The 288,358-nt window shown below is 43.6% G+C and overlaps 1 protein-coding gene across 1 annotated transcript; it reads left to right on the top strand.

Moving 5' to 3' along the window:
* Positions 1-62,333: 62,333 nt before the first annotated feature.
* MED13L (mediator complex subunit 13L) lies at positions 62,334-228,386 on the top strand. The gene is made up of 31 exons (XM_066200137.1): positions 62,334-62,710; positions 81,353-81,590; positions 145,365-145,449; positions 149,715-149,798; positions 182,082-182,227; positions 183,334-183,528; positions 183,928-184,119; positions 188,042-188,204; positions 189,033-189,137; positions 191,430-192,158; positions 192,812-193,034; positions 193,456-193,561; positions 193,904-194,028; positions 195,264-195,363; positions 198,679-198,899; positions 201,945-202,150; positions 204,426-205,372; positions 206,015-206,194; positions 207,762-207,985; positions 208,561-208,753; positions 210,337-210,787; positions 212,109-212,328; positions 214,659-214,847; positions 216,267-216,490; positions 216,937-217,079; positions 218,246-218,404; positions 219,627-219,803; positions 221,885-222,039; positions 223,929-224,090; positions 224,396-224,508; positions 225,522-228,386. The coding sequence occupies exons 1-31, from the start codon at positions 62,639-62,641 to the stop codon at positions 225,652-225,654; spliced, it is 6,660 nt and encodes a 2,219-aa protein (XP_066056234.1). The 5' UTR covers positions 62,334-62,638; the 3' UTR covers positions 225,655-228,386.
* The last annotated feature ends 59,972 nt before the right edge of the window (positions 228,387-288,358 follow it).

Raw genomic sequence — 288,358 nt, 5'->3', positions numbered from 1 at the left:
TTCCTCACAGAATTCATTTTTGACCATAAGCAAAGCAATTCTGCCTTTGCTCTTCTCAGGCACTGCTGAAGCTCAGGAGGCAGGGCCGTTGTTTCTGCTTTTTGTTTCTGCTGGAGGGTCCAGATTGCAGAGGTCTGGTGTCACCACCATAACGTCCCTCACTCTGCAGTTAACTGTGCTTTGCAGAACATCAGTGTGTGCTCCGTTTGAGGAGGTATAACCGTGGATTGAACAGGGATGCACCCCCGGAGTGCTAGTAGTGCATCTGTTGCTGACAAGAACAAGTTAGGCCAGATCTTAAGTTCCTTAGGCCAGAAGTGGCAGCTCACTGAGGGTGACTCATCCTTTGGAGACTCCCCACCACAGCACAGAGGCTGAATTTTTGGAACGGGGAAACACCTCTGTTAGCAGTTGGTGGGTCACAGTTCTGCAGAACTCCTTTATTACACAGAGTGCATTTGATAGGAGTGGGCATGAAGTGTCCTCTGAATTAATTTGCTTACGTTCCACAAAGCGTCACCTGGGGGTTTTCTCACAGTAATTTGGATTTTGCCTCGAGAGGTTCAGTGGGATATTCACACTCTGTGATTTTTTGTGCCTTTAAACTGAGTAAAACTCATTACCTTCTTGACATCAGTGACTTCCAGATGTGGTATGGAAATGCCTTTCCAAAGAGCTCTGCTGTGTCTCTCCAGGTAAGCTCTCCTGCCCCTGGGAGCACTTCCCAGCTGGTACCCAGGCTGGAAGGGGGATGTCCCTTGACCTTGTTCCTGGTACCACACTCACAATGCATAGTTTTGGACACAGGCATTCATGCCCTATCATGCCAGCTGTGGTCAAGTATTCACATGAAACCCAGTTTTCCAAAGAAGATGCTGCAGCTTTGAAGTGTTGTTGAAGAATCAGAGTTTCCTGTCAGCATAAATACCCAGTTTATTTCTGGGTTAAATTTAAATATCAATACATTAGAAGGATGTGGCACTGGGTTGAAAACCCCGTGATGGTGCGGTTGATCAAACCAGTCACTTTTCTTTTCTGGCTGAACCAAGTCTTGTGATTTACAGGCTGCTTTGATGCCTTCGAGAGGCTGGGAGGTTACCAGAACTGCATGAATTGAACATTACCTTCTACAAACTTCTTTCAAATAACCATGATTTAATTGAGGATTACATTTTTGGAAATTCAAACACTGTATAGTATCTGCTAGTTGCTCAATGTTCTAATAATAAAGTTAACACAAAAATCATCCCTACAGAATCAATTTTGTGTCTTGTCTTTCAAACTTTCTGATCTGTGATAATAAAAATTCTTCTTGTAAGCTATTTTATGTATTCTGTGACAGTGCAAGGCATTTAAATTAGGACCTCAAAATGCTCATGAGCACAGATTTGTTAAGTTTTCCAGTACTCAGTGGAAGAAAGTGAATCATATTGCACTAGAAGTCTGCAACAGTGTTGGAAGGAAAAAAAAATTTAGACCCCTGGATTCTATGAATCCTTTTACTTTAACCACAGCATCTTCCTTTTGCATCTGTGACTCAAAAAAAGTTGTTCTTTTTCTTCATTGTAATGAGATGTACTAATTAGAATATAGAAACAATCTGTGGCCTCTGAAGCTGTGTAGAGATGTCACTACTGCATCTTAGAGTCACTTGGGGCTTTGTGGTTAACTGGAGATAGAATTTGAACTGTCCTGATCGAAAAGCAGAGGCTCTTCACTGTTGGGCTAAAAAAGGAATCTGCACTGGCACTTTGCTATAAAGGGGCTGTGATGTCCGCATGTGATAAGGTTTGGTTCTGACCACTCCAAACAATATTATGTCATCTGTGTGTCCATAGGAAGGATAGAGCAGCAGGAGTTCCTGGGCAGTGTTCAGTAGCTCTTGATGTCTGATTTACTCATCAGTCAATTCATTTTCTGCAGCTTTGTGTGTGCAGTGATATGGCTCAGTGTTGTGTAATTCATGTCCCTCTGCAAGAAACTCACTGTCCTGGTTTGCAATGAGACCTTGGAAATGTGTGAGTGTTGCTCAAGAAAATTATTTTTTCCCTCTTTCTGCTTCAGTTCCTGTTTTTACTCATCTGCTTGACTTTACTGATTGCCTTCTGAGCCTACAGAACTTCCCAAGACAGGGAAAACTGACTGTCCAGCTCTTCTGTCAGTCCCTTCATTCCAGTATCACCCACCTACGTTGCCAGGGAATAAAACCACATGGAACTGTTTGAAAGATCTTCATTTACATGCTTTCCAAAGTGCTTTTGTGTCTGATCATTAGGATGCCATTTAAAAATTCACCAGACCTGGAAACCAGGGATTTGGATTTCATCAGAAACTGGTTGACTCTGTGTTGTTGGTGATCATAGGGGGGTGTAGACAAGGAGGACATCACAGAATCATGGGATGGTTTGGGTTGGAAAGAACCTTAAAAATAATCTGGTTCTCATGGGCAGGGACACCTTCCACTATCCCAGGGTGCTCCAAGCCCCGTCCAACCTGGCCTTGGACACTTCCAGGCATCCAGGGGCAGCCACAGCTCCTCTGGACAAAAGATTACACAATTATACTCCTTAATGATTTTAAAAGCAGTCAGCTCTGGAAGGCTGCCTTTGCTACCGGGTCTGCAGAGAAGAGTGAGTTACCTGGTTTTGTTGGGCTGGATGATGGATCCAATCTTCCTGGCCTTGTCCACAGAGAAACTTCTACTGACTGACCAGAGGTGCAGTTCCAATGCTCCATCCATTCCAGCATATCTCACCATATGGGTATGCTTACTCCTGTGTAAAAACATTTGCTCGGAGTGTAATATTGTTACAGCAGTAAGTCTGTGTCATACTTATCCTTGAGGATATGAGCTCTTTAAGTGCTGAAAGCTTTAAGGAAGGAATAGTGGTGGCCAGTGAAGGGAAATAAGAAAGAAAAAGTCTGTTACTCCAAGGAATCTTGTATTTGATGTTGCCTAAGCTAGGGAGTAAATGGTTTATTATCCCCTTATCTGAAGACGACTAATCTGAAGACACATGATACATGTCGTCTTGACTATGTCTTCTTTTTCCCCCCACCAAAATTATATTTTTTGGGTGGTATTTGGGGATTTTTTCCCATTCATCTGGAGTTTGAGCAGTTGAGCAGCAGGGTCAGAACAGGGAGTACGTCAGCAAGCAAGATACAAAGGAGGATCTTGCACCCCCCAGGTCTGTTAAGCTCACTGTGCATGTGTCAGGAGCACACAAATGTGTTATTTTTAGTCAGGAATTCCCCACAGTAAATACAGCTTCCTACCTTCTTTTGAACTCACATGAACTTTCCTGATGCCCAGAGGCTGCAGCCACAGTTAAACCCAAGTTTTATTGTTCACCTGTGGGAAAAGCAGAGGCCCCATGTGTCTCCATCGTTATGTGAGCAGGAAGTTTGGGTTAGCTGGAACCCGTGACTGAAAGGCAGGGCCTTGGGATTGGTGTGTTAATAATAATTCCTTTCTCAGGAATTATGCCTTTCCCTGGACTTGCCAGCAGTGGGACAGGTGGGTTGTGGCATCCGGATCCAGTCCTTGAGAATTAAAGCAATAGACCTTCCATCTTAACATTAATGCAAGAAGAACTATCATCCATCTTGCACTTTGGGCCTGTGCAACTAGAGGAAGATAAATCAATGGAAACCAGGCCATGGCCATTTTCCTTATTCTATATTTTAAATAACAACTATTTTAACTATCTATATTTTAAATAACAAGGGATGGAGCCAGGATTGAATGGATCCTCGGAGAGAAGGGTTATGTACAGAAGACAAGTGATACAGCCAGGATTGAGTGAAAAATATGATTTATTGTCCATTTTTGCAGTTTATCTTGCTACCATTTTATATACACACTTTATAAAATACCATTATATTTATTGCCAGCTCTTGTCTGTATTTGCTAGTCAGTTATAAAGCTCAACAAAGACCCACTACAGTTCTTAAAATAGCCAGACATATTCTTGCTCCAGTGAGTTCACCATTTCTAACTACAAAACAGGTTTTAATTACTTCCTATATCTCTATTATGGCTTTTTGGTCACTTTAGTCTGATTCTGTTCTATCTTCATGGACAGATTCCAGACAGTAAAGGCAGAGCAGCTCGGGGAAGGCTGGATGTTGTTTCTGTTTAACAGCCTGGAACGTTTCTACTGGTGTAGCACGCGGATGATTAAAAGGGAATTCCCTCCATTTAGAAACCTTCAGGGGAGGACTCGTTAGGAGAAGGAAGACAAAGAATAATACAAATAAACTCTACCCATCAGCAGGTATTATGTCAGCAAACCCACCTCCAGCTGTGGTCATTGCACAAAGCCTCTGGCTCCTCCAGCTCCAGTATGGAATCAGCCTTTTCCCTACAGACCTCTTTGGGTGGACGAGTGCTCATGTCTACATCAGTCCTCATTGTCGCTGGAAACAGTCTCAGCATTGATGGACAGGAGTTCAAGAATTACTCAAACTGCCACATTTCCAAGATTTTCATTGCAGAGTCTCCTCCAGATCTGGAGTACCTCCTGTCTTCATTTGTTTGTAAAACTGTGCTGCCTGCAGTAAAAGAGTATTCACATACACTTGTGGGAAAGCCCAGGCACAGGTAACCATCGAGGAGAAGGCAGCAGATACTCTGCTCGTGGAGGAGGGAACAATTTTATTGTCTATCTTTGGGCTACTCTGACATAGTTTTTGAAACAATAGCTTTCTGCTTTTAACAGCTATAATCCTCACTAGGAAAAGATGAAAAGAGGAGCCTCACTACACCCTCTTGAAGCTTTTTCTTTTCATAAAAAATGAGATTTTTAGTGTGGAAGAAAAATATTTCTCTTTTGCCCCTTTCTTTTCTGTAAGAGAAGACATGAACCCATTCACATTCGTCTGTATCTAACAATGCTGCAGTTTCATAGTATTCATAAAACATGACAAGTTTCTTAGCTAAAGAAGATTGGGACATAGCTACAAAGCTTCATTATAATCAGAGACTATTCATTAAGAGGTTATTGGGTATTAATTGTCTGTTGATACTGACAAATATTTTATAAGCAAGTTCTTTTCTGCTTGAAGTCAGAACACTGGTGCGTTTGCCAATGAGAGACCACTAATACAGCTACAGCCTGTGGGCAAGTGCTACAGAGAATATTGTGGTGTTATGTTACAGGAGAGAGATGTAATTTGAGGGCATTTATGTCCAAGAACTGTCATTTTTGATCAGGCTGGGCAGAGAGGGACCACATGGTGGCAGGTTGCACAGTGCCATGGAGGTGACAGTGGGCTGGAGGTGCTCTCCTAGTGCAAGCTGGGGGACCAGTCTAAGCAGCCAGAGATGGCAACAGCCCAGGTCACTGCAGATTGATTTGTCCTGAACCCGGGAGAATCCTTAGAGGGAAAGGAGCTTAAAGAGAGCTTTTGGTAATAAGCAGAATTGGGTTTTAATGGGGTTCACAGAGATAAAACAGAAATAAAGTCTGTGTTTGCACAAGATGGAAAGAGAAGCGGAAAGCGCAGAGCAGCAGTGACTGTCTTGATCTGAAAGGCTCAGCAAGCAGTGCTTAGGCAGCCAGGCTCCATTAAGATCCTATCCATAATGCATGAGGTTTGGAAACCCAGGGGACTGCCCAACAAAAAGGGAAGAATCCTCCAAACTTCCCTTCCGAAAGCGCTGGGTTGGCTGTCCCAGAAGGGGCCCGTCAGGAGAGCACTTTGAGTAAGTAATGGCTCGCTTTGGCAGAGGTGATGGAGCACTAATGCACTACACGGAGAGCGCCGGCCCTCCCCGCACTCACATGCTCCGTGTTCAAGGATCACTGCGGGCAAACAACGCTGGGCTTAGTTCATCAGCATTACTCTTGTTTTTATTTTGTTTTGGGCAGATTGCGGGACATGATTCCTGCCTTCAATTTTCTGTCAGACTGGGAATACCACTGTCCCCCATGATAACTTAGTTAAACCTTAAACTTTTAAATGTTAACCCTTTATTTCTCTGGTGTGGTTCTAAAAAGATTTGATGTCTAGTTCAACAATTCTGGAGTTTAGAAGAATTCACTTGAAGAGTGTTGGTTCACATGACTTAAGTACTAGAATAGAGTGGCCAGCCTGGAAATGTGCATTTGGACTTTTCTTGAGAGTGATTTGGTTCTCACACATTTTCCTCTCTTTTCTGCTGAAGTTTTGTGTCAGGCCTGCTATCAGTCACTGCAGCCCTGTTTCTCATTTCTCATTTGTGTGGTATTTTTGAGTCTTCAGAATGAATACAGTATTGAAAAAGCAGACTTATTAACTGAAATAGTTACTTCATTACAGTTATTTCTGCTGGAACAGAGATGCAACATGCACTGATTGGAATGACTAAATAAAATGGAGCTGGGAACTGAGGAGATGTTTCCCTGCCATCCATGTTTTATTTTCCTCTGGGCTTTGCACTGTAAAGTAACACAGACCTGAGCTGACCTTGGGGATCTCCACAACTGTGGTGTCTGATCTTTTCCACCTCAGAGAAGACAGAGGATCTGGCAGTTCACACATGTCCAATTTATTTGCAGCAAACTACAGAATTCTTGAGAATATAAAGCCTCCATCCCAGACACCACAAAGTCTTCAGCTACCTTACACTTTGGCACCAGCTGAGGGAACAGCTGGAAGAGAAGGGATGGAATTTACAGTATCAGAAACATCTTTGGCTCCACTGAAATCAAACTTGGCAAAGTATAATGGTAAATTTGTTTCTCAGGCCTGAGAGGTGATAATTCCTTCTTCTTTCCCAGTAAGGCCTCCTGCCTGGGGTTCAATTTGACAAGTAAGATTTTGAGAGATCTTCATGGTCTTGAGCCGGTGGAGTGTGTCTGGAGTGCAACAAAGATACCTGAATGTTCAAATTTATAGCTCAGCAGCTTGGGGGAGACTGCAAATACTGCTGGTCCTTTTCCTGAAGCAAAAGCAGAATTGTAAAAGGGACCTGATACTAGTCTTAGAGTATATAAAAGGCTGATGTAAGGAGAGAACAAATCCATTTTTCTTTATGGTGGATAAACTAAGAGAAAACAGTCTACTCTTAAGCAAGGAGCCTCAGACAAGAGTTTAGGAAACCTTTTCAAATGATAATGGCAATAAAGTACTGAAATGGATTTCTTAGGGAAGTTGAAAGACTTTTTAGAATAATTTGTGTAAGAACAAATGGATCTTGCTGCAGAGCAGGGAGAAGGACTAGATTGCAAGGTTCTTCCAGGCTGATTCCACAATTTTTTAGTTTGGTTATAATTTGGGCAAAGTCCTGGGCTTGTGCTGCAGAATTTGTTTTGCCCCAGTTCTATCCATCTGTCATGGACAGAGTGGGACACGGCCAGGAAAGTTTATTCTTGGGCATCTTTCTAATTCTTGTGCATCTCTCCATTTAGACACAAAGAGAGCGTTCTTGCCCCAGCCTGGAATCCAAAGCCCAACTCAATGAGTTTAAGATGGCTGAGACATTTAGAAATAACTGTTTCTACACTCTGCAGTTACATGCTTGGCCAGTTCCCGCATTGGCATGTGATCCCCTGGATCCTGTGAGGCCAAGGTAAATGCTGAGCAAGTCTTTCTCAGCCTTTGTGCCAGCACTTGGGAGTCTGGCAGCACAGGTGACAGCCTCCCATGAGGTATTGTCCATCCAGATGTGTTCCAGGGCCAGCATGTGCCAGGTGGTTCCAGCTGCACACTACACACCACTTGTAGAGGCAAGTCAAGACATAACTGTATTTCCTTTTGGGACAAACTGATTTATTAATGCATGGTTGTCTGTGTCACTCACCTTAGCTAGGTTTTGAAGAATATATGATCTATGGGTTTGTGTTTGGCCCATAGAAAATTACGCTCCTTCCACCTATTTTCATACCTATAGAATCCCATGTGACATTAGGTTCATCTGGGTGTGATTTAATTTTTTTATTTTTACCTCAAGGCAGCTTCATTTATTGTATTAAAGGAAAAGGTCCTCAATTTTGGGAGTTGTGGTTGTGTGTCTCTAATATTTTTGTCAGCCATTCCAAGCACTTTGCCAGAGATTGTGTTACTTCCACTTAATAAGAGCAGAAAGTCACCTTGTAGGAGCAGCCACTGCAGGCAGCGGGCACTAACCTGCCTGGTGATGTTAATATTAACATTTAGTTGTCCTAAACCATACTCTCACTGCATGCAGAACTCTCTTGTGAAGACACTCCCACCAGGGATCAGCAACAGGGACCATGTTCAGAAAGTTCCTAGGTGTTTGGAGAAGTTCCTGAACATGGATGTTTCAGATTGACATGGAGGCCTGTATTCTAGTTATGTTTGTTTCCTTCAAGTCCAAAATATTTCAAGATTTTCCCAGAAAAACATCAGAAATCCTGAGAAAATTTTCTGATCTGTTATAAGGGATCTGCTACAAGGAGCTGGGAAAAATCCATTTTAAAAGACAGAGTCTAAAATACTTTATTTTCATTGTGTATCTCTGTAGTTTTTCAGTAATGCCTTTGCGCCATCCTTCAAAACAGGTCTGTGGCTGGTCTGGATTTCGCTGTGCCCTGAGCAGGATGCATTATGTCTGTTTGTCATTGCCATGACCTTTGTCTCTGGACATCTCTTTGTGGCACTCAGGTTCTCCTGGGAGCTTTTCCCTTCTCACTGATCCCTGAGTTGGCGGTGGTTGCTCTTCCAGTGGGACTGAACCATTTCTACTCTTCCAAACTCTGCACCCTGCCATTAGGAAACAGGCCACCTAGGAGGAACAGGTGTGAGTTCCAAATGATGAGAAGGGTTAATTGATTGTATTTCTGTTTGAACTTTCTCTTCCCTCTTTTATCCACCAGGTTGTCTTTACTTTTTGCTGTAGATACTGAGAGAATATTGTAACAGGTTTCTGCTCAGACCTCTTGGTCCAGAGGCATTTGTTTCAGTGTTGAGACACTGATCTGAAAAACTCAGAAGTGAGTTGTTGGTCTCTTCAGAATATTAGGAGGGTCCCAACAGAAGGTGAGATGGGAAGTTCATGCTTCTTGCATAGTCCTGTCAGCAGATTCCCAGGCTCCTGTACAGGGAGGAGAAATTGGGGGGAATCCTTCTCAGACTGGGAGGAACTGGTCTCACTGTTGGAGACAGCAGCTCTGGGGAGGATCATGAAGAATAGCTGAAATCAACCTAGACTCTTGGAAAAGAGATTCCGGGTGAGTACAGGATCCTTTCATTGCTCCAGACATGATTTTGCAGCAAACCGAGAGTTCAGCTTGTTTTGAAAGCAGAGATACTTGTCAGCAATTATTGCTGAGCTAGGGAGAGCACAGTTAAGATAGATAAACTTGTCAGCTGTGTCAACTGTGCTGATGGAAGAGCAGAAGGGCCAGCTGGAAGGCTGAAAAAGACCTTTGTGTTTGAGATGCAGATAGTGAGGTGATTCTTGCATAATGCTGCAAAATGATTGAGAGTATCCTTGGTTCTTGTGCATTAATTCCACAATTATTACAGAAGAGAGCTGTGAGTGATGGACTAAGAGGGTTGTATTATCACCAGGAATCATGTTTGGTGTTGGCAACATATTTTTGTAGGCACACAGGACTGAATCTTCCATTTTGAGCTCACCTTACTATCCACGGGATTAATTGGGCTCCTCCTTCTGCACACTGTCGGTTTGCTTATCGTCCATCTTTCATATTTGTCTCTTTAAAATGATGGCTTGCTGATTTTCTCCAAAAGTTTCTCATAGTTGTGACTAATAGCTGCATCAAATGTACTTTTTTTGGAAAATCTGATCATAAAAGATTCTAAGACATCTAATTTGAGACTGACAGTAGAAGTGTTGCCTGTTTGACTGCTGGACTTGGCTTGTCTCTGTGGCTGGTCTGACCCCCTGGAGGTCTCTTGGAATGAAGACTGAATGGTCCTAGCAGAAATTTTCTTTAAATTCTACTCTTGTTTTTATATAAAATTAATAATAAACTTATCTGGGGCTTGCAGGACTTAACCACAACAGTCTCTTTGCTCCAGTGCCTGAGAGCCAGCAGAGGGAGTGTGAGGTAACACTGAACATCCCTGGGCAATGCGGAATGGAGACACCCAGGAAAAAACCTGGGGCACAAAAGCACTGAACATCATATTCCTTTCAGGTCCCATTAGGAAGAAAAGCTAAATAGTCAGCCCACCAAAAAGAAAAATATGGTGGTAGTAGTAAAAAAACCCATTTTAATTTTGTGCTTCTAAGTGGATATTAGCAACAATAACATTAAACAAAATTAAGCCATAAAAAAGAACTCAGGAGTGTCGTATTCCAAGTGAGCACTAGAACCTGATGAGACTTGGAATGTGCTCTCTCCATTACAGATGCTCCCAAGAAGGAGGTGAAAATCTGTACTTTGCCCTTGGCATGTTCAGACTGTTGTGTTTGTTTCTATATTGCTCTCTTTCTCTCCCCCTCTCAATAACTTCTGGGTTTCAAGCACTGTTTTGCTCAGTCACAGCAAAAGATGTTTAATGCATCTTCATTAATATACATGAAATGCTGTTCCTGTTTTCTGCTGAGGAGGTAACTGGGGCTTTTCCATCTCGGGTCTGAGCTGTGTGTGTGAAAGTGAGAGAGACAAAGAGCAAGGGAAGAGGAAGTGGGAGAGAGAGTTGGTTTGTGTCCATGTGTAGGTAGTTTTAAAAACCCGATCTTTTCTGTTCTTGTAGGATATATGTTACATATCCAGGAGACACTCAAAGTAGAGACTCGTGTCTAGCAGGCTGAGAAGGGGAGCTTTTTTCTAAATTGTTGTATTTTCAGGCTTCTCAGCCATCTTTTAATCAATTTGGTGTGTGTCATGTTGCAATGTGTGTCATGTTCTGGTTTCTTCACCAGAATTTCCTATCACAGAAAATCAAATGTCTTCTACAGAATTGAAACTGGATGGCCCTTTTTCACTCCTCTGTTTGCATGACAGATCACACTGGCACAGAAATCAGAATGAGGTTCCTGTGTATCAGTATATCAGTAACGATAGCAAAGGAATAACAAAAATAACAGGACATACACTTGGATTATTAATCAATCATGAAAGTAATTGCATCTCATCAACCACTTGGCCTTGTCTAGGCCATTTCTTATGCTAATACAGGGAAAGGCTTTTACCATCAAGATAAATTCAAGTGTATTCACTGCTCAGAACAGGAAGATTCACCATCAGGTCACTTTGAAATTACAGTGGTGTGATGCGGATAAACTATCTGATGAAAATAAAACATCTTTTTCTGTGGTACAGTCAGAAACATTAACTTTTCCTTGGAAAGATTGTTCCTTGTTCCAGTCAGATCCTGTCCAGTGATTTTCTCCCTTAAAATGTATGCATTATAATCTGTGTCTAAGTTCTAGACTAAAAAAAGGATATTACAAAGCAGGGAAAAATCAGCATTGACTCAAAGCATGAAATATCTGGAGGTTTGACTCATAAAGGCAAATCAAAAGAGTTTTTTATGTACAACTTGGTAGAGAAATGTAAGAGAGAAATGGTCTGATAATGTAAAATGTTTCATAAAGTCACAAGTGCTGTGAGGTTGCAAAAGAAAACCCAGATAATGCAACATAAAACCCAAAGGAAAAAATCTCTGGGGAAAAGCCATTAAAGATGATACAAAGGAGTGTGATTTCTTGAGGTAAAAAGAGATGATGAAATTTGTTCTTGACTGAGTCAGCGCACAGAGGAGCACATTTCTAAGAAATATGATAGAAGTACAGCCACTGACTAGGACTGAGCATCATTCCTAGAATACATTAATTGCTGCACTGCGCAGAATTAGGAACTAGACACTCTCTTCAATCTCAAAGATTTGTTCACTACTTCACTACATAGCAGATAATATTTCATATTCTTGCAGCTCCTGTCAGCAAATGATTTTAAAGAGATTTCATTAATGCTTCAAATTCCCTTTGTGATCAACAAGTGCTGTGCTCCTTGCTCATGCAGGTGATGGGAGAGGAGTGTGAAGTGCAGCTCTGTAGGGATGGGCACTGCTGAGTCAGTGCTGCCCAAAGAGAAATGGGAAAACACCTGGTCTGGGTAACCAAACACCTCAGCCTCAACTCAACAGGTGAGCTGGCCACCAAGACCTGCCAGTGAATTATTTTTTAGATTGTTCTGATAAAAATATGTTCAAAAATTTGACATACAATATGGGAAGAAAGTGAAATTATTTGACAACTTGAGCTGTGGTAGACACTTGTTCAATCGTTCTTGACAGAAAGAATTTTACTCCAGATGACACCTCATAAGCATTATTTGGTCCTCATTTTATATAGTCCAGGTGAAATCCAGAGTACTGGAGTGAAGAATGTTGCATTTTGACCCAGAAGTAGAGAATATCAGAATCTGAATCAATGTTTGAAAAGAATCAAAGGCTCTTTTGTCTACTTTGACACCTGATACTCTGCAGCAAAGATTTCCACTTCCAGTGAATAAAACTGCCCCAGGCTTGTTTCTTCCTCCAAATATCCAGGGAGTAAATCTCTCCAATTGTTCCAAACTGCATCAATATACAATATCAGGAGGAATGTGCAGGGAAATGGGTATAATGTGAAAAATCTACAAGGCTGAAAATAAAAACTAAACAACCCTCTGATCTGCAGCCTAATCCCATGGTGCAGCTGACCCAGAATTGTAATGCAAATATTGTAGTTCAATCAGGCTATTTTAAGACAGGATAGGAATGAGGCTTCTACTTTCCCCAGAAGGAATGTACATCATTGCCTCTTCTTTAATTTCCTTTTGATTAAAAAAATATTAGACTGTCTGAAGAGTATGTGCTATCTTTTCTGTGTGTTGAGAGAAAGAGGAAAATCAAAAGGAATGAGGAATACAGGTGAACTTGTCAATCCAGGTTCACTGGGAAAAGCTTAGAACTCTTTGTTAGATGCTCTTTATGTGCTGTAGTTTGGCTGATTAGGAAACGCAATTTCTTTGTTTTCGCATTCTAAAATTCTGAATGCAAGAAGAATGCAAGAAGAGTTTCTAGACACTTCCCGTGAGTTTCCAGACAAGGGGATGAGAGTCAACTTTCTGTGTAGTTCTTTCTTCCTTCCCCAGTGGTTTATTTGTACAGCCATTAGTTCAGTGAGATTCTATTCTCTTCTCTTCTCTGTGAGGTTTGATACCTAGAGCAGGCTGAAGCTGAGCTTTATTGCCACATTTCCTGCAGCCAACCCAAATAACCAGTGGCAAATCTTTTACTTTTGAGCTTCCATTGTTTTTTTGAGGTTTGCTAAATATTTGCAAAATGAAAGAAGGTCTTAAAAAAATTTCCAACTGGTTTGCTATGTTTTTACTCTTGAACTGATTGTGCTGGCAGTTTTCCATGTGTTCTTTGTCTGCTTTGGAGCCAAACGGGTTCACTTGTGTGGCTGACATGCAACTTTGGAGCAGCTGCCAGAGCCTTTGAATAGCTGATGGCTCAACCTATCCAGCCCCAAGAGATTTACTGGAAACCATTTTTTACTGCTTTTCACATTCTCTCAAAAGTGTTTGGGAAATGTCAGTTGCAGAAAGCATCCCTGAAATGACTCTCCAGGACATGATGGGGAGAGTGGCTTTTACTGATAGTGTCGGGGAGACTCCAGAGAACAGGATAATATTTAGAGACCAAAAAAAAAAAAAAAAACCAAAACAAAAAACCCCAACAACAACAACAACAACAAGCCCCACAAAAAACCAAACCAACAACAACAACAAAAACAAAAAAAACCCCAAAAAAACAAAACCAAAACCCAAACAAACAAAACCACAAACAAAACCACAAGCCCCCCAAAACAAACAAAAAAAACAAAACTAAAAAAACCTCGAATCAAACCAAACCAACCAGAAGATGGCTTTGCTATTAAGAAGACACTATCAGGAGAAGGTTGAGGAAAGAGAACTGCTGACAGAGAGAGTGAGCTGTAGGCTTTATCAGGAATATCCTTAGGCAAGGGAATGTTGATGTTGTTAAAGCTCTTGAATTTCTATTCTTGTATTTGATTTTACTGTCCCATGGCTGGTTTGCTTTTTGCAGCTGTGGAATGGCAACAGGGTGAATCTGGGGCTGAGGTAATGATTTTGCACAAAGATTTGCATGTGGTAGTAGAAAACCAGACTGCACTGTATGAATATACATATGCACACAGGTAAAGTGATGCTTAAATGTTCTTTAATGCCCGACTTTAGAGAGCCCTGTGTTCCCTTAAGGTTCCTTCTCCTTAGCATGCACTATTATGTAACAGTTTCTGTTACTTTGTGTGTCGATCTGTCACTCCCACACTGCTCTGCTAAAGCCACAGTTGCTTTGCACATGCAACTTAAAAATGTGAAATTTGAAACTCTTCATGGATTTCAGACACTCATCTCTCCTAAGGATGATCATTTGATGCAAGCTATGGAAGTGTTCTTGGATCTGAAAGCTTTGCAGTATTAATTGGAGTATGGAGGAAATTCTTTTTGCAGTTCTGCTTGTTGATGAAGGGAATAAAATCTTTGTTTCATGCAGTCCAGAACTGCCTGGTAATGCAGTGCTCAGGACCACAGGATTGTTGGGCTGAACATTTTATGTGAATCAAGTGACATCCTGAGTGAAGTGGAGGTGGCAGCTCCAAACAAATGGCCACACAAATGTGCCTGCAACCTTCACAGTGTGTTTTTAGGTTTTGTAAAGACAATCCCCATCTTTGGTTTTCATAAGTTTGAAAGTTTCTTCTCCTTTTTTGTTGTTGTTGTTGTTGTTGTTGTTGTTGTTGTTGTTGTTTTTTGTTTGGGGTTTTTGTTTGGTTTTGGAGGGTTTTTGTGTGTTTTTTTTTGTTTTGTTTGTTTTTTTTTTTTGTTGTTGGTTTTTTTTGTTTTGTTTTTCTTCCTCTCTTTTGCAATGCATTAGTTACTATAGTAACTATGCTGGGAATGGTATAGAAAGAGGCTAGTGCACCCTAGCAGTGAAGTAGAAAGCCACTTTATATAATAGTTGGAAATTTATATCATGGGTTTGAAACTACATCAGGTTTCCATAACCACATATGTGGTAAAAGTATATATAGCACGCTTAGGTCATCACTGGTAATTACCCTCCGCTGCTGACATCCAAAGGATGGCAACTGGAATTCTACACCTCAGACAAAGCTCTCTGACATCCGCAGCCAAGCACTTCAGCACCATCCACTGTCACCTCCTGAGGAAGTTTGGTTGTTATGGAAAAGTGTTACGGAAAATTGTACCTGTAGGCACAACTCTGTGTTACACTGGATTTACCTTCCAACAATTCAACAGGGGCTGCCATGGCATTGTATCTGCACTGGCCACTCCAGCAGGGTTATATTCCAAGCCTATATTCCACATCTGTACTCCATCCCTCTATTATAACAGCCACAGAGTTTGGGCTGTGATCCTGTTATCTCTTAAGCTGCCCTGCTCTGAGTCAGTGTTTTCACAGGTAAATGCCAAACATTGCAGGAAGCAAAGGCAGAGTAGAAAGTATTCCTGAAGCCAGTTCTGACCTGTAGCTTCTGCATAGCTCCAGGAGACACTGAGGTAGGAGCTGTTTGTTGATAATGATGTATTACACACCTGGTGACTTTGGCCTCTTCTGGTAATAGGAGACTTTTTTTTCTTTTCCAGGGAGCATATCTGAGCACAGCCTGGTGTAAATTCATACTTTAGTAATTGTGTTCTACCTATCCCTGGAGTTCTGAGTGAAAGCATTATCATTCATTACTTCCTGTCCAAAACTCAGGGCTGCCAGCTCTTGTGATTTTATGGAGTCTCGGGATAGCTGTATTTTCAAAAAGTCCCAACTCCTGAAGCAATGCAAATATGCGAACTCTATTTCATTACATAAAGGGCACACTTCTGGTTTTCTCAGCTGGGGAAAAGTCTGAATTAGCAACTCAGTGCACTGTAAGACTGGGGAAAAATGTAATTTAGAGGTATATTCTTTTTAATTAAGCCTCTAACTTAAGCATGACTGATAAGTTTTGGATGTTTGCACTTGATAACAAGGTACTGTTTGTTTATTTTTGCTGCCATGCTCTACTTGGGATCTTGTACTTCCCTCCCTCACTGGTAGAACATCCTTTGCATTACCTCATAAAAGAGTAAAGATTAAGCTAGAAACTTATTTAAAAATGTTGTGAGATCTTAGGATGGAAGCTGTGAAAAACACATCTGTCCTCTTAAATATGCATTAATGTATAAAGCACATTAAAAATTCAGCTCTTAAAATCTTCATCACGTGACCTGAAAATCTGCTGATGTTTCTTTTGACTCTTGAAGGCAGATTCTCAAGGAGCTGCCTAATTCCTTACTTTAACTCCACAAACCCCTTCAGAGCTGCCTGGTTCTTAGGAGCAGGAACAGGGAATAGTTGAGAGAGAAAAATGGCAAAGGAAAGGGAGGACAAATGTGTATGTGCCTGTGGCTCCAGCACAGAGCTTTCAGGAAGCATGGCAAGCACTGAGCAGGGAAAAATGGTGAGTAAATTATTTCCCAACTACTGACTTTCTGCAGGTTTTCTTGGATTTGAACTCCTGGAACTGACCACTGACACAATACTTGGCTGATGGTCTCACCTTATCCACTCCCTTCCCCTACACTCGCCATGGCCTGAGTTTCATCATATCCCACATCCCAGCTTGTGTTTTCCCTTGTGAATCCATTTGCTTAAAGGATTCCTCACCGTGCAGTAGTAGGATGTTTATTTCCATAATATGAACAGTTGGATTCCTGTAACTTGGAGCCTGGAGAAGGGGGAAGGAGCAAGGAGAGAGTCTGAAATGTTTCTGTACAAACCTCTGGCTACAGAGCCCAGTAACCTCTCCAAAGCACTGTCAGATCTCAGCCAACTTTGAGAAGGGCTTGGAATCATGCTCCAGGCAGGCCTAGGAGAAATTTGCATTGTTCACATTATTGCTGGTATTCTCTGCTTTCTGAACAACAGCCAACAGGAAATTCCTGGGACAAATCTTTCCACTTTTTTTTCATTAATAAAATATTTCTGGGGAAAAAAAGAAGGGCAAGAGACTGAAACCAAGCCGTACAGAACAAAGAAGGCAATATCAACCTCAAATCACAGATATGTAAAATTCTGAGCCTCCTTTGTGATTTTATTTTTGCTTCTGAAGGATTTATGACCTCACGTGTGTTGTTTCTGTGACATCAGATGGTGTTGCCATGGGAACCATTTTATTGTCAAAAACAAAAGAATTTTGAAGAGTTCCTTAGCAGCATGGGACACAGAGTGCAGAGGATAAAGGAACTATTTTTATTTAGATGATAAATCTGCTTTATTAGACCCATGAATTTTCAGCTCTGTCCTGCTAGAAGCAAAAATAAATCTGGCAAAAATAACAAATCTTGCACCTGTTAATCAGGGACTGAATTTGTCCCTACATGCAAAATCTTGGGAATTTCCTTTCTTGTCTTCCCCTCCAAAAGACTGATAGCTTCCAAATGCTTTAGCATATGAGGAGGAACAACAATCTGCTCATATGAGCTTTGCAGGAGCAAGTACCAGGAAGTTCGTGTTGCTGTGGTCTTGGTTGCTTTAAATTGATGAAGTATAAGGAGCAGAATGGAGTATTGAGGATTCATATTTTGCTTCCATAATACCTCTAAAATCAAATTTCATGACAGATTTGGCAGTTCATGTTATTAAGTGTAGAGCTCTCTAGTTTGTACTGAGACCTGCAGGAATGATGGATCCAGTGGACCCATAGGTAAAAAAACCAAAATGTGATTAAGTATGATTAAAATGTAGAATAATGTTCAAACCCTGCTGAGAATGACATGAGATCAACCTGCTAAAAACTAACAGTTAACATGGAGCAAATCCGGGAGTTTTAGATTCACAAAAATAGCAAGTGTGTGGTGTATGAGCTCACTGATAACATGCACTGCCAAGTCCTACAATCCAATCTGAATGTGTATCTACACACAGCCCAGTTCCTTAAGGAAAATATCAACACAGGTTCTGAGAGAAAGTTGTTTGAGGAAATTTTAAAATTCCTTTCACATATGTATCCTGCCCTGGTTAAGATTCTGCAGCTGCTGAATTCAGTGCCCCAGCACTGTTGCTGTGTTTCGAAAGACAAGTGATCTCATTGCCATGTATTTGCTGGAGTAAAAGGAATATGCACAAGGGGATTGGTAGGTTAAATGCCATATGGTTAACCCCAACGTTCCTGTTTTAAATGATTCCCCATGTTTGGATGGATATCAGCATTTCACAATATTTTGCTGATCTTTTCCTTTGTAACGAGGTAACCTGGGGAGAGAGAGAATGATAGTGACTGTAATTACTCCAAATTTATATCTGCTCTCTGTCCAATGCACCTCTACAAACGTATTCCTGTAGACCTAAGCAGCTTAGAAGTGGATCTGAGGGAATATCAAGGATGCAGAATCCCAGCATGGGAAGGAGAAGGAAAGTGCTGCTTAAACATTGACACATTGCCAGATGTAGTGCTTTTTAACATTGGTGGAGGCTTGTTCACACTTGTCAAATCACACTGTGCTTGCTAATGTTGCATTTTCATCAAATATATTAGCTAGCTCTCTATTCCCACTCTCCAGCAACCCTTTTATTTTCATTTTTCCGTCCTTACCTTCACTCCCCATTCTTTGTTTTCCCCTTTTGTCCTCATGGTTATTTTCTCTCTTTATTTCTGCCTGGCTCCCCCTTGTCAGCTGAAAAAAAAAAAATCAGTCTGACCCAATCTCCTTTTTTTTTTCAAACATGTAGGTTAAGCAGATGCCTGCCTGGAGGAATGTACAGTCTCAGCCTGATGTACATCATGCAAGGAATACATAGGCTGATATTCCAGAGTGGGAGTAGTTAGCTGTTAATCAGCAATTGAAGGATGCATGAAAGAAACACAAATGGGATCTTCTCAGGGGGAAAAAAAAAAAAAAAAAAAAAAAAAGGTAAAGCAGTGAATGTCTGCCCTGAAGGAAAGGGATCTTTTTTTGGTGCACCAGTGGGTAGTGTCAGGGAAGAAATCGAGTTCAGACCTGAGGAGCATTTTGTGTGGAATACTAGGATGCACCAGAAATAACAGGTTACAGTATTTGGGAGCTTCTGATAGGTGAAAAAGAAGCTCTTAAATTAGTTGAGAAAACAAGCTGAGGTTTATGAAGGGGTTTAATAAAAATAACATAGAGTAGAACAACATCCCCTCTTCCCTTTCATTTTAGCTGTACACAAAAGCAGCAAGGATTCTCATTCCTTTGCCCCCTCAGCTCTTTTCCCCATTTCCCTGTCATGTGGAAGGATAAAAAGAGAGCACTGAACTCGGAGTGTCTGATTGGGTTGGACAGGAGAAATACTGAGAAGTTCTTTGCTGAGGGCAGGTCTGTAGGCAGGAAAGAAGGGTGAGGGGAAGGGAGTTGTCCTGAAAGGCTCTTATCTGGGTTCTTATCTCTTTTCATCCAAGTGGGGGATGGCTGACAAGTGCAGACACTTAAACAAGGCCAATGTTAAAGCAGAGCATTGCCCTTCAGTGGTTTGAGAGCTGCTGTTGGAGGGAGAATGTTCAGCAGAACAGAATCCTTGAGGATCCCTAAGACAGCCTGAACTGTGTAGGGTTTGCTGTCCAGCTGGCAGTGGGTGCTTTTAGGGACAGGTGTCATATTGTGGATAAATAATTTTTAATTTTAATATGAGAGCCTTTGTCTTCTTATGGTGCAAAATGCTAATGCTAAATCTGCTCTTCACGTTGACACTTTTGGAAGCTCAAAAGGAGGTTTTGCCAAGGAAAGGTTTCATCTTGTGCTCCCCCAGTAGTGTCTTGTACACTATAAATATGCACATTTGTCAAAAAAAGCAGCAAACGAGTTGCTGAGGAAGCAAAGCCAGTGAAGACTCAGTTGTACCAGCCTTGCCGTGCACCTGGCACCTTTGCTGAGTGGGTTCTGAGGTGGGGTTTGGGTTTTGGGGCCTCTGCCAGGGGGGTCAGCTCCTTATATTGCCCTGGGGCAGTTACGTGTCAGATTTGGGACTAAAGGTACTGACTGTGTAGGATTCCTGTGGCCACTGCTGCATTGGAAGCCCATGGAAAATTCTATTCATTTATGCTGTAGAAGCACGGAAAACTCCTTGATCCACCAGAATCAATGGAGGAAGAATTGCAGATCTGCTCTACCTCCATATCTTGTCGTCTTTTCAACAGGTAATCCCTGCTTTTGTGCCATCTTAGGGTGTTGCATCCATACTTGATGTGATGGAGATTCCTAAATCTGAAGGGTTCTCATCCGCAGCCTAGACTGTAATGTTTTGGAGTCCTCATATCCTATGCATAGCAAGGGGAACATATCCAAGTGTTTTCTTAAATAGTCCCTTTTCTTTCCGTTTTTCAGGGAAGGGATACGATGTGTTCAGACATTGGCTTACCACAAACCATCCCTCTTTCCATTGTGTGTAATCTGAGGCTTTCCTGTGTTTGGGGAAAGATTTGCAGGGGACTTAAGGAAATTAAGGATGGTAACATGTGAGAAGGTACAGAGCTGCTGGGATTCCCTGGAATGGCTGTGGCTATGATAATGAACCCCTATCAAACACCACTTGCTAAGCCCCAGCCACTGTGATTACTTTTCAGCTGAAAGGAGCTTAACCTGAATTAGTGTTTTGATTTGGAGCAAGAGTGTACTTTTGAAGGGAGTCCTCTCATCAGTTCTGCTTTCTTTGCATTGGAGTTGGTTTAGAATGCATTAAATCAGTTTATTTTGGAGGCACTTAAATACAAAACGTGCTTTAGGAGTAGCATAACCTCCAGCTGGGATGTACAGACCCAAACCAAGGACAGGTTTTGCAGATCCTCCTAAACCAAACGTACAGCTGGGCTGCTCTATGCATGGAACCAGGCTAAACCTAGTCCAAAGCAGAATTCCAGAGCTAAATTTAGTGCTCACTTTGATCTGCTGAGGTGCTGATATTGTACAAAATTGCTGGCAGGATGCAGCCAGAACTGGCTGCAGTTTAAAGGTCAGAATTAACCGTTAAGATGAAGAACAGGAGAAACAAGAATGACTTCCATGGAATGAATCAGTTCATCCCAATATTTCACATTGTGAGCAGCCATGTGTCTGCCCCTCAGCTTTATGTCAGTGACAGATACAAAAACTTCTGGTCACCTTTCCATATCACATCCCTGCCCTGAACTCAACGCCTCTTTCCTCCACACAGGAGTAAAACTGTCAGCTGAATATTTGTGAAAATTTACTTATCAGGAAAGAATTAAAGCTAAAACTTAATATCAAGAAATGGGAAGGGTAAATGATGTGGTGTGGGAGTCACTAGTACATCCCACATGCCTATGCATTGCCTGCAGACTGGGCTCCCTGCAGTTCAAAGGACAGGGATACCTGAGGGAACTTGAATTTTCAATTCCCCCCCTTCCCCACAAAGGTCTTATGAAGAAGGAAGCTGGAGGTAAATGTTCCTGCTTTTCATCTCTGGGGTGGGGCAGCTGTTCTCTGCTCCTGGCTGTGGGCCATCAATTTTGCCACTGTTGTAAAAAGGGAAAGATTTTGAAACTTTCATCTTGGGGTCAGGGGACAGCTGGAGTGACTCCGGCACTCTGGGCCCTGTGGCTGGTCCCAATTTCCTATTGCTTCATGACCAGCACGAGCACAATTGTTTGGTTCTTTTGAGAAGGGTTGTGTTTGTATTTTTGAGAAGGTTGTATTTGTTTCTTTTTAACACTGATGTGCATCCCTTGGATGCCGTATTGGATTGCTGGTTACAGAGAAGAGAACGACTCTGAGTGTGGGTGCAAGGATAAAAGATTGCAGCCTGGTGCAGCCCTGACACACAGGGAGAGATGGGACACAATGGATTTATGGGCTGGAGCAGTACTGGAGGAATCCTGTCAGAGGACAGGGGGCTCTTCCATATGGAATGGTTCAGACAGGGTGAGGAAACAAAGGAATTCTCAAAGAAAAGCAGTGCTGGCAGTGTTTTCAAGTCCAGCTTTTTGTTCTCCTTAGTCCTAGGAAATTTCATGGTGAACCAGTATAAATTATTACCTCCTAATGCCATTGCTTCTTGCTGTGTTTTTGTGGCAATATTATGATTCTTAATTTCTATGGCCCTTTCTACACTAATGCAGGGTTGTTTGGCCACACCATTCCCAGTGGTACTTGATGGACTTGTCAGAGTTGGGTTATCTGTGTCTTAGATCTCTGATACAATAAAAATACATTATTATTGATTAAGCTTTGGTGTTCCTAGATTCTCAGCTGAGAATCTGAACTCAGAAGAGTGCATAGAAATAGAAAGAAGGAGTTTTATGGACGCTGTCTGCATGCAGAAATCATTTCTGGAATGTGCTGAGTATTTTAGCTTAACACTTCTACAGGAAAAATCTAGAAGATTGCAGTTTCATTCCTTCAGACTGATTTATAAACCAGATTTTTAAAGGAGAGGAAAAACTCCAACTTAATTTTTTTATATGACTAGAGACCATTCAAAGTGTAGCAGATACCAGAAACAGGGTGTTCAGGATTTAACTTTCTGGGTGGCCCTTAGGGTTCAGTTTTCTAGACTTTTCTACAGTCTTGTAGTTGAGGGGGAAGACTGATAAGTAATTTCTTGATTCGGGGAGCTGGGTCCTTGTGAGAAATAAAAAATGTATAAAATACTGCAAGACCAGCTCCTCCCAAAAAGCCCACAAACGTGATGTTTGGGTTATGACCATCTTGGTTGCTGTAAATCTTGATTAAATTCTTCACCACTGTCTGGCTTTTACACATTCAAAATAATATTTTTTCCTCCCTAAGAGTAAGCAGGATGACATAGGGCTAGGGAGGAAAACACAAGGACAGTGCAATTCAAGTCTTCCCTTGCAATTATTTTGGGTAAAGTTAGTTTTGACATTTTCTCCCCTATCTTGTACTTCTCTTCTCCTGTGAAAGGAGAATGAATGCCAGGATTTCCAGGGCAGAGTGCAGGATCGTGGAGCAGAGCAGGAGTCTGTGAGCAGCTTGCCAGTGTGTGCCCCTCACTCTTCTGTAATGCCTATGACCCTGCTCTGAAAGGTAAAACACAGCTCTTCTTCAGTGTGTACATGGGTAAAAGAGGAAAGCCAGTGGCAGAAAGCCTTCCCAGACATGGTGCTTTAGAAATTTGCATTTGACTGCAACCATGTGCATCACGTTCAGTTCAACCCACCGGGCAACACTGGATTTTTGCCTCAGCCTAAAAATTGTCTCCATCAAATAACGAACCCTTCACTTTGTGGGTGTTTTCCAGAAATCTTCTCAGAAGCTTTGCAATGTGTGCAAGAGAAAAAAAGATTGCAAGGCTGATGCTGAATTCCACCCTCAGCCAGCCAGAGCTCTCCAGTTGTTGCCCCCACTCAGCTCCCAGTCTTCATCTCTCTTGATTTAAACAGGAATAATTTGGCAATTGACTTTAAAGGTGCAATTGCCATTTGAGATGAGCATCAAGTCCATTTTTCACATGACCTGTTCCTTCCTCCCTTGCTTTTAGCAGGAGTTGTGTAGGTGAACTCACATCTCCTATGTTCCAAGGAGGTTGCAAGGGCTCAGCAGTTGATTTTAGGCTCCCTCCCCTTATGCTGCCACTCCCCCAGGCATGGCTGAACCAGCAGCCCTGCACATCTCCTTAGTTGCAGGGTAGAGGCAGGAAAACGTCCCTTTTCTGTCAGTAAATAGCACTCCTGAGTGCTTCCCAGCTGGTGGCCACAGTCCCCTGCAGCATTTTCATTGATTTTGCACAGTGCAAAGAGGGTAATTTCTATCTTGGAGAGCACAGGAGTCACGCTGTGCTCCTCCAGACTGGGAAGAGCCAGGGGCATTTCAGAGTCATGGAATCATTAAGGTTGGAAAAGCACTTTGAGATCATTGACTCCAACCACTCCCCAGAACTGCCAAGGACACCACTGACACGTGTGCCCAAGTGTCACATCCACAGGGCTGGTCAATCCCTCCAGAGATGGGGACTGCAGCACTGCCCTGGACAGTTGTGCCAACCTGACCACCCTTTCCACGAAGAAATGTTTAAAATATCCAACCTAGCCCACCCCCCATTCCCCCCACCCAGCACAGCCTGAGGCCGTTCCCTCTCATCCTGTGCCTGTTCCCTGGGAGCAGAGCCTGACCCCCACTCCCGGCTGTCCCCTCCTGTCAGGGAGTTGTGCAGAGCCAGAGAGAGGGTCCCCCCGAGCCTCCTTTTCTCCAGGCTGAGCCCCTTTCCCAGCTTCCTCAGCCCCTCCTGGTGCTCCAGACCCTTCCCCAGCTCCATTCCCTTCCCTGGACATGCTCCAGCCCCTCGAGGTCCTCCTTGTCATGAGGGGCTCAGAACAAGGGTCAATGTGCCCCACTCTGGGATAAAACGTCCATTCTGGAAAGTAAGAGAGTGAGGCTGAAATCGTGGGACAGAGAAGATCTCAGAACTGCTTTAGTAATATGCTGGGAATCCTGTGACATCAATATTTATCATCTTCACAAGGGAAGAAACAAAGTCACAGATTGGTTTATCTGTAGCAGACAGACTCTGGTACAGCCCAGGAGTCTGCTCACCTGTGTGCAGATGAGGGAGGAAGATGCCTGTGCTATCTCATTTCTGTGCTTCCATCTCACAACCGTTACATATCTAGAGCCCAGTCCCCCAGGAAAGACATCCTACCTCTTTTTTCAGGGAAGGTAGGGCTTCCAGGATGTTTGAGGTCACCTTTGTGCTGCTGAATTTCCACGCTCACAAACCAAGGGAAGGGTTTTGAGTCTTTTTTCAGTGCTTGGTTACACTGAGCTGCAGTCAGTGACAATCCTTTGTGCTCAGTATTTCTTAGATGAGCTGGACCTGCTGTAGTGTCACTCCAGAAACCTCCTCAGCTCATGGACTTGCTTCCTGGAGCTTTGTCTCTCCCTAGAAAATGAATTTCTGCTATTGCATCTCTCTCCATTCATTGGCATATTTTGTGAAATATTAATTTGTTTTCATATTGCATTTCATTTGGCCACCTACATTCACCTCACTGTCAGTTCAGGTTTGGAGCTCTGATCCTGTGCTGGTCTTTCATAAATGAGCCCAATGAGTGCTACTTTTTAAACTGGATTATGGCAAGGATGTTCAAAAAATGAATTAAACCCCCTCATTGGATTATTGAAACTGTGATTCTTTGGTGGTATTGTTTTTTCCTTTTCTTTCCAATATCCACAACAGAAAAAAAAAAAATCTAAGAAATTTACCTTTAATTTTTCTAAAATGAAAGTTCCAGTTGTGTGGCCATAGAAACTAGAACTTTAAGAAAACATTATAAAACAGAGATTCATTACAGGACCTTGAGAGTGGACAAAGCACTCACTCCCATGGAACAGCTCTTGTGGTAGGCAAGAAGAAAAACAAAAAACCCAAATACCACACATGGTGAGTGCTCGGGAGAAAATTCACAAAAACCACACAGTGCAACAAACAAAAATACAACCCAAATGAACAAAACCCCAAGTTATTTATTTGTATTAATATCCTCCATCTGCTTGCTGACTGGTATTTTTTTCTAAACTAGGTTGAGATCCTAAGGTTAAACACAAAATGAGAAATAAAGTTCAGAGAGTCTGTGGAAAGTGAACTTTGCTGTGAATGAGAATAATTAATGAAAAAATTGGCAATAACTGATTTATCTCTTTCACTGGACTCCAGCTCATCTTTACATTGAGTCCCTTTTTCTGTCCAGAATCTAAATGTTTTTCTTAGAATCAGTAACATAACTCTGAGGATAACTTTGCTGTGTGGTATCATTTACAAATGAAAAGGAAGATGATTTTGTCCATTGGTTGTAAATTTGCAATGTTTCGGTTCCATCCCAGCTTTATCCAGCTGGTGCAGGTTTCCCAGGAGATGCTGGCACCACATGGCCCCTGCAGTCCTGGGATTTGGGATTTCTTCTCTTCCTCTTTCCTGGACTGCTCTGGTGTCCCTCCCCACCACATACTTTTTATCCAGGCCAGTGCAGTGAGGCCTGGAGATGAAATTCATCTCCCTGGCATTCCAGGTTTGGAGTCTGAGCCTGGGCTTTTTCTGCCAAGCATCTGCTCTGCCTGTTTGTCCTTTGTGCTCACCCACAGCGCAGGGAATGCTGGAGTGGCTGCAGCACTCCAGTTGTGAGTGTCCTTTGGCACTACAGGAAACACCCACTGGGGATTGCTGGATATTCAATCCACAATCACAAACCCATCCGCAGCTTAAGGCATTTGCTTTTCCTAACACCTCAACCCCCACTGAATTATTGGATGTAAAACTGTTCTGTCTCCAGCAACTACTTTTGTTGTCTCTTTTTCCTTTGGCCTTCTGCATCCCACTTAATTTTTAATGTCTTTCCCTGCTTTTGTCTTTTTATCCAAAGTTCCTCTGCAGAGTGGCTCCGTCCTGCAAAAGCAGTGTGCAGGAACACCCTCAAAATCTCCAACTGTGTAAAGGGTGCACAAGGATCTAAGTTTGGGAATGGTGTCCTGTCTAAATCATGATGATGATATTTTACTTGTCCATAAATTTTCAAAAAAAAAAATTAATGAAAAGTGAATCAAGTTCCAAGTCTCCCTTCAGCCCTTTGGTTCCTAAATCAAATTAATAACCATGTGTGACCTTTAAGGTGGAGGTGCCAGGCCCTTTGGTGCCTGCAGTGGAGTGTAAATCAGGGGCTGCTCAGCTCAGTTCTGCCCTGGCTGCTGTGCTTTCCCCCTTTTCATGATTTTCAATATCTTTTCTGGTTTGGACTTTGAAAAATTTAGGTCATCAATGGCTGAAAGCAGAGGATCGAGGGCATGTCTGATTGAAAGGTGATTTACTGAGGATTCAGTATCCAGTATGGAATTCACTTGTGACAAGTTACTGCTGGGAAAGTTTTGCTAACAGTGTGTGATAATGCAGATTTTCTGTGGCACCACGGCCATTGTCAAGCTCCAGCTAAAGGCGCTTGCAGCATTCAGAATTGGGTTAGAAGTGAACATTTTTTCAGCCAAAGAAATTCCTTGAAGTAATTTATTTACTCCAGCAAAAGAGGGAGATCCTCCTGAGGCTGCTGCTTCCAGGATTCCTTCTCAAAATCACCCTGTCACTTCAGTTTTTTGGGGTGTGTGGGTGTGGGTGTCTCTGTGATGGAGAAATAACATTCATGGGGCTTTTGTACCATTGGTGTAGAAGTTGCTTTGGCAACTCCCCATGGGTTATTGAATGCCAAGGTAAATAATAGCCAAAGACATGCATACACTATTATTCTCATAATTTCCTGCTGCCTTCAGGCAGTAATAACTTACACACCCTATTTTCCAAATGTTTCTAATTTATTTCTCATGAGCAGAATTATCTCATAAGGAAAACTCCTCCCCTTTGCAACCAGTCCCTGTCTCTTCTTTTCCAGCTGCCACAAACGAGGTGACCAGTCAATGAAAAAGCTTAGGGATCTCCTGCTCACTGTGAACTCCTGGAAGAGAGCACATTCAAACTCCTCAACTCATTCTCCTTGCTGGTCTGGAGCTCTGGAATTCTCTCTTCCATAATCCTAATCCTACATGCAATGCTGCCCACAACTCTGCAGAGAGATTTCATCCCTTATAATCTCATTTTGTGGTTCCTCTACAGCTCCTGCTTTTCTCTCTGAGTCTGAGACTGGGATATCCCTGTTATTCCAGTCCCACCTCTGTCATGTGCACCTGGAGCTGGATTTGCAAGTTGCCTTTTGCATCAGCCAAAAAGCTTCTCTTGAGAAACAGCAAAACGGGGAGGAAGCAGCCAATTCTATGTTTTCCTAACATTAAGGCAGAAACATTGTTATAGACCTTCAGTTCTCCTTTGTTAAGGGATATCTTTGTTTTTCCAATACTTTTTTCCACTTGATTACCATCTATATTGACTCGTGAATTGGTTTTGAGAGTGCAGCAAATGATGTGCAGTGATGGCTACATGATAATTGAAAATGTAGGAGAAAAGACAACTCAAAATCGAATTCTGAAGATTGGTTAAGCAAATAAAATTACTCAACAATGCCATAAAACTATTTCCATGAATGCTTAGGCGAAGCTGCAGTTTGCAAAGGATATCCCTAGGCTGGACTCTGATTCCACTTTGTGACTCCACTCCTGCTTGAACATTCTTTCACACGAAGCTTAGGAGTGGGAGAATCCAGTCCTGAAAGTAGTTTTATGTTTTTCATCTTTCCTTTTAATTTTGGGGGCTTGCAGAATGTGTTTTACATCTTAGCTTTGGATAGACTGCAGTGGAAAAGGCATCTCCTCCATTAGTTTGCAGGAATCCTCAAAACAAAAATTTTATTGTGCTTCCATGCTCAGTCTTGGAAACTAAAAACACAGAAATAAACAGTGAAAATTTGTAGCCTTGCTGCAAATTGTTATACAAAATAAATTATTGCTACAAACTGGTAGCTATTACTGTTTCTCTTCTCTACACCCATGTAGTTTAGCCTGTGAAGTGCTTAAGGGAGCTAGAAAGCAGGATTAGGGTTTTTTTAACATGTTTTCTCTTTCTTAGTCCCATGCACTAACACGGTGTTGTGGTAACTGGGTTGCAAACACATCTGAGATGTTACTGTTCTCAGGGGTGCATGAAGTAAGCAGGTTTTATTAATGTACTGGAAAGTAATCAAGAAAAATAAGTTTTCTTCCTCTTTCTGTGCTATTTATTGTGTGCTCTGCCCCATTCTCCTCCCTGCAGCTTCCTGCAGTGAGGGACGTTCTGCTGCCTTGTCCCCTTCCAGCCCCAAAGGCTGATTTTTTCCAGCAAAACTTGGTGATGGTGGAGGCACGGCTGGATGAGGGAGAGGAAAGGCTGGGGAGGAGCAGGGTGGGCACAGCCTGGGCTCTGTGCTCACCTCGGGGGGTCCTGGCCGGCAAAGCTTTGTGGTCCTGCAGTGCACCCAGGGAATGGCATGGTGATGGAAACAGGAGCATGGCTAGTGGGATAAATCCGTGAGGGTTGCATCCGTTCTTTGGAACGGAGAGGAAAATTGTCACGTTTAAATAAATAAGCTTTTTTTCTGATTTTGTCCAGTTTAGGCTTTTATAGAACTCTTTTCTCCTTCTTCTTTTGCTTTTTGTGGCCAAGTTTTTATCCCACTTTTTGCGTGGCCATTTTCAAGGAACTCACAAGGCTTTAATTCTGATCTAAGACATTTGCTTCTGTGCTAAATAAAGCAGCAATTAATTATTAAAACCATACCTTTTGTGGCTGAACGTTCTCCCTCATAGCTGTTAAACTCTAAGACATATTTTGCTTTTTAATTATTCATATTTTAAAATTTATTTTGTGAGTATAGTGTAAGTGTTTTGTGGGAAACTGGGAGAAGGATGGTCTGGCTGCTGCTGGAGACTGCAGTGTGAGCCAGAAACAGTTTCAGCTCCAATACAATCTTCCTGGATGGCTGGCAGTGCCTAGAAATATTCTGAGTTTCTGCTCAATGCCTGTGTGAAAGCAGCTGTGGGGTTATTGCTGAGGGGCTTTGGTACCTCCTTTTCTGCCCCTCGGCCCTGCTGAAGTGAGACCCCACCTGCAGAGCTTCCTCCGGCCCTGGAGCCCAGCACAGGAAGGATCTGGAGCTGCTGGAGCAAATCCGGAGGAGGCACCAGGATGGTGAGAGGGATGGAGCAGCTCTGCTGGGAGGAAAGGCTGGGACAGTTGGGATTATTCAGCTAGAGAAGAGGAGCTTTGGAGTGACCTAACTGTGGCCTTCTGGTGCCTGAAGGAGCCAAGAAACATGGAGAGAACTTGGGACAAGGGCCTGGAGTGCCAGGACAAAGGGGAATGGCTTTCTCCTGACAGAAGGTGGGATTAGGTTGGGTATTGGGAAAAAAATCCTTCCCTATGAGGGTGGAGAAGCCCTGGCACAGGTTGCCCAGAGAAGCTGTGGTTTCCCCATCCCTGGAAGTGTCTCTGAGGCCAGGTTAGAGGGGGGTTGGAGCAATCCGGGCTAGTGGGAAGTGTCCCTGCCCATGGCCAGGTGGGGAACAAGATGGACTTTAGGGACTCTTCCCACCCAAATCATTCCATGATTCTTTTACAGGCCCGACAAGGACACTGCCCTTCAATGCGTTCAGGGAGCAGTCCCAGAGATCCAAACTGCTCTGCAGTGCCAGAGTGACAACAGGCACGAAGCAAGTGAACCAGATAAGCCAACATGGAATGCTGTGTGTTCTCTTCCTCTCTCCCCATTGATAACCCCTGAGTTGGAACAGTACAAACCCCACATTTTTGTATGAACGGAGCCACCGTCACGTCGTCCTGAGAAAAACTGGGTCTGTATGATTTGAAAAATGGCAAATTTATTTGCTTAAGGTTTGAAAGATATTTATGAGCTTTGGTAAGGAGGAAATTTCGTCTCTGAACGAAACCTTACACACCAGGTTCTTTGTGAACTGCCTGAAGCCCTTTGGTGTAATTATTCATCTGATTTGCGCAGGGTGGATTGGGCACAGCCTATTCCTCCTGACAAACTGAGCCAGACTGCTCCAGCAGTTCTCTTTAAGCCTTTGACTCCATGCTGGAAAAGCCGCAGGAGCCCAGGAAGGGGAGATCTGAACTCAGCTGGTGCCAGCAGCGTGTGCTGTTCAGTGTGGGAGTTACGGTGGCACAGCCACAGCAGAGGGAAACATCTGATGGAACCAGACAGGTCACTGCTGAGTTACAGGGTCCCGTGCTGCTGACAGGGCCATTTTTTTCTAATGAGACTTAAGGCTGGAGCTCTGACCTCCCATTGTGTGTTAGCACTTTCTGCAAGGGATGAGAAATTTGGTAGCTGGCCAGATTCCAGCCTGCAGTAAGTCCTTGTATTTTGCCTGCTGGGATTCCCTCTGCAGTTTCAGGGACAGAGAGTGCCCAGCTCTCATTATCCTGGAGAAAGGGAGACTGAGGGGAGACCTCAAATCAGTCTGTAACTCCTTCCCAAGGGCAGCTCTGATCTCTGCTCAGCGACAGGACCCAGGGAAAGGCTGGAGCTGTGTCAGGGAGGTTCAGGTTGGATATCAGGAGAGGGTCTTCCCCTAGAGGGTGCTGGGCACTGACCAGGCTCTCCAGGGAATGGGCACAGCCCTGAAGCCGCCAGAGCTCTCAGAGACAGGGTGGAATTGTTGGGGTGTCTGTGCAGGGCTAGGAGCTGGTCTGATGATCTCTTAGGATGTCCCAATCCAATTAAGAGAGATACAGCAACTGTTGAACCGGTTCAAAAAGGGCCGCACTGCAGCAGTAAAGCCCTCTCTGAGTGTACACGTGTGTAAACAGTGGGTGATGGAGAAGGAAAACATATCCTCCTCCCACAGTAGCTCTGCCTAGAATCTGAGGGAAAGCCTGCCCTTTTGAAGCAAGGATTGTATCAGTTCCAACACTCCCAACTCACTGAGTGATTAGGAAGGTGCATTTGTGCCCTGCTGCCAGCCTTGGAAGGACCCTTGCGGAGGGAGGTTATCTTCACAGTTTTGAGGTCAAATTATTAAATGATTCAGGAAGCATAACTTTAATTTCAGCCTCTGTCTATTTAATGTGAAGAGCCAGGCACTTGAGAGTAGATTCTAAGGGTCTGGAGGCTCTCAGTGAACAGGGATCACTCTCAGCCCAGGGATCATTAAGAACAGGCACTTCAGGAAAAGAGAGGCTGTGGGATTTTGCTCCTTAAGGCTGGATATGTGTTTTGACTGGGCTAAGATTGATTCTCTTCACAGAAATAAGGCTCGATGGGGGTAAGACACTATTTCTGTGCCCTATGCTTTCCAAACAAGAAACTGAGCTGTCTTGGAAGATTTCCAATATGAAGCAAATGGGTGGACAAAATAAAGGGAAGCCCAGTGCACAAGTTCAGCAGTCAAACAGATGTTCAGACTTTTGCTGATCATAGGGATTTGTTCATTACCTTGGGATTAGAACTGTGGCAAGGCAAACACAATGCTGTGGACATTGGGAATCTCAAAATCAGATATCCAGCCCAATGCCATGATTTTTTTTCATTTCCACTACTGGATTACTGGGACAAATTCTATAAAAGTCTTGGACCTTAGAAGTAATCTTTTGGTTAACTGGTTTGGTTTCTCATATTCTTTTAAAGTAGTCTGCTTCTAATTGCTGGAAGGGCAGCATTGTTTTCCAAACCTCCCTTGGGGACCCACTTAAAAAATAAGATGAGTTTCCACAGTGCTGATGGTAGCATTGGGTGCTGGATTCCCTCAGCCCAGCTCTGTCTCTCTGGATGTGCTGAAGTCTCTGGCCATCATGTACTGGGATTTTCAGCATCCATTTTGCCCATCAGACATGGCCTGGCTGCTGCCAGCTGAGCCTGAAGAGCAGTAGAGCTTCATGTTGCCAACTCTTCCCACACATCTTGTGGTGCCAAAATTATAGAATTGTCCTCATCAGCAGAGTGACATGGGATAACCCATTTTCTTAGAACAAACTCATTTTCTTGATATTTCCATGAGTTCCTCTCCACCCTTCGGTAGGATTTCTTTGGGTGACTGGATTTCCATACATAGGATCTCCTTGGCATGGATTCCTTCCATTTCAGTGGTTTTATTTCCCTAGTGTGCACCTAATTTTAAAGATCTTTTTCCTTGGGATGACAGAATACTTTCTTTATAGTAATTAAGAAATGCTTTTGAATGATTATTCTGGAAAACAGCATTTATCTCTCAGTGGAAATAATTATGCTACAGTACTTCCATTGAAAACCAGGGATATTTCATATTCTGGGGACAAGAGGAGACCTGGGGTTTAGTTACAAGAGCACAGTGAATTTGGCAGGGATGCTCAGTGTATTGCTGCTCAGACTGCCTATGAGAGAAGCAAGTCTGGAATGTGTGCTGTGCAAGCGAGGAATCAGAGAGATTTCAGCCCAAATTAATTAGCATTATGTAAGTGGAGAGAAAAGCAGAAATTTAAAGGGGAGGGAGACATCTGTTATGTCTGAGTTTCCAAGCCTGCCTGCAAATACAGGTCTCCTGGAAAGACAGGAAGATCTCCATGCTCTGGAAACAGGGAGTAAGTGATGAGGAGCCACTGGCTGAAATCCAGAGGTGTGGTCAGTGCTAATCTTGGCTCTGTCTTGTGAGGGATGGTTTGCTCTTGCAACTCTCAGGGATTATTTATTATTATGTTATGATGGGGGTTATATGGCAGCAAACTGATGCCTCCCTGTCCTCTCCCAACAAATCCAAGCAGAAGTGGCAGGGTCTATCAGACTGATGGATAAAACTCCCAAACACTCTTTAATGCAGAACAAGAAGTTTTCTGCGATAGTGAGAAATCCTTGCTGAGGAATGTGTTGTGTTTGCGCCGAGGTGCTGCTGGCAAAGGCACAGTGGCTCTGGAATTCTCCTGAATATCCCAGGCAAGAAGTGCTTGCAGTGGCAAAGTGGGAGGTAATGTTCCAGCAATTTGGAAATCACTGTTGAGAGTTATGATGTTTAGCTAAGGAAACACTTCTCTGAAATAAGACATTAAGGCAGACTGACTCCTTCTCCCCCCACTGCTTTCCTCTGGTGGATTCTATTAAAGCGTGTTGTGAGGAATAAAGGGAGTGAGGTCAGGTCAGGCTGCATGGCCAGGGAGGTCAGACAGGGTTAAGCAGGTCAGGTCATATTTCTGTGTCTTCTGTGGTTCTCCAGGAATTTGGGGTCACTGCTTAGAAACTGCTATTTGACCAGCTGTTGGTAATTTGAACATTACACAAGAGCAAGTGAAGTCAAAGATGATTCTTCGAGGTGAATGAAGAGTAAAAGGAGGAATGAATGGAACACCGATACATTAAAAAATTAAATCCACCCATCTTTTGTTTTATTCCCATTTCAAATAAGCTGTCATGGTTAGCTGACCTAGAAACAAGGACTGTGTGTATTTCACTGTGTTTGAGATATAAGTGCAGCAGAGGCTGTGTGTCTGGGAAGGGAGGACAGGCAACTGAGATGTGCACAAGGTGTTGTTCTCCTGCGCAAATTAACTCGTCACTTCAAAAGTGGCTGGGCACCAAGCATGGACAAAAGCTACTTTGAATATCTGCTAAGAGATGGAGCTGTGTTGAAGGGCTAAGGATCATCTTTATCCAGTAATTGCCAAGTATTTAATAACTTTTTTTAAAAAGTACATTATCGTGAGGTGGTTTTCATCACCATTCATCAGTCTGTCAAACAGAGACATCGGGAGGTTAAATAACTTGCCAAAGGTCAGCACAGACCAATGGCAGTGCTGGCAGCAGTACCTGGTGCTGAACCTTCCCTGCTGAAATGATTGGTTCTGAAGGAAAGGAAACTCAAGGGCCATAAATTAACTGCTCTTGAATGATGGAAATGCCAGTAGAATCAAGTAAGAGGACAAAAACCTGGCAGCAGCAGCTTAGAGAGGGGAACTTAGGGATGGATTTCCCATTCCCAGGGGAATGGAAGAAGGTGGAGTAAAACCATGTTTATTTAGGGGTTTTATCACTTTTCTTTCATTGTTTGAATTCTGAGTAAGAATTTGGCTCAGGTGTTCCTAAATCTCTCACGCTTTGCAAGCCAGCCTCCTTATAAAGTTATGATTTTCAGGCCTAAAAAGAGCAACATCGATGGAAAAGCAAATTTCCTTGAGACTGTTGTTTTATCAGTGAGTCCTTCTCCAAGAGAGATGCTTGTGGCTCTCTATCCCCTGGCATCCTTGTTTTGGATGCTCTTGATCTCTCCAGCACTGGTAATGGCTCTCCAGTAGAGGTAATGCTGAGAAGGCCCCAGTGTAGTGGGGAGCAGAGGGAATCCCCCCATCCCTTCACATCCAGTAAGCAAAATCATATTGTGCAAAGAAGAATTTATTTACAGCCCAGCAATACAAAGTGAATTTCAAGAAGACAAATTTTGTGTCTGTTTTACTGAAACTGTAAGGACTGACATCCCTGGTTATGTCACTCCAGGATTTGTACTCCAGCTCAGAGTTCCTACTCACCGTTTTCCTCTACCCACTCCTGCTTGGCAGTTCTTCCTCTGAGCGTTGGGTTTGGAGCCATGACAGATTTCTGAACAAAACAGCAATTTCTCTGCACTGTGATTCCCACAGTGTTCTCTGATGCACCTGCACACCCCAGACTCTGAACATTTCATATCCCTTTGTGCAGGAATGGCTACTTTGGAGTTGGGCTGGAGCAGAAGGAGAAAGCCCAGAAAAATGCCATATTTATTAAAGCATACAATGTACTTACAGTGCAAGTTAATTGTATATACCATAAAAGTGAACTGCTACAATAGCTTTATAGGTAGTGAGTGTTTTAAAATCATTTAAGCCTAAACACATTTAATTAATAGCAGATTTTCTGTTTTCTGGGTGCTCCTGTTATGGAGAAGAAAAAGAATCACAAAGCTGACACTACAAAAAAAAAAAAAAATTTGTTTTTCCTCTTCACAAACAAAGGAATAACCTTGTGTAGATATTTGGTGATGGAATGGTTGGAAAAGCAGGGTTAGAGAGGTAAGACTTTGATGAAGGGCAATTCACTGCCTGATCCTGAGGCACAGATCGCCCCCAGACATTTCACCCTGCCAAGGCAACTTCTCCTGTAATGTGGGGTCTGTGCTCAGTCTGTGTTCTGCCTCTAGAAAACATCTGTGTGAATTCTTTTCTCTCATCTCTTTGGGAAAGAGCAACACAAGTCAAAAGCTGGTGATGAATTCTGGTGTTTTCTACATGTCAATAAACCAACCACTTTAGTGTTTTCCTTTGGGTTCTGAAAAACTTGAAATGTAGACACTCCAGTCCCGCTGTCTTATTTTCAGTGGCTCATTAATGATGTGTATGTTGGGTTTTCCTCCGTAATGTGAACAAGAATAGTTCATTTAAAAACAACACAGGCAAATGCACTCTTTTTATAGCAGGAGGGAGAAGGATAAGTGTCAGTCAAGACTAGTTCCAAATATGTCTCCAACGAGGCCTCCTACAGACTCAGTGATACTGGCTGGGTGCCATCGAGATTACTCAGGGCTATAACTCTGCAAAGAGTGTTTGTTATGGATTTCCACAGGAGAGAAATTTACCGGGGAAGAACAAACAGATCCTGCTACGGGGTTTCCTTGTGCTCTAGAGAAGTGCTCTGAACTGTTTACAGGGTTGCCTCTGATTTTTCAGAGTAGTTTCACTTTCTGGGCGTTGTTTTATTCTGCTTGATTTGTGGGGATGGGAAGTAGCTGAAACAACTCGCCTGTTACTCCCTGGATTCCCATGTTTTCCAAGGGGGGCTCTTCCTTACCCTCAGCCAGGGGGTCCAGTAGGGGTGTGCAGAAGGCTCCCAACTCATTCCAAAAAGGCTTGACTGTGGAGATGAGCCAGGCTTGGAAGTGCTTTAGCCTCTGCAAACACACGAGTCTTTGAATGTAAACCAGTATTAAGCTTCAGAGTTATTCCAACGATTTCATTCTCTGGTTCGGACAAAGCCTGGGAAAAATTTCTTCTGGACACAACCACCCTCAAATCCCCATCACTTGAGAAATGGCCTCAAGTTCCACCAGGGTTTTTTCAGGCTGGATATCAGGAAAAATTTCTTCACTGGAAGAGTGCTGAAGTATAGGAACAGACTCCCCAGGGCAGGGGTGGAGTCACCATCCCTGGAGGTGTTCAAAATGTAAGTGGAGACTTGTGGGCACTTCATGGTGTGTTTTAGTGAGCATGGGGGTCAAAGGTTGGATGTGATACCTTGGAGGTCTTTTCCAACCTTAACAATTCTCTGATCCTGACAACTTCCCAACTTCCCTATCTGTTCTTTGAATTAGGAGTGTTGGTGTTGTGTTGTACATTCCAGGGATGGAATGAATCTCCTGTTCTTGTGCTTAAATGATGCAAAAAACTCAGTGTAAACTTGGGGTTGAATTTCACTTGATGGCAATTCTTGATTTTATTATAACCCCTAGATGTTTGTCTTATGCAGGAATTTCTTGTGTGGCTTGTCCTTGCTTTTCGACTTATCTTGAAAAAAGTTGTGTAGATTATTCCTTAAGGTTCACGTAGCTCTGGGTTCCTTGAACATTTATTCAACATAAACCACAAAGGGACAAAAAAAGTTACTGCCTGTGGACAAACCAAGTATTTTAATAATTTATTAATTTTTTTAAAAAATGTACATCTGATTATTTTGGGGGGCATCCCTACATGACATTTGCCATTTTTACAGATGCTAGGATGACTTTTTTCTCGCATGAAGTGCAGTGTAGCATTTATTTTGCTGCTGAGAGTATATAGAGAGATGGAGAGTAGTGGTGGCAGTGGAGGGATGGGAATTGCACGGACAAAATGCCAGTGGTGTTACCTGTGGGAACCGTGGCAGAAGAAAGCACAGGGGAAGAGCATGGGCTAAAGGACGCTGTCTGGGTTCAGGCTGGGATCAGGGGACTCCAGAAGGATTCAGGGCTCCATCAGGGACTGTGTAGTGCTAGAGACTGGAGAAGCTCCTGGATAACAGAGGAATCCCATGAAACAAGATGAAAACTGTGTGACTGCACGGGGGAGGCTTCAGCTTGGCCAAGTGCTTGGGATTTCCTTCTCTTTTCCCTCCTGTTAAATGTTGAGGCCAACAGCCACGAAGGCAGGGACCTCCTGCTCTTGGGTGTATCTCTGCTTTTACAGTCCTGTCAAGCAGCAGTAATGTAGAGAAGCTGCTGGGTGGGAGATGTTCAGACAGTAATAAAGCTGTACTGACAATTACGAGGAAAAACTCTGATCTCCAAAAGGAGCTTAAAATAGAAGAGATATTAGTTCAAGGGTGTCAGTCAAGCAGCAATGCTGGGTCAGCTCCTGCCTGACTTACATACCTGTTAAAATGTGCAATAAAGACATGGCTGTGACCAAGAGAATCCACTCATTGCATAAGGTAACCAAAGCCAGCCCTCAGATAAAACTCTGCGTGGCTGATCTTTCCGTTCCATCACTGTTAATTCACTGATTTCAGCAGGAATGCTCTTGGCTGGAGCATCACACTTGTACAGGAACAGAGGTTCTCTGTTCTCTGCCTGCATTGTGTGTGGCAAAGGGATCTGCTGTGAGGTGTCTCTAGTCCTTGTCTGGATCACCAGAGGCTTCTCTAATCCCTCTCTGGGAATTTTGATAGAATCTAATACCTACAGCCTGGTGTGTGAAAGGGATTCAAGAGTGAGGCTGGCAGAAGTAAAGCACTGCAGAAGGGTTAAACTTCCACCTTTTCTGTTGTGTATCTTCCTAGGAAAGTTCAGCCTTCCAAGGAGCCAACAGACCTGTCCAACTCGTCTGCATGGCCAAAGGCAGGGCCACAGGGAACGGCACCACTCCTTAGAGTGTTTGGGGTGTCTAGAATGATGAACTTCAGGGCCAGGGGCGATTTCAGGACAGCCTACATTGAAAAAGTGTATCCATACACAATGGGAAGGATCAGAGTTCATCCCTGAACCAGGTAGAACACAAGATATTTTACCGTAGTCATTCTTCTGTCAGGGGCACGGTGGTACAGCCTATACCTTGCTGTGCTTCAAGGGCAGAGCACACATTTGCCTCTGGAGGAGGATGTGCACATGCTAATCCCACAGGAACAGCTGCTTAATTAATAAAGCCATGAGGAAAATTTTGTCTGGCTTTTTTCTTGCTTTTCTGACTTCAGGGTTGATGAGGCTGAGGAACAGACGGCTACACAGAAACTGTTTGCTGCAATGTCTTGGGACCTTCCAGCAGCAGAGAACATGCTTTTTAATGGCTCTTTAGTAGGAAATAATAGTTGTGCATTTGTACAGAGCTCACCAGCACTGTGCCATTCTATACAGGTTTAAAAGAATCACAGAATATGCTGAGCTTGAAGGGACCCAAAGGATCATTGAGTCCAACCCTTGGCCATGCACAGACACCCTAGCAATTCAATCCTGTGCCTGGGAGCATTGTCCAAATGCTCTGGTAGCCTTGGGGCTGTGCCCATTCCCTGGGGAGCCTGGGCAGTGGCACTTGAGCAGCTCCTGCCGTGTGAAAGCTCCAGCATTGAGTAGCACTTGGGCCATGTCACTCTGCAGCAGGAAAACGTTAGAAAAGTAGGTTGTGGAAATAATCCTGCTGGTTCCAGTATACAATGGGGTCGAAAGTTCAGAGGGAGCTGGGGAATGCAGAGAGTTTCTTCTGCCTGAGCGCTGGACACGAGGTGCTCTCTCTGAGGGGCTGTGGAAGGAGGATTTCTCCCGAGTGGGGTGTAGCCATCAGCTACGTTTGATGAAAAATGCAAAATTTACAGAACCATTTCTTCCCTGGAACTTGGTGTCTTCCTTCCTCTCTGAAGTTCTCTGGAGTAGAGTGGGCAGAAAAAAACTTCTAAGGTCTCTATATTCAGCTGTGCAAGTCCTACGTACTGGAAATATATCCAGGTTTCTGGACAGCTCTGTGATGGTTTGCTCACTCACAGTTAAAGAATTTATACACAGGATGAGGCAGAAAAGGAGAAAATTGGATGAGGGTCAAGTTTAAGATGAATTTTGAGTTAGAAGCTGTAAATGTTTTAATTTTTTTATTTTATTTTTAAACTTACTGGTTAAATTATCTTCGAATTTCAAGAGGGATGTTCCTGTGATATTTTGGCTGATCCTTCCCCAGGGTCAGGACATAGAATCCAAATTCATGCTGTGGACTTGATTCAGAATCCAGATGTCTTTCTGATGTTTTGACACAGACATTTGTATCCATGATTATAGAATCACAGAATCATCATGGAATGGTTAGGCTGGAAAGACCTTTAAAGATCATTCATTTCCAAATGCCCTACCATGGGCAGGGACGCTTCCCACTAGCCCAGATTGCTCCAAGCCCTGTCCAATTTGGCCTTGGACATTTCTAGGGATGGGGCAGCTACAGCTTCTCTGATCAACCTATGACAGGGCCTCCCCACCCTCACAGGGGAGAATTTCTTCCCAGTATCCCATCTAACCCTGTCCTCAGCAGTGGGAAGCCACTCCCTGTGTCCTACCACTCCAAGCCCTTGTAAATGACATCTGTCCATGTTTCTTGTTTACCCCTTCAGGCACTAAAAGGCCGCAATCAGGTCACCCCAAAGTTTCTCTTTCCCAGGCAGAACAATCCCAATTGTCTCAGCCTTCCCTTGTAGGAGAGATGCTCCATCTGGACTCCAACAGCTCTATGCCTTCTTTACTCCTGGTCAAAGCAGAAACTCTCTGAAAACTCCCTGGGAACACCAAGATTCTCCTCTGACCTCGGTGTCTGTGACACACAAATGACATAAACCCAGTGTCTGGGAAAGCTTAAGCTGTGGAAGGGCTCTGCATAGGATAAGATCCTACTGCTGCATCCCCCTGGCTCCTGACAGGTTGTGGTTTGTGTGTGTCCCTACAGGAGGGTTGCACATAAACCATCATGTTTAATAACTGTCAGTGGATCACTCCTCCATGAAATAACTTAAGTCCTTTCAGGTCCTAGTGCCTCCACAACATCCTGCATCAATGAATCCCACAGTTTCAATTATGAAGAAAACCCCTTGTTTTGTCTGGTTTTAAACTAATTTATCAGATTTCTTCCCCATGGCTCCTTAATCACTGTAATGTGAGAAACAGCAAATAATAATATTTCATCCATTTTATCCATGGCACTTGGGATTTACATCTCTGTCTTCATTTTCTCTTCTCTGAGCTGAAGATAATGAGTTAGTCCAGATTTTGTCACTGATACAGAGTCCTTGCCTGGGTTTGCTCTTCCGTTTTTGGCATGTGAAATGAGGACAACACTCCCCACACCATAATTGGTGCTTGTAAAGAATTAGAGGACTACTACACAGAAAAGATGTTATTGTAGCATTCCAAAGGCTGCTTATCAATAAATTCACTGGAATGAATACAGGTGACTTCAGCATACATTAGTCATTCTCATTCACAAATGGATTTTCTTACAAAATACAGATATCAGTTAGAGGCATCAACTTTTGAAGATTTGGTCAGGTGCATCGTTCCCAGGATGCACACCCAAAATTCTCTTGGCTCTGCATGTAAGAAAGGTGTAGAGTGAGCCCATTCAGAACTAATCAGTATTAACTGAAAGAAGAGTCTCCCACATCTTATTCATCGTCTGCCTTGTGACTCACTGCTCTTGCAAGGCATCCATCACTCCTGGACCAAATGAAAGGGGAAGTGTGTAGTATTTCTTAAGTCATTTTAGCATAATTAAATTTTGATTTGTCCCTTTCAAAACCCTTTTTTCCTCACTAAATCTTAGAAAGAGAGATTACTACTAGAGTTTAAATGGCAACTTTCAAAGTCCTACCGGCTTCTCTTCTGAAGGGTTTGTCTGTAGCTCATTTTTTTAATCTTGAAAGCCTCTTTTTCCCTTCAGATTGTCTGTGCAGATCACTTTGTTTTACTTAATGTAAATACTCCAGCAAATTTCAGAACCAAATAGTGATGGACGTGATTAGAATCAGAGCTTTGTTAAGTAGCATGAGAAGATCCTTTATTTCAGCAAGGGAGATCTATCACCTCGCTTGCAAATTATCTCATGCTGACAGAGTGAAATGTTCTGTAACCTGATGAAAACAGAACATGATCTAACTGTATTGATACAGGAGGGGAGAAATGCACACCATGTTCAAAACAAGTATGTCAGGAAGAGTTCCTCCTTCCCTTGTTTTCATTTTCTGAGGCAGAGTGAGGTAATTGTTTCTCTGATAGAAAAGTGCAGGCAGTGCCTGGTGCATAGGTGGGTTTTACTCCTTTGCTCATTAATTGACAGTTCAAGGTCTGTATAACAGGGATGAGGAAGAGCCGTCTCATACAGAAAAAATCGCAGAATGCCATCTTGTGAAATTGGACACTGAACATGTCGTAAAAGCCTTTTTTTAGGGGAACTGATGGATTGTTTACAGGCAATTATTAAGACTATGTCCCTTCCCTCAAGTGCTTTTGGTGTCAGGGCCAAATTTCATTTGCTGTTACACCAAATCTCAGGTTAAGTCATTATCTACTTCATCCAAGCCATCGAGAGTCTGGATTAATACGGGGGTTGTTGGGAGGAAAGTTGGCCTAAAGGGCATGTATACAAACAGAGAAAGAAAAACCCAATGGCGAAACACAACATCTTTGAGCACTGGTGTGGAGCAAAACTCTGGGACTGTCATTTTGTTCACCTCTTTGCTGGGTACACTGGTTTACTCAATGGATGCCAGGATAAATTGCAATTCACAGACTCAAGTGCGTACATGAGAATCTGTTGAGATTTCTTGAGGCCAGGCAGGGGGGAGGTGTTCAGAGCTGGCTGCTCACACACAGGGTTTTACAAATATATGAACAATATAATTTGTCACTGGTGCAGGTCAAAGGAGTCACCATCTTCAAACCAATGGAAAAGGAGGAGCTGGACTGCTTCAAGTGCTGTCCAGCCTGTCCTTTGCCACTCTCCCCAGAGGTTGTTCCATAGCGCACTTGAGGCTGAAACCTCTTGCATGGACCCATTGTACTCAATTTTCAAAGGCAGTTTATATGCCAAAACAAATTCTTTTTGAGTTCTGTGGTCGCTGATGCTGCCAAAGCTTCCCCTTTTGCTGCTCCACCACCACACTCCACACTCCAAGCATTGCTACAAAACACATTTGTACTGAAGAAACCCATTTCCAGCTGAAACACAACACAAAGCTTCCACCACGCTTACTGAGGACGCAGAAGTAGCTATTTTTCAGATCATCAGGTGTATCAGTAAATGTACCTACTCCTTGTCAGTGTTTGTTAAACCTATACTTAAACTGGGCTTTGAAATGGCAGAAAATTACATGTTGGGTTTATCATTAAGGGGGTGGTGGGGAAGAGAAGGACAAAGCACTGTCTGGAGTAGGAGTAAAGAAAAAGGAAGCATTTTCTTTTTCAAACGCTGGTTGTTGCTGCAAATGCTATAATGAAATGTTCCATGGCCCTTATGCTAGTCTTGACCAAATGTGTTAAATCTGAAATTTATCCCAAATTTGAGTGAGGGAGAATGTGTTTACCCACATCTTAATTCTTCCTGTAATTTCAGCTTCCAAATTTTACATTGCATTCCCTTCTTGCTCTAAACTGACAGGAAATATTGTACTGATATGACTGCACACTGTTCCTATCAGAATGAAATCTCTGCTAACTTTGTTGATTATAGTTTGTCCCTGAATGGTGCTGGCTTTTACCACATGAAGAGTGAAGAGTTATCTCTGCACATTAGGTCAAGCTTTCCAAATAGTTTTGAAAATCAGCAACAAAATAAATATACATGCCCTGTGTCACCACTGCTAGTCTTCGAAACATGTGTGGGACCAAAAGCATTTTAAAAAATAACTTAGAGAAAAGTATTTTTTAATTACTTTGCAAAATGGCAGGCCAGTTACTGTTTTTTTTCACTTTTAAACTCCTCAGTTCTGTATTGCCGAGATGATAATCTTCTGCACTTGTATAAAACAAAAATAGGTTTGCTCTAAAAGATGAGATTTGGCACTTAGGGCAAAATTCCCCTCTCCAATCTGCAATGCAGATGCCGTCGCCGCAGAGCAGATTCCCAGTGCCTTCCTGCATTCAACTCATGCAGAAAACTTCCCTGACCTCCATGGGAGCTCCGTGGAATGGGCCACTGGGAGAATATTCCCCTGATGTACCTCCCATATCCTGAACCAAATCAGGACAAACACTGACTTCATGCTGGGAGGAGCCATTTGAAGCTGTTTCCTCTGCAATCAGTAGATTTTCTTGGAATAACTGAGCAGGATCTGGTGGAGAAGCTGAGATTTTGGTGAGGCTTTGCACAAGTCTGTGAGTGGTTTCCGTTCCCCGAATGAAGGTGACAGCTCTACAAACCTACGAGTGAAAATTTGCCATCAAACCCCAATCCTGGCAGTCTGTGTTGGGTGCAGGAAGAATTAATTTCCCCATAGTGCTGCCCTAAAGTTCCTTGTGTCCTTCCATTCCTTCCGTCCTACCACTGTCTCCGCAACCCATCCCCACTGCCACATGCCGAAGATAACATGGAAAAATCCTGCAGGGAGCAGACCCCCGGGATGAAGTGGATCTGAATCCTTTTGGTATTTGTACTGGGGAAGGTCCCTTCCTCTGTGGAGGGAGAATGTGTTAAAGCCAGCCCCAGTTGCTGGTTCTGTGTGCCTCGAGGCAATGAAAGCAGGATTTTCTCTTTAAATCACTGCTAATTAAAATGAATAAATCTAATGAAATAGCAACAGTGAATATTAATTGAAATAACCCCCCAAATCTCACCTAGATGTAGTTTGAATTTCTCCATTTGGGTGGGGTTTTTTTGTTTTGTTTTGATTTTTTTTTTTTTTTTACTAAAAAGTCGTACAAATAAATTAGTATGTGAACATCTATGTCTGGGAAAGTGTGAAAAACCAAAAAAAATCACAGACATCAGTGGAAATTTATTTTGGTAGAAATTTCCAGCAGAAATATTAGTTCAGCCATGTTGGAATCAATTTCCTTCTTCTCCCTAAATCACTGTATTTGTGAAATCGAGGGAGAAGAAAGTCATCTAGTCCAGGTTGCTGTGCCAGATTTGGTACAGATAATTGAAGGCACAAAAACTTGAAGGTACAGGGGGAAACTTTGAAAAACAGTTTTTGTTAAAATGAGACCTAAACCACCCTGCTAAAAATGAGTAGGGCCTGAACACATTAGTCATTTTAGAAAATGTTATTTTAGTAGTTTTGAAATGTTGTTTCTCCTGGTGCAAGGACTGAAGTTGATCCAGGCGAGCTCATGAAACATATCCCTGACATTCAAACTCTTCCTGTGCTGCAAACAGAAGAAGGGGCTAAAGCCATGGAGGGAACTGGTGCTGAAAATCAGTTGTGGTACAGTTCCTTCCAGTTTTCCAAAACCAAGATCTTACCTCTGGAAAACATATTATAACATAAATCCATAGACTTTCAGTTCTAAGAGAAGAATAGGAAGACTTACTTTGCATCTTATTACTGGCCTGCTACTTAAATTTCTGTCTGACTACTTAAAATGAATTTCCTTTATAGGACAGCAAATATTAAATGTGGTATCACATACACCTTTGTCTGGAATTTTGCTCTTTATAGAGATGTTATTTTAAAATTTCTTGGATGAGACAAGAGGCCTTTCAGTTTAAGTGCCTCACTTGGTTCTGTGGTTTCTGTGTTAGGTTGCTCCTCTATAATTTTTTCATAACCTTGGGCAAGTCACTTAATACCTGCATTTCATTCAAACCCAAAGTGGGTGCCAAGTGCTGGAACCTGCCTGCTAACTCTGCCTTCTTCACAGACTTGAGAAACTGCCTCAGTAAGAGGGAAATTGCAAGATTAATTAATATCATGTGTTCTGGGATTAATTCACTCCAAAAATTTCATGTAAGATACAGTGGGGTTAAATGATGAATAGTGATTTAAGTACATGAATGGTTTTAAAAGAGGAGGTGCTGTCTCAACATCAAAAAGGGTTCTGAGAGGTTTTGCCTTGCTTACATGATTCCTATATTTTAAATGCAGTCTTGATCTTTGCCATTCAGTGGAAATGAAGGAATGAAGGGAAAAAATTCTCCTTTTCAATTACAGAATAATACAAAAGTGACCACAATTCTTTCAAAGCTTTCCCTTTCTAGGCTGTAATCAACACCAGAGCTAGAACACATCACAGACTGTGGTGTGCAAACTTATCAGCTGCAGTGCCCCAAAACAGCTTGGAGGAGTCTTGTCTCATCCCCCAGGACAGATTCTGTCCTGTGGGAGAAATTCAGTGAAAATCCTGGTGATCAAGATCTCTCCCAGAGCATGATTTCCCATCCCCTCGGCCTGTTACTGCATTACACAAGAAATCTCCAATTTAGCCTCTAATCCTGGCAAGCATTTCTTGGCCCACGTCGCTGTCCTTTCATGTTGGCCAAGTCTAGAGGGGGAGAAGGAGGAGGCCAAAGATGAGCCAGCTGGTTTTAAACCCTTCAGTGCGTTCTGTACTCCCTTCCACGGGGAATAAAGACAAACTCTGGGCCTCTTGTTTGCTTTCTGGAGAACGGCTGGGTCATGTTTAGGGAACAGAGCTCATGTTCTCTTGCACTTGTGTCTCATGAGTGGTATAGTGCCTAAAGACCAGGAGGGATAAACTTGTGCTCCAAAGGAAGTTGGCAATAAAGTTTGCTCTATAAAAAGAAACCTGCAGTTAGGATCCAGTTTCCTATTCTGAGTCAAGGCAGGGTGTCGAGTCAGAAATTCCGACCCAGCGGGTCAGGAAGGATTCCAGGACATCTTGAATCACAACTCCAATGTGTTCCCTTCCTTTCACCCTTTGGCCCAAGGCCCACTGGGATTACTACTCAGAACTATTTTATTCAATTCACTCTGTGCCTGGTGCTTGGTGTGAATACACACTGTGTTTTCCAAAGCTGGAGCTTCTCTTCATGTCTTAACTGGCTACTCTTGTTTCTCCTCTACTTATTCTGCACAGGAACAGTTCCCCCTCTCCACTCAGAAGAATTTTTTGTACCTAAACCACAGGAGACACTGAACTTTACCCTAAACAATAATTGGCCTTGCTGTTCCCAGTGTTCTTGCTCCTGATATTTCACTTGTAAATTATATGGGTGGTGATTTTATTCCATACTTATTTCTTAATGGGAATTATTTTGCTAAGCACACAGATGATTTTGTGGACAGATTTGTATTAGAAACTTCTCTCACCTATCCTTCTGGTTTTGTGCTTGGCAACCCAAGTGGAGAATAGAAAATACTTCTCATAGTTGTCATTCTCAAATGGTGCTGGCTTCCAACTACAAGGTCACAAAAATAGTCTAAGAAACCATAAATTATATGTACTGTGTATAACACATGGTTCTGTGATACTTTATGATGAGAAATGAAAAATTCAAATCTGTCTGGAAAGAAGACAAAAGGTAAAATAGGGAAATCACTTGTAATGTGGAATTGCTTAAATTTGGTAAAATGAAGCCAGTGGGACACACTTGCCTGAATGGTTTTACTGAGCATTTATTGAATCCCACCCTCCTGGTTTTCTTCTCCCTAACAGGACACTAAATGAACTGATGATGGGATTTCTTTCTCTCCACAATTCTGCAAACAGCACATGCTAAGGATGAAATGTCAAAAGGTAACGATAATGCAGTAATTAGCAAATACAATAGACACCTGAAAAGAGAAGAAAAATTTAAAAGGTGCCATAACAATCTTAGAAGGAAAATTTCCTTGCAGCTGAGTGGAGTTCCTGGGATGAGCCTATTCCCCATGGTTTCAGTGGTTCTGTGGATCAAAGAGGTGTGTTTCCACAGGGCCTCCTTACCTGTCATTAGGTAAAGCAGTCGGTGGCAAAAGAAGGCAAAATAAGTCTGTGCTTTACTCATTAGGCTTTAATAATTCTTCTCTTTTGCCCAGTGTATCTCTCACTGTGCTGCACACTGGGCTATCACCAAAGCAAGGGTGGGGAATGCTCCACCTGGAACAAACACCCTATAATTTAGTACTGAGGTCATTTCCAGGGGAGATATGGGCTTGAACCTCCTTTGGGAGATGTCTCCCATTTCCCTGCTACTGGAGTGACAGGGGACATTGCCCCAGTGTCTGCAGAACCTAAACTCAAGGGGAATGGTCTTGGATGGAGCACCAGTTCTGTGGGAGGTCAGCAAAGGTGGCCATGGAGGTCAGCTTTTTGCACCTGAGGACCATGAGGTTTAAACATTGCTGGGGAAAGACACTTCAAACTACCCCCTCCCTTCAGGATTTCCACGGACACTTTGTGTCCATCTGCTGAGGAACCAAACTTTCCCATGAGAGCCCTGCTGTCCCTTGGGCAGGGGGATGCACAGGCCCGACTCCATTGCAAGCTCTCCCTCAGCTCTTTCCCAGACAGATTTACACCTCTGGGAGCTCTCGCCCTCAGACCAAACCAACGGTCAGGTTCATGCCATCACCTCAAACTCTTGATCCTTTGCTACAATTTATCAGGCAGGTATGAAGATCAGGAATCCAAGGTGTATCATTCCAGGTTAATTTGGGACATGTGTAAAGCACAGAGAATTTGGACAATGGAGAATCTAAGTGATTTTTTTTTCTTTGCCTGGGACAGTTTGGATCAAAAATACAATGCTGTGCTGCAAAGACCCAATTCCCTTCCCCTCCAGGACAGTGGCTGTTATTCTCCTTATTCCTCATTTGCTGGGCAGTTGCCTACAAGGCTTCAAACTGAGAGTGAGCAGGGAACGCGAGGGTTCCCTTCCTCGCCTTTGCTCCAGCACATGCAGGTTATTTTAAACTAGGATTCCTTTGAAGGAGAAACAATGAACTGTGTGAATCAAACGTTCTCACAGCGGTTGAAAACTGGAGTTTGGCAGAAAAGGGGAGCATGGAAACATTAAAGACAATGTAGCAATAACAGGCAGGGAGCAAAGAGAGAGATGGGGTAGAAGATAACACGGTATGGGGTAGAGCACACAAGCTAAGCAGGAAAATTTAGATGAGGAAAGGAATGTGGAAAAATGGAGAGGTAAAGATTGAGAAATCTGTTTTGCCAGGTAAGCAAGTTGAGCTGTCTCATTTTGGGAAAAGGGAAGGTTAGAGCTGTTGACTGACCCCTGATGAAATCTAGTATGTACTTGCACAATCTCTTAATAAGAATAGTAAAATAGTTGCATTGCATAATGGTCTGAGAAATGGATACTTGTAGCACATTCCAGCACTCCGGCTGTGCTGTCACTGCCAGGACACCAAACTCCTTGTACTGTGTACGCTGGTCCTGGGGGCTGCTGCAGAGGTGCCTTCCACAGGGCAGGCTGTGCCTAAGCCTCACAGTTTGGTGGGGTCTTTTGGTATTTTTTCCTGGAATCTCTTTGGACTCCCGTGAGTCCCTTAAGTTCATGCTTCTTTCATCTGAGGTGCTCTTATGGACGTGAAAGGAAAGGTTTGGTGTCCAGCACTCATGGCATTATTGAAATTTCAGGGCTTGAGGCTTTCATGTAATTTGTTCAAGGAGTTGAAGGCCTGGGCCAAGCGCGAACAGCTGATCTGTGGGTTGGTGGTGTGAATGTCCCTGTAGTGAAACCTGAAGAGGTGGGATTTCCCCCTCTTCTTTTCCCGGAAAATACCCTTAAATCTGTGTCACACGTCACAGGGACCTTTGCAACAGCCTCTCTGTGCATTCCAGACTCTACAGCTGGCTGTGGGCTGGGGTGATCACACTGCCAAACCCCAAAGCCGATGGATACTTCCCAAAGGCAGAGCCCAAAGGCTCTCAGGCTGTGGTTTGCTCCTGTGGTGGAGGAGCACACGGTCAGCATTTGTTCAGGGGTGATTCCACCTTTCCCATTGAGTGCTGCATTCCTTTATTCCTCCTTTACATCACACTTGCCTTGTCGTTGTTGTTTTTTCAGGCACAAACTCTCCTACACCAGCAGTCCCATCACAAATCCTCTGCAGGAGAGTGGTTTTTCCTCCTGATCCTGGAGGCACTGCTGTGAGAACCTGCTGGAGACACTCCCACAACTCTGCCCTGAGCTGGATGAACTCTGGGCTCAGGGAGCAAACCCCGGACCTGGAGCTGCTCCGCTTTTCCCTCATGCGATCCCAAAACTGCTTCAAACTCCAGCAAATTTACACCGTGTGGTGTCATCTCACAGCCCCTGCCAGTGAATGTAAATGGCATAAAGAGCATGTGGAACAGATGGAATGAGACATGCACGTAAAGAATTAAAGTATTTGTGAGGGAATTTGGCAAGGATGTTGGAATGCTTCAAGCACTGTGTACGGGGGTGGAGGGAGGGAGACCAGGATGAGTTGTGGGGGCCTCTATGCTGTGATCCATTTCCTTCAGAAACAGTATGTGACCTATTTCTGTAATTGTGCTAAACATAGCAACAAATATTCCCTCCTTCCCACCTTCCTTCGGGAAGCTTGACAACTTCTTTAGTTGGAGAAAATGTTTCCTTGAGGAAGAGCTGTGAGCTGCTTGATTTTGCATTGAAATATTAGATGAAATTAAAGACAGCAAAGGTAAAAATGAGGCCTGGGGGGTAATAGGATTTTTTACCATCAGGGACGGTGCCCTCACCTGTGGGCAGTGCAGGGAAACCAGTGGGGAAACAATCCGCAGCTGTTAAATTCACATATTAAATGACTTTGAGTTTTCATTTTAAAGCGCCTTAATGGATTGGCTTAGCCCAATTATTTTAAAAGTGACATTTTAGGGGATTTTATATACACACACAAAGAGTGACGGTTTTTTGAGTGGCTCATCAAATTGGAAAGAAACAGGATGAAATTTTATGTAAAAGAGACAGAGAAAAGCTACTGGGAAATGGAATAAAAAGTATGGAATTCTGTTTACTCTTTCCTTTTACTATTGCTTGAAGGAAACTTGGTAACTCACATTTTTGATCAATTCATTGCATAACCTTTTTATGGGAAGGTACCTCTTGAAGTCCATGATCACAGCTTGGACTGGCTTTGAGCAGGCAGCTCTCCATGCCACGGGTAACACACAGATTAGGGTAACAGTTTTTTAATCTCCAGTCAGTCTTTCTCAGAGACAGGTGACAGAAGCCCTAAATCTGAGGATAAATGTTCTTGTTCACTGCTCAAACTAAACATCTAAATTCAGAGATGGGAAAGGGTGCTTTCCTGCAGCCACAGGAAAAGCTGAAATATTAACTAAACAGATTTTTAAAAGAAAAAAGTGATGAGTTTTGAACAGTGCAGACCAGCAGTTTAGGATAAGGTAACACCTGATGGTTTTCATTAAATCCGTAACACTTCTCATGGTGCTACTGGACTTTAAAGGAAGCCCCCAGACAGTGAGTTTGCCCCAAAAGAAATCCTGAAACGACAATGTGAATAGAAGACACAAGTAAGGTTTCCCTTGATAATCATAAAAGGCTCAAATTACCTTCCTTTCCATCCCCAAAGGGGGCATAAATACTTCATTTATGAGATTGTTTACGCATGACTAATCTATTTCTACTTGCTAATTGTAATGACTAATGTGTGTTACAAGACAAATATTAGCTTGTAATAATACCTGAACAAGTAGATTTATAAGCGTTAAGCAAAAATACAAATAATTAGCAGGAGCTGACTGGCATTATCGTCTAATTAAGTGTAAAGACACTTTCTATATGAAAGCAAAAGCCTGAAGATTTCTCAAGAAGCTGTAGGAATAACTAGGCCAGGCTGCTGTTCTCTCGATAAAAGGGCAGGAGTCAGGTAATATTTAATTTTCACGGGAGCTGCATTCAGTCACGCTTCCCCCACTGATGTCAGTGCAAGAAAAGCACTTTCGGCCTGTTCCTACCTGCTGAGGCCATATGTCCACTGGGAAGAATTTGGCAGACATCTCCAAGTAGAAGTAATTACAAGAGACAGGAGCAGCCCAGAGAGCAGAGTTTGGGAGTTATTTCTGCGCTGCCCAACTCCCTGCCCACTGCTCCCAGAGAGGGAGTGCAGCTCACCCAGCACTGGGTGTGATACACAGACACACTTTTGACTTGGGCTGTGCTGCTTTGTTTAAATCAAATGTGAAAACTCTTCTTCATTAAAAGTGGGTTCTCTTTAGGTGAGGTGGAACATCACCGCACTTATTCCAGCCTATGGAATACATCTCCATTTTCTGGAGATTCCATTGTAAGGGGCACATGAACCAAAGGGATTTTCCAACTGCTACGATGTAAATTTTATCTGCAGGTCAAAGCACCACAGCTCATATTATATTTGAAAAGTGAATTTAAAGGGACACCATTGAGTGTGGTATCTCCTGAAGGAACACTGAGGGTGCATAGGCCAGAAACTCCCACGGATTGTACCCTCCTTGTCTGAGAGGCAAGGCTGGAGTAGTGATTCCCAGACTGTCCTGGATGGAAAGCTAGCTGGTTAATCCCAGGCTGGAGCCGGAGCACACACCGTGAGCAGGCAGCACCTGTGATGAGAGAATTTGACCTCAAGAAGCAACTTGGGACAGAAGCATGACACCGTGACACGGGCTGAAAATTGATGGCAGTTGGCTCTGAAGGTACCAATTGGCTCCAAGGGTACAAATTGGATTTTGGCTCATAAATGGTGTCATTACCTCAAAAATACTATTCTAGAGGAACTTGTTACAGTAATAGTGTAATCCTCCATTTAACATCTGTGAGTAGCACCTAAAATATTTGACCTGTATCACAGACAGGCAGCCCGGAGTCTTGCCTGAAACCACAAAGTGAGCTGAGGGTTGTGCTAGAATTGTTACCCAGCTCTCACACTACCAAACGCTTCCTTCCATTTTGACATCTTCCAAGTTTTCAGTATTTTGAAATAAATGATTGGAATAGTTCACACTGAGGGGCAGGATGAGGAGCTCCTCCCTGGCAGGTACCACAGGGACACAAGGGGTGTGTCTGATCTTCAGCTGCAAATAATTCCAGTGCCCGGGTGGACACTGGGAATGTGCTCCTCCTGCAACCCAGGGGTCTGCACCCAGTTGAATCTTAGCAAGGATTTTGTGTATTTGCAAAGCAAACAACAACAAAACAATTATTTGTGTGCCTTCATCCAGTCCATCTTAATATTGAGACCTAGAGATTCAGCAGAATAACTGCTCCTAAGTTTCTTCTTTTACTTGAATTCTACAGCTCTGATGTGAGTTTAGATTTTACACAAACACATTTCTTCCAAATACGGATTTGGAACACCAACTGTGTTTTGTCAAAATACTGTATTAGCTTGAAGGTGTAGAATAGAATTTAGGCTCTGCAGAGTGCTGTGACTTGTAGCTTTGTCAATCACTTTAAAAAAATTTCCCTTAGCAAAACCAAGCAGATTTCAGAATAAGTTTGTATCCATCAAGCCCCAAATCAGCAAGAGCAGACAGCACTTGTTTCTGAAAATGAGGAGCAGGGTTTGTTTAAATCAGCAGAGCTGGTCTCTGTCCATTTTAGGTCCATATGCCAGAAAACTGAAGGTCACCTCTGATTAGACTGGACCAGGATCCTCTGTGATTTCAGAAAATACAGGGGCTCGTGTGAACTGTTCCCCCTTGGATCAGGAGGTGAACCTTGGGGAGGCAGGGACAGCTCCTTGGTTTGATCCAGGGTACAATTTCCTGCCAGGACTGGGTCAGTGTTACCCTTTCCATCTCCTTCACAAACTCATCCAAATTTTAAATTTTTCTTCTGCGTAAAATCTCAGTCAAAGGATTTTCAGCCAGAATGATTGGCTGAGTGGGAATGCAGGTATTAGTTCTGTTGTGTGACTTAAATGAGGCCAAGAGGCTGCAGGCTCCACACAGGAAAATAATAAATATCCCTGTAATTCCTGTCTTTGTATATCAAGGAAAGACAAACATTTCAGTTTCTTCCTGAAACGAGTGTCAGAAAAATCCAAAAAAGCAATATTCACTGGGCTGCAGGAAAACAGAAGGCTGAACAGATATCTCTGAGCTGAAACATAGGTTCCCTTTACACAAACATTTTAAGGCATGGATAGTTTCTTGAGTAATCAAGAAAGAAGTTGATTAAATTAAAAGCAGTTGAAATATTTTATTGTATATTATTATATTATCTCTTAAGGTGAATATTTTAAATTTTTGATAGTAGGAGTGGTAGCAAAATAGGATTTGCTCTGTAATTCCACAGTAAATTAGGGCATGTGAAACCTTAAAAATCTCAGACAAATGCATTGTTTCATTTAATAGGGCTTGGAAACAGGGATGTCAACACAGGGCATCTCTGGAAGTCTTACGGCTCTAATTCCTTTATTCCTTCTCATAATTTCAATGAAAGCTTTCAGCACAACATTTGTCTGCAGTTGATGGATCACTGAATGCTTACAGCTGAACAAAATTAACATCAAAGATATCCAGTAAATTATTTTAATGGTTGGATCTTTACCAGTGCAAGCTTTGCCTTCTGCATGTTTTGTTTCCCATAAAAATACAGTTCATATATGTTCTGAAGGCAGAATTTAGCCAGAGCTGACTATTTGCTTTGATTTACATTTCTTATAAGTGAGCTCTGAGTGAACTTGACAGCTCCATGGCCGAAGGGAAGTCCTGATACCGAGGTTCCAGAACAAAAGGGCCTTAATGAGGTCAGAGTGGTAACAGAATGCAAAACAGAATATTCCTTATTCAATCTCATTATTACCGATGAGCCTCCACTGGGTTGTTCAGGCTCCGGTTTGGAATGGGGTGGGAGGAAGCAAAGGCAGAAGGAAGAACAGACTTAAATGTGAATTATATAGAAATTATTACAAATATTGCGATGTGTGTGCTCGAGTGAAATGCAGGGACATTGCCTTTGCGTTTTGGTCAGTACACCTGACACTGAGCCGCTGTTTTAGTCTGCGGATGAGGTTTTTCCCAGTGCTATGACCTGAACTTCAATCTCTCTTTAAACGGTCAAGTCCATGGCAGTGACATCTACTCCAAACCCTTTGCTCTCCGTCCCATAAATGCTCGCTGACTCACAGCTGCTCTCCCCTCTTCAGATCCCAGACCTATGGAATGGTTGGTTCTCTTTTCAGTTTGCAACACAACTTTGTACCCTCAGAAATCGAGATGTACAAAACTTGAGAGCGCAACAATGAAATATGTTTTCATGACAAGAAAAACAAATCTAGAGGGAAGAGGAGGAGTTGGCAATTCCTATTAAATGTTGCTTATAAGGATCTGAATTTCAAAGCAAGAATCTGCACAGTGGTTGATAATGGACTGAAGTTGCAGAGTTGTTGCCTAGAAAGTATTTTTTATACCTTTCCAGATTGTGGTAACTGTTTCTGCCTATGGATATTTGAAGGAGGAACTGTTGGAAGATGACAGAAGGCAAAGAGCTGCATTAATCCAGGCTCTGATGTGGACACCGATCACAGACAGGAGCCACACTTTTTATTCATCTTTTTTGTAACATTACTTGAGCATGACTTTCAAAAACCCCAAAGGTTTCTTAGGACTTACAAGAAAAACTTCACTTTATCTTTTCCCACCACAGGAAAGGAAAATTATTTTTAGAATTCCAAAAGTATTTGGAGTGATGAACTTCATTTGCCCATTCTTTTCCTGCACTTTGTCCACAAAGGCCATACTGGCAGATTTTTTTTTTTGTTTGTTTTAATTTTAAACTGCAAAGTAAACCTTGTAAGTTTGGCAGGAGAAACCCTTAGACATTTCAGGGCAATACTTTGCAATTCTTGTTTTTACAGCCATAAACACCTTCTAACGCCAGAGGGGAAGAGGACTTAAATCCAGATAAAATAAGATTCCTAAACCTTGAAAACTGAACACAGATTTATGGGCCAATTTTAATATTTGGGCTCCCATGCCAAAAGCTGCACATTCCACATGTGCAGCACGGGGTGTTGTCTGCCTGGCAGATTCCAGGGTCATGGCACACCAAGCTGCATCAGCCATCCAGAGTTACCCCACAACCTATTCCAACAAATAAACTCGGAGTTTTGTTCTCAGAATGTGTTCGCCAAATGTTATTTCCATATTTACTTTGCCTTTTAGCCTTAAATATTTTATTTTTTTTTCCTCTTGTAGTATTTTTATCCTGTATCCTATTTAACACCTTTTAATAAGCTAAATTCTTACCAAGCGAGCACAACAACATCTGAAAGATGAAATCTCTCTCTTTGATGGTATGAAACCATGACCCAACAGGCCCATCCTCTGCCTGCAGGGCTACTGGGAGCTTCATGTTAGATTATTAAACCCTTCAGAAACTCAGGTATGTTTATTCCTAATGCGAGGTATCTTGCCAAATCACCATTCTTTCCTCTTTTGAGTGCAAAAATAATTTACAATTTAAAAGTATTTGCCATTTTTTTCTGCCTAACTCACACCCCCCTTTCATTCCTGAGTAGTTTCAGTTGTCATTTGCTTCTCTCTGTTCTTCCAAGCAGCTCATTTACTTTGGTTCTACAGAATATTTAAATGTGAAGTTGCAACGGTGTCTCACAGAAACCAAAAGGACAAGCTGGAGCACAAAACTGTTCCTCACTTCCACTTGAAAATAAACACTTTCCTCTGCCTTCCTTGCAAGGTCTTCGGTCCAGTTCTCTGTCCCACTTGCACCTGAAGCTCCCAAAGCCTCTGTGAAACACAGATTCTCCTTCTTTCTTTAAAAAAATAAAGTGAAAACCTGTTCACAGGTTTTGACACATTTTGACTGTCAAATGGGTCAGCATATATGGGACTGCCTGAAGCTAGATTTTTAAATCTTATCTCTGTTTCCAACAACTTCTATTTTTTTAGCATTACACTTGCTTGAAAGTAACAGTTTGCATTTACTACTTGCTTCATCCCTACCAGTTATACCTGAAATGTCATCTAAATATCACTGTGATGTAGGGAAGGAATCAATCTACTCTGCTCCTGAACTGTTTTTATCCTTTCATCCACAGCCACATTTCTAGAGATTTTCTCGGATTCATTGCTGGCAGTTTAAACTTCACACTGACAAATTTAGCCATCCTTTTTTTCCTGGCTGCCTTACACTTCCATCACCAGTAAAGGCACCCAGCTACAAGCATTGCTCTTTAGAATGAGTTGGGTACCTTTGGTGCCTTCCTTTCTTTCATGTTCCTTCTCTGTCCATCCCACTCCTCCCTGCTCTCACTGTGCTCCTGCTGCTCCTCCATTTGTAGCAGTCAGGGACGATCTTTCCTCTTGCTAGACAGCACGAGATTGTCTATCTCCCCTTGCCTGCCACTGCTTCCTTTCCTGCCTCTCTTCTATCTTTTACAACCCAGAGAACAAGCAGCTCCTAAGATAATTTGTCTGTTTTTTTGATAAAAAGAAGGGAGCACATCGGCTCCTGAGTCAGCTTAGATGTCCCATTCTTGTGATTAGGACTTGAGTATTAATTTGAACTTTTTCTCTTCTCACTTTCCTGATGATGTGACCTTTGGTTAATGGAAGTCCCCTACAACTGTTTGCAGATTTCTTTCAACATTATCTTGGAGGTGGAAAAACTTCCCCAAATTGGCTTTCCAGGTCATGAATCTTTCCTCAAACTGCTCCGTAATAGGCACTGTTAGTATAGGATCAAGACAAGCAAATAACATCATTTTCAGGGAATTTTCATGTGTGTGACTCTCAGGGGGATGTGGAACCCTTGGCAAGGTTGGCTGTCTCAAAGACCACGGTCTGATCACTGGCAGGACTTCAGCTATGGGTCTATGGACAGCTGCTCTACAAACAAACCTTTTACCGATGTTTTTAATTTCCTTCTAGAAGAACCCATACCTTCAGAAAATCAATATCTTGTTTTAAAACTCAGATAACTGTTTTTATTTTTACCAGGAGTAAATAAACCTGCTAATGCAGCTATTCATGTATCTTAACAAAATGAAAATGTGAGTTTACAGGCGATCTTTATCAGTGTTTAAAAAAAAGAACTATTGGGTAATGGTTTGTTTTGTGAAGTTTAAAATTATTTTAATGTTAAAATTAGATGTTGTTATTAAGCCAGTGAATTGGTTTGACTGGCTCAGCTTTGGTTTTTTTCTCTCTTATGTCTCCAACGTGTGGAAGCAATTTTTTTTGTTTAAGAACAAAATAATTTTGAGTTGTTGATACAAACACTTGAAAAAAATACGCAAGTATTGTATGAATTGAATAACACTTAAGAAATTTATGCAATCTCATAAAAAGTGGACAATGAGACCACTGAGAACATCCCTGGAGTGAGGCTGCTCAGCTGCGCTGTACCACAAAAAGAAACTACATAAATCATGGTCAAAATCTTCTAAAATTCTGTGACTTTTAATCCTTGCCAATGAACTTGCTCACTTGAGTATAATTTATTTAAGAGCAACTCGAGAGCCGGGGACAAAAAGAATTATTTTATTTTTAGGTTTTTGCTTTATGGAACAGTTGGAGATCACTTTCTTGTGTGGTACTCATAATTTGGGTATCGTATCATCCTCCCCTCCCTGTTCTTGCCATTACTGGGGAGGAAAACACAGAAAACAGTAAAAATAAAACTTGATTAAATAAGGCACGAGGCAATCCTTAGTGATGCTGCAGCCACTGGACTTTGTTCTAGTAAGTAACCAGCAAAAATATATGGAAAAGTATGTTCCACCTGGAAATGAGTTGTCTTTGTCATGGAATGTCCAATGCTGCTGAGTTTTGACACGGACAAAATTTGGCTGATGTCCAGTTCTGCTCCTGGTGTGAGAAGGTCCAAATCCTACAGCCAGAGCAGGGAGAGCCCTGTCTGAATCTTCTGCTCCAGCCAGTCCTATTCCTCCAGGAAACACTCTTTCCATGGATGGGGTATACAGCAAAGGGGCCAGACTTTGGGACAAAACAAAGCCAAGCCCCTGTTCACCATTCCATCTTTGCTGGAGCCTCCTGTGACACCTTTGTGTCTTCCCCCCTGTCGAGTTTGAAGTTTAAGCAGCACCTGCTGGTGAAAACAAAGGCTATGGAAGTGCTGAGCCATCCTCCTGGAAGAACAGGTTTCGTCACTACTCTGAGTTCTGGGGAAGTTGTCCCAGAGTGCAATAAACTGGGCTATTACTGTTTGGAGTAATTTTGTCAAGGTGAGGACTGGCTCATCCTCAGCTCTGTGTGCTGAAGGCTGAGTGTGACCCAGCTGATCTCTATGAGCCCAGGAAACTTTCAGGGGCAAACTTTGGAATTGCAAATTAATCCATGGACAGATTTAGTTAAGACTGTGTCTTCCTACTACAGAAAAAAAAAAAAAAAAAAAAAAAGGTTATTTTGCATAATAGAAACCCCAATGTTGCTGTTCATGTTCATTGAATTTTGAAAAGAGGTAAAAGAAAACAGGGAATAAAACTGGAATGCCCTGAGTTGGGGAGCACGTTCCACCACATACCATCTCAGGTAATTATGCACAAGGAAGTGTCATGTGTGTGTGATAGCTGCAAGTGGAACAGTTTCTGTTTGAAGTAGCACTGCTGTCAGAGACAGCAAGGGAACTTCTCTAGTTTGGTTCTGGGAAGGATTAGACTGTAACGATTTCCCTTCTCTGTGATAGCTGAACACAATATAAAGGCAAGTACCTAGCAAAGGGTACTTGAAAAGAAATGTTACCTTCTTTTTTTTTTTTTTTCAGTTTAAAGCCAAAATGGACTTGGCAGCACAGGGCTGTGGTCAAAATGTGTGACCAGTACCATTTCCAAAGTGCAAGAACCAACTACTCAACTTCAGAACTTTGCCACAAAACAGGTAATTGAATTACATTGCATGATTTTTGGTAGAACTGAAAGAGGGGAGAATTAGATTAGAGGGTAGGAGGAAATTGCTTATGGTCAGGATGGGGAGGTGCTGGCACAGGTTGTCCAGAGCAGCTGTGGCTTCCCCACCTCTGGAAGTGTCCAAGGCCAGGTTGGACGGGGCTGAAAGCAACCTGGGATAGTGCAAGTGTCCCTGCTCATGGCAGGGGTGGCACTGGATGGGCTTTAAGACCCCTCCCAACCCAGGCCATTCTATGATTTCACAATTCTTAATTTATAAAGTATTTAACATTCATAAGACTACTGGAAGGTGGACAAAGCAACACAGTATGAGTATGTTGACATCTCTCCTCATGAAGATGAACCTGAATCATCTGTTAGACCTCACATTTTCCTGACAAAATAAAGCATTATAAGTCATCACTATTTGAAAGATCCAGATAAGACAAATGGTGCTGACTGGAAACACCATTTGGAGGCTAAGCAGCATATGGAAGGAACAGGAATTCTGCAGTGTCCAATCCTGCACAGTATTTATCTGGATAAATAATAACGATTCACAATTCCAAAATATTTTCTATAATAAGAAGTTTTTTGGTTTTGTTTTTTTTCATGGTAGTGGGTGTTCTTTTATTCCAGAAATAGGATGGATACTTCATCAAAGGCTTTGTTGTCCCTGGGCCTCCTGCGGTGATAGGATGGGTGCGTGGCGCTGCAGTGGAGTTACAAAAGCTCTGCTATTTTAATGCGGAAGGATGTGGTTTGAGGCTGGTTAATACACATTGCTTGACATATTTACAAGTGTCAGATTGTGTTCTCTGTTTATAAGACCTGTGCCAAAAGGAAGGGGAGTAACATGGGCCAAAGTACTTCCCTGATTGCGGGTGCCAGGATGTAACAAGCAGTTTCAAGGATGTGACACCTGGACTGAATAAATTGCAATTGTAACTGAACGTGAATAATTTGTATTTGAAAACACTTTTCCTCACAGTATAGGCCCAGTCTTCGCAAGACACAATTCCTGCTCGGTGTGGCAGGGAAGGGATTGGATGGATGATGGATTTGTCAGAGGAAACACACACATGGTAAGAACTCTGAGCTGCGTGGAAATTTTGTTTTGGCTTAAGTTCTGTCTCTCACTCTGTGTACGCAATTCAGGTAAATGTGATGCCTTTTTGCAGGAGAGATTTGTTACCATGAGGTAAATCCAAACAAACTCCAGTCAGCCATTGCAAGAGATGCTAATCTTAATTTATTGCCGAGAAAAGTAAATTGCAAAAAAGACGCTTAAATGAGATTAAAATCACGATAAGGAAAGCTACCATTGAGTACAGAGTGGGAACTTTTCCCACTGAATCATATAATTGAAAATGTGCTGCATTTCTGTATTAAGCTTAAGCTGAAATGCTCAATATCTTCATCTGTTAAGCACAATATTTGCTTTTTACCACCTGTGGAACTCTCCCTCCAGTCAGAGAGAAACTCAGGCAGGTGAGCTGCCTAAATCTGCTCCCACTGGTTCAAATCAGCGGGTGAAAACAGTGAAAATGTTATTTGTGAGGAATTATCTGCTTCAAACTGAGTACCTTCTTGCATGATGCTAACTTAAGAGTTGGACTCCATGATCCTTGTGGGTTCCTTACAACTCAGAATATTCTGTGGTTCTTCGTCAGACCATGATTATTTTGGGAATGATTTCCATTTGTTTATCTAACTCAGGTGTTTTTGAGCCCTTTTTTGAAAACTGATGCCACCCAATGTCTTTGAAGGTGTTTCAGGTGAGCGCGGGGCTGTGTAGAACGTGGGGTTAAACCCGGCTACGACCGGGAGCTCGGCAGTGGCCAGGAACGAGTTTTGAGGCCTTTCTAAAATCGCTTTGCTCACTCTCAGGTGCTGGGGAAACCCTCCGGTGAAGCGCAGAATGGCCGGGACCGTGACTGCCCCGTGACCGGCACCCCGAGCGACTTCCCTTCCACGGACAGGACACGGCCATGGTGCCACGGAATATCCCGAGGTGGAAGGGACTCACCAGGATCATCCAGTCAGCTCCTGCCCCTGCCAGGGCCACCCCAAAAATCCCACCCTGTGCATTCCTGAGAGCGTTGTCCAAGGGCACCTGGAGCTCTGGCAGCCTCGGGGCTGTGCCCATTGCCTGGGGAGACTGGTCAGTGCCCGAAGAAAAAGGAAAACCTTTCCCAAATGTCTGGGTAGCGTGTTTGTTCTTTTTGCTTTCCCTTGATAGTTAATAAGGTAATTCTGTATGGTTCAGAGACAGTAAATGGTAACTTTGCTTATCCCGTTCTTTATTTATTTGGGAAGGAAAAAAAAAAAGCCCCTTTGGTAAACTTGTAACATCACAATGTGAAACTCTTGTTTCACCTCTTCCAGTAAGTCAGTGGTTTTCCTATGTCCTGCGGTAATTTCTGACTTTCACGCGGCCCCCGGGGAGCCCGTTCAGTCCCCGACCACCCTCTGGGGGAGGAACCCTGTGCTGATCTCCGCCCTACCCTCCCGTGGCACGGCTCCAGCCGTTCCCTGGGGCGCTGTCAGGGAGCGGAGATCCCGTTCCGAGGGTGTGACCGGGAGGTGTCACCGGGAGCCGGGACCGGGAGCCGGGACGGGGACCCCCCGCGGCCCCGCCGCTCCCGAGCGCCCCCAGCGGGCGGCGGGCGCGGCGCAGCGGCGGCGGCGGGAGGCGCCCCGGCGCCGGGGCCCCGCCCCCGGGCCCGCGTCACGTGGTGCGGCGCGGGCCAATGGCGCGGCGCGGTGCGGGCCCGGGCGCCATTGCTGTCAGAGCGCAGGAGGCAGAGCGGGCGCGGAGCTGCGGCCGCCGCGGGCACGGCCGGCACAGCGCGGGCGGACAGCGCTCCCTGCCCGGGCCGGGCCGCGCCCGCACCGCCGTCACCCCGCGGGCAGCGCCGACGAGGCGGCGGCGCCGGCGGCGGCAGCGGGAGGAGGAAGAGGAGGAGGAGGAGGAAGAAAACACCATCCACGCACAGCCAGCGGCGGCAGCAGCGAGGGGCGGCCGGGCGGGGCGGGGAGGGGACACAGCGCCCCCCGCCCGCCGCCGCCTCCGCACGGGGCCGGGACCGGGACACCCCCTCGCCCCGCCCGCACCGCGTCCCGCACGGACCCGCCGCCCTCCGCGCGACCCCCGGCCGGGGGGGGCCGCACCTGGACGCGGAAGGGCGGCCCCGGGCCCCCCCTTCCTCCTCTTCTTCTCCCGGCCTGGAGGAGCGGGGGACGCGTCCCCCCTGCTTGCACCGGAGAAGGGCCTCCCGGCTCGAGGATTATCGGCGCGGGGGCGGGTAGCGAGGAGCAGCGCGCCCGCCCCGGCCTCGGCGCGTCCCCTCCCGGCCGCGGGGCCCCGCGGGGCCGAGGGGCCGGAGCGCGGCGGCCGCCCCGGGCAGTGACGGGGGTCGCCCCGGGGGCCGCCCGCCTTGCCCCTCGCCCCCCGGCCGTCCCCCCAGACATGCCCCGCCGTGGCGGCCCGGCTCGCCGAGGATCATGACTGCGGCGGCGAACTGGGTGGCGAACGGGGCCAGCCTGGAGGACTGTCACTCCAACCTCTTCTCGCTGGTGAGTGAGTGAGTGGGTGCCCGGGGGTGGCTCCGCGCCGGGTTTGGCGGTCGGGAGCAGCTGCCGGGGGTTTATAGGCAGGGCCCGGGGCTGCTCCTGCGCTGGCCCCTCCCCCGGCCCGGTCCCCGTGTTTATTTTGCTCCTTAGCGTGGTTTGCTGCGGGTCCGTGTATCGCGCTCGCAGCTGGGGAGCGGGGAGGGGACGGCTCTGTGTCCCCGGCACGACCATCTTCCCTGGTAAACAGGCTCCTCTCCCCGCCTCCCTTGGCACTCCGTGCCCTGTGCGCTTTGTGCCACCGAACCGGGGGGTTTTCTCTCTCACAATGACAAACGCCATTTCAGCAGCAGCGAACGCTCATGTAGTGTGATCGTCTGTCGGACTTAGCTCTGGGCTCCTGTGACGGCGTGTCAGCTGCTGTTACAGCCTGCTCTCCTCTTTGCACACATCGTGCTCGGGGGCAAGAGGTTAAAAAGAAAAAACCCAAACCTTTTAATTTTTTTCTTCTCTGAAGAACAACAGCGGCTGACAGTAGTGTGCCGGATTGTTTGCATAGATGCCGTCTGCCCATCTCACTGGGAACTTCCGACATCGATTGCGTGGTTTAATGTTGCAGAAATCGTGGTGTCAGTTTTGGCTGGCTATGTATTGGCAATTTAAATTTAAAATACGAAAACAAATCGCGTGTAATGGCAAAGTCATTTGGAAATACCTTGCTTTATTTTACCTGGCACGCGCAGGAGCATTATCCCTTCTGGCTGGGCAACAGCTGAGCGAGCGAGAGGGCTGCTGGATCATCGGGAGCCTTCCAGGGCTACAGGGATAATGCCGGAGGGGAGGAGGGACTCGTTCGGAGCGTGGTGTGGTGGAGTTCAAACCTTGTGATGCAACTTTGGGGGTAGCATGTGTGAAAGGGTTGTGGTGGGTGCCCCCTCCCCGCAGCAGAGCTCTGCCAGAATTGGAGGTGGGTGCATATGTTCTTCTGATGGAACGGAAGAGATTGTTTTTAGCTCCCTTGTGAGACTAAGGAGAGGGGGGGAAAAAAGGAAATTACTTAGAAATGCAAATGATCGAGCTCTTTGTTTTATGTTTTCTAAACTTCATTGTAGTGTAATTTTTATTTTGTCTCAGGGTTGTTTGTTTTTTTTTTTATTTTTGAAGTCTACATATGTTTGGTGTATATTTTGCTCGTACCTTTTAAGAATCTGGGACAAGAGCCGTCGTCTTCCACTGCTGAAAAACTGTCCCAAGAGCTTGTTCTGTGAGAATGATACATTTCTTACTTTGGCTTTTTATTGAACTGTTAGGTTTTGCAAGTTTGTATGGGTGCTTCTGTTTGAAGGCGTGTAGTAATATTGATAAATATGTAGCAGTGCTCTGTGTATCGAGATGCAGGAAGGGTGATTTGGGGGATTGTTATGGTGATTTCGACTACACCGCTCTTAACCAGGCAGGAAAATAAATGGGGAAGCATAAAGGGAACAATCGTATCTGATTGTGGAAGGGCGGCAGTGGAGGGTTTGCTCCTCGCAGAGTTGAGAAGTCCCCGTTCATTAATGCAGGCTGGAGTGTGTGTTTGGAGAGGCGGAACTTCTCCTGCAGTTGCAATCTGCAGATCTGTCACTGGTAAAAATAATTGTTGGCATGCAATTAGCATAAATTATAAAGTGAAGCTATTTCATAGTTATTGTGGTTTGGTTGCCTTTTTTTTTTTTTTTCTCCCACCTGACTAGGCTTAGGGAAGTGTTCAATTTTAAATGGGTGTGCAATATCACTGAAATAAGTTTAACGAAATTCTTTTGCAAGTGGCTTTAATAATAATGAGTTTAATGTGCAACCCTTTAATCTCCCGTGTAATTTTGTGGGAGGTATCTCTGCCTTAATGTGGTGCTGTGTATGAAACTGCTTTTTTAATTGTATTCTGGCTCTGCCAAAAAAAGAAAGGAGTCAAGTAGTAGTATTTTTATAATTCAGCCTATATGAAAACTATTCGGAAGATTTATTTTATATTTTGTTATTTTTGGGGGGGATTTATGTAGCGGAGAAAGATATTGAAAATGGAAACACTGACTGGAAATACGTGGTCAGCACTACTGACCCTTTAACCTCAGATTGTCATATTCATTTCAAAATTTATGAAGTGTTAAAGCTACAGTAGTCTGGATTAGTAGTTAGAGAAACCTTTGCTAATCATTTACTTTTTCAGTGTAACAGAACAAAATGTAAACCACTAGTTGGTGGGAATCCATTCATTCTTTAGGAGCGAGATTAATTACAAATATTTTGAACATTGATTCTGCTATTAGAAGTTGGGGGTTTTTCGATTGCAGGCTTTGTTTTGTGTGTGAATCACAAAGAAATGTTCATGACAGGAGAATTACAGTTCTGAAATAATTATAGTCTATCGTGATACTGTTTGTTCAGGGTTAAATAATATTTCTTACCACAGACATTTGTTTTGTGGAAGCAGGAATGCTGTCTCCCTGCCCTGGAGAAGCCAGAGCTCTGTGCCAGCTCTGTCTGGTTGCTGTGGTGGATTTGGGTTGGTTTAGCAATTCCTGATTTCTGTTTTTCTGTCGACTGTAGACATGCTAGAGAGGTTGGGAGCCTTTACTGCTTCAGAATCTTTTGATGGGTAGTGTTTTCTAAAAGCTTTTAGTAACTGATTCTCTTTTATCAGTGATGTCCAGAAACTGTGGAGGCCCTCAGTGCTCTGGGCTCAAAATGTGTCACCCTGAGGGGAGGGTAAAAAAAAACCCTGAAGTGAAGGTTTTAAAGTTCCCTTTGCCTGTGCAGGTGCTGGGGGTGGTGCTGGGCTGGCAGAGCTGTGTTCCATGGGATGTCCCTCTGGATTGCAGCTCTTGGCAGCACCACTGTGTGTGTGTGTGTGTGTTCTCCAGCCAGAGAAAATGGGATAATGTTGGTGTGCTGTGGCAGGCAAAACCCTCAGGCAGCCTGCACAAAGACATCCCCAGCCGTGCTGGAAGCGTGGAGCCTTTCCCTGTAAGGTGATGGAAGGGCATCTTTGTCATCAGAGTCCTCCTCAAATAATAACTTGTTTAATCTGCTAGGTATAATGGCCTTGCTCATTAAAAATACACTTTCTGTCTGAATTTGCTGTTCCTAGCACAGCAGTAGGAGAAATGATATTTATCCTTGCTCTGTTTTTGCTGTAGTCAAAATGTCTGCTGCTGCTTCTGAAAAGAATGTCTGTTTTGATAAACAGTATTTAATAAGCCATTGTATGGGCCAGTTTATTTAAATACTAATTAAGAGCTGTCTAATAACTATTTAGAGACAAAATGTTCTGAGGTAATATGCTTTGTATTAAAACTTCAGCCTCAGCTGGCAAGCAGTCTTCCTGTGAATAATCCTTAATCATAAAAGTAGTCTTACTGAAATTAATTTGACTTTTCCTGTGAGTAAGGGTTACTCATATGACAGTGAGGGCTTGCATGGAGACGTTTCTTCAACTCTCTGGCTTTGCTGCCTTGGTGGATCCAAAGGCACAAGTCAGTCTCGGAAAACTGGGGTGAAGTTGCATAACATTGGGTATACTGGAGCTGGAGACAGTACAGCCAAGGGTGTGAGGAGTGACCTGAAATTTGGAGGAGCTTTCATGGGCTTGAAAGATTTGGTACTGTAGGAATCTTCATGCTGGAAAAGACATGACTGTGTTTTTGGGAAGTGAGACCAGGTTATAGAAGCTGCTATGAAAGATGTCCCGTGTTCTTGTGTAAGTGCATTCCTGGTGCCAGAAGGGTCCAGGCAGTGGGAATTGTGTTTGCTCTTATTTAAAAGGCAAAGTTACAAACAGTGAAGGCCGTTGCTACTGTTGCTTTTTCCAGTTCACATCCAGGAACAGAAGTTGTCCCCTTTGATCGGTGAGTTTTGTTGATGTTTCCAGAATAAAATAAAAGGAATTAAAGCAACCTGAGGTGGCATTTGGATTATTCTCCTAAAGGTTCTTCATGGCATCAGAAAGTAAAGGTTGCAGAGGCCGCTGTGAGCTGTTCCTTGGTGTTGCATAATAGTCAGTAAAGGACTTTGTAGTAAATGTTGATTGCTCAATGCCCTCAGTAGTAGCGAATTAACCAGTAGTCCTTGCTTGTTGCGTTTTCATAAATGCAGTGCTCCGAGCAGTGGGCTGGGATTTTGGCATGCTGGATGTTACAGCACTGCGCAGTGTCTATCTTGCTTGTTTGGAATTTTATGTAGGTGTGAATTTACATGCATAAATAATTAAGAAATTGAATTAACCTCTCAAGTTGTGCAAAAGTATTTGATTCTCTCGTTATCTTTATCCTGAGTTTCATTAGGTAACAAGACAGAAGTAGGGAGATGACATTAGAAAGCTTGTTCACTTCTTGCTAATAAAAGATTATTTCTGGTTTTAAATCACTTCAGTGGTAGGGTTTTATTATGTCCTGTCAGAGTATTTGACAGTTTAATGGGATGTGCCAGGGAGAGGGTTTGAAGAGAACGTACCCAGATTTGCAAAGAGATTGGGACAGTGATGTTCAGCCAGTGTGCCCAGCTCCAGGAGGGGAATTGAGGGATCTGTTGGATAACCAACCTTTTTGGAATATTCCCAAAGAAAATGGGGAGTGCAGGAGTGACATTTGCAGCTCAGACTAAGTGTGCCCAAGCTCATCACTAAGAAAAATTCGAGTGAGGTTTCCTTGAAATCCTGAGTATCTTGTTGAATGTACACATGGCCTGGGGCTGGGAATCCTTCCCCAGAGACTTGGTCCTGGTTCTGGTGGCACTGAGAGTCTGGTGGTGTGATGGCTGTTGGGGGCATCAACACAACAAAATTAATACTCAGATATTAGGCTGATGTGTTAAAAGAGATCCTAGGTAACTGCACCTTAGGAACAAGAATTTTAATTTACTGTAATGCTATCTGGAAATAGATTTTTCTATTTTTTCTACATTTTTAATACAGAATTGCCATCATAACCCCAGTTCTGAAACACCCTCCCCACCCTGACTCATTTGATCTTGAATTTTTTTGCCTTCTTCTGAGAGCGCTTCCTCATATGAAAGAATAAAGAAAGATCTACAGATAGAACTTTTTAATCCTTTCTTCTATTATTTTCCTTCTGGACAATGCAGTTCTTTTGAAGAAAATCTAAAGAAACTGAAGGTTTTGATCTTTGGTGGAAAAAAATAAGTATGGTGCATATGAGATATATTTGCTGAGTGTGTTAACTTGAGTAACTTTGGTCATTAGATGAAGAAGGAATCTTTATGGATTTTAATTTTTTCATCTCTCTGGTTCTCAGAAGCGTTACATGAAAGGATATGTGTGCATGCAGATGCAGCGCTTTTAAACACCAACCCCCCACCAACAGCAGGCTGTTGCACTTTGTGATGGGGTGAACACCTGGGCTGGTTTGAAGCTTCCTGTTCACTGGGTGAGAATGCACCTGTTGTCTCCCCTGTCCTTGATCTCTCTCTGGAATTACACCCACCTCCTCACCTGCTCCAGTCCACTTTTGCATCCTTAGTTGTGGCAGCACACTTTTATCAGGGTTTGGGTTTTGCTCTGATCGGAGCGGGGACGCACCTACAAATTTTTTCTCGCATCTCTTGGCTGGAGTGGTTGGCACCTTGCTGCATTTCTTCATCGTCTGCCTGCTGTTACACCTGCTCCCTCTTTGCCTTTTGTTTTTGCTCGAGTGCTGGCTCCAGTGTATGCCGGGATCACCTCATTATAAATTTATGTCCTTTGGTTTTTCCTGGTTGTTCTGTCATAGCTGTGGAAGGTGACAGTTGATGTCCACAGATCACAAAACCCCTTTTTCTGAGCTTGTGTGGGATCCTCTGGACAACTCAGCAACACTGGATAGGTGGTTGGGCTGTTCCCACTGTTGTTAAGGCTGACAAGCGTAGTTTATACAAAACTTTGGAGTCTGTGTGTGTTCATTTACTGTTCTGTGGGTGAGTGGTGCACTTCGTTGTGTAGAGTCTGTCACAGTGGCATTTGCATCTTGTTGGTGCCATAGTAACACAAATAATAAGCAAAAATACTGCTCTGACTGAAAACATGCTTGTTTTAGTATTAACTTGCCAGTTTTAAAAGTGCACAAGTGTTTCCAACAGAAGATCCCAACCCAAATCCAGATTTGCTTTTAAGGACTGTGTGTTTACATGGGGGCATCTTTGTTCCTCAGACCAGGCTGTTCCACTGCTCTCATTTTGAGCTCAAAGAATTGCTTTAAAAATAGATCCTCTTTCCTTGAGTTCCCTGACATCAACTGGTAGTTTTAAAGAGAAACCAGATAATAAAAATATTCTGCTTTGCAGACCTCAAGATATGACCAACAGCCGGTGTTGGGTTCCCTGTGCACACAGTAGTGGAGTGAAGGCACAGTGCAGGGATAGGGGGACCGGGATACTGGCAATGGCAGCTTGTGCTGTTTCCTGCTGTGGCCCAGCTCGTTACAGAGCTGTGCATTAGTGTGATCCCAGCCCTGCAAAATGATAATGAGGACTGAGCAGAACCTGCTCTGATACCAGGGAGGAAGTTTAGCTTTTCACCTTGGGAGGGTTCTCAACATTTCCTCACGTAGTAAGGAGCTCCCTTATTCACAAATGTAAAAGGTTTAAGCAGTCTCTCCTTTGGCTTGTGCTGTGAATTTTGATTAATTTTGATGAATTCTGACTCTGACTTTCTACCTTAATCTGTAAAACTACGTTGTTTCTCGTTGAGTCATGTGTGGCTTAGTCCATGAGCAGAATTGCAGTAGTGCATGTGGAAATGTGGCTGGAGCTTTTAGTGGCATCCTCGCTTTTGTTTCTTTGAGATGGGGAATTTTATTGTGTGGTGCTGTTGTATAAGGTGCCCTGAGGCAATATTTATATTTATGTGACTAACACAGATGAGCTCAAACATATACAATGACCTTGTCCCTATATTAAGGAATGTATTTAATCAGCTTATGAAAATGGAGAAAAATAGCCAGGCTTCTAAAATTACAAAAGTAATAAGATGTGACACGTGTATTTCTGTATCACTTCTTGTGAGGCACTTACCTCAGCTTTCTTTAATCAGCCAATGTTGCACCATAATGTATTCTTGTTTATGAAAATTATAATTACAGAGGAAAAAATTTGGGTTTTCCCCCCCACTTTCATTTTCATCCCTCCCCGTTCACTCTTCTTCCATGCCTTGGTGACTCCGGAATGGTCCATAAATTCATATTGAAACCTGGAGTGTGGAACTGACCTAGTGAAAATCTCTTCCCCCTTCTCTCTCCCAAGGCAGCTCTGTTCCCCTCATTCCTCTCTCCCCACCACGTTTTGGCAGTGGCATGGGTTGAACGGAGATCAAAGTGGCTTTGTAACCACAATCCGTGTCTTAGAGAAGGAAATTTAAAGCTTGTTCAGTAAAACTTTATTTCATTCATCTTTTAGCTTTAAAATAGCTATGCTGTGGTCAGGGCCTTGTGGTTGCCTGTTCTTATGACTCCATATTTGCCCATAAAATACAATATTTTGTGAGAACAGAGGACTGAAAGCAAAATCTAAAGGAAAACTCTTCTTTACCTATTGACCAGGCATTGGCAGACTTCCAGTTTTTGATAATGATGCATTCATAGCTGACAGCTATGAGAAGTAAGTTTCAAAATGTGTCATTTTTTAATATTATAGACTCCTGACTTTTTACTTACAGGAGTCTCTAGTTTACTGAGAAGTTTTCAAACCTAGTTTAGTGTATCTGTAGTCTCTTAGTGTTGGACTTTTATGAGTCTCACTTCGTTGTATGTCTACAATGTTACTGGATTTGTAGGTGGCTCTGCTGTGACACAAAATTAATTCCAGGAATATTTCATAATGGCCATGTCAAGTATTTTTATAAATAAGTAACTTCTTTGCTGAGAGAAAAGGTTAATTGGTTAAATTACTTTATCCTGAAAGAGCTGCTTTCAGTTTTAGCCCAGTGTTTCTGGTTATTTAATTTTCCATGTGTGTTTTAATAAAATTTTGACTGGAGCCCTTTGCGAATTTCCATAGTTCCCTTCTGGCAGGAGGTGCTGGATTCTTGTCTTTGCAGGAATGACAGTGAGAGAGCTGCAGAGTGAATCTGCATGACCAGTCATGTAGTGGCTTTATTGACTACTTTCCATATTACAGAAGATTCATACACCAGGATTCTCCAGGTGGTGGATTTTGAAGGGCTGAGGGATTTTGGCTGCTCCTGACAAGCTGGGCATTACTGGGTGTCAGTGATGAGGGCAAGGATAAAGAACCAGGGCTGGGGATGGGTTTTATGTGCTGTTCCTGCCTCCCTGCCCCAGAGCAGGAGCCTGGGATGGGCCCCTTGGGGAAGGGAGCGAGGTGTGCAGGGATGGACATAGGTTAAAACCGAGCTTTGCTGGGCAGGGCAGGGCTGGACACGGGTTAAAACCGAGCTTTGCTGGGCAGGGCAGGGATGGACTCAGCTGTAAACCCACGGGAGCTGCTGTGCTGCTCAGATGTGGGGCACGGGAATGTTCCGAGTCCTCAGCGCAGCTTTTTGTGTAATGGAAGAAAGGGAGCCGCATTCTTTAACTCACTGTGCCAAAGTTTACTGTGCTCGGGTTGTTACTTCCTCCAGCCCACCCTCCCCCCCATCTTTTTCTGCCCATATGTCAGATTACTTGGTTTGGGAAACAGCTGATAGTCCATTGTATGACTCTGATGTTTGACATTTCCTTCCTCTTTCAGTTAAAAAAAATTCTAGAAAAGAAAGTTAAATTTGGGAAGAACAGAGAAGATTCCTTTGTTTTCTTGCAGATTTGCTTTTATCTTTTTTTTTTTTTTCTTGTGCTGGACTGCTTTTCTGTAGTACAGCTTTCTCCAAGAGGGGACTTTTAAATTAGGAAAATGGGCAGTCAGTTCTGATTCTTTCTGAAGGGGACTTGCAAACCTCATCATTCACCCTGCCTGAAAACAAGGGAGGGACACTCTGGCTGCTGGCAAGTTGCATCTTTATTTGCTTTTTTTTGTGTGCCATTGAAGTTTGCAGTAGGTAGTTTCCATTTTATTATCTGTTCTCAACCATCTACTCAGAAGTTACGGTATAATTGATTCCCTTTTGTGGAGAAACTGGCTGAAGTGATGGAGAACTCAGAGATGCCTTTCTGTAAAGTAGTGTCTGTGACTTGAGCTGTGGGGTGGGTCACTACCTAAACCCAGCGTTTGGTAAAAGAATTTCTTCAATTCCTTCTGTCTCTTGTCTTGGAGATGGCATTTTGCTTCCAGGCATTGTGTGCTTCCATAGAGCCTACAGGGGTAAAAGTTCAGCTCTGCCGTGGGTAGACTTCATTCCGTGTAGAATTAGTAAGGTTGGAAAAGAGCTCCAAGATCAAGTCCACTTCTTCCTCTTTTCCCAGTAATAACACCCAAACCAGAGCAAACCCAGTCATGCCTTGTTGCTTTTGGCTGCCGTGCCTTTGCTGGGTAGATGTTTGGAGGTGGGCAGGTTCTCTGCATCCTCTGAAGCCCAGATTCCCGTGTCGGTGCAAGAGCCAGCAGGACACGTGGGGAAGCGCCTGTGTCTCACTCCCACGCTGACCTGGGACAGTGCTGCTGCCATCTTTGTTTCCTTTTGTCTGTGTCTTGAATATATTGGGCTTGAAAGTATCTTTCCAAGTGATGGCTGGGTCTCAGCCCTCTGGCTTGCAGCCATGCTTATCACATTATCCTCATTATCCTTTCCCATCTCTGATGCACTGGGTTGGTGCCTTGCCGAGCCAGGCACCAGCGCGGAGCCGTGTTCTGAATTTGCTGCATTGGTTAAGGGCTGCAGATTTGCTAACCAAAGCCTTCACTGAAGGGGAAAGATGTTGATGTAACTCAAAGGTCTTTTATCAAAAATTTGCTCTCTAATTCTTTATTGCTTTTAAATGGTTTTTTTAAGAGTTTTTGCAGTTAGTCCTGAATGACTATAGCTGCTTTATAGGTGGACGCTGGGCGCTGGCTGAGGATGGCAGCTCTGAGGGTGACCACTGAGTGTTCTCTATGTGCTAATGAGATTTCCAAGGTACCTCTTGGTACCTGGCTAAATGAAGGGGCATGGAACAGTGTGGTGGAATCATAGTTCCACCAAAGTGTCCCATCCCAGTGGTGGCCAATGTTTGTTTGGCCTGTCAGATTTGCTGAAGTGGATGTAGTTGCACTTCACTCGAATAGTCTCCCGGGCTCTCTGTATTTGGTTGAAAGGTTTCTTGAGGTAGATGTTTTGTAGACAAATTCCGAATTAGTACATAAGTTTTTATCCTGATACAAAATTTTCAGCCACCTCGTTTTGGTTTGAGTCTGCATTCTGATAATTTAATTTGATATCTGGACAAAACTCAGCAACTGTTCTCTAGAGAACCTTAGTTTCCCTCTTGTAAACCAACCAGACTTAATCCTTGGATGATTTTTTAACTCTGTGGAATATATATTTTTGACCATTCCTGTAATTCTTCTGGTTTTGATGTTGTGAAACGAGAGCTGCAGTTTGTGATGAACGTGCAGAGCTACAGATGAATTGTAACGGCCTCAATTTCTGTGTCACCTTCTGTTTCTTTCATAAGAATTTCTCACATTTGGTTTTGTTTTGCCAACCTGTTTTTGTGGTGGACTGGAAGAAGATCTTTTTCAGTGTGTCAGTGTGTGCTCATTTTCCTTCTGCTGTGTTTGATTGTAGTCATCTACTTTAGTATTTAACCTTGAAATTCTGTGAGGGTTTGGATCCATATCAGTAATTTGGGTGCTTTTACCAGATTGCTCTTTCTTTTATGCTTGCCACTCAAAAAGCCTTTGTTGGTAGCTCCCGCATCTGCCAGAGCTGCTGAAATTTGAGCATTAGTGTTGGAGTCCTTTTATATTTTCCACTGGGAAAGCTGGTATTGGTTGCCACCTCAAATTCTTTTTGAGATGGGTCTGACTTCTGTTTCTCTGAAAGAAGCAATTAATCTTCCTGGCTGCCTCCTCCCCTACATGGGCAAAGTCACCTCACGCTGGGGAGAAAGAGGAAAAAACACCTTATTTCTATCAGTGCTGTTTACATTTTAGGCATAAGAGCTAATGCCGTTAGTTTGTGACTTTTAATAATGTGAATTCCATTATTTTAGAAACGCCTTGGTTTTCTGGTCTTCAGTACTGTGGTATGGGATCTCAGATGTCCCCAGGTACAGAAGTCCATCAGGGAGATATCTGATAATGGGATTTTGGTTACAGCTAAATCCTTCTCTGAGACTTGGCAAAGGTAAAAGATGACACACAAATGCCCTGACACTGTTGCTTGTCACAAACAGCTCTGGAGTAGGAGCGTTTAGATAATCTGTTCCAGGGGGCACGAGGGAAGGAGGCAGCATGGAGTGCGGGGATTTATCCAGCAGAAAGCTGTTCCAGGCACATGTGCTGCGTGCACTGGCATGCTCACTTTCATGTTGGTTTTTAAAAGCAAAGGAATAACAACCCAAAAAAAGGTAATTTTTTCATCCTTCATTTTTAAAAGCTTGTTAGTGGCTGCCCTTTATCCCTTTTTTTCCAGCCACTTGACTGTGTGCTTATGCAGGGAGAGGATTAAAGTCAAACATGTCATTCTGCTGCTGCTCAGTTGCATACTAAGAGGGCTGAGGCTGAGGGCTGGGCTCTGGAGGACAAACCATGGCGGGGTGGTTTTTTGGCCATGGGACACCCGTTTCAGAAGTAGCTATTTTTTTTAATGCTCCATTTTTAGTCTATCCTTGATTTCAGAGCAAGTTTGGAGGACTTTGTGCAGTTATGGCAATAGTTGGCCTCACAGAAATGTCCTTTTGAAGCTCATTCAGTGCGTGCAAGGCCTCTGCACTGCCATGTGATCCCTTCTCTTACAGGGGCAGAAGGGATAAGCCCTGAGGGGAGGGAACACAAACCGGTCCTTGCTTTTTTAAAAGGGAAAGCATAAAGAGGAGAATGTTAATATATAGTTCAGGGAAGGATCTGATTTCAGGAGACTCTGCAGGACTGAGATGGTCAGTCTGCTGTGGGTTTTCCGGAGCAGAGATCTTCAGACCCAGCAGAAGAGATGGGGAATGTCAGTGGACAGGTGCTGGCACTGCTCAGTTGTGCTGAACAGGAGCCTCTCTCAGGGTGTACAGTCTGTAAAGCTGTGAAGAAAACGAATTTTTTAGTTAAGCAATCTCCTCTGTTCTTTCAATTCGCTTGACAGGGACTTAGGCAGATGTTACTAAATACTTTATTTCACAGTGAGAGAGAATGGGGTTTGCCTCCCCCACAAGCAACACGTTGTTACAGAGTGGTTTTCAGTCCCCCTGTCCTCGTCCTTTGTCCTTCCTTGCTGGTGAAGCGTATCGACGTGACATAACTTTTATCTGGTATTTAAATGGCTGGAGTGGAGTGTGCAATGATATTTCCTTGCTGTGTGAGGATGATGTAGTGAAATGAGGCACTGTAACCAAAACAGATGGTGCTAATCTTGAGTCTGTCTGCAAGATCTTACAGCATTTAATTAAAATGGTGGTGTAATTCCCATGACACCTTTAACTACAGTTTAAATTCTTGGACTATGAACTAAGGGCTTTCTTATGCAGATTTTCACTCATGTGAGTAGTCCTCAGTATGAGTCTCTGGTGGCTTCAGAATAGCTACTTACTTGAATGAAGCTCTCAAGATGAGACACTAATAAAACTGGCAAACATATATATGGCATTTGCATGTTTTATGTTCCAATTTGGAGCATAAATTGTAGACTAAAAGATACTTAGCAACTACTCTCCTACGTAGAAGCAAACAAAATTCTAGATTAGAGGAATTGTTTAGACTGAGCCTAACTTCAGAGGCTGGTAAATACATTGTTTTAAGGTACCCTGGGCAGCTTAGCATCTTCCCTTTGGTTGGAAGGACGTTGATGAAAGCTTTTATATTCCCTTTGTTTAATTGAAATGTGTTTGTAGAAGTGATGAGGTGCGGTTTGGTTTTTACATTGCTTGCATTGTTTTTTAAGACCATTAAAGGAAGTTGTTTGAAGCACTGGGCAGACCTGCATTTGTCTGAGTGGCACCTTTTAGGCAGGCAACTGGGAAGCATTTTCATACTTGGTTTTTGTTTTGTTTCAAATTGGAGAAGTGTGAAAAATAAAATGACCTGAACGTTGCAATATTGAAAGTCTTTGAGAAAGCGGGGTTGGAGCTGAGAGCCTGTGTGATGGATATCTGGTTCTTTTATCCATGATGTGGTCTTACCTCCTTTCCAATGTGTCCTTCCTATTTTGAAAGTACCCGAGTGATGATTTTCTACTCTCTGCAGCCGGACTCTCTCTTAGCTTTTCTTACTTTTCTGTACTATATGACACAGGAAAAATAACACATTTATATGGTTTTAATAATTGTTTTTAATTTAGAGAAGCACAAAGTAGTTCAGAAATGGCTCTGCTTTACACTTCTTGTGGCCAAATACAAGAATTTCTCAAACTTTTGATGCTTTCCCTCTTTCTCCTTCTGTTGTGTCTATATTATTGTATGATCTCTCTAAGGGAGCTTTGTGTATTAAAATGGGTGGAATTACTCAAGTGATCTGGAGAAGTTAATTTAGAGTTGGCCTGTCCACTTCCCGTAAAACAGAGGCCAAAAAGCATTTGGTGGAGATGGGAAATAAAAGAGGAGGTGGAAGATGGTTTTGTTTGTGTTCCATCTGCAGGGGCTGCAGAAGAGGAAAACAGTCACAGTGGCTGCCCAGCACTAATTATATCTTCAGGGTTGCTGGGAGCATGCCAGCACCAAGTTGTGCACTGTGAAATGTTACTGGGGAATTGTGATTTTTAGCAGCCTAAACTCTACCGATCTGAGTGGAGCACGATGAGATCCGCAGAAGACCCTCCCAGCCTGCCTATTATTGTGATTTAAGCCTGAAGGGGGAAAAGAACGAGAGCTTAGGTTTTCTGTCTCCTAGGAATTCACAGTCGTGGATGGTGTCCTGGAGCCCTGAGCTGTGGCAGGGACACGTGGAGGTGTCAGCATTTGGGGCAGCAGGGTGTGACAGGAGTGCTCATTTACTTTCTGTGTCTCTCTGCTTGTCTCTGTGTGTGTGCAGGGGGGATCTGAGGTTTGTACACTCTCAGCTCGTCTCTCTTGAGGCTGTTTCACTCTGCAGAGTGTGATGATGGTCACTGAAACCTGAGTTTGTGTCCCTTTCCAAGGGACTCCAAGTGATCACTCTAAGTCCATGCATCTGAACAAAGACGTTGGCAATGCACTGTTTTCATTAATGCCTATTTCTTGGGGATGTTTTGGGTGGTTTTGGATGCCTGTGTGAAATTTGAACACTCTCTTCTACCCTGACAGCTGCTTTTGAAAACATCAGAAACAGATCTTTTTGTGTCTTGGGAATTACTCCATAAGAAGTTGGATGTTAGCGAAGGGTTTGGGTATTACTGTTGGAGATCCAATTTCTCTGTTTCCCTACACGCTTGGCCCAGTGCATTTAGAACTGGCGTCTCACAAATATTCTGTGTCCAACTGCAGTTAGCTGAACTTAGAAAAAAACCTCCATTTCAAAACAGCCCCTCTTATCTGAGCAGTTGAACCCTTCACAGCACAGTCCTCCATAACACATGTTCCTTTATAAACCGAAGCAAAAATCTCATTTAATGCATGATTTGCTAACAGTGTTGGATAATAATAATAAGTATTTGTGAGTTCCTTTCTTTTTTTTTTTTTTTGGTCAAGCTTTTTAGTTTTAAAAATATTGTAGCAACTGCTCTAAGCCAAAACTGCATATGGGAAGAGATGCAAGAAACATAGTAGATTACATCACCTGGCAGCAGTTCTGCTTTGTTCTGCATTCATCTCTAGCCAGTTGTGAGTTAAACAGCATGTTCACAGTTTTGTCCTCAGGTTGGCAATTTTGGTTTCTGTCTCAGTGTTTCAGGCTGCTTTCAAACCAGCAGTTTTACTAACCTGAGCAGCTCTGCCCTCCCTGACGTGCTTTGCTGTCCTCACACTTCCCGGTACAAGCATCTCTGTGGCTGTTTAATGAATCAGGTGTGGGGACTGATCTGAGTAGAGGAAAAAGTCGTTTAATCCAACCCTTCATGGTTTGAGTCAGCCCAGCTCAGTGTGAATGTCTGAGCAGCAGCTGAGTGCTGCCTGGGAGGCACCCAGGCCAGGCCTGCTCTGGCACCAGCGAGTGTTGGTTGAGGGGCGCATGAGCAGCAGTCTGGGTGCACTGCAAGTTGTGTTGTATCTGGCTGGAGCTGGCCCTGACAGGGGAGAGCCCTCTCCCCTCTCCTGTGGCTGTTCAGTGATTCCCTGGCTGCAGGATGAGCTGTCAGGGTGCTGAGCCTGGAAATGTTTGTCTTTCTCTTGTTTAAGTTGGTGAAGTGATCCCATTCCCATGACCAGTAGATCCAGTGTTAGACTGGGATATGGAACTGCATGGCTGGGGCTGAGGAGGCGGCTGTGTTGGATCAGCCTGTGCTCACTGCCCGTGAAGCACAAATGAAACCACATTTGGCTCTTCAGAACAGTTCCCACTGCTTGTCTTGTCTGTGCAATCCCTGCTACAGATGGAGGCCTCCTCAAACCAGGGCTGTTGGTTTCTTTAAAGAAATTAATGTAAATGTAAATAAATCCCTATGTGGATGCAGATCTTCTCCCTACAGTGTGTTAAATACTTTACACAGAACATCAGCAGAGGCGTAGAATGCGTGTAAGTGTTTTGGGTGTAGTCTGCTCTCGTGTATCCCTTCTGGATTCAAATCTCTATTTGAATTCAGTTTTAATTAATATGAGGACACAATCCAGAAGTTCTGAGGGATTAGTATTGATGCTTACCTATTAAAAATTTAAACAGAAACAGACATATCCCAGTACATGTGCTGAACCACATCTCTGCAACTTGGACTGGAAAACGATGTGTGAGAGCTCATTTAATGCTGCTACTGAGTCTGAAGCCCCAGGACTCACCTCTCCCTTTTTTTGGGAGTCTCTGTGCGGGTGGGCACTGGTGTGATCCAGGTTCGTAGTTTATCATTCCTCACAGTCCGCAGAATTACAGACTCCAGGAGTTCATCAGCGCAGAATTAACTTGGGTGCAGCTCTGCTGATTTTGCTGTGCTTTCCTTGACTGTGTTTGAAACCTCCTCTGGGGGGGATGTTGGGGTGATACCTCTGAGCTGGCAGGAAGCCGCAGGAGCCTCTCTGCTCTTTGAAACAGCTGAGCTCTGGCTTTTGCTGTGTGGATCAAGTGAGTGCTGCTGTTGGGTAATGTCCTTTGTTCAGTTGGGGTTTTTGGTTTTTGTCATCTTCCTGTTCCATGCTCTTTGTAATGTGTTCTTAGCTGGTCATGGCACAAGCATTTAACATCAGTTTTTCACACGTTGCCTATGCTGGCACTAATTCTCGGTGTTTTGTTGTTCACAGTTATATTCGTGATCCTGTTTCAGAAACTCTGCCCGTTCCTTTTCCATGCTATAGCTGAGGACACACGTAGAACAGATGTAGATGTTTTGGAGGAGCGCTTTCTCTTAGACTGTTATTTAGTGTATGAGGTGTTCTAGCACCCTACTATGGAAAAAATAACTCTAATCTTTCCATTTTGCCTCTTCTCCTGCATTCCCCTGCCCTTGTTGTGCCAGCAAGGTGGCCCATGGCTGTGTATCTCAGCCAGTCTGGACTATCTTTTCCCATTTCCTTTTCCATAGTTCCCAACCCTTTGGATGGCTGATCAGCATTTCCGTCTGAGTGCAAGAGCTCAGTGCTGGCTGTAGCGAGCCTCCAGCTGGGACAGTCCAGGACTGATGTGCTGCTGGCAGGATAGAGGATGACAGTGTCCCTTCTGCCCTGTGAAGCTGAAGATGCCTGGTGGTTTAGGGGGCTGCAAACAATAAACCCAATTTCCCTGCTGCTCAGTGTTCCATAGGTTTTTCCCCTTCCCAGTGCAGTCCTGTGTGGCCATGTGCCTGGTGAGGCCTCTTCAGAGGACAATTAAATGGGCAGTCTGGATAATCAGTGCTTGGGGAAATAGTCCTTGAGGCAGAGTGCCAGGAGCTGTAGCCATGGGCCAGAGCCTGCTGTGCCAGGCAGTATACAGGAATAAGGTGAAACTGTTTCAGAGAATTTACAAGATCCACGAAATAATTGTGGTTTTTGCTTCTGTTGTTGGTATGATGAGCATCACCTTCAGCTCCTCAGCAGTTCACCAGCCAGCACTTGAACCAGGCAGGCTCCTTCCAGCTACTGTGGTGGACAGAAGGAAATTGTAGAGTTTAAACTTTTAAATGGACTAAGTTTTTGGACTTGAAAAAGGAAATCCTTTTGTGTGTGATGGGGAATTTGGGTTTTGGAGGAGAAGTTGAATGTCCTTACACAGATGACAATGGGAGGATTATGTGATCTCCAAGTCTTTGGTTTCCTTTAGGAGTAAAAATTCATTCCCACAGTGTTTCCACTGCTGGATCTTTCCCTTGTCCCTGGCAATGCCCTCTCTTGTCAGAGGTGTAGCTGCTGCCCTGGAGTGTTTGCACTCCTTGTGGCAGACCAGCTGGCTGTTCCTGCAGGAGCACTTTGGAGCTGAGCACCGGCTGCTTCTGGGCAGCCAAGGGAAGGTGTGAACAGTGGAAATGAGGCAGTGAGGGAATAGCAGCAGCAGGAATGTGGTAACAGGTTGGAGAGTAGAGTACAAGCCCACTGTGAGCAGGGTATACACACACCAGTTGTGTTTGGTAACATCCAGACTGTCCTGGGGATATTTTCTGTCCTGTGCTGGAGAGTGGAGAGAAAGGGGGAGGCTGCTACAGGGGTGGGGCAAACTGGGAGAGAAGGGAAATCTCAGCATCACAGAACACCCTGTGCTGGAAGTGACCCACCATGATCATTGAACCCAGCTCCTGGCCCTGCCCAGGACACCCCAACAATCCCACCCTCTGCGTCCTTGAGAGTGTTGTTCAAACACTCCTGGAGCTCTGGCAGCCTGGGGGTCATGCCCATTCCCTGGGGAACCTGTTCAGTGCCCAAAGAAACCCTTTCCCAAACATCTGGGTAGCAAATCTGTTCTTTTTATTCTTCCTTGATGATTAATAAGAGAATTCTGTCTGGTTGAGAGACAGTAAATGGCAACTTTCCACATTCTGCTTTTGTTCATTTAGGCAAAATAAAAATAAAAAGCCCATTTGGTAAACCTGTAACATCACAAAGTGAAACTGTTTCAGCTTTTCCAGTAAGTCACTGGTTTTGTTAAGTATTGTGGTACTTTGTGACTTTCGAGTGGCCAACTTTTGGGCTGACACTGAGCTCACGTGGCCACCAAGCAGCCTGTAGGGAATGAGCCTTATTCCCTCTCACTGTTTGGTTTTTTTCCTGTCTGACTTGTAAGATGACAATAAGATAACAATAAGGTTAGAAATTCAATGGAGCTGTTGGAAATGAATAGAAGTGAGTCAGGCTGTGGTAAAAACCTAAGTGCAGGGGTAAGCCAGGTTTATTCAGTGCTGTTTCTAAATTTTTTCTCTTGAAGGGGAATAAAGGAAAACACATGAATAGGAAGATTTTTGAACTTGAATTGAGGAATTAACCAATGAAAATCAAACAAGCTACAAATATAACTAAATGATAAAGCCATCCAATGACTCTTTCCTTCTTTTTTTTTTGTTGTTGTTTCCCATAGGCCGAACTGACGGGCATCAAATGGCGTAGGTACAACTTTGAAGGCCATGGGGACTGTGGGCCCATCATTTCAGCTCCAGCCCAGGATGATCCCATCCTGCTCAGCTTCATCCGCTGCCTGCAGGCCAACCTGCTGTGCGTGTGGCGCCGCGACGTCAAACCCGACTGCAAGGAGCTCTGGATATTCTGGTGGGGGGACGAGCCCAACCTGGTCGATGTCATCCACCGCGAGCTGCACAGTAAGCCACTCTTTCTTTCCTCAGTTATTTCTGGTTTTCCCAGTGGAAAAGGACTTTTTTTTTAAAATGCTTTAACTTGCTACCTTATGTGGTTTTGTCGTAGTTTGTGTTTTAAGATCGACAGGAAAACAAACAAACCTGTAAATTTGACTTTTTTCACCATGTGATAAGGTGCAAAGTGAAACTTGAACTCGGGAGACCTGTAATAAATGTCATGACTTGGATTTTTGTGGAAACTCTAAAAATAGAGTAAATCCTAGTTCAAGGGATAATAATAATAATAATACCCCTGCTCTGGCATAAGTTTGTAGCTGATGTAGCTGAAATCACCTCTCCTGTAGAGTCAGGTGAACTCCATGGCACCCCAGGTAAATCTGTGAGGTCAGGACTTGCTCCTTACTCGTGCTGCAGGATTTGAGCATGATCCAAGGCGAGTTGCAACAAGTGAGTTGGAGGAATAGGAGGCAGGAAGGGGCAGGTAGGTCAGAGGTGACAGTGCTAAGTTGGTGATTATAGGCTTTATGCTACTGGGATTGTCCTCAGGGTCTCCAGAATGTGGAGCCTTAACATGATAAAGTTACTTCTACTGTGTCTGTTGTGATCCTGTTTGGGTTTGACTGTATCTAGAATATATTATTTTCTTTTCAGTGGTGTGTTGTTGCTATGACAAGTCTTAGTTTGCCTGAACTAAAAGGTATTTTATTAGGCTGTATGAATTTTACCTCCATTTTCATCTTGGGTCTTGCAAGAAAACAACTGAAGTTCACCAGTTCTGGAATCATGACAGTAGTTTAAAAATCCCAAGACAGTCATAAGGAGCAGGTTCTGGTTTCTTGCAATAATTTTTTATCCTTGTGGCCTTTAGACCTTCTGGTGACTTGGTGATAAAGTTTGTTTCAGGTACACAGACTATTTTGTTTATCAAGTGTGCTTGAGCTGTCCCTTATCTCCCACCTGTACCCTGCACTGTTTAGTCCTGGGTTATGGTATATTCATTTATTTTCATTCTCTTCTAAGCACCATTCCAAACTTCTGCTTTGATGGCTGCCAGATTGCTTATTTGGCACCAGAGCCTGTGAAATCACAGATATGCAGGCCTGAGTACCTTGGGGTGTGTTCCACACAGGTAGCCCTGTGATCATGTATAATTAAAGAGATGGCTCACAAGTGCTGCACTGAGCCATTCCACTGACATTCATTTTTTATGAGGCACCTGTTTTGAATGAGGGAATGGGTAATATTTCTACTTACCCAGCAAAGCTTTAATAATATATGCATTTCTCTTAGTGAAATATAATTTATTTAATATTTCAAATGCAGTAGATGGGACTTAAGTGTCTTTTTATTTGAGGGGAGTTGCAGGTGATGTTTCTGTTGTAAATTGATGGAGCTTGTTTATATCTGACATCCTGGTTACAACAATGTGATGCTGCTTCCAGTGGTGGTGGTATGGAAATCCACTTGAATGTCTGGACGGCTGAACCTGCTTCTGCTGGGTGCAGTATGGGGCAGAGTATAGCAAAGCATCATTGTCATACATTGTTTGCCTGGTTTGAAATTTTATGGAATCACAGGATTATTTCATTTGGAAAAGGCTTCCAAGGTCATCGAGCCCAACCTGTGCCTGATCCCCCAGCCAGAGCACTGTGTGCCATGTCCAGGTGTTCCTTGGACACCTCCAGGGATGGGACTCCACCACCTCCCTGGGCAGCCCCAGCCGATGTTTAACAACCCTTTCCATGCAGAAATTCCTCCTGGTGTCCAACCTGAGCCTCCCCCCGGGCCAGCCTCTCCTCCTGTCCCTGTTCCCTGGAGCAGAGCCCGACCCTCCCTGGCTGTCCCCTCCTGTCAGGGAGTTGTGCAGAGCCACAGGGTTCCCCCTGAGCCTCTTTTTCTCCAGGCTCAGCCCCTTTCCCAGCTCCCTCAGCCCCACCTGGGGCTCCAGCCCCTTCTCCAGCTCCATTCCCTTCCCTGGACATGCTCCAGCCCCTCAATGTTCTTCCTGAGCTGGGGGTCTCAGGACTGGACACAGCACTCGAGGTGTTCCAGCATCCAGGCTGGAGCCTTCAGAGCAGTAACTTTTAAGTGGAATTCAATCTGAAACTCGTCTGTTGTCACGTGTGTAAATCCTACAAGGGTAGATTTCCTTGTTCTATATTAAAAGCACATTGAAACACTTGTAGTGACTTATCAGATATAGTTCAAAGTGATGTAAATTGTGTAAGTGTTGTACATTTTCCTGCTGATAGGGCTGTCGGGCTCTGTTCAGTACATTTTAGAGTTCAAACCTCAGTATTGACAAAATATTGAGCCTCAAATTCTGCCAGAACAAGGCATTTATGTCCATTGATTCCTTGAGATAGGACAAAGGACTCAGTTTGTGTTCACTGCTTCATGCAGCCACAAGGGAAAAGGAACAAGTTTATTCTGCTTTTTATTATATAAACAGGCCACAAAACAGAACTATTTGATAGTTGAAATTAGCTTCCTGAAAATGTAAAGGGCTTTTCCGTGTGGGTGTACAAACAGAAAATAGGAAAGTTACTGAAGCAGTTTTCCTTGCCTGTCAGCTGGGCCAGGGTAACATGATGCTTTTTTTGGGATAACCTGCTCAGGAAATGAGCTGCTTTGGCATAAAATGCTGTTCCTTCAGGTTGGATTGTCGCTGTGAGTTAGAGTTCCATGGTCAGGACTTTGTTGTTGTGTTGTATTCACATGTTCAGGAGCACAAGTCCCAGGAATCTGATGCTGCAAATCCAAGAGAAAGCCTGGAGTCTATCCAAAACATTGACATCTGAGGTATAGGAACCTTAATAATGCCTGAAGTAAGATCGTGAATTCTTATCAAGAATAAAGTCTTGGATTTCTCTTTTCCTTCCTAGGACGTGTGCTTTAAAAATGAAATAATTTAATGATAACTAAATTTTAAAGAATTTAATTTTTAAATATTATGTTTTATTAATTCAGGTCTAAATTGTGGTTTTTTACTTTTCTGAATAAGAGTCACTCCAATAGTGCTATATGGTATTTACTGCTTTCAGTAAACAGAGGAGAAGTCCAAACTGAGGCTCTGCTTTCACAAGCACTCCAAAAACTTTTGCTCATGAACTCCAAGGGTTCCTTTATCTTTATAACACTGAAGATTTGGTAAACAACAAATCTGCCATTAATAAAAGAATTTCAAATAGTCATAGGGAAAACAACTTAGTGATTGTAAACAGGAGGTATGAGGAGAGTTGTTTATGTAGTAGCTTTCCAAAACTGTGGATAATTAAATGCTGTCACGGGAGATTAAGTAAAAACAATTATTTGCAGAGCAGTTAGAGATCAGTGGAGTGGTTGGATTAACCAGGCAGCTGGGAACTTCAGAAGTGTCTCTTGCACATTCTCCTGCATTTCTTCTTCCTGCCAGCCTTGACTGTGATGTTCTGGTTTTTATTGTGGTGGCATTTAAAACTGGACCAGAGGTTGAAGATGTTTATTCAATCCTGTGTGGAAAAAAAGCTTAATTGGGGTGGGGTCAGTCAGTGAGGAAAAACTGGAGATTCTGTAAGTTTGAAGAAGTTGGGTGTGCTTTAGTTTGTTGAAGTTTGGTTTTCTGAAGGATAAATGCTGTTCAGTGATATTGCCTGGAGAGGTTTGGCAGCTGTTCCAACCACAGTACCTTTTCCCATAAATCCATTTTTTTGTGCATCCGACAGAAGAAGTGGAAGGAGAGGAGGGAGTGTGTGACTGTTGGCAGCTTTTTTGACAGGAACGTTGTGGATTTGCAAGTTGCAGAGTTCTCATTTGCATTTGGTGACCAAATACCATCTGGAGCATCGCAGAGAATTGAGACTCAACCCTTGGGTTTTCTCTCTTCTCCCACCCCTGCCCTGGGCCCTGTGGGTTCCACACAGGTGACAGGGAAGGGAGATCTGTTCCTCGGTTCTCTTCTTTGCTTTTGCAAAGAGCACTTTGCTCTGACATTTTACACCAGTCCAAGAGTTGGACTTGAACTTGTGGGCCCCTTTCAACTGAGAATATTCTGTAATTCTCTCACAGTTTTGTCTATCAATTTTTAATCTCTTTACCGGATTTATGGATGTATTCCACTTTGTCTGCTTCATCTGTGGTACAGAATATTGGAATTCTCAGGGATAATGCAGGGATTATGATGTGTACCACTACTGAGAATACAGGTTGGTGTCTGTAAGCACAGCATTGGAGGTAGACTCTGGAAAACTGGCAGAATGTGAGACAGGAGCTTGAAAATGAATAAATTTAGTGTTTGATAGCTCTTTAGGTAAAACTACACCTTTCTGTCAGCTTAGTAGCTTGTGTGCCTGAACTCGCTGATTTTAGTAGGTATGTGGGATTTCCATCTGATATATTGCACTAGATGCATTAATTTCTGGAGCTGCTTCCCCAGAAAAATGCTACTATTTCACTTTCTGCTCTGTAGAATACAAGAATTTAGATGGAAACATTTATGAAGAATAGATTACCTTGAATAAATTGGACAAGTCGTTCCTGAAAGATTATTGTACATGATCTTTGGAGCTTGGTAAGTTTGAAAACGTCACTGAAATTTGAGCTGTGACAGGAAAAACCTGGAGCTTGGGCTCGTTCCTGTTTATGAATTCTTGGCATATCGGGCTGGCGCAGCCGTAATCCCCTGGTGCTGATAAAAGGGAGGAGGGAAAAATGCTGCCTGTAGGAAGAGCTGTGTGCAGGGCACCCACATTAACCCACGTGGTTGTGCCTCAAAATTAATTTCTGCTATTGTTTCTCTACCTGAAACTTGCTGATTTTTACCTACAGGAAAGCAGAACGTGTCAGCTCTGTTTTTAAGGATCTTTCCTGAGGAGAACAACTTGCCCCAGAAGTCAATGTAGTTGTTTTTATTCCTGCTGGGAAGGGTTCTTGATGCTCCCTTATGCACTGCCAGATTTCAAAGTCTCATTTATCAGTCAAGTCTTCTAAATTAAGTCAGTGTTTAACCTGCACATGTTTAGTAGTTGGTGCTTGTCAGCATTTATTAGGGATTAAAAGAAAAATAATGGAAAAACTTGGGGAAAATTATAAATTTTGGTTCTGCTAATGTAAAAGAGAATAAAATAGTGAAAAATCTACTTTCCTTTTCTATTTGAGCCTATTTAAGGTTCTTTCAGAGTACTGTCTTATTTCTGCAATTGTGAGGAATTGGGAGCTCTGTCAGGAATTACAGAGTATGTTCTAAGCTCTGTGTAGTGAGATACGTTAATTATTGAATGAGAAGATGTTCCTGTCTATTCAAACATATTTTAAGTGTGTGAAGCAATGCGTGAAATGAAGACTGAGCCCCCTTGCCATGAAATGGGTGTTCAAATGAGAGCGCTCCTCAGTCTTTTCATTTTACTATGGGATTATGGCAGTGGGCAAGAAGGGAGGGAGTTGCTGCTGGAATTGCGTTACAGCTGGCTTGGAGACTTCCTTGGTTTTGCCCAGAGGTTATTCCTGGGATCCCTGGGCTTTGCTGAAAGCATGGGATGTGTATTACAACGATTTTATGCACTCTGAGTAACTCCATAAACCCCAGAACTCTTGTCATGCCCAGTGGTACCAGGAGTGAGAGCAGCCAGGCATGGAAAAGCAGCTCATGAACAAGGAATGAAGGATCTGAAATCCGAGGCTTTTGGAAGGCTTTCCATTTAAAAAGCAGCAATGAATATCAAGCAGCTGAGTACCACTTATTAATAATTTGAAGTGAAATCTGAAAATGGTTAATTGCCGGTTCTTGAGCGCAGAGTGGAATTAACAAGTAGGTTCCTATGACAGAAGACTTTATTGGAATATTAAGTTACTGAAAAGTCTGTTTCTGGCTTGATTATTTTCAATAAGATAAGTCATTTGCATTTTCTTAATTGCCTAGCGTAGATTATTCCCAAAGACACGAAAACAAAGTTCAACTTTTCCATTTTTCGGCAAGAAGATGGGATTGAAAAGTGAATTCCTACTTTCTCAGCTTGCAGAATTGTTCTGTGACCCTTATATCTGACACTGGTAATTGGTGTCCAGTGATTGCCAGTTGAAGTTCAGCTTAGACAAAATAAACTTTTTCTTTTAAGGAGGCATATTAAATGAGGTTATTATGCCATCATTTGGGATTAAGGAATTGCTTCATGGGAAAATGCCAACTCCTTTTATACACATGAAGTTGACAAGAGCCTTATTGTGTCTGGGCGAGATGTCTTCATTTTGTTCTGTTTTCTTTCAAAAATAAATGTTCTTCCCACCACTTCTACTCCTTTTACTTGAAAGTTGGTTTATGAGAGTCATTAAAAAAAAAAAAAATTAAAACTGAGTGTCCTGTTTGGAATTCTGACTGCGCTTACCTTTGCCTTCATCCCTCTTTCCTTCAGTGGTTTTGTCTCCACGTGAAAACAGAGAATCTCAGTGTTCAGAGCAGGATCCAATGAGTACATTGTGGCATTTGTGAATTCATTACTGATTCTGGTCAAGAAATGGACTTTACTGCTCCTTGTGGGTCCCTTCCAGCTCAGGATATTCCATGGATCATTCTTACAGCTGGCAATATCTAAGGCTAAAAAGTCTGAAATCTATCAAAGGGCCACATGTAAAAAAGCCTAATGCTTTTTATTGTTTTGTTTATATCACTCAAGAATTAGCACCTTAATTTTTTTCATGGCTGGGAATTTGGAGGTTTTCCTGTTGATTGCAACAAATTACCTTCTGAAAACTGTTTAGAGGAAAGACACTGATGGAAGGCAAAGCCAGGAAATTCTCTACTGAATCCATGTGCTTCCTCATAATCTTTCTGCTTTCCAAATACAGGCTCAGTTCGACTGAAATAGTTGAAATTTTGAGTATTAACCTTTAGGTTTTATTTGCCAAACAATAGATCTTGTTTTTCTTGTGGGAAAAGGAGTTGCTGTTCCAGAGGCAACATTAACAGCTGCCTTCTGGAGGGACATTTGATGGTCCTTTGGCAGAACTGTTTCAGCAAGGCCAGACTTAGAGCAAGTCCAGGATATTTAAAGTGGAATTGAACTGCCCGGAAAGCGCTGGAAATCCAAAGCATGGTTTCCAATAGCTGGGAATCCCTCCCAATAACAGCAGAGTGAGGTGTTACTAATGAATCCAGGAGAACTATTGTGTAAAATGGGCTTGGAATTAACTGGAGTGCTGAGAACAAACTCAAGTCCAACTTTTGAATGTAAATAAAATTGATGTGTTACCACAGGCAATTCGGTGAACCACGTAATTAAGTTTTTTTTTTCCACGAAAAACGAGACGTTATGCTGCAGCAAAGCAGTGTGTAAAGGATTTATATTCTAGTTATATGAAAATTAAACAATCATTAAAAGACTGTATTTTTAAAAGTGCTGCTCGGGGGTGGGGGGGAAATGAAAAAAATTCGATCAGTAGAATTTATTTTTCAGCGATGTATTGGGCAATATCAGCCACAGTAGCTGATGGTTTTTCCTTCAGGGAATCTCTTTCCATTGAAATGAACTCACTTAACTGTGTGAAGTAAATCTAAGTTAGCTTGAAGTGAAATCTGTGTTAATAGGGCTCATTAGTAATGTTTGTATTTTCATGTATTGAGTAATTCTAGGAACACGGGGTAAGCACTACTGGAAAATTTAGACTTTAAAAATAGATGAAATGCCACCTTCTGAAGAAAATGATTTAAAAATTGCATACAATTGCGTTTTGGTAATGGCATTTTTAGAATAATTAATGAACTTAAAGTGACAATGGTACTGGATTGCAAAGAGAAAACACTGAAACACAGCTCTGCTGATGTTAACACATCATTCCTCTTCAGAGAGAGATGGTTTTCATTACATAAAAGTCACTTACTTTATAATGAAGTTCCTATTAAAGGTCATAAATCTTACTACAGAATTCCTCTACCCCAAGCCTAGACTGGTTTCATTTTAAGTGGGTTTCATTATACACCTGCACTTACTTATGCTGGGATTTGACTGTAATCTGTAGGACAAGTACCTTGGATACCTGGCAGCGTGTCCATGGGGCAAGTCCCAGATGTGATCCAGGGCTCGGGGTGTCAGTGATGCGCCAGGAAAGCGGGGCGGAGGCAGCTGGGGAAATGTGAAGTTTGTTCCTGGTGTTCATTGAAACCTCAGGGCCCTCAAGCTGGAATATGGCCTTTCCAAAGAAGCAAACAAAACCATATTCCTGCCTGGAATGAAAAGGAGGAGCAAGTGGGAAAACAACTGAGTCTATGGGATAGGTTAAGAATGAGGGTGGATTCTTACCTTTGCTCTTTGCCTACGGGAAGTGAGGGTTTCAAAAGGAAAAGAAAAGGCTGGAGTTGTGCTGTTAGTTAAATATTGGTCTCTTTGGTTAAAAAGAAACAAACAAACCAAGCAAACCAAGCACCCGTGTGTTGCAGTCACTCATATAACAATAAGTAGAACTTTAATTGGAGCAGTGTAAAATTGATTTTCTGAGGCTGAAATGCTCACTAGTTTGAAGTGAAGGTACAAGCCAGAGGAAAGGCACACTGCAGGGTGGGCACAGCTGAAATGCTTTTCCCTCCTTGTTGATGGAAACCACATGGAAACGTGTCCTTGGAGCTGCAGCCCAGCTCTGGGTGCTCAGCCTGGCTCAGAGCAGCCGAGGCTGCGCTGCTGCTTTGGTCCCAGGGGCGCCCTGCAGCTGTCCCTGTGCTCCCTCAGCTCAGGGCTGCTGGGAGCCTGGCACAGTTTCAGTTTCTGTTCCAGGGATGAGGGCTGGGAGCTCCCGAGCTGCCTGTGCCTCTTCCCAGCCCTGACTCTGCCTTGGCACGAGCCCAGGGCTGGGCTGGGCCCTGGCACCGCCACCTCCGGTGCTCCCTGGCTGTCCCAACAGCCTTTCCTGCCCAGCCTTCTGCGCCCTGATCTCTCTGCTCCTCCTGGACAGTATTTGCACCAAATCCTGGGGTGTTTATTGCGTTGGAATAGTCAGCGAGCCGGAGGAATCAAACTGAAATGCTTCAAAATTCTAGAACAAATTGATGGGTGGATCGTACAAGTAACCAGGCAAAAGTTGCACCTCAAATCCCTGGAGAAATCGAAGTGTGAATTTCCTATATTCAAGTGCTTGTATTGATAAACTTGGTTTTAGAAGGAAGAGCAGAATGTGGCAGGTGTGGCAGTTTCTAAGCAGGAAATATCAGATTTTCAATAAAACATTTCTATTTTGTAGTTGTTCCATGACATTCTGGTTGCTTCTGAAACACAAGTAGTAGAACACCTTTCCCACCAGGGAAACTTCCAGTCGTAGGTGATGAAAGGGTCATTGTACAGGAATTTTTTTTTACTGGAATGGCTTTAAGAATTTTATATTTACTCTTCAAAGCTCTCTAAAGAGATGGGAGGTATGGACAGTGTTATTGTGTCAACAGGGGAGCAGCAGGGCTTGGAGTCTGATGGGTTTATGGTTCTGGGGAGCTGGAAGGAAGATCTCTTGGTCCCTTTGGAGTTTGATAAAATTTACTCCATGCAATTCTTTGCTGCATATGTCAACAAAATTCCCTGGAATCTGTTCTCTAAGGCAGGTGCGGGGGAAGTGTGTGGTGTTTGTCTGCCCTGTCATTTTATATTTTTTCCCTCTTCTGCATGAAAAGGATGTGATTTCTGATATTATGGTAATGAGCAGTGTGACTGTAAAGCAACTTTGGCTTCTGTATTTGAGTGATGTTCTCTGCTCTTATCAAGGGATGGAGGTGATGTTAGACTGTGCTGGGATAGAATGGAGACGGGCTTAACTGACAATCTTGCCCTTTCCAGAGATATTCCTCAGAGTTCTGCTACTTGAACTGGCTGCTGGTCAAGAGGAATCTGTGTTCCTGACAAAAGCTTTATAGGTTTTCTTTTATGTGTAGTTGGCTTATTGAAAGATAACTCTTTTTTTTTTTTTTTTTTTTGTACTAACATCGTAGTTTGAGTAACTTACAAGTAACTTAAGGATTCTCTTGCCATCCCTAACAACCCTGAGTTGGGAGTCTAATTTAGATTTTCTCTACAAAGCAAAGTTGAGATTTCCATTGCTGCACCATACTAAAATAAATGAAATACTTCACTAAAACTGGGCTGTCCTGCAGTGGTGTCACCATCGTTGCTGCTGCTTCTCTGCTGGTGTTGGTGCTTCCAGCTGCAGTAAGGCCCTCTGGTCCTCTGCACAAGCCCATGGAATTTATACCCAGCAGGGTTTTGCAGTCCAAATGGAGGACTTCCCACTTGTTTATTCCTGTTCTTTGGGAAATAGTGTATTCAGGAGCTAATAAGCAGGTGAGGTAAAGCTGAGAGTAATAAACAGCAGTGTGCTTGAGAGTTCTCCCTGGAGAGTCTTTGTACCTGGAGAAGCTGTCCTTGGAAGTGGAAAACTTCCAGACATATATCCCCTGTCCCAGGTGTGTGTGGAATTACAGCTCAGTCCCTCTCTGCCTTTTTCCTAAACTAAACCAGACTGCAGGAAGCATTATTTTGTTACTATTTCTTTTGCTGCAAACTACAGTAAAGACCTGGAAAGTGTGAAGAAAAACGTTTTGCCTCCAAGACTGTTACTGCTTAGTCTCAAAAGGAATGCACTCTAGTACTGAAACTCCTAATCCCTCCCCTTTTGGGACAGGGGTTCTTGCCTGGCCTTGTCCTGGGAGGTTCTCAGTGAGCCCACTAAAGGGTAATTGGTGAGCAAACATTACACCCAGCACTGTTTGCTTGTCCTGTCCCAGACAGCTGCTGTAGGGTGGCTGAACCTGGAGGTGAGACACTGCTCACGTTCAAGGGCTTAGATTATTGTGTGGGGACAGCAGAGAAAAAAGATCCTGATGCTTACAGGTACACTAAGATATATATATTTGTATTTTAAAAAAAAATCATTACTGTCTTAAGAAGAAGTGGTTTTGAGTTCAGTGTGAATTTGGGTAAATTCGGTTTTCAGTTCTTCAGTGAGTTCTTGCAATAATTTTACATGTTTATTTATTTCTGCATAGTAAACATGCTGGCAGACCTGTGTTATAAATCCCCTAGAGAAACGTTAATTTACTTCATTTTCCCTGTTCAGGTACTGACTACAGTTTACATTTTGTCATTAATGCACTGAACAGAAGTTCCTGTAAGTTTCTGAAACTCAAAATGTTAAAATTAAGCACCAACCCCAAATTGCCAATTACTGCCTCCTAAAGATTCCTGCTTGTGCTCCCCAAATGTTGGAAGAAGCAATTTTTTTTAGTAGCTTCTTGTGAATTGACTTGCTTTGTTTAATTGACATGTAATCACGTTACTGAAAAAGTGGAGACCTTGGATTACCGGTACATTGGGAAATCTGGAAGCTGTTCATTGTCAAAGATGCCATTTTCTGGGGCTGGCTGGAATACCAGGATATCTATCAGAGCTGTGATGCTGATGTAGCCAAAATAAGAGGGGCTGTGGAAGGAGCTGCCCACAGAGGCGGCTCCGTGATTCATTTCTGTGTGAGTTCAGAATCTTCCAGTGCTCAAACTGCTGAGCTCGGGACTTCTCTGCTGTCATTTGTCTTTGTTTTAATGGGATTAAGTAATTATGTGTGCATTTTCTTTCAACTAACCAGCCTGATAAAAGCAGGCACAACTGAAGAGCCTATAAATTGTCGGCTCTTCTGTTCCAGCAGAAGTGCTTTGATGGCTCTGCAGATTTTACGTCTTGGTGCATATATTTAGCTGCCCTACTAAGGTGAGTAAGACTAGAGAGTAGTTTATGTAATTGATGGGCTGAGGGTCTCCCCTTGGGAACGTGCCTGAGGGAAAGTGGATCTCAGCTACAGAGCAATTTTGAGGGAGAAATCCCTGGCATTTCTGAGCACAAATAGAAGGTGTTCTCCCAAACATGGGAATAACTTCATTGAAACGAATCATGCCTGGTATTGATAGTTTGGCTGTATCAGTCGTAGATTAAAATTTTGCTGCTGCTTTGCAAAACCTCTGCCTGTGTCCTGCAGCTGTTAACACTCACTAGTTTTTTGTAAGTTTGACATCCATCTGATTTTTCAAGTAGGAACTGCTCATTGTGTATCGTGGCATCTGCAGCCCTTTGTGTTTAATGTATTCATCAGGTGTTTGCTATGTGATATCATCAGCCCACTTAATTCTTCTCAGAACTTCATTCTTTCTGCATGGCGTGTTTATGCATTCAATTTTATCTTTACTATTAATTCAAATTAAGTCTTGGTTCGAGAGTTTATGTAATCACTTTAATGAAGTGGCTGTGCCTGCTCACTGCTTCTTGTTTATTTTAAATATTGGTCTGGGGAAGTAGAGGTTTTAATGTATTCCAAATTATAACCAGCAATAGCTATGCAATAGTCCTCTATTAATTCAGTTTTAAGAGCTCTGCATAGAAGATGACTTTTACACTATTGTGCTGTCTCATAATTTCATGCGAGAACAGGCTGCTGTTAATTTGTTTTCCTGTTAGTCCATATGTGTCAGAGACAAAATTTGTCATTCCTCTTCTGGCTTGAAGTTGTGTTGTCAGCAGATCCACTTCTTTTCTGGAGTTTCCCTATTACACTAAACAATGCAGTTTCTGAATTTTTGGGTTTGTGGCTGCTTAATCCCAGGTAGCCATTTAAATTTACCCGTTAGGATGAGGAATGAATTACTGCAGCCTAAAAATCACTTTTCTTGTCATCTGTACAGTTTGTCAGAGGCTTTCTGTGGTTACTTTGCCCACATAAGTGGCCTTGGTTTAAGAACAGTGACCTGTGATGGAAATCCACAAGTTCCCGATGCCTGTGGGGCCAATAATCAGTCCAGCCCCCTTGTTTGCCTGTCTTACACATGGAATTGTTGGTGTCCTGGTTTCCTGGCGCAGTGGCCAAGTTCTGTGGGAATGCTGAACTCTCAGACTGTTACACCCTCCCTCACCTGGCTGTTTGCAGTGGTTTGCAACCCACACCAGTGGCTGCTCTTGCTTTGGGGTCTGGAGCTGTGAATCCGACTGGAACCAGGAACTGGGAGCTGCCTCAACCAAAGCTTTTGTGTTCAGCATTTCTCCCCGGGCCACCCCCTCTAAGCTGTGAAGTTACCCAGGATGTGTGTCCAGGATGTGGGATGGAGGAGGGAGCCCTGGTCCACAAGGGCTTTTAAGTGCTGTGCTGAACAAGCAGGCAATACAAATGGGGAATGGAAGAGAAGGTTGGTTACTCTCCACCTTGTCTCTGTGTTTTGGGAGCTGGGGAAATTGGGAAAAGGAGAGAGAGCTGGTGTGAAGCTGTTTTAAAGCAGCAGATACCCAGGTTCCCCTCCCATTGCTCACACTACTCCCAGCTAAGTCTTTCTGTTAATCTTCATGTGATTAAGAATGTTGGATGGTGACACAAAGAGCTCTACAAAGAAATGCTTAAGGATATCCCGCTGTGTGCATTTGATGCCACATCTGGGATGAGATTATAAATAAATAAATGAAAAGGAAAAAGAACAAAAGAAAATACAACCCCGAAATCCCATGAACTGTAACTTTTTAAAGCCTTTGAATATACAGTGCTTGAGGAAAATGGAAGAAGTTAAGATATTTTGTACAAATATATTAGAAAAGAATACAGAGTGCATTTGGAGTACAAAGACTCCCAGAGTTTTATTGGCTGTGGTTGTTGTCAGTGTTAACAAAACACACAGTCAGCATGGCCCCAGTCTGTCACTGTGACATGTTGAGCATTTGCAGATGTAAATCCCCATCATATGTCAGAAATAAGACATTTTGAAACCAAATGAAAACACACAGAAACTTGGAATTCACAGAACTTTCTGCCATGTACCATAACTCTGGCCATAGCTTCTGTTCAGCGTCGCAGCTGCCCAATGGATAAAGGGAGTTTTCAAAACCATATGTGCTGTGAAAATGGGGCTGTTTATGTAATGATAGTTTATTTAATGGGAGCTTTGCAAAGAATTGACTGTGCTGTGCAATGTCCAAGAGGGTGAGACACAAAGGAAGTGGCAGGCACAGCCATCATAACCTGAAATCCCATTACCAGATTTTTGTGGAAGTGGATTCAGTTTTTCAGAGGTCAGTATTTCATTGCTGCCAAAAGGACCTGTTTTCTACATACCAGAAGGGGCAGAGTGAAGAGAATTGGTGATTGCCCAGCATTTATTGTTCCTCGATATCAGGGTGACAATCGGGTTTGTCACTCATCTGCAGTGGGTGCGTTGAGTGGCTGGCATTAGTCGCCGGTGGTTTTTCCCCTCAGGAGGCACCATTTGTTGTGACAACAGGTATTTGTGTCACTGGTTTGGGTGTGTGAGGGATGTGTTGCCCCCGATCTTGGTGTGCGAGCACAGCAAACGTGTTCGGCACGTGTGGCTGAGCTGAGCGGAGCTGCCTGTAGCCAAGTTCCTCCTCTGCAGGGTCGGGGGCAGCTGCCAAATGGCTGCAAATTACCCCTAAATGCTGAGAGTCCCTGTGTTTCAGCACAGCTTTGAGGTTTGAAGAGGTGTAGCCACTGGAGGGTGTGTAGGTTTTGACTGTGGATGCACATTTCCTTCATGATTCCGTGGATTCTCTGCTCTGAGCAGCAGTGGTTGTGTGAGGGGCTGCCTGCGCTTCTGGCCTGTCCATTAAGCCAGAACATCAACCACCCTTCTCTCTCTGACTTGATAAACATTTTCACATTTCATCAATATTTATTAAATAAAAAACGAGCATGACCTCGAAATCAAAACGCAAAGGGGCTTTTTTTTGGCTGTTATCTGGAATGGAGTTGGGAAAAGGTAAGAAGCCTTTGGTGCCTCTTGGATTCCCCTCTGATTTAGCCTTGTAGGAGACGTGGTAACGCTTGGCTTTGTGTTGTTCTGGTTTCAAACTAAACCATCGGCTTCTCTCATTCACATAGCAGAAATTATTTTGCCATTATTCTATTTACATTAGTATTTCCTTGTGTATTTGTTAGGCAAATGAATTCCTTGTTAAATGGCTGGGAAGAGGATTTCAAAACCCTGGGATTAGTTCCTTTCTTTTGGAAGAAATAGTTAACAAATAGGAAAATGCTCGTGGAGAGCTGAGTTTCTGGCAAGCCCCCCTGGTACAGAGTGTACTGAGCTGGAAATGTTGCCGAGTTAGCACAAACGGTCTGATATAAAAAGCACGTTTTTGTTATAAACACTGCCTGCTCAACAGAGCTGTTGGTCTTACAGAACAGCTTTAAACAGGGACTGTTGCTTTTGAGTAATATTAAATATTTGTCTTCTGGTGAATGTTTTCTTAGGAAAAATCACTGTAGATAGCAAACAAACCAATTCTTTTATTATCCAGTATAAGTGCATTTGAACTTCCTTGTTTTTATCTTGACTGTTTCACTTGAATTTATATGTTTTTGGAGGGGTTATTTTTCACTTGAAAAAGTTTTGGGTTTATTTTTCTTCAAAAAAAAAAGTATTTGTACAGGTGTCTTCAGATTTCAAAATAGGCTTTGTTCTTTCTGAGCTTTGTCTTGTTGTTTTTCTGGCTTTGTACTGACACTTTGTGGCTGTTTCTGTGGTGTTTCAAATGACAGGAGTCACAACAGTAATGGAAAACAGCAACTTAAATAAACATTTTCAGGAAGTATAAAGCAGGGTGAGTGTGGAAACCTTCCCGAGCTCAAATCCTGTACAAATGTTCTCTACAGATCTGCCCTGGGAGTAGATATATAGGATAGAGATATGAGGCTTTTAGATTTATTTTCTGTGGCTTTTTTGCAACAGTAAATGCTGTGAACAAGATGTCTCTAGACACTGTATTTTGTGAACAATCTGGTGGGTATTAACTTATAATAAGCATCCAATTTTCTTTTTATTGTACAGGGTGATTGGTGTATTCTCAGTTCTAGGCTGTGTCACCATTCCTCACTTGATCCTGCAGTGTATAAATTCCTTTTTTCCAGCTGTCTCTGTGTACCCAATTGAGGAGGTGATGCCTTTTTTTTTGGTTTTTTTTCTGGTGTGGTAGTACATAGTAAGAACAGGATGGAAAAGAGAGAGAATTTTGGAGCAAGTTCCTTTTTTTTTTTTTTTTTTTTTAAAGCTATGATAGCTGGTTTAGATTCAGGGATGATAATTTCTGACCTATCTGTGTGAAGATTTGTGGCTGTGTTGGAAGAAGAGCACAGCACATTAATTTAACTTCTCTTTAAAATTTCTTCCCAAAATCCCATCTATCCCTGCCCTCTGACAGTGGGAAGCGTTCCCTGTGCTCTGTCCCTCCAGGTCCTTGTTTCATTTAGGTGACCTCTGAGTGTCCACTTGAAAGGAACTTTTTGGAGGGTAAAAAAGTGTAGAGGGGCAGCTTTGGGTTTAGATCATAACTGAGCAACGTGTTTATTTTCTCCTTAACAACAAGGCAAATCTAATTACTTAATGCTTAACCAATGAATCAAAGCAAACCTTAATCCATGCCTTTTGTGCAAATTAAGTGGGCATGTCATTACTTAAATATCCAACAAGATTCTGGAAAATTTGATTAAACCTGCTAAGAAAACCTCGTGAAATGCAGGAGAGGTGAAAGAAGAATTACACTGGAATTGTGTATAAATAATTATTTTTTATCAAATAGCAGTGCTCAGTAATGATGTGGGTGATTATGATTCTTTTCTTCTTTGCTTGTTTTGTTGGGATTTGTGTTTTTACTTTTGTGTCAGTCTCCTGCTGTCTGTTCTGGGGAGATGCTGTGCAGTCAAATACTTTTTGAGTAAGGAAAAAAGGAACTTGTTTTTTGCTGATAATCCACCCAGACATCAAGGGAAGAAAATATCAAAAGGAAACTTATTAGAAGTCAGCCAATTTTGTTTGGAAATGAAAGATTTGGAAATTGCAGGCCAGTCTGAAAGGAATTGGAAAACTGTCGGTCTCCCTGTAAAACATGGCCTTTTTCACTTTAAATGCTGCATTTTGAGAGCCCCTGGCTGTTTGTCCTTGCACACTCACCCCGTGTGGATTCCTGTGCCTTGCCACTGGGTAAATGATTAGCAATGGGAAAACGTTACACAAGAAATACTTTGGAATGTTAATTGTAAATCTAATTATTTCCTTCTAAAATGAACCTGAAGCAAATTTCTGGTAACTGCTACTAGGAGGAAAGAGGTGGGAGTATAAAGTAGCTGAAACTTGGGGTAGTTGAAAGGGGATCTGGTGATTTGGGCAGAAAGGAGACTTTCCATTGCAATTTCTAAGACATTTTGGAGGATAATTGAAATGGGGGTTTTGTTTCAGAATACTCCACAGCTTTATTTTAAACACGTTTCATGGAGTCACACAATCATTTAGGTTGGAAACTACTTTTAAGATCAGGATATTTTGCAGCTTATAATGGAGCAGGTCATGGGATCAGGTTGTGAAGCTGATACATTTCTCCTCAGGAACAGTTTTGATTAAACTGTCTGAATTTTGGATCAAAAAATCTAATTGGAAAACTGAAGGAAATGCAGTTTTGGCTTCCTGGGTTTGGTGAGGGGATATGTGGGCAGCAGTACTCTTGTGCCACTCAGTACTCATTCAGTGGGTCAGAACTCACCTCCTCTGACACCCAGTTAAACACCCAACACACAGAAAGCTCACAAACCCAACAGCTCACACCTGGTTTGAAGTTTTCAGCTCCTCTCTTTTTAAATCTAATTTTCAAATTTAAATACCTTAAAATTTAATGGCCAATGTAATAAAATTTCAGCATTAACCATGTGTGAGTGGAAGAAAGGACTCCCAAAAGAACTCAGGGAAGCTCTAAAGTTAGTGACAAAACTGAAAAATAAAAGTTTCAAGCAATGCTTTCACTACAAATTCTCTTGTTTTGCTACTAATAATTTAGAGACTCTTTTGTTGTTTTCTAAAATAGATGAGAAATTAGGCAAGTAAGGTCTTTGCAAAACAGAAGTTCTGCCAAAGCATAAACCGTTGTGTATCTGTATCCCAGTGTGTCTGCAAAACCGGGAAGTCAGATTATCCTCCCTGTTCAAGTGGAACATAAAACTTACCCTGAATTCTTAGTGAATATCTGGAGCTCTGTGTGTGTTAAAGGTGGATGTAAGAAGTGCTGATGATCATGGAGAGGAATAAAGATGTTCTAAATTGGGTTAAAAATTATTCCTTCCCACCCCCTTTCAGTGTTTGATATAAAAAAAGAATCCGGTAGAAGATCTCTTCGCTCATTCTGCCCCAGCAAACCACAAGAAGAGAAGCTGTTTTTAACTAGATGACATATTTAGTAGTTGCCTTGCCAAAAAAACTTTTTCCTTTCAAACTGGAAATAGTTTTTTTGTTCTGAAATAATGATCTTTTTATCTGCATCGCTTTTTTTCCCTCTGAAGCTGGTCCCTTCTTCGTGGAAGTTTATTTTTGTAAGGCTTTTCCAGATTTAGGAACTGCATTTGATGACTCATAGGATTTTTTTCCCTTTGCTTTCTGCCAGGTAGGAGCAGCTGTGTACTTGGTAATTAGCTTACTCTGCCTTTGCTTAACCACTGTGCTCTCACAGTATTTGGGCTGAGGGGGGAAAACGCTGCACTTTTCTCCTGTTTGTTTTTTTGTGTTCAGCCTACAAAAGCCAGTTTTACCAAGCCCTTGGAACAGCCAGAATATTTAAATAGAGCATCGAAGTAAAAGGAGGGCTGTAGAACTGCTGTAAATAATTCTTTTTCCCGCCCCCCCCCCCCCCCCCCCCCGTGTTCACTTTCTCTGAACATGGTCATTCTGGACAGTATTGTAAGAGCACAGAGGCAACAAAAAGCAGATGGTTACTATAGTTTCAGTGAATGGAGCCAGTTTTACTTGGCTGAAGGTATTTTCTAATTTCTGTCCTCTTGCCTGACATTCATGAAAGGCCTTTCTGAATGCATTGAAGTCCTGACTGTTTTCAAATAACATTTGATCTCTTTTACCTATCAAAGCACAAGGACCATCTCTGATGTTTTTAAGTACATCCTTATGCCCAGGGTTTTATTGCCGCTGTGGTTGACTCACATCTGTGGAGAAGCACAACCACTTTCCTTATGCTTTGTCCAGAGAAGCTGTGGCTGCCCCTGGATCCCTGGAAGTGTCCAAGGCCAAGTTGGATGAGGCTTGGAGCGCCCTGGGATAGTGGAAGGTGTCCCTGCCCATGGCAGGGGGTGGCACTGGATGGGCTGTGAGGTCCCCTCAACCCAACCCAGTCCATGATTCTGGAATTCAGTGCCAAACAACACCTGTAACCATTGGCAGAGTTGGATTCACTTGAACTTCAGGAAACAAAGCAGCAGCCACAGCTTCCTTGTGCCCAGCTGGGGCTGTGCTATGGGAAATTAATTGGGATTGTGGAGGAAATGATTAGATGACATTTTCAGGAAGCTGCAGTATGTCTGTGGTCATCTAGTGGATGATGGTGAGGATGAACCCGTGTTATGATCAAACAGACACTTGAAGATGTGAAAGGGGATCAGTTTGCTGCTATTTCATTAAATGAGCATCTGTTGCAGCCTTGCTATTTTAAAGCTGATTTTACAGTGCTTAAATCTGAATTTTCTTTGCAAATTGCATAAAGCAAACCTGTCTCCTTGTCCATATGTGGCTTCTTCTGTTGAGAGATTGTAATGTCTTTTGTATGAAACTTGCTGTGTCCTGCCCTAATACCTTGTCAGGTCTGTGACCGCCGGTTTGGTAGCTGTGAATAGCTGTGATCCCGACTGAAATTCCTGTCACTTGAGGGGTTCAGGAGGAAGATTACTCAGCAGCAGCCTCCCCTCCACCAGGAAGAAGGACTTGCACAAACGTCTGCCAAGGAGAGATTGCAAGAGATGGCCTTTGCAGTATCTGCAACATTTTCTTTTGCTTAGTGTTTAATATCGAAGCCTGAAATGAGTAAAAGAGTTTTTGCAGAGCATAAGGGCTGACAGCATCCCCAGGTGGTTCTGTGCATTTTGTCATTGCCAGATGCACGTGGACGTGCTTTGTGCCCGTTCCTGGTGTTGTGGAGCAGAGTTTGACAGAAATTATCTGTTTTACTGTGTGCACACAAGTGCAGGTACCAGTGTTCAGGCAGAGGGCTAAAAATTACACCCTAAATCTTTGATTTAAATTCCGTGGAAGTTTCATGAAATTTGCATGACTTTCTGAGAGCAAAATTGCAAAACACTTGAATAACAAAGTCCAAGACAAGTTTTGTGGTTGAGGTTTGTTAAATTCTTCTTTCCACTTCCCCTGTGCTTTGTTGTGAACCTCCTGTCAGGAGTTTGGCATGAGGGGAGACAAAGGTGACGTTTTACAAGGTCTCTGACTCTAAGGAGATGTGGCCAGTGGGGCTCTGGGGTTTGTTGTGTTTGTTTTCTTTTTTCTTTTCCCAACCCTTATCTCCCAGCTGCCTGATGGCAGGAATTTACTGCGGAGCTCCGACCTCTGCCCTGCTGGCCCAGGCACAACCTGGAGTAACACTTTACACCCTGAGTAGCTCTCTAGTAGTTGGCAGATTCTCGTGGAAGAGGATTTTTCTGCAGAAGTCGTTCCCAAAAATATTTTTTAACTTGTAAAAAAAGCATTCATTATAAATTCAGGTGTTTTAATCAGAATTGGTGTTTACTGTGGCATCACTGCCGTGTTTCCTCTCTGGAATTGCTGAGGTTTTTAGCTCATGGCTTGAGTTCTTAAGCCATGGGGAAGCAGAAACCCTTTCTTGGCTGATATTTTTTAATTACTTTAGTAGCTGAGGAGTGTTTGTATGTATCCACACAAATATATATATTTAATAATATAGGAAAAGCAGCATTTGGTTGGAGTACTAAGCATCTGTTGTGCTTCAAATTCAATTAGCAACTCAACATCTTCATAAAAATACCCAGGACTGTTCACAGTTAATGAGTATTTAATTTTATTAAGGTGCACACTTGGGGTGTGTGTGGGCATGAGAATCCAGAACATACTTGGAGTTGGCTAATTGTACACGACTTATACTGTATGAAAAATCAGAGATTTTAGCATTGCTCTGAGCTGTGCATCATGACTTTGGCATTTCTCAGGTGTTCGTTTTGGCAGTAGTGCTGGTTTTTGATCATTTTTTCAGTATTTGAATTGGCACATAGAACCGAGAGGAGTAAACAATCCCAGCTATTTTAAACTACAGTTATGATTTATTTTTTAAGATTGGATGAAAATCAGCTTAAACCTCCTTTATGCCAACACTGGAATAGCAAGTAAGAAAATAATTACCATTTAAAAAACAGTGACTGTGAAGAATCTGCAAGTGAATTGTTTTGATTAATTGGTACCACCTTGAGCGGATGGGACTTGATATTAAAATTTATTCCTTATTTTAGGGAACAGATTTTTCCTTGATAGGTGTTACTGTGACTGTAATAGTGCTTTTGCTTTAGAAAATTGTCAGTTTTGTTGTCTTTCATGCTCTCTGTAAAATGCCAGCATAATTTGGCATTAATCCACCTGGATGTTTTTCTTATTTTCTTGCTCTGTAAGAAAAGACAGAGCAACTGGAATGGTGGTAAACATAGGAGAGGTGATGTGAGCTGGGAGCTGGAGTGGGACAGGCAGAGCCTGGGAGGTTAATGGCTCTTCAGGGAGTTCACTGGTGATAAAAGGCTTGGAAGAGTGGTGATCCCCTGATCCCCGGAGGGCTTGCAGCCCTTCAGAGGGGCCTGGACAGCTGGGAGAGATGGGCAGAGAGGAAACCGTGGAAATCCCACAAAGGCAAATGCAGGTCCTGCACCTGGGGAGGAACAACCCCAGCAGCAGCAGAGGCTGGGGTGACCTGTGGGAATCAGCAGAGAAGGGCTGGGGTACTGGGGCAGGAGTGTGTATGAGTACATAGGGTGGAATTTCAGAAATCAGGTGTCCTGTCTGAGGCTGAATGCTTTGGAGAGCTGCAGAGACACCAGAACAGTTGCAGCTACAAAAGCCAACAGAGAATGCTTTTTTTGGGATAGAGAATGAGCGTCAAAGTCAAAGGCAGGATAGGAAATAATGTGAATTAGGGAACAGAGACGACCTTGGTGGTTTGTAGGTATAAACCTACTCAGAATTCAGCTGTTGTCTTGAATTTTCCACCCACACCGTCCCCTATCTCAAAATTAGGCTTTAATAAATGCCATTCTTACTTCTGGCTAGAAGCCAGGTGGACACTTCTGAGAGAAACTGGTGCCAGGACAGGAAAATCCCACCGAGGGTTGCTATTTCCAGTAAAAAGGTTGGTTAGACTCAAACACTGAGGAGGCTTTACGCAATCTGTGGGGAGGGAAACAAATGATTCAACAGTGTTTCCAGTTAAGAAAGTTATTAACTATTCTTGGCCTTGTCCCTTCATCTTCAGGGAGCAGCTGTTCAAATCCAACCAGGCAAAACCTGAGCAGCTTATCTAAACCAGGTGGCATGAAAGGAACTTTGGTGTGCAGAAGAAAATAAGTTTTGTCTCTTGGCCAACAGATTGGTGCAGGGTTTATCTGTGGCACTGTGCTCCCGTAGACCCTGAGAGCAGCCAGGTGCTGATAACTATCAAGGAGAGCTGGGGCCGGGTCAGGCAGCCTGTTCCCAACCCAAAATACAGCCTGTAGCCCAGATGAGAACCTGAGATGGGACTTTGGAATCACAGAGCTTGATCGTTCTGCCTTGTACAGCAATCCTGAGATATTCAGAATTCATGCTTTTACCACTGAGCCTGATTCCTGGCAGGCTGGGACTGGGTGGAGCAGGGGATGCTGAGGGGATGATGACTCCAGTGCTGTTTGGGAACTCCTGTTCAACCCTGCCAGCCTGGCCTGGAGCTGCACACCCCAGTCCTCACACACTGAAATGAATCAAAGTTGTTTAGTCTGCTTGAGCAACCAGCATTCCTGGGGTCAAATAAAAATTCTCTGTGAAGCAGATGGAGCAGTTCAGCCCTAATTGCCCAGCTTGCTTCAGGTTCCCATAGCTCACTTTTTTTTGGTGCAACATCGGCTGTTGAAAAGTCAAAAAGAGAAAAGAAATTAATAGATAATATCTGGATTCATTAAAAAAAGGTCAAGACACTGAAATAACAGAGTTTTATTCCTGAAAAGTTTATTAAGGATCTGTAGGAGATTCAGCTGTTTTCCTGCTTAGTCCTGCAGAGGATGTGTCCAAACCCTAAATATGTTAATCTCCTGAAAGGGTGACACAGGGTTTTTCCTGTTGTTAAGACCTGGAAGACTTTGAGGTTTATAAATATATGGAGAAGTAATTGCAAGGCGCTGTACTGTATTTATATTGGTCTTTTAATAAGTAATAAAATTACAGATGAACCATGATAGGAAAATAACTTGCTGCAGGAAAAATTCCTCAGGATACCTGGTTATTCCCAGTATCTATTGCTGTAATTTAGTAGGGAAAGACAGACAACAAGCCCAATCTGAATAACGACATGCTGATGATGTGCTCTCTCCCTGAGTCTGCTCGCAAAAGATCTGTGATTGACAAAGATGAAGGAATTTTATGAGCTATTTTGGTTATTTCAGAGAAAGTTTAAAATGGAGAAGGGATTGGGGTAATTAGGAGGCTCTCATTACCTATCATTTTCAGTGCTGTCTGTTGTAGCAAAAATAATAAACGTGCCTGGTTGGTGTTCTGCTGGTGTTTAGATTTTCTGAGTCCCTCAGCTGTGAGTTGGGTTCCCATGCAGGTGGAACTGTCCTGCCTGTTGCTTGCTGGATGCACTGGAACAAAGAGGTGAGCATTACTATCTCATAATTAAAAGAATTATCACTAATGAGTTCATTGCATTTCATTGGGCTCAGACTGAAAGAGAGGAAATTCCGGTTCAATAAAGAAAATACTTCTTCCCTGTGAGAAAGGTGAAGTCCTGGCAGAGGTTGCCCAACAAGCACAGTAAATAAAGTTTCAGAATTCTTCATTTCTGTCCCATTCCTTTTCCCTAAGTTCTGGGTTGGTTTTCAGAGTGCCGCCTTCTCAGCTGGTTGCCATTTGTGTTGTGCTTTCTCTCCTGCCTTCCTTTGTGTGCTCTTTTTCCCTCCCAGTGTCTCTGTTCACCTGTGGCAGCTCCCAGCCAAAGACCCTGCCTTGATTTTTTTTTTTTTCCCCCCCAATCCGGGCGCTAAAACAGCTCCGGATAAAGTTCTGGAGGCTGGCAGTGAAATGTCATTGTAAGATCTCGCTCCACTTGGGTCTCGGCCCCTTCAGAACTTTGCCTTGCAGAGCAGGAACTTTTTTTCCTTGCTGGAAGCTGGACTTGCAGTGCATTGCAGGGCGTGCCAGGGATCCCAGAGGGCAGTTACTGAGGCTGCCGGGGTGCTGCTCCTGCCGTGCCTCCCAAGGGAGCTGTGCAGGAGCAGCTGGGTGGGCTGCCGGGGCAGACAGCAAAGGTTGCTTTGCTGCACATTGTCCAGCTGGAGGCAGAGGGAAGAAGGGAAGGGAGTCCCTGACAGAATCCTGGAATGCTTGTGGCTGGAAGGAACCCTGCCCGTGGTTCCGTCCAGGGTCAGGATGCCGTGAGGGAGAGGCGCCTCTGCCCCAGTGAAGGTGCAGATGAGCCCAAGGAGGAGAACAAGTGGATTTTATTTAAAACGGATTTTATTGAAGAAGAAATGGGAGCGAGGGACATAGAACTAGTCAAGAGGTCCCAGATGTATAGAGGGAGCTCAGGAGATGATCAGTTGGATCATTTCTTCTTTCCCTTTTTCTTCTTCTTAATTGCAACTACTACCCTTTCTTCTTCTTTTGTCTTACACTTATTCTTCTTATTCCTATATTTCTTTAATACTTTTTGGGTTTTTTCTACTATTTATATTTCTTAAACTGAACTGTCATTATGTTTTGACGACTGGTATGAGTTGAAGTCTTCCACTACTATCCATGGAGTCACATCTTGCGTGTGTGCCCATTCTCACGGATGTAATGCCACAGAACCGGCATGGAATCCATTCAGGATGAGGGGAAATGGCCCTTGATGACACCAGGGGAGCTTCTGATCCAATATCAGAAGCAGTTTTTCTGTGGCAGAGGCGTAAGGCGTTGGAAGGGGTTCCCCAGGGAGGTAGTGGAGTCGCCGTCTGGGAAGCGTTGCAAAGCTGTGTCGAGCTGGCCCTTGGGGAGGTGGCTTTGCGGTGCCGGTGGTGCCGCCAGGGTGCCAGTGGCACTGGGTGAGCGTCACGGCGTCTTCGCACCTTGAGGAGTCTGTGGGATTCCCAGTGTGTCTCCCTGGGGCCCCGCGCAGGCCGCGGGGCAGCCGCCATCTGCCGGCCCGGCCTCGTGCTGGCCTGGGTGCTCCTCGTCGGGCCGTGGTGCCTGGCAGGGGCAGCAGAACAGCGCCCTCCTGAGGCAGCCTGGCCATTTTCTGAGGAGAGACAGCCGCCGCCGGGGGGCCTGGGCTGCCGGCTGGCGAGCTGAGGGGCTGCGCAGCGCGGGCCCCGGGCTCTGTGGCCCTGCCTCGGGCCCCTGCTGGGCCACGGAGTCTGGGCTGTGCAGGGAGGGCAGCGAGGCGCTGAGCGGCGACTCCGGTGCCTGGCGCTCAACCCAGGCCTGCTGAGGGACGGGTGCTGGCAGCCCGTCTGCCAGGCCTCGGGCCCTGCCTTCGTCTTCGTAGAGGTCGATGATGCTCATTTTGTCCCAGCAGGCTTCCTCCAGCAGTGAGGGAGTGACCCTGAAGGCGAAGACGCTCACGCTGTCTCTGCTGCTGTTGGCTTCCCCTATGGAGATGACTTGGCTGCTGGAGTCCCCGTCGGCGAATTCCCTGTTGCACGGCTCCAGCTCCTTGCAGTCTTCCCAGTCAGGGAGGTATTGGCAGCTGCTGACCTCTTCTTGAGGCAGCTCTGCGTCTGCCTCACCTTGGCAGTCTTGGGAAGGCTCAGTCTGGTGGTTGTATTGCCAGTCTTCGTCTTCCTCACTTGGGGTCTCCTCCATGCTCCCTTCCTGTGTCAGGAGTGACCCGTCCTCTGCCTCCTCCTCCTGCTCACTGGGGGTCTGGGCTCCCAGGAGGCTGTAGAAGGCCTTGTGGGGGAAGCAGGTGCTGAGTGGGGCTGTGACTGGGCTCTGTGCCCCTCCTGATGGCGCCTCCTCACCGGGGTACGATTCCGAGCCTATCGCCTCTTCCCACAGATCTTCACCATCTTGGGCCCAAAGGTCTCCGCTCTGCCACGGCCCATCCTCCATGTCAGGATTCTCCTCTTCCTGCATGAAGTCGAGGGCACCCTCATCCTCCTCAGTGGCTGGCTGTGGCCAGGCTGAGGTAGCCACTGCCTCCAGCAACTGCCCGCTGAGGGCCTGGTCTTGGTCCCAGCTGGGCAGGGGGCTGGGTGGCTGGGAGGAGTTGGGGTTTGACTTCTCCCACTCCATGTCTGACGTCCTGTAGCACGGACTGCTTGCCAGGAGCTGCTTCCTTCCGCGAGAGTGGCGCTCACAGGACTGCGCAGCCGGGGCTCTGGGCCCCTTGTAAACCCTCAACGGTCGAGCTGTGTTGTCTGCCGTAGGCAAGGGCCACACCCGACAACCCTTCAACTGCCGAGCCCGCTGGAAGTGGCGTGGAGGAGACCCTGGGCTCGGGGCAGTTGTAGACCTTGGTGTGCCCAGGGCCCTCCCACGGTCCCTCAGTGTGCACCAGGGGCACCAGAGCAGGATTTATTCATCCTCAGGGATCTGGGCAAGCTTGAGGAGCGGGCCATGAGAATCTCTCGAGGTCCCACAAGGCCAAGTTTCGGGTGCTGCACCTGGCCTGGGGCAATTCCTGAGTCCCAGATTCGTCCAGGCCTGAAGAGACCTTCGGCTCTGTTAGTTTGGTGCTGCCTCCCAGCACCTCCAGAACCAGCTCTTGGCTGGGTCTTGTGGGCAGGCTCCATGGGGAAATATCCCTGCTGCAGGAAGTGCCCGAGAGAGCCCATGGCCAAAGCGTCTCTCCCCTGCAGGCACCGTGTCTTCAGTGCATTGAAAGTTTTCCAGTGCTGGAGTGGGCTTGTGGGGGTTTCCTCACCACACCCAAAAAGAAGACGATGGTTGGATATTGTTTGAGAATTTCTCTCAAGTTGAGCCTGGTAGGGGGTTATTTACAGGGAGGAGCTGCTACAATAAATACCCCAATGCCTCCCCCGGGGTCTGTGTACGTTTCAACGCTCTTGGGCTTTTTTGACACTTCTCAAGTGAAAAGAAGTTCCTGGGGCAGCAGCAATATTTACCTCTCACCATAAAATACTGGTACATAAGTTGGTTTTCCAGTCCATCCAGCTCTTACAGTGGGGATCCCTGCAAGTGAGGAATTCTGCATCCTTTTCTGTAGTCACTGTGTCTTTGTGCATCCCCCAGCTGTGTTTTTTGTATCTGGGGGGGGGCAGTAAATACCAGCTCTTGCTCTGTGCTGCTGCTGTGGTCTCAGGAAATGTGCTGCTGGCACTGTTCCCCATCCTCTGAGCATTCTCTTCCTCCAATAAATTCTACCAAGCCCTGAAAGCTTCTTTAGAAAGAATCTACCAAGTCGTTTGATTGCTTTGAATTTCTGTTTGTTAAATGTGTGTTTTGTCAGGCCATTGTTCCCTCTTTGCTTTCCTTTTGAGGGCAGGGTCCAGCCCAGTCCATCCCTTCCCAGCTCCAGCGTTCCACTTGGATCCGTCTTTATTTTCCAGCCCTGGAGAGGCTGGGCTAGAGTGAGAACACCAGCTCCGGTGACTGGTTTTTGTTTGCCTTAACTAGAATTAGCAGGTTTTCCCATCAGTCAGAGGAGATATACCCCAAAGCTAAATTTATATTATTTCAGAAACTTGAGCACATAATGCTTAAACACAAATGGCTTTTGGAGATTTGTGTAGGTTAATTTACTCTGTGTTGGGATCTGATGGTTATTGGTGCCCCAATTCACAGAACAGCTGATGCTTTTTTCTTTTTTTAACCACTTGCTTAATTGTTTTTCTTCTTTGACTCTCATTTTATATGAGGAAAGAACCTTGTCAGCTGTAAAAATATTAGACTATACTTTGAGAATATGTTTGTTTGTTCAAACAAAGAAATACTGTCTCTAGAAAAAGGCTGAGTAGAAGATGAGCACAAGTGATATATTGCAGTGTTCAGTCACATTGGGGCTTTTATTTGTGTTAAGGGAAAACAAAATTTTAAATTATTCAGCTTGTGGTGGTTGTAGATCCTATGACACAACCTGTTTTGGTTTGTAAACACAATATTTTAGCGTCTGGGCTGAACTGGGGGAGTTACAGGAGAGTCAGGGGGTGCTCAGGAATTCTGGGATGGGGGCACTGGGATTTCTTATGTGCATAATTGGTCTTTGTTCAATCCAAACTCACCAAACTGCTGCCATTCCCTGCTTCTCATAAGCAGTGTGGATCCTGCTCCATGGAGGGAGGTTCCACATCCTCTGTCATGTTTTCCAGGGAGGAATTGGCACTCCCTAGAGTGAGCCAAATCCGAAATGGCAGTGTCTTTATTTGCACTTTTAGTAACCTCGGTTGTGTAAGCACCATATTTGTCATAATTGCTCTCAGTTTTCAATATTTATCTGCTACTTGGTGACTTCTGGCAAGTGATTAAACCCCTGAATCTGTTGGGTGTTAGAGAGCCCTTGTTGCCTCCCACAGGTATTAGTCCAGATGTGCTGTGTAAGGGCAAACTGTAGGAGAACTTACTGCTTAAAATGGGAAAAAATATGTTGTTACTTATGTTTTAATAACATCTGCAATAAGGCCTCGTGGATGGTGTAAGGCACTCTGTTAAAAAAGAATTAAAACAACCTTTCTGCTGAATAATAGCTTTTACTTTTGTAATTATGTAATTCTCTCGGTAAATCTAGCAGTTCTTTTTCTGAGAATTAATGGAAGTGGTTTAAAGGGATTCCCTCACTATAAGAGACACCTGATAGCAGTGGTGAGTGGGAAGCACTGACTGTGATTTGCAGGTGTCCTCAGCACTGGCGGAAATAGATGCATTTAAGACATGTAAGAAAGAAAGAGGAAAGAGGAAAAAAAATGCTCAGAAGTCATATCCTTTTCTAAAATTTATTTGTTGCATTAAAGTGCAGCTCAGAGCTTTGCTATTGCCCTGCCCTGTGTGGCTGCAGAGCAGGCCCTGAGAGGCAGGAGAGCAGGAGCTGCATTTTGGGTGCCTTTCCTCTGGGAAAACACGGATCTGAGGGTTGCTGATGCTGTGAACTGTTGAGGTCTGAATCTCATCCAAGAGATAAAACCATTGACACAATGAACTGGTCATTGACATCAACACACTTGTTGGGAATCCACTTTCAAGGCTGCCCTGGGTGTGAAGGGTGTTGCTAAAATGATCAGGGAAATGTTATATGGCTGTTTTTATGAGACTGTATTTATTGAATAGGTATTTATCACCTGCTTTTCACTGGTTATTCTCAGTATTGTTGCATTCCAGCTACTGCAGAAAAAAGGTGCAGGAAAACTTGTGGCTGAAGTGTCTCCTGGGGCTCCTTTTTTTAGCTCAGACCAAGCATTGTCATCTTCAGCTCGGAATTGTAAATGCAATTCCTGAAATTTGGGGGGTTTGTCCAAGGGCGCTAAAGGTGAGCACAAGATTTGGCCACCACACCTATCCAAGGGCTCGCCTTGCAGACAGCAATTGTTCCATTCACTGGGATCTCTTTAGGGAAAGAGAGGAGGGTGCACACAAACATATGGAACAGATTCCCTGGCCAGGCCATGCCAGCTTTATTTGGCTACATGATGAGCTGTGTGAAGGTTTGAATCCTTGCATTGTAGTGCTGGGACTTGGCTTTTACTGCTTTTTTCTTCTCTTTTTCTTTTTTATCCTGGCCCGTATGTGGGTTTAAGTTCACCGATTTTCTTGAGACATCAGAGTTGTGTGGAACAGTTTTAGATCACTGCAAGTCCGTGGAGCTGAGTTTGTGTTGATCACTTGTAACACTGGGTTTTTCTTGCAGTTTGACGGTGCTGTCTATATTCCCACCCAGGCCTGAGGCTCAGCATGACACATAATATAGTGCTCCGTAAATGTATAGTTTAGCAAAGCTCATGAAAGAGGCAGGATTATTTATCTAGAAATTATTGACAGAACTGGCTTTTTCTGAAGAGATGGGGTAGCCTCATTCTCATTCACAATGAGGCATTCCATTCTGAGGTCAAACAGTTTTTGACCTTTCTCAAAAATTAGTCTGTGTGGAAGCAGAAATGGTGCTGATAAAACAGATTTTTAGCCTGTTTTCGGGTTGGTTTTGTTTTGCTTCCCCCCCCCCCCCCCCCCCCGTTAGAAGCCAGAATATTTTTAAGCTTTCTTCATTCCTAATATCTGCGATCAAAGTAACTGCAGATAAAATCATCATATTTTTGATTTCCTCAGCAAAAATCTGCTCCGATTGTGAAAATAAGAAATAATTGTGTGTTGTCCTCTAGTCCACTTCTCAGGAATTTGCAAACCCTTGAATACTTTGAGGATGCTCAGTGACATTTAGGGGGGTTGGTCCAGCAGCATCTGTGCATGTTGTGCCCCGGGCCTGGTGTGGCTGTGCCAGTGCTGGGCCACTGAGTGCTGCTCCTGGAGGGACAATTCCAGCTGAAATCACACTTTATAAATTAAGCTTTTAATAGATTGATGCTGCCAGTGGTGACACTGATGCTGAGCTTAATTTCCCCCCGTGTTTGAGTGTGTTTGGCCTCCGTGCCAGAAGCCTCGTGATGCTGAGAGTGCCAGGCTTTGCCCAGGCTTTGCCCAGGCTTTGCAGGCAGGGACACTTTTGGGAAGGTGGGGACTGGCTTGGAGAGCCATCAGTGTTCCTGAACGCCGGCTGGCTTCAGAAATGTGGTGGTGCTCTGGTGAATCCATCACTGGGGAAGGCACTCAGGGAAGGCACCGGTTCCCTGCTCCAGCTTCCCCAGGGAGCTCTGGAAATACACTCTGTGTCTTCTGTCCTAAAGGAGACTGAGATAAAGCTCATTATTTGTTTTTAATGGACTAATTTTACACCCACCCTCCTGCTGTGCTCTTTAACTTCATGGTGATCAGAGCATTACCATTCCAGCCTTCAGCTGCTCCAAAGCAACTTCTAGAATTCCTGCAACTTCCAGAGTGGATTTTGCCTTCTTAATTTCCTGCTGCCCCAGAGCTGCATTTTAAGAACAAAAAGGAGGCTTTTCCTGTGGAGCAAATCCAATTTTACTGGGATGGCAACCCAGGAAGACTGACAGGATTAAGGCCTGCTGGCTGAGGTGTGGATTCATTAGGCAAACTGCCCTTGGAGTTACATGGAATAACCTTTCTAGTGCAGCCGTGGTAATACTGTCCCCTGGGAGCTGTGTCCTTATATTTATTGCAATTCATGTTGTCTGATAAGCATTCCTTAAGGATTTTAAGCATGGCCAGTTGCTTTCCTGGCCCTGAGAGCAGTGTCTGTAGGTACTGAGATCCCTGCCATCATTTCTTGAAACTTGAAATTCCGCTGCTGTTATTTCGCTGAAAAAAAAAATTAAAAATTCTGGAGATGAAGATGACCACAGTGTTACTTTCAGTGTAAGCTTGCAGGAGAGGCCATGTACTCAATTACTGCATTATTTCTACTTTGCATTGCTCACATTTGGGAAACAAGGGCAAAAATGTAATGTGACTGTTGGATTTGACCCTCTCTTAACTTCCATAACTGGAACCCTTTGTGCTTCTAATCCCTAATCACTTTTCAGTGTGTTGTTGCAAAGGGCACCTTTCACTATCCCACGTGGCTCCAAGCCCTGTCCAGCCTGGCCTTGGACACCTCCAGGGATCCAGGGGCAGCCCCAGATTCTCTAGGCAACCTCTGCCAGGGCCTTCCCAGCCTCACAGGGAACAATTCCTTCCCGATATCCCATTTAAACCTACTCTCAGTTTGAGATTCTTGAGCTCTTTCCCTCTTGCCTGCTGAAAAAATTGGAGTGGCTCACCTGGAACAAACAGGGTGATATAATTTACTAGGAATTTTTAAGTGTTGTTCGGTGTTAAAATTGAAACGAAGAGTTTGAACAGGCACAGACTTGATGGAAACAGTTGGATCATCTTTCAGAGTTAGCAGAGATGGTCATGTGTAGGTGGACTCTTTAAAATGTAAATCAGGCTAAAATGAGCTGTTAAAAGCATACTGTGAGTAGGTTTTGTTGGAGTTGTTTGTGATCAAATAATGCAGGCAGGGATTTGGGAAACATAAGAAACAAAAATTCCTCCTTTATGGATGGTTTTTGATAAGCCCCCCAAAAAGTAATATCTGCTCCCCTGTAAGCTGTCCCTCCTGCAGCTGGGGATATTGCACACCTGTAGCTCCGGCTGAGCTGGAATCCAGCACAGGTATCCATATGGATGGCAGGGCCTTTTTGCAAGGCTCACGGGCAACAAAACCAGTTTTCCATTCCCTTTATCCTTATGAAAAGTCGAGTCTTGTGCTTGATGATCCTGCTGCAGTTGGGAAAATGAGCTGCAGCCAGATGGGGCTGGGTTTTATAGGAAAGCTGTTTAATTATCTGCCTTTCTCCTGCCTTTATGGGCTCAAAGTGTGAGAGTTTGGAGGCATTAAGTGTTTTATTAGCCTGACTGTTGTTATTAATGGCATTACAGGTCAGTTGGTGCTGTTAAATCAAATTTGCTGCTCTCGGAGTAGTTGTGCTCAGTGCTCTGGAGAGGGGGCAGGGGTGAAGCTGAGGATAAACCCCAGTGCCTTGGGGAGTTTCAGACACTGGTGCTGGCTGGGTCAGGAATACTCAGGGCTAGGAAGATATTTAAGTACTCTTAAACCCCCTGTGCATCTTTTTAATGCTTTTACTTGAATGGTGAGAATGAGCTTTAATTTGTGGCCTTTTGTTATTGTAAGCATTGCTTCATTTTCGTGGAAAAGAGTGATAATTTCTGTGATGTCAGAAGTCAATGATCACCTGTGCTGCTGTTTCTATTTATGAGCTTCTGTTTACAGACTCTTTATTTGGTTCTTTGAAAAATACACTTTATTAACATAGTCACAACAGCCTGGACTAGTGGAAGGTATGTTTGGAAATAATGGTGTGTGTTGAAGAAACGCCCTCATTGCATTGGGCAGCAGGTTTTTGACAGAGCTCCATGAGAAGCAGTTGAGAATAAGTTCAAGTTGAATTATTAGCGGTGTCCAGAGCAAGCAGTCACCTGTGAATTGCTGTGAATATCTGAATTCCGTGAAGTGTTTTGAGAAATTACCTAAAAAAAAAAATTTAAGTAATAATAACAACAACAACAATAATGTAGAGTGTAATTTTTTAATTTTTAATGTAAATTCTGTATAGTGGGTGTTGCTTGGTGCACAAGATGAATTGCTGCACAGTAATAATTTTCTGATAAAGAAAAGCCTGATAAGGACCTTTCTGTGGGTGCAACAACCAAACTCTTTGCTCTTGGATTATGTTGACTTCGAGACTGGATTCACTGACGGCAGTGAATTGGCTGAGTGGGAATGGGCAGGCATTGGCAGTCCTGCCACTCCCACAGGAACACCTTTCTTTTGGAAGCTGTCTCACTTCTGCTTTAGGTCATGCTTTCAACTTTCCAAGTTTCAGAACTAGTTTCGTCACTGACAAAATACGAACTACAAATGAGTATGAAAATATTCAATACCTCCCTTGTTTGCAGAAAAGATGGAGTAGAAGTATATGAAAGTATGTGTCCTAGCAAGGATGGTTTGTGTACAGTTTCCATCCCCGACATGAAAATGGCAGATGAGTTAATTAATTGTACAGGATGGAGTTGTCAGCCTGGCTTTGGGGTTCTGTGCACAAAATCCTTCCCTTCCCTGTGCCTGCAGCAGAGCCTGTCAAGGAGTTGAAATGCTGGTCCTTTGCTGTTTGCTGCTGCCTGTTCTGGGATCCCAAGTCTGAACTCATGGAAAGGGCACCTTGTGTTCCCTTAGAGAGCCTTGGCAAGGCTGGCAGCTCCACAGAGATGGAGGATCAAAGCTCAGCCACCTCTCTTGGGCAGTTCCTGACAGTTCTGGGTGCCAATGGCTGAGTTTCTGCTGCAGGGAGCCCCAGAATTTCAGTCCTGAATTCCCCCAGCAGTGGAGAGTGTGCAGTGGAACACACACTCTGCACTCCATGCTCTCCATGGAAGTCTTGCCTTAAATATTTCCTCCTTGAAAGCTTCAAACTCCCATGTTCAGCAATGTGACATCTATGAAATTCAGACTCTGGTATCACAATGCTAATGGAACTTGGGAGACTTTGCCATTCGAAGATATCCTACATCAATTCCACTGATTTCTGCAGATCTTGAATTTAACTGATAAGGTTTTAATATGGACATCAAACTAATTTGCCACAAGTGTCCTGCAGGACTGATGACAATTATTTCTGGTATTTTAGCTGTGGTGCTGTGCTGCTCTTTGGGGGGAAGCTGTAGCAGGCGGGTTTGGGGTATATTATTGATTCCTTCCCTTGTGTAACCTCCCTTCCACCTCTTTTGCCTGTGTCCTTACAGAGGAGGTGCTTGGAGTGCCTGTGGACAACAGGAGACTCCGAAGGCATTCATGTAGTCATTCAAGATTTATGGGCTTGGCGACAAAGGTCTTATCTTTCTCCAGAAGTAAAAGAAAACAAAATGAACAGAAAGGCCAGAAAATGAGCAGTGGCATGTTTCTGCTTTTAAATCAAGGGAGAAATCAAGCAAACAAAACATTTACTACTAATCTATAAAATAGACTTATTTATTGTGCTCATGTTCATATTATTTTGCTCTTATTATTCCTTCATAAAACAGCTAAGAAAATAATTTTCTCTCTGTGGATTTTTTAAATGAAGCTCTTTTATCCTGTTATTTTTGCTTCCAAAACTTTCCAACTCCTTTTTGTGAGAAGGAGACTTTGGTGACCGCTGTTGGTTTGCTTGTGTTGTAGCTTATTCTGGGCTATAAACACGCCAGCATTTCCAGGCCTCTTTGTACTTATTTTTCTTTGGGCAGTGCTCAAAAAAGTAAAAATGTTATTGTTTGAAGTGTTTCGGAGTTATTCCTGGCAGGGAATGGGCTTTGTCCCAGCCAGCATCTGCTGCCTGGAACCGTTTCCTGTCGGGAGGCCGGATCCGGGAGCTCCTTCCTGGCCGAGAGGGGCTGAGAGGCACCTGAGGACAGAGACCTCTGCCACTTGTGCCTGGCTGCGGGGCCACAGCCCAGCCAGCACTGGCACTTGTGCCTGTTGAAAAGTGTCTGGAATAGAAAAATCCCTTTCCAGTGAAATGATCTTATCAAAGTGCTTGGGGAATTCGCGGTGGCTGTGCACAGCTGCGTTACCGTCGCAGTCAAACACCACTTCCATACCTATGGGTTTTTTATGGATCCTGTGGATTATTTTTTTTTCTCTCCCAAGTTAGGCTTTCCTTCCCCTCTGCAGCAACATCTGGTTTTGATATAAGGGGGAATAAAGTTGAACACTTCTTCAGAGCTGTATACTCCGTTGCAGATATCTTCAGAAATTTTCTACTGTGCAGTAATAAAATTTAGTTTGTTTTATAGCAAAATTCCTCTGCAAGTTTAATTTTATCAGAACCTGGAAGCTTTATCTGACAGGGGTGATATTCAGTCATTTTCTATTTGAGCCATTTTTATTGGTTATCCTTTCAAGAATTAGGCAATGGTTATTAGTCGTTCTGGGAGGACTTTCCCATAACCTACAGAAGTTATAGCATGTACTGCTCCCGCTGTTTAGAGAAAATAAATCTCTTACCAGAGTTGGGGGTTTTTTTGCTTAAATTCAGATTAATTGGCTGTGGTAGGAGTTGTTCTTTTAATCGTTTCTAACAAGGTCATCCACAAAACAATACCATCCATAAAAGGCTGCAGCAGCAGCAGAGAGGGTGTAGTCCTAGAGGTAAGCACTTTGTGTGACAGGTAATCCACCGGAGACAGCCGTGTTGTTCATCATTCCAGGCATGAAAAAGCCATTAAATCCAGGGAATGAATGAGGAATGTGGCGCTGCTCGGGCTCCCTCTCCTCTGCAGACTCCGTGTAGGCAGGGCAGACTCTTTTCTTGCTGTTTTCAAGAGGCCATTTGCTGGTTTTTGTCAAAAAGAAAAGCCTCCCTCCCTCCTTCTCTCCTGTTTTTTTTTAAAGTAAAAAGCTCTCCAGGCCCTGTGAATTATTAAGATCTGTTAGCACAGTTGCTCTTTCTTTGGGAAATTGGCTGTCAGAAGTAGCAAGAGAGCTCTTAGAAGTCTCTTTGCTTTTGATTAAGTGGAACAGTTGGATCGGTAACAGATTCCAGATTTTATGTGACAGTTCCTCATTTCTGCACAACCTGTGTGATTCCAAGGCCTCCTCTGCCATGTGCCTGTGCAGCTCCCTGTGTATCCATGGAAATCAGGGATTGGGCACACACACACACACACACACACACACACACTCACGGTCACCCACTGGACGCTGCCACAGCATTCCCTCTGCTTTTCCTGGAGCACAGAATGTTAACAATGCTCATGGAGATGGATTTCCTACAGCTGCTTCCTTAGGGAGCAGCCTCTGCAGTGATCCAGTGAATATTGTGTCACTCAGAGCAGAACATCATTTGTATGTGCCACCTGTTAATGAAGTCGTGGTACAAATTCCCTGCACTTATGGAGTGTTGGTTTGGATAATAATTGGGAGAATCACCATGCACAGTTTCCCCACTTTCTACAGCCAGGGAGACTGGCAGTGTTTATTGTTTTTGGAGGAGTCTCATTTCTTCTTTAAAGAAAAAAGGATTATTTCCTCCGCAAGTCCATCTTCTCCATCAGTTCTGGACAAATGGAGGCACTTGGTTCAGGTTTCTGTCGAGCCCGATTGCAAATGTAGCAAGCTGTGGTACATCGTGCCTGCAAGGTAATGAATATGGATTTCAGTGGAAGCTTTTTTGAGAAATGTTTTGAAGTTTACCTCCTCTTGAAACAGGTTTTCAGCTCAGAGGATTAGCTTGCCTAATTAGCATATATTAGCATACATAACTTGCTGTATGGTGGAAGGAGATCTGTTCAGTGCAGGAGCATGATGCCAAATATGTTTGCATCTTTTAAATAGAATATTTTGTTCTTACTGGGCAGTTTTGGCCTGGGCTAGTTTAAAAAGCTGGAAAGCCTTCAAAGGGGCAACAGGACATGGAGATCTTGGAATTTTCTGATTTCACTGCTGTCTTCTGGACTTGACTTTGGAGGAACAGGGCTTTTGGGATGGTTTTGGGCTCTGGCGTGGAGCACAGGCTGAGCTGCTGGGATCAGAGGGAGTGGTTCAGGATCCAGTTGACATTCTGGGTTAGCAACACCCATCTCCAGAGGCAGTCCTGGGTTTGATGCCAGAGATGGAATAAAATCCTGCACTGACAACCACTTATAGCCTGGGGACAGCAAGGCAGCTTTTGTAGGAAAGGATCTGCTCTCCTGGTGGGCAAGGACCTGAATATGGATCAGTGGCAGTTCCCCTGTGGATAATTCCCTGCTGCCCTGGGAATGAGCATTCCTCACTCTTAGGCACTGGTGGGACCACCTGGAGCCCTGGGTTCCATGGAGGAACCCTCAGGTGGGCAGGCGGGGAGGCAGCAGGCAGGGGCAGAAGGTTCTTGCTGTAGATGTGCTCAAGGAAAATGAAAAACAATATGAAAAGTTACCTCAATGGGCAGAAATTTCCATTTTGGGTCAGAATAGTTGTTTCTGAGGAGGATGTTCAAACACTGGAACAAGCTGTCCAGAGAGATGATGGAATCTTCATCCCTGGAGATGCTCCAGAGTTGTGTGAGCAGCATTAGCTAACTTGATTTGGTTACAGGCCATGGCTTCAGAGGGTTCTGGGCCGAATTTTACTGTGATTCCTTTGCTTTTTGGAAGGCACCACCTCAGTTGAGGAGTGTTGTGGCCCAGAAAAGCTGTGGATGCAGACCTGGGCTGTGGGAAGAAGCTGCTCTTCTGTGGGAAGATTGCTGTCAAGAGACTGGACACAAGGAGTAAATGGACATTAGGGGTAGAATTTCCCTGCCAGGTGCCCTTTCTGCCCCACAGTGTGAATCTTCCCCCTTTATTTCACTTGTTTTCTGAGGCATTTTTCCTGGAGTATTTGAATCTTAAAGAAATTAAAGTTCTCTGAGCTGAGGCACCCAGTTTGCTATTTAGAGCTCTTGGTACATTCACTGGTGGTGATGCATTGTGCTCTGACCCTTTTTATATCCCAAAAAGCATTGTTCCCATTCCATAATACAGCCTGGAAGGACGAGTACAGCGTTTGCCATCTCTCTGTCCTTTCACTCTTGTTTTCTTCCTTTTTAATGGGCTTTCTGGTGGAATTTAGAATTGTAATTCCCTGCAGTACAGCACTCAGGACTCAGGATGATGTAAATTGAACAAAAAAAAAAGGTTTTTACACTGGCTTATACAGAATACATCAAAATTCCAAGCCAAACGCCGGAACTATAAATGCGTGAGCCAGTGTGGGGGATGTTACCTGGTCGCTGCCTGGCCGGGGGGTCTGTGCTGTGCCAGATCTCCTTTCCTCCCTGGAGAATGGATGCTGTTGGTGCCTTAATTCCCTGCTGCCTTCCTGCTCCCTACTGGGATTTAAACATCAGGATGTTCTGTGATTTCTAATAAATTTTTTTTTAAATAAGAAAGATACTTTGAGGGGCCCTTATTGTTAACAAGACTTAATGTACTGTTTTGGTGGTGGTGAGGAGTTTCTGTGAGATCCTGGGTTCCTTTTGTTTTCCACCTCGGAATTACATGTCAGAAAATTACAGGAAGTTGGTAAGAGGGAGCAAATAATCTGTGAGATACAATCAAGCTATGTTTTTTTAGCATGTTATCTGCTTCCTCTTTTAGGAAAATATTTCCTCTGAACTATCATCATGTAAAGGTCCTTCATGGGATTTTCTACTCTGAAACCAGCTCCTGCTCTTGGGGAAGTTCCTAATTAGGCAGAAATGGGATTTTAACCTGTCTTATCTTTAAAGGCCAATTCATCCTGTCAAGTCTACGTTCAGTTGTGAGAGCACAACCATAAATCTTTTTAGTGCACAGCCAAATCCTGGCTTTCTTATGTTGGATATTTCCACCAATTTCTGTGGGGCAGAACTGGTTATTCCTTGCTTGCAGACCGATTGTTGAGTGTCCAAGGAAAAGTGGTCTGGTAGCTCCAGTGGGGTTGCTTGGCACACATCCGTGGGAGGAAAAGTTACTGAAATTAGGGAGCAGTTAATTTGTCCTTAAAGAGAAAATAAGGTAAGGAGTGGGGCTGGGTTTATGTAGTGCAGCCCCCAGGTTTAAGGGAGGTCAAGGTTAAATAGATATTTACATTCGGGGTGGCTGTAGATCCAGTTTTGTCAATACAAAAAGACTTTGGAAAGGCTGAGCAAGAGATGCACCAGGCAAGGTGAAAGAAGAATTTCCTGGAGGTAACACTGCAGGAATGCCCCTGGTGGTTTTAGGGAGGCAGAGAAAGTATCCGAGGGCCAGGCAAGCTGGAGCCATGATCCAAATTAACTTTGGAATGGAGCCCCAAGAAAACGTCAGAACCTGTTCAGATCATTTGTTGTGCGGAAGGAAACTTGGAGCTGTGACCTGAGGTGCTGTTTGATTTCAGCTCAGGATCCAGTCGTGGTCTGGGAATAAAACCTTCTGCAGGTGGTGCCAGGGCTGATTTTGAGGGGCAGAACTCCTCACCCAGCCAGACTCAGGTCTGGATCCCTCTTGCTATGATAAATAGATAAAAGAGCTTAGGAGAGCTTTTGTTAAATCCTTTGTTACTTGGATATCCCTCTGTGCCTTGGGGGAAGCTGGAATGGTTTGTGGGGTAAAGCATGAGATTTATAAAAAAAGAAATGTTGGATTTGGTTGTTACTCAGCTCCTGTGGGAACTCCCATGGAGAGAGGGCTGTGTTTCCAATGTTTTGTGTTATCCTAAAGCTGTTGGAGGGACTGTGTGTTTGAAAATATTATTATTGATGACATGCATATAAATTATTAAAGGTTAGAAACTCATTACACTTTATGCAGGCACGGTCCATTGGACTTCAAATTACTGTAGAATGAGGTAAGGGCAAGAAACTCACTTTGGAGTGACTCACAGAGCAGATCCAAACAGTTCTGAAACCTGCAGAATGATTAGCTGCTAATTAAAAAAAAAAAAAAGGCCCCTTTTCTTAACGTGTGGATTGTCTTCCCAGAACAGTCTCACTGTGAGCAGTGTCTGGAGTGCGGCTCCCATTCCAGCAGCACAGAAGTCAGGGAGCACCTGTAGTATTTACATTGACACCAGGGCTCAGAACACTCCTCTTTTCCCTCTCCTTCAGTTTTCTGTGCCACCTTTGTTTCCTGGGCCCAGGTTTTCATTGTAGCTCCCATGTCACATTGTGGAACTCCACTGGAGTAAAGTGTGTGTGGTTTTTGGAACCTCAGGGCGGCCAATAACTTAAATTTGGGCAGTGATGCCTTAGGCTTGCAGAAATTCTGGATGTGCTGGCACAAGATAGTGGCGACTTCCTGTTTGTTGATTTTTCTCTTTTCCATAGGAAAGCTTCAGATGAGATCCATAGGGGATGTTTCTCCTATAACTTCAGACACTTGTTGCACTGATTAATGGCTGTGAAGAATTTAATGAGTTCAGATAGAGGAGACAACACGAAGTAAATCTGATCTCAACCCCCCAGACTAACACACAGATAATCTATGTACTTGAACTAATTTCAGCAGCATGTGTCTTTATAAAAAGATAGGTTGGAGTTGTGGCCCCAGGGAAAGGATAAGGATAAAGAACTTGAGCCATGGTTTTCTTGCTGTGATTTAACATCACCTGGGAGTGGTTTGACACTGTTCATTGGGTGCACAGCTGGCTGGAAGGGGGCAGCAGGTTTTGGTGTCATTGCAGATGGAATTGTTGCCTGACAACCACCCAAATCAGTGTAATACCGGAAAATAATTGAACAATTCAATTCCTTGTGTAGGTGGAAGGATAAGACACATCTTAAGTCATTATGGAGTTCAAGAGTTAGGTTTATCTGGAAATTCTGATTTGCTTCTGAGCTGATAAGGATTCCAGTGTTTTAGTGGTGCAGTGTGGATTACAACTTCAGATCTTACTAATAGTGCAATTTTTCCTATTGCAAGCTGCAAGGAAGCCACAATTAAATAAAAACATCTAGTTTTGCTCTCCAGGAAAGAGAATTTACCTCAGCTGATGGTGTCAGCTCCTCCAAGCCTTTGGGTGTGGGCAGTGCTGCTGAATGGTATCTCTTATCAAAACCAGGTTGGCCCCTGGGATGGAAGAGCAGAGGGAGAACGAATAATTAGAAATTATGTTTTGTTTTTCAGCAAATAAGACATTCATAAGTAACCAGACAAACACTAACCGAATAAAACATTTAAGATCTTTTTTCCTCATTACATGAAGAAAAAAAAGTGAACAGCTACAAAATGTAAGCAGCACCTGCTGAGTGCAGGTAAAAAATTAAAACCACAAATGTGCAGTTTTCATAAATGGTTGTGTTTGCCTGCACAGAGGAGAGGTTCAGTGTCCTCCTTCCTTTTGAACTGTTCTCTTAAGGTTCAGAAAGCAAAAAGACTCTGAGGGAGGTGAGACCCAGGTGTGGGCTGGAATTGCCTTGGAGAAATGTCCCTGCCAGTGCCTGGAATGGTGACAGCCCTCAGGTGCAGCACAGCAATGATAACACCCAGAATTTAGTCTTTGTAAATTTACTTTTGACTTGCACACTGCTGAATTGCTGGCTGCCTTCTATGTATTTTTCTCCATATTTTTAATAGCGGGAGAAACATTATTTTATCAGTGTCTTTCTTTAAACTCCAAATTAGTGTAAATTAATCACAGTTAGTGGCTGCTGCTGCAGGAAGCACTGGCAGGATGGATGGCTTTTGTGTGTGTTTAATATGTTGATACTTCTTGTCAAATAGACTTTCTCATACTGAGTGTGTTCTGAGTAATGGAAGATGAGAGGGGAAGGGAATTAAATCCCATTTATTCAGCGGTTTATTGTTTCTCTCTCTCATCCCTGAAACCCTCCGAAAGATTAATTAATGGATGACAAACATCTCAGCTTCAGCTATCCAGCTGAAATACATGATGGATCTGGGAGCTCATCATCAATTTATTATTAGCTCAGCAGTAAAAAGATAAGAAATAGTGCAAAGTGGACAGAAACCCCCTAAATCCTCACCCAAATATTGATAAAAGGACAAAGAATTGTTCCTAAATTCCTGTACCGATGGAGATCTTTCAGCTCTCCATGAGTTCTGGCGACATTCCCAGGAGGAAGCAGAGCAAACAGGCAAGGGGGGATATGGCTCCTGACTTATTTTGTCCTCGTTGTAACAGCAAAAATCCAAAGTTTGTTCTTACAATGCACTAAAAATGTCATAACATAGAATGTCCTTTTTAGGCCTGCCTGGATGCTCTGCAGAGCAGTTATTTATGTGTTGCAGCTTTTTGCCACTGAAGCAGAATTACAATATTTTAGATATTCCGGGAGCTGTTTTTAAGCCCTTTAGGCACTGCAGAAACACAACATTTATTTGTAATTGCTGTGTGTGTTCCATGTGCAGCTTGTTTCGATGTTCTGGACAGGGACGTGTTGTTTACAGTGTGTGAGCCCTGAAGAACACAAATGTGTACAGCAAAAATTCTGATTAAACACCAATTGATCAGGGAATTTATTCTCTATTTCTAGATTATTTCCCCCTCAGCTCAGATTCCGAGTGCTGTTGGAAGGCTTGGGTGCTTTTCCTCTAGGAGGAGATGCTTCCAGCTGTGTTTGCAGGATCTTCTGAATTTCAATCTGATCTGCTTCCAAAAAAAGGGGCCAATTCCTCCCCTCTGCCTCCAGCTGGGCTCTTCTGCCCCAGTCTTTGTCACTGTTGGTGGCTGCATCTCCGCAGAGGTCCCTGTGCTGGCAGATCCTGATGGAAGCTGAGGAATAAATTTGAGGGGAAATTGGGGATGCATGAATGGGAGAGAAATAGGGGGAGGAAGGTGATACTGAGAGGGGTCAGGCTGTGGAAGCTGGGGAGTGAATGTCACCGTGGTGAGGGAACCATGTCCAGCCTGGGCCCTGGCGTGGATGGCACCCTGGGAAACTGCAGACCTTGGACTACCCTGAGGCCTCCAGTGTGGCAGCATTAAACTCAGAGTGGAGGCTCAAGTGCTTCTCTAAAGTTCAGACAGAGCTTCGCTCTGCATCCCTGAATGTTGTGCCCAAAATGTGCCTCAGCAACTCCCCTGTGCCCTGCCAGGCCAGGCTGCCCCCCAAGGAACTCTGGCATAAACAGATTAAAAAAAAAAACAAACAAAACCATTAGGAAGGGAAGAAGATCCAATTCTAATTTTCCTTCTCAAGCTTTATTTTAATCTTCATTCCATGCAAAGGTTGAAACAATTGCTGGAGTTTTGTCCCTTCCCTCAGGTCCCCTAAACTGCTGCACCCCTGGCATGTGTTTCAGTCAGATCTCAGTCTGGGTTTGACACCAAAATCCCTTTAGTTCCTAATTTTTTGAATGATGCCATCACATTTTGAGTGCCTGCAGTCTCTTACACATGTGTTAGTCATGGATGGGAAAGGATGGAGTTCTTTTGTGTCTTTTTAAGATGAATGAACTCATTCTGTTTGGTCTTTATGGATGGTGGTGCCAAAGCACAAATACTGAGTTACTCAGCTGAAGTCATCACTTTGGGAAGAAGAGAAGGGATAGAACACAGGCTTTTTCATTTTCATTTTTATTTATTTTTAGAGCCTTACCCATTGTTTCCTGTGATTTTTTTTTTATCTTTTAAGGTAGTGAGTCTTGTACAAAGGGCTTTCTTTTCTGCGTTTTGATGATTTCCTTTAACAAATGCCCTAAGTCGTAAATATTCCATTGCTTTATTAAAAAAACCAAACCCACCCAAATGAAAAAAACCCAAACCCACACAAAACCCTCCCACAAATGCAAGGCAAACCCAAGCAAATCTGTTTTTATTTGAAGGATTAGTTTCTGTTTCCCTGTGGCTGTAGCCCAAAGACATAGATCAGGACAGACAATGTGGTTTTGTGGGGAACAGAAAGAATAAAATTTCCTAGTATTTTCTTTGAAACCATATTTTCTGTTTATAAATGTTATAATATTTAAAAATATTTTTATTTGATTTCCTCTCCCTCTTTTCAGATGGGGATATTTTCCTGCTTAGAAAATTCAGCTATGTGTAGAAAAAACCCTGGGTTTGAATTCTTGAAAGTTAAAAAGGTCTTGTTTTTCAGAAATCAACCCATTCCAGATCGGTTTTAACCTAGATATTTCAAACGTGATTTGGGTTGAGAGAAACAGTTCTGTGAGTGCTCCCAGCAAATATCTCATCCCTCTGGGCAGATGCCATTAAATAAACATGTGTTCACTACTACATAAGAACATTATTTTTCTAATGTGGCATGTGCATGACAAGCACAGAAGGCTCAACTGTCAAACTTGGAAAAATATCTGTATAGCTAATTCTGGGCTTCCTCTGCAACCAGCTTTTGCATATGCTGCAAGTGTTGTTTTTCTGCCTAAAATGCTTTACTTTTGCTTTTCAGTATCCAGTATAATCCTGGGAGTGAAATAAGCCATGAAGTAACAGAATGTCACTGAAGCCCTGTGAGGGAACTGGTGTGCTGCAGAGTATGTGCTGATAGAAGATGGTATTAAACCACTAGACATGTCAATTAATGATTAATTCAATGTTATTGGATGATTTTGGAGGGAAGAGCCTTTTCCCAGTATCCAGCCTAAACCTCCCTGACAGGGCTCTCCTTGAAGAGGGAAGATGAGCGGTTTCAGTGTATCCTGAGAATTGATCAGGATTAATTTATGCAATTAGCCAGCCCTCAGAAAGATCAGGCCACCCTCCTTGTGCTGACAGGTGCCACTACATGTGCCCTTTTCGGTGGCCAAGGTGTGTGTGAGCAGCACTGAAGCCTCTCCTTTGGAAACTTTCCCTGGAGCGCTTTTGCAAGCCCGCAGGGGATGAGCACCATGGAATGATTGCCTTTAGAGTTCCATGGAAACTGAAATAGAATTGTCAACTGGGGTTACATTATTAACAGCATCCCCCTTTCCTGGATGCCACACAACCATGATGTAATTAATTCAATGTATCTGGACAGTGGGAGTAAAGGATCTGGCAGAGGGGCATGTCTGGAGAGCAGGAGCAGATGCTGCTGTGGCTGGGGCCTGCAGAGTCACGGGGGTGACGCTGGGATAGGCTCGGGCTTTCTGTGGCTGTGGGATGCAGTCACTGGGCGCTTCGGTGTAAATCTCCAGGTGAAATTGTTTTAGCCACAAATTCATCCATGGATTTAGCATTTGCCGTGTTACAGACCCAATAGCGATTCAGTGAAACTGAAGTGTCTGGAAGTTTTAGGCAGCACAGACAACAAAATAATGTGTGCCACCTGCCAGCCATGTGCGTTGGCTGTAAAAGATCGCTCCTTTCTGACTCTGAAGTTGTACATTTCCCCCCAAATTACTCAAAATGATGGGCAAAAATAAATATAGCCCACTGCACCTCTGCTCAGTTACTTGTTGTGTGTCATATTTATATAATCAGTTGCATCTTTTAATAAATTGTGAAAAATTCGGGCTCACTTACATTCCAGACATGGTCGATTACTTTTTTAGGTTTAGAAAAATGGAAGTTAAGTAATCACAATGCTGAGAATTGTCTGAGAATGATTGTTGTAGATTTTTCCAAGTAGTAATCACAGGCCCTGCTTAACCAGCTCCATATGGCCCAAGGCATGTAGGCAGCTCTAAGTGGGACAAAGAGTGTTGGAGTGGTAATGAAATATGCAGTAATCATCAGGGCTGTGTGAGCTCTTTACATTATTTCACACTGCTGCTTTGAAACAAAGAACAGGATGTGGCACATTTAATGCTTTCCCCTTGAGAATCCGTTGGAGTAAAGTTCAATTTTTAATTCAAAAGGCAAGGGAAGCTGCTACGGAATTAAAGATGTGCATGCTGCCCAGATGAGCTATAAATAACTTATCCATGAACAGCAAACCCTCTCGAACAGTCATGAGGAGATAAATGTGCCCCTCCAACAGCGCACTCACCCTGAGCCCTTCCTCTCATATTGGGTTGGGTTTTTTTTGCTGAGTAATTTCGCTGTAAAAATGGCCCCCGGTTAAACTGGGAGATGCTGATGAGAGCTGTACCTTGCAGATAGTGCAAACAAGTGCTTTTTGTTTTGCTGTTCTGTGAATCTTTTCTGTTTGTTTTGCTGTTCCCGCTTTGTGTGACACCTTATTTTTTCCTTTGACCATCCCTGTCCAATTTCCTATTTGGCTCCTGCTGCCCAGTTGCTGTATCCAGCGGGTTTGGTAGATGTTAAGGCAGGTCCAAGTGTGGAGATTTCAGTGGCTGCTCACCAGCAGCATCATGGCAGATGGTTCTTGGACACAAACACCACACCAAAGAGCAACAGTTACTGCAGGGCGGCTCTTCTCTTCTGGCAGAGCTTACAAAGTGAAAATGTTGTTGTTGTATTTAGGTGATATTTCAATTTTGATAGATCTGAAATTGCTTTTGAGCTTCCTCCCTCCCATTCTCTTGCTTGGATTCGGATGTATCCTGGAATCCGCTGGGGAGCCAGCCAGGAATAAATTAACATCTTCCAGTGACAAGGTTCTGGTGTGCACTGGTTTGATGTGAATATCCAAGAGTTTGGATCATTCCTTAGCATTAGGAGTATTTAATACATAAGTACTTTTTAAAAAATGTGTTTAAAAGCATCTGTGGTGCTGTCCATAATGTTTTCTAGAATAATGAATTTCTTCAATATTTTTAAAGGGTGGTGTAGAGTATAAGACTTTTCAGTATATATATGTGTGTGTGTGTGTGCATATATATTTGTGTGTGTATATATATACATATACAAGCATCTTATCTTCCTTTGATACACCAAAATAAGAGTTTATTAAACAGCAGTGGGATGAAACCAGTTACTTCCACTTCTTTCTTAATTTGGAGTTTGAAAATGAGCCAAATGAGAAGTTAATTTGTTTTTTCCTCTTACCTAAGCTTGTGTGTGTTTGACTGTGTAACTTTCACCAAAATTAGCTTGTTTACAAATAAGCATGGGGCTGGGATGCTACAGGAGGGAGTTGCTGGGCTGCTCAGCTCTTTAAATGAGCATCTCCACTCATGGTTCAGGGTGGGTGGGACAAGGAGAAGCTGCCTGGTACTGCTGGAATCTGAGCAAGGGACACGGTGCAGGAATTTCAGAGTCTTCTGGACTAATTTGTACCCAACGTCACGTAAAAATGCATTTAAAATATAGAGAGACCAAAAAGAAGTTGAGTAGGGTGTATTTTATTTTAGCTGCAGAAAAAATGCAGCATTCCAGTGGGGATGTCTTGGCAAGGAAAAGACATTCAGACCACTTCTGTGAAATGCAAAAGTGACAGCAGTGAGAACAGGGATCTATTGCCTTATAGATTTGCTGACAATTCATGGGGAATTCGTTGGGAATGAGGAGAATTTTAGGTGTAAAACACTGCTCATCAAACCCGTTTTCCCACTGTGGTATGAATCTCTTGCCAGAGCATATTCCAGTGGAAGTGAAGGACTGGTTAAATAATTTGTCTGTCTCTTACTGGTCTGTCTTGGAAAAGATTCTCATGCATGGCAAAATTTTTTCTCTTCCCTGAGCATAGGAACTTAAGGCATTTTCTACTAAGGTTCTTGCAGATTTTCATAACCAGATTGATTTTATTCTGCATAAATGAAAAAATATCAATAATTTTCCAGAATTACCTCCATTGATCTGATTTTTATTCCTTTCTGATAGCCCAGGTAAACCCCACCACTGTTATGGCTGAAAGTGAAGTTTTGGAGATCAAGGTCAAATACCAGCAGCAGAGACCTTTATTTTTGTATTTTTAACTAAAACAGAGGTGATATAGTTACTTTAGACATTAAATCCTTTCTAGTAATTTTAGTAGAGAGAAGTTGCATGTTGGTAATTTTAGTGTGCTAATGCTGCAATGAAATAAAAATAAAACACCACAGACCATAGATATCGGTTATGAAATGTGAGATCAAGATTTATTTTGTTTCTCATGTGATACTTTCTACAAAATCCTGGGGCAATCCTGGAAATGAATTGAGGGGGAGCCCATCTCTGCCGTGATTATGTGGAAAGCTGAGGGAGGTGAAGGACACTGGTGGTGGGGGGTGGAGCACAGCCGGGTTGGGAGGTGCAGCTGGACACAAACTGTGCTCCCAAGGTAAGGGGCACAAGGAGTGACCCAGGGCATGGCTTTTATGTAAGACAGCTTAAGATGGTAGCTCAGAGCAATTACATGCAGAGTTATTAAACTGGGATTATCTCCCTGTTGCTACCCTCTTTAAACAACCCAGACGTGTTTTGTGGAAATTTAAATGCATTGTAGCTGGGGTTTTATACCAGCAAAATAGTGTCTGGAGTAATTGTGCTGCTTTGTGCTTGAAGGCAAAGGCCTCTTACAGGCTGGGGGGGTATCACATAAACAAGAAGGGAAGTATAAAAGAAAATAAATTGTCAGTAGCATCAGTCATTGATCTGTTGGTTGTATTTGATAACAGCTTTTATCAGGATGAAGAGTATCTAATGGAGTACATTTCCAGGAGAATATCTTTCCAGCTGGTTTATATTCTACTTGAGGGGGGACAAGGAAGCAAACCCAGCGTTTTGGTAATCTTCAGCTGAAGCTTCATTTGCTGTCAGATTATGTTTAAATGTTACAAGTGAGTGAAATTCTTTGGCCCAGAGAGATGGAGCTGGGTGGGGCTGCCAGGGTGCTGGGAGATTTCACAGGATTTTTTCCCTGTTAATTTGCAGTGAAACTCAAATGCTGTGATTTGTATTTAGCCATGATTTGCAGTAGTTAGAAGTTGTTTTTACATCCCTAGCGTGACAAAGTCAATTAAGTCTGGCTTTGCTGCTTCTGGGGTAAGTGGGTGAGAATTTGGGTTTGGCTGTAGGCGTTCTGAAGTGCAAGATGCATCAGTGATGGAAAATCAGCTCATTTTTGATCCACGAGGGACAACCGTGGTTGTTGCAGGCACTCTGTGGGGATGGAGCCATGTGTGTGCTTGGGTTTTGACACTAACATTGTTGACAGAAAGGCAAAATGCCGATGTCCATTGCAGGCTCCGAATGGCAGCTGGCACAGCCTGGCAGCAGATTCCTCCGCTGGGGAAGGATCCCGTGGACTCCGTGTCACACTGGCTCAGGATCCTGCAAGTGCTGGGTCCTCGCCAGGGTGTCCAGCAGGGCTCTGCCCATGTTCCGGGCAGGCTGTGCCCAGGGAGGCTGTGCCCAGGGCGGCTGTGCCCAGGGCAGGCTGTGCCCAGGGCAGGCTGTGCCCAGGGTGGCTGTGCCCAGGGTGGCTGTGCCCAGGGCAGGCTGTGCCCAGGGTGGCTGTGCCCAGGGTGGCTGTTCCCAGGGTGGCTGTGCCCAGGGTGGCTGTGCCCAGGGCAGGCTGTGCCCAGGGAGGCTGTGCCCAGGGTGGCTGTGCCCCGGGCAGGCTGTGCCCAGGGTGGCTGTGCCCAGGGCAGGCTGTGCCCAGGGTGGCTGTGCCCAGGGTGGCTGTGCCCAGGGCAGGCTGTGCCCAGGGTGGCTGTTCCCAGGGTGGCTGTGCCCAGGGTGGCTGTGCCCAGGGCAGGCTGTGCCCAGGGTGGCTGTGCCCAGGGTGGCTGTGCCCAGGGCAGGCTGTGCCCAGGGCGGGCTGTGCCCAGGGCGGGCTGTGCCCAGGGAGGCTGTGCCCAGGGTGGCTGTGCCCAGGGTGGCTGTGCCCAGGGTGGCTGTGCCCAGGGTGGCTGTGCCCAGGGCGGCTGTGCCCAGGGCAGGCTGTGCCCAGGGAGGCTGTGCCCAGGGCGGCTGTGCCCAGGGTGGCTGTGCCCAGGGCAGGCTGTGCCCAGGGTGGCTGTGCCCAGGGTGGCTGTGCCCAGGGCAGGCTGTGCCCAGGGTGGCTGTGCCCAGGGTGGCTGTGCCCAGGGTGGCTGTGCCCAGGGCAGGCTGTGCCCAGGGAGGCTGTGCCCAGGGTGGCTGTGCCCAGGGTGGCTGTGCCCCGGGCAGGCTGTGCCCAGGGTGGCTGTGCCCAGGGTGGCTGTGCCCAGGGTGGCTGTGCCCAGGGTGGCTGTGCCCAGGGCGGGCTGTGCCCAGGGCGGGCTGTGCCCAGGGAGGCTGTGCCCAGGGTGGCTGTGCCCCGGGCAGGCTGTGCCCAGGGTGGCTGTGCCCAGGGAGGCTGTGCCCAGGGTGGCTGTGCCCAGGGTGGCTGTGCCCAGGGCAGGCTGTGCCCAGGGTGGCTGTTCCCAGGGTGGCTGTGCCCAGGGTGGCTGTGCCCAGGGCAGGCTGTGCCCAGGGAGGCTGTGCCCAGGGTGGCTGTGCCCCGGGCAGGCTGTGCCCAGGGTGGCTGTGCCCAGGGCAGGCTGTGCCCAGGGCGGGCTGTGCCCAGGGTGGCTGTGCCCAGGGCGGGCTGTGCCCAGGGTGGCTGTGCCCAGGGTGGCTGTGCCCAGGGCAGGCTGTGCCCAGGGCAGGCTGTGCCCAGGGTGGCTGTGCCCAGGGCGGGCTGTGCCCAGGGCGGGCTGTGCCCAGGGTGGCTGTGCCCAGGGCGGGCTGTGCCCAGGGCGGGCTGTGCCCAGGGTGGCTGTGCCCAGGGTGGCTGTGCCCAGGGAGGCTGTGCCCAGGGTGGCTGTGCCCAGGGTGGCTGTGCCCAGGGCAGGCTGTGCCCAGGGTGGCTGTGCCCAGGGTGGCTGTGCCCAGGGCGGGCTGTGCCCAGGGCGGGCTGTGCCCAGGGTGGCTGTGCCCAGGGCGGGCTGTGCCCAGGGCGGGCTGTGCCCAGGGTGGCTGTGCCCAGGGTGGCTGTGCCCAGGGTGGCTGTGCCCAGGGTGGCTGTGCCCAGGGTGGCTGTGTCCAGGGCAGGCTGTGCCCAGGGTGGCTGTGCCCAGGGTGGCTGTGCCCAGGGCAGGCTGTGCCCAGGGTGGCTGTGCCCAGGGTGGCTGTGCCCAGGGCAGGCTGTGCCCAGGGTGGCTGTGCCCAGAGCAGGCTGTGCCCGGGGCAGCACAGCAGGCCGGGCCCTGGCAGGTTGAGGCTGATGTGTGGTGATGGTGCTGCCAGGCCACGCTCTGGCCCAGGGCTCATGGGGTCACCCCACAGTCCAGTTTGGTCTCTGCAGAGTTCTCTGGGTGGCTCCTTCTGCATGACAGCCAAGGGCTTTCGTGGAGACGCAGAAATGGATGGTTGTTATTTGCTGAAATATTAGGGGAAATTAAGTAGGCTAAGCTGTAATCTTCTTACAGATGCATTTTTAAACAGAATTAGGTTTTTTAATAAAATAAAAGCTCTGTTTATAATGATCTTTGTTTTAGAGATAGCATTTTGTGTCCTCCTGTGCAGCAAACCCCTGGGCTACATGCACGGAACCCTCCTGATTTAGAGAGAAGCTGCAGGGTGCTGTGTGCAGAGCACTGTTCTTGGGTGGATTTGCCTGGGTAGCTGTGGGATGCAGCTGAGGAGAGTGCTCTGGCTGGGGAAATTGATGAAAGTCCTTCATGTTGTATCCCAGAGGCGTTCCTCCAACACCAGTGCTGCCCCTGCTCCTGTCTGATCCCACTGTGTGCTGTTCCAGCGTGCTCCTGTGGTGTGTTCAGGCTGCCCTGTAGGGCTCGTTGACTTTCTATTGCCCTTTGACCTTGGACTTTCAGTCTGTAGGACTGTAGGAGGCAAATCCTTCAAGGGTAATAAATTTTCAGTATTATTGCTCACACAGCAGCTATTGCTTAACTGTTCAGAGCAGGGGGCCATGGCAGCGTTTCTGTGTTGGGTGGCTCCCCCAGAATAGGGACCCACTGGGTGTGGGAATTGAATTAAACTATTCCAATCAAGAAGTACTTCAGAAGTGAGCAATTATGGGGATCTGCAGCCTTAGAGCAGCCTTCCAGGGCCGAAAGGGGCTCCAGGAGAGCTGCGGGGGGCCTTCGGACAAGGGGTGGAGGGACAGAGAACATAGGGAACAGCTTCCCACTGCCACAGGGGAGGGATAGATGGGTGACCAAGGGATGTCTTTTGAAGGATGTTTTGCCCTTTAAGCTCTTGAATTAAAAATAGGATTTGAAATATAGAGTACAGGTTGCCCGAGTTGTTCAGATTGCCCCAAAACATCTGATGCACCAGTGCAGCTGCCGTGGAGTCAATGGGAGTGGTGCCATCACCAAGAAACACAGCCAGTGAGGTGGACTGGCCTGAACTGGGTGGGGGATTATTCCACTGGATGTTTGACTGGCAGCAGGAGCTCTCATAAGCAAGTGAATTCAACAGGTTAAGTCAAGAAGGTTGAACATCTTCCTGTTAGAGCTGCCAAAGGAAATGCTCAGGAGCTGAGGAGTGCCTGCATTTCCTGTCACCGTAGTCTGGAGAGGGTCAGACAGCACCAGGATTCTCCTTGGCCAAGTGCTGCTCCAGCTCTGGGTGCCCATTTGGTGACAGCGGAAGGGAGTGGGGATGTGTTTATCCCTATTCCCAGGCAGTTACTCCTTGGCAGGTCAGCAGCTCCAGGCAGGCAGAGAGACCATTCATTCCCCACTCGCTGTGTGTCTTTCGACTTAGTTAAATCCACTCTCAGCAAAGCTAAACTGTTTGGGAAAAAGATTAAACCAGACAGTTTGACTAATTGAAAATGAGGGAAATCCTCTGTGACTGTGAACACTGGGTGTGCTTTGTACTGTATTCCGCTTTTCTCTAGCTAAATCATTCTTTTCTCTGTGTGTGTATCTACAGATAAAGTAGATTAACTTGTTGTAATCTTAGCTACTGTTTTAATAAGGCAAAAGAACATTTTGTTACTGTTGATTCCTGGAGTCCTTGGAGAGGAAAAACCTCAGGAATACTTGTCAGTAATAATTCTTAAGGGCATCCCACAACCCTGATTTTTTAAAAATTAAGTACTTGCTATGGCCCATATGCCATGAATAGAATTGGTCTGTCAAAAAGTAACTGGAATGAAAGGAAAAGCAGAGGCAAGGCATGTTGGCATTGCTGGGATGGTCGGCCACTGCCCGATAACATAAAGTGGAGTTAAGAAACTGATGTTTCCAACAGAAAAATATATTTCCAACCATGGTGGAAAGCTGAATTTCACAAGTGCTGTTCCATCTGTTGCTGAGGATGTCCCACTGTGCAGGTAACTGTCCAGTAAAAAATTCAATAGGGAATTTGGAGTCTTTTAGGAAGCACATAGAGAAACATTCAACAACACTAAATTAAGATACACATTTATGTGCCTCTTTTTCCTTTGTGATTTGTACAACAGTTGCTTATTCTTAGATATGCTTGGTTAGATGAGTTCTTTTTCTTCTCCTGCTTCCGAGCCCTTTCATTTTCTTTCTGCAATGAAGATGTAACAATTTATGACATCACATTAATATCCATGGCAACAGGCTGTAAAGTGAACAACATATTGCATTTGCATTGCAGAACCAGCGGTGAGGGAGACGGCTCCTGCTGAAATATGGATATGGGAAAGAACTCCAGCAGTGAGCACAGGGGATGCCTGGGAAGGGGAATTCTTTTGTAGTGGTCAAATGTGGTCAGTTTGCTCAAATTTTATAAAAGTGATCTTTAGAAGGAGTCCCAAGTGCAGAGGAGTCAGAAGTTGCAGCGCTTTTTTTATTAAATAGAAAGTTAAATCACAGCTTTCTATTCCTGGGTGTTCCTCTGGGAGCCTGCTCATCCCCAAGGGAATCCTGCTCACTTGGGTTCTTGTTTGCAGTAGTTCTCAAGGAGAGATTCTTACAGGAGACATCTTACAGAGCAGGACTGGCTTTAAATTAATAATTGCTGTATATATGTTCAGCCTTAATGATCATGAGAAAAATTGAGTACTTGGTAGCCTAAATCTGTAAAATCCTACAGGTTAGTTTATTACTGCGTGGAAATCCAAGGACTCCTCTATTTCAGAACAGCTCTCGAGTCCTCAGTAATTTGTTTTTTCCATTCCCAATGCCATATTGTGTCTTCCTCATTATTTTTCCCCTGTAATACCTTCCGTTTATAAACAGGAGTAAATAAACATAATATTACAAATAAGAACGTGCTGCTGAATAAATTGTTTCTCTGTCCCCATCTGAAAGAGCATCTGCCGTAGTCCCTGCTTGGAAAGGCAGGGATGGGAAGGGAGAGGGGTTGTTTTCCTACACTGAGGTTTTGGCACCTCTTTGGTACCTGTTTGGTACCTGTTTGGGTATCTGTTCAGCCAGCAGAAGTAATGGACATCAGGATTTTCAGGGGTCTTCCGGAGCCTTTCCCAAGGGATCACACATTTGGCCAGATCATTTTTCAAGGAAGTTTCTCTGCTTTCAAAGCTGTTTCATATGGATGGTTTTATTTTAAAAGGAGCACTTAAATTGTCCCCACTTCAAACCTGCTCTCTCCTAATATGTTTATTATTGCATGTGGCCGGTTTTTTTTTCCCCCCCCCCCCCTGAAGTTTTATTTTTAGCCTGTGTGATCTCGGATCCTTTTCTTAATCGAAACAGCAGCCCCTGGGTGAAGAGCCCAGACCGGGTCCCAGCCAGCTCCCTCTGCTGGCTTCCTTGGAGGACAAAAATAGATTTAAAAACCTGCTTAAAAACCTGCTTGACATTCTGCTGCCTCCAGCTCATGCCCTTTGCTGGCGGAGCTCGACACAAAACTGTTATTTTGCTTTTGCTTCCGTTCAAGTAGCAGCAAACTCCAGTAAACATTTGCTTACAGAAGAGCACAAAGTATTTTGGCATGTTTTGTGGGGAGTAAAGAACAAACAAAATGACAAAAATACGCTTCTTCTGTCTTTGAAGTCTGTTCTGCGTTTTTATTCTGTGCCTGTGGTTTTGGAAGGCTCCTGGCCTCTCCAAAAAGATGAGGATACGAGGGAAAAGGTTCTCACAGACACATTTATAAAAAGACATCTCATTTATGCTGTTCTTCGTACCTCAAGTTAAGATGCATTTTCAGGTTTTTTTTTAATTTCCAAGAATTGTTGCAAAACTGAGTCTTTTCTTTTGAAAATATTTTTTCTAAGTATTTTATTTACAAGCATCAAGTCTGAGCATAACAGTTTTTGCGGTGATGTTGGTTATTGCTCAAGCTTCACCCTCTGTTTCTGAAGTATATAAACCTTGGAAGCTGAAGTTTATTTTCTAATTGATAAAAATCACAAGCTGAAAGTCATGTCTGGAAAGACCTACAGGATCATGTTATGGTTTGGATTGGAAGGGACCTTTGCTTAACTTTGCTACTCAAAAAACCCTGCCAGCAATATTAAATTTGGGTTTGCCTGCTGCTAGCTCTTACTTTTGTATTTTTGGGGATTGTTGGTTGGGGTTTGGGTTTTTTTGCGTCCCTCAGCCTTTGCTGCAGCAACTTTTTTAGTACACAAATTGAAAAGTCAATTTTGTCATTTATTCCTGTGTAAAATATAATGAATTCCAGCAGGGAGGCAGGAAAACAAGTAGTAAAATAAGCTTTAAAACGTTCGTTTGGAAGTATATATAACCTAGAAAAAATACATTTATTCACATCTTTTTCTATTTTCAAACAGTAACATGAAGTTGACTCATCTGATATGTTCCATGTATGATGGAATTAGTGTTGTAGTTCACAGGTACAACCTTTGGCTATTTGTGCGGGGCATATGACGTGTATTTAACACCAGAAACTGCTCTAAAAATATTACCTGTATCCCTTATGTGATTCCAAATCTTGTTTTCTCACAATATAGCATTACAGGTAAGTTAAGGAAAAGATTTACTAGTGAAAATTGTTATTTTTATAACCATTAGGTTGGAGAAAAAAGAATGAAGAAAGTAGGATCCTGGTGATACAGGACCAAAAGCAAGTGTGAACTGAGGAAAAATAAGCACAATTCCTAATTTTTATGCAGAAGGGTAAACTCAAATTTCAGCTGATGGAAACCCAAATGTTGACTTGGTTAAGTCAGCATACAGCTGAGATGGAAATATCGCCAGTTCTCGTTCCGCAGAGCAGAGCCCAGCTGGGTGGAAGCAGCGCTCTGGGGCCCTGGGGAGATGGGCACGTTACACCCGGCATTTCTCCGTGACCGTCTCCTCGGATGTGTCGGGGATCTTGCCTGTCCTCCGGCTGTCGCCTCAGCGCGTCAGCGAAAGGCGGTGGCACGCAGCACGCGGTGCAGGCGCCGGCAGCGCTGCCCGGGCCGCCCGCCTGCGGGGTGGGCCAGGGCGGACGGTCACCCCTGCCTGTGGCCCTCCGGCACGGCGGCCTCTGCGGCCAGCCAGGGCCTCGCGTCCCTGTCCCCTTGGGCGTGGCGGGGACTCGTCCCCGTGTCTCCGTGGCCGGGGGAAGCTCCTGGGAGGTGGATCAGCGGGCGGGCTGGGGTTGGGAAGGGGAAGGGGAACGAGGAGGGGCAGGATTGCAGAGTCGGAGCGGAATCGGCTGTGTGCGGCCGTGCGGGCGGTGCTGAGGCCCGGGCGTGTGGAAGGGCAGCGAGGGCTCGGCCCGGTGCCGCTCTCCCCCGTGAGCTGTGCTCCGGCAGTGACGTCCTGCATACTTGGGAAGTGAGAGAAGACGCCGGGTTCCTTTCGCTTTCCAAGTAGGGATTAATAGGGACGGCATTTTTCCTCAGAAGCCCCGTCTTCATCGGGGATGGCTGAACTCGCTCTGATTTCTCCGGAGACGTTCGCTGCCCTCATACATTCCGTCACCTCCGGCAGAGCTCTGGGAACAGGGAATGCAGTCAGTGTCCCATCAGTGCTAGTAAACACCAGTTGTTTTTGGAGAGGAAAATTACAAATCCTCCTCATGACATTGATGGTGCTGAGGAAGGTCTCCCTGCTGCACATCCTCTGCAAGAATTCCGTATCCTTTGAACCAGGGGAGATCCAAAGGCAGAAGTGGGGGTTGCAGCTGATGTGTGGAGTTGAGGGTCACGCTGGCTGCAAGGCCCAGGTGGTCACTGGAAATGGAAATGAAGAAAACTTGGGAGATTTGGAAGGGAAAAGAAGAGAGCAGATCAAGTCTGGAGACTACAGGTTGTTTCTGGGATTAGGAAAGCACAGTATACTTTTGAAAATTTTATTTTTCTTCGGAGTTTTTTGGGTCGCTTTTATGTTCTTCTGACAAGCTGCCTTTAATGTCTTTATTAAAAGAGTTGAAGATGTAATGGAAAATGAAAAGTTCCGAAATGTGAGAGGAAATTCTAGAAACTCCCAGGAGTAAAGTTAAGAAAATACTTCTTTCCTACTGGTATCCTTAGCTTGGAACATTTTAGGAAATTATGGTGAGAATCCCCCCAAACCTTTAGTGCCTTTTCACTATGGTCAGGTTATGATTCTCATTTATAGGAAATACCTCTGCAAAGAAATATAAAGTGGCTTGGAAATAATACTGCTTAACACAAACACATGGTGGGACAAATGAAGCAGCGTAAATCAGGGATTGCAGGGATTTTCTGGCATGCGAGGGCAGGTTTCCCATTGCATACAATTTCTGCTTTCCTTTGGGAAACTGTGTAAACCACGTAAAACTGTGCGTTATTTCTGATCCTTTTACTCTTTCTGGTGATTGTAGAAAGCATTCAAAGCAAAAACCACACGGCAAATCTGTGGTTTGATTTGGAATCTGTCCTGTCTCGGGAGTGAGCAGCTCAGCTCTCTGCGCAGCTCATCTGCATTCCTACAGAGAGAGCAGACTCGAGCTGTAATTGCACAGAAATGCTCATTCTGATTTCACAGATAATAATTTCGGTTAACCAAGCTGCTGAGAAGCCATCCCCGTGAAGATCTGACTGTGGTGTGCTCCGGTGAAAGGCAGGAGAGGCTGTGCCGGAGCACAGGAATGTGAGTGTGTGGGCCAGGGAGAGGATGTAACATTTAATGTGTATTTTATAAAAAACCAACTCTGTACCTACCAGGATTGAGGAAGCCATAAAAGTATTACTTTAAGTAGTGCTAACACAATCTAAGTGCAGATAGTTACCTACCATCTGTTTTTCAATAAATAGCTATTATGCTAATTTCTGTTTCAATGCGCAACAATTAAAGCCTCGGAGTATTCCTGTGATATTCAACAGCTGTTGCCTTTGAAGGTTTTATTTATCCTTCTGAAGTGCAACAATTTTAGTTTCATAGTCAACTCTGCTTGCAAGTGTTGGTTTTTATATCGAAAATTGCGGTGCATTGAGATGCAAACTCGGGTCGTGCCTGAGCAGCAATCTCCGGGCATGGTCTCCATTAATACTCTGATTTCCCTGGAAGCTGTTAAGGATACCTTGGGAGGATGCAGATTGGAAACGCTTCTCTGCATGTCCAGTGAATATTCCCTGTGTTTGGAAATAGGAGAACACAAATGAATCATTCTGGGGAGCATTTGCACTGTTTTGGTTCATTTTGTAATGAGCTGACTTGGGGAAGGGAGCCAAGATGGATTCTCAGGCCTGTACGAGTGAGCAGCACAATTTCCCTACGATCATAACCAGCACAAGGAAATTAGATCTCTAAGTGGGTTGAATCTGATTTAGTAATAAGTCAATTTAATCACTAATGACTTCAAACGCAGATTTTACAAGGTGATCAATGGCAGTATAGCAATGATCGATCAATGGCGATGTCTTTAATTGGATTTTTATGGGTGTAATATAGTTTTTCAGAATTAATGTACCATTGCATTGTGTTGTTACTCTCTTAACTCGATTTTTTTGGGAGAAATGATGCTTCAAAATGCTTGTTGGTTTTTGAAATATTGTTTTAAGGGCACGTTAACAAAAATACAGATGAAAAATTAAATGCTTGCTTGTAGTAATTTTATGTCTGATTTTGTTGGAGTTGTTTAGCCATGTGTTTCTAAGACATGGAAAAACCCCACATCCTTCATATTTCATGACAACGAGGAGGCAAAATATCAAAGGCTGGGAAGGAGCATGTGCTGCTCTGAATGTGAATCTTGAGGAGCTGAGTAAGTCCCCGTCCTCAGCAGTTTGACATAGTAATCTTCCCTGGAAGTAATCTCCTTGTCCCATGTGTCCTGCTTTAATCTATCAGTATTTCTGCAGTGTGCAGCAAGAAATTGATTTTCAGTAATTTTAATGGCTGAATAACTGGTGCTGTCCCAGAGTGTTTTTTCATATTTGCAGTGGCCAATGTGGTAACTGAGGGCAGTGTTCTGGATAATGGGTTTCATTAGCTCTGATGCCTGAGGTAAAAAAGCAGTAGGTGGGAATAAAGCCTTGTTTTTGATGTCTAGACGTTCATTTCAGCTGTTGCTGCAATATGATACATTAAAAGGAAATATGTAACATAGCTCTGAGGAAATATGTATTCTTTGAAACTAATTCTGCTTTTAAACTGCACAAGGCAGTGTGACCTGAATTATTAAAATGTGGGTGGCTGGATTTCTTAAAGGTATAACTGTCTTTGCAGCGCCGACACAGCCTCGACTTGCCTCCTCTCCTTCCTTCCTATATTTCTTTTAAGTAAAATATGTCAGTTTGGCCACTGAAGCAGAACAGAGATCTTATTATCTTTCCAGTATCTCTGCTGGGAGACCTAAAATTATTGAAGTATTTGCTTTGATATTTTGCTGTGACTTCTCTCCTTGAAATTTTTATAATGGATTTTTTTTTTTTTTTTTTTTTTTTTTTTTTTTTTGAGAACATGGCTGGCTTCATAAAAATTGTTGGACACTTTGAAGACCTTAATATCTCTGACTTGAAAATAAAAAAGATCCCAAGCCAACTAAGCTGCTCATTAATGTATGTTTAAATATAAATTTCCCGTGTAAGTCTAAATTATTGTAGTTGCCTTTCATTCTTTTAACATCTGATCTGCAAGGATAAACATAAAAATCAGCACAAACATTTTTTGAACCTATGAAAAAATATCACAGCAAACACCTATAAACTTTATATATGAAGGCTGTTGATTAATTCCCATTCTGTTTGAACACCAGCAGTGAGATTAACACCTCCACTGTAATCCATTACAAGTGTCAGATACACGTTTCTCTTGTTTTGGATTTTCTGCTATTCTTGATAATTTTTTTTTCCTGAAAATCCAGATTTTTAGAGACAGAATATTAATAGACTTAGTGGTTTATTTTGGGAGATGATTTCATTAAAAAAAAAAAACCCAAAACAAAACCAAAACAAAACATTACTACAAGGAAGCAGTTGCTTCTTTTGGTGAGAAATGATGTGGTAAAGCTCTCCCTCTGTTGCAGGGCAGTGAGAACACAAGCTGCCTGTTAAAGCAAACGCTTCTCCCAGGTGTTGTCCTTCTGCAGAGTGTACAGAGGCTTGGATAGGGTAGTTAACATATACAGAAATATATATATATATATATATACACACACACAGAGCTATAGCTCCGTGTGTTCATGCTGTCCCAGTGGAGGAGCAGTCACCTGACAGATCACTCTGGTGAGAAAGAACCTGGGCACCTGGAGGTCACCCAGCCTGACACCTGCCCACGATGGGATTGCTGCAAACAGGGATCACTTTAGCCATGGCTTTGTCTCCCCATGGCCTGGCAAGCAGTGGCCCACAGATTGTCCCCTCTGCTTGGCTGCCTCTCCAAACTCTTGTCCTCTGCTCTTCCATGGAGGAAAATGTAGTTTGTGCTCTGTTGTACTTTCTTTCACTAAAACATTCCATCTGACCTTGATTGTTCCCCTAGAAGTTCTCTGTTTTGGGAGATGCCTTTCACAGCTCTTCAGGGTGGCATTTGTTGCATCTAAAGAGAAATATTTCAACTGAAGTTACAGAAACAGGACAGGCCACAGGTATTCCTGTGTTTTGGAACCTGTGCAGCACCTGTGTTCTGCTGGCTGTGCCTGGAAATGCTATCAGGAGCATGGGAAAGCTGAGGGGGCCTGGAGTTGAACGCCTTGAGTGTTAAAAGCATTAGAAATCATCATGTAGACAGACAGAGACTATTTCACAGGCTTCAATTTGCTATAAAGAATTTAAAATACTCTTCAAAATCGAAAATCTAGTTAAATTATAAGTGTCAGGAACTTCGAAATTTACCGGGATGGTCTGATTTTCAGTGTTTTGCCAAGCTTTTTTATTGGTCACCATATGCATGCTGAACTTGTAACTGGTTTCAGTCATTTCAGCGCTTTTCTTGTGGAGTCTGGATCAGGAAGCCAAAGAGCAGAGAGGAAGTGAAGTGCTGCACTTCTAATATTTCCTCCTCATTTTTATGGCATCAGACATATGTACATGCTCTTAATTGTAAAATGTACTTTTTTAGTAGGATAAAGAAGCATTAGAGATAATTACAGTAAGTATAGTGCTTTAATATATCTGGGAATTAGAGGCATTATTTATTATAGGAAAATGGTTATGGCAATGTCTTATGATATACTTAGAGTTAAATTTAATAGGGAAGTAATTTTATTTCCATTTAATATATAATTTATGTGAATTCTGTGTACTAAAAAAGGCAGTTTGGAAAATTAGAATATTGAGGGTTGATAACACTCCAGACTTTTCCCTTTTCCCAGTCCCACTCCACTGCTGCTCCTCTGCCAGTCTGACCTCGTGGCACACTTGACCCTCGGGACTTGGCTGCAAGGTTAACATCGCTTTTCCCTGCTTTTTCCTAGGATTTTGGACACCTTCCTCCCAGCCATTCCCTCTGCTCAGTGCAGGACAGCCATGGATGCAGCTGTGGTGGTGGGTAGGGAGGGGGAGTGCTGCCAGTTTCCATTCCCTCATCCAGTCCCTCCTGCTGGGAGTGTAGTGCTTTCATGTCTGGGATTGTGGAGGAATAACAGGCTGGAGTAGCCCAGGGAAACTGAGCAGGGGAAAAGAATACAGGTCATATCCAGACATAAAAGAATTCTGGATTAAAATTATCAACTCTGCAGAATATTACATTCAGTGGTGTAAAGCAGTGTGATCTGATCTGAATTCTTCTGAAATCGCAAAATTATACTTGCAGAAAATAGTTCTGAGAGATGATATAAACTGTGACAGGGTCCCATTGGTCTGCTGTGTATACCCGGGAGGAGGGAGGGAGTTAGAACTGAGAACTTCAGAACCGGTGGTGGGAACTTCTCTGTAAAATCATAGACTTGATTCTTGTCTCCCCTATTTTGCATGAAGTTCCTAAAGCAGGGCAATACTGGCAGTACAGCCTACGATAGTGTGAAACTGGACAAGAGCTCACTGCCGTGTAAAAGTGAATTTATTTTGGCTTTTACAGGTTGTCAAAAGTTTGATTTTTTAAATTTAAATACTGAATTTTCCTGCAGGCGTGATCTCTCAAAGTGTAACTAATCTGTAGCTTTTCTTATATTTGAGGATTATGTAATTTTAAGTGCAAGACTGTACCTGCCTTGAAGCTTCAGGGGCATCAGTAGTTCTGAGCTGTTGAGAATTTATAAATCAATAATTCTGACCGTGCACGGGGGCTCCGAGTTCCTTAAGCACAGTGTTTTACCCATGAAGGCCGAGGCCACGCGGAGTTCTGTGCAGTAAATAGCCGTGGCCCATTACATCCTCGCTGGCAGGCAGGGCTTGCAAGCATGGAAGGGCCTGCACTGGTTTCTGAGGAAAAGCTCCTTGGCTGCTGCTTGTGCTCAGAGGCACAGGTCTGTGTCTCCATTCTCCCGGCAAGTCCTGTGCTGGCCGATAAGGTGATTTAGGTACTAAAACCTGGCGTTTCCATTCTGCACGAAGAGAGAGGCTCTGTTACCGACATTAGCATATCACAACATTGCACATGCAAAAAAAATGTGCCTTTTCTTGTCTGAGTGTGAGTTACAGCTCCTGGAGAAGCAGCAGACAGTGGCTCGAGGCTTTGAAGGCTGCTGGCAATATTAGTATTTTCCACGGAGCTCCAACTCCTTAGAAGCTTGCCTTTAAACATGGTTGTAAACTGTACTGAGATAATCATCTCTGTGCGAGAGACGCGCTGTTGGGAGATCTCGTCCTGCAAACTGGCCAAGGAGGGGTGTGAAGTATTCAGTGCTTAACTTGCAGTAGAATTTTATGTTTGCACTTCTAAAGATCTGCCGACTAGTTCCTGTAAAACTGAAATGACAGAACTCAGACAATTAAGTAATTCTTACTTCTTGAAAAAGTTGTTTTATCATCTGTTTTCACTTTGCGTCTTCTGGCTGAGTAAGATTTAGAATCTGGTACAGGCATACCAGAAATAGTGCTACTCCTGGTAGTTTTAGCACCCAAAAGCCACCAGTAAGGACAGCAGATATTTCTGAGCTTTGTCTGTCCTTCAGGTGACTAATTCAGGCTGCACTCTACTATGAGAGATAATTAGACTTGCTTTTTTAAACTCTAGAATCTCTGCAGTTCGGTACTGAGTGTACAGTTTTTATTTTGGCATAAAATCTGCTGTGTATTGCTAAAACTGCAATAGTTGAAGTCGGTACAATGGAGGAATTGCGCTTGAGTGTGACAGCGAGAGGTTCAGGAGAGTTGTTTCATGTTGTTTCAGTTATGTAAATTGATTTTACACCTTTAATGATTCACTTTGTTTCTTCATTGTCGGCATCTGTGGTTAAGTTTTAAAGGATCTCTCAGCAGTGGTGGCAAAGAATGATCGTGCATTCCTCACCCCTGTACTTGCATACTGAATGCTACAAACAAATGGGTTTGCTTTTATGCTTTTGTGTTAGCGCCTTTTTTTTTTTTTTTTTTTTTAATTCAAAGGCTTCATCTTCAGCAAGTAAAGATTAAAGCTGCTTAGGTGATATAGGTAATAGTTGAAATAGTTTAATGAAACAAGCTACTTTGAAAATTAAAGCTGTTGAAGATATGATTTGGATAAATGTTTGTATTTCCCTATTCTAAGCATGTTGACATTTTGTGTTTTTGTAGTGGTGGAAGAAGGATTCTGGGAGAATGGACTTTCCTATGAGTGTAGGACCCTGCTCTTCAAAGCAATTCATAATCTTCTGGAAAGGTAAGGAAAACCTAGTGCTCTCAAATATTTCATTTTGATACTTAAGATCATACAGGATACCTATAGAGCAATTATAGTATTATGGATCTTAAACTACATTTTTTTAGAGTTAAGACCTTGAATCCAAACGAACAGGATCAAGATGAATCTCTTAAATCATAGTCTCTGGTAGTTTATCATAAAATGCTGTGCAAACTAATTAAACACTCATATAAACAATAATGTTGATACATATTTCTGCTCTGATTTTTGCTAAGGCTCTATGTTAAAAGCCAAAAAAGGGGAAGTTTTCACCTTCTGGATGTGCTTAGATAGTGTAATTGTATCTGACCTTCAGTGTCTTGATGAGGTTAAATGATACATATCTTAAAAGATCTTAACTCTCTTCTCTCAATTATCCTGGTTACAATTTGACTACATTTGTGCACAATATTCAGGGTGAAGCTTAACAGTTCCTGGCTCAGATGAGCCATATATATTATATACATATATATATATGACTTGACTGCAGAGTTATTCTGTGGTTAGTTAATACACTTATGCCTTTTTCTTCTTAATCCAGCGATCAGCTTTTAAGATTACTGAAGATTATCTTGTTCTTATGTCCATTGAGTGGGACATGGCATCTTGGGCTATATCATTTTATTCTTTCTGTTTCTGCAGTTATTCAGGTCATCATCACCTTCCTTTATTACATCCTAGTTCTTACAAATTTGGATATCTTCCATTAATTATTAAGTGTCATTAGACTATTCCCACTTTCTCTGAGGTAATAATGCTACTACCAACAAAACAGAATGCACCTTTGTGTTGCAGTAATTTTGTAGAATACAGCCTTGGATATTTTTTCTTTCAGAAAATAAGCAAATGGAAAAAACACTTTCATCTTGTCTCATTTAGTGTCCTGTTTGCTTTGATGTAGATTTACTGGTAATGAGGTTTGCATTATGTTCCTGAGGCTGTTTCCATGCGGTAACTGAGTTACCTGGGTGCATATCTGCAGGTACAAGGATTACTTGTTGTATTCCCTGTTTTCTATCCCATCAGTCTCTTTAGGGGATCTTTGTAGAAATTGTAGGCTACTTAGAATGAACATAAGTATAAAAATTAAATTCCAAGTCCAAAATGTTCATTAGTTCCTTTGTAGCTTTACAGTATAAAAGGGAAAATTAATTTGATATGTGTTTATTAATCTGTGGTACCCAGCCAGCTGACTTTTAAGTGTAAAGTGGCTAATTTTATTCTTTAGACCTCTTTAAACTTGTGAAATAAATTTAATCCTTCTTTTTAATGTAACTTAATTGAAATCGGTTGGCAGAGTCAGCAGAACTGTTCTGTCCAGCTGTGACTGGAAAGTCTTTTTCTTCCAGCAGTAGTTGGTGAACACACCTCAGGTGTTTGCCGAGAGCCTCAGTTCATGTCCTGATAAACTGAAACAATTCATGTCACGATAAGCCGATATGATTAATGTTGTGATACGATGATATGATTAATGTTATGATAAGCTGATATGATTCTGTCATGATGAGCTCAGACAACTCCTGCTGGAATCCCAGCCTTGGACATGAGCATCTTCTCGCTACCCTTCTTACGACAATTTTTACTGTTTCGTAGTTGAATTTGCTTCAAGTTATTCACTTTTTATCTCTTTCTTTTTTTTTTTTTCCCTGCCGTACCAAATGTGAACTTAACATCATAATTACTTCATTTAAAGTAATAGCAACATGTGTGCAAGCTTTATTAAATAGCAGTTTAAACGTTTAAACCCTATTTTATCCAGTGTTTAGGAAAAGCCCCATTAATAAAGCAAAAGGCTCTAATCCATTTCTGGCCCATCAGTGCCGGGTCTGGTGCCGGCGGTTGCGGTTTTGTGGGGTTTGGGGTTTATTTTGTGTTTATTTTGCTGTAGGCTGAGGGGGCTTGGCCGTGGCGGGAGCAGGGGCCGTGGGGGGAGAGCGGCCCCTCATGGAGGAGCCCGGGGGACCTGGGGGACAGCACGGGGCAGGAAGGGAGCAGTAGGGTCTGCTTTTACCTAACACAGGCAAAGGCAAGAAAAAGGGCCTTTACACAACTGATCGTGGGTTTTTTGGTTTTTTTTTCCCGCTCTTCCTTTGTACCCACACTAATGCTCAGTTTATGTTAATTAGCGCTGTAGAAAACATTACAAGATTGGAGGGATGAGTACTCAAAATATTACGGTGTCGTTTCGTAATGGCTGGTGTGCCCTTGGCAGGTCATTTTTTCATGGAAAAATCAGAAATACAGGAGGTCAGGCGCCAGTGAAGGGCTGGAACAGCTGCACTGCTGAGGGAGGGGTCGCCCAGCCCTGAAGAGGGAGAGAAGCCAGGCCCTGCGGGGTGTTTCATGTCCTTATATCATTAAATAGCTGCTCTTTATGACCATCTATTGGGGTGGGGTTTTTTTTAACACAAGTCCATTGTTACAGCTCACTGTGAAAGACTAGTTACCTTTAGTGCTTATCCAGCAAAAATAACCATACTATCATTAACTGCCCACCTGGCCGCATCTGAGGTCTGCGCTGCTGCAGGCATGGCTCTGATTTTATATGGGATTATTCCTTAAATAACCCGTGATTTAGTTTAGCATGGAGGCTTGACTGATTTTTAAGGACAAATCTTCCCATGAAGACTTTTTTCCTAGGAAAGCAGCATTAGTTTGAGGCAGTTTTAAACCTGCTGTGGTGAGACACAGCGATGTGGCATTGAAGTGTGTGTGATGGGAAGAGTTTATTACATTTTTTTGCTACTACATTTTATTTTCTTTAGGAATCTGTGTAAACTTCACAGACTTCCTTTTGTTTGTATAAAACATGCTGGCACTGACAGACTCTCTGATAGCAAACATTTCCTAGGGAAATAGTTGCTGAAGCTTTTCCCCCCCCTCTACCAATGTCTTTAGATCTCTCCTGCCTTAGCTTTCATATTCAGTTTAAGATATTGGTTATTCAACTGAAATGGATTATTTTTGCTTTAATTGAGAAAGTGCTGGTTGAATTTTCTTCAGCTTTAACCTTGGAAAATCCTGCCAAGTTTATACAGAAAAATTAGGAGCATATTAGTATTTACGTTGTCAGTTGTCCATTTCCTATCTGTGTCTTCTAGGTATGCTTTTGAAGTGTAGATCACACAGCTTTTGTGAACCTTGCAGAATGTACTTGCCCAGAAAGTTTCATGTGATTTTTATTTTTTTTCCCTTTGTTTTAGCTAATCTTTAGCAGCTGCTATAGAAATAAACTATTGGAAGACTTAGAAGGGTGGAAAAATCCAGTTCTTTCATCTAAGTAAAAAATACTGAATAGATGTGAAATACATGGGCAAGGTTTGCATATTACTTGTAATGGTGTATAAACCACAAGCAACAAATAACCCGTTTTACAGAATTTTTGAAGCATATTATTTACCTTACTGAAAAATATGCTTTATTATGAATTTCTGTGTGTGGTCCCTTGGGCAGCATGTTCAAGTACATGTTTAATGTATGAGGGATACTCAGGGTTGGCAAATTGCTCCTGTGATTCATCTGTACCCTGGCACTCCCTAACTTGTCCCTTTAAATTGGGTATTGATCACTTTGAGTCCTCACTGTCGGGGTTTTTTTAAAGAGGAATATGCAGCTTCTGAAAAGAAACTGTGGGCTTTCAAAGGGACCACAGAAAATGGAACTTACTGCCCTGATTTTGGTGATGTGGGAGTATATTTGATGTCCTGAGGTTTTCTGACAGAGGAAGCAGTAATTATGGGAGTTTCAGCACCTGCAATCATGCTGGGGATCATGTGAAGAGAAAATTGAATCATTGTTAATACTTCCTTAACACAATTTTCTGTCATTCCTATACTATACCATTTGCATCCCAAAAATAAGGGAATGCATATTCTTTATCATCTAAAATCTGAAAGACTGAATAGAAAAGAATCAGTGCTAATGAATGGCCTTTGTTCAAGAGGAGGAATGTGAAAAATAGAACAAGGGATCAGTCAGCAAAAAGAGTAGCACAGAGTGGAACGGATTGTGGCAGAGGTGAGGGGAAAATGCACGTGTGAAGTTCAGCATCAGTCATGGTGATGGGTCTGGGATTTTCTATGACTGATGTGGGAAAACAAAAAATGGAACCCAAAAAGTTCAGACTTTTATTTCAATCTGATTGAAATTCATCTGCCTAATCCCTCAGAGTCACTGTCTTCAAGGACTCCTTTTAATTACGCTTTAAGATCTAACTAGTAATTGTTGCTGTAATTGTTTTCTAGATGCCTGATGGATAAAAACTTTGTAAGGATTGGGAAATGGTTCATACGACCCTATGACAAGGATGAGAAGCCTGTTAATAAAAGGTAAGGAGATCTCTGCATGAAGTCTGTTCCTGTCAGTGTTGTGGATTGTGTGATGGTAATTGGAAGCTGCATTTTGGTGGTAGTTCTACTTTTTTTGCCATGTACCAAGTAAAAACACAGTAAAAACACTGTGTTCACATCAGTAATACATAGAAAGCAATTAAGTAAGTTTTCAGGCCTTGTTATGATAATTTAAGATAAGAAGGCGAGGTTGGTATTTATCCATTAGCTCCACAGAAATGTCACATTTATTAATATCTTTTGAGCAGCATCTGCCTTTTCCTCTCATTATACAACAGAATTGCAGGCAGTTATAACGAATTATTTTAATTTCTGGACACTAAACCCCAACCTGACATTTTAAGCAGTAAAATAAGTAGTCCATAGATTTCCTGATTTATTTTCTTTAAAGATGCCACCCTCGATACACAGCTTTCCCTGCTCAGGCAGGCTGACAGATCAGACCTATAGGAGTGATTAATGTGCTTTTTCCCACAGCAACACAGCCATGAACAGGGGTAGCTGGCTCCACTGCTCACTATTTCCTCTCCGAGCTCTAAAGGTTACAGTGTTCTCAGATCTTCTGGTACTTGCATTTATAGTCATCCGCTAAACAAGTTCTGTCAAAAATAATCTGAGTTAAGCTGAAACACAGATTTTCTAACGGGAATCATTTTGACAGAACTGGGTTAGGAAGTGACTAAACACGCAGTTATGCTGGGAGATTTGAAGGTAATGAGCAGTGGAGATGAAGTGGGGTGGCAACTTCTTCATCCATCCAGCGTGGCTGCAGTCACACAGTGTCTGATGGCAGGGTGGGGACAGGTGGAAATCATCCTGCACATCAGACCTGTCTTCTCCATCTCATCGTGATCTCACCGCAAGGTTTAGCTGCAGAAATGTTACAGTGCAATGCTACAAACCGTTGGCTTCCTTCTGTAGCAAGCTTAGTGCAAACCAGCTGCTTACAAACAGAAATTGGTTTTGGGAGAATGCAGGAATTAACCATGGATTTGTCTCCTTTCTAAAACCCGAAAGTGTTAACGTAGCTTGGAGTTATCTATTTTGTTACTGTTTACTTTGTGGCTGACACGCTGTGTGTAACCTTTGATTTCACATCAGTCTAATGGCAAGGACCCATGGAAAGGTCCAGGTTTTTCCATACCTTCCCCTGTCCTGGCTGTGCGTAACCACCTTTCTCCCTTGTGTTTTCTCTGCTGCTTTTCTGACCGTACCAACAACAGCTTAATTTTCTGGAAGATTAATTCCCTTAAGTGACGTAAGTAGGGGTCAATTCCAGTTTCTGGAAAAGAGAGGCAGCTCCTTTCAGCAAAAGCTGTTTGTTTTATCCACGTCACTGCAGCCTGAGTGCTCAGATTAAATGTGCTTGTGAGTCTCCTGCCTGTTCCTGGTGTGTATCAATTTAATAAATTAAGCATCTGATACAGTAGATGATGTCTGTCGAAAGCAGCAGCAGCACTGGCGTGGGAGGTAATACCACACTAGAATTCTGACAGATTAGTTAGTCCTGTGTCTGATTTACATGTGTGTGACACCAAATCAACCTGCACAGTGAGGGTTCTGTAGGGGATAATTGCATTTGTAAACAGAAATGCAGTCTACACATAAAGAAATCTGGCCTGGAAGATGTCACAAAATCTGAGTTCACTTTGAGCTGTTTGTATTTAAAGTACTCCATATATAAATCTGACACTGAGGATTTTAGGGTTGGAGGGTGCACTCTTGATATGTAGAAAATAATGTTTGTTGTTTGGGGGGGTGTTGGTTTCTCTGTTTATTTTTATAAGTTCTTGTCACTCGAGATCCTTTGGATATGCACCATTTTAAAAGTGTTTATTTAGCAATAATAGTAATGCCTAATTAGAAATAGGTTTTGTGTAGTTTCAGGTTCTTAATTTTTTTTTAGCTTTAAATATTACAGTAAATCAACTAATCTTCCTGACACATTGCTGTAAAGACTGCAGTAGTGGACAGTAGAGTCAATTGTGGACAGTAGCAACACACAGAAGGAGGCTTTGGGCACTAATCTGTCCAGACACCTTTTATTTAATCTTTTAAGCTTTCTTTCTCAGCATAGCACAAAAAGCTATCTTCACAAATTGATTCATGTTAATTCCAGATAAATTCTTTGTGGAGTTCTTGCTCTAAGCAGCAGCTTGTTCTAGATAAAGGAATAAGGAATAGTCACAGGAAGAAGAGGCCAACTGAGGGTGTTTAGGTATTTTAATGCAAAATCTTCATAACAAAAAAAAAAGGGGATTTTATAAAATATTACTTAAAGCTGTCTTATTATATAAAGTAAGAGTAATAAGTTGCCTGTGTGTACAGTGATCAGATTGGAGTCTGGGAACAGGCAATCCCTGTTGAAAACACCTGCTCTGTTCTCCTTGAGTGTGAAAAGAGATCTGTATGGATGTATCGCCCCTTGCATGGTGGGAAGCAGCAGGTGTCTCTCTGCTAAAGAAACAGAACCATCTCTAAAGTCTGCTTTTGTACTTTCTTGCTTGTGGCAGTGTTGCTCGTCTCAAGTTTCCAGTGTCCAGAGTTACTAATGCCATTTCAGGAATACACTGGGAAGTCCTGGCCTGGGTGTAAATGAACAGGGAAGGAGTTGAAAGTCACGGGCTGGCTTTCAAGGAGTGAAGTCCTTCAGGGCCTGTGGTTTTTGTGAATGGCATTAAAGGAGAAGGATGGGAGGGCTGTGATTTCAGAATGAAGTCAGAGATGAAGTGGAGCATGGCAGTGGCCTTGACCTACTTATGCTGAGATGTGAGAGGGAAGCCTAAGAACAACAGAGGGCCTGGCCTGCCTTCCCAGGCAGTGCTGGGAACTGAGTGCAGGATGAGCTGTGTCCTGCTCTTCCAGGAGGACTGAGGGAACAGCAGAGGGAGTTCCAGACAGATCCTTGTATGCTTGTGTTTTGTTTTGCTTTCAGTGCAGACCAGATGCTTTTGACAGGAAATTTAGTGCAGAACTTGTGGGTTTCCTTTCCTAAGTATCTTCAGTATTATGTGTCACTCCCTAAATAATTCTACACATTTTATTGTCATCCTACAGCAGCGTGTCTAAAATAGGTTTCACGCTACTGATGGGAAATGGCAAACTTGATTATTTTTTCACACAGATTTCTAAAGGAGATCTGTAGGTTTGGAGTTCACAGAACTTGTCTGATCTGAGGCATTGGTAGTGCCTTTCCCTGTACGAGGAAAATTCATTCTCACAGTCTATATGGGGTTTTTTTGGCTTTGGAAACCACCACAGTGAAGTGTTAAACAACTTACTGGAAAAGAAAACGATGATAATCTTACGTAAGAATGTTTGCTGGCTGTTTTAGTGATTGTTTTCTTAGTGTGTAGGAAACTGGGGGGAAAACCAGTTTGTTTTGAACTGTGTGAGCAGCTTAAGCAGTTAAGCTGTTTTTAATTAAATTCAATGTAAAGAACACATGAAAAAATAATTGTTGCTTTTTGTAGCTTAAATAATTTATGGGTCACCCCCTCTTCCAAAAGTGTGCTGGGTATTTTTAGCCTTAAAAAAACCTACTACATCAGTAGAATATTTTGAATTAGTGCTTGTTCATCTTCTTGTTACTTGGTGAGAAGGCTGACAGGTAGAAATGGGGCTTAGGCAGCCCCCGTGCCCTCTGTGAACCAGCATGGATGGGGCAGTGGGATTGCAGTCAGGCTGCAGGGACATGCGGCTCTTGGATTGCAGTTCACAAACAGGTTTCTGGCTGTCACTGTCCCATACTTGACAACCTTATGTGATGTGCACAGAAATCTCTTTGAGTTACGAGTGCATGGGTACCTTTGCCAATATCCAGAGCATTCCATGTCAGCTCTCCTCCTGCAGACCTAATCCAGGAACTTTTCCCTCTGTAACAGCTCAGTCACTGCATCCACAGCCAGTTTTGGTCAATAGCTGTGTTCACTTCATTGTGAGCATGAAAACTGGGCATTAATCAGTGCCATCAAAACCTGAAGACTGCAGACACTTTAAGCACTGCTGCCTCTCTCAGATCCTTGAAATCATCATTGCCTTCAATTTCCTGGGAGTAGCCATAGGACTCATCCAAGGAATAACTAAACCAGTGATACCAAGGAATACCTAAATCAGTTGACACTGAGCATTGTTGCAAGCTGCATTTGCTTTGTGCCAAGCCAGGAACTCCTGCGAGTCAGGTCAACGTCTTCACATGAAAACATCAGTTTTGGGGAGCCCTGGAGAGGAACTGCTGTGCCAGGAGCAGCTGGGAGCTAGGGGAAGCACCCGAGCACCTTGACTGAATCTCACACAGAGCTTTGCTCCTGGCCCAGATCATGTCTTCTGGCAAATGGCACTCAGGTGTTTCATTACATGGTGACATAGTGCAGTAAAAGCAAAGTAAAATAAGTTGAAGTGCTCTCTTTAAATTTTTATGGAGATTTGAATTCCTCAGCTGAGAAAAAGTAAATGATTGTGCATATACAGTTTGCTCTGATGCAGCGAAGAGGGTTTTATTTCCTTGACTTTGAGAAAAAGAAGTCTTATAAATTATTTTAATTCTGCACATTTGTGTACTTGTATTTTAGCCGTCTTAAAAAATTCAGCAATGTGATCATACATGTGTCCTGAAAATGGTGTCTAGTGATGCTATAATAGTATATATGTACAGTATTGCCAACACCATTATAAATGAGGAAAGACTAGGCAGGAAAATAATAAAATCAATCTGACTTAATTTTAAATAATGTGTTCTTATTCCTGACTTGTCAAAATAAATGTGATAGAAATACGGAGTAATAAGAAATACAGTGTATTTTCCAATAATTCTTCGTACCTCTGTAAAAATAAGCCTTTCTATTTCAGTTTAAGAGGCTTAGTTCCCAGAGAAATATTTTCATATTTTCGAGGTTTAAGTTCTGAAATGTTATGTTCATCTTTGCTGAGTTTCTTCTGAGGATTACTTACGGTTTCAGTATAAACCTTACACCAAGTTGGTGTGTTATATCTGTGGCTGGTGTTACTTTAATTGGTAATCCTGTGTGTGCTAAAGCTGAATTAACTCTTACTTACTCTGAAATATTGTGTAATGTACCAAACGTGATGTACTCTTGAGTTTGTATTTTAGCAGAAGGAATAGTCCTAAAACAGAGATTTTAAGTGTTTTCACATGCATTTTTCAGGCAAAAGCTGCAAATATATCGAGGTGATATCAAGGTGTTCCTGATATCACATGCTTATGTTTATGGACCTTTCCAAGCAATTTAATATCATTTTATTCAAGTGTATTAATCTAATACCACTAATAAATACAATGTATTTTTTATGTTTTATAGGCAAACCAGCAAAATATTATTAGCGGCTTAGGGTTACTTAAGGATGCTATTAAAATGGTTGGGGTAAATGCTATTCAAACAATACCTTTTTAATAACTATTATCTGTTCTTATATATGCCACTGGTAGTCTTGGATTATTCTGTGTGTTTGTATTTCTGGAAACTTGTATGTAAGATTCTTGATCGAAAATGTTAGCACACTGCAGGAAGAAAAGCATTTTGGACTGAACATCTCAATGTTCACGTCCTTTATCACTGAAGTGACCTTCTAGATAAGCTATAAATTAAGGGGTATTCAGTTGTCTTTTTTTTTTATTTTTTAAATTTAATAATGAAAATAATAAACCAGAGTTTTCTAAAAGCTGATAAGAACGGTGCTGGAGCGTGCTGCTAAATTTCCATTGGCGGTTTGAAATGTGTGACCCAGTTTGCAGTGGCTGTGCCCAGCTGTGCATCGGGGCGTGGGGCCGGCCTTTGTGTGGTGTCCTTCAGGAATGGAACCGAGCAGCTGGAGCCGGCCCCAGCCTCAGGGCCTGGCCTTTTCATCTCCTTCCCTGGCTAAAACCATTAAAAACACAGTAGCAAAGCAACCCCAGGCATCGATTCTTCAGATTCCTTGCCCCTTGCCAATCAGGATAAGGTCCTGGGAACAATAGAAGGGCTCCCTGCATGGGGTCCTTGGTGAGATGTCACTGGAGCTGTGCTTCCAGTTTGCTGCGCATCCCCACTTCAGCCAATTCAGGTGGTGCAGTGCAGTGCCTTACCCTGCTGTTTGCCGAGGGCATGGACCTGAGCCAGCCACCTCCGATAAAGCAGCAGGGATGTTGGTAGGTGTGCTGGGAGCTGTTCAGTCCTGTCATAGCTTGTATTTTGATGATGGAAGTGAGGGAGAAATTGTTTCTTCGCAAGTGTGCCCTTGGTAAGAGAGGTTCTGTGACTGGAGCGACCTCCTTATCCGGATGCAGCATTATCTCAGCGCTGCTGCTGCAGCTGATGGGGCACTTGCCCGGTGTGTTTGGAGTGTCTGTGTGTCTGTGGCAGCCAGCAGGCAGGTCGGGGTCCCTCCTGTCACACAGCAGTTCCCAGCATGAGGCAGCAGGGTTGGTACTCACAGAATCATCTGGTGTGGCAGAGTCTTGTGAAAGGATCTATATAAACTCCAGGCGTTTGGCTCCTCGTGAGCTTCCAGCACAGCAGACAGATACTCCTAAGCGTCACCCACCAGTCTGAAATGAAATGGTAACAGAATTCTCATCCCTTTATGTCCTGAGAAAGAAGAATTCCATTGTGCCCTCTGCTTCCAAAGGCACCCTGTATTCCTGGGCTGTGTTGAGCCCGGACAGACGTTCAAGGTGTTGTCACAGAGTGTCACAGTCTGATTTTTGTGGGATGCCGAGACTTTGGATTGCCTTTTCCCCTCTGAAACACTCGGAATCCATCAATTCTCAGTGTGTGTTTGTCACTACCACCTCCTTGTAGGATTTTGAAGAAGCCAGGATGCCCAGGATATGTGTGTTAGGGTACATGCTTCCTTGTGTTTCCTCTTTTACCATCTAGGAGGAATGTGCTGGCACATACTTTTGTGGATTCCAGAAGACACACGAGTTGCCTCTGCAGTTTTGAAGCTAAGGGTCCTCTTTACTGATTTAATTAATGTAAATGAATAAATATATAAAGCTGATCTAGTAATCTTTAACTTATGGATGCTGTAAAACCTTCTCTTGTAGTTATTTTTTCTGGGCAATGTTATTTATATATCCAAATATTTATATATATAAGGTTACTGGAATGCCTGTATATATTCTAAATATTTGCATTATTTAATGTAATCGAGATATTATCTTCACACTTTCATAACTTAAAAAATATACTTATTTAAATGATTGAAATATTTTGCACAAGGAGTATATAAAAGGCAGGTAGTTCAAGTAAATAAGTTGCCTATTTCTCTGTTTCTTTCCTTTTTCATGCCTTAATTTTATTTGTGTAGTTTAGAAGTGACTGAGCATCTTCATTAAGTGTTTTTGGATACATTTGTGTCAGATACTTGAACTTCAGTAATTATATATGAAGCCTGGCTTAATCAGGACTTGGTGACCAATTAGTGCAGTCCCACTAAAGTTTAAGCTCCTTTTCTCATTATACACTCAGTACTGGCACTGTGTGTAAAGGATCAACTAAGTGCCCCTGATGTGCTGTTAATGAGATTTGTCAGGGCTCCCAGTTGCACTGTCTGCCAAACACAAGTGTTGTCACTTACTGTATCAGTAATGAATTGACTTAAGGGCTTCTGCAGATATTTAGAGGGCCTTAGTTTGGAATATTTAAATCTGTTGCTACTCTAATTGTAGGTGCACTGCAGCTCTGCTCCCTGTGCTGCAGGAACCTCCAGGAACAGGAGAGAATGGCTTGCCTGGGTTTTTGAAAATCAGGCTGCAGTTGGGCATTGCACTGATTTTAAATCCTTGTATATGGTCTTGTGAGTTCTGCAAAATCAATACCACTACGGGGTTTGTTTTCAGTCCAGTTCAGAAGTAAATACACTTTCTTATATTGACAAATAAAATTGGTGTCCAAAGCAAAAAACATCTTCAATCTCACTCCAAAAACAGGAAAGGAAGCTTCAATTGAAAGCAATTCCATTGAATTATTTCTGTCATCAATAATACCTTTTTCATTTTTTTCCCTGACACTTTTATATCTCTTATAAATAACTTAATCTTGAAGTTAACCTTTGTTTCCTAACAGTTATGTGAGTTATTTATTCTCAAAGTCTGTTTTCTGAGACTTACGTTCCATTAAAAATTTTTGCAAACCCTTATTTTCTGAAGACTCAGACTAAAATGGTGGTGACAGGGAAATTGTTTTAAATTGAAAGAGAGTAGGTTTAAATTAAGTGTTAGGAAGAAATTCTCCCCTGTGAGAGTGGGGAGGCCCTGGCACAGGGTGCCCAGAGAAGCTGTAGCTGCCCCTGGATCCCTGGAAGTGTCCAAGGCCAGGTTGGATGGGGCTTGGAACAACTTGGGATAGTGGAAGGTGTCCCTGCCCATGGCAGAGTGTGGAACAAGTCCTTTAAATACTGCAAAATAATGTGATTTTTGTGCAATACCACATGATCCATTAGGTGTTGTGCAACCAGATCTCTTGCTTAAGAAGTCCTCAAATGATAGGAATTTAAATGGACTATTTTGTGACTGCTATGCAGCAAAAAAAGTTATGGAAATGCTTATTTTTAAACACTAATTGTCTGGAACCATTTATAAAGTTGAGCAAAAGCTGTATTAGTCTTCTGAATGCCTGTAGTGTTTTGACTTACTAAATGGTCAGATTCAGGAGAATGGTGCAGCTTTAAAGTAGCTTTGGCAGAAATTTACTGCTGGTTTGGAAGACAGCAAACTCGAATGAACACTTGGTATATCCTATATAATCTAAATAAGGCTGTATAAACCAATTCCTCTGGGTGGGCCTGTAACACAAACAAACCCATATCTGAACAATGAACAGGCTGAAGTGAACATTGCAGAGGACCAATCTGCTGATACAAACAATTACACAGCAGATTCATCTTAAAATGCATCACCATTTGTGAACTCTGTTGGCGACTGAGAAAGCAAAACTCTGAATTATGGCTCCAGTCTATTGGTGAGAGGACAGAAGTGTAATGCTCACTGCTTCTCCCTTCTGTTTCCTTCCAATGGCTTGTTCTCTTCTCCTGCATAATCACTCTAACCAAACTCTGTCCTGAGCTCAGCAACATTTATTTTTAAACCTGTCTAGAACGGGAGGAGCTGCAGTTGGAGCAGTGATGTTTGGTGGGACAAACTGGGTACAGTTGGATTAGTAAAGTGCATTAAGAAGCCACTGATTGTTTTTCCTGGATGCTGTCTCTGAGTTGTTGCAAGAAGTACTGACTGGTGACAGGGCTTTTACTTTTCCTCTTTGAGAAATCTCACAGGGTTAAAAATAGCTTTTTCATTGAAAAGAGTGGGGCAGGAAGGGGAGAAAGGGGGAGGTTCTGGGAACGGATGTGTGAACCCTTGCTGCCATACCTCCCTCAAACTGGGATTTTGGGGTGAATTGTTGAAGAATTTTGCCCTTTGAAGGGCAAATCCTCAGGAAAAAGCCACTTCTCCTGCTTGGGGAGACTTTGTTCTTTCAGTGTGAACTCTGCAGAGGTTACATGTGGTCTGAGCTGGAGGCAGGGTGAGGAGCACGTGTGGAGCATGTCCTTTCTCAGTCCCAAATGCTGGGCAGCTCCCAAGTCCTCTCACTTGGGCAGAGAAGTGACTTTTTATGTTCCGAGTGTCTGTACTTTGGAAGTTGAGAATTCCTGGACAAGTGACTGGATAACATTTTGGAAACAAGAATTGGATTCTCCAGCAGTGTGTGGGTCTGGGCTGTCTGGATTCCCTCAAGGTAGGATACACCCACTTGTCTGGACCCACAAGTGGGCAGCCCTCTGCTTCACAGTCACGGCACACAGTGTATTTATGTCCAGTCTTCTTTCTGAAAAATCAATAAGCATAAAACGTTGTTGTAATAAATCAGACTGCATTTAGTCTCTCAACTCTTCTACCCTGTTAATAAAGGTAAGAGTGGGTAATTCCTAAGGAGCAGTCTTTTTTCCAGGTGCCCAGCAAAATGCTCTTCCAGCATTGCCAAACTAATCTTTGCCCATACTGTGCTTGATGCTGCCACCTACTGCTCTCAGGTCTGGTGGTGCAGCAGGGATCAAACCGTGGCTTTTCCCTGGGGCAGCACGTGTGGTCCTTTGCTGTAATGACACGTCTGCAGATTTGCTGTTACAAGGCTTGGATGTGGGTACTGTTCTTCAGGATGGGGAGCACTACTTCTGGAGTAGCTTATGTGAGTTACAGAGAGTTTGCATTACACGGGGAAAGGGTTCTAAATCCTGACTCTGTGTGTGCAGAGCTGCCTCAGTGAGTGTTTTGGTCAGGGCTCACCTGCCCAGGGAATTGAAGGTGAAGTATCCTGTGATCCCAGGCCATGCCTGTGGCAGTGCCTTTAAATCCTTGGTGATCTGTAAGGAAAAACCCAACAGTAATTCCTCATGCATCATGGGATTTAGCAATGCCTGCGTGAAACTCACTGGGTGAGACTTGCAAGATATTTTCTTCCTGCAGTAGTAGGCTTCCCCCTTTTCCTTGACCCTTTCTTCTTGCCTTGTTGTTCAATTTTATCTGGTTTTCTGAGGACCAGTCCAGATTTGGACTGAAAACCAGTTTTCTTACTGTGCATTGTGCAATGATGGCCACCTTTAAGTGCAGCAATGCACCGCTAGACACGAATATTTGGGAAAGTTGAAACTTGCGTGGAGGGCTGTTGCCTTCCCCTGACTTCTGTCAGTCTGAGTGTAATGGTGACAATTTTTGGAGTTTCCTCCCTGGAGGAGTGGGAGGGGGAAGGCATTCTGAGAGAAGTGGGAGCTGTGGGTGCCTGAGTGAAGGATCCAAAGGCTTCCAAAATATGGTGCCACGATCGAAGATGTGACATGGCAGAGTGAGAGACTAATACTGATGGCCCGGGTGTCTGCAGGCACGGCAGGACTGTGGGGAGAAGAATTTTGAAGGACAAGGTGGGAGCACAGGGATAGATTGAATTTCCCACCAGGCAAGGGGATTTTCTGTCTCCTGAGGAAAGCAAAATGCAAAAATTACTTTGAGGGATCTCATCTCTTTAATCTCTTCATGTTGCCAGCTGTTAAAGACACGGGGAACTGCAAGTGTTTTTTGGATGATGATGTCAGTACATCTAATTATATAATTTCCATCTGCTGACTGGAAAGCTGATGGAGAAGAGCTGAAGGAAGAACATGAAAATATCTTCCTTTTTTTTTTCCTTGTTGAAGGATCCAACAGTCTAAAATATGGAACTGGATGTCTAATGTACAGAATTCTCTCTTTACTAGTTTTCAGATTATGTAGAAACGCGTATGTGTGCACACAGTGTTGCTGAAACCGCGTTTAGATCTGACATTTTGGAGAGCAGTTCTCTAGGACAGACACATACAGGGAAATTATTTACTGCCCTGCCCAATTCCTAGAAAAAGATTTAATTTAGAAAGGAGTGGAAATGTTGCCTGAAGAGTATCAGATTCTGCCTAGTTTGGCCCCAGCCATGAGACAGATGTAGCATTTGGCCAAGTCAGATAAAAATCAGTGTAATACAGTTACTCTGGGCATTTCAGGAAGCTGCCTACGATTATGTGCTTCTAATTTCTTGAAAAGGGATATACCCAGATTCTAAATAATCCCTTACCATGAAAAATGTCTCCAGCAGTGGTCAGAAGTGGGACAGCTCAGGGAAGAGTCTTCAGATCATGTCAAGAATTCAGTTATTTTTCTGTACACTTGGTCAGGTTCCTGCTGGGTTTGACAATACAACTCGACATATTTTTATGTTTAACAATTGTCGATGATTTTTTTTCTTTTGTGCATTTAATTGAGTTTGAGCCCACACAGAATTGTAGCCTGCATAAATACTTGTTGGTAATTAATACCATAACTCATCTATGCAATGGGTAGAAAAAAGGTCGGGATTTTTGGTTTAACTTTTTCATTCATTAATGTACTTTAGGGCTCCTACTTCCTGGGTGAAGGAGAGAATGTAACTCTATATCCTTTTTTGTCTCAAGCCTTTTGATTTTAGAACACATCTGCTCTCTCTCTCTTCAGTTCATCTCATTCACAATGAAAACTCCTTATGTTCTTTGTATGGAATTGTTATTATTATTGCCTCTTGTTCCTTTTCTTTAGGTTTATTTCTATTAAATTTAATTTTGGGGTTTTTTAGTGGAGTTTTTTTTTCCCTGTTGTTTTTTTTTTTTTCTTTCCACTCATTCAGTCTCTGACTTCTCTGAAGTTGTACTACAGTTCTTTGCCTTGAATTCTAGTTTTCATATTTTTCCAGTATCATAATCAGAGCAGAATTTGTTTCTGTGCTGTTTGCCTTCTTTTAATTCTCATTATTTAGCCTTAATAATTCTGACATTTCTTTTAAATGCAAAGTTAAGTCAAGGACTGTGTCTCAATGCTGGAAGAAATCAAAGAGGGCTAAGTGATCTCAGGAGAGGCACTTAAGTAGCTGTAGTGTTTGTGTAAGTGAGAGAATTAAAAGAACTAATTAAAGTAAGCTGGAGCACTTTATGAACTGCCCACACAGACCTGTTTAATACAGTTCAGTCCAAACTTGTAGCACTTGTATTGATGGTAAAAATTACAGAGAAAAAAAAAATCTCACTGATGGAAGTTAGCACAGAGACAGCTGTTCTAAATGAAGGAATTAAGTAATGTAAACCAGTTGACTGAGAAATTCTACTGGCCACTGACTTTGCTGTCCATTCCCCACCCTGTGCATCACATGTTCATTTTATTTACAGGAGCTAACACTGTCAGCAACACCAAATCTCTCTTATTCTGTTGTAGTGGCTGTTCTTTGTAATAAAGGGTGCAGTGTAGCAGGATTTGCTGTTGTACTTCATTATTCTTAAGGCCACTTTTCCACAAATCCATGATTGTTCCCATTTGTGTCACGCACACACACATACACACTGATAATTTCTACTGCATTTCCATTTCCCTTTATGTAGCATTTACGATCTTTGAAGATTCATTTTGGATGTAAATTACCAGTTCAAGAGTATAAAAAGAGAAATCTATTTAATGTTCCAATTTTGAATGACAGTTTTGCATGAGTGGAGATGATTTACTTCGAGTTAAAAAATAAACCAGTCAATCCTTTTACAATACACTGTCACAATAGAGATCTTGAAATAAGAGTGTAAGTTTGGTGGGGTTTTGTTTTGCTCAAGTTGCAAACTGCAAACCACTGTTTTGAGACTGGACTGACTTTGGTTTATTGCATGTTTTCCTGGAAATTCTTTTGATTATATATTTATATTTAAGGGCATCTTCATGTACTGCAGCTTTGTCACTTGTGTGGTATGACAGAAAAATCGAAGTCTCCTGGAGAACAGATGGACCAATAAAGTCTCCACCAAACCTCCATATTTATTTTAGAGTCTATTTCTGGTGCAGTGCAATCAACAGCAACAAAGAACTAAAAATAGCAGTGCTCTATTTTAGGCTGTCCTGATGCCTCTCTGCTCTTCTGGCACTGTGCTTTGTGTCACTGACGCGCTCGTGTCACCTGTCTGCTGCTTGGAGGTGGATTTTTGTAATTTGCTCTCTGTTTTTGTTCTGAGCTGCTCTAATAAAGCTGAGCACACAATTTCCTTGCTGTAAAACTCCAGAGATTAAACAAGGAAGAGTTGACTTCCACCACCTCTGGAGCCAGGGGATGTTGTTCTGTCCTCACCATGCCGGGTTACAAGAGCTTTGGGGATACACTTGGTTCACACTTCAAAAGTTTCTGAGATCTTTTGAGAAGGTTCAGCAATATTTTTTAAATGAAAACACTGATTATTTGAAGAAATAGTTTGGACCAAAGTCTTTTAAAAATAACGATATTTTCTGTAAGTGTTAATAAACAATGAAAATCACAACTGAAGTCAAGTATTTACTTACACAGCTGGCAATGCTGCAGTAATTTCACCTGTCTTTACTCTTTGCAGATGCATCCTGCACTGGAATTCCACTGCTTTGTTTGAAAAAGTAGTCAGCTGGCTTTATTGATGTGATTTTACTGTTAAGCTTTTAAATATTACTACTTTTTCTAAAAGTCTCTATAAAAGCCGGTCAAGTGAATTTTTCCATACTGTGTTGGTAGCACGTTTAAACCAAATAAATAGTTGAAAGCAGTTTATAGTAAAAAGCACACTGGAAATGTAAACGTGTATTAAGCAAGACAAAGATACGGTTAGTTACACACACAAACCAACCAGGAGATCACAGAGAGGCAGCCCTATTTATTAAACAGTCAGATGGCACTGCAAAATAATATCAGTGTCATTCTGCCAAAAGCAGCAGATTGCCACCTGGGCTGGGTGAAAGAGTCATCCCTGTGCTACTGTTCCAAAATTTGTAAGAGATTTTTATGTTGTAGTTAAAAATCTTGGGTTTGGAAGCAGTTAAGAGCATCTCTGTGATTTAATGTGCAGGTAGCTGCTTGTAGGATTTGCTGGCACCATTAGGCAGCTACTTCATGTTTCTGTCGGGGAAATTGGGCATTATTTGTGTCTTCAAGATCCTGCTTTTAAAATCTAGCTCTGAAGTTGGTTTGTGATGTAAGTCCTGTGTTCAGTGAGTAAAGGGTATTAAATCCAACTGAGGATTTGTGAGATTTAGTATTTTAAATGCCTGAGTGGGCTTTTTTGACCAGTACTTCCAACTTTTTTTGGAAGTTCAATATGAAAGCTTTAATTTTGTCACTCCTGTTTACTTTTCCTTTGTAGCTTCTCAAGTAATTCCTGTCAAATGAGTGAAGCTTATCCACCTGTTTCTGAGAGTGGCAATAGATATTTGTTGAAATGTTTCATCATGGATAGAATTATTTAACTCTGCATTCATGGGGCTGTTTGTGTGTATGTGCACATAATCCCAAGCACAATTTTTATGCACACAGTTTCTGTCAGCATGTTAGAGAATATGGTTTGTGGGCAAAACCCCTGAGCTGACACACTGCTCTTCCTGGCTTTCTTGTTTTGAAACAATTCTGGAGCATCTGTCATTGTTTCACACAATTTCCTGTAAAGCTGCCTGTGGCAGTTGCACTCATTCTTTATTACCCAAGGGCTTTGCAAGCTATAAAATAATATATCTGACTACCTAATAGCCTAATATTCAGCCTTCCCAGGAGAAGGGGGAGTGGAAAGCTGGTTTTACTTTCTTTTTTGCTGACCATGCAAACCTGACCCTCGATGAGGTGCTTTTATCCGGGTTGTCAGTGAAGCCAAAGGGTTTCCCGTGAGAATGGCTTTTCTAGCCAGGAGATGGCCCCTTCCACGCTCCAAAGAATGGCTCTGATCAAATGAGATTCAAGTTCTGCCTTAATACGAATGGCATATCTGCATGTGGTTACCTTTTTAACAGCCCCTTGGTTTTTTGCTTTGTTTATTAGTTTCGAGGCCCTTTATACTGAAATAAACTGTAAAAGCAGTCAAAAAATGTGATGCCTAGGGATGCTGGACTGTGCCTGTAGATCCTTGCTGCATATGCATACACATTACATCATCTGTGCATAGCTATAGATAGATATGTGTTGCTGGTCTTGTTTTCAACTAGATTTTTTTTGTTAAGGAGAATAATTTCCAGATATTTTTAGTTGAAAACTGAAATGCTTATACAGAGCTGCTTTTCTGTTTTGTAGTTGAATAAATGAATATATTTTCTGTAGAATTTTTTCTATGAAACCCGAAATAACAGCAATTAGAATTAATTTAAATTTCCTAAGCCTAATGGAACCACTTTAAGATCAATATGCGGTGAACACTTCACTCTTAGTTCATTTTGCATGACAACAGTTCCATTGGGGTTACTTATAAAACCTTATTTAGGTATGTTTGAAAAATTAAATTTTGCTTGTGTGGATTGGGGCTGGAAAACCCCAACCACAGACCTACTGTACCAGTATACCCTAAAACTTGGTATTTTCAACTACAAACAAACTCCAAACACAACAGAAGGCTTGTCCTAAAATATTAATAATCCTAGAGCAAAGGAATACTTAACCACTGTTTAGGTTTTTTTGTCTTTCAAGTGAGTTTCTTGGAAATACAAAAACGTTGCTGTAGGTTTGAGGGAAACCTTGTGAGTAATGAGAAGCGAAGTGAACTGGTGAGAGCAGTGCTCAGGAGCCAGGGTTTGGGGGTGAACTCCTCCCAGGGAGCAGCACCAACACCCAGCAGTGCAGGGAGTTGTGGCCTGGGGGAAGGCGGGAGCTGGGAACTGCAGTTGGAGTGGCTCAGCTGCACCATCAGGTACGGAGGGAGGATTGTGTGTGATGCCTGCTGGTTTAATGGTGCTCTGCCTCCTTCCCTGCGGTTGGATTCCTTCAAGTTCTTATTTAAAAAACACTTGAGCTGCACATAATTTCAGACTGTCGCATTCCAGCGAAGCCGCTGGAACCACATGATTGTTTAAGGCTATGTCCTGCCTTCCCTGTCTGGCTGAATTAGGGTACAGTCTTCATTTGTACATTCCAAACTCATGAGCAGCTTCAAAGAGATTCTTTTCCTGGCCCGCTCTGCTGCCAGGGATCCTCCAGCTTTCTGATCTGAATGTGGAACCATGGCTCTGTTTAAAATTGGGCAACTTTTGGCCTGCATCCTCAGGGAGGATGTTAGCTATGTCTGGGATAGAGGATTGTGTGATGGGAGGGCTTAACCAGCGTCTAAGCTGCCCAATTCACTGCTGGACTTTCCACTAGCAAAGCACTTCAGCAATCCTGAACGGGTATTAATAAAACCCCTCCTGCTGTACCAACACATTTAGAAACAGGAACTGTGTATTCCTGTCCTTATGTCTTGTGCTAAATGCCTATATTCACATGTTCTGGGGATTAATTTATCTGATACCAGCCATGAACCTCTGCAAACTTGAGACTTCCCACCATGGCGTGAGGTTCCAAAGTACACGGTGTGTTTGGCTGGGTTTCCTTACAGGACGAAGGGTGTTTGCTGCTTCCTCCCTACTCCCCTGGTGACATTTAGATTTTGTCCTGGTGATTATTTGAGATTGCTGAGAGATGGCTGTGTATGTAGCTCTGGATGTGTATTTAGAAATGCCATGGTCTACTCACGGTTGTGTCATTTCTTTTTTCTAATTGATTCCATGGGATTACTTTGCTGGCAGAGTGCACACAATAGAGCTTGCATTTCGAGGAGCACTTCAAATACTTAGTTTTACTTTTAGGAGCTTAATTTTGTGTGTCAATTTTATGGCCAGGGAACATAGCTTTCAGTCAATATTTAGATTTTTCTTGTCTGCTACTTGCTCTGACCTAGTCTTCTTCACAGTAGCGTCTAAAGAATCTTAACAGGTTTTATTAAAATTTTGTCTTTCAACAAGAGCATTAGGAAAACATTCACGAATGGTTGAAAAATGTGAGCTGAGCTGTTCCACCCAGGCCGTTTTAATATTGGAAGAGTGTTTGTTGTTGAAAGTAAGAAAGGAACTACCTAGTCTGATTCTTTTCCAAAAAAATAAATTATCCCAGTGCAGAGTTCTTATTTAATATCTGCCTCTCCACAGTCAGGTGTACTGAAGTGTTGTGTGGAGCAGTGACACAGGATTGGCCTCCAGGCAGTCACAGAAACCTCCCCTGAGGAAAACACAGGCACGGTTCTGTTCCAGTGCAGGGAACAGACGCTTTCTCCAGGAGTGGGCTGGGCTTTGCACACACCCGCGTGCCTGGAGGCAGGAATGGTGCATCTTGCAGGACATCTTGGGTTGCAGGAATTAATGAAGTTTATATTCTCCCATCAAGTGCTGTCAGTGAAGCAGCCGAGCCCTAGGAAGTGGTTGAATTCAACTTTTTTTTAAATGTATGTCTGGTTTTACTCAAAATTTTCCATTATTCTGCTGAGAATCTACTTTAAATATTGAGATTTAAGGTGGGCTCTAATAAAGGAATTATTCATTTCTGAGTTTTACCTTTTTTTTTACTGCAGGTTTCTAAAAGAAAATGAACAACCTTGCCCTGAAGTACAGGGTGAGAATAACATGAGGGACAGTTCTATTTTTTTTTTCTGGTTATGCTTTAATGTTGTTATACTTAATTCCATGTGGGAAGGGATGTCACTTGTTTGTGTGTTACAGACGGAGAATACAAAGGTGTAGCGCAGGGTTGGCTTACACAGGCCAGCAGAATGAAACATAAACCTCTTCTTCATCCTGCCCTCTGGAAGGGAAGGGTCAAATCCTTTAGTGTTTAATCCAGGGAAGTGCTACTGCAGAGTGGGAGCTTTTCCTGGGAGTCTAGAACTCACACCCAGGTTTCTATCTGCCTCCATGCTGCCAAATTTGGCTGCTTCACTTGCAGTCTGTGCTTCTGGAAAGAAAGAAATCAGAGAAAAATCTGTTTCTTCAAGTGACCTAAATAATTTTCCTGCTTCCTCTGCTGGGCTCTGTGTTACTCCGTTGCCTGCAACATTAATAGGATCAGATAATATCGGAGACTTGCGGGTGTTTTTTCATAATTATCTGTTTAACCTTGTGATTGAGGGTAATGCATCTCCTCCATCTGTTACTAATTCAGCTGAAGTAAAACTAGTTTGTCTGTTTGGAGGCTGTTGGAGCAAATGCTGATGGATAATTGTGAGGAGCCATTAATAATGTCATTAACTGACTTGCTACCATCTTTAAAGATGGAAATGGTTATTGATGCAGGCCAGTCTGAATTCTAGATCAAAAAATCTCAAAGCTGTGCTGATTGTGGTAGATGTTTTGCAATCATTGTGTGAAGGAATTTTGTAGGTGCTGTTTCAACTTCCATATTCTAAACCTCGTCACCACACTTCACACTAATGAGCAGGCTGGGGAAAGAAGCCAAGAAATTAATGGACCATAGAAACTAAATTACCCTTTCAACCCTGAAGGAAGTCTTCCCTCATGCTCAGTTCATGAATTGATCCCAGCACAAGGAAAACAGAACCTGCTAAAGCCATTTGCTGGCAGTGTCTTACCTTGGTATTAAATCTATGTAGTTTTATACAAAAACATACTGTGTCGTCTTTCTAGATAATTTTCCTAGATTTGGATTTAATTTAGACTTCCACGTGTGATAAAATTTGGCATGTATCTAAAATGATTTCCCCCCCTTCCTGCTCCTCTGAATTCCCATGGCTGCTGGAAAATTGAAATCCTTTCCGCTTTATGGAGAGAGGTTTAGAAATGGAAATTTCAGGGCTAGCTTAGATTGCTATTGCACTACTTATCATCAGCCTTTATGTTACAGAAGGAAAGATTGTGAGGAAAAACACAGTTAACTGCAAAGTTCTCATGAGACACATGTTTTTAGGTACTTTGAGAATCTTGGTATTGTTTGATTAAGAAAAAATGAAGCTGTATGGAATCCAGTTTTCTCATTTGGCTGTCCCTATCCTTGCAGCTCACCTGTACTCTGTGATGTATCTATATTTTTACAGACAAGGTGTTTAAAACTCTTAAGACAGACGTCTTGTTTTCAGCAGCGCTTTACCCTTCCCAACTCAGATGGTGACTGTAGTGACCCAACAAGCAGGACTGCTGAAAAATCTCTCTCTACTTAGAGTTTATGAAGAAGTGAAATCCACCAAACCTGTCTGATGCTGGTGTAGCTTAAATTTGCACAAAATACTGTATTCTAACAGTTAAAAGCAGGTCTTGAGAAGCTGTACTAACAGAGGAAGGGAACTCTTGGGTTATACAGATTCATTTCCAGTGGAGCTTTTGCCAGCATCATTGTGTCTGTGAGGAGAAGATGGGTTGGAGCTCTGCTTCTCACACCAAATGTTCTCAAGGGTTGACTGTGCTTTGTTAGGATTTTTACACCTGAGAAGCCTCTCAAAGTGTTCCATGTTCATCTCAGCTTTAGCTGGATCACTGTATTTGTTCTCTTGATGTTTTGGTGGAGCTTTTTTCCCCAAGAAGAAATCAGTGACATTGAGTCAGAAGTGACAAGAAGTCTGGAATGAGAGGAGCTGCTTGTGAATCTCTTAAGTCACTCTGGATATTATTAGGAGTCCCAGAAAGAACAGCTTCCCTGGAAGCTTGGGGCAGGACTGGTTGTGTGATTGAAATAAGAATATCATGTTCCATCACTGTGTACTCAAACTTCCTTGGAGAAGGATCCATGGCACATTTAGCTGACAACCTCCAGCCATTACAGAACTTACGCCCCGGTCCTGCTGGGGTAAAACAACAGCAGACTGCTGCTGGGTTTTGGATGCAGATCACCCTTTGAAGCTGACTGTGTGACAAAAGTAATCCTTGCATATGAACACGTCATGTTATTTTCACAAACACATAATTTTATTTCTACCGTGGAGCTGTGTCTTCCTCCAGCAGATACCTGTTGAAAGTTCCATTTATGTGAAATACAGAAGTGTAGCTTTTTGTGTGATGTTAGCAATTTCTGTGTGATTCAGACACACTGACAAACAAATTGTCTCACTGCTGATACTTGCTGCAAATTGCTGGCTGGCTGAATAGAAAATGTTCACAGCTTCTGTCACTTAGAGATTATTGGCCAGTGTGACAAAACCTCTCACTTGATGGGTTTTAATGTTAACAAATGATAACTTTACACTTAATTTTTCCATAAAGGACTGTGTTCTTTGGTACTCTCAGGGAATTTTTTTTTCCTCTGAAAGCCTGTCTTAAAAATGTCTTAACTAGCAGTGTGTGAAAGAGGGAAGATGTAGTTCACAGAATGCATAAGAAATGTAGGTACTTGGATCTTTAGGCCACCGGAGTATCAAGAGGGTGTGAAAGCCTTCTTGCCTCTGGTTAGAGGAGCTGGGGAGTTGTGTTGGGGATGGGGGCCTTTCTTTCTTTTTGAAGTTTGAGTGATTCCTGTCAAATTCTGTTGCTGATGTTTGAAGCCAAATAACATTGAATAACTTCAAGCTGCTGCACTGCTGCTTCTGGTGGTTTGCTCCTGGGACATGGTGTGTGATCTTTTGCTTCCTCCAGATCAAAATGGTAACAGTCATAGCTGTAGCACATGCTGGAGTTTGAATGTTCAGAAATTTTGGCAGCCTGTTAAGTGACCAGGCTGAGGAGGAAGAACCAGAATTGGGAAGTGGTTATTTGCTTTTCCTTCACCCTGTAATTCAGTCGAAAATTAACAGTATTTAATTGAAAGCCTGAACAGAATGTTTCTGACCTTGAGGAAGATCCTGCCACATCTCAGTGACCTGTTTTGAATAATGGTCTTTTAGGGGTTGTCAGAGAAGTTTTGTGGTCTTGCACAGTTTGAGCACTGTGGAGCCATGTAAACACGGCTGCTTTACCTTTTAACAGCTGGGCTCATGGAGCTCAGCTTTCCCTTGGGGGTACATTCCCTTCCAGTGCTGTGTCTGCTGAGGAGAGGTCTGGTTGGAAGATCAGGGCAAGCTGCATCTTCTTTCCCCTGCACGCTGTCTGTATGTGGGTTTGCACTGTGCACTGGTGCTCAGCATTACACACGTGGAGAGCTGTGTACACATGGCAGAGCGGGGTCATTTCTGCCTGGTAATTAACAGGCTAATCCAGCCTTTAGAGCAATTTCTAATTTTATTTCCGTGTTTGGGTTGAAGTCATTCTGAACAGCAAACAAACCCGTGCCACCACCACAGAACAAGGCTGAAAGTTTGAAGCATTTGGTTTCTGTCCGTGGGTGAGAACTGAGCACAGAGCGACGGCTGCAGCACTTTCCTGCCTCAGGAATTGTTTGGCCTGGCAGAGATCCTGCGTCAGGGCTCTGGCAGCACAGGCCAGGGCACAGGCACTGGGCTTGCAGGGGCTGAGCCCATCGAGGGCTTCCACAGCTCTCCAGATGGAGAAATTGGGAACTGCTGGAGTTGGAGGATGGATGAAGATCCGGCCGTCCCTTTTTCTGGGGTCACTCTGTGTCAGTGTCCCACGGGGGGTGGGTGCTGGTCACCAGAGCTCTGTCTGTTTCACTCACTTGGGTGGAGTTTCAGTCCTGCCAAGACACGGAATTGGTATTTCAGGCATTTCTGTAAAATACTTCTCACTGCAGAAATGTTTATCTGCAGTGGTGGGGTTGAGGTTTTTTCTTTTCGTTTTCTGACAGAAACTTGTTCTTAATTCAAGAGGAAAGCAAGGGAGAAAATAACTTATATTATAAAATTACTTGGTGGAACTGAAAACACAAAAATCTTGAATTTGATATGAGAATAATTATTTTTCCTTCTCATGATTTTTCTTGAATTTTTTGCTCGGAACATATTTTCTTTAGGTGTCAGATCATTTGTTTATCATGTGTCTATGTAAATATTTAAAATGCAACAAGCCTTGAACTGGTGTACAAAAAATTACTTTCCTTTCATTTCTGCTTGAGCCTCATGTGGCTTCAGGAGCTGTTTTTAGCTTATTTGAAATAATTTTTCTTTTCAAACTTTTTTGTTGGTTGAGCACCTTATAGAAGGGGTGAAGTCCTTGGCTCATTTTCAGGTTTACTTTACTGTTTAAATAGAGAAATCCTACCTTCATTCTGATACCTTTTAAGGTATTATTTTGTGGGAAAATAAAATGTCCTGCCCCATTCCAATGCTGGTGAGATTGTGAGTGGTTTTAATAGGCAAAACCCCCTCAATATATTGGGATTTTTTGCCTCCTCTTAGGATTGTGATGCTGGAGGTTACTAGTTTGGTGTCCAATGCCTCAGTTCCCAACCTGAGGAATGATTTCCTTGGTGACGAATCCACCTCTCCCAACTTTGACACTGAATCATTTCCATGTGCCTTGTAAAAAAAGGAAGAGAGAAGCAGCAGGTAGGTGAGGACTAGAAAGTAACAAAAATTAAAATAATTATGTGTGACCTGCAATTGTCATTTAAGCCCCCCCAAACATTCAGGACATGATTGGGAGCTGCAGTAGTGGAGATCAGGGAGTGAACATGGTTGACTGAGTTGTGCATCTTTAATGCTTCGTATCCCTGCTAGTGCAGTTCTTTCTCCATTCCTAAATGTGATTTGTGTGCCACCTGTTTCAACTGCAGTCACTCTCCAGGGACAACAAATGGGAGGAAGCATGTAGGAGCTAAATTATTTGGAGAGGATTCAGTGATTGACTTAAATGTAAAGGGATTAATTGGTCTCTAAACTAGTCAATTAAACCGTACTCCAAAAGTGGAAAGATCACAAATGCATGGCGATGAATAAATTAATGCATTTTTCATGGTTTTAGAATTTTCTACATGTTGCTTAATTTGTTTTGAATCATAAAATTTATTCCATTAATTGTGATCATGCTGTATAATGGACACATGTGAAATAATTTTGTGCAGCCATCCTCCTAAAGGACAGCTGGCAGCAGGCTTACAGCACGAATTTCAGTGTGTATTAGGAGGTGTTTACAGCCTTTGCAGGCTCTTTTACACACCATACAGCAAAGGAGATCAAATTTTCTCGGAGACCATGCTGTAAGATGAGGTTCAGATCTCTTAAAACTTTCTGTCTGTTCTGTGTAGCTCATTAAACCTTGTGCTCTTCAACAGAAGTGTGAAGGGCATTTTATGCTTAGTGCTTGGGCAAGGTGGGCTGTGCAAGGAAATGTGGAGAGATTCAGGAACTTGGCTTTGCCTTGTCATTTTGGAGGGGGTTTGGTTTTTTGTTTAATTTTACCAAGGTGTAGTTGAGTATTATTTCCTCCCATTTTGCAGTAGTGCTGTTGTCCTGTCACATTTAAGAGTTCAGCTGTGAGTCCTGGGAATATTAAAGCTCTCCATCAGGATTCTTCTCTCTTTATGCTCTGTAATGGAAAATACCGAGTTGTTATTATTATAGATTTATAATCATGTAAAGATATCAGAAGATTTGGTTTGTGGGGAGAAATGAATTTAGAGGGGGATCAAGTCTTGCAGCACTTACAAATCCAGTTTCCAGTTGCCACTCCTAAATGGACGTGAGATGGTCAGAAGGTTCTCAGCTCCCACGTTCTGAGAGCAGGGCTGCTTCCTCACTGCAGAGCTCCCATTGCTGTGTTCCCCTGCCAGAAAAACTAAACTTTGCTCGCACTGGAGAGCGGGTACTGGGGTTTAATTTAATGCCTGGAGAGTCTGAACTTCTTCTTAAGGTTGTGTGAATCTGCGACATAAAACAATATAATGCTTTACTTCTCCCTTTCCCTTGGGGAGCCCACAGCAAGCAGCACAAATCAAAACTGTGTTAATAGTTTTGAGATTTTGAGAACATTATTATTATTATTATTATTATTATTATTATTATTATTATTATTATTATTATTATTATTATTATTATTATTATTATTACTGTTGTTGTTGTTGTTGTTATTACTGTGTTGAACAGCCTGGGTAACCACAGCTCCCCCTTGTTGATGTACTTGCTTTGTAAACGAAACTGATAAATTTCATTTCATGTGAAGTGAACTTAATGACAGTGAGAAATGGACGTGTGGCCCTTCTTCGCCTTTGGTTTGCTGGGGTTTTTTCCAGGAATCTCTTTTCTGAATGGCCTTAATCTAATATAATGCTGCTTTGGATAATAGCTCAGCCTCCGTGGGGCGAAGGGGAGAAGGGTGCATTAACCTACATTAGCAGGCAGGAAAAACAAGGCAGCACTGGCCTTGCAGAGCAGAGGAGGAGCCTCTGATGGGCTGGCTGGGCTTTATTTTTATAGCTCAGACGTGGAAAGGACGCACCCTGGTCGTGCTCTGGCTGCTGACTGTGGTGACAGAGCCTGTGTTCACGTCTGGAGAGCATCCCTGTGAGTGAGACTGCAGGAATTTAAATTGGGAGAGAGCAAATGAATTGTGGTGTCTGTTAACTTGTGAATTACCGGGCACTGTGTTACCATGCCAGTGCTGCTTAACTTACAAAGCAGGGAGAGAAGCCTGGCTGCTTGTGAGGAAATCAGGCATTTGCTTGTAAGAAACACGTGTCTTTTCTTTTATGGAATTTTAGTTTTCATTGGGTTTGAGCTTCATTTTTAGGATTTGTGTAGACCTACCTGATTATCTTGGAAGAATTCAGATAAAATAATTTTAAAGCTTCTCACAACCCCTCCCTATTTTAAACATGTGATGCAAGCAGGAGTAAGTGGCAGTGGCTGCTTCACTTTCTTCCCCATGGAATGAGCATTCTGAGAATCTGATGTTCACGTATTATTTCCCCTTGTACCTCATACCTGCTAGTCAGGGTTCTTGTAGGGCACTGACTGCTGGTTTTGTTCCCATATTTCAATTGTTTCTAGGCCTCCCTAGCCTGGTTTGCACAGCACTGGGCGGTTGTTCCAGCTCGGTGTTCCCAGGTGAGGGAATGTTTGGTTACTGAAGAACTCAGGGCTGTTATTTGTAAGAACACCATGTGTGTTACATAAACAAATAATGTGACCTTTCAGACTCTGCCTCCATAATAACAGAGTAGCCCTATAAAACACCCAGCACTGCTTGTCCACATCACAGTGTCCATTCCGGTTACAGCGGTTTTACTGTAGTCATTTCTAACAAATGCCTGGTGAGGTCAAAGCCATTTCAAGCCAAACTATCAGATGCATGAAAAGTCTACCTTTCAGAGCTAATTGTGGTATCAATCAAAACAGAATTTAGGTAACGTTTGATAATTTGTTACAAAGAAATTTCTGTGATATCCCATGCTGATGCTCTTCTTAAATGTGCAGTTTTGAATCCAGCAGAGCATAGAGCAAATCTTGGTGACAAACTCAGCTGTGGCTTTGAGTGAACCTGTGCTACAAGGACATATTAAAGTAAGGATTGTCTAAAGCAATTACTAAGGGATCACTAATGACTTGTAGCTTTACTCCTAGAGCAGCATTAATTTATGAAAATGAAGGTCCCAGTGTAAATGTGGTTTGATACTCCCCCGTACTGAGTGTTAAATTCTCCTTTTGTTTCTCTGCTGAACACGATTTCATCACTGACTTCACACACAACTCCTGCAGTTCAGGCGTGAGACTGAAAACTGGGCTGACTTAACTTGGATAAAGTTAACTGCTCACCAATAGCCAGTGTGCAACACCAATCTTAATAGGAAGGATAATATTTTTACCCCTTTTTGAGGGGTGGAGGGAAGCCTTTTTCGAAAGCTTCAGCTCTGTTTGGGTCTGTGACCCACAGACAAATCATTTTGACTCTGCCAGTCAACCATCCAGCTGGAGCTGTGAGCCAGAGTAACTGATAGCTGTGTTATCTGTGATAAAACTGCCACAGAAAGCTTCAATTTCAGAGAACCCAGCATTTAAACTTTGCAGGGCCGAGCTGTTAAGGAAAGGTCAGTTTATGCCTTAGGCTGGAAAAAAAAATGGCAATAGTTGGTTGGCGAACCTCCATCAGCGCTCGTCAGGCTCGTGCTGGAGTTTGGGGTTATTAATATTCAAAAGGATTTTTTTCAGTCCTGATCTCCAGAGCACAACTGCTCATGACAGTTCTGAGGCCTGGATGGTATTTAAGAAATGCTGAGACTAACAGCACAAAAAGAGGGCTTTTGGGGAGATGCCACATGTAGCTAACATGTAACTTATTCATGTGCCATGAATAACTTATGGGGCACATTGAATATATGAGCTTATCTGCCTGCATTCTTGCTGGAAAGGGTATCAGATCTTTCATGGAAATGAATTTTCCAAAGGACCTATTTCAGACCCTGTGTGGAAACACAGTGCTTCAGAGAGAGAGAGAGATGGCAGGAGGGTTGATAACAGCAGGGATTTTAGGAGATTTATATGCATTTTTTCCTGATGTGTTGGTATTTTGAGTATGCTAAAGCGAGAAATATTGCGTCCATTCTGACAATCTTCTAGTTAATTATAATCCATTTTGTAGTTTTCACCAGCTGGTACTATTGTTTTTAGAATACCTGGTAATGCTGGTACAGATATAAGCAAGTTCCTGATTCCTAAGGACATATCTTAAAAAGCTCAGAATTTCCAGTGAAAAATATGTGTTTATTTTGGCATTCACCTGAAAATAACTTTAATAACCTCCATGTTTCTTTTTTGGTATGCATTTATATAGTATTTAAAAGTCTATATCCTGAAGTACAGTAGAAATATGGTCACAGCAACTTACGTGTTTTCTAAATAGGGCAGGATCCAGTGTCTCATCACGGTGAATTTTAATTCATAATGAATATAATAAACACACAGAATCGCTTTTTGGTACTGACATCTTAAATAATTCAAAGTAGTTGTAGTTCTAAATCAGCACTGCTCTGAAGTGTGTCACAAATGTAACAAATAATGGACTCAGGAATCCTCAGTGCCTTGAGCTACATGGTGTGGTACAGTCGTGACTGCATCACTCACCATCCCTCTGCCAGGGGAGGAATGTTCACTGGGATTTCACTGCAGGAATTTTATTTCAGAGATCCAGGAGACCCTTTGGTTTGGCCAGTTTTATCTGGCATTGATTACATTTAGTAAAAATCAGATTTCATTTAAAAATGATAATTTAGCACGTAAAATTTTAAGTGATCTGAATTTCTGATACAGGGAAACTGCTTATGTTGAATTGCTCTGTTTGTCTATCCTACAATCTCTGCTTATCCACTGCAGAGAGGATTTTTTCTACCCTGACATGCCTTCAATGTTCCTAACTTTGGTGTGCTGGTGAGAGGATACACAACCTCCTCACTTGTTGAGCAGCACTGTTGGATTGCTGTGGTTTGATCTGCTGGTTACAATCCCACTGCAGATGGATCCAAGCCCATTTCCAGAGCAGGAATCTTCTCCAGTTCTTTCAAGTGGGTCGAACTTTCAGCATGAAAACCAAAACCCTGCATAGCCATACTCTGACTTTACCATGTTTATTTTCATATTGACAGCTGTATTGACCAACCTTTTGTGCCATCTGTCCTTGTCACATATTTCTGATTATATGGGATAAAGATAAATGCTATCCTTGATCCAGGGACTCACCTTTTTGCTCCAGGTTGCCTTTGGTATTAGCTGATATCAAGAGCAGGGTTTGTTCCTGAAGGTAGAGAAAAGAAATACATTGCAGTGGTTATGGCAGCCCTGCTGCCTGATTTAGTTATTCAGGGTATTATTTTGAATTATTTCTTCAGTAACCATCAATGGTCTGAGAATCAATTCAGTTAATCTTAAAAATTGTGGGAAACACTTTTAGACCAGCATCTGATTTTGACAAGTCACATTTTATGCACATGTGTAGCCAATAATAAATCAATAAACTTTGATTTTCAACACACAAAACTTACTTAATATAGAAAAATAAGGCTTTATTGTGAATATTTAGGGGATATTTTCACCTATCATCCTGTAGTACTTCACTGAGGATCTCAGGAATAAAACTACTCTGTACGGTTGTACATGCCAGCACACTGGAGGAGCTCCTTATACATTTAAATTATCCATTAATAAAAATGGAACCAAATATTGAATACTGCTTGAATACAGTGTAAAAATATGCTTATTTCTATGTGTAGTTTCCAGGGCAAGCATGGGATGGTTGTCGCTGCAGAACCCGTTCCTCCCTGCAGGGCCTGTGGGACGAAGCTCTGCTTCCCTAAAGTGCAAACTCCTCCTCAGCGGGAGCACTGTCAGTGTTATTTACTCACAGCCAAGCCTGTTCTCTGTTCTGTAAGCAGTCCAGTCTGTCTCCAAAAAACCCAACCCTGGAGCTGTCCCAGCCTGAGGCATCAGGATAAGGCAGGGCAGGAAATGGGAGCAGTTTGTCCCGTGTTCCCACCAAAGGTTACGGACGTTGGACGTGACCTTGCCTCCAGCACAGACTTGATGTGGGTCTTGTTCCAAGTGATCCTACAATGGAATTCCTGCTCAGAACAGGCTGATAGCATGTGCAGCATCTCTCCTGGACTCGTGCAGGTTCTGCTGTTCTTACCCTGTCACACTGCAGATTGATGGATCCATTGGAAGAATAACCCCCCGTGTCCCCCAGGCTGGCAGCTCATCCTGTGCATACATTTATACACAGGGGAGGGTGGGAGGTTGCTGGGGTGGGATCGGGGAAGGAATCCCATTAGGGAGGTGTGTGTTGGCCTTGGCAAGGGCTTTGCTGGTGATAACTGAGGCAGTGTTGAGATAATAAGTCTGTAACACAGCAAGTGTTTAGATAATGTTATCTAAATGCTTGCTGCATTGTGAAACTGTTATCTTAGTGCTTTATTTCACTACTGGAAAAACATTATAGGCAATTAATATGTATACAAAGTTTCTGTCCGTGCATCTCAAATCATTGGATTAAAAAAAAACCCCACCCAGCAGAATATGTGAGACAACAAATGGACTTGTAGATACCATTATTAAAGATCTGGTAGCTCTGGGAACTGATGTTCTGTTCCCTGCTCTTCTTTTTATTTCTTTGAGTTGTAGAAGAGAAAGAGATAACAAAATCAAGAGACACGGAGTCTTTGCAAAAGCAATATGATTTAATCTGCAGCTTGGCCTCCTGTATTCTTATTCTGTGCTGTACAAAAACTAGTGACTTTGGGCAGAGATGTATAAGCAGACATCAGTTTCCCTTGTTCATGAGCCAGCAGTGTGTTCACCTGAAGAAAAGTTGTTTCAGGTGCTGTGATACAGTGGAATAATTGCCCCACCTGGTTCCAGCTAGGCATGCATTAGCCTTGGGACAAGCTCCAGCTGCCAGGCAGTGTCAGCCCTCAGCCCTGTTCTGGCTCCAGCACACAGAGAATGCCGGATTCCGTCAGGCAGGGAGTCCTTGCTTCCCAGGGCTTGGCGTGTGGAGTGGCAGAGCCCCAAGCAGGCTCCAGGTTGGTGTTTCCATGTTTCAGTGTGGATCTGTGTCTGGGGCCACAGCAGAGAGAAGCTGGCTGTGGGGGTCCCAGGCCTGGTGCAGAAACGGGCGCTGGGTGCTCTTGGGAGGCTGTGGTGTCCAGAAAACTCTGGAATTGTCTCATGCCTGAAAATGCTTTCCTTTTAGCTTTAGTTGTGGTTTTGAATGTGCGATCTCCCCTAAGGGCCAGAAAATGGCCTGACCTTTGTTTGTTTGCTGCTCTGGGTGCTGCTCTGCTCTCTTGGTGTCTGTGAGGAAGCTTTCTCTGCTAACACAGTGGCCTGGCAGGGCCCTGGAGCTCCTGCTCCATGCTGTGTCCTGGAGGATCTGGGCACTTTGGGAGTGCATCCCTCCCCTCAGCTAAGGGGAGTGCTTTAACTGGGTGCTGGCACATTTAAGACCGCTCTGCACTGGAACTGAGCCCCTGCCTTCTCTAAAATCAAAGCAGGCAGCCTTTCTTCTCTTCCTTTAGTGGGAGCCTGTTCAAGCTGAGGCTTCTCTGGGGCTGTTTATTTCCAGAATATTTAAGAAGAGGTGATTCACGTACTCGACGGTTAATTTACTGTGGTGTTGAGTGTTATTGACTGTAGGGCTGTCCAGGTGCTGCCATCTCCTGCCCAGACCCCACTGTGACCTGCTCCTGTCCTGTTGCTTTAGCAGCTTTAAAGGAAATTATTTTATTTTGCTATCACTTACTCCTCTGTTTCAAATTTGCCTTTTGATGCCCTCTTTTTTGTAGCCCACATCAAACAAGTGATCCCTTCAAAACCAAGCAAATCTTTTGTCTTTCAAGCTATGATTTGGTGCATTCTTTATCCTCACGGTGTTCATGGGTACCTGTGACTATTCATAAGATTCCACATGATTTGTTCATGCCAGAACACTTAGCAAGACACTTGAGAGGGTCCCTGGATGGTCCCAATTTTTTCCCGTCAGTTCGATAGCAGCCAGGCAAGACCCACAGTTAAATCCTGTAGGAAGCTTGCAGAATCCAGAGTGTTTCTGTGTATATCCTAAAGACAAGAGCTGAAAATATCAGCTTTGCTCTCTGCTTTGGAAATGCTGACCTGCTTCATGTGAACTCTCTGCAGGCATTACCCCAGCTTCATCTTACACCAGATTTCTCATGGGGGTTTATTTATTAAAACCTTCTTTATATTAAAGGTGTTCACCCTGTGTAAGGAAACTAATGGGCTTTGATTAAATAATTTGGCTTTGCTGTAATTTTGTATTGCTTGTATGTGCCGAAATCCATTGTCCATGGGGTTTTTATTACATTAATTGATTTGCTTCTCTTCTTGGAGCAGGACAGAAATACCTGGAGTCTGACCCATTTTGTCCCATGTCCCGTTCCTTCCCTTTCCCCCCATGTAACTTAATGATCAATTTACCACTTCATCACCGAGGACAGTGAAATTTCTTTCCTTTGTGAAAAATGAAACATAATGAAACCTTTTATTTAGTGGAATTATTGTTCCAAATTCCTTCAGAATTGTGGATGGCAGCACCAGGCAAGTGTAGCTGTTACCTGTCATTTCAGTAACCTTTTCTCTCCAGATTTTTCTCAGCTGAACCTCTTCTTCTGGTCTTTTTTTGTGGTAGGATTTGAAGCTCACAGGAGAGTTACTTGGGCTACAGGATAAGTTACTCTGCCCAGTGTGTGGAATCATTCAGAGATTTAGTGAGATTAGAGTAGCTCCCAATTCTAGACCATCAGTGCCTTTGTTTGAAAACAACTGGCAGCAGAAGCAGAGCAGTTGGTCGACTTAAAAGCTGAAGTGAAATGGTTGTAGTTGCCGCTGGTTTTTCTTCTTGGTGCAGGTAGTGAGAGCAGTGTGTAAAACACAGGTCCTGTCAGGTCCTGGCCCTGTGCCAAAGCCAACACCCATAAAACTGCGCACAGTTCTTGAATTGGACAGAAAAATCTCGGCGCACTTACTGCAGCTCTGTGCGTTTTTAGTTGATTAAAATGATGATTTAAAACATGAAATGTGCTTTGTTTTCTTTTTTTCTTGTGGCTGTGTAGCAAGGAACTATTTAAGCAAATAATTTGCTGTGATGGGAGTCACTCTGTGGGTAGAATGAAGTGAAAACATTTTCAATACCATTCATTTCAAGTTAACTTTGGTCAGCACATCCATGGTTCACCTTAGGTCGTTGACAACTATCTGTAATATTCACATGCTTCTATATTTTTTAATCAAGATTCTCATGAGATGTTAGGCAAACATCTTTCCTATTTCTGTGTTATTCCTTTTCAGCTGGACCTCATTGTGGGGTGAAAGAAGAAGAATTTCTAAAGACCCATCATTTTACTGCTTGAATTCTGGTTAAAATCCCATTTATTTGTAATGAAACAAATAGGAGAACACATCGATGAGACAGCTGCCAACACTGGCCATTATTTGGCTGGTGACAGATCCCTGTGTCACATGATTATCAGCCAGGCAGTGAGCCTGGGAACAGGACAGGAGAGTGTGTGCTTGGCCCCCGAGGCTCTAAATTTCCCTCCTGGCTCCCACTAACACCGATGTATGCTTCCTTTTGTCTCCTCTGTCCTGCAGTGAGCACTTGTCGTGTGCCTTCACGTTCTTCCTGCACGGGGAGAGCAACGTGTGCACGAGTGTGGAGATCGCGCAGCACCAGCCCATCTACCTGATCACCGAGGAGCACATCCAGATGGCCCAGTCCTCCCCCTCGCCCTTCCAAGGTACCCAGCTTCCTGGGACATTCACTCGCGTTATTGGGAACCTTACCTGCCAAACAAACCAATCATTGCAGTTTAAAAAGGCCTATATTTAAGGAAGTCAGTGCAATCATGTGGTTTTCTGACATGGGCTTTCTGTGAATCCTGTGTGGATTCTGTTTCAGGACTGCTTTTCATTCATACGTTGGCAACTATTTACTGTTTTATTTTAAAAACAAGGGGTGGGTGGGTGTGAAAATGTAGCAGAAACAATGACAAAACTTTCGGCATCTATTATGACTATTTATTTGCCAGTTTAAGAAATTAAAATTTTACAGAATTAAGTTGATGGCTTAGTAAATTCATAGTGCAATTTTCATGTGATGCTCTAAAAAAAAAGAAAAACATTAAGAATTTTGAGTCATTGCATTATGCTGTCTTTACTACAGTCTGAAATTATAATTTCAAAGCAATTAAAGCAAGAAATCTTTAGTAAAGTTCAACATGGAGTAAAAAAAAACACCCAGAGACACATGAAACGATCATTTATAGAGATGCTTATTTATAGAAGCTTTATTGAAAACATTTTGTGTCTAGATGTAAAGCATTGACAGAGGCTCAGGCACTTCAGTCACACATTTTATTTCAGTGAGTTGAATTCATGACTCAAATCAAATACAACTATAAGCAAAATTGAGTCAGAATGGAAATACCTGTTGTTAAGCAAATAGTTTTCCTTATTTGTTGTGACTCTTCTTTGTGTATTATCTATCCCTTTTAATGCTGAGAAGTCTCAAATGTTCCTGTCCTCTCTTCTTTCTGGGGGCGTTCATCCCTGAGTTCTGTTTCACTACGCTGGGGTTGCTGGAGTTTCATTTGCTGTGGAAATTATGAACCCAAACCGCCACAGGGTGCTGCTCAGGAGGGCTCAGTGCTCTATAGGTTTGGATTCACACCTGTCCTGGGTTTTGCAGTGGCTTTCCTTGGACCCTTCAGTCCTGAGGTGACGGCAGAGTGGCTCAGGCAGAGGCAGAGCTGACCCACAGCTGGAGCAGCCCTGCTGTGGGACTGTTATTGGCTCTCCTGCAGCGCTGCTGAGTCCTTCAGGGCTGCTGTTTGTTGTGTTGCAGTGCTGGTGAGTCCTTATGGCTTGAATGGCACCCTCACGGGCCAGTCCTACAAGATGTCAGACCCCGCCACTCGGAAGCTGATGGAGGAGTGGCAGTACTTCTACCCCATGGTGCTGAAGAAAAAGGAAGGCATGAAAGAGGAGGAAGAGCTGGGATATGACAACGATTTCCCTGTGGCAGTAGAAGTCATTGTTGGTAAGTTTCAATATTCTGCCTGAAGGATTATTTTCCTCCCCATGATTTGGAGAAAAAAAAAAAAATAATGAAAGTCATCTAATTAATCAGAAAGAGCCATTATAATTTTCCTGTATTCTCTTGTAGCTCTCTTGACACCGGAACATCTGAGTAGTTCTGTCGCCTCAAGCTTTTGTACTCCCTGTATCCCACATGCCATTATTCACTGGATTGCGCTCCTTGTTTCAGCTCTGTACTGGTTACAGAGGGCTGGATGTGTATTAGCATGGAAATTCCTTAGCTCTCTGTATTTCAGATAATAGGTTTTGTCAAATTGACATTGAAAACAAGTGGAAGTAGCTGTGGTTGCTGGATATTATCAGGTGTGTCTAAGACTTGTGGTTTTCCATCTCTCTGCAGGGGGTGTGAGGATGGTGTATCCTTCAGCCTTTGTTCTCATCTCCCAGAGTGACATCCCAGTGTCACAGAGCGCTGCCAGTGCTGCAGGCCATATAAATGTGGGACAGCAGGGGCTTGGAAGCGTGAAGGATCCTGTCAGTACCTGTGGGATGCCCCTGACTCCCCCCACCTCTCCAGAGCAGGCTGTAATGGGTAAGCAGTGGGCTGGGGAGATGCAGTCAGACTCTGCGTTTTGCTAAGCTCCTGGGGAGTGCGTGTGTGAACAGGGGCAGGGTAAAGGCAGGCAGTGGAGGAGTGCTGGGGGAGGACTTTGTAGGTCTGTGGTAAGGGAAAAAGCCAGTGCTGTGAACACCCCTTTACACAAAACAGGGTGAATTAGGTTCAGCTCCCCTTCCTGTAGGTACATCTGTGTGCAGTGCTGCAAAGCAGCACAGAAGCCTCTCACCACTGGACAGCCTTCTGCTTGGACTTTGAGAATTTTTTAGCCTCTTGGGCAGCACTTACTAAATTTCATAGAGCAATAGAAGTGTCAAAGACACAAAGACCCAACAAGTTTCTGTGAAACTGTGCAACCAAATGGGGCTAAAGAATCCTTGTCATACCCTCACTGAGGAGCTCCCAAACTTAGCCTTTTTGGGACAATTCTGTCACATCAACAGGGTCAGTCCTGGAATAACAGAGTCATTGAGGTTGGAAAAGACCTCTAAGGTCATCAAGACCAACCTTTGGGTTTGCATCAAGATTCAAAGAAAACACGTCTGGGTTCATTTGTCCGTGATTAGAGCTTATAGATGAAGACAATCAAAGTATTTAGTATTTACTGCTAATAAGTCAGAGTATGAGATGTAAATTCACTTGGAATGGTGTTTTTCAAAGGAACTGAGAGTTAAAATAAGCAAGAAGCCAATTAATAACTGAAACAAGACAATCACAATTTAAATAACAATCTCTTCAAGTATTGATGCATATTTTAATGTGCTAATGTATTTTTAAAATTTTCAGAACCCTGTTACACTTGTTCAGTATCACAAGGGGGATTCTATTTTTGAATATTTATAAGCTACATTTATATAAAAGTGTTCATGTTGTCCAATCTGGCAGTCACAGCTTCTGTTTGATCTCTGCTATTGTTTGAGGGCAGTATGAATTTGTATCAGAGGGGTGCCTCTCCAGCAAACAATGAAAGGATTCGTTTTTATCAAAAAACATTTTAAAGGACATTGAAAAACTGGAGAAATGGATTGGAAAAGCATGTCATGCAGTCCAGAATCGCTAATGGGATCCATAAACTGGATTAGTGTAAGGACAGGAATAATACTTCAGTTCTGCCCAGTACTATTTAAAATGTGGGTTTGCCATGTCCAGTTTGGAGCACCTAAAAATGTGGACAAACTGTCTGAGGTCCAAGAAAGTACAGTGGGAGTGATCCTGGATTTTGCAAGCAGGACCTCCAGGAGAAGACGGACAGAACTGAGGTGCTTTAATCTGGAGAAGTGGAATTTCAAGGAGAAAAAGAATAGGCTTTCCTCTGCAACCAGTATGTAGTGAGTCTAAACTGGAGCAAAGCAAACTAGGTTAAACAGGAAGAAAAACTTCCTCTAAAGAAGTATAATGAAATGTTGGAATAAGTTGGCTGTTGGACAGCTACAGAAGTTCCATTAGCAGAGGGGTGATGGGTTTTGGGAGGTTTGGTGGGGGGATTTCGTAAGGTTGTTTTTAAGAAACAGATTAGTTAAATTTGCTGATCCAGCTTTAAAGCACGGACTGGACTAGATGATCTCTTCAGTTCTCTTTTAATCGTATTTTCCATGGTTGTGTCTAAAGTGTCTAACTAAACAAATTGTTGCTGAAACTGGGGAATGGCATTTTTCACCAGTGGCACCAGTCTGGACTGCAGGGGTTGTGCAGTGGCCTCTGGTGAGGGGCTGCTGTTCCTCCACTCACTGTACCATTACCTGCCATTGTTATCTGTGTGTGTTCCAGAACTGTGTCAGGGATGTTCATGGATAAAAATTAGTGTCAGTGTGTGAGAACAAAGGGGGTTTGCCTGCTGTGCCATTCTGTCTCCTGTTATGCTGTATATTGCTGTACTGTATAGTATAAAATATTACATCATTACAGAAAGCAATAATTAATACATTCCAATGTAACTTGAAAGCCCTGGTAGTTCCTTGGTTATCCTCTCATGCCTCCTGTCCTTCCTTTCCCATCAGTCTTTTCCTTGTTTTCCTCCTGCTGTTGACACGTGATGCCTCTGTGTGCATGTGATGTTTGTCTGCACACACGTTCCTTCTCCCCTTCCCCAAAGGAGGGCACATTTGCCAATCTGGAGTTCTGACCTGTTTGTTTTTTGAGCATCTGTCAAGTTCCCACTTGTTAGAGAACATTTGAGAGCCAGTGAAATACATGGTTAGAGGCACAAGCCTCAGTGTGGCCAGGGAATTTCGCTGTTTGACTTTACAAAAAGATAATCAGGGAAGATCTAATTGGAGAAAGAAATACGTAATGTGAAGAATGGAAGAAGATGCAGGGTTAGGCAGCTTGTGCACCATTTCAGAAGTTGTGTTTTGCAAGTCACGTGGTGGCAAGCAGCAGGATTCCCTGTTAGCTGCAGTGATGTGCAGCACTGAGTCCCTTCAGCACTTCACACTTGAGGCTGCTTGGATTGCGTCAGCAGGAGGACGAAGTGTTCTGTACCCTGGTGTGACCTTGTGAAAATGCAGCACATCCCTCCTTGCTGTTCCAGCCCAGAGCAGGCACTCCGTGCCCAGGCCAGTGGACCCAAAGCTCCCTCTGCTGCTGCAGCTGGGGCTTGGCAAGATGGATGTGCTGGAGTTCAGCTAAGCAGAAACACATTGCAGGGCAGAAGAAGAAGCATCTGCTTGTACAATAGCTGGTAAAGGCTTCTGTGTCACAGGAGGGAATGGAGTGCAGAGAGTTTTCAGGCTCTCAAACATGCTGAAGTAATATCTTCATTTGTTATCTCCGATAATCATACAGAAAATGCATGCTGAGAATATCATATGCTGTGTTGATAGTCTGTCTGCTGGTGATAAGCTGTTGGAAATGTCTTTAGTAGTGTAGATCTCAACTAGAAAATCTCACCAAAGCCAGTTTTGATTCTAGTATTTCAATTCAAACATATTGTAAAGAAATGGCACAGAATCTGAGAGTGATTTGAGGTAAACTCATTCCATCCCCTGCCATGGGCAGGGACACTTTCCACTATCCCAGGCTGCTCCAAGCCCCTTCCAGCCTGGCCTTGGACGCTGCCAGGGATCCAGGGGCAGCCGCAGCTGCAATGGGCACCCTGTGCCAGGGCCTGCCCACCCCACCAGGGAGCAATTCCTTCCCAATCTCCCATCCAGCCCTGCCCTCTGGCAGTGGGAAGCCGTTCCCTGTGTCCTGTCCCTTGTCCCAAATCCCTCTGCAGCTCTCCTGGAGCCCCTTTAGGCCCTGCCAGGGGCTCTGAGGTCTCCCTGGAGCCTTCTCCCCTCCAGGTGAGCACCCACAGCTCTATGAGCCTGTGTCTGTAGGAAAGCATCAGTGATCCATTCATTTCCTCAGTGAGGTTTAATATAGAGTATAAAGAACTTATCCTTGCTTTGAAATAGTCTACATAAATGATTAGTTTTCTTAATAGATGCTTTAGGACCATCTATATTACAATAAATTTTGTCTTTAAAGCAACTCACCAAAGACTGTATAAATTCAAGTTTAACATCCAGGATAATAATGCTCTATCTGCACTATTTTTCAGTGAGTCAATTCAGGGCTCTAGGGGCTATCTGAAGTATCTCCATTTAATAGGGAGTGTATTCTTTATAGATGTATATAGAGGTATATATATATATAATATGCAGAGTGTATCACATCACGTGAGGTGCAGTACATGCACAACTCTGTTGCCCATGTCTGTCATACAACCCAGTGCCATCTTTGTTACCTCAAAGGAAGCGTTGCTTTGAAAAGTGTTTTGTAAGGATGCTCTGAGCATTCCCCAGTGAATGTGAACATTGGTGTAGTCAGCAGCCTGCTAAGAGACTTCCAGGAAAAAGTAGCAAGTGATGATATGAAGGGCAGTTCTGACATTAATGCTTTATTTCTCTTGCAGGAGAAAGTGGCTGCTCTCAGAGCAGCATCAGCCACCCAGCTGTGCAGGAGGGGACAGTCAGTGTCCACAGTCCAAAGAAATCAAGCAAGATTACTCCCAAATTTCACAACCGTATTGTTCACCGTGTGTGGAAGGAATGCATCCTCAACAGGGCACAGTCCAAGTATGGCAGCAGTTCTCATGCTTTGCTGATTTATGACACATAATATACAGTTAAAACTGTCATTGTTTGCCTTAATGCCATTCCTTACAGGATTCCTTTGCCACCAATCAGAGCTAATGATGCCAAACTGCATTATCAAAGAAAATGCTGTAAATTTGTCGCTGTGTTCAGCTGAGAACTCCTGACACTTCCCATTGTGTTTGCAGTTGTGTACCCTAATTGTGACATTCCTCGAGGCCACACATTCATAGGATGTGCCTTCAGCCAAGTGCTCTCAGATTTAGTGATGGCAGCTTCTGTCTCCAGTTGTAGTTACCACCCTGAAAGCTGGGTGACTGCAGAACAGATTGTATGTATTTGATATTTAGGGCTCTAAGGGGAGTATTTGTAAAGCATTACATGAGTTGGACTAAAATTTCAATTGACAAGAGTGTATAAATTGATGTTAGTATCACAGACCTTTAGTACTGGAGATTTAAAGTGTATCACAGCATGGTGAGCCCTGAATATATTTATTTTTTCCTATTTCCATGCAATTACCTCACTGGGTATGTAAGACTAATTTCCAGAAACAGTTTAAATGGCTTTCCCCTTGTTTCTTGTGCTCAGACTCCAGACAGAGTTATTTGACACAGAGCTGGGACCTTCCTCCTACATAAATCAAACTGTAAATTTAAGGAGTAGTACAGGGACCTGCTGTCAATTTCAAAGGTCAGGAAGAAGGAAGTAATTTATCTGAGGGGAACATATATGAATTTATGCATGTACATTTTAAAAATTTTGTTCTTCAGAAGGTGGTGATGGCTAAAATAATTTTCTCTTCTTCAGGAGGAATCAAATTACAGCTGCAAATTTGGAAGAGGAAGTTCCTAACAATAGTGTTTCATGGGATTTTGTGGATCCAGTCCAAAGAGTCAGTTGTTCTTGTTCCAGGTGAGCTTTGAAGAGAATAAACATTTGTCATATTGTGAGAGCCCTATTCAGACAGAGGTACACTTACAGAAGGGAGTTATGCTTTAGCTGAGACAAGAAGAAATTGTAATATCAAACCTGTAAACACATTTGGGGGATGCATCTGCATGTCAGCCCATTGTCACTTGAAGGAGCCAATCCAAGAGGAAAAATGATGGTATTAGGGCCAGGATCACTTTCCATTCATAAGGAGCTCATCCTGCAGTGTTTCAGAGCTGCAGGAAACGTTTGGTTAAGTGGTAAAGGCTTGTGGTGAAGAGTTCAGGATCTGCCGAAGTTTGTGAGCATCCTGATACTTGGAGTAAGAGGGAAAACATCCCTACAAATCGCCTCACGTGCCTCTGGTCAATCTGCCATGGCATCAAAACCCACCCAAGAGAATGTTAAACCTTTGCAGCCTGGTCACCCACTGCCACTGGATCAGAAAGAATTCACCGCTCACTCACACAAACACTTTAGGAGGTTATTAATGTTTTCTGTCATCTTTGGGTGGTTAGAATTCTAGAACTCCTCACTCAGGAAAGGCAAACCATCATCACCAATATGCTTAACCATTCTTAAAACTATCAGAGAGATGTTACAGGGCTAGAGAAGCCCCCAGTTTGTAGTGAAATAGTCCTATGAAACACTTCTACTGAAATTCTTAATTCCCAAGGTCAGCATCTACTTGTAAGGTAGGTGATAAAAGCACCTTTACCAAAATAAGTTATTCCTTAAGCATGCAGTTCTTCTTTGTGTAGTCTGAGGAGGAGATGGACTGTGCATCCTTCAAGGGTGGAATGTTTAACCTGGAGACTCCCTGCTCTATCCCAAGTGAGAGGATGCTTTCTGCAGCTCTTCCCCCCTGATTATACACGTTGTTTGTATTCATATACTCAAGAATGTGGAACAGGTAAATGTTTTGTCAGAATGCCAAGTGTTTCCTGTGGAAAACTGAGCTTTGCCTGGAAAGCATGGGATTCAGTAGTGGGCAGTGGGAGCCTGGTTCTATGGATAGGTTCAGGTGCACTTGCAATTTCACACTGTCTGTTCATCCCTCCAGTGATAACTGCATCATGCTGGAGCTGGTAAACAGAGCAGCTGGGAAATGGAAACATTATTCTTAAAATGAAGGCAGTACCTGATTTCAACCAGCAATAAGTACTTTCTGTGTAGCTGCAGAACCTGAGCAGCTACTGGCATATAGAAATTGTTTTAGTCACTTCTGTGTCCATTCCATGTACTGGATAAATGTCAGGATATAATCTTAGATCTGGAGTTTCAAAGGGCTGTCTGGTGCTCAGCATCAAATTCAGTCTCCTGCAGACCCAGCTTGGTGTGTGAGGTGCAGAATGTCTGAAATAATTCTCTGCAGTCAGTAAAAATATGGTGAATGATGGAGAATTAAGGCAATGAAATGTTACAAGAACATGCTTAAGGCAAACCTCCAGTTACCAGGGCATTAGCTGCACATTAGGGTGATTGCAGGCACAGACCATCTGCTGCTGCAGGGAATCTGCAGCGTGTCCTGGGAACAGCAAAGCCCTGTGCAAAGCTGGGATAACCCCACACAGCCTGGGTGCTGCCAGGGGACAGGGGCAGCAAACACAGGATGTTGTGTTTGTACCTGTAGGCAGGGTTGGGTGTCTCCAATCTAGTCCACTTCACTTGTGATCATGTAGGTTATCTTTTTAAGTAAAAAGCACACTGCATGTTTTGAAATGGGTTTTTGTTGTCCTATTGTTGTTCATAAAATAGGGATGGAGTGATTCATTTTGAAATGGTGTTTATTTTTAAACATGTTTCAATGCTAAGCACAAACACATCTTTCAATTTCTGTTTAGCTTAATAAAATCAAATAAACAACTAAACAAAAGGCTCCGAACAATGAAAAAGACCAGTAAAAGGATGGGCAGTTATATCCCCGTTGTCACATCCTTGGGAATCATCCATCAGTATGATGAAAATACTTTCCAGCAGGACCTGAAACACTGAAATTCAATCCTGTGCTTCTCAGTCTCAAAGATACCGGATACAAAGTCAAAAAAGCCATATAAAGCCAGTAATAAGATTTTATGTTACTGCATTATTTTGTTTTGAATATTTAAGAATATTTATTCAAACTCCCTCCATCAGGCAGAAATTAAAAGCCAGTTAAAAGATCAGGAGCAGACAGGAGGTTTCTCAGTGCTGTTCTGTGAGTTTTGGCTTTCCCCTGAGGTCGGGTAACTGCCCAGAGCGTGCCGTGAGTGGTTTCTCCTCCTCCTTTTCCAGGCACAAGGTGTTCAAGCAGCGCTGCGCTGGTGCCTCGGGCCGGCCCCCCACGCTGCCCCAGCCCGGCTTCGGGGTGGGGCCGGCGGCGGCCTCGGCACTGCCCCCTCCTGCCTCCTCAAAGCACAAAACCACCGAGAGGCAGGACAAGGGAGAGAAACTGCAAAAAAGGCCCCTGATGCCGTTTCACCATCGGCCCTCGGTGACTGAAGAGCTATGCATGGAGCAGGACACGTCCGGGCAGAAGCTGGGACTGGCCGGGATGGAGTCCGCTTTGGAAGTTCCCAGTTCCAGGAAATACGAGAAGCCGCTCTCGCTACCTGCTAGAAATCCAAGCAAGCAAATTAGTATGAATCCTATGGATTCACCCCATTCCCCCACCTCCCCTCTGCCTCCCACCCTGAGCCCCCAGCCCAGAGGTCAGGAGGCGGAGAACCTGGACCCCCCTTCCGTTCCTGTGAACCCAGCACTCTACAGCAGCGGGCTGGAGCTGCAGCCGCTGCCCAGCTTAGATGACAGGACAGTCCTGGTGGGACAGAGGTTACCTCTGATGGCAGAGGTCAGTGAGACAGCCTTGTACTGTGGCATAACTCAGAGTAACGAGGCCGTGGACGTGTGGAGGACCTACAGTGTCCCCTCGAGTGACGACCCCGAGTTCCGGCCGCCGGAGCTGCCGTGTGAGAGGTATGATGGCAGGATGGAGATCAACCCCGACAGCACTGCACTGAAAAGGTGAGAGTGCACACTGGCCAGGGGGCTGGGCAGTTCGAGTCAGCACCAAACTCTAATTTTTACTTTTCAAAGGCTAAGGCTTCACAATCACAGATGCTGCAGAGAGCACCAAACACTTAAATAAAAACACTCTATTGCAGGATGCTTGCCTTTTCCAGCTCTGGCTTTCTGTTGGATGCTACAAGAACTGATCAATCTCTTTGTAACCTATTTTTGTATTTTATGCTGGCCTAAAAATTACTGAAGCATTCTGATAATGCATTTTAAAAAATGCACCAGAGAGAGTGGTTAATGAAAATATTTAGAAGAAATTAATTGAGGAAGAGATACTGAGTTAAAAGACTATCGGGTAATTACAATGGTGTTTGCTAGGCTGAAAAGGGTTTCAGCCTGAAAAACACAGTCTGGGAAGGCTGGACTTCAAAGTGACATTTATACAGTGGCAAAATTGATTCTTCTTTCACTGTCCCAAAGTAGATCTTAATACAGTAAGGTATATAATACTAAATATATCCAATACATCCTTTATTTAAGGAAAAAGACATTTCTGCTTAGCGGGGGGGATGGAGTGAGCCATGGGCTGTGTTTGTGTGACAGCTACGGACTTTACTGGTTTTGTTTCATGGTGGCTTTCCCTGTTTATTTCACTTCAGGCTCTTAGCACAACCTAATAAACGGTTTAAAATTTTGGAAGAGCAGAAATCAGTGCAGACCCTAAACTATCTCGACCCTTTGCCTCTACTACAACCCCCCGGAGAAGGCTGGGGAGACACCAGTGATCCTTACACCTTTGAAGATGGTGATATCAAGTACAGTTTCACAGTCAATAAAAAATGCAAACTTGGGGCTGAGAAAGATCCTTTGAAAAAGAACAAGGTAAGGTGTAAATCCAGTCTTTGGCATTAATATTCTTGTGGGATTTATCCTGTAGCACAGTGTTTGCTGTACAGCACTCTGGAAGACACAGGTCTGTTCCACTGATGTATATATTTATAGACATATATTTATTTTTTAAAAATTATTTTATCACCTGCATGATGCTCCTTATGTATCTTACCCTTTATGGAGCTGTTTTGGTGTCTGGCTGTGCAAGCAAACATTCTAAAAAATGTTTTTTCTTGGAGAGTTTGAGGTGGTTAATTACCTGTACTGGCTCTCAGAGCTGAATATGGTCCATGGAATCCTTTGTAAATCTTAAATTTAACTCAGACCCCTGAGTCTGGCTGAACATAGGAAAACATTTGTTCTTACATAGCTTAAATTTATATCCATGAAATCTCTTTGACGTTTTGTGTAGTCAGAAGATGGGATTGGTTCCAAGGAAATCCCCTCAACGGGTCATTCCACACCAGTTCCTGATGGAAAAGATGCCATGTCCATTTTCAGTTCTGCTCCTAAGACCGGTGAGTTAAAGCTCTTTGATTCGCTCTGCAAAGCAAAAATACCCAAATGCCATTAACATCTGGAGGGAAAAATGTCATGTGAACTTTTGTCTGTAATATCAGGGCTACAGACCGCTCCCAAGCTGGAAAAACCCTTGATTTTCCTTGTCCTTTCTATTAAAGCAATTAGATATTTTTTAGAATGTTAAATGAGCAGCAGCCCCTTCCCTGTTTCCCGACTGACCCTCGGTGGTTGCTGAGGAGCCTGCAAGGCTCCAGCAGAGCAGAGGGGCTGGGTGCTGTGGTGCTGCTGCCTGTGCTCCCCTTTCCCTGACTGTTTGTTCCCTGTTCCCGGCGGGGCAGAGCCGCGGCAGGACGGCGCTGCCGGCAGGGCCGGCTCGGGCAGCCTCACACAGGTCACCGACCTGGCCCCGTCCCTGCACGACCTCGACAACATCTTCGACAACTCCGACGAGGATGAGCTTGGGGTGAGTCTCTGTGGGGAGGAGCCTTCTGTAGGCCAAAATACAGGAATCCTAGTGGGAATGATTGTCCCTAATAGATGGGAGAGAGAGAGACTTTCCAGGTAGGCAGGCTTGGATTTTAGCTGGCAAAGAGAGAGATCCTTCAGGAGATCATCCTGCATGGACAGGCTGTAAGGAGCTTCCAGAGGGAGAGCCATGCAGGTCCTTTATAAATCCATTTTATCTAGTTCTGTGTCCTGGACTTCTGTCAGCATTTTGTGTTTGAGAATTATGGTGGAAAATATCCAAGTGTTACTAATTGATGATGGGTTCTTTTACCTTTGTCTGAGAACCTGCCCACAGAAAAATAAATTCAACCTTACAGGATTCCAGTAATTCTCTGAGTCATGTTCCCTCATATTTCTCCAAGCACTTTATTTCAGTGCAGAGAGAAACAGTTGCTGCATGTTAGGAAATACAGAAGGAAATGCAGATCTATATCAGTTACGGGGTGGGGGAAATTGCCTGGGAAGGCAAACATTTGGATAGTCACTATCTTTAAGCATAATCTAATACAGCCATAATAGTACAGAAGGTGGTCCTAAAGTGACTGTTAGTAGATAATAGTGTTTAAAAGTCTTTTGCCTTGTTCTTGGCAGGCCTTTATAAGTGCACCAATTTCCTTACTGTGGTTCTACACAAACTGCACTTCAGATGCCACAGTTAATATGCAAATCTACCAGAGGACTGTTCTGTCAAAATAAAAAATTAAATTTGTCAAAAAAAATTTAATCCTGTCAAAAAACAAACTTTCTTCTCTGAAGTTGCCCTGGACAGCCCTAATGTTCTTCCTGTCTTAACATTTGCATGTGTTGGGCTTACTCTCAGTGTCATATTTCCATTACCACCTTGGAGTAATCCAAACGTGGAAACAAATAGAACAGTCACGTGCATTTCAAGCTCAGGGCTTGTGATAACATTTTGAATATAATTTGTTTATAGAAATATGAAAATATGCAGTTATATGTATGCATTGGTTTATGAGGGGGTAGATAGATAGATAGATAGATAGATAGATAGATAGATAGATAGATAGATAGATATAAAAATATTTCTTTTTGGTTTTAGTGTTGAAAGGGGGGAAAAAATCCATACTCCTTGGGGGGAGCGGGTGGGAGGGCAGAAAAGCAGGCATTGTCTCTGCAGTGCAGTGCCCCTGGAGGTGCCAGCGTGTGCTAACTGCAGTGTTTGGTTTGCAGGCCGTGTCCCCAGCCCTGCGCTCCTCCAAGCTGCCGGCAGCGGGCTCTGAGGAGCGGCCGCTGGGCAAGGACGGCCGGACTGCGGTTCCCTACCCCCCCAGTGAGTACCTGGGCTCCTCTGGCACTCCCAGGCCTGGCTGCACTGCCCTGCAGTGCCACTGGGCTCACTGAATTGCCAGCTTTTAGGGAGGGCAGTGGTAATACGGATGTGTAATGAGCCTACTGAGATATGAGGGACTCTTCTGTTGGCATTGGTGTCTTGGTCTGGAACTTTGGGAGGGGGTTGTTACAAATCTTCCTTTGGAACGTTTCCCCTCTCTTCTCTGCTCATTGTAGGACACTTCCACCATTACCAAATCCCTCTTTAAGTATAAATCCTTCTACTTAACGAAATCAAAACCATGGCTTACCAACTGGCCATGGTGGTGCAACCTGTCTTGGAAGAAAATTGCATTGAACATTTGACAAATTAAAACTAAAATCGCCTTCAGGGTTTAATCTGGATGTGGAAGTGCATGATTAAAATCAAAGTGCTGGGTTCTAACTGGAGGCTTGGTGTGGACCTTTTATAGGTGGTTGTGGTAGTGGCACTTGTACAGGCCCTGCACATGGACAAGGGCGGGTATGGGAGTGCAGGAATCTTACGAGATTGTTTGAAATTAGATTAAACAATATGGCTTTTTTCTAAGGACTGTGCCAACAGCTATTGGGAATGGTGGCTTGTACTCTGAGGTTTGAGGGCTTTGCTGCATTTCTTGCACCTGACAGGAGGGGACAGCCGGGGGGGTCAGGCTCTGCTCCCAGGAAACAGGGACAGGAGGAGAGGGAGCAGCCTCAGGCTGGGCCAGGGGAGGCTTGGGTTGGATATTGGGAAAATTCTTTCACTGAGAGGGTTGTAAGTGAGAGTAAGTTGTGCTGGAGTCTCCAGCCCTGGAGGCATTTACCAGCCCTGTGGATGTGGCGCTTGGGGACATGGGTCAGTGGTGGCCTTGGCAGTGCTGGGGAGTGGTTGGACTCAATGATCTCAGAGGGCTTTTCCAACCTGAACAGATCTCTGATTCTACTGGTGTAAGATTCTGGTGTGGTTTTACTGGCATTTCTTTTGAGATAAAGGAGAAATGTGTTTGTGGGACAGGAGGAAGGTGAGAATTTCTGGTATAATAGTAACGAATCAAATTACAAATTACTTAGTGGTGAGAAGGAAGAGTGTTTGATTTCTGTGGCCACTGTAAGCAGAAATCCAATCTCTCTGCAAATCATTCTTTAAAGCCTTCTCATTAACTTCAGCTGGTAATGAGAACAAATTGAGGTGAAGAAAAAAACCAGTCTGAAGGAGATGAGTCAGAGTTTTATGGACCCATAAAAGCTGTGCTGATTTACTCAAATGTAGAAGTCTGAAGTATACAGAGATTGGATTTTGACAGGTTTAGTTGATCCATAGCTTTTTAAAATATGCAAAGCTTTTTCAAGCATGACACACATGAAAATGAATGATGATAGTTGCCTGTTGCTGTAGGGTTGGGGGATTTTTTGTAATTAAACTTTTTTATGAATCTGCACTGCAGAATTCTGCTAAGTGGAGTGAGCTGGAGGTGAGAAAATGATGTAGTGTGAAGTTAAACAGATACACTCCACTTGTAGCCATGGCCTTGCCACCAGCTGTCGAGGCAGAGCAGTGTCTGTGGGGAGCTGAAGTGCCTTGTTCAGCATCATAAATTCCTAGTGGCCACCCTTCATTTTCACCTTCCTCCCTGTCCCCTCTCCAGTGCCTAAAGCACTTCTCTCTGCTCAGAAACAGAGGGAGCTAATCCAGCTGCCAGCCTGAACATTGTATTCCATACTAATGTTGGTGGAAAAGAATTTCTTCCATTCTGCTGAACTTTTTTTCAGCTTTGATTTATACTGTATCAGGGCAAGACTAAGGTCTTTTAAATTCAGATACTGAGAGAGTGGGGAAAGAAAAATATGGACAGAGTGGGAATAATTCATAGCCCTTTGTTTACTCTGCTGCTCCAGATTGTGAAGGACTGGCTTCAGCTTGGACAGCTATTACCAAAAGAACTGCATTTTGAGAGGACTGCCCCTATTAGAGGGGTTTCCCTTTGTCTAAAGAGTTCAGTAGCCTGGCTGTGTCCTCTCTGAGCACAAAAGCATCACATGCAGGGTTGGCTCTGTTGAGGCAGAGTGGAGACACATCCTGAGGCTGCAGCATCCTACACAAATGTACTGTATTTATATAGTGCAGGTATTCGCAGTCTGTAGATAATTCTAATCCCCTTACCTATTTCTGCCTTTTTCTGTTAGTTTTTGGCAACAGTACTGCTTCTTACCAGTTTGGATTTCCACTACACAGTGTTTTCCAGTCAGAAAGCCATCTGTATTGATTTATGAATTTTCCATAATCTTTAGGGTCCAGATGTTATTGAGTGCAAGAGTGTCCTTGTGTCCCATCAGCTTAGGTATGGAGATGGGATTTGGCATTAAATCTGTCTCAAGAAGTATCTAAGAAGATACACTTGTGGGAATTCACCCTTCTCTAATTACAGTGGTTCACCACTGATGGTTTTGTCCAGAGAGGACCTGTCCTAATTCAAGTCAGGAAAATAGAGCATTTAAGCTGAATGTGACACAAAATAAATACGGAAGCTGTGGCTGGAAGGAAGGAGAATGGAGCTGGGGAAAACATGCAAGATTTTGCTGTGATTTGTGTTGGATTGCATTACACTGTATAGAGCATCTCTGTGGGGGTTGGTTGTTCTGCTTAAAGAAGAAAAATAGACAATGGACAATTCCATTATGTTCATTTCCTGACAAGTCATTTAGGGATCTTCCTGGCTTAATGTCTTGTGATGCAAAATGATAATTTTGTGGCTTCTCTGGCACTGGAACTTCGGGATGCTTGACAGTCTGTTCCCGGGCAGAACTGCCCATGTTTGTGGCAAGAGTTGTGTTGTCATGGACCAGACAGTGACTGAGTGGAGAATCCAGCTCAGGGCACACAAAGGCCTCCTGGTTTAGGGCTAGGTCAGCTCTGGCAAAGGGAGGAAACTCCTCTGTGACTCCTTAGAAACAGTCACTGGAGCGAGCTGGGCATTAATGTCAATTCACCTCTCCAGTTATGAAGGATTTATTAGTTGCTGGTAAACTGTACATTTGTTTGTCTGTCTACCAGGTTGTTGTTTCTGCTGAACAATAACATTGCAGAGTATCCCTAGGAATTTGGGGAATTTATCCCCAGGAGTTTACTTTTGGTCTAGACTTACACTGCTGTCAGAACCCCAGTAAGTCTGGAGAAGCTTTTCTAGTTTTTAACTGATGAAATAAGAGCTAGCACTGAATTGATCTCTTCTGTTTTATTGCATTTCATTGAGAATTTTTATTTGAATGATTAACTGTGTTATTTCATCCTCTTCAGCTGTGGCAGATCTCCAAAGGATGTTCCCAACACCACCCTCTTTAGAACAGCACCCTGCCTTCTCCCCAGTGATGAGTTACAAAGATGGAATAAATTCAGAGACTGTGACTACCTTGGGAATGATGGAGAGCCCTATGGTCAATGTGGTTCCAACACAGCTGGCTGAGTTTAAAATGGAGGTGGAAGATGGATTAGGTAGCCCTAAACCTGAAGAAATTAAGGTAACATGCCAGAAATGTGGAATTTTTACAGACTTGTCTATGTGCGCTTTAATTTTTATAAACAAATCCCATGTAGTTTGTGTAGCAACTAACAAATGTGAGCTGGACCTGTGTAAAGAACTTGTCAGCCTGGAGCTGGAAAAATACTCTCTAGTAGAAGAGCTTTTTAATTGTTGCCCTGATTTTAGCTGTAGGCATTTTGTAATTTTATGTTTGTAATGGTTCTGGATGTTCTCAGGAAACAAGCAGTATTGTCTGTGAAATGAGCCCTGTGCCTAACAGAAAGAATGTATGTGTATAGGAGAAACACCACACTTGTGGCTAAGTAGCTGTTAAATGATGTATTTCTTTAGATAATTTCTCGGTGGCACCTTTGCTGTGCCCCTGTCCCTGGTGCCAGGCTGGCACACAGTGGGATAAAGTGGTGCACATAGAAAGGCTGCCTTTATCTCTCTGAAATGTTCCTTTTTTGGTTAGGGTTGAAACTCTCTGAGAAAGTCCAGGGGTTGAATGTGCTCTGTTTCTTCTTCAGCTGATGTTACTTCACAAGTTTTAAGGCCAGATGGGACCATTCTTATCTGACTTTCTGTATAACACAGGTCAGGTAATGTCACCTAGTTCCTCCTCTCTTGAGTCCTGTAGTGTCTCAGTAAAGAGCTGTTTGTAGCTGGGGACTCTGGGTTCTTGTGACATCCCAGTGTGGCCATTTCTCCATAGCATCCCATGGAGGGACCCAGCATCAGCACTGATATACATTGGTTGTGTCATTGTTCCATCACAGGGTAAGAGCAGGGCACAAATCATTCTGCCTGTGTGTCCTGCATTACTGAACTTCTGGGGCTGCTTTTTGTCACTTTTGTCAGAAGGTGCTGTTACCATATTTCCATGCATACAGCCTGAAGGGTGTTTTTTAATAAAAAATGCACTTTTTGTGTGGAAATGCACAGCACGTTGTTCTGCAGCAAGCTGCTCTGTACATGAGGAATAAAAATGGAGATGCCCACTCTAATTCTGGCTTCCTGGTAGTCCCCAGCCTTTGACTGTATAGCCTTATGCTTCTCCTTCACCCTGTCCCTCAGGTGCCACAGCCTGCTCCTTCTGTTTTAGCAGATCCTTCTCTCCTCAGCACCACCTCCTTTCCTCTCTTTTGTGCCCTTGTTGGAATTAACTGAGGGCTGATATTTAGGGCTCTGCACGGCTGAGCCAGGGACACGCTTGCAGCTGCATGGACAAGACATGGTGGTGTGAGGATGCTGATGGATGCCTTTGTTCAGTGTAAATGGTGTGGTCAGCTGTGAACCAGGACATTTTCCTGCCAGCAGGAATAGCATCCCTCAGGCAGACTGCAAGGGAGGCCGTGGCAAATCCCACAGAGTGACTTCTTCCACAGCAGCTTTCAGTTTTGTCCCTGGGAGAGAAGGAAGTCCCTGTCCCTGGCAGGAAGCTGGGCAGTGTGTGGGGTAGCATTCCAGGGTTGTGCTCCCATGTTTTGGTGCCAGTCCAGTGTGTCCAGTCAGACGCCAGAATTCCCAGCTCATTCCCCTGCCAAGGGCTGAGCTGGCAGGGAGCTTGTCCCAGCAGTTTTGTGGGGAAAGGGCCTTTGCAGATGTGGGAGGGAATCCCCAGTGTCCCTCCTGATGGTGGGACCCAGCTGGACATCAGGACATGGGGCAAGTCTGCTTTGGGACTGCCAGAGCTCTCCTTCCTTCCTCCCTGAGCTCTCGCTTGGAAGCACACTGGGAAGAGGCACCTTCTCAGTGTCTGCTCCAGGACAGTCTCCATTGCCCATCTTGAGCTGGTGCATCCACGAGTTTCTATGCCACTAGAGGAGTTTGAAATAAGTTTTTTATAAGGTTTGTAAGACTTTGCCTTGCAACAGACCTTGCTGGTTTTTCACTTCTGCTTGTGCAGTAAATTGTTTAGGAATAGGATAACTTGGGCCTGGGGAAAAAAAAAATCTGTCTTGGAATTTGGTGAGCTGAAGGTTTTGGAGTGCGAGCAGATTTCAGGGCATCATTGATACCAAAGATATTTTAATCTCCCTCACAGCCATTACAGGAGTATTAAAATACTTCAGTACTGCCTGAGAACATTTCCAACAGCACAGTTGACTTGCTTCTGTGTGTGTCACTCCTGCTCATACACACCAGTGGGGGAAACAAGCACTGGACCCATTGCTGATCATTCTGAGAACATGGAAGTAGATTCCTTGTGCTGAGCATTCCGCAGCTGGAGACAGAAATCCACACATTCCTCATCCCTCAATGCTTGACAAGGTGCAAGGGAAAAAATGCTCTAACGAGATGTTAAATACTGAGACTGCTGTTACTGTTTTCACACTGATTTTTACTTTGCAGTAGTGCCTCAAGAGGACTAGTTCTGTTCTCCTGAAAGAGCTGGAATAGCTCTAGAAACTCTGGCTGAAGTTCTTGTCATCACTCTCTGCGAGAAGCGTGACAGTCACTGCAAGCCCAGCTGGGCTGAACTTCACTGATAGTTAACACTGTATTTGCTGGATTGTTTAGATATTTGTGTTTAATACTCTGTGTAATGATTGGCATGTGCAAAGTGTGCACTGTTATTGCTGAAGTGATGTGAACCCCCTTAGCAGGGGTTATTTGGAGAGGCTGCCTCAAGGCACCTCAGGGTTCCTCACACTGTGACAGCCTCTCCCCACTGTCAGTACAAGAGGTCTTGCAAAGACCAATCTTTTAAGTCCTAAATGAGGTGCTAAAAATTAGGTAGCGTGAAAATTTTGTAGTGCACTACTCATGTTTCAGGCACAGCCTGTCTGAAATGAGCCCGATCCGATTGTGAAACCTGGCATAAAGCTGTGCAGCATCTCGGGATAACAGGGAGCCTCAGCTGAGTTTCCTTGAAGGAACTGCTCTTGAATGCCTTGTAGAAGGAATAAGTATAGTTCATTTGGGGGGAAAAAAGGTAATTGTAGAGGGTTCAAACAGTACAGTAGATTTTAATTAAAAATAATTATCCAAAGAGCAACCTCTCCACATTGTTGTAACCAAGGTCACTTGGATGTTACAGGATTTTTCGTATGTGCACAAAGTTCCATCATTTCAACCTTTCGTGGGCTCCTCCCTGTTTGCTCCGCTGAAGATCCTGCCCAGCCAGTGCCTCCTACCTCTGAAGATTCCAGATGCCTGCATCTTCAGGCCTTCTTGGGCTGTTCCTCCGAAAATTGAACAACTTCCATTGCCACCTGCAGCCACTTTCATCAGAGATGGCTACAAGTAAGTACAGCCTTGGAGAAATGGGTCAGTCAAGCCCATGCCTAAAGCTGGGTAACTAAAATGGTTGTTTTTATTGACAGTGCTTTAACCTGCAAATGTATCTTAAACCTTTTAGGTTTGTCATTGTCCGAGATCAAAACAGGTCTGATAGCAGGAACATTTAACCCCAGCTTTGGCAGTCAGGAGTGTTGCAGTGTACGTCCACACCCAGTGTTTTTAAAAGAACAGGAACATGCAATGCCTGAATTAATGGTAATTTCTGATACAGGAAAATACTGAAATTCTGCAGAAACAATAAGTGTTGGGGAACAAAATGAATGCACTGAACCCATCACATCTCTGCCCTCCCATTTCCATGTCCAGCCTCCAGCCAGGCTCCCTTGTGTCACTTTGAGCGCCAGCCTGGTGATCTCTGGTGCTGGTGGTTCCATTTGCCCTTCTGAGGACTCTGGAAAGGTTGAGTGGCCCTGTGAGAGCTCCCCAGTCTGTGTTCCCATGGGAGCTCCTCTGAGCTCCTGTGATGTCTCTGAGTGGGGCCACGGGGAGCTGCTGATCAGACAGACATTGGTCCATGTCCTGTCCCACCCTTCCTGATACCAAAAGAGGAGAGTGCCGTGACCTACAGGGAGCCGCTGATGTTAATTTTCAAAGCTTGGATTCCTCACTCAGTTCTCAGAAATTAGCAATGTTTATGGACAAAATTCATTGCTGGAGGTTTTGAAAGCTAGCAAGAATTTGTACCATTAAATTAATAAAACCTCTTAAAAAGCATAGTAATAGTACAAAGGTCTCCTGCTGCACTGCTTCATTTCTAGAGGAAGCAGTCTGTATCTTTAAATCAGTCTGTAAATCCTTTAAATCAGTCCTTTTGCAGCCCCAAAGGGTCCTTCAGTGTTCTCAAAAGAACTGCAAAGAAGAAATTGTAAACCCTTGATATAGTGCCTAGGGAGCAATTTAATTCTCAGGTTTTTTCATAATAGTAACTGATGCACCGGGCCTGAGCTGGTTATTAATTTCAGGTATTTGTTGGGGGAAAAAACCCTTTCATTTTCAATCTAATCCAATTAGAGTGAGGATTATTACTGCAGGCTTCCGACAGAGTGGTGATTGCCAATCAGGGTTTCTAGGTCACCTTTTCTTATTAGTCAGAGGCACTCACTCTGCTGCAGCTCCACAACTCCTTCAGACTCTGCTTCATTATTTTGCCCTCTCCTGCTTTGAGCTGGACATACATCAGTTCAAGGTAATAAAATGATTGTAAGGAAAGAGGTCTTCAGTGTTTTCCTTTTCAAGTCACTAATGATAGGTGGGCATTCAAATGATAGTCCTTTCCAGTAACACACAAAATACACTGTGAGGACAGACAAACATGGAAAAATCCTGTTTCCCCTTCCTTATCCAGAGACTCATTGAGTTCTTACACTCTCTCCTCATTCTAATATGTAATTAATGCGTTACAGGAAAAGTAAGCAGATTAGAAGTGACGTGGAAAGAGAAAATTAGGATCTTTTTCTTTCATTGGCCCCTTATTACCTGTTTCTTGAAATGAGTCCTTGCAGCTGGAAGACAGATCTCATGGGAATAGTACAAACTATTCTGTGGTCACTTGAATTTGGCAGAAGATGTCAAAAAACAGAGTAATAAAACCCAGTCATGAATGGAGATGACCCAAAAACATGATTCTTAGCTTTACTGGACTAAGACTTTGTGATGGAACATATCCCATTGTGCCACAGACTGTGTAATCCGAAATGAGGATTTGAATTTATAGAATATAAACACATACAGAGTGTGTCCATGAGGTAACTCTGTGTATCAGAGCCACATCTATGACTTGTGATAGCTATTTCAAGTGATCATTTCTAAAATAAAGATTTCGATCTCTCTGAAATACTTTCATTTCTACTAATCTGTATCTCTTCACAGATAGTGGTGTTTCAAATAAAAGCTACCATTCTTTCTTTTTTCCCTAAAAAAGTTGCAAGCATTCTAAATCTTAACTTGATCATTTATCTAGAGCTTGTTCTCAAGCGCATTTGAGTTTTAGGCCATGAGAATAATCATTAAGAGGGTGAAGTGATACTTTTGATCATAATGATAAGAAACAGTGGTGCTCTGGTGAGAATTCTGAGTTCTGTTGGGATCCGTGAGGCAAGGTTATGAGCAGAGCGTTCTTTAGTGCAGTTTCAATGAGTCCCTTCAGGTTCCGCTCTCTCCTTGTATTTAAAAACGGGCTTTGACAGAAGGGCTCTCTGTTCCCATCCCTTCCCTGCAGCAACGTGCCCAGCGTGGGCAGCCTGGCGGACCAGGACTACCTGCAGATGAGCACGCCGCAGATGAGCACGCCGGTGACGCTCAACAGCGCGGCGCCGGCCAGCAACAGCGGCGCGGGGGTGCTGCCGTCGCCGGCCACGCCGCGCTTCTCGGTGCCCACGCCGCGCACGCCGCGCACGCCCCGGACTCCCCGCGGCGGGGGCACGGCCAGCGGCCAGGGCTCCGTCAAGTACGACAGCACGGACCAGGGCTCCCCCGCCTCCACGCCCTCCACCACGCGGCCGCTCAACTCGGTGGAGCCGGGCACGGTGCAGCCCATCCCGGAGGCGCACAGCCTGTACGTGACCCTGATCCTCTCCGACTCCGTGCTCAACATCTTCAAGGACAGGAACTTCGACAGCTGCTGCATCTGCGCCTGCAACATGAACATCAAGGGCGCGGACGTGGGGCTGTACATCCCCGACTCCTCCAACGAGGATCAGTACCGCTGCACGTGCGGCTTCAGCGCCATCATGAACCGCAAGCTCGGCTACAACTCCGGGCTCTTCATCGAGGACGAGCTGGATATTTTCGGCAAGACCTCGGACATCGGCCAGGCTGCAGAAAGGCGACTGATGATCTGCCAGAGTAACTTGATCTCGCAGATGGGAGAGGGAGCCAGGAGGAGCCAGGAGCCTCCCATGAGCCTCCTGCTGCTGCTGCAGAACCAGCACACGCAGCCCTTCACCTCGCTGAGCTGCCTGGATTACATGGCCTCCAACAACCGCCAGACGCTGCCCTGTGTCAACTTGAGCTACGACCGGCTGCAGGCTGACAGCAACGACTCCTGGGTGGAATGTTTCAACGCCCTGGAGCAGGGCAGGCAGTACGTGGACAACCCCACGGGGGGCAAGGTGGATGAAGCCCTTGTCCGAAGTGCCACTGTCCATTCCTGGCCTCACAGCAATGGTACGGGCAACAGCTGAGCCTTTTGTCTCTGAATGTTTTGTGATCTCTGTACATTTGTTTAGTTGTGACCCACATAATCTTTATGTGGGAAATGACAGGACTGAAAATATGCTAGAGATGCAGTAGATTTCTGAAAGTTTGTAAATTACATCTAAAGTACCAATAGTCTAGTTATCCTCAGATTTGGTGGCCTAAATTGGGAATGAATCTGTGAAAGTTCACAAATCTGAGGCAAATTCAGGTATTTGGGGGAAGGCAAAATTAGGGGTCCTTTTTCACTTTGGAAGAGGGTATCAGCAGTCAGCAGAAAATAATTGCTCTGTTTGAGTTAGGGGGAAGAAGGGGAAAAAGTACCAAGGAGGGGGGGAAATTATAATTAAATATTACTAGTTTGTGTGCTGAAGATGCTCTGACATCTTATTACCTGAGCTGGACACCAGTACTGAAATGTGTGTGTAAAGGCTTGTGGTGACAGCATTGCTTTTGGAACTGCCACATTGAGTGCCATCCAGCTAATCAGAGTTGTCCAAATTCCATGGGCAGCGTGCAGAGCAATTCAAGGAGCAATCCACAAAAGCTGTTGCCGTGTCAGAGGGATTGCTGTTCCTCCCTGAAGTGACTGCTGCTCCTTGTCCCTTGCAGTGCTGGACATCAGCATGCTCTCCTCCCAGGACGTGGTGCGCATGCTGCTCTCCCTGCAGCCCTTTCTCCAGGATGCCATCCAGAAGAAGCGGACGGGAAGGACCTGGGAGAACATCCAGCACGTGCAGGGACCACTCACCTGGCAGCAATTCCATAAGATGGCAGGACGGGGAACCTACGGTACCTACACTGGGCTCTGTGCCAAGTTAGAGTGCAGCTTCCTAGAAATGGGCACTTTCTCCTGGAAATGTCAGGAAGGGGCTGTTTATACAGCTTGGGGTCATGGAGGGGGCTCTTCACAGAGCTTTAAAGTGCCTCAAAAGGCCGTTGTGACACCCTGGTGAAGGTTTTACCCCTCCAGGTGATGCACATTTATAGGGAGCAGAAACTGTGGGTGAGGCTCAGACCAAAGCTGGTGTAGAGGAGCACAGGGAGCTGCTGAGATCAGCCACATCGTAATGGGAACAGGGCCTGCGTGAGCTCTGCAAATCCAGAAAAACTGGGAATGCTTTCTCCATGCAGGTTCCTGTAGCCTTAATGAGAAGTTTTAGTTTCAGTATCTCCTGGCTGTAAGTGGTACTTCTATAGAATACAAAACAACAAACCAGATTTTGCCTATGCAGGTTTGCAGAATGACAGCATTTCAGTCTGTATTTCTTGCTTGCAGTTTATTTCAGGCTTAACCAGCGCAGTCTGGTTTAAATGTTTTTCCTACAGCTCCACCACGCTTTGCTCTCTATTGGTATTTGATATATTGCTGCTTTCCTTGGGGCTGGGACAACTGGGGGTAACTCCAGTTCCTGTCTAAAGCTGCTGTGCCCCACCAGGAGCACTTCTAATAGTTTTCCCAGCATTTGTAATTTGAAGAGTTAGGATTTGCCAATTGTTACCAGAGAATAGCACCAAAATTCCCATAGAGTGCAGAGCAGAACCTTTGATGGAAAGTCAGCGAATTTTACTGGATGCTGAGTTTTTAATAAAGTTGAGTAATATTCTGCAGGAACTACTGGGTATATTTTAGCTTGACATTTTCAGCAATATTTCTTCTACTGAGGCAGTATCTGGGAGACACCCTGTTACACTGGATAATAATCCTTTCTGTGGGGATAGCAGTGCTTGGAGCACATGCTATGGAGAGGGGCAGGAGGCAATTTTTAGAATTATAATAACTTTGTATAGTATTACATACCCAGGAATGAATTTCTCTGAGCATCAGTAGTTTTGCACAACCAGGTGGAGGTGGATGAAGAGCTGTAAGGTCAGATTTTGTGTGTTCCTGTTATCACCTGTGATTGAACAGGAACTCCTGGGCTGTGGTTGTGGATATGACAAAAGAAAACCAGGAGATGAAGCCTCGGGAAGGGCAGTACATGAGCTTGGAGTACACTGGGAGATGTTTTATTGCAGCTTTCTAGGAAAGTTTAAGTGGTGCTTGGATCAGCTCCCTCCACTTCGGCCAACAACTTTGATTATATGACATTCCTTAAGTACGACATAAATCTTCCCTCTCCTTTATTAAATATCTTTTCCAAGAAGAAAGGCTGGGAGCACAGGGTTTATCAGGCATGGCACACCCTTGATAACCATTTCCACTCCACGATAAACCTGTAGGACACTCAGAACAGCAAAGGATGAGTGATTTCCAGTATTCCTGTAAAAGAACCCACTTCCTAGGCCATCAGAGACCCACTGCAGTTAAACCAAATATTTTAACATTTTTTCTTTATTTGTTCTTTCTCCTGTGAAGGCTCTGAGGAATCTCCTGAGCCTCTCCCGATCCCAACGCTGCTGGTGGGCTATGACAAGGACTTCCTGACAATCTCTCCCTTCTCCCTGCCCTTCTGGGAGAGGCTCCTGCTGGATCCCTACGGGGGCCATCGGGATGTCGCCTACATCGTGGTGTGTCCGGAAAATGAGGCCTTGCTCGACGGAGCCAAAACTTTCTTCAGGGACTTGAGTGCTGTATACGAGGTTAGAAAGAGGGACCACACTGAATTATTGCTTCTTAAGTGTCATTGCTGCTCCAGTGCATGTCCACAGGGAGAAATCCATGGGGTTTAAAGTAGCAACTATTTGAAGGAGGGTTTTTTTTTCATTTTGAGGGCTTTCTGTGGTTTCAGAGTCCAAGAATGCTGTCTGAGTGGCACTAGGATTCTCTGGGCATTTTGGGGTGTTTGTTCCTGTCTGCTCTTCCCAGCACACATTCATTTCTCAGAGGAGGCAGCGGTGGCATTAATAGAGCTGCAGCCTCCCAGTGATGGCCCAACCGCGCCTAAAGAGCAAGGAGCACACTGAAGAATCTGTTGCTGGGCTGGGGATGAAAGCATTTATTTCTTTAGCATGTACTCGTCAATATGTCAGAGTCCTTTGTAACCTTAGTTTTGTTCAAGCCAACAGATAAATGTAACTCATGTCTTTTAGATATTTATTAAGAAGCCCCTAGCTGTGTGCTGAGAATGAGGGGCTTAAGCCACAAAGCAGTCTCTGTAACTTCCCGGGGTGGTTGGCATCTCCTTACGGGTGTTTGTCCTTCCCTCCCCTGGCAGATGTGCAGACTGGGGCAGCACAAGCCCATCTGCAAAGTGCTGCGGGACGGGATCATGCGGGTGGGCAAGAGCGTGGCGCAGAAGCTGACGGACGAGCTGGTGAGCGAGTGGTTCAGCCAGCCCTGGGGCTCCGAGGACTGTGACAATCATTCCAGGCTCAAGCTCTACGCCCAGGTCTGCCGCCATCACCTCGGTGAGTGACACCCCATGGCCCTGGGGACTGGGGTGGGGCAGGTGCCAACCCACTGGCTGGGTTTTCTAAGGGTGCAGATTATGGTCTCTTTAAAAATTTAAAAGATATTACAAGGTTTTATCTTAAATACTTCCATGTTAAATTTGCCTGCTTCAGAAAGTTGTGTTGCTTGTAACTCTGGGGATTGTGTCAGTGGTTCAAATTCTTATCTTTTTAGAAAAGTCAGTTTGGTATAAGGTGTTTGTGTATCACAAAGATCACAGAATGACAGTCTGGTCTGGTTGGAAGGGACCATAAAGCTCAACCTGTTCTACCCCCTGGGATGCCTTCCACCAGACCAGGTTGCTCCAAGTCCTCTGCAACCTGTCCCTAGTACTTCCCGGGATGGGGCAGGTGTTCCACACAAGACTGAAGGTGTCCATGGATGTGGTTTATTGCTGCTGACACATCTCATCACACCTGTGTGACAGAGCTGTGTCACGGTGGGCTCCAGTGTAAAGGTGTATTTATAGGAGAGGGGAGGTCCCTGGCACTCTGCAAAGGCAGTGAGTTAACACAGGGGCAGAAGAGAACGGGCTGGTGTCCTTGGTGGTGGGGCCTCAGTCTGTTCTGTGTCGATCCTTGGATCGTTCTCGTCTGGACCTCATGCTAGATTATTTCTCCCCTGAAGCAGTGACGCTTTTAACAGATCAGTCTGGTTGTTTTTGTTATGGCACCCTGCCCTGTTCTGTATTACACCAACGTCAGGAGCACTTGTTTGGTGAGGGACTGTAGAACCTGAGAGTGTGGAAGGGTGTAACATCTCCTGGGGTAGGATCAGCTGACTTCTCCTGGCTGAGTCCCTGGAGTCACCTGATTTCAGCTGGGGACAGACATGGCTGTTTCCTCCCAGAACGGTCCAGAGTCAATCTATATTGTGTATGACTGAGAATTGGGATCTTACCACAACACACAGGAATTACAGCAAGCTGAGAAATTATTACAACACTACTGAAGTACCTCAGGCTTCCCTGCAGAAAGAGGCAGCATGTGCACGGCCAGGTGAGGAACTGGGCTGCTCAGTTCACACCTGAGGCTTCTGGCAGGGGCAGCATTGGAAACTTCACCTCTGGTGATTTACACCGCCTGGAGGAGCAAATAAATAATAAATATTCATTTATCATTGTGGTATCTCACATCAGAAATAACTTCATTAAAGTTTGCCATGATTGTAGCTCAGATATAAACGACTCTAAGGTTTCCAGCCTGACAGATAACCTGTCAGAGACTGCAGAGCTGAGCGCTGTACAATGCTGTTGTTGCCACACACTTTGGCCAGAGAGCAGAACGTGTCAGCACCAGCTTAAAGTCACAAAGCCCTGCAAAGTCAGAATTGGTTTTAAAGACAATTGATTCATATCAGTTCAAACTGACACCCTGAGAAATGGATTCCAAAGCAAACATTGGTCATGGAGGTTCCACTCTCTTAGCATTTGTATACTCTTAGAATGTTGTAAAAGTGCAGGGAACATCATCCGAGTCGCAGGTTGATGCAGATTCCTTTGATCTGACTGTCACGAATCCCTCTTTCCATGCCGTTCCAGCACCTTACTTGGCCACCCTGCAGCTGGACAGCAGCCTCCTGCTGCCCCCCAAGTACCAAACGCCGGCTCCGAGCCAGCCGCAGGCAGCTCCCGGGAGCTCGGGCCCCGCTCCCTCCGGCTCCTCCTCGTGTCTCTCGGCCGCCGCCGGGGCTCCGGCCACGGGCAGCTCCTTCAGCTCCACGCCCAGCGCAGGCACCACGAGCCTCCCGGCGGGGAGTGCCTCCTCCTCGGGCTCCTCGGTGCCGCAGCTGTCAGCGTCCTCTGCCACGCCCGGCGCCGGCCAGATGGGCACCTCCTCGTCCACGCCGGGCTTCAGCGGCAACGCGGGCTCGGGGCAGAGCAGCAGCGCCGGGGGCGGCACGGCCGAGCGCCCGCAGGGCGGCGCGGGCCCCGGCGCGGACGCCGAGCCGGGCCCCAGCCTACCACAGCAGCAGCAAGAGGGACAGGAAGGGTAAGTGAGGTGCTCGCGTGGCTCCAAGTGCTGCTCACTAATCCCCTGTCCTGTGCTCAGACGGCCTTCAAGCCTTAGGGAAACCCCTCAGAGGAGAGGCCCCTCTGACAGGTGCGGCACAGCGAGCAGGTGGGAGCCGAGCAGGGCCTGGTCCTGTGTGAAGCAGTCACTGACAAAGGGGAGCTGGAACAAACACCCCTCCCCTTTTTCATCACAAGAATCCCAGCCTGATTCAGCTGTGTGGATGTGGAGCTGCCTTAGGACCCTCCACCTGCCCTGTTCTTGCAGCACCAGGAGCACATGGGGTGTGTCAGGTCCTGTGCCACACCTGTGGCTTGGGACTTGCAGGTATCCTATGCAGCTGAGTGCCTCTTGCTCCATCACACCTGCAACATTAACAGATGCAAAATGCAAGCCATGGGATTTTTTTCCTAATTTTTTTGCATTGCAGGTGTTGTTTTGCAAGCAGGCATATTGTGAGGTCAAGAGACACGATTATAGTCCTGTTACTTTAAAATAAATTTGGGTAGCACGACTTTTTTAAAGACTTTGTTATGAATAGCCATCCATCACATAAAAATTATGGAAAGGATTTTTAGCATTGTATGTAAGTAACTTTCCTGAGGCAGCATGTTTTTCATTACTCTCATAATAATGCACATTGCTGATAGTCCTGGTGTGTGTTAGAGAGGGAAACGCCCACATCCTGCTGTAGCTGGGCTTGTCCTTGAGACATCTGTTCCCTGATCTGTGCAAAACACCCTTTGAGCAGCTGCAGGGGCTTCTGACAGAGGCTGAGCTGCTTCGATCACTTACAGATGTTGAGCCTCTCTCTCCTGGCTGAGGCATGGGAGGAGCATTTTACCAAGTAAGAAATTCTTGATTGCTCGTTCTGTTACCAGTGGAGCCTTCCCTGGGCCTGAGCAGGACTCCAGGCTCCATGAATTGCTTTGGTACTTCCAAATTCCTGCTCTCTCCCTTCCACCTCTCCCAAAAGCAAACCCTAAACTGCACCAAAACCCAGACATGCACCTGCATGAAAAGACGCACAGCTAAGGAGTCAACTTTTCCCTATTCTTTCGGTATAATCTTTAGGTCTGGTTGCATTCAGTGAGATGCTGTTGGGCTGCATGTACCTTTAATGCCTAATGAACCCCAGCTGTTTCAGACCAGGAGCCGCTGTGAGCACAGCTCATCTCAATGCCTGTCCTCATGCGTTTTAGTTTTGCTCCCGAACGCCAGAATTCCTCACGGTTTCCTTCCCCCTGGCTCAGCCTGGCCCCCGGCACCAGCAGTTCTCACCATGTGGCTCTGCCCGCAGCACGTCGGAGCGGGAACGGATCGGGATCCCCACGGAGCCGGACGCCGCGGACAGCAACGCCTACCCCCCCGCCGTGGTCATCTACATGGTGGACCCCTTCACCTACACTGCCGACGAGGAGTCTGCCTCCACCAACTTCTGGCTCCTGAGCCTCATGAGATGCTACACAGAAATGTTGGACAACTTGCCTGAGAATATGAGGAATTCTTTCATTCTCCAGGTAATTCTGCCTTCCTCTGTATCCTCACGCTGAGTCTCTGTGTCACAGCACACCTGGGATGTGGACACTGTGCTAAAAGAGATAAATGGGAGATAATGCATGAAATGTAGGTGGCATTTACAAATTATTTTGTTGATAGTACAAGTCTGTATATTAAGACAAGCCCTTGTGTTTATTTTGATGAGGAAATTAATTAGAGCAGCCACAGTATCCCTGCATTGAACCTGTCCCGTGGTCCCAGCAATCCTATCTCCTTCCTGGAGAGGGATTTCAATTAAGTTGTAACTCGAGTTGCCATTGCCAAAACTGGCCAGTTGCTCCTTTGATTACTGTACATGTTGAGTTGTTTGCTGTTTATATTTCCTTGATTTATACTCTTTAATCCAAAAGAAGTATGTGAAGCCAGACATTTAATGTATAGCTATTGTATTGTTATTATCTGCTTCTTAAAAATAATTTACCATGTAACTTGGCATATAAAAACAGTTACTTACTATGGAATTGCTGAAGAATTGAATTTGTGCAGCCAGAGGCAGCTCTTGGCCTCTTGCCCAGGCTGGCTGCATTTTGCCAGGCCTCCTGTCACAGAGGCTGAGCCTCAATACATGTGGGGGGAACGGGAGGCCAGAGGGCACAGGCAGGAATAGTGTGGGAAGGATTTCTGTATACCTTATCCTTGTCTGCTCACTTTAGTTTAAAGGTATTTCAAATTAGTTAAAAAGTAAAATAAAAAAAAATTGGAAGTTCTTGTAGGTGTCTCAAGTTGGGCATGGGAAACTTCTTTTTGATAGTTTTGACCTTATTGTCCCCTGAAAGGATGAGGGAAACTGTCACCAGAATATTTCAAGCTTGGGGATGAACTGAAAATCAGGTGCACAACTTCATATTGTGGTAGGCTGCAGAGAACTGATGGATCCAGGCCTGGAGACAATAAAACTAAACAGCCACTGATACCACAGTGTCTGAAACACAAGAACTGTGTGACCTCTGCACTGCCGTTGGAGCTGAGGCTGTAGCACACTGACCCTTTTTCTCAGTGCTGTTTGTTTCCACGTTCACTGTTTGTTCCTCAGAATACATTTTGCCAGTTGAAGTCAAAACAGCAATTTTCTCTAAGTCAAGGGAAACATGATCCAGTTCCAGCACTGTATTCTCACAGCTGTACCACAGCACACACAACATGCAGTTACTTCAAAATAAATCAAACCCAAATGTTTGTAGCTTTATTACCATTCCTGTACAGAGGGGGAGGGCTCAGCTTCTGAAATCTTTGGGTAAAGCTGGCTTTTAAAAACACACAGGCACATTTAGTAAGTAGAATGTGCTGCCAAGGTTCTGAAGGTTCAAGCAAGAACTGTAAAGCAGTAAAAGTTTTGTGACACTTAACTTTTATTACTACTGAAAATATTTGTTGAAAGAATCTGTTTGGGTCTTGTAGTGTTGGCTACAATGTAAATGTTTTATATTGACAGATTCTGCTCCAAAGATCTCACTGTAAAAGGAAAGACACTTTAACAGCCACAAATGGAACTTCTACCATAAAACCAGTAGATAAAAACAGTGCAGTTACAGGGATTTAATTTTAAGTTTAAAATAGGTTTGCTCTGAACCCCGGGTTTTTGTCATTCTTTGTTTCCTTCTGAAGGAGTGTTGTGCCATTTCTCCTTCCTGCTCTTGTTGTGTAGTTGGGTCTTTACCCCCAAACTCATCTCCAGGCAAATCTCCCTGTAACTCTGGTTCTTGCTTGTTAAACCTGTGTATCTCTGTGGGCTGCTTCCCATGACTTTCTGAAACAAATGGAACTGAGCAGCAGCTGATGCTGCTGAGCTTCCACTGGGAACTAAATTGAAAAGGGGAAACGACCACACAAATCATTGTAACAGAATCTTAATTGTGCTCTCTACACCCGTCTGTAAGGATGACACCGTATTGCCAGTTCCCACAAGGACTGCAAACAATTCCCAACCCTGACCATGAGCCATGGAACCAAACCTGTCTGAACACAACCTTCAGGGATTGTGTGGTTCAGGCCCACCTGCAAGTGAAGATGTTGCCCAGAAAAACACTTCGGAAAAATTCAGGGTGTTTGAATACAGGTGTTTTATGGATTAAAATTCACTCTCATTGTGATGGAAGCGGTTTTGTCCCTGAGAATGCAGTCGCTGCCTGCTGCAGCCACTCCTGCCAAGGGACCTGAAATGCCAATTGTGGAGCATCCCAAAGTGTGCTGGGTGTTCAGTGACTAATGGCTGTGTGGATCTGGTTGGATATTAATGAGCAGCTCCTGGAAGCCTCTCAGCCCTGTTTTATTGTGTGTCTGAATTCCACAGATTGTGCCTTGCCAGTACATGCTGCAGACAATGAAGGATGAACAGGTTTTCTACATTCAGCACTTGAAGTCTCTGGCATTCTCTGTGTACTGCCAGTGCAGGAGGCCCCTGCCCACACAGATCCACATCAAGTCCCTCACAGGCTTTGGGCCAGCTGCCAGCATTGAGATGACCCTCAAAAATCCTGAGGTTGGTATTGGTGGCAAGAAAATCAAAGTCTGTTCATAAACTGTAACCACTTTCCTCAAATATCAAAGAGTAGAGAAAATACTTGTTGTGGGGATTTTTTTCAAGGTACAGAAGACAATGATGATATAAAGGGAAAAGGCAAGCTAATATGGAGTAGAAAATAGTAAGAAAAACATCAGGCTAACTTGCTTTCAAAACATTTTAAGCTTCTGGTTTTGAGTCATAAAGTAAAAGGTAAAAATGTGAAAGAAGAGAAAATGCACATCGTTAGTTTGGATTCTGAGTCATTTTGTGGTTTCAGTCTATAGTGCTCAACCAGAGTTTAAACCCAACCTTTATTTCTATCCACATATATATGCGTATATATGAAATAAGTTCCTGTGTCTAATTGCAGATGTTATATTAATTCCCTGAGGTAATGGAGAAATCCCCCTCTTCGATGGGCTTATCTTTTATCTATTTCAAACTGTAAATATTAAAGCCCTGATTCTGGAATTTTAGGGATTTCAAAGGAAGAATAATCCATCCTGCTTTCTATGAATGTTTTGCATTCTTTGAAAGATAACCATGAATATTTTATTTAGATCTAATGGACCAACGAAACACTTAAACACTTACCTTGGCATAAAGAGCTACTTGGGAGGGTTTAAAAACCTATTTGCAAAGCCAAACCTTTTGGCATTTACTTATTGCATTTAATTAATCTCTGTTTATTGCATTTTACACATTTGCTCCTAGTCTGCACTGCAGACTCCCAAACTTTGCTGAAGAATTAAGAAAATACCCTGACCGTTTTTTAGTTATGGAACATGTCTGGTGAGGCCCCTCCTCTGTGTTCTCCACAGAGGATTTCCAAGACAAAGATGGGTCTGGGGTGCCCATGTGGGAAGCAGCTTTGCAGAAGATGACCTGGAGGTCCTGTTGGACGTGATGGATGCTCCCAAGGAGCAGCAGTTGGGCTGCTCTGGGAAGGTGCTGCAGCACAGCCGGGGAGGTGCTTGTCCTCCTCCATTCTGGGCTCTTCAGAACAAGAAACCTAGATGCACTGGAGCAAATCCAGCCAAGGGCCTGAAGATGATTAAGAGACAGGAGGATCTGACAGCTGAGGGGCTTTAAACTCCTGCCTGTGTCAGAGACTGGCCCAAAGACTGCTTTCGTACCCCAGGTTACTTGTACATAAAAAGAAATCTTTAGATAAGGATTGAAGTGCATCAGCCGTAACTGGCAGCAGTGAATTGTCTATTTTTTTTGTCTATAACCTCCCTTTTCCCAGTCTCCCTTCTGACTAGGAGTGCTTTGAATTTACTCACTGTTTCAAGCTTGCCTGTTTCTGTACTTGCTGCCAGTGTGTGTGCGTGTGTTCCTTGTGTTCAGTAGTTTCTGATCTATCTGCTGATGGTTGTGCTGACTCTGTTGCAGAGGCCCAGCCCAATCCAGCTGTACTCACCTCCTTTCATCCTGGCCCCCATCAAAGACAAGCAGACAGAGCTGGGAGAGACGTTTGGAGAGGCCAGTCAGAAATACAACGTGCTCTTTGTGGGGTACTGCCTGTCCCATGACCAGCGCTGGCTCCTGGCGTCCTGCACCGACCTGCACGGGGAGCTGCTGGAGACCTGCATTGTCAACATCGACCTGCCCAGCAGGTACTCACTGCCCTTGGCTTCTCCCATGGATCCATGCCTGGAGTCATCCCTCACCAGCTCCTTGCACATCCCTTCCATCCCCTTTCCTGCTCAGGAGATCACGCTGGCGTTACAGTGAGAACGTTTCCGTTGGCACTTTTAGATTTTCAGATCTGCACAGGGGAAGGTGACTGAGTTACACTTGTTTGACAGTTTGTTTTACACCTGTTTCGCTTACAAACCTTACCTTGAGAAACACCTGGTGTGTTGCTCAGCAGTTTGATGGCACTGCAGTAACAGTACTGAGAGCAGACACATAGTTTTTCTTGTTAGTAGTAGTGAAAGGTAAGTTAGGGACTGCCCAGAGCTCTGTAGAGGGTGAACAGTGACATAATTAGAGAGAACAGCAATCTGAGTATTGTCCTTGATTCTCCTCTGACTGTTGTTTCTAATTCCTTGCCCTGCAGGTCAAGGAGGAGCAAGCTGTCTGCACGGAAGATCGGGCTGCAGAAGCTGTGGGAATGGTGCATCGGCATTGTGCAGATGACATCCCTGCCCTGGAGAGTCGTCATCGGGCGCCTGGGCCGGCTGGGCCACGGGGAGCTGAAAGGTGTGCAATTGTCAGGGCTGCCTCTCCCAGGGTGTGCAGGGGGACAGGGAGACCCAGGGTGCAAGGCAGGATGGCTCAGGCCTGATCACACACACCTTTCAAACTCAAAAATTGAGAGTGATAATCACATAACCACAGAATTGTTTAGGTTGGAACAGCCCTCTGAGCTCGTGAAGTCCAGCTGTTCCCCAGCACTGCTGAGGCCACCACTGATCCATGTCCCCAAGTGCCACATCCGCACAGCTTTTGGACACTTACAGGAATGGGGACTCAGCCATTCGTGTCAGTTTTGCATCACCTGCAGACTCGCTGAGCGTGCCCTCTGCCATCACACAGTGGCATCAGATGGGGTGAATTTGGCTTAACCTTCCCAAGTGCTGTCTCTGCTCCCTAGAGCCATGACCTTACAAAAGGTAAACAGGGTGTGCCAAATTCTATCACAGCACAGACTTATTTGGCCAGAGTTTAGTGAGGGCAAACATGGATGGGAAGCCAGACACCCAGGCTTCCCAGGCAGTGTTCTTTAGGAGTTTATAATCAACACCAGAGCTGCTGCGCCCTTTCTCTCCCCATCATTGTCTTGACGCTGATGCCCAGTTGACTAAATGGATCTGAGTGTAAAGTACCGGCAGAGAAATCACCAGGATCCTCCAGACTGGAATTTCCTGGGCCATGCAGCGTGGATTGCAGGAGAGCTGGCTGCAGTCCTGCCCTGGCACTGAATTCCTGTATTGGTTTTCGTAAATCTTTCCTTGTTTGTGCCCTAGGTCTGATGCTGCTCTCTCATGTTGTGTAGAATTTGCAAACTGTCCTTCCAAGGGAACTTATCACCTGTTAGAAAAAGTTCTGAACAAAGTTATCCTGACACAGGAATAAAGACAGGATTCAGTTGTGATTCTTCAACTTAAACATCACTAAACAAACAAAAAGGTCTTGGAAAAAAATGTATTGAACAAAGTAAAGCCAACAGGCTGCCACGGAATAAAACATTCCACAGGAACTCCTCAAGCACCCAGTTTGCAGGGCCAGACCCCTCATGTGCACAGGAGCCATTCCTGGAGAGTTTGGGATTAGGGAAGTGCCAAGTGTTGGGAATGTTTTGCTGTTTCCAGGCGGGTGCTGGCTCTGCATCAGCTCTGTCCTCCCACGGTGCTTTTCCCTTGCAGACTGGAGTATCCTGCTCGGGGAGTGCTCCCTGCAGACAATCAGCAAACAGCTGAAGGAGGTTTGCCGCATGTGCGGCATCTCCGCAGCAGATTCCCCCTCCATCCTCAGTGCCTGCCTCGTTGCCATGGAGCCACAGGGATCGTTCGTGGTGATGCCAGGTATGTTTCAGCCAACCGTGGCAATGCCAGCACAACTGTTCTTCTATCACATTTCACACTTCGGCACAGTAATACTGGGATTTCTGTGAAGAACTCGACTAGCATGGCTACGTGTGGCAGAAAATAGGTTGAGCCAGCAGAATTCCCCAAAATACCACGGAGAGATGCTGTGTGGGGAGAGGAGCCTCCTGAGGGAAGGTGACTGTGGGGCACTGCCCACGTGCTGACCTGTCCCCTGGGCTCAGGCAGCCCAGTTCCCATGGGCTGGAAGTGCAGACACCCTCGTGCACGGAGGAGGCTGCAGCGGGAATCAGTAGGAGCCTGTGGAAATGGGAATAAGCCCACTTGCCTTCTCACTTGCCTCATCACATGCTGAAGTTATTTAGAGAGTTCACTTACAAGCAGCAGTCCATGGGCTTATGTTGAAGTAAAATTTAATGCTGAGGTTCCCTTTGTTGTTTTACCTAAGCACGTACTTTTTAATGTATGTGGTGACACATTCTTAACATATCCTTACAAACCACTCTGGGGTTTTTTAAGTTTAGAAAGAAAAGATTAATACAGAGCAGAATTAATTGAGCTTGAAAATTACTTATCATGTTGAATATTTTCAAAGCAGAGAATTTCTGATGTGAGAAAACTGATGGCAAATGAGGCTTTTTCAATATCACAGTAAAACACAAAGAAAGACCCAAATCCTTCAACAGAATTTTTTTTTCCTTTAGATCCTGATACATAATTAGGTCAACAGCAAGCAAAAATTAGGTTAAAATTGAAGGTGCTGTTTAAATGCTGCCAAAGAAGGTGTCTCTGCACTGACTATTTGCACCTTCCAAGTTAATTGTTGGTGGATAATTGAGAAGAATATAGGAGGAGGGGAGAGAAGGTTTATTGTTTTGTGGCTTTATTTTTGTGTTTGTGTTCATATCGACCAAAGTGGGGTGTATTTCATAATTCTGCAGAGATGTGTGTGAAAAATCCATTTAACTTGCTCATTTAGCAAGTAAATATTTGATTAAGGGGCAGCAGAATGACAGGAGAGGTGGGGCTGGTGATCTTAATGTCAAGCTCTTAGAGCAGTGTAATCTTTTGAAGATAGAGCCCTTCTGCTGTGTCTGTGAGTTTGCAGAGCAGGTGGGGTGGGCAGAGGAGTCCCTGGACACAGCTCCTGTGTTTGGGAGGCGGCGCAGTGACCCCTGTGCTGTGGTGTCTGTCCCCGCAGACGCGGTGACGATGGGCTCGGTGTTCGGGCGCAGCACGGCGCTGAACCTGCAGTCGTCCCAGCTCAACACCCCCCAGGACGCCTCCTGCACACACATCCTGGTGTTCCCCACCTCTGCCACCATCCAGGTGGCACCTGCAAATTACCCCAACGAGGATGGCTTCAGCCCCACCAACGGTGAGTGAGGGGGGATCCCTTGGGGCCTTTTCGGGGCATCAGCTGAGCTGAGCTGGGCAGGAATAAACCCCTGAGGGGGCCGGGGTTCTGCGCAGACCCCACAGCGCCCCAGCAAGGGAACCGTGCAGGGCTTTAGCTACAGGGGAGACTCTGTGCTTTCCCTCAGTGTGTTTTCAGAGTCACGCTGGTTTATTCCCAAAGGGACAAGGACCAGCCAAGGCACCAAGTGGCACAGACCAGAATGTGCTTTGTCTTGTTGTGACTTGCTCAGGCCAGCTGCTGTTTTCCAGTTGTGCTTCACGTTGTGCCCTGTTGCGTGCAGAACTGACAGGAAGGAGGCACTTGTGGTTGAGTAGGGAAAATATCCCAACCTGAGATTTCCTGATGCCCCCAGAGTGCTTTTACACTGAGCCTGCAGTTTGAGTCAGCAAGACTCTGGTTAATGCTTTATACCCAAACAAGCATTTTCCTGCTTTGTCCCAAATCCTTTAAATGAGTGCAAAGCAATTAAAACCAAGAGTACGGTGGCTGTATTAATGAGGAGGGCAGTTGGGTTAGAGAGGAAGGCAGGCTACTGCTTTTAAGGCTTTGATCTGTCCCTCCTGGAATGTCCCAGGGCCTCTGAAGTGAAGTTGCCTCTCTCAATCCCTGTCCCAGGAGGCACTGGGATCCCTCCCGAGCACGACAAACATTAACCTGCATTAACCTGCCCGTTGGTGCTGCAGATGTTAATTAGAGTCAGGTACAAGAATAGCCTTTTCCAAAATGGTGTTAAATTTAATTTTCTTAACTCTGCTCTACTTAATGATTAAGCTGCTTCCTATGCCATTAGCCAGCTCATTTCTGCTCTGGGGGCCAAGCAGAGCATGATATTAGCTCTGGTTTGTTTACTGAGGCTGTAGGACACTAGTTAATAAACTTCAGTTAAAGCATTGCTCTGGCAATCCAGAGGTTCTCTTTGGGAGATGAAGGAGAACAACCACCTGCCTGTTTCAATGCTGGGGTTTCAGGTGAAATTAGTTCAATACACACATACTTTTCCATTTTATACAGAGTAAATTCATCTTTTTCAAGAGAAATTGTTATTTATTACATGCAGGATGCATGACTTCTATTTAGGGCTTTGTGTTTTAATATAAATTTGGTTGCAATTCTAATTAATGCAGTTAATTCAGACAGCTCCCACTGTCCCTGTCTACCCACCAAAATGTACTTTAAATGTCATTATACACTTTGCCTGCTGAGAAATCTGGGTAAGAAAAACCCCTCTAAGCCATATTGTGATGCTGTAATTTTTGGCTGTGTGTTGATGGTGCCTCATCCTTCCCTCCCATAACTTACTCAGGGTATTGTAACCTGTGTGCAGATGATGAGTGATGGAATGCACAAGGCAAACACATCTTCCCTGTATCTTTAGCTCTCCCCATATATTAACATAAACCAAATCAATCTGGCCAATTATGCTAACGAGCTGTGTGGAACTCCTGAGATGAAAGCAGGATATGAAGGCTGAGTTGTTTGGGATCCTGGTGCAGTGTCTGGAAGGATCACGAGTCCCTTGCTGTGGGCAGGGCCTTGCTGCCCTCATGGATTCCTGGGGCAGTTTCCCCAGAGCTGCCAGGGCTGTTCCCGGGGGTTGGAGCTGGTGGGCAGCTCTGGGAGCCTGAGGAGCAGCACCTGTGGCAGCAGCACATGGAGCTGTGTGTGATGACTCCAAGTGTTTTCGTTAATGGGACTGTGACTAACTGTACAGAAGTGTCAGTTGTTCTGTTACAAAATTCGGTCTGGATTTTATGGAGCTGCTACGACGGGAATTCTGTTCACTCTGTGGCCACTGCTAAAATTCATTATCCCAACAGCTGCCTGCCAACTCTCCCTTTCATGTCTGGGTGGTTGCAGTCAAGGGTTCTGAGGGGGATTAAACAGTAAAGTCTTTATCTCTGCTTTCATCTATCTTGGGAGTACGTAAAAGAAAAAAGGGAATGATAATAAATTAAAGGGAAAGGTAATAAACTATAAACATTTCTTGGAGAAAAGAGTATAGCACATTGGAAATTATTCTCCTTTCTTTTCCTTTTCAGATGACATGTTTGACCTCCCATTCCCAGATGACATGGACAATGACATAAGAATTTTGATAACAGGGAATCTTCACTCTTCACCAAATTCCTCCCCAGTTCCTTCCCCTGGATCACCATCTGGCACTGGTGTGGGATCTCACTACCATCACAGTAGGGTAAGGCTGGAGCACCGTAAGGCACACACTGCTTAAAATAAAATACAAAGACCCAAATCCTCCAACAAAGTCTTTTTCCTTTAGCTCCTGACACATAATTAGGTCAAAGCAAGCAAAAATCAGGTTAAAATTGAAGGTTAAATACTGCTGGAGGTGTCTCTACACGGTCTGTTTGCACCCTCCAAGTTAGTTGTTGGTGGATAATTGAGGGGGAGAGAGCGGGAGGAAAGCAGCTTCATTTTTGTGTGGCACAGCCATAGCTGATGACCCTGCATGGATTTAATCTGTACTCAACCATTCTTTCCTGGAAAATCCTATGACATGTCCCTGGCACAAAGTGACAAATCTTTGAGAGAAGGGAAGCTGTGACAGCCTTGTTCCCGTGGATTTCAGGGGAGGCAAGAGGGAGAGAGTTCTCCCAGTGATGAAACTCTGCCCATGGAAACTCCGCAGGTGCTGGATGGTTATGCAAATGTTGTTTTCTTCGGAATATTTAGCCCAGAGCGCACAGCGTTTGGGAGTTATTTTTGTTTGAAGTGGCTTTTATAAAGTCAGTTCCAACATCAGTGATTACTTAAAATGCAAATTATTTTTGGTAATTCAAGTTATTTTTTTTTAAATTGGCATAGCTTGGATCAGGTTTGATGGAACTCTTTCACTCCTACATTTTATCATGTCAGACTGAGCTGTTCTCTTAAAATGGTTTCCATCACAATTAGGTGGAAGTTTTATGCTTCACAAGTTTTTGTGAAGTTTTTTAAAAATATTAAATTTAAAGTAGTAGCATATTACTTCTTCACTAAATAATACAGTATTTAATGAGAGAAACAGGGTAACTTTTATATCATTTTTGATATGTCAATGAGATGTCTTGAGATCAGAATTCTAACTCCTGAATGTGACTGACTAAAATGGTGGTAATTTCACCGCTGGAAGTAGAAGGTCCTACCTGTATTTTCCTTGCAAACTCTCCAAAATGCCTCAGTGCAGCTTTAACACAGTCAGCGAAGGAGAAATGCCTCCTGCCTCAGCCACAGAAATGCTAATCCTGCATTTTGTGAGCTCAGTCCACAACCACCATGTGTGGATTGTGCAACTCTCCCATCAAAGGCTTGATAACAGCACATTGCTGTCCCAGTTATTTCAAACTGGTGTGTGGGCAAATGAAAACTTCTAAACTCTGCTGCCAAACCCTGCAGCCATAAATCACAACTCCTCTCCCTCTCTCCCCCCAGTTCCCTCAGCAATCCATTCTGTCCCACGTCTATGCAGACCTTGCTTTCAATAGAGCTTGCGTCTGTTGGGAGCAGCCCTGGGAGGTTCATGGCCTGTGCCCAGAGCCCGGGACAAGCCCCTTCCAGCTGAACCTGAGTAATTCCCATTAACCATTAAGCCAGGCCTGGTAATTGCAGTGTAATGTTTGGCTTTAGCAGAGCAGCAGTGTGTGATCATTCCCCCGTGGGCCCGGGGTCATGGCAATAATTGATGGCTGGGCACTGGCCTCGTGTCCTGGGCTCCCAGTGCCTGCTCCAGGCTTTTTCCTTGGATTCCTGTCCAGACCCACTGGAAGGGATTGGCAGGGAGGGATTTGTAATTGAGCTGCTTTCTGAGCAGTGGAATCTTTGCCCTTTTTTTTTAACCTGTTGACATTTATGGATGAAGTGAACTGCTCTCCCAGCAGTTCGGGAATCTACAGTGCTTCTGAAACATAAGCCTGGAGAACCAGCTACAGGGGAATAAGGCAGGGCTTGGATAACTTTGACTAAGATTCCTGACTGACTAAAGGAGGGCTCATTTGTCACAGGACAGTAATTAGCAAATGAAGTCACCGTTCCAGGAGTGGGCTGTATTGACAACACCCTCTGAGCTGCCTTTTCCCTGTCTTGCAGAGCCAAGGTGAACGTCTCCTCTCCAGGGAAGCCCCCGAAGAGCTGAAGCAGCAGCCTCTGGCTCTGGGATACTTTGTGTCCACTGCCAAAGCCGAGAACCTCCCGCAGTGGTTCTGGTCCTCCTGTCCTCAGGCGCAGAACCAGTGTCCCCTCTTCCTGAAGGTCTGTCATGTTCCACATGGAGCACTCATTATCCATTGCTATTTCCATGCCTGTAAAAGCTGCAGTTGGGAGTCCGTGGTGTCAGAGTGAACCTGAGCCCTCCCATTCCAGAACTGCAGAACTCGAGTCAGTTTATTCAAAAATGTTACCATTAATTTGGAAATACACGTGGTCATGGGGGGTCTCAACACAGAACTGCTGACTTCCCACGCTGCCCTGAGGTGATTCACAATGGATGTTTCTTGGGAATCTTCAGCAGTACCTGCTGTGTAGCGAGTTAATTTTTTCTCTTTCCCTCTGTGCAGGCCTCTCTCCATCACCACATCTCTGTAGCGCAGACAGATGAGCTTCTACCTGCCAGAAATTCTCAGCGAGTTCCTCACCCCCTCGACTCCAAAACTACATCAGATGTCTTGAGGTAACACCCTTTAGCTTTTCATTTCTGCCCTAAACATTTGGGGACTGAGCTCAAACGTTTCCAGCCTATCACAATTACTTACCAGTTTTACCAGCACTTTTTGGCCCTGCTGTGCCCTACGTGTCTTGGGGCATTTCCTCCTCCAAGATTCCAGGGCAGGGGTTTGAGGGGGAATTCTGTGGGTTTCCCTCTGCTGTGCACAATGATGCCAAGGAAACTCAGAACAGCTCAGCCTTGCCAGGGAGACACCGTGTTTGCCCCCCACCCAGACTGCTCTGTTCCCCTGGCATCTTATCTGAGCTGTGCCACTCATTATCTTACCTCACCGAACCAAATGGATTTCTGGGAGATTAAAGCTCTCCCTGATAGCACTGTGCTAGGATTGGGGGATAAAGGAGACACTGTTCCTGAATACATGAGAGTGTCTGTTTCATTGTTCAGGATGATGTGGGGCCTGTTTGCTTCCATCTTTGGGGACTGGACACAGATCTGCGTGATGGGAACACACACTGTGGGACACCCCAGTGAACAAACAAACATCATCAGGGAACAGGAATGTCTAATCTAAGGAAACTGGGGCTGTACTATTCTAGAAAATCTGAATTTGCATCCTCTTGGAGGATGGAGCTCTCATTGGTGTCCCAGGTACTGAGTAAAACAAGAATGCAGTGGACAGGGGAAGGAGGAGATGCAACAGACACAAGTTACAAGAGGAGAACTTGCAATTAGGTACAGGAACAGTGTGAGCAAATACTGGCACAGGGTGCCCAGAGAGGTGTTCAGTCCCCAAGTCTTTGACAGCAGTGGCATTTGAACCACTGTGAGTCCAGAATCTGTGTGTGTTTGGGAGGGCTGCATGCAAATAGTTGATCCATAGCAAAGCTAAACCCTCCTGCCTTCGGTGAGGTTCCTCCTTCGGCAGCACACTGGCGGCTCTGTCAGGGGGTGGGTCCAGGGGAGCCCGTTCACAGACCACCCCAGGGCAGGCTGTGATGTGTGTGCTCGCCGTGCAGGTTCGTGCTGGAGCAGTACAACGCGCTGTCCTGGCTGACGTGTAACCCGGCCACGCAGGACCGCAGCTCCTGCCTGCCCGTGCACTTCGTGGTGCTCACCCAGCTCTACAACGCCATCATGAACATCCTGTAGGACACACGCAAGCACTTGTTCTTCTGGCTGCTTCTCCCCTCCGCCCGGGAACGTGCCACCACCTGCAAAGAGCTCCGTTTGCTTCTCTTCAGACCAGTCCTGTGCTGTGCTTCTGTTCCTCCAAAAGCACATGTGAATTCTGCAGTGTTCAGAACTGAACTACCCATTAACATCTCTGGCAGCTTCAGTCCAAAATCTGGGAACATCCAAGAACAGTGAACACAGAGTAACCTCAAGCCAGTTTTAGTTTGGTGGCTCGGTAACGACTGGTCAGCGTGATTATTTTTTTTTAATATTTTATTTTTTTAAGGAAGACTACAGGATCTTTTTTGCATTAGGAACTGATAAAGACCCACGAGCAGTGCCAGCCCTGCGAGTAAAAACCACCTTGTAGTGACCAGTTTGGGTGTTTCGTTGTTTAATCGTCATAAACTGGGACTTTGCAGGAGGAAAAAACCACAAACACAAAACCACACAGTTGTAGTCTTGTATAAATATTGGAGTTTTCTGTCTACCTGGAGTTCCTGTCAGAGTGGATTGGGATGAATGCATGCATTTGTTACCTGTCCATGTAGATATGAATGGTCTGGAGATACTTTATTTATTTTTAGGTTTGGGGAGGGGAGGGATTAAATTATAAAGGACCAGGAACAGTAGAAATACCTTAAAAATCCAGCTCCGTTCCACTTTAGGGTTATTTATCTACAGACCTCTCACTCTTCCGACCTGGAAATCAAAAGTGAAGCTCATAACAATCAAAGTCTGGGAAGGGAAGTGTGTTCTGGTAAGGGTATATTGTATTTTAAAGAATTCTCCCCTGTGTTTAGCCTGGTTAAAGCAAGGAATGGCCAGTGTTTAATGAAGGATAACACTACCTAAGGGAGAAGAGTGAGAGGGAGGTAGGGAGGAAAAATACTTTAAAGCCCAGTATCAGGGCGAGTGGAAAGTGGTAAATTAATCTATTGTAGAGCTATGATTGAAATATATTTCCAGTAAATTTAGTGATGCTAGAAAAGTATTTACTGAAAGCCAAGTCGCCCTTTAATTCTGGGCAGGCTCGTCCATGTACATATCCAAAAATATGGTTTTTGTTTACACTAAATCAGTCACAAATCTGGTGTATTTTTTCTGACTATAGGAATATTATTTCAAAGAAATAATTTTTAAAAATTATATCATTAAATTAGTACTTGAAGTTACACCACTGTGGTGGCAAAGTTACTTTGTTTAGTGAAATGATCGCCATTGGGAAGGTTAATGGCTAATTGAAGTATTTTTATGACTCCTTCATTCCAGGCTCCAAGGGGGTCCTATTCCAGCCCCATTCCCTCGTTTCTGGGGGTGCACTGGGCAGCAGGAGGGGGCCAGGGTCAGGCACTTGGATCAGGCTGGGTGACCCCTCCCCTGGCTGTGAAGAAAAACTACCAAGTTTAGAGTTCTTCCAAAAGACTTTCATGTTCTGGTTAAAAAAAATGAAATTCTATGATTTTAAAAAGTATTTTTCTTGAGATAATGTAACATTTAAAACAAATTATATAAAATAATAAAAGAAAAAAAAAAAAAAGAATTGCTTGTGTAATGAGAAGGTGAAGGCAGGAGAGGAACCTGTAAATGGATTATTTCCTTCCCTGCTCCACCCCTCCGTGTGGATGTCCTCTTTGCAATGTATAGGTTAAAAAAAAAAAATCTGATATCAAACCATTTGTATCTAATGTGTACAGTGTAAAATTGACTTTAAAAATATTGCAGTACTATTTTTTCTTAATCAGAAAAGAAAATTCTCAAGGCCTTTTGAAGAGCATAAAAAGATGAAGATTGTAAACTTGTATAAAAAATTTAACTTGGGGAGGAAAAAAATGTAAAGTAGACATTTGTAATCTTTTACCATTTGGGGGTTATTTGTTCCCAGGATTCATCTGAACTTTGGATTATTATTTTGCTTATTGTTTTTAAATGGGCCGTTTTTATCCAGGGGCATTTCTTCCCCACAAACCTGGTTCTAAGCAAAAATTAGAAATTTAAAAAAGGGCAGCAAGGAGTAGTTTTCATCTGGTGTCTTTTATTTAATTTTTTTAAGTTAAGAGAAGCTGGTGACATATTTATACGTTTTTGTGCAAAATAAATGAATGGCAATAGATTTTAAAGAAAAATCTTATGTACTTCAGTGTGAAAAGTTCTGTATAATATTTCTCTTAAATATGCATTATTTTACTTGTGAGTTTTTTACTGAATTAATCTGAAATGTACAAGCCCTGGCTTTCCTACAGAGTGAAGAAAGTTATTATTTTTTTTTTTTATTTCTAACTTTGGAAAATCATGCCTAAATCAGAATTATTATTACAGTTGTTTGAGCTAAAGGGAGCGGGAGGGTGGGGAATGTCCAGCATGCTTGTATGTATATTTCAGAACCTTTTTTAAATGTAAAAGCTGTACATTTCTGGGGAGTTCTGAATTTCTTTTTGTTTTCTTTTTTTTTTTTTTTTCCTCTGAGCATTTTGCAGTGAGCTTCTTTTATATATAGCCGACAATTTGAAAGAAAACAAAAAAAAATGTGAAGTTCATTTTAAATCTACAGTATATCGCTGGTACAATACACTAAAAAAGACTTTGATAAAAAGAAACAATAATAATAAAAGACCTCCATTTTAAATGTCATTCATATATACCTTGTGGATGAGAGCTATATACTTTTACACACTTTTTTAGATGAATAAATTATTGAATTACTGAAACTGTTGGTGGAGTTTTTTTTCTTGTATTGACCTCTGAGTTTTGGCATTCCCAGGGAAGGAATTGCAAGGTGGCAGAGCCAGGGATGTGAATGGAACAAGAATGAAACGTTTCAAAACATGGCTGTTGTGAGGGGAAATTGGGTGTCAGTGATGCCAAGGATGGAAAATCCTGCCAGAGGGGTGGGTGGGAGCAGCCTGGGATAATCCAGTGCCCCGGGAGCAGTGGCTGCTTTACATGGGCGACTCCAAACCCAGGGATCCGTCAGTGATGGATGAGCTTCTCCATGTGCAGCAGGTGAGTCTCCAACAGGAGCTGGCAGGGGCAGGTGGGGCCTGGCCCCTCTCCCTGCACAGGGACAGGGCCACTGTGGCTGCAGGACAGCCCTGGATGAGGGACCAGAGCCACGGCCTCAGGTTCCCAGAGGAGCTGCAGAACCCCCTACCCTCAGCAGCTGGACTCCATGGTCCTGGTGGGTCCCTCCCAGCTCAGGATACTCTGGGATTCTGTGCTAACTGTGAATTCTGTGCTAAGTGAAGCTGCTGCAGGCAGGGCTAAGTTGGACTGTCGTACCCCAGGAGGATTCTTCAGGGTGAGACACTCTGGGTTTAGCAGAGTCATTCCCAAACACAAACGTGCCAAAAATGACGTTTAATGAACAGCAGTGACATCCCAGGATGTGTGGGGGGGTTGGAGCCAGCTGTGCCATCCTGGGCTGCAGGGACAGCCCCTGTTACAGCAGTGCTGGCCGGCAAAAGAGGATGGGGATGTTTCTGCAGACTCCCAAGTGTTTCACAGCTTATCTTTGTGGCTCATTCCCTTAAGAAAGTGTCCTAAAAGAATTTATTTTCTGTAACAGCTGGAGCCCACATGAGCATCCTGTGACAGCTCCAGTGACTGGATGGAGGAACTGCCACTCCTTTCCCTGGCTCTTTAATCGCCATTTGGGATTTCCTCAGTAGCTGTTAATTTTTGTCCACTTGAACTTTGGTCCATCTTAGTTCTGCATTTATTTAGGAAATAGTTCCTAAGGTTTTACCTTTTCTTCCTAAACTTTCAAGCTTGTATCTTTTAGTTCATGGTACTACTGTAAATTATGATACCAAATGTGACACTGTTGAATTACCCTGTCCAAGTTTATACAGAACAGTTACACTTTGGTCTTCCCCTGTGAGAGCTGCAAGTGCCTGGAATTATGGTAGAGCAGTATTTGTTACATGGAGATTACTTTGTGGCTAATTCATTGGCTTCACAGACAAAACCTACCAATTAAATATTCCGTTCCATGAGGACTGTAAGGAAGAAGTGAATGAAAACACTGAAATCTCAGTTGATTTGTAACAATAATGGAATACGTACAACAAATGTGTGCAGCACTGTGGTGATGGACTCAGCTCTTGAACTCCAATAAATAAAATGCTTTTTAATATTAAGCTGACATTACTTTTCCTTTCTCAACTGCCATCTCTATTTTTGACAAAATGTCATGGCCACCTGAAAGCGGTTTCAGCACATGTAGAAAGCATTAGAAATTGTGAAGTAAACATGAGGTTTATGGGCAGTCTCTCTCCATTTACAGTGGAAATGGAAACAGCCCTGGATTCCCAAACAGGATGTCTTTGGTCTTTGACAACAAAACAGGATTTATAAAGTTATGCAGCTTCCACTTCCCTATTTTGACACTGAACCTTAACCCTTGGACGAAAGTTGATGTGGCAGCCCCTGGTTTGTGCTTCACTGGCTGTTCCCCTCCCGGGGATCCCACAGTGCAAACCACGGGATATGGACACCTCAGGGCTGTTTGCAACCTGAACTCTGCAGAGGCCTGGAAGAAGACTGCCCCAGTTTTTGTGTGAGGCCAGCTGGGAATTCAGGCTGCCCTGAGCTGTCCGTGCTGGGATCCCGTGGGAGATCTGCTCCGGGCAGGGCAGGCTCCAGTCTGAGCCGTTCTGTTTGAGCAGCTCCTGCTCCGCTACCACGCTGGGCCCTGTCAGCCACTGCAACCATGGACACACATATCCAGTACAGCTGACAGAAGCAAAAACCATCCAGCACATGCTCCTTTGTTTGATAAAACAGCAGCTTTTCCCTGTAAGAGCTACCTATTGAACCCTTTAAGAATCATGGTTAAAAACCAGCTTAGCACAAGGGCCCCGTTGCAGCAAACCAGGGCATGGCACTGCTGAGGACACTTTGTACAGGAACATTTTTGGTGGCCCTGCAACACCCCCTGGAATTCACTTTCTCCCTCTGGTTTCTCCACAGGGTCTGGTCCAATCCCAGTGCCACTCTCACCTGGCTCTGAGGATACTACAGCAGCATCTGCTGTTGACACCCTCACCATTCCCCAAAGCTTTCAGTTCTAAGCCAACCCCTGGTACCCAGCCACCTCCTCTACCGTCACATCCCAGGAACGTGGGTTCCTTCCCACAGCACACGCACCTTTTCCTGTTGGACAGATGTTTCATTTCAGCAATACCTGCTCCTGCAGGACCTTTGTCATCTACCCAGCAACATCAGCTGCTCCCCAGGCAGTGATGCTCACTCCAGCTGGGCCCTTTTAACAGCACAGCCAGGCCAGCAGGGAACTGCTGCAGCCCACGTGGCAACCAGGGCAGGCCTAGGGCCACAAGCGGAATTTATTTTCCTTACACACTAAATTAGACATATGTTTAAAAAACTCCTACCAGCCTGACACTCTCTTTGTTTTTATTTAAATATTTTGCCATTGGGAAAATGTCAGGCTGGTATAAATCTAGGAACAAACTACATTCTCAAATGTACTGCTGCTACTACAAGTGTTTGGAGAACGTTCTGCCGAAAGATTTGATATCCAGAACCCCCATTAAAAAAGAATTACACACACAGAGAGCCCTGCAGAAAAAGCTCACTGGTTCCTGCAATTCTGTAAAACATAATCCCATGCATGAAAAAAAAACCCAAAATAAAACCAAAACCACAACCAGCCAGCTAACCAGTCAACCGAAAAACAATAGTAAGAAAAACATTTTTACCTTTGCAGTTGGGTGAATACTTTAAGAAGCCTTTTTAAGCCAACGCTTTTTAGCTGTCTGTGATTTCCTGCAGCCAGTGACAGCTGTATCATGTCACGTTAGTCACATCTGTGCCATTCTCTGTGTAGGGTTGTCCATATGAATAACTGAAAGTCACATCCTTGATCCTCCAGCAGGGGTCATGTTTTGATGGCAAATGAAACAGCAGCTTCTCCCTAAACAGGGCTTTAAAAAACCAAATTAAACTGCAGAGTTACAGAGCTGGATCATTAAAGGTCAACCACGCGAGCAGGTGTGGGTTCATTGGTCAAAGTGCTCCACCCCACTTGTAATCAGTCTCGGTGGTAATTTCATTAGTGCCTGGGGAAAAGACAGGCCAGGAGAGGCAGGTGATGGGGCAGGGTGCGCATGGCAGGGCAGGGGGCTCTTAATCCCAGCAGGGTAATGGCCCATGGAAGTGCTAAAAGAACGATGCTGTGAGCAGCTCTCCGGGCCCCTGGCCTCAGCAACGTTTCAGTTACAAGTTATTGCCCTTGGATTTCTTTCCCCCTGTTGGGCTGCGGTGTGTGGGGAAGGGTTCTGCTGCAATGGCACACACTGCAGCGCCACATGATGCAGTGCCACATGCTGCTGCACCGCCTGAGCGTCCAGGGACAGGCAGGGGACAGAAAAGGGACCTGCATGGGCCCAAGCCTGCGATCAGGGTAACTTGAGCTGTAAACAACAGGGAGAGAGCCCCAAGTGGAAACCAGCTTGTACCACCAAGGGCCCTGTTGCTCCTATGGCAACAGAGGGACAGAGGACCCCCCTCCCTTGCCCTCATCATCTCTTGTTTGCCCATCTCTTTGCACTTTGTTGCAAACTTGTTTTTGATGTTGGGCCTTTTTTCACTAGTAAAATGTTGCTTTTATTTAAAATAAATATCCCACACAAGTGAGCATCCCTTTCCACAATACATAATCTTCCCTCCCTAAACAAATTCAGTCAGAAGGTGAGAATATGTAGATACCAAATTTCCCAGAGTCTCTCTGCTTTTGTTATTTACGTCACTCGGATGAGTCCCCTGTCCATTCAGGAAGCACAAATCCTTTGATGTAGAGATTCCTAATCAGGGAGGGGGGTTTGGGGTGACCTCTGTTATATGTGCAACACTGATGTGGGCTCCTCGACCCCAGTTCCCTGTTCCTTGGGAGACTTGGAGACGGCAGCCCAGGGTGCCTGTGCAGGTGAGGGGCACTGGCACTCAGCGTTAATGCATAACCTCACAGTGCCCGAGGCTAGCACTCATGGAATGGAACTGCAGTTCCAGGTTTCTGTGCAATTGCTGCCCACCCCTTCAGTCTCCTGAGCAATGGCTTTGCAGTTATTAAGGGTGCAGTTAATCAGAAGAACAGCTCCAGATTTAATAAGCAAGTAAGGAAGGCATGCTAAAGGGATTGAGGGGAGGGGAAAGATCAACACTCTAAAGTTGCTCAAACTGATGTGGGATTTTGGGCACACTGTTGGCTTTGCTACCCCTTGTTTGTGTAACCATCTATGCCACTGGCTCACTGGAGCTCTGGTTCATTTTAAGGCCCTCAGGCAGCAGAATGCAGAGCATTAGTTTGCAAACTTTAGTCAAGATAATGTAAAATTATTTAGGACAACAAAAACAAAAACCTGCAAAGACTTACATAACAATCCCAGAGTGTTGTAGAACTGGCCAATAATATATCAGAAAGAATTCATAGTAAGACACACAAAAAAACCCTAAAAAATTAAGCCAAACGCATAGATCTGGAACGGCCTCTAAACTGGGATACTGATCAGGATCATTCACCTCCAAGCTCTGTGTGTGTCCCAGGGCACTGCAGGCCCTGTGGGGAGCTGGAGGCAGGACTGCAGCCACAGCTCCGTGGGGACGTGCCTGATCCTTCCCTCAGCTCCCCTCACCCTGGGCCACCTCGCAGCTCCCAGTGGCAAGTCCCCTCCAGATCCCACAGGATCAAGCCACCACTTGCACACCACCTGGCACCTTCCAAAAAATGGCTTCATCCCAGTCCCTGATTCCAGCCAGAGGCTTGGGAAATGCCGAGATCCACTGGTGCTTCAGTAAGTTGGCAACGGGCAGGGGCTGCACCTTCACTTCCCTCTTCCAGGTGCTCTGATGGCTCCTCTGGCTGCACTACAGGTAAAAGCCGGGGTCTACATCAGGTTTTTATTAAAGAGCTCCTCTCCTCATTCCCAACCTAGCATGTCTGAGGAGCTTGGCTGAAATTTTAGCATCGTTAACACCCCATCAATGCTGTGTGAAACATGCCTGTAGGCCAATGCCGGGGAAGTATCCATCTGGAATCCATCCCTGGCATGGATCAAAGTCACATGAGAGCCTGCCCCTGGACACTCTGGTGACTGCTGTGGGGAGAGGAGGCTGCAGGAGTCCTAAGCACTTGAGATATCTGATCAGATCTAGCTGTCAGTAGCCCAAGCTCTGTCCATGAATTACGCTCATCTGACCAGAAGGAGCCAGGTGAACCCTCACTGCTTTGCAAGATGAAACAAAGCTGAAGCTTCCAGCAAGGAGCAAGTCCCGGCAGAAGGGGTAAATTCTGAACTCTTGTAGTTAATCTGAGGAGGAAGGAGAGCAGACATTCAGCAGCTGGCTGAACTAAGGAGCAAATCAGTGTGGAGATGGGACAGGGAAAGAAAATATTCCTACACAAAAGCTCTGCTTTGTTCCTCTCCTATTTTGTGTCAAGGCAGCAGACAAGGAACTGTAAAATCTAGAACAACTCTTTTCAGAGCTTGATAGAAAATGCAGGCCATAAATATATTACTTCCCTAAAATACTTCTGCAGTGCACCCAGGGCCTACACAAAAGTTCCCAGGCACACGGACCCAGGTGGGGACAGAGCCACTGTACCCAGTTTTCTTTGTCGGCCTGGACCAAATTCTGAACTTCTGCAGTGATGTGTGATTTCCACTGACCAGAACAGCGCAGAGGAAGGGAGTTTCATTTAGGACAGTGCCTGATAGGTTCCCACACAGTGAGCTGGCTGAAGGCTAAATTATCTGCTTCAGAGCAGTGAAGGATTGATATGCTTGAACTCTGTAAGCTTGGAATTACTCAAACACCTCCTCTGACTTCAAAACTTTGGAAATAAATCAGAAGGGGGCTGATTAATGCCAACCTCACACCCTGCTGCCCCTAAAGGCTCAAGAATTCAGGCATGGCATCTTTGATCCAAGAGAAGACCCTGCAATTCTATCTGTTGTGCCTGTCTCTCAGCAAATGGACTCCTTTTCCCAGAGATTTTAACTCTGGCAGCACTTGGCCCCCAACATATATCAGCTGATGTACAGTGCTTGTCTGGACACATTTGGACCAGTCCTGACTCTATGTCCCTTTCTTCTCCCCTCTGCTTTCCAAATAGCTATCCGTGACTGTTTACTTTGGCAACGCCTGCAAAAAAAAATGGTCTCAATGAAAAGGCAAAATCCATTAGGAAAAGCCAGCTGAGTGCTAAAAGGCCCCTAATCAGTAGAAAGTTTAAAGAGCACCGCTCAGAGAGAGGCTGTGGTGCCTTTCCAACACCTCCCCAGCAATGTGTGAGGCTATGACATGTCAGAGTGAAGCCCCAAACACAGGCACGCTGCCAGGGGAGCTGTTTCCTCAGGGCTGAGCAGAGCCCGTGTCCGGCTGGGCGCTGGGGAGGGAGCTGCTGATGGAGGAGTAGCAGCATCACAGCAAATAACTGCAACCAAACTGGTAAGGGTTCACCCAGCTGCTTCCAGCCTCAGCTCCTCTCAGTCACAGAAAGAGAGGGCTGGTCTCAGCTCAACATTACAACCGGACCAAAGCAGGAACTTGGGGTTTAAGGTCCAAGTAAGGGGATGTCAGCAAAGCCAGCTCAGATCTCAGAAAAGCAGTGCTAGAAAAGCAGCTGCTGCTGTGGAGAAAGAAATGCCCTCAACGTGTCTTGTCTGGAGCACTAAATTCAGCCAAGAGCTGAATATAGTTCAAGCTAAACTACAGTTGCCCCAAAACACCTCTCACCTGTGGATTCCGGGTGAGAAATGACTGCTCACTTCGGCTGTATGAGGTAGCCAATGCTCCAGCCTGGGTAGATTTACTTGCTTTGAGTTGCAATTATTTCAAACCACCATCACCAACATTTCACAAGTGCACTGAATTACAGATTTCAAAGCATCACAAAGAAGTCAACAAACCACCCCTTTCAGTTCCCCTACGAAGAAGAAAGTTGCGTGTTTTTCTTTCAGGGAGCAATCAAAATATTTGTAATGAATCTGCTGCTCTATAAACTGTGTTTTTAAAGCTTGATAGAAACAATCAGGCTGAAATTTAGTTCATTCTCCTTCATCTTTTAGAGACTAATACGGAGTGTAAGGGAACTCAGGCCCAATTTGCCTATAGCAGCTTTATGCCACTAAAGGATGTGGCATGAAGTCCACAGGTGAGTTATTTTCTGTCATCTAAGCTATGAAGACCCCTCCACTCTGTACAAAATTCTAAGACATGCTTTAAAAAGTGTCAGTAATTGAAATTATGATGCTTTATAGATACACTGAAAACCATACGAAGGAATGTATAAAAAGAGACAAAATCATTATTTTATACAGAACTGATGAGGGTGAAGTTTAGGAGGTAAAAGTAGCCTGAAAAATATGTGCTTTCATTTTCTGTTCATTTCTTTTCTCCTCAGCTTTTTCAACCTGAGGTTAAACTCATGACTTCTTATGTCTGAGCAGGACCAAAGCGGAGTTTTTCTTCACCTGCTGGGTGTAGATAGTGCACTATCCCACCCAGATCCCTGCAAGGAGCAGCGCTCCCAGCCAAGTTCAGTTGAGGATGTGTCACTTGGGCAGCGAGTCTGGGAGCCTGAACCATTTGTAGCTCGTGAGTGTCTCTGGAACACGGAGGGTCATAAAAGCCCTTCTGAATGGGCACTTTACTGACAGCGCTCACCTTTAATGGCCTTTTTGTGAAGTTACAGCTTGGCTTTTAGGCCCTTTTTGCAATTCATCACTTAATCCATACATGCTACCTTGGCCAAGAGCCGGACAATGGGGCCCACTGTGTCTGGTTTTGTTATGGAGCAGCCGGAGTGGCTTTTAACTAAAACTACGTATCTGAAGGAGAAAAATGTATTCACCTTGAATTCCCAACGGCTTCGACTTACTTAAGGCAGCTCTGCAGACACTGGTGTGTGCAATCAATGAAATCAAAACTGCAGCCATGTAAGGATGGCAGAAAGGAGTAAGAATGTATATGCCTTTGCATGTATAAAATATGAGGGGAGGAAATGTACAGGGAGGAAGGAAACAGCTATCCTAGCAGCTAGGTCTGGAAAAAAAAATTTCCGATATGAAATTTTTCATGATCAAATATAAAGGTATTGGCAGGGAAGGATTGTTACACAGCCCTGAAACCAGTTGGGGGCCCTTCTAAAGGTCCTTTCAAAAAAAAAAAAAAGTGTCTTCTGGTAGAGATCAATCCTATAATCCATTTGTCAGTTCCCTTTGGAATGGGAGGTGAAAAGATGGTAAAACTGATGCCCCCCCACCAGTCTTGCAATGCTGCTGCACAAAGAACACATGGTTTGCCATGGAAAATGTAAGCCCAGGGTGCTGTGGTGGCAAAACAGGGGCAGCTCAAACCTGCAGAACTTGGAATACATCGAACTAACTTGCTTAACTCTCCCACTGCAACACTTTCAGGTACAGAGGGAAGAGGTGAATAGCCTTACTTGGGGGGAAGGGCCTTCTCTAGGCACCAGGAAGTGTGGAATTGCCTTCTGGCACTGCTGTCAATCCTTCACAGAAATCAGTAATCCTTTATCACAGAATGGCCTGGGTTAGAAGGGACCTTAAAGATCCTCCAGTTCCAACCCCCTGCCATGGGCAGGGAACCTTCCACTAGCCCAGGTTGTTCAGAGCTCCACCCATTCGTTATCAGAAGGCCTTGGCTGCAGGAGGGAGTGCCCCACTGAACTCCACTTGTGATCCTTCACATGCTTCCTCTTTCCGGGGTGCTGACTATGTGAATCCACTGGGAGCAGGGACACCTGGTACAGGGAAGGACTGGGCTTCAAGAGCACTCTCCATATGATCACCTTTTGACTCAGGTAGCCCAGGGACTTGTCACTTCAAGGTGGGGCCCTCAAAGGGGACCACTTGGTAAAGGGTAATCTTTGTTTTCCCAAAACTTCAGCTGTCAAATTCAGATTATTTTTTTAAATGAGATGAGATTTTTGGCTTAGGTTCCACTTAAGCTAATGTGGAAAGCTACACATCTCTGGAGGCTTCTAGAAGCACTTCAAAAGACTGAAGTAAAGTCTCAAGAAAGCCAGCGGGAACACTATACCCTTCTGTGGAATTTATCCCACTTTAATTTGGCTCTAGGCACCCAAAGTAAAGCCACAAATTTGGCAATCAAGTAAGCTGGTGGCCAGTCCAACACTTACAGAGTAGCGACCACTGACCTCAGGTAATTTTCTTTCCACAGTTGATTCCTTTCTACACTCAGCCATTCCACCCACGTCCTGATTTTTATCAGGCCTTCAGTCTTCCAAAGAATCTCCCTCAGAGAGTGAAGCAGGATGCATTCTTCCCCTAGACTTAAATGTGTAAGTGAAACCAAAGCAGGCAAAAGGAACTGGGCACCAGTGGCATTCGCCCGCAGGGCTGGAGCCGAGGGCCTGTGTGCAGCAGGCCTGCTGAAGCATTAGATCCATTTGCTTTTTGTCTCTTAGCCCCCCACACCTGCCTGCCATTTAGCAGCCTCTGAAGGCTGGCCAAGGGACATCAGATCAAATAATAAAAGCCACATTGAAGCAGTGTTTCAGCTGAAACAGTATGAGTGGAGGCGAGATGGGGCTTGGAAAAGGCTCCCTCTCAAAGAGCCCACACATACATGCGAGAAGGTCATTAACTCGTGCCTTGTGCTATCTTTGCCGTCTCCGCTCCCTCTCTCTCAATTATTACATCAGAAGGAAATGAGAGAGCACTTTGCCAAATACTAATGGACTTGATGTTTTCATAATCTCAAGTGCACAACAATCAGAGCTGTTTATTTTCCAAAGAAGATGGGAACCAGGGGAGGAGGCTGAAGACTGTGCCATTCTGTTAAGGAGGGGAAAAAAAAACCCTTATGGACAAGAGCTGAGACTGAAAAACAAGCATCTAGGAACACTCTTGCTGTTACAACTCCAGCACTCATTTCTGGGGAAAAGGTAGTGAGAGTGGTTAGATAGTGTCCTGTCCCACTGCCCACTGCCCAGCAACTGACAGCAAGCGTCCAAGTTGACAGAACACTTTAAACTCCCACTTACAGCTTGAACTCAGATGCTTTAGTCTGCTTTTTATGCCTGAATGTAATGATACTGCTACATATTTGTTTTTAAAGTGTAGCAAGAACCGGGTTTTTTTCTGAATGAAATATTCTCAGGAGACAGGATGCAACTGTGCTGACAGGAGAGGTCTCTGCAGGGACGTGAGGGAGTCAGTTCTGTTTCTTGTTCTCCAGTTGCCAGTTTCCCCACAATTTAAACCTGTTTGAAACCCCATGTTTTGCTTACAAAGGGAGCTTAGCAGGATACTTGTGCATCCTTAGATCTATGTTAGTGTACAAACACTGGAATTCCCCCAAAGAGCCAGCTAGGACTGTGAGGCTTCTGTCCTGGAGTGACCAGGCTGCTCCCCTGGTAAAGGACTGGCATCCTATTGAGGTGTGAGGAACTACACAGGACATTTGGTCAAGCCACGGACATTCTGTGTTCCTCCCTGCTGCTCAGATTTTGGAAGCTTCTGCCATTGACAGAGGTTTTTAATTCTCAGTACCCTCTGGAGCGTGACAGGCACCACTGACAGGAGCTGCACAGGGGCTGATGTGGGAATGACTTACCCAGTCACATCACAACTGACTTATCAAAGGATCCCCCAAATCCTTCCATTTTCACAGATCACCGTACAAAGGTCATAACCAGAACAAAGGTTTTGTATAATTTGGGAGTCCTTGAGCTGAACTGGGGCTTAACAACTTTCCTAGCGCATGCAGGTACTTACTGATCCCTATGATCCAGTCCCAGGAACTGCCAGTGGTTGTCCACAAAGGCAAATGTTCTGGGCCTTTGACTGGGTTAAGAAGGAAAAAGAGCTCTTAACTACCACTGTCCAAGCATTTTTCACCCACTTAGCAGTTAAATTCCAGGTACCTTCTTTAGAAAATAGCTAGAATCTTGTCTCCTACAATGTTAATACTGATGCGCTCAAGATCGGAAGTTTTCCTGGTAGTAAAACAAAGGGCTGCTTCTCCGAGGAATGAACACAACAAATGCCAAATGGGGAAAGTGTCTGGACCCGATGTTAAAATTCAAAAGGCTATTTCTAAATGGTGGATCGGACAAGAGGCGGGGCACTGGAGGAGAGGCGCGGGTGCCGCTCCTGTGCCGTCGGCTCCCGGGAGGTGTCGCCGCAGCCCAAGGCTGGAGGCGCCAGCACACGCAGGCTGTGTCCTCACATGCTGTGTCCCCACTGCGCCCGGACACCGGCTGAGGGGACTCCTCAGCCTCAGGTGGCAGAAGCAGACCCCGGTGTCCCCTCCTGTGTGATGCTCTGGCAGCAGCAGGCTGAGTCTCCCAGTGCCCATCTCATTCCCATCCCATTCCCACGTCCCCCGTTGTCAGCGGTCCCCGTGTGCACCTGGGGCTTCACCTGCAGCAGGGCTGAGGGCGAGGGGCTCTCCCTGCTGGCCACTGAACCGGCTGGGTTGTCTTCCGTGGGTGACCTTTGTGCTAAAGCCTAATAAATGTTCAAAACTGGAGGGATTTCGGATTTGGTCTGACAAAAAGAAATTGAGATTGTGAATACGGAGAGATCTGATAAAGAGCTGCTTTACTTGTATTAAAGAAGATATATGTAAAGAACCTTCCACTGAGGGCATGGTTGGTGTAGAATACTGGGACTGTGTCCTTAGAGCGGAAGGCAGTGTTTGGCATCCTGTGCACCATATAATTAACTTGATTTTTGGGCATCTTGAGTGCCATTAGACTTGAATGAGACATTTATGCAGCACTTGTGTTTGTGGTCATTAAAGGTACCCCTTTGTTGTACTTGAAAATACAGCAGCCAGTGCAACAGACGCTCAGCACTGGCTGGTCTAGTGGTGTTTGCAAACTGGGCACCACTGGACAATGTGGTGTGGGGACGTGTAGACACACACATCAGACTGAGACATTCTCTGTACACCTGCGTTAGAATACAGGAATATTTTGGCAGCAAGCTTTAAACTTGTATCATATCCCAAATTTATATTGAATGTAAGTTGGTGTATAGGAAGAGACTAATGTAGCTGAGACAGGAAGTGATGATTATCCCTCACATAAAATTTAACTGTATATAGGAATATTGAATGGGATGAACTGCCTGTGTCACTCTCAGAAAATGGAAACATCTCAGACTGCAGAGGCCATACTCAGTGGGAGGGAAGTTAAATAAACCCCAAAGAATCCAAGAATGCTAACACAACTCCCCAAACTGGGGAGCCACTCTAATCCTTTGGAGTTGAGAGCTGGAAACATACCAGAACTACATCATGAGTACAAAGTCCATCCTCCAAAAGCAATCAGATGCTCTGTGGGCCATGTGGATTGTCCCCATGCATTCACTTCTGTGCTACTCCTTAGAATTTCATGGAAATCTCTAATTCAATGAAATCATCCTTCTCCCACTCCCCAGTGGAGTGTTCCTTCAGTCATAACTAAATATTTCTTTACAATTCCCAGCAAAAAAACCTGTGTTAATGACAAGGAGAGACAGATGCAATCATCAAGGACTGGGTACATGGGCAGCAGTCCTACAGGCAGGTGTGTTCACAAATACCTGAGAGTTGGGCCATCCCACACCTGCTCTGGATCTATTCTCCTCCTGGCTCTGGTCTCAGGCAACCTAGCAAGGTTAGAGGGTTTTCCCCATCAGTCTCTAACACTGTGTTTGTCCTTCACACCCACTGGTCACCCCTCCAAAGCCCCTCGTTTACTATTTTCAGATTCCTCCTAAGTATTTCTGGATGCACCATTCAGTAGTTCTCCTTCTAGGGGTTACACTTGCATTATTAATGCTCTGAGATTTCTATTAACTTTGCCTCCCCCTTTTTTTCCTCTCTTAAGCATTTAAGTACATAGCTCAGGCAGATACTTGTCTCACTTTAAGCAGTGGCCAAGGGCTATTTAATGATTTGGGTTTATACAGCACACACTGCCTGTGTAAGTACCTGTGATACATGGTAAAAGCACAAATTCTTCTGTTAGAAACAGGTTTGTGTTTAAAACAAAGGAATATACACTCAAAGTTTTCCTCAGTGATAGCCAGATGAAAGCTGTCCAGGTCAGATAAGCCAGTTTCCACCTCTCAAAACCTTCCTTCTCCTTTGTAGAGAGTGTGGAGTATTAGTTTCTGGTTAAACCTTTTATCAGAATAAACAGTGAGGGAAAGGAGTAGTGGTGTGTTTTTAGCACTTTTGTATTCATCTACTGTGGTTCATAGTGGATTTTTTTTACATGTTAGAATTTTCCTCCTAAAACTTCTCAAGGTTGGAGAACCTAAATTACTGAAATATCACTGAGTGATTACTGCTCCTCACTCAGGACAATTATGTAGCCCCCTAAAAACTTGCTTGCACTGATTGTTTTTTTTTTTTTTTTTTTTTTTTTTTTTTTTTTTTTTTTTTTACACTGCATCCTCTCCACTCTAAGTCTGTCTGTGTAAAGATGCCCTAGAAAGGGGCCAACTTCATAGGTCTTAACGCTGGTGACAAAAAGAGGTTACACTTGTAAGCAGCCAGTACAATTTCTCTTAGCATTAAATGATTCTCTCACCACTCAGATGCTCAAGAACCTCTACTGATAAACCCCTTTCTTACCATGTTGTTGGGCAGTGCAGGATTCTCCTGTTTGGCACATCTGTGTCTCAGGGTTAGAGATGCCCAATCTCTTGCTGGGGCTCCCCAGGCTGTACCTCCACTTGTGGTCCTCCTCCAAAGTCTGGGGAAAGAAGAGAAGGGCTGATCCAGCTGTAGGACATAGAAGTTGTTCCCATAAGCTACTCCTGACTGAAAAATAGAAGTTAGGGTACCTCAGAACACAAATGGCCTATTAGAAAATACTACTCTTAAGAGAGGAGAATACTGTTTTAAATAGTCATCCTTCACCTGAAAACTTTGGAGTTTGATGGGTTTTTATTCAAACACTTTTAAGGAAATTACACTTCTGGGTGAATAAGGCCCACAGAAAGACTGTGGGTCTCTTTAAAAAGCATCAGTACAAGAGTGGAAATATGGAGGAGAGGTAACTAAAAATGTAAAAGAAAAATGTGTAATGGTAGCAATGTAGGCAAATACTCTGCAGCCTTTTGACAGCTTTGGAACAGTGTTGTCCAGCTGCAGCATCACCCATCAGAAAAAATATCTGAAGGTCACATTTTCAGCCTCCCAGAGCACTTGAATCTAGGGCAAGTGTTATGGGGACATATCCAGGTCTGCTACTCTCAGAGCATTCTTCCTTTTGTGCATCACCATGGTAAACAGAGAGGGTTGCCAGGAGCCTGGATGCATTGTTTGTGTCAGTCCCTCATCCCCTCTCCCCCTCCTTCCCCAAATGCTTTCTCTTTGATTAGTTACTGAGTAGAAGGAGCTCCAGTTACCATGCAGCCTGCCATCTCTCCTCATTTTATTGGACTAATATCCCACCTGCGATGATAAGGTTTAAACTTGTTTAATCTCCCAGCTTAGCTGTGGTGTTTTAATATTTTTAAAATGGTTGTTTCAGAAAAAGGGGGATTTAAACAGGTTTTGAATAAATAATAAAAGCCCTTCTCACAGGTTGCAATGCAGGCTGGGAGGCATGAACCATTTTCATCAGGTCAGATTTCACGTTGGGTTATCCCAAGGTGGCCTGACTCTGTGGCTACAGATTTACAATGGAACAGTCAGATGCAAAGCAGTTTATGGAGGAGAAACTGCTTTAATAATGCATTTCCTGCTCAGCAAACAGCAGATACAATGACATTCGTAGGGAATGGGAGAGTGAACAAAGTCTCACAGGAAAGGAACCAGTTTCTCCCCAGAGTTTAATAACTTTTTTTGCTCCTATTTGGGGAGATAAAGGTTGACCTGAGAGACATCAGAATGTACAGCTTTGAAGTGAGAAAAAAGACAGGTTTGCACGTCTCAGGCCTGATAACCTGGAGCTGCGTCTGCATTGTTTCAAATCCAAGGGAAGGGAAAGAGGTTCTCATGTCATGGTGAAACTTCACTGGCATAAACATAAGGCCCTTTGTCTGGAATAATCTGGATGAAGTGCCTTGTGTTGATGTGTAGAACACCTTGGTTTGTCTCCCACTCTTTGCTCCCTAGACTGGGAATGCTGTTTTCAGCCTCAAGAGGAGCACTGACAAGCTTCTGACTTCTCTGAGCCAAGCCAAAGTTGCAACACTAGGCATTCAGGAGAGTCTTGCTCTCTCAGTCCAAGCCACTGGGATGCACATCAGGCTTCCAGGGGCACACATGCAGGACTGGGATTGTAAAGCCAGAAAAAACAGGTGAGACATCTCTAGCTTTGATCAAGTCTTCTCCTGCACACTTAGGCACAATTTGTGTGGAAATTGGAGTCAAGCAAAGCATAGTAACTAAAGCGGGGGTGGCAAAAGGCTGCCAGAAAGGAGCCCACTGATCCATGGCTCAGTTCCAGAAGAGCCCAAGCAGCCCCAGCTGGATGACCTTAGTGCTGTCCAATTCTTTTCCTAAGGCTGCAGAAAAGACAAGGTGGGCACAGAGCTGTTTTGTACAAATGCTGTTCCTATTATTTCTGTCAAAGTGATACCAGAAGGGAACTTGGCTGTGGTCAGCTTCAAGTGAAAGGGGAGCCATTGTGTCTCGAAGATGGGTCATGCCAAGCTCTGAGCTTGTGCTTGCACAGATGAATTTGCAAATGCAGCTCAGAAACAAATTAGCTCTGAGTAGCTCAGGTGGGCTCCTTCCTAACCTGGTGGAGAAGGAGAGGGGTAACCCAAATCACTTTGGGGTGGTAAGGCGGATAGGGAAGAGGATAATGCTTTCATTGGTGCATAAACCCCTCTCTGGCATAGCTAAAATTACATTTGAGCTCCTAGCTCCCCCAGGAAGCTTTTATGGACAAAACAGCAAATAAGAGCAATTTACTTCACAGCATATAATCATATTTCCCATGTTCTTCCCTATTTGACATAACCACAGGGCAAAAACATGTAAAATCTAGATGAGATTGGGTAAATACATAATAATAACAAACCACTGCCTCCATTACACCTTCTATTTGAGGGAAAAGAGGCTGTTTCAGCATGATTTCAAGCACTACTCTAGTTTTGTATCACCTTGAAATAGTGAAGTATTATCCCTATCTTTTTTAGCAATGCCACAGCAGTCAAGTAATAACTTGCTACACACACTGCTCACTCTGTGAGAAGCCCTGTGGGCACAACCTAAATACCCTCAACTGCAGTTGTCTGCCTCGACATAAAAGCATCCTTTCTCAGCAAACCAAACAAACCCCACACCTAAATTCTTTATGGAAAGATGTGGTATTGCAGGCTGAAGGCGATGTATACAACAGGAAAGATTTTTTAAAAAGCAAGAGTGAAACAGTGAAATTGGGACTCATTTTTTCTACTAAAGTGAAGGTTGGGAAAGAGCTGATTCGGTCAATGAAAAGATATGCAGATTACTTTGAGGACCCTTAAAAGGATGAGGCTTAAAACATCAATATTGAAGCGGATCTTGAATGGTAGGACAAACAAACATCCTTCCATTGGTTCAGAATATTACAGAGGAGAGCCATCCACCTCTATGGTCACCTTGTGTATGGAAAAAACACTTTCTTTGAGGGCCCTTTGCTAATTAAAGAATTTGTTTTTCAGTTCCTTGAAGGTCAGTTTTCACTTGTAGGGTACCAAAGGGGAAACATAGAGTTCAAGCTTGTTTAGGAATGAGCTGGAGTTTAATTTTAGTAAAAGAAAGGTCTGGGCAAGTGTTATATGGTTTTAGCTGTAACATCACTAAATCAGACCACACTGCAGGAGAGCTCTGTAGTTAGTCTGCCACTAGATACCTGTCTGAATACAAATCACCCCTGCTAATTGCCAATAAAGCAAAGATCAGCATCATATTTATTACATGTGACTTTTCTGAGGCAAAATTTCACACAACAGCATAGGCTACTGTGGTGCTTCAGCTTTCCAGCTGGCATCTGTTCTTCCACAACGTTTTATGCTCAGTTTCTCAGAGTGTTCTAATTGTAGTTGTCTGGTTTCAGGTCATACAAATAAAGACAGATAGTGGGGTTTTTGTTTTGTAGATTATGGTTTTCGTTTGTTCCCTGCTATGTGGCTACTGCTGAGCTATGCAACAAGAACATCACTGTAGGACAATCTCAGGTGAATCTGCTCCTCCCATGTATGATGGACACAGTTCTAGCTACAGAAAATAGGGGTCAGTTCAACTCGTGGAAATTGGAATCTGCTCAAGTGGGTCTAGAACACTTCCAGTCTGGTCTGCAAACTATTTAGCAGGAGCCAGCATGGCTCAAAACAAAAAAAGGAGCAAACCCAATGGAAATATCCATTTGTGAAGCAGTAATTATTCCTTGTTTAAGTGGAAGGTCACTGGAGGGAAGCAGTGTCTGGAATTGGAAAAGTGACAAGTAGTGTTCACTGAAGTATTGCGGCAGATTTTTTTGGCAGTTGTTTGTACTTGGGGTACCTAGCCTTGGCCATGGCTTTGTTGTGCTGGTTAACTGTTTGTGGGGCAGCTGTACAGGCTGAACCACTGATATAGCTGCCTGCAAAGGTTAATTTGAACCAAAAATAAAGTTACCTGCTTCAGCTGATGATCCAGCCATGTGAATCACTGTACTGCTATACAGCTGATTTCTGGCAGCTCAGGGAAGTACCTTGGAGTAATGGGATGGAGGACTTCAGGGAAAGATCTGGCTCAGAGGAGTTTGCTGATGGTGGAAGGATGCTGTGGACATACCCTCTTAATTTTTAGAGATTTGATCTGCAACTCTCATACTTCAGGAGTAAATCTTATTCACAGACATCTCTTGTTGGCTTCAAACAATCCCCCAAGAACACAATTTGTAACAAAGAGCTTCTGCATTAGAAGAACACTTTTGCACAGAATTCATATTAAAAAATACATTAGAAACAAAAGTATATTTTTTCAGGTAAAACTAGCCCGGTGCCCTATGTGTCAGATGCTCTGCACTGTTTTGAAGGAAGCAGCTGTTCCCTGTGAGCCCCCAGTGTCCTCAGGTGCAGGACATATAATTTGCTCTTATACCTCAATCAGTGAACAAGCAGAAAAATAGGACTAAATTAATTTCTCTCGTTCCTTTCCCCTCTGTCCTATTTTTTACAAGAGCCTTTTAAAAATGCTGCTTACTATATGATTATGCACAGTAGGGGTTTGTAACAACCTCATCTTAACTCAACTACCTCTGCCCTTGCTGTGGAATGATTGGTTGCCTTGGCAATTTTCTCCATGTGGTGCTCAGGAGCTACAATTACAGTGCTTTTCTCAGTAGTGATCCTCTTAGTTCCCTTTCTTAGGAGTTCATGATAAGGAGATACAAAATGATATATATATAATGGATTTTATTGCCCCAGCCCTCTGTCTCCTTCAACCCTGAATGAAGCAAATCTGCACTATCTAAATCTGTTTGCCCTGTAGCAAGGAGAAAAACCCTCTGTGTAGGATGAAGGACTGTGTTAGCTGGAGGTCACAACCAGGTGGGTCAAGCCACCTGAGGTGATACCTCTGAGTCCCACAATAAACCCTGAGGATTGGAGCAAGAGCCTTTTGGGCCGCTCCCCTGTGAGAAGGGAGCATTGTTCTGTATTGCGTTCCATAGACCTCAGCTCAAATGTGCTGTCTTTGCAAGTGAAATGACGGCAACTTGAACTGCTGGCTCTGCAAACTCAGGCTAAATGTAGATGAGCAGGACTTCACACTGAAATGGGAGGGGGAACTGCCTCAGCCTCCCTCAGCTCAGATTTGTGGGCCAAACCTAGTGCTAAACTACACCATCACGTATTTTCTGTGCACATAGTTACGGACAGAAGTAAAACCTGTGTCAGCTCTGTGACATCAGCAAAAGATTCAGTGATAAAAATGCACAATTTTCTTGTCTGTACTTGTTCTTCAGGGGTAACAGGGGGCTTTAAAACAAACAAACAAAAAATTCTGTCCCTGATTTTGAATCTGACTGGTACTAGAGAGCAAGGCCACCAAGGAAGCAGTCACATAGTAGACCCTTGGTTTGGGGAGAAATCTAAGGACAGCACAGAGGTTAGCTCTACCTCTGCTCTCTGTAAGCAGTGGATGGATGCACAGAATGGTCATATATTGCTCAGTCTACATGTGAGCCTCTGTATTGTGTGCCTGTGTGTACCTGAGGAAGGATGTGTGGTTTTCTTGCTGCTGAGGTTGGTAGGCTCCAGTTCATGCTCAGGGAGGGAAGTTGTTCTCACCATGCACAAACTGGGGGACTTCACAACAGAAATGCTTAATTGCAGCTGGCATTTTGGACACTCTCAGTGCCTGTGCCAGTGGGCACTTGGCTGATGAAAGACATCCCTTCTGACACGAGCAACGTGAAAACTGCAGAGGAGACTGAATTGCTGAAATGCTGGTTCAACAATTAAGAACCTAAAAAAAATGAAACACTCCTAAACAGTTCAGTTCTAACTGCTAAAACGCAATCAAGCAGAAGATAGGTTTCCAATTCTGTGCACATGGGTCTCCTCATTTTCCCCTGCCCCCTGTGCTGTCAGTGTGACCACAGACGTACTCTGCTCTAAGAGGGCAGCCACCAGCAGCTGCCTGAGATGCCATCGTTAATTGAAGTCTTGGTTCTCAAGTGCTGCTCATATTCAGCAAAGGGTGAGAAATGCCACCTCTGAGAGCCACAAAAACAGAACTATCTCTCAACCAAAATCACTGAGCACTTCCAGGCGGATCACAAAAATGCTTGGCATACACAAACCAAACTCAAATCTGACTTGAAGGAAAAAAATTCCACCACCACCACCAAAAACTCTTAATTCAACTTAGAAGTTAGATGAAGAGTATAAGAAGGAGCTCTTCTTGCACTAGATATTGTTTTAATACTCTTTTGAAGAAGAAAATAAATTGTGAGGTATTAATCTGATCTAAGTTTGACACTGTATCAGTAATTTGCCCAGTTTAGACCACAGGAAGCCTCTGGGTCTCCAGTTAAACAGCAAACAGGACACACAGCTACCCTTGACTTTCTTGTATCAGCACACTGAGCCAGGTGTGAAGTCCACATTTGCTTTTTCTTTCAAGAACCAAGAAAACCAATAGAATACTTGGAGCAGGTTTCTGCTTCAGCAAGGATCCAAACTTGTTTTGGGTCAAACAAGGAGTAGCATTAATCCTCCACTTAATTGCAGCCCCCTTCAGGGCAGAAATTGGCAGCAGTTTAATGTGATGGAGGAATGTTACCCATGAACTCAGGACAAAGCAAGGAATGATGTCTCCATTGAAAATGCAATGAGACATTAATGGAGAGAAAATAATTACAGCTGGAATTTGGAGGGGATGTCAGGTTTAGCACCTCTGTATTTGCAAAGAATGCTGCAGGATGTTCAGAAACCCTGCCGATCTATGTCACTGCCTGCAGTGCTGCATTGACTTGGGAGCTCTTATCGTTTATTGCTCTGCAATTCTTTTTAAAATGTATGGAATCTTACAAGATAATATCTTGAGGTGGCATGCAAGCTTCAACTGCACTTCACTAAATCTCAAAGAATCTATGCATCGTTGCCTTTTTGCCCTTTTCTTTTTCTCATGTTTGTTGCACAGTCAAAGGAAACAGCTTTTTATGTGAATGATGATTAATAAGCAGTCCTGCTGAAGGGTGACAGAGCTGGTGCTAAGAACAGGCTCTTTTGATAGACACTTTAAAATGTGTTCTAACATGTGAAAATGATAGGCTGTCAAGTCACCATTCAGGTGTACACCGAGATAATAACATGCATTTGAGAAAAATGATAAGGTAAAATACACATTTCTACAGTATGAAGATAAATAGTGAAATACACACTTGTATGTGCCTCTATGTAAAGTAAGGAGAAAAAAAAGAAAAAAAAATCAATTTAGAGTGAAATTGTGAGTAGTCTGGACATCTCTCTTGCCTTGTGCTTGAAACATCATCTCAAGTGAGTGTGTCTTGTATTTGTGCTTGAATTAAAGATAAAAACATTTGCAGTGGCCATGCTATCAAATCTTCCCACACGGTTGAAGGCATCTCAGGACAGGACTTTGTTTAAAGGTTATGGCCATACTTTCAGTCAGTGAATTTCTAGGCAGAAATAGAAATGGGATCTTTCTGGAAAATAGCACAATTAATAGGAAGCTTCTAATGAAAACAAAGCAGTAAAATGTTTGGTTTGCTTGGTATCAACAAGAAAACATCATCTTTCTTATTTGAGAAACTCGACAAGTAGCAACTGAAGTTGTGGACTAGTTTTTCCTATCTTTTTTTGAAGTATACTGCAGCCCGGAATCCCCTTCCCTGATTGCTACTTTGACCTCTTAAGAACAAAGTACCCAAGCATTTGAAGTTTAACCTTAGAAACATGCAGTGAATAACAGGCATTTTCCTGTTCATGTTGCCATTTTCAAACATCTGATAAATGTCAAGCCCTCTCCCTTTACAAAACGTTTTTCCTTTTGTATCAGGGAGAAACAAAACAAAACAGCAATGCCCAGACCAGTGTGAACCACGAAGGCAACTTTCCTCACCTGAGCAGATTGCCCTGGGGAGACAGGGTAGATACCCTTCGTGGAGCTGTTCCAAGCTCTTCAAGCCCAGCATCAAAGCAACAACCCTCTGGCTTAGAGGTGAGAAAATGATGCCCTGAGGCACAGCTTCTGTGTCAGGCAGATAGCAAGCAACGGGCTCGTAAAACAATATTTGGAGACAGGTAAAAAAACATGAGGGAAAGGGAAGAGTTTCTTATTAGCTGCAAAGTAAGGCTTTTCGATCACAATCTCTGACAAAGAACAGCACTATTTGGACTGTAAATCACTGTGGCCCACTGAGGAACCTGTGCTGATAAGAACCTGACAGGCCAGGGAAGAGGTTCAGGGCTTGCAGGGAAAATCTTTCATTCCAAACACACACAGCAGACCGGCAGAGGCAGGAGGAGCAGGTACAGGCAGGCAGTTCTGAACAGGAGGGTGAAATGGGATTTTTGCTCTTTCTAAGAGAAGAGGAAACCCCCTCTCTGATGCTTTTAGTTGGGAATAAAGAGATTAAGGTTTTTCTACCTCTGTCTTCTTTCCATCAGTTCCTGGGACTAGTGACACAGCCCAAAATGAAATTGAGTGTGCCCAGAGATTCCTCTTCATGCTCTAGGCAGGCAGGTGGCAGAGGATGGGTGACTTGGCATGGTGTGCATTTCCTGTAAAACTTAAAGACACTTTTGGACCTGTTTACTTTGTAGTGCATGAATATCACATTCTTTCCCTTCCTTTTCCCTTCCTCTTCCCCTTGTTCACTTAGTTTTGCCCCCACAGCAATAGGGAGTTTAATATGGTGTAATTTATATTGGCAAGAAGAAGGGAGATTAGAGGAAAAGCAGATTAATTAAAGAGTTGAAGCACTTTCCTCTTGATTCCTCCAACACTGTAAGTATGATAGTTCACTATTCTGCAGAATTTCTGGGACAAATCTGAAAGAGGTGACTGGAAAAGAAAAAAAAAAAAAAGGTTTAATTAATGTTCAGTAGATTTTCTTGTTCCTTTGCCAATGCAGGGACAGATACAGAAGACTACACTATGCCCTTCACACTGACCTGCACATTATTCCATTTTAACTGTACCATCTTTCCAGGGACTGCTCCACAGCAGTAGTGTAGAACCATCCAAACACTCATATCATTCCTATTTTGTAGTGTTCCTCTTCTGTTACTATTGCTCTTAAGTTTCAGAGAGCTCCAAACAAGACTGGGTGATGAGAGAGAGCCCTCCATGCAGTAATCTGCCCCTGAGCTCTTACTGCCAGTCCTGCAAGGCTATGATATGCCAACAGAGCAGCAGAGAGGCTCAAAACACATTGAAGGGTCTATTTCTAAAATTTTAGGAAGTTATGAGTTCACTGAGGCTATCCTGTGATATCTAATGACACAAATCAGCAATGCTGAGGTTTCTTCCCCTATTTACCTTCTACTGGTCACAGATTCTCTCTGCAGTCAACACTTTGCTGCATCCTGCTTTTTTGGTATTTTATGACTGGTCCAGCTAACCTGGTATTCACACTCTAAGCTGCAATTCACTTGTGAGCTTTCTTGGTACAGCTGAGGGAATGGGAGGAGAGAGAACACACATCGGTGTAGAAGCACTGTGCTCTGCTGTGAATGAGCCAAACTACATCTACAAAGTATTAAACAGTATTTTAAAAAGGCAAGAAAACCCAACAGCCAGAGCCTCCTGTCTTCCTTGTCTCCTGTTGGAAAAAGGGGAATTCCGACTCCTGCCATTAGAAATAAATTGCCAGCAGCAAGGAGGTACTAACCAGTCTGACACGGTACTTTCCCCAGGAGAAGAGAATCCTGTTATAGCACCGAGAAACATTCTGACCTCAGGCAACTGATCTTAACAGTTCAGTGTCTTAAATTTAGGGAGCAAGAAGGGAACGATGATAGCACTTGCTCTTCAATGAGGCACTTGCCTCGAGAGGCCTCTCAGTCCCACTTCAGATGAACAAAGTCACTGTCCTTCTGTCAAGCACTTAGAGGCACCACAGTTCCCTAACTCCACTGATGGGGACTACTTAAATTGGGTAAACTTTGTAAATCTTCTCACTGGAGAGACAGTGTCTTGGAGCCACTATCAAATCACACAAGAGGAGTCAGATTGGATTAGATCACAGCTAAATCTATCCCAGCATCCTGTCTGTTACAATGGTCATTAGTGGATGCAAATGGAAAGATTGTAAGAAACAAGGCAAGTATAAAGTGATCTCGTATCAACCCAGTCCCCCAGGAATTAGGGATTAGATGACTAATGTTCTCATAACAGGCTGTCATTGCAGTGAGACCCATCTTTCCTACCTCCTCGTCACTGCTTTAAAACTGCCACCCTGCAGTCAAGATGTTTGCAGAAAAATGCATCCATAATGTGTGAAGGTAGGAAAATTTCTCAGCAAAATTCCCCACATGTTGACAGAAATTAATGTTGAGACGACAGAAGACTTCAGCTGTAGGGAGGGGTGAAACAAAGCTGAGGGCTTGACAAAGTTTTCGTCCTAATAACTATTAACCTGGCCTAAAAGCCCTCATTTGCTTCCTGACTGAACCCTGGATCTTCCATCTTCCTTAAAGAACTGACACAAGGCTGTTGGATATTTGAGGACAGAGAGATATTCTTGATGCTCAGGTTTAGTTCTATTCCATTTTAAAAAAAAAATATTTCGCTCAGGCACAAGAAAGACTTAAGTACAATGTTCAGGCCACTCAGAGAATTAGATGTGGGTTCAGCTTACTTCAAACAGGAAGAGGATGTGAAACTGGGATTTCTAAATTCCTTTTCTGCTCCAGTTTTCTGGGCTGATCTAGAAAGTCAGAAGCATGCAGGGTTTTCCCAACCCAGATCACATGTATGTGAGTAGATAGCAAAATGTCCAGATAAGATCCTTCTCTTTTCAAAGACCAGATCCAGTGAAGCTAGAAGAGGACGTATTGGGAAATTCCTTAAATACTCACGTAGTCGTCTTCTGTATATGGTGTCATGCAGAAAAACAAGTTGCTACTCTTGGTGATTTTTAAAATGTACCAGAATTCAGGTGGATCAAATTGTGCTGCAAAACAGCTGCGGAAATATAATGCTACGGCTTCACAGTCAAGTGTCCAAATGAAAAGACCTAATTTTACATGTAATTATCTCACTATCAGTTTCTAGAACCTACCTGCCAATTAATCCCCCAGCACGGGAGGCCCTTGTCTGAAGAATGGAGTGTGACCCTAGACAATTCCCTGAGCCATGTGTGCGCTCAGGGATGTCTCTGGTTTGTCTCTGTGTCCTTGCGAGGGAACACATGCCACGACTGTCCTGCAGACAGGACAGGCAGGCCTCCTGAGAGGCAGGAGCAGGTACAGCCCAGTCCTCCCTGAGCCTTCCCAAGGTCAGGATGCAGAGCCCCTGCGGCAGCCCTGACCTGTCTCACCACGGCACAGATACTCTGCTGTTCTGACAGCCTGGCAGTTCATCACCCAGATGAAAGCTCTGATCTCCCTTGTTTGTCAGCAGAGCTGTCACAGGTGAAATTTTGCAGATTTCCCAAGGTAGGTGAAATATGACTGGGGGGCAGAGGCAGAGAGGAGGGCAGGGAATGTGCAGTTATTTAAGTCTTCAAAATGTCTCGGGCACAGAGCTTGGTGCTTCTGTCTGGCTCTTGCCTGTGACTCTGCTGGCAGAGGCCTAAGGGATTGTTCTTGGAATTCTCCTGATTGTCAGGGACCAGCTGCTCAGCCAATGGGCTACATATGGATTCCTCAGCTCAAGTAGGGAAAGATGTAAGCCCTGTACCAAGCCATCTTCTAGACTTTCAGACTTCTAACGTTCATGTTAAGGAGGCCCTGCTGAGCCCTAAACTTTTATTTTCTTATACACTAAATGCTAATTGGTTGTCCATAAAGTATTACATTTTGAAGTAGTTAGGAATCCTATAAGCATGGAAATTAGAGTCTTGTATATCCTGCAGAGAGTCCTGATAGAGGGCTCTGAATCTGGTGGCAATTCCAATGCTGTGGTTCAAAGCTCTCCTTCTGTCAGAGTGCAGAATAAGACCTAATTTTTGATGTTGAGTTGTGAATAACAACAATGAACACCAGGTAGACATATTGTGGTTTTATAGCAGACACTTGGAAACAGCCACAGACCAACAATCATTTGAAGAACTCCTCAAAAAACAAGCAGCAACTGTCTTAGGAAAAGCCTAACTGCGACTGGTAATGGAGGAAAGGGAAACTTACAAGTTTATCAAACAGGAAAACTAGTCACAGTAAAAGGAAGTATAGCTGGCAGAACTGATCTTTCTCTCTCTTAGGTAATCTCACTGGTATTCCAGAAAGAATTTGACAGTGCTCCACTTCCTCTGTAACTGGTCAAGCATTTAGCAGATAAACAGAAAACACTGGTGAGTTTCATTAAACAATACATTTTCTTCCTTTTCCCATTGGTATTCAAGTAGACCAGTGGCATGCTGGAAGGGGAGAGAGCTTTCACCCTGTCAGTCAATATTGTATTTAATAAATCCTTCCTTTTTCTAAGTTCAGTTCATTCTGAACAGCTACTTTTGTGATAGCCTGAGGATGCAAGGGGGTCAATACCTTTTGCAGGGAAAGTCAGGGGTCAAAATCTGCTATTTGCACACTGAATATTTCTATCTTCACTGACATAATGTACACTGCATCTATTTGTGTGATTCTAGCATCCTTAGTCCCCTCTTTCAGATCTCTCCAATATCCATGACACAACATACTTTTTTTTGTGAGGAAAAAAGTAGTGATAGAGATCAAAATAGATAATTTGGAAGCCTGTGCCAGGTGTCGGTGCAGGAACTGTCACAAGTAACTGAGCCACAATTTTAACTCTATGAAATAATTTGGTTCCAACAGGCCTACTGCCCCAAGCTTTCCTAGGTGGACCTGTGTTGTTGTGTATGTATTTATTTTATGGATTTGGCCATTGGAGGTACAGGGCTCCTTTCCATGCAGTTCTGGACTCTGACACTTACCCCAGTCACCGATTCCCTGAGAGCAGAGCAGGGTATTCCCAAAGATAACTCCAGTACATTATTCACAGCATTTATGTGGATATGATCTTAACTAATGCCATGAAAATGTCACAAAGGAAAATAAAGCAGAACAGAAGTAGCTCAGGTTCATACAATGTGCTGTTCTGAATAATGAGGAAAAAATGATGTAAAATGTGCATCCAATTTTTTTTTTCCAAATTTATTTCTCTCTTCTGTATGTGGAATGAACTGCCCACCCAAAATACGGGAAATGGCAGCAGAAATGTTTGGAGATTAAGAACACTCCAGAGATGAGTTTTCCCCAGTGTCCCCTACACAGGCATATGATCAATCTCCATTGTGAAAATAAACATATCTTTCTACTAAACACTGTTTATATATAAAAGAATTGGCAGAGACAAATAACTTGTAGTTTATGTAAGCCAAGATTCTCTTACAGGCCCAGTACCAACTGCTACAGATGAAGGTGAAACAAAACAAAAATTGATAGGACAGCTCGCCCCAAGGAGAATTCTTCCTAATTGTGAAAAGTTAGAGAGTGGTTGAAAGATGAGTTCAGACAGTATAAAAGGAAATAGATATCAAAAAAGAGACACATGCAGGGAGAGTTTTGCCTGTTATACAACTTTGCATAGGCTAAGCTGGTATTTTTTTCCTCACAAAGTTACTTGCTCATTGGCTTTTTCTAGTTACGGGAGCAAATAATCTCCATGGTTGTGCCGGGACACCACAGAGGACGGCTTTCTCCCAGCATCCATGTATCCCTGGAGCTGGCTGTGCAGGGTGAACACTTCCTGGAGCACTCCCAGTTTCCCAGCACAGCCCATCAGGAGGGTCACAGTGGAGCTATGGTGCATCTGGAAGGGGTGTCTGGTTTCTGAGGCGAGCAGCAGAAGCGGGACCCCAAGGGAAGGCTCTGTCCCTGACCCCCTTTGCCCTCCCTTGTTCTGATCTTTATTGGGCCGTCTGCCTCGTAGCATCAAAGGCAAAAGCAGGCCCGTGATTTGTCCTACAACAGCTCTATAAAAAACATAATTGCCCAATAACCCTCTGTCTGCAAACCAAGCCATCTTCCTGTTTCTTCTCTCATAAAGACTATTTGACAAGCCTGTTCCATCAGCTTATAAAAACCTAGAAATAGTTGCCTTCCCTAGAAAGAAACTTTACATAAAACCAGAAAAGAAACTCATTTGCTTATATATATGTCTACATATATATGTAGTATGTGTATATACACAAATACACTAAGACTTCCACAACAAGTAAAATACATAAATCACTTAAAACAGCCAAGTATTGGCATGACAAGCAGAGGAATTATTTCTTCCTAAAATTAGGATGTAACCCTACATAGTGAATTTATAGTGCCAGGAATGCTCTGTACAAAACTGAACAAAAGTGAGGTGGGGGAGGTGTGTTGCTAAACAAAATGGGGAATGGTTTTAAAATCATGCATCAAGAATTATTCTGGATATCCTGGCATTATTCTGAAGCTGGATATGATCAGAGACAACTTAGAATTTTTTTTTCCTTTTTCTCTCTTAGACCTTGTTTTCCAGCATAATAACATCATTGCAAGACTCACCAACAGAGTGATCCTTCAGCCTTCCTTTCAATAAGTACACAGATGAAAATTGTCCACTCACCTTCTGGTTAGTGTAGGGAGTAGCTCATTCAGGTGACAATCTGTCCTCAAGCATCTTTGAGAAAATACAGAGAAACTTCAAATTAAATTGCTATACTTAAGCTTTAAATCTATACCATTTTGTGCTTCAGCCACTAAAAAGTAGTTTAAAGTAATCCTTTGAATAATCTTGCTCTGATGTTTTTAAAAGATCAGTTATCGAACAACTTGTCTGACTGTCACAGGTTTCATTTGAAATATTGGACATAGATATACAATTAATTTGATTTGTGGTGCTCAGATTTACACTCCTGGCAAATGTAGGAATATTACGTTTTAATTTACTTTCAATACAAAATAGTTGCTTTGATATGCCTGAGAACAAACGCCTTGGGATCTGTTCCTCCCAAATGACGTCAAATAAGAATTCATCTATTAACATCAGTGGATGAAGGATCAGGTCTTCAAAAACAAAGAATTTATGACTCCTGCTATGGGCCAAATCTAGACGTGTTTATTTTATTACACATGCAAGACTGCTGAAATCAACGAGGACAGAATGAGAAAGGTGATGCCAAAGTTAAGGGAAGGTCCTGATTTCAGATTCCAATGCTTTAAATCCAGGGGTGTGTCAGGATGTTCTGATTTCACACCTGTGTTTTGTGAAAGCAAAATATCCCAAATCTGGAACAAGGGTAAACCCACAAACTCCTAAGTGGCCCTTGCAGAGAAGGCCACTCTGAGTAGATGTATACATAGTTAGGCTGTTGAATAATGTCAACAGCTGTAATTTAAAAGTTTCAAATAATATAATCATTTAATTAATGATACATAGGATGTATCTTCACATATTTTTCCTAGCTTTTTTTCAGGCTTATACAGGAATGAAATATTTCTTTTCCATTGAGTTATTTGTGCTCTGGTTTGTATTCACATAATTAATTGTCTCTGTGGGACTGAATCTTGATTACAATTATCTGTCTCCAGAATTTTATACAGCTGTCAGTGACTGTTGGCTAACAGTCTGCTTCCAACACCCATTCTCTTGGTTTCTTACCAGGCACTGGTGCATCTCTCTTCAGGGCCCTCCTGAGATTAGACAATCGAGTTGTCGAAAAAGAACCATTCTCTAAGTCATCTCTACTTTTTCTGCATTCTTTCTGTTCAACACAAAGTCATCTTCACAGGGGACTGAGCCCTGCACTTCCCCAGCAGATTCCGCTACATCTTTTCAGTAGTTACACTTCTGAGCTATCTTCTGCTCCCTCTCCAGGCTCTTTCCTTCCCCTTGTACCTAGTGGAGAAGCAATCTATCTGCAATTTTTCACAAATTTGAAGGAATTAATGTCCCAAGGAGCTACACTCAGAGTGACCTGTTCGGTGTGGACCTGTGGCTCATGGCAAACCAGTAGGCTTGTCATACAATGTGAGAGGATGCAGGAGTCCTACCTATTGTCTCAAACACTGTATTTCCAGGCTTAAAAGAACTAAAGTCAGTGTCTGCCTCTTTCTAGTGATGTTCCAACTCTTCTCTCCAATTTTCTTAGTGTTCCCCCTATCTCCTCCCTGCATAGCTCTCTCCCTCTTAGTTCATCTAGGTGGTGAACGCAAATATTCCTGGAACACTTTCAGCAGTAATTCCTGGAACACTTTCAGTACAAACACAGAGAGAAGGCTGACTTCATCCTATGATGGCAAGATGGCATTTCTGCTCAGTGAAGATGTCAGGCAGAGTCTTACATACAACTCACCCAGAGCAGTGGACAGAGTGCCACCAGTCACATACCTTGGGCATCTCAGTCTTAGTCTACCCACAACCCAAGCTGGAGTTCCTCCTTCCTTGTGTCTCCAGTAGACTTCTCTTCAGCAGCCCCCTTTCACCCACCCAGTTTGTTTCAGGGACTCTCTGATTTATTCTCCCCTCTGCTGAGGAAAGCTCCCAGCAGAGCCTGTGCCCATCTTGGAACCATGCCAGCACAGATGCCTCCACCTGGGGGAAGCAGAGAACCACACTGAGCTCCTTACTTTTGGAAGGTTCCCGAGTACTTTCCTGCTTCAGGTAACTCCTAAATATGCCAAACTCCTGGCTTAAAAGTTCAACACCAGCACTGAGCAACCAGAACCTGGACCAAAACTCCATATAGGAGGGATTTTTCACCCAAAAGAGGCACTGGGTTGGTTGGTTGGTGTCCTCATACCTCCAATCTATCAATTTTGATGGTTTCTTCCAAGGAAGAATTGGACCCAAAAGTGGGGTTTCACCTGTAGCTTTGGGTCTTATGCAGTCCAGGGAGGTTATAAAAAGCAAATGACATGATATTGTACAGAATCACTGCTCCTGAAATTGGCAGGTTAAGTTTGTCTGGGCCACCAGTCTGTAATGCTGTTTGTGTATGACCTTGCATGATTACTACAGTAGTAATTCCTAACTCTTCAGCATTGGAGAAGAAACTGTATACCACTTGTGATGAGATATACTCTTAGTACACAGTATTTATGTTCTACTGACTTCTGTGAGGAAAGCAGAAAGGTGTTGGACACAGCACAAAGCATGGCAGACAGAATTTTGAGCAAAAAAATAGAAATTAAAGTCTGCTCTTGAAATAAATGAATTGATGTGTCAGTGGTGAAAAAAAGTCCATGCTAAGCAGCAGGAACCTATTGTATTTACAGTCTCCTCCAAAGATGCTGCTGCAATAAAAAAATAACTTGTCTTGAAACATTAAAAAAACTGAGTTGGCCACTGTGATAGTGTGATCTGTGGCCCAACGCCTTCAAGCCCAGAGTTTAACTTCAAGCCTCCCTGCTCAGCAACTGTTCACAAAGTCGTTTAAAATGAAGGCCTCAATCCTGCTTAGCTAATCTGCATGGTATAAAGTTGAGCTAAACCAGAGCCTTGTTAAACAAAATAGGGCTCAGTGCTGGCTTGACAGTTTGCTCCTGCTGTACAGAACTGATACTCAAAGTAGAAGCAGATTAAAAAATATTGTGGAAGAACAAACCTTTCCTCTTGTTCCATCACTCAGGCTCTTACACATGTTGAAAAATAAACAGCCAGCAACTTTTACAGCAGCAGGACTTGGAGTGTGCTATTGGGCAACCCACTAAATCTTTAAAGGAGGTACCTTTGGAAATATTTTATAGACACTCATCTCCCCAGCAGGAAAGCTCGTGCTGGAAAGAGACATCTTTAACAAATAAATAATAGTTTATTAAGTCACTTGTCTCCACAGCAGGAAATAAACTGGGGGGTGGGAAGGAGGGTGGTGGGGTGACAAAGGAAGGGAAACAAAAAACGTTACCCTTGCAACCCCTCTGCTCCAACAGAGCTGAATTTATTTAAAACACTCTTCTCCTAAGACAGATGGAAAAAATAATTAACCCAGCCACCCACCCCTTTTATTAAACTCCTTTGTGACCACCAGGGATACGATTAACATGGCCACCATAAAAACCCAGTCCCCTACTCTCAAAATAAAGAGAAAAACACAAGCAAGAGTGAGACACCGTGCAGGGCAGGAAGTAAATTAAGAACCTGCCTTTAGGGCAGTGAAATATTTTTCTGAGTACCTGCTGGAAAATTTGACAGAATCACAGTGAAGGGGTAAGCTTTTAGTTTATCTCAGTGTGGCCTTGAGGATTCATTTCTGTGAGAGTCTTCCTCTTAGGCAACCAACTTGTGTGGAAACTGTGTAAGTTCCATCACTCAACAGTGGAGTAGGGACAGAGGACATGGTGCCACTTGAGAGGACAGAAGGCCAATTTACAAATTGTCCCACACTGTCCCAGTTTTGAAGCTTGCCCAAATCCTCTGATGTCCCATGTGTAATCACAGAAATTCTCGGGGTGCTAGGTATCGATCTAAATTTTTTACTCACTGGACTTTTCTATCATCTTCCTATTGCTGCTTCAAGGCATTCCATGCCTCTGGAAGGCCAGGCCAGATTTCCCGAGGAAAAGCTATCTTCATCTATACAGTGGAAGTCTTGATTTCTCTAGTTGTTTACACAGCACCATGGTAAATCCAGGTACATGGATCCCAAGCAGCAGATTCTTTTCCCTCTCTATTACTGCCTTTTATAGTCATCTATACCTCAGTTTCCAGTTCAAACTCGCCTCTTGTCCAGAAGATCAAAGATGTTCAGGTTGGACAACCTTCACCCTTTTGTGATGATTGTTCTGGGGTCTCCTGAACTCCACAACCCTCCACATCATTAGAATCATAGGAAAAACAGACCTTAAACCAATCTGTTGATTTACACATGTTCTCCTGGGCCAAGTGGTTACAAAACCAGATTAAAACAAATTAGTAGAAGGTTATAGCAGGCTTTGTGTGCCTGAGTCTGCAGTTACAGGAGTCCATACTGGAGGCATCACCACACTTAGATACTGACTTTGCTGTGTTACTTCCGTGTTACCTTTAGCAATAAACTTGCCCTTTCTGAACCTGTGTATACTGACATTCACTCCTGACTGCAGCATTTCATTTGTTAGCATTACCCCAGGCAAGAGGAGATCAGCCAGAATCACTGTGGAGAAAAGGCTTTTCATCATTGCAGCCTGACTAAAAAAATGTTCCGTATTGTATCTAGCAGAGCATAATGGTGATGAGAAGCCATGTCAAATGTGGCAGCCTAGAACTAGAAGCTGCCAGGGTAAAATGATAGTCATCTCTAAGGTTTAAGATCTGTCAGCTCCCCAATCCAAAGATTTCCATTCTGTGATTGCCAAGGAAGTTCCTTGCACACTGTCATCATCATGTAAGGAAGCACTGAAAACATTCTGAATATCTTGTGAGAATGCATTCAAAGAAAATATTCCTCAATACATTTGATTTCAGGCTGACCTGGGAAGCATTTTGCTCACCTTCTATTAACCAAACCCTGAGTGTTCTGTTCTTTGTCCCTTAGGAAAAACGGGAGGCCTGAGGGCTTAGTCAGAACCTGATCCTGTAGAACATTAGTACCCCCTGTGCTGTGGCAGATGGTGACAGTGGGAGGATAAGTGGTACCAGCTCAAGTAAAGGATGAACAAATCCACTTGTTGTATGAACGAAAGGTCTGCACTGAGCTGCCCCAGTAACAACTGTTTACAGTGTTCTGTAAATACAGAAAAGAGATACCTGGAGTGCAGGTAAGAGGAACATAGAACCCATACTGATAATCTGGATTGAAGTAGATGTTCCAATTTTAATAAGAGACTGTTTTAAATGAAAAAAAAAGAAGAAGAATAGTAGCACTTTACAGGTCAAAATCTCTCCAGACTCCTTGGTAGAGTGAAGTTTTATTTAGCAAATGGTTTCAAAAATGCACGATTGAGTAGGAACAGAGGTGGGGGTGGTAACTATGATACTGTCCATTTACGGCAACAGTAATCAAAATCAGAAAATTATACCTAATATTTGCTAGTCTCTCATTTCTTAGAAAAGCCAAACACTACAGTATGTGTTGTTACAGATAATGGGGAGGTTGATAACTAGGCTATTCTCTGTGATTGCAGATATTAGGGAATGTTAGACTAGCACAGCGTGGTTCAGCAAAAGGGCACTGAGTCAGGAAACTGCATTTACTGCTGGCTCTGCCACTGGAGTGTTTTGAGTAAATCATTTGGTCCCTATCTATGAAATGGTAAGGACAAATGGGCTTTCTTTTTAAGACATACATTGACATAAATGGATAAAAAAACGTTAAAACGAAAGATAGATGTTTTTGGATAGTTGAGAGTGGACTTAGAGCATTACTGGAAGGTACAGTCTAGTTGGAACTGGGAATATGGTAACTGAGCTGGATGTGGAAGTCTCATAAAAGTATCTTTCATGACTATGTGGAGATTACAGTCTCATAACTGTAATGTCCTGTCTGGATGGCTTTTATACAGCAACACACATCCTGTTTGGCAGAGCTTAGGATATCTTCATACAAATATTTTAATGCCTAGCTGCTACCTATCTAACTACTTTAAAAGCACTTTTAGTTTGTATGAATTTTATCACATTCTCAGGGGGGATCAGAAGTCAGCATCTGAGTGTTGGGATCAGAGGGAGAGACTGACCTTGCCAGATTTTCAGCTTCTGGTTACTGACAGTTCAAGTATTTCTCCTGCTGCTCTGACAACCAATCTGTTTGTCTGGCAAGCAGTCATGAAACAGTTGATGTGGGCTGGCCCTTATCACTGGCATTTCATCATCATTTGTAGCATTCATCTGCTGTTTGTGGGGATGGATCTCAAAAGAGAGATTTTGAGGGGTTTAATCAATTTCCCGAGTTCTGCCCATCATCAGTGCACTCATGTGGGATCCTGCTGCAAAGACTATAGGGATTGATGGGAATCTTCAGTAGACTTTTTATCAGCCTTGATTCTTCATTGTTCAAACCCATCAAGATTTTGCCATTCAGTTTAATAGAAGCAGGAATAAATGCCTAAAGAAATGGTTAATCCGTCACCATGTAAATTGTTCATGGATTGGAAAAAGTAACAAAGTAGTTAAAAAACTAGTCTGAATCCTGTACTGAATGAATGCCATAAATTTTGCATTCAAGTAATTTCATCTAATATTTAACTAAGAACTAATGGGTGCTGCTCTCTTGTTCTCTTCTGAAAGAAATCAATTTCTTAGCTGTATGGCAGTATTGTATGAAAAGGGATTACTGTGTACATAAAGATTTTCAATATTTGGCTCTTATCTAGGCATTTCTGGTAGAGCTTAGCTTCTATGGGACAAAACTTTGCCTCATTAAAAGTTTCAGGACTATGAAGTAAACTTACACTAGTTGTAGCTTGGAGGGGTATCAAGGACTGGACTGGGGATGCTAAGGAAAGCTGAACTGCATTAGGTCCGCTGATTGCTCTGGGTTTTTTTGATTTAAAATGGGTTTCTCAAACAAGTTTCTCTGTTAGTTTTTTGACATGATTTCCCTTGACAACTTTGTCTTACTGATACTCAGATCCATGACCCATTCATGCACAGGACACCAGGTAAAAGGCATCACCTGATGTGACAGCTAGAGGGTTTTTTAGACAAAGTGGGGTTTACATTTTTTCCCTGTTGTTTGGGAAGTGAATAATGAAATAATGAAAGCAGATAATCTAAACCAGCACAAACTATGGGTGATGCAGAATCACAGGTGACAGTGGGGGATTAGAGAGGGAAAAACTGCTCAGCATTGACCATCTCCAGTAAGAGAAGGTAGAGTTGCTGTGCTGTCACAAAGTTGCTTTAGTTGCTCTTTAATTACTGTGAGGTAACAGACTACATAAAAGCACATGATCTAATAAGATTTTATTAAAGATTTTTTTCAAAGTTTAGGCTCAAGTTTTTAAAAGAAGGTGCTTACAAAACTGAAATTCTCTACCTTATTTACATTTTAATTTCAAATAAAATAGTGTGTTCCTGAACGTTTAACTTTTGTACCACAGTAAAATGGGTTTGCTCGTACTCGGGCAAGTTTAATACATATCAGTGCTGTCACTGTCTAAACTAATATATATAATTTTGCTTTTGAGTTTAGCCCAATTTTGACAGACAATTCAAAGAGATGCCTCAATTGTGTCAGGAAAAAAAGAATCTTTCTAGGAACTGATATTTAACCAAAATTTTCTGCTCAAATCAACCAGCCATTTGTCTTGAATTATTGATAGCTTTTCACAGCATAACAAGCTTGAATTGAACATTATTTTCTGTTCATTTCTTGTATCTCCTCTTGTAATGACATCAAAGCTGAGGAGGCTGGGAACCTGGTTTGCTTTGAGAAAATGTGACAAGCACAGATGTGTGCTTTGGCATGACGATTCCCCGTCTTACAGAAAACAGAAGTGTTAGAAAGCAGGAAATCCTGATTCTGGAAGAAAATTACTTTATGCACTTCTGAAGACTTGGGGCAAATTTAATTAGCTGGCACAAGGGGACAAAAAGAAATTTGCCTGTGCTTTCAAAATACTGGCATGGTCAGGTGTTCTAAAAAACACTGTCAAGATTTACTCTGTTTAATCAATATTGTTGTGCCATTTGCCTGAAAATGCATTACCTGGCAAATGAATGAGGATTTCAGGCAGACCAGCCTAATTAGACAGAATATCTGTTTATGTAGCCGTCTACTTTATACCATAATAATAAACAGTAATAATAAATAATAGGTGAAAATGGATTCTAGGAATCTGATCAAATATGTATTTAGTTCAACATACTCTTTCCATTGGCTTCAGCGTTCACCATTGTTCATGCTGGAATGCTGAAGAGTATTGAAATGAAAAGATTTAGTAAAAAGATAGGAATTTGTCATCGGAGAGGATGCTGACATTTATCCAACACACAGAAATCCTAAAACTCTGCAAGGCACTAAGTATGGTTAATACACTCTTCCTTTCATTACGTGTCTAGTTTAAATTGCTGTGGCTCTGACTCACTGAAGCACTTAACCCTGTATTTGACTCCAAGAAAATTCCTACAACACACAACAGGCCAGATTAGGTGTATGTTAAAATGCTTTTGCAGATTCAAATTAGAAAGCACTGAAATCACTACATTAATGGACTTCTAAATGCCAAGAGATACTATAAAATGAGATAATTTTCTATATTTGTTTTCCAAACAAATATCATGGACAAAGAACATGGAAAATCAAGTAGTCAGTTTGGGAAACAAATCAAGGCTGGTCACGTACAACTGCACCTCTAACAGTGTACCCAGCCCCAGCCGTGTGTATGACAAAGGAGATGCCAGACACAGGCATTATGTGCTGGGTCTTTTTCTACTCTTTCTGCCACTCCTAGTTCAAGCAAATATCTTTAAAAAGAATAAGAAAAGCTCAAGGGAAGTTTGGTCTGGATTAAGAACTCAGGAAAAAAATGGGCAAGGAAATTAGAATGAAGTGAAGCTCACAGCCTTAGTGAAGACAATGGCTACAGAATCTTTTTGGAACTGAATGGTTTGGATTTTGCAGTAGTCTGATTCCCTCTGAAGAATGATCAGTAATCTTTCCTCAGTCACTGTCTGTAAAATAATAAAACCTACTTACTCCTGATTTAGATATGCAGATGTTACACTGTGTCTTGGCATATTACCGTGGAAACCTTGCAAGAAAATGATTGCAGCAATTTTTTTAGTCCAAGAGCAAACTAGATGCTAAGATCTGGTTTGATTCTTTTCTTTTCTTTAAAGCAGTATGGATAAAGAAGGATTGATGATTCTGATTGTGTTCATAAAAACAATAGGCAGCCCTTTAAAAAACTCTCAAGGCTTATCTTGAGAGAAATCCCAGCATCCACACAATAGCTGGTGCTCCTATTCCTGCTTTTGTCAAGTGTCTGAAATTGCAGCTTCTACTGACCTGAATTATTTAATCACTGCCATGAAATGGACATAAGAATCAGTCAAATATGCAATTTATTTCTCCACAAAATTCCTAAAAAGATTTGTAATTTAGTTGCACTGAAAATGTGGGAATGAACAAGGTCAACAGCAAGAAATGGGAAAGGAAAAAAGGAAAGAAAAGGCTAGAGCTGCAACATTTTGTGAGAAGATGTTGCTTTGGTTGCTAGCACTGTAACAGGCATGATGTGATAGCAGGTTTATTCATTTTTAATTACGGACATGGCTTTATCTGCAAGTCTTCCTCCCCCTCCACTAACTGCCCCCCTCCTTTTTCCTCCCGTCCCCTGGGGCAGCACTGTGGTGGGGCTCAATCACTCTTTTATTAGTTGTGATATACTGTGGCTAATTCCCTTAATCTGGACCTTGCTTTCCTATAAAGCCCAGACCTCAGGTATTGAATTTCCCTGATCAAAGTGCAACCAGTGTGGGACACAGCAATCTCCACTAAACAGGGGAGCTTGGGAAAGCTCGTAAATGGAGTCAAAGAAATACACACACACAACGCACTCACAAGATGGTGCAATCAATTGGTAGAACAATCACGTGTGAAATATTACTGGCTCCTTAAAGTGCTGGTTCTGGGATTTACTGCAGTGTATTAATCTGCTATGCTTAATGCATTGACCTTTCACCCCCAGCAATTCAGTAGACAGGGCTTGAATTGCCAGGAGCTGATACAATGGATTAGGAGCAGAAAGACCCCACCACACCGAAGTGCCACGGCAGCCCTAAAGCATACCACCAGTAACTTCATCTTTCCTAATAGATACTGCCAGACAATGTGGCTACCACAGAAAGGATGGTATTGACAGCAGAATTTCTGGAAGGGGAGATAGTGGAAATAAGGCTTGTTATAAAACAATAGAGGAGGGCAGTCTTGTGACTGAGTCACAAAACAGGGATTTAGAAGAATTGGTTTTATTCCATGCAGTCATTCTCTCCTTGTGTGTGACCTTAGGCAAGACAATTCACTTCGTAGGATTGTGTCTTTCCTATCTGTAAATCTGGGATAATGGCACTTCTCTGATTTTCTCAGGGGCAGCGTGGAGGCTTTGTACACTGACATTTGGAGGGCTCTTTAGGATTACAGCATTAAAGGTGTTATATGTTCATGCAAAATAGTATGATACTCTGTACATTAAATATCCATCTGGATGGAGAAGAGAATGAAGAGGATCTCCCTTCATACGTAGACCAGGAAACTCAATCATTAATCCAACAGCTTTCTCTTCTGAGTGCTGTGTTGAACCAAAATCTTAACTCAGATCTAAAATCCAGTGCTATGCAGTCTTGGGGAAATGTGTAGAAATAAATGAGATGGAGAGCAATGCATATCTATAATGGTGAGATAATGATATGTCCTTCTCCTGCTTCCTTGGTCATTCAAAATCTCAACATTTCATGTACAGAAAACCCTTTGGAATTCAATTTCCAACGTTAACTCTTCAATGTCAACTTTATTCCATATAATTAAGCAAACAGTGCAGCTGATTTTGAGAGGAGTGTCCAAAAACCTCATACAGGAGATTATTCTAAGTAATTGCTATCAAATGCCATTAAATTCTGAATAGCGTTAAGCCCCCTCCACCCGCCTGCACAGGCACTCTCATTTAGGATTAAAGGGACCTCTATTTGATTTGTTTTACTTCAATACAAAATAAATTAGGTTGACCTGAATTAAGGCCTCTTTGATACTCAGGAAGAGTGTCTACACAGGGATTTACTATGCTTTAATTGGTCCACTTCAAAAGTTAATTTGGATATTTTTTCCCAACATGCCTCAAAACTACCCCAGAGTACATGTGTCATATTTATAAAATGGCAGAGAAACTCAAGCACAGGACTGTGTGAATCTACATTCCTAATTTACCATTTCACTGAGCATATTGGCACTGCTGAGTACTCCTTAGAACTGGCATATACTTAAATGATAAATAATTGTGGGATTCACCTCACCAAACTTCGATTGCTCAAAGTGAGGTCTCTAAGTTTACATGTTACATGCCCTAACTCCACAGAAAGATGTGCAAACCTAGAAGACGACAAAGCCATTGTGGTAGGCATCTCTGAGGCTGCTGTTAGAGGGTTCCTCTAAGTCCACATTAGGGGATGCTGTCCCCAAAAGTTCACCTCATATTCCCTTGTCCTCAGCTGCGTGTTTCCCTGTGTCTCATGTGCCAGCAAGCATTCATACAGCTGCGGAACAAATCAAGTCAGGAAACTGATCCAACCCAAACCAATTCTGAACAATACCAACAACGAGAAGAGAGAGAAAAACATGAGTTATGCATCTTGACTTAAGCTGGCTTAATTTTGATTGTGTGACCGTATCCGAAAAAAAGCAGGATGAATTCTTTTCCAGAGATATTTCTTTCAGTCTACCAATTACATGAACTTTGCAAGTTAATTTATAGCAAACACCTAACTGAAGACAACTGAGGAGAAAGAAACTTAGCCCCAAGAAATCGTACTTGTGCCAGCTCCGATGAATGGAAGTATGTCTGAGTTTCTGAGCAATATTTATACGTCGGAACTTGTGGTTAAATGTCTTTCCTTCAATTTTTCACAGCAAGCATTTGCAAAGACAACAGAAAACTCCTTAAAGTGCACAATTAATAGTACCTTAAAGGGGCCTGGTTTCCAGAAAATGCTGGGAGCCAGACCTGTGGAAACCATCACTCATGTAGGGCACTCAGAACTGCTAACCAGTTTTGAGACTCTTGGCCCTATCTAAAAAGAGTTCACATAAATTAACTTTCAAAATAAATCACTACATATATATTTTAATCCAGCCATGTGCACATCACAAAATGATTTTTGTATGTATGGCACTGCTGATCCTGTTACACATGGATCAGACAACACATCATGCACTTCAAGAATATCTTGACTTGTGGTCAAAAGGCCTGAGTGCTCAACTTGAACAGCCTGGAAACCAGAGTCCCTGAAATCATGACCCAAGGACTTGGGAGTAGCAAAGGGCAGAAGAGATGGATAGTGTAAGATTTGAGAATGCATCTGAACAGAAGGGATGTCACAGGGCCACAAAGGACAGTTGGGACATTTCTTTGCCCTGGTGGGTTCGTGGGCCCTGCTGCTCAGTGCCTGACATCAGCCACTTGGAATGCCAGTAATATAACACCCCTGTGACACTCGTGCTCCTGCCGTACAGTTTTATTGCCCTGCTTCCACTCTCTCTGGTTTATATCGGATTGTGTTTTCCAAAGACAGGCAATAAAGAGGGGAGGAGGGGAAGGGGGATTTATAGCCTGCTAAACTAAACTTCCCTGGGCTTGCTGTCCTCTGTCCCAGCCCTCCTCTTGCTGCCCTGACCAGTCTGGAGGAACAGTGCTTACTGCAAAGTCTCAGGGTGTGAAGGACAAGGCTTGTCAGAGACTGCTTGGGTTCTCTTCTTGGGAGGTCAGAGAGCACACACCGGTCACCCACCAGCTCTGCTCCCTCAGTGTCCCAGGCACTGTGCCCTGCTGCCATGGAAAAGCCATGGTGATGGTGTCACATGCTAATAATCTTGACTCGCAGAGTTTGTCACACAAGTCTCTCACTGTTTGTGGAAGGATGGTGGAACAGCTAAAGGCTTAAAAAAATCTGCCTCAATGCAGGCATCTTTAGTACTTCTGCTTCTGAGAAATGATTGTCAAGGTCTCTGTCTCTGCTGATTTAATGTAAAACTTTGCCTTGCTATATGCATGATTTCAAGTGCTGTATGACAGTATGATGTGGTTTGGGATGTTTATAATACAGCCTTAACTAAGCTGAGGGCTTCTAGAATGTGAAGATGAGGACCTGCAAAACATCACTATGCCTCTCCATAGTCTTTAAGGTGTCTGAGTTGAGGATATGCAGCTGAAAACAATTGCAATGCAGTTTTCTGGAAGAGGGAGCTAAAATCCTGAAAGGCTGCCATTTAGACATATCTGCTTTGTGACAGGCACAATATTAGCACCATATGATTATGGCATTCTCTATAAACATGGGAGGTGGGACAGAGGATATGGGGTTGGATTTGGGACAGAGAACCATTACTACATAGCAAATACATGGTGAAATGGTCATAAAAGGCATAGGTCTCTGAAAAAAAATTCATCTGAGATGAAAATTCCACTTAGTGGAACACTCAAACTCCTGTGCTATCCAGAGCTTTTAAAACATCCCATCTTTGACAGTATTTCCTGGGAGATGGGATAAATAGATGGCATTCTTCCCTACTGGATTTTCAGTGTGATGAGGTATAGGACAGATAGAATGAGAGCAAAGTAACTTTGTGACACAAGTCACTGTGTTCAGGTAACTGCGGCAGATGGGTGGGGAGGCTGACAAACAGCAGTAAAATGCAAGCACATGCACCATGCACCACTGTGAAATTACAGTGTGCTCTGCTGTGATAAAACTGTCAAGTATCTCTGAACTGCCTGTCATCGACAGAAATTTTAAACCAGCTCTTACTAGTGTGATCTCACAGTGCCAGGTGCTCCCCTCTGCTCTCTCCATCACTGCTTCCTGCTCACCTCCACCTCTGGCAGCTGCCCCAGCCGTGGTGGGCAAGGGGAACACAGCAGGCAGTGGAAGGGATTGCCTCAGCTTCTCTAGGGAGTGGAGAGAGTAGGATGGGATGAAATGCAGAATGGTAAGTGCAGTTTGCAAGGGACTTGTGAAAGTATGATGTTCAAACTGTTTTAAGACAGCACTGAACAAAGGACAAGAGAAAACACTGCACTGTGAGGAAAAAATCAGCAAAGACAGAGATGAGTGGTGTCATGGGACTTCTGAAGGTACCATGTCACAGCTTCTCAGTCCAGTTCAGCTGCACACCACAGGACATGCCAAATGATACCAATCAAAAACCACCCACCATTTAGGTTAGCAAGTGGTTTTGTTACACTTTTAAAAAAAAATTTTCTCTAATAAACCAAAGTGGTGTTGGGTTCTTTAGTGCAACATGTCAAAAAGAAAAAGGGAATCTGTGTTGGACACTGGTCACTTCTCCCATTGCACTTATAAGCTAAGCCTGGTTTTTTTCACAAAAAGCAGAAAGATGGCTCCAATTTCAGGAGCTTTTCATTTCCTTCTTAGTTTTGTACAGAGGTAGCAACTCCTGTAAATGGTTTTCCTATAGGTCTTGAGGGTAAAACACTGCTCAGGGCAGGTTCTTGTGTTTTAATGCTTTATTATTATCCATTGTAAGGAGAAAAAAACCCTAATGGGGCAGAGGGAGAAGGCAAACTTGATGTTTAGAAAGCATCCACTACATGCAGAGAGAAATCTCTCATCTCTTCTCCAGCTGTAGGGACAAGATCCTTTGTATATTGTGCACTCATAATTTATTTACATCTTTACTACTTATGCTTTGTATGTCTTTAGAAACTGGAACCTAACCAATATTAATGATAATAACATTCCAATTATTATTTAAATAAAATTCCAGCTTCACAAAGTCTTAGGGAATGCAACCATGCTATTCTCTGTGGTGCGTCACACAGATGTGCAAGGCTTGAAGCAGCAGCCAAAATTCTCAACAATTCAGTGAAACACAAGCTGAGTATTAGAATAGGGTTTACCTTTTGCTGCAGTGACAGGGCATGTAAAATGCAAAAGTGTCTCTAGATACAATTTCCCCTGTGTCACAGACTGATAAGCAACGATAACATCAGAATTATTAAATCCAACTTCTTAAAAAAGAGAAGCAGTATAAACTGACTAAGGACTCATTTTCACCTGTTAGTTCCTGGAAGATCAACTGCTCTGGACACTTCTAAATAAACTGGAATTACTCATCCATAACACATCTATTCATACTTTCTTAAATTTTCCCTGTTCAGAGCAAGAGATAAAGGCACCATTTACACTCCAGAATTCCAGATTAGGTCTAAGTGGAAGTTATATTTGTTCATCCTTCACTGATCAGCTATTTGGGGATTAGTTTTGCTGTTTGTGAGTGAGAATGCAAGTGTTCTTGTAGGATTTTTTTCCTCAGGGAAGTTTCACATTAAACTTCCTCTGTATTCTGAAATATTTAACACAACTCTCTGCAAAGACTCCTGACAAAATCAGTGCTCATTAAATAGTTACAGAACCTCAACCCATCTTGAATGCTGCCATGGTTTCCAGTCTGGCAATACACAAGTTAGAGCAGTATTTCCTGCCAGGTTTTCAGCATGTTCATCTGATACAAATATCTCTCCCACCTTCATGCTTTTATTTCCTGCTTGCCCTGCATAGTATTTAATGCATTTAACAATTGTTTCATCTGAAGTATTTCTAGTGAAATAAAAACAAATCCTGGACCCCTTCCTTCTCTATTTCTGCTGCTTATTAATGCAAGGTGATTTAGGACGTCCTTGAGCCTTACAGCAACTGAAATTTATTTTGGGAGCTGTGTGCTTAGGGATATGTGGAAGAGGTTATTTATTCCAAAGAGCCATGCAGCATGATGATGTCACCAGCAAAACACTGTATCAGCTCAGTTTGTTTGCTACCAAATCACTGCCTTGAGTTTCCTATACGTGGTGGCACCTGCTAATATACAGGGTGCCTGGTATATAGATTACTTATTTTGTTAGAAATACTTAAAATTAGCTTTTGTACTCTTATTTTTTGCCTTCTTGAAACCCTTGCTTGTGAACCTTTGCAATAGACAAAGATCTATTGTAAACAAGTTCCATCCCAATCTAAAGTGTAATGCAGCTCAGTCATGGCAGGGTGAACCCCCGGGCAGCTCTTTGACTGCTTCCTTTGCAAGTACAACAACAGAGGACAGATTTGTCAATAAAGTGGTCTAAAATGAGAACACTTTTCTGTAGACCCTTATGCAGATGTAGTTGAGTTTGAAGAAATTCTGCTACAGGTAGCTCATATTATTTTCAGTGCTGCTTCTAAAATTCCTTGCTTCCTCCTGAGATGAGCAGTGTTCCAACCTTGCCCTCAATTCTAGGCAGCATTACTGGTAAAAACTATCCAGAGTAATGAGTAGGCACAGTCCCTTCATTGGGGTTTTTCAACTAGAGTTGACTTGGCTGCTCCAAAATCCAAGCAGTGGAGTGTCAGATTTAATGGAACACAGCACAGAGTCATAGAAAACAGGTCAAGAAAGAAGCCAGCAGATCTCCTAAGCCATCTCTTTCCCTGGGACTGCTATAGTTGCAGTTTTCCTCAATGAGGAGTGAAGGATTGGGATGGGATGCTTTTTACAGGATGAACTACAGGTTCCCTATACAATCTTTAGGAAATTATTCAGCACAGCATAAACAAAGCCATATAACCCCTCTGGTTTTCATATGGGGATTGAGGAGCTTAAATATTGCTGATAAAATGCTGTAGGGCAATGCACTGCTGGATTGAAATGCATATAAAGGTGTCCAAAGAGGTTTTTTCTCATGGTTTTGACTCTCTTAGCGTCTGGTTCAGTGGGACTTAAATACCCAAGGGAAGATTCTGTCTGACTACTGCATTAGGCTCTTTGCAGCACTGAGCCACTTGTAAGTGGATTGTGACATTCTGAAATTTCAGATACTTTACTACCTGTAAGTGTTAGTGTTGCAAATAGCTCAGAATCAGGCCATTGTGAATAGCCCACCTGCAAATTCACCCCAAGTGAGCCAGTTACAGAACTCGGGTGACAGAAATACTGTACACCCACTGGTGACTGAACAGCACATTCCAAGTGTGCCATGAACAACTGCTCATTCAGTGTGTGCTCTCTGCAGACATTCAGATATTAAATTCTCCCTTATCCATGTACACTGCTATATACTCTGAACATTTGCTGGCTCACAGAGCATCCTGCTATGATTAAGTCCATAACTTTTTCAAGATTCTAGGATATGTCCATAAAAATATTACTCAACCCTTAGCTGTAACAAGTACAGGAGTGGGAATCTGTGCTAGAGAAGTGGTCAGAATATTATTGGGACATAATGGGAGCAATACATGTGAAACAGTTATTTGCTACTTGGAAACTTGGGAGGGTGGGAAGATAAGTGTAAAGAGGGACCAAACCTGCAGTGTAAAGGTGAGTGGGTCACTTGGTGCTGTTGTCTCAACAAGTCCAGTCTGCACTGAGTGAGGACCCACACACCTTTGACACCTTTCTTGCATGATGTCCTGAAGCCAGAAGTGGTCTCACTACACTTGTTGTGATTCTATTTTAATTTACACCAAACCTTCCTCTGTATCTCTTTCACTAGGATGATACAGGTAGTCATTGCTATCAGTCACTCTAAGCAAACACATCCTTTTAACATGATCTTTCCCACACTTTCCCTTGGAAGCTTTTTCTTTCCCCTCAAAATGCACTGTTTCCTACCAATTCTTCTTCTCCATTCCCTTAACTTCAAGCAAACAAAGCAGATCATGTCTAAAGTAATAGGACAATGTCCCCTCTAGGGAAGAATAAGGCTCTCACGTTCCTCTCCTACTTCAAGAATGCTATTTATAAACTTTTTTTTTCCTATGCCAATTTCTCATCTGTTATTTCTTTGCTCTTGTTCACTTCTTATTCCTATAATGGATCAGAATCTTTCCTATATCTTCTACAGACTTCTTAAGGTGTGCATGTATGGTTAAAGGGTCCTATTAACAGCAGAGATTGTTTGTATGACCTAATTAGATCTCCACAGAGACAGCCTTAATAGGCCCTTTTGGTTTTTTTGGATTGTCTGCAAAGTAATAGTGCAATGGCAGTGTTCATTTTGCTTGGCTGTATCAGGCCATATATCACATCCTTTTCCTTCCAGTCCTTCAAGTAAGCTTGTCTCATTCTTATTTTGGTTTCAAATTATAGATTATAAATTTCACTTCCCTCCATGTTTCCTTATAATTTGACCCCCAGCTGTTGAAATTACTTCGAGTGATTCCCCCTGCCCACCATCCACCCCACAGTTTCATATGAAAGACAGCCCTGGCTTTAGGAACAAATGACGTCCCTCAGACCAGCTGTGCCTAATAAAAACCCAACATCCAACTCTCACTTCCCTTGCTCAAAAGGGCAAAATTGATTTGAAAGTGCTGATGATAAGATACATGGGAATAGAAAATCTGCCTCAGTCAACAGACCAAAGCTGTGTAGTGAACGATGCTGTCAGTTCCTCCCCTGCCCTATAACTACAAGTTATTGCACTTGTCCTAGAGACGGGATATTTGTTCATTTAACTTACCCTTGTTTAGTCTGGCAGGAGTTATTTTCATTCCTGAAGTGCCATAGCAAATACGAGAAAATACCAGTTGCCCTCCAGGGTCCATTAGGATCAGTTCATGTTGCGAAAAACACTCCCTAGTACTGGATGGCCACTTGAAGCTGTTTTCCAGTAACCCTGTGGAATGCCTAACCAGGAAAACAAGGTGGCTTTCGGCTGGCAGTGAGCCTGCAGCACCTGCAGTGCACAGCCAGGGCTGGGAAGTGGCAGGAGTTGACACTACTCCCTCTTACCTGCGTGTCCTGGCAGGCAGACTAGAGGCTGCCTACACATGGCTGTTTTTGAACCACTCCACTGCCTGGACTGCAAACATTCAAAACATCTTGTTTCCCAGTCTCCTCCTCTCAGCAGCCAAAGCAGGGTATTTCTGTAATACTTGGTGCTGAGGAAAAAACAATTACTTGATTTTTTTTTCCTGTTTCCTACCAGAGATTTATTTTGTTCAGCATTCCTAAACTTCTTTTAAAATCTGCATCCTTCCTTCTCTTCACCCTTTTCTGTAATCTGCTTTGATAGTTAGGGATATTTCCACAGACCTGTTTGATTGAGAACATTTTATAAAACTGTAACACATAATATTTTAATGAGATTTCTAGTTTATCTGGGTCTCAGGCAATTTCAAGATATCACTCTCTGGTTTTTAGTTCCATTTCATCCTTCAGTTCCTAAATGAAACCAGCAGATACAGGACACCTACAAATGATCTGAGAAAAATAGTCTGGAATCTTTTTCACAGTTCAGTGTGTTAGCTATGGAATAAGGGGATTTAAATGCTTTTGTTACTACTGCAGAGTGTGAAAATGTTCACGATCAAAAGAAATAAATATATCAATGCTATATTCCAATTTTGAATCAAGGCCACTCTTGCCCATTCCTGCATTTTGTTAGGAACCTGATTCTGTAGATATAACTCTTCTCTGCCACTGAAAATTGAACGATTTCAATGATTTGGTGAGTCAAAGCTACTTATTACCTTCCAGAAAGTTCCAAAGAGCTTATAGAACTGAGCTCTTAATTATACACCGGTGTAAGCAATCCAGGCAAGGGAGCTGGGTAATCCCAGCTTTTTCACACCTCCCATAGTTCATAGAGCAACCCCCCAAAATCCTGGAGAGAGAACATCATCTTAGTTTTGTCCTGAAACTGCTGCCTACAGAGTATTTTGTACAATGGATTTACCACTGGCTGTAATAACAGGGCCTCTGTGTGTTCCATTGGAAGAGAGTTCAACTGTCTAACAGGTCTTATCATTAAGAAATGTTTCTGGTGCTCAGCTAAAATGCAGTAATATCCAATCAGAACTGCAGCTTTGCGTAATTATGGCGGATCAATGACAATAAGTTGATTAAATAAAGAGTTTAGAGTGAAACACAGGAGAATAAACTTCAGAACAATGAGAATCCCAGGGAGAATTTGTTGATTTTCAGAAAACTGCCTCAATTACCTGATGTACTTTTGCATGACAGTATAGAGTAAACACTGATTTTGATTCACAGAATATTCTGAGTTGCAAGGTACCCAAAGAATCACTGAGTCCAACTCTTAAATATTTATGGCCCATACAAGGATTGAACCTACAGCCTTTGTGTTATTAGCACCATGCTCCAACCAAGAGTGAAACTAATTTTATCGGTAATCATCTTGATTCTTCTTACCAGCCTCAATTTCAGCCTTTAGTATTATTTGAATGCTTAAATCTTGCTAGTGCCAGTGTGGACCAGGAGACCAGGGGAAAGCCATCACAATGAAAGAAGAAACCAAAGCATTTTCTGTCGACTTTGTGGTGACAAATTTATTTACTTGATTAAATTTGTTTTATATGACTCAATAGGCCATAAGTGAGTTTAACAGAATGCCACAAAGCTGAGTTTGGAAAATAATGGTCACCCTCATCTCCACCTGAGGGTAGCCCACATTCTCCTTTCACAGGTCCCAGTGCTGTTAGGTGAAATCCTGGCACAGGCTGCTCAGAGAAGCTGTGGCTGCCTCATCCCTGGAAATGCCCACAGCCAAGTCGGATGAGGCTTGGAGCAACGTAAGATAGTAGAAGATGTCCCTGCCCACGGCAGGGATTGAGACGAAATGAAACTTAAAGCTCCCTTCCAACACAAACCATTCTGTGACTCTCTAATACCCTAGAGGATCTCTTCCTCAAACCTACCTGGGATGTCCCCGGTACTGGAATGTGCTCCTGGAAAGGTACGGGTGACCAGCTACCTGCTGCAGTGGCAGCAGTGGGACAGGGAGGGCAGAGCGATGGCGGCCTGAGCCGCGGAGGGACATGAGGCCCAGATGAGGAAAGCCGTGAGGTGCGGAGGGACACGAGGTGCAGTGATGTGGCCACGGGGCCTAAGGGTGGGAAGGTGTGAGATGCAGAGGGATACGAGGCGTGGTGATGTGGCCATGAGGCCCCAGGGCGGGAAGGTGTGAGGCGCGGAGGGATACGAGGCGTGGTGATGTGGCCACGAGGCCCCAGGGCGGGAAGGGGTGAGATGCAGAGGGATACGAGGCATGGTGATGTGGCCACGAGGCCCCAGGGTGGGAAGGTGTGAGGCGCGGAGGGATACGAGGCGAGGCCCCAGGGCGGGAAGGTGTGTGGCGCGGAGGGACATGAGGTGTCACAGTGATGCGGATCTGAGGCCCCAGGGCGGGAAGGTGTGAGATGCGGAGGGATACGAGGCGTGGTGATGTGGCCACGAGGCCCCAGGGCGGGAAGGGGTGAGGCGCGGAGGGATACGAGGCGTGGTGACGTGGCCATGAGGCCCCAGGGTGGGAAGGTGTGAGATGCGGAGGGATACGAGGCGTGGTGATGTGGCCACGAGGCCCCAGGGCGGGAAGGTGTGAGGCGCGGAGGGATACGAGGCGTGGTGATGTGGCCATGAGGCCCCAGGGTGGGAAGGTGTGAGGCGCGGAGGGATACGAGGCGAGGCCCCAGGGCGGGAAGGTGTGAGGCGCGGAGGGACATGAGGTGTCACAGTGATGCGGATCTGAGGCCCCAGGGCGGGAAGCCGTGAGGCGGGAAGGGGCACGAGGTGTCACAGTGCTGCGGCCCCTCAGGGAGCAGTCACAGTGGGACGAGGTTGAGGGCAAAGAAGTGACCTCAGGCTCAGTTAACGTGGCTTTCACGGGTTCAGAGGATAGTCAGGGTTGGAAGGGACCTCTGCAGATCACCCAGGCACACTCCCTTGCAAGGCAGGGTCACCTGGTGCAGGGGACAAAGGAACACATCCAAGTGGATTTGGAATGTCTCCAGAGAGCGAGGCTTCAAATGTTTCAGTGCTCTGCCACCCTCCATGAAAAGTTCTTCCTCGTGCTGAGGTGGAGCTTCTTGTGTTGTAGTTTATGGCCTTTCCTGTAGGTATTGTTTGCGAAATGCTACAAATGACTTTGAAACTCTTCTTTGTCTGTTTCAGTATCAACAGTCCATTTCATGTTCATTTCAATGACAACCTGGCTGAATGTTTGGTTGTGCCTTAATCTGCATTTCTAATACTTCGGTTGTTTCTGCTTATGATTATGGACAGCTTTCATCAAAACACTCTTATTCTTGTTCAGCAGATCCATACCTTTAGGGTCACATGATTTTCTCCTTAATTCCTACTGTGTCCTCTGCATCCTGGGATATAATTGCTCCAGAGCCTTTGGTGGCTCATTTGGCTCCAGTCAGTAAGGCAGGACTGGCTTCTCCAGGAAATCTGAATAAGCACAGTCACAAATATGTTCTCAATACAGTTATTTAGCAATAACGTTGCTGTTGTTTAGTAAAAACCCCATTAGAAACAGTGATAGAGCAAGGTCCCAGGGGGACCTCAGTATCTGTGAGACCTGGACTAAAACTGAATATTTCATAGGATGAATCTTTAAGCAGAAGAGGAGCAGAATAGTGATGGGAAGATGGAGGGGTTGGGCAAGCCAGGTGTGACTGAACAAATTTATTTATGGGGGAAAACCTGATAGTTGTATCCTATAACCTTTTTGAATCTTATTTGAAGTAACATAATCCCTTGTATCTTAATTACCTGTCATTTAAACTGTATATGAGGTTTTGGTGGGGTTTTATGCATTAACTACAAAGTATTTGCTGCCATAAATACCCTGATACAATTGTATCACTGAATCTTCTGTGTGGAACCACAGCTTTAAAAGAACCATTTGTCTACATAGTTTATAAGGATTTCCTCATGCCCGAGGCAAGCCCTGGAAGCAAATTGACTTTGGTTGTTTGCTTTTGTGTTTTTTTGCCCATTTTTGAATTCATCTACATTAGGGTTACAGGGGTAACTCTCTACATCCAGTCAATACCAGTATTCTTATGCAACTTTTAAGTATAGGCCAGGTTTCAGTTTTCCATTCTAAGCTATCACTACCTGTGCTAGCTATGAAATTACATGAAATTATTTAGAACACATTTTTCTGTAAAGATGAATGGATGTCCTTTTGATGGAAATGGGAATTTTGGACAAAACTGTATGAAAACGCAATTTCTAATCACAAACCATAGCGTGAAATTAAAAAAAAAAAAAAAACAAAAAAACAACAAACACAACAACAACAACAACAACAACAACAAAAAACCAAAACCAAAAAAAAACCCATTTAAAGCTGAAAGCCCAGTGTTTCCCCAAGCAATTGTGGATTCATTATCAGCTACTTGTGAGTTAAGAGTTGTTAGAAAACTGAGCTTCTGCATGGAAATTGTTACAGTTCTCTCTTTTGCTTTAGCATTTGGAAAATATTTCTCCAAGTTATTTGAATTTAGCCTCTCCAGATATGTCAGCTGAAATTTGTTTAAATTCCGACTCAGTCTTAGTTGTGATCTGTGTAAGTTGCTTTAAAACAAGGTTTTAAAAGATAGTGTCAATGGGCCCAAACATTTGCTATGCTATAGGTAATATTCTAACTTTATTCTTAGGGTGGGAAAATCAGGTAGATAAGTACTTCAGTACTGTATATGCTATGAACAAAGCTAAGAACAGCCCTTGTTTAGGTTCTGGCTGCTCCCACTGGGCGTCATTCCCAACAAAATGATAACAGGAATGGTTGGCAAGGCTTGTATGGCACCTCTGAACAAAGGTGAGTGTGGTGATTGTGACCTGGTGATCTCTGCTGGACGAGCTTGATGCCGACATGGGCTGGAGCCACATGGTTCCTGCTGTGAGCTGTGTGCTGTCAGCTCGTTCCGAGGCAGAGCTTTATCCCTGTCTTATTCCGTATCTCCTGCCCCGAGTGCCTTGGAGTAGAATAGGCCCTGTGTGCTCCTGAGCAGGCACCGAGGCAGCCACAGTGCCCTACAGAGTCTCACATGTTCTACTGATTATCCAGCACACTTAAACTTTGAGTTATAAGGGTGACCCCAGCCAGTTGGCTGAAAAAATATATTTGACATCATTGAAAATGTATGCTGCTGCTGAAGCATGGATTTTAATTTGAGGAAAATGTCGGCCGTAATCTAGCATACATTAAAAAATATATCTTTTTATTTCCATATGGGTCACGTTAAGGAAAATATAAAAAAAAAAAAAAAAAAAAGCCAACCCTATTATATGAAGTCTCATTAAAGCAGCCTGGAAAAGTTTAGCCAATTTACAGGCTATACATCTTAATCTCCCCAAATTACAGGACCGATAGAAAAACGGGTGGTTGAGAGGGAAAGCGGGACCAGCAGAACCTGGCTGGGTGCCAAACGGATCAAGTGGCCCTTGCTTTCACTCGACTGCTACCCCTTGTTATTTAAAAAAAAGAAAGGATTTTCAAAGAAAGGCCTGGAAGTGGCAAAGCATGGAACGTATGTCCTTCTCCAGGTGAAAACTAAAACCCAAAGCTTCGTTATTTTAACATGGTGTCTTGGCCTATCTCTCTAGTGCCTGCAGAGAGAGATTTTTGTGAACTCCTGAGAGAAAATAAAATATCTGCAATTCTTCTGTAGTTTACAGCAGGCAGGTTTAAGGACTACTTGTAGCATCTTGGATAGTGTTTGCGAGGAAGGCAAAGGTGGAATGGCTATAGGGGTGCCAAAGGATGCAGGGGGAAAAGGTAGGAAGCAGTGAGGTGTGAAATGGCAGAGGGTAAATTGTCACCCGTAAATTCAATGCTGTGTGTGTGAAAAAATACACACCTACTCCTTTTGCTGCTGCTGCACCGTATCACAGGGCTCTACCCAATGGCAAAGTGGGTCTGTGAGGGGAGCATGCAGAAGCTGGGGATAAGGATTAACACCTCTTGCCTTGATCTAAGAGAGCAGACATTGTAGAAAGCATTGAGAGGAGGTAAAGTGTCCTGTGAATTAGCAGGTGTGTTAATAGCCAGCAAAGGGAACAAACCTGATCATCTGAAACAAGAGGAAAGAAGCCACAAGATCTTGAGTGTTTGCAAATCTTCCTGCTCTTAGCTAAAGCCAAGGCTGGCCTAAAGCATCTAGAAGAGAGTAGGGTATGGCAGGTACTAGGTTGGTCTAGTGTTGTGTCTATGTTGTTTTCAGTGAATAAGAACTTGCACTGCAGCTCAGAGCAGAACTGCGTGGCAGAAATCAATGGTGTTTCCCTCCTGCAGGTATGACTGTGGGTGACCAGCCTCCTCTTCTGTTTCTGTGGTACCAGGAAAGCAAACCGGGCCAAGCTAACTGGCTGCCTGTGTAGATGGAGGTAGGTGCTCACTGCTCGCCTCCCTGAGTGTGCCAGTGCCCGTATTAACCTGCTGTGGGTTTATGTATTCATTAGAATAATTATGGGTGACTAACAAAGCAGTTCTATACATTTTTGAGAAGACTTTACCTCCCTGAACCATCCATTTCATGCTTTTAGATCAGGGGAAGTTGATGGGGGTATGCATTTTTCTGTGCTCTGGTAGCCAGTGTTTCACTATGGTATTCAATGAACTGGATCTTGAAATTTCCTGTTCCTGCCTTGCTATTCCTCAAGCCCTCTGGCCAGGGATTGCCCCATTATCAACGTAACAACCAAAGGGAGGGGCCACGCTTTTTGTGTGGCCAGCTCTGGCTTGTTTGAGGAGTTTCCTGCGACTTGTTTGCTCCAGGAAACTTAGAGCTCTGCAAATGGTCTGCTCAGCCTGCGTTCTCGTGGATATGAGAGTGGTTTTTCATGTGTTTGCCATGCCCTACCTATTTCTTCTTTAGCACTGTTTCTTTCATAGCACTGAGAAACATTGCCTGCAGGGGCTGAGGCATTCTCTGTGCCTTCCATGAGAACTGGGTGCACGTGGGAATGTGAGTATGGGCGTGTCTTGGAGGCAAGTTCATTAATACCACTGTAGATAATGGCCTTGGCAATATTTCGAAGCATCCTGCTCCATTAAATTATAGACTTTGTGGAGACAAAGAGATTAGGGAAAGCAAGGAAGATTATTTCACAAAGAAAAAATACTTTTGTAATTTGCTAGTCTTAAAAACTTTGCAGAATTTACTGGGAAAAATTAGAGGCCTTAAATATGCTGAAGTTCCTACATCTACACTTGATGACTGACTCACTCCACCTTCTGAGTTAGTGTCCAAGAATACACAAAGAAATACATATTTGTACACTGATACTGTTAAAAATATTTGTCATTGATCAGTGGTGTATTGTGAAAAAAAAAAAGCAAACCTCAACCAAATCCAATCCTTGGCTTTGTTGAGGTCTGCTAGGATAAGTAATAGTGCATATTTTCTCTTGATTAATTTAATTTTTTCCATCCTTGTTTTTGTTCATGGTCTGTCTGCAAACAGACCATAGAACATCCCAACTATTCAGCATTTATGAATTCCTTTCATCATCTTAAATGCAAATACTTCAAGATGAGGCCAGGATTTCTTATGTGTTCCTACCATGCTTAATAGAGCAATGTCTCAGTCTGGACTGAATTTGGTTGTCTGGGCAATGCTTTTCCTGTGTATAGTAATTTATTTTCAAAAGAGGTGGGGTTTTTTTACCTGTTTCTTATGTACTTCATCTTTCCACAATTTCTTTCATTGGAGTAAATGTCTAAGATTTTCCCAGCATTCCCATTGGATTTTCATTACTTCAGTTCTTTCAGCTGTTCATATTTACATTACACTGCTTTGCCATGGGTTTAGTGACTTTCATTTGAACCAAGATCCTAACACCTCCTCTCAGGTAGGCTACAGACATCATAGATTTCTATTGATTTCATTTGCTTTTAATAGAAATTTTTACTGCTCATTACCATTCCTCCATATGAGTCTGAATATCTGACATATGCGTAAATCTTGTCAAGGTCTTCTGACAGAAGAAAAAAGTACACTTTATTTATTAACATCTGCACTGAAAAGCTGAAACTTCTGTGATGTATTTTTCTGAGATACCAGGAAGAAGTGTGACCCTGTGTTCCATGGATTTTCTTCTGTAATAACTTTCTTTTGCAGCCTTGTTTCAGTGGGATTTGACTGAGGTTGTCACCAGTCCAGAGCTTCTGCTGTCCACATTTGGAACCCCAGTGAATGCAGATTTATGAGCTGGCAGATGTCTCAGTCATTTTCAGAATAAATCTGTATATAGGTGTCACTGTCCTGGTTCTGGGGCTTTGTGCCACTCTTAGATCTTACACCCTCTGGTAACTATGACTGATACCACTAACATTTATGCTGTCTGATATTTGAGTGCTTTGTGCACCACAGCTTGTTCTTTGTTCACACCATGAAGTGTGTACACCTGCCTTGGAGCAGCATCAAACTACACCAAGGACATTTAGTTTTCTGTTTCTTCATCACTATAAATGGAACCCTTTATTACAGAGCATTGGTGCTTTGGAGGTACAGTACACTCATTTTATCTTACCCATAGCTCCTGAAATCTTCTGTCACACTGATAATTACTGTACTCTTTTTCCCCTATTAAACATCATAACAAGTTGTCCAAAACTACACCTCTATTTGTGATTGTGTTTCTTGAGTATCTGGGAAAGCAGGACTGTAAAACCCTCTGTGTGTGTGTGTGTGTGTGTATGTGTACCACAGAAAGGAAAAATTTGAATTCTTAATTGTATGTGTTATATTTGCTGCTAATTAGATTAAATACCCTGTACTCTGCAGGAAATTCCAAGCACTGCTCAATGGGAATCTTGACTGCTCCCTACTCCTGAAAGTTGAAAGGGAAAGGGAAAAAATGCTTGCTTCACCTGCTATTTGAATCCTGAACTAATTTATTGAGGCAGCTTTTCCCTAAGGTGGAAAGTTTTAAAAGTTTAAAAAGATTTTGCTGAACAGCTAGAACTGTTATGGTCTCCTGAGGCAGCTCTCCCTCTCCTGTGGGAAGGAAGTTCATCCAAGTTCCCCAAGGTGAGCCTATGTATTTTACAGTGCAAATATAGACAGCAATAGTACATGGCTGTGCTTACACTGATGATGTTTTCCTCTGCTATGGAGGTGAATACAGGTCATTTGGGCACAACCCACTAATATAGGCAGGAAGAAAATAGATAAGTATTTGTCTGTGCCTGTATCTTAACCTCTATTGTAGAGGTACCACAGGCTTATGGAGAGCATTTAGGGCTGATATCTTGGTAAAATCTGGTCTAATTTCTGCTCTGCTGCCAATCCACGTCTTTGTGTGGTTTGCAGTCCTCAGGGCTTGTTGTGAGTGTTGGAGAAGCAGCACATGTAGGGTGCTGGAGCAGCTGGTAGGCTCTGCTTCTGTCTGACACCATCCCTGCACCCTCTCTCCACAGACTTGTTACAACTTAAAATTAAAACATAATGCCTTAAAATGAAAACACAAAGTTTTAAGTGATCCTGACCTTGACAGGACATAAAGCTATTTTTCCACTTGTGCTTGTACCTCCTGACTTGTATTTGGCAGCACTACAACCACTTGAGGATGTGTGTGTTACTGAGAGATCTATCTGGCTTTTCTGTTAATTATGCTCTTTACTGCCTCCTTGTCATTCTAATCAACTCTTCTTTTTAGTCAAGAGAGGCATGAAAGAAGAAAACAAAATCCAGTTCTGAAAAATACTATATACTGAGCTCTGAGGAAGCCCCTTTGATGCTAAAAATATGATGTAGTGGTTTCAAGAACAAAGAATTTCCATCTCGTGTTTTCTGTTGTCTGAATTTGAGGAGTTTGTCTTGCCTCTTTTCCCACCAATCATTTATTAAAAATAATTAATAGGGTAAAAATTAAAATCAGAATTCAAAGTATCTTTCAGCAGACTTCAATGTACCTTAAGCATGTGGGCACTTCTGAAAATTTGACCCTGTCAGCACATTCTGTGTCCCTCTCTGAACGCCTGTCTTGCTTCTCCAGAATTTGAAGTGCTCTAGGGGAGAAGATACCAAGGGTACGTGTTTGCACAGCGCCCATGATCCCAGGCTCTCATCTTCAGAGCTCTCTGCTGTCATGTTACTGAACGTCCCTCCTTTGAAGTGAACATTTCCCAGGTCTCACAGATCTGCTGCTGAGGCATCAGGTTTGTGCTGAGCAAACCCGTTCTGGGATACCATTCACCTCCAAAGCTGCCGGGCAGGCCTCCCACTGTACCTAAATTGGCAGGGCTGGGACCAGCATGGCATGGAGACAAAAGCAGCTCTATCCCTCCTGGGGAACAATGGAACAACCTTAGCTAGTGCAGCAAGAAAGCAGGTAGGGAATGTCTTTGTGCTGTGCTAATGCTGGGAAGTTAGCACAAGGAGTCAGGCATACAGCTCCTGAGAGCTTCTGGAAAGCAAGAGGAGTGAGTTTGCTTTCTTCCCTTTTTCTTTTTTTTGACAAAGTTTGAGTTGATTCTCTCGTCTACTCTCTTGCCCCCCTTCCCCCTCTGCTCCCTAAGCCTGCTTTTGATTTGGTTTTATTGGCTAGTGAAAGGAATCATTTACTAGTCAAGGGCCAAGCAGTGACAAAGGAATGCAGGTAAATTAGTTTCAGTTCCTATTTCTCCCCGTCTTCCTCCTTTGGAATTTGAGCTTTAGAAAATAAAGTCCTTTTACCCATACAGCCCCCCTCTTTTTTCCTAAAAGGATTTCCCCCCTTCTCAACCTCTCTTTCAAGAACTTCGTTTCTGTAACTAAGAAAACCCCCATTAGAGTACCTAAAATGTCAAGGTGTACAACACATTCAATGAAATCCAACCGAAATGCATTAAAAAAACCCCCACAACTTTTTGCATGCACCTTAAAAATGCAGAAATTAACGGAGAGTGTCATAAAGCTTGTTTTAATGAATAACTATGTACACACTGGGAAGTTTTACATGCACATATATCATGCTTCAAATGCTAAAATGTAGTTAAAGTTTAAACATTTTGCAGAGAAAATATGCAAAAGAACTTGCAGAGAATCAACATGGAGAAAACCTGTATGTTCAGTCTTTCATCACTCAGTATTATTGAAGTATTAGGGACTAAACTAATAGTGTGAGCATTCAAAATGGGTTTTTTGGGGGGTTTTTTTGGTGTGGTTTTTTTTTTTTTTTTTTTTTTTTTTTTAGCTTGTCTTCTTTTGGAAAACTGACTTCAAATATGCCTGAGTATTTCACCAACTGTACCTTAAACAAAAATCTTTAGAGGTTGAGGCCTTCTTTTTACATCACATTAGTGTCCTTGGTAAATAATGTAATCCAAAATGCTCTGTTATGTTAAGTAGTACACAGCACTGTGGCATTAATGTCAAAAAAGGCTTTGTTTATCATTGGTAGCTGTTCCTGTTAGTTATTTCCACATTCCTAACATAGAAATAAAACCACGCTTTATCTTTTCTTCTTAGCGCAGCAAAAAGTTGCTTATTCAGTCTTTTAGTTGACTTCATAATTAGATGCATTTTGTGTTTCTGCATGCACAACACAAACTTGAAATACAAAAGAACTCAGTTCTGTCTAAACAACTGTAAGGTTTTGGACAGCAGCTGGAAGAAGCCAGGAAATGTAAGTTAAGACTGATATTCCCCACTTGCCTCACGCTATTGTTGAGTACGTTTTGTGGGAAAAAAGCACAATGATGAGAGAGGTAAGAACACAACGTCAGTCCTAACACTGCATTTCCTGGCTTTTGTTGGTTTGTGTCACAGCCCTAAAAAGTCTTCTTTAATTTCCTCAAAAAGGGAGCAAATATATTTTCCAGATTGGTGCAATATATACAAACGTAATTTATCTGTCCAGGCAGAACATTGGCTATTGGGGAAGTAGAATCAGAATTTGACGTGGTTTTCTCAGAAAAATCTCTTCTGTATTTTCCAGCTGTGTTTAAGTGCAGTTACTTTAGTTTGTAATTTCCATCTGATATTAAAATGACAGTTGGAGACAAAAAAATTCCTTCTCCCAGTGGAACAGTACCTTTCATTAAACACCCACTTAAGGTGTTTTTACAAATGATTTCTAGGGTTCAGTGGTGGTCTGCTTTTATTTGATTTAGAGCCACTGAGTCAGTTTCTTTTCTCCTGGCAGGTTTAGGAAGTACAGAACTTGCTTGGAAGCTGAGAGGTCAGATGGAAGGAGTGAGATCTGCTGTGTCCTTCCCAGAACAATGCTTAGGCTGGATTCAGGGGCTGTTGCAGTAAGAAATGCAGGTCCTGGTTGTGTCAGAACTGAAGGACGAGGTGCTTGTTCCATGCTTGGTGTGAAAGGAAAATGCAGATTGTGTATACTCGTAACTGCATGAGTGACAAGTTATGGTGGTTTTTATCTGACATAGGTGGATTTTTTTTTCTACTTCATGTTTTTATCAACAGAGTTTGAAATATTTTCACATGTGTAGGTCTTGTTCATTTGTAATTCCTCGGACAGTATACGAGGCAGACACCTCCACTGATTCTATATTAAAACTTGTTTAAATTCTACAGATTCTTTTAAAGCATCTCTGTAAGCACAAATGGATGTTTTTGATCTTAGTTGTCCTATATAACAGCATCACATCAAGGATGTACAATATTTGTACCAGTT

The sequence above is a fragment of the Chamaea fasciata genome, unplaced genomic scaffold (genome assembly GCF_029207755.1).
Source record: "Chamaea fasciata isolate MVZ Bird 193981 ecotype frontalis unplaced genomic scaffold, bChaFas1.0.hap1 SCAF_18, whole genome shotgun sequence".
NCBI classification, from domain to species: Eukaryota; Metazoa; Chordata; class Aves; order Passeriformes; family Sylviidae; genus Chamaea; species Chamaea fasciata.
The sequence above is the reverse complement of the archived record's forward strand: the minus strand, read 5'-3'. Positions and strand labels throughout refer to the sequence as shown.

Bases quoted from the DNA above. Each gene is read 5' to 3' on its own strand.
- MED13L (XM_066200137.1), top strand. From the start codon at position 62,639: ATGACTGCGGCGGCGAACTGGGTGGCGAACGGGGCCAGCCTGGAGGAC. The intron at 149,799-182,081 runs GTAAGGAGATCT...TCTGTCCTGCAG, and splicing joins GAGAAGCCTGTTAATAAAAG to TGAGCACTTGTCGTGTGCCT. The intron at 198,900-201,944 runs GTAACATGCCAG...TGGATGTTACAG, and splicing joins CTAAACCTGAAGAAATTAAG to GATTTTTCGTATGTGCACAA.